The 269470-nt window shown below is 42.9% G+C and overlaps 2 protein-coding genes and 1 pseudogene across 5 annotated transcripts; 2 read left to right on the top strand and 1 right to left on the bottom strand.

Moving 5' to 3' along the window:
* The first annotated feature begins 42543 nt into the window (after positions 1-42543).
* LOC148025914 (UDP-D-xylose:L-fucose alpha-1,3-D-xylosyltransferase MGP4-like) lies at positions 42544-63654 on the top strand. Its single transcript, XM_087693172.1, has 4 exons — positions 42544-43138; positions 43507-43668; positions 62620-62835; positions 62935-63654. The coding sequence occupies exons 1-4, from the start codon at positions 42734-42736 to the stop codon at positions 63166-63168; spliced, it is 1017 nt and encodes a 338-aa protein (XP_087549298.1). The 5' UTR covers positions 42544-42733; the 3' UTR covers positions 63169-63654.
* Positions 63655-119926: 56272 nt separating this feature from the next.
* Positions 119927-255763, bottom strand: ACD5 (Diacylglycerol kinase family protein). 4 transcript variants are annotated; one of them, XR_015693168.1, is made up of 14 exons: positions 255588-255761; positions 214430-214740; positions 202339-202500; positions 202061-202231; positions 201880-201972; positions 201607-201699; positions 176371-176833; positions 176130-176232; positions 173902-174054; positions 173676-173777; positions 173175-173561; positions 171648-171714; positions 120845-121108; positions 119928-120344 (listed from the first exon to the last, which is right to left on the bottom strand). XR_015693168.1 is itself a non-coding variant. In XM_087693171.1 (13 exons), exons 1-13 carry the CDS (start codon positions 255622-255624, stop codon positions 120337-120339), a joined length of 2205 nt encoding a protein of 734 aa, XP_087549297.1. In that variant the 5' UTR covers positions 255625-255763; the 3' UTR covers positions 119927-120336. The 4 variants fall into 4 exon arrangements, 2 of the variants coding, with proteins under 2 accessions (XP_087549297.1, XP_087549295.1); XR_015693167.1 differs by having other exon boundaries at positions 119928-120399; positions 255588-255760; XM_087693171.1 differs by lacking the exon at positions 120845-121108 and having other exon boundaries at positions 119927-120399; positions 255588-255763.
* Positions 183382-183765, top strand: LOC148025913 (small ribosomal subunit protein eS25x pseudogene; annotated as a pseudogene).
* Positions 255764-269470: the final 13707 nt, after the last annotated feature.

Genomic DNA, 269470 nt, shown 5'->3' with positions numbered 1-269470 from the left:
ATGTCCAAGGTCCTATTATGTTTTGCTTGTATACTTCATATTCAAGTCCATATGAGACTAAAAGTAATCATGTTTGCAAGATGAAGGGATTTGCATGCTGTTATATTCCAACCCTTGTGCAACAAAGAAAAATTGTGTTGGATGTGACTTGTGAGAAAATATAGACACGATTGGTAATAATACTCGTTTGGAGGCTTGTGCCAATCAACAATACGCCTCTTAAGGCTTGGATACAACCCCTCTATGCTTAAATTTCACATGAGATAAATGACTTTTTGCTTATAATGTATTCTTGCAAGGACTTGTGGTTTTTTTAGTGCCAAAAGAGAGTAAGCATAAAGGAAGGAAAATAATACATGTCTTTCTATCTTAAAACTATCTTGGCTTATGAAACCCTTTGATGTGGGTTCATTAGCCCAAAAGGGAGGATGATTAGATTAAGAAGCTTTTGAAGGATATAAAAGTGACACTATACGCTATTAATGGAAGGTTGGAGGTGTAGTCATATGCTTGGATAGCTTGATATGGATATTGAGTCACATGGTTGGTGTTATTAAGATAAATGAAAAAATTATTAGGGTAGGTTTTTAAAGTATTTACTAGAGTTTGTCTAAACTAGTGAGTACTTGTGTTCTTGATGTGACATTGAGATTGCTAGGCATTAACCCTTATTATTTCAAGGGCATGGTGCACTAAGTTGTGTGGCTCTCTCTCATCTAGGAAACTTACACACTAAACCTAATAATGAATCATGAACTACCATTGCAAAGCATGGAATTGTTTGATGCTTAGGGTATAGTGGATACCTAGCTTATCTCATTGTAGACCTTGTACCTCAGTAAAATGGTGCTCCAAAATCCATGCATATTGCTTCAAGCTCATGTTCTTGCTTCCATTCTTGCACATGCCATAATGAGTTGTAGACGATGAGAGAGAGAGCTTTTCCTTGCATGCCCCTCACTTCCTTACTCTCAACCTTGCATACTCACACTCAACACAACTCATCATGTAGAGATGGAGAATGTAGGTGAAAGAATTGTGGAAGCTTCACTCCATGTTCCTTGTTCACATACTCTCACTCTTCCTCTCACTCACAAAATGAGACAACAGAAGATAAATAGCTCAATTTTGCATCCATATGAGTATCCTTATGTATTATATTTCATATGTTTTTCTAGGGTTTCTCACTATCATGGATATCCATCTCATTTTCATGAACCTAGATCGGTCATCTCAAATTGTATGTAACATATATAGCCACCTCATTCTTAATGTGTAAATCAACTTCTACATACTCTTACCTTGTGGTACTATCAAAAAGAATTTGTAACTTTGCATAGGAGAGTCTAGCTCTTGATCTTTATGTTTAAATAATTGTGCAACACGTCACGTCACAAAAATAATAATTTAATTTTCTATTATACATTGGCAATAGTGGTTCTTGTGTTACAAAAATTATCCATTGGAAATTACAATGTATTTGTTCCATCTTGCACCTTGTTGCATGTTGTAGTTAACATTGTGCCCTCTCCTAGATGAGTGCTAGCCTTGTGGCACTCAAGTTTATGGTAGTTTATTGTAGCTTGCACCAAAGATGAGGGTAACTAGGACATTTGATGAAGAAGAAATGGGTAGTGTTAAAGAAGGATTGATGTTGAAGATAAGTGGATCATGCTAAGATAACTAGGACATTTGATGGAGAAGAAATGGGTAGTGTTAATGAAGAATTGATGCTAAATATGAGTGGATCATGCTAAGGTTAGAGTAGGCTAGTGTATTGGTAGGGGACAAATGAGAAATTGTAGCTTAATAGTGGAGAGGAGATGGTTGCTTCTAATAATTGGTGGCACCATGGAAAAAGAAGATAGATCACGGAATGACATGATAGGGGGCTCATCAATGATGATGGGGCCTTCAAGGGATCCTTTGCCAAACTTGCAAGCCAACTCATGCTATTCTTAAGAGGTCTAACTCATTTGTGTCATGAGTAGTGCACATGTAAGTGCAAATAGGAGATGGGTTGAATCCTAGGTAAAGTTGAGGATTTAGTTGGTATAAGGTTTACAATGCAGGTCTCAAGGTAATAGGTTGTCCAAGCAAGCCTAGGATGTTGGTATAAGGTTTTATTATACAATGCAGGTCTCAAGGTAACAGGTTTTATTGTACAATGTAGGTCTCAAGGTAATAGGTTGTCCAAGCAAGCCTAGGATGTTGTGCTCTTGATGTGCCTTGAGATTGTGTTGTGGGGGTGAAGGCAGTGTGTTGTGGGGGCGAAGATTAGGAAGTCAAAATTTGCATAAGCCAACTAAGGTGATAAGACACTTCTAACTGGAGAATCCCTAGGTATAGTAAATACATGGTGTGCTTATCTAAGATGAAGTCTATTTTTATTTTCCTTATATTCCCTCATTTTTTTCCATAAATACAAAGAATAAGTGAATAGTAGCTCACTACTCAAGAAGAGGGCGCAATGTTCTCTAGAGACCTCTTTTGTGGAGAAGGTATTATTTAACATAAGTTTGGAGCTACATCAAAGACTTGGAAGAGAATTGTGGGAAAATTTGAAAAATATGCTATCCACTATATCTTCCAACAATTTTAATATAATCATAGGGAATATCAAATCTCAAAGATAAGAGTCACACCATTTGCCACTCGATCAATTCTTGTATTTACATTTAAAAAAAATGGTGGAGCCCATCTTCATAAGGTGTGACTAGTTGTTGTAAGTGCTTGATCAAGAGTCTAAGATAGTTGCAAGTGGTGATAAAAGAAGAATTTGGTTAGTTTGTTACTAAAGTACATACAAAATATAAAGAAGGACACTAGATCTAAGGGATGGAATACATGAGTTTTGTCCATATGAATGGCCCTCACATTTGCAATCTGTGGGAAGTTCTTCCTTTTGTGCTCACTTTCTTTGTTATCACTACTATCCCTTCGTGGGGATAGGTGTAATAGTTGGTTCATCCACTTATCCTAGTGCAAGCAACAACATGCATATTAATGCTTTCTTATCGGACTCAAGAATAGGGTAATGCCACTTTGATTGCCTTGGCCATGCATCCTCAGACTTCTTTTAGAGATAGCCAACTCTTGTTCCTAGGGCGCGGCAAGATCTACAATAGGCCTTGAGATCTTGTTAGTTGAGCTAGTTGTTTGCTATGTTTTCCCTTGTCTTAATGACCAATTGCATTGTGTGTAAGGGAAGTGACCTCCTAAATCTTTGCTCTCCATTTACTTTGAATCCAAACACAACTATGATATCAGTCTTGTGTCTTTCTTTGTACGCTTGCACTACTTCTTTAGGGTTCCTTTCTTGAACATGTGGTAGAAGCTCTAATAGGGATGGGTGGTCTACCACTTTTTGAGATTGTGCCCATAAGGTCTGCACCATTGCCTCATATGTCTCTCTTTGCCCTTGATTTTTTGTCACAACTAATTGTCATGTTTCACTTTCGTCATAATCTAAAGGCTCCATTAGTTCTACTAGGAGTGTCATGACAATGGGTAGCTCTAAAGCTATAAGCGATCCTTGCCTTTGTGTCCCTGGTTGTCATAATGTAACTGCCTTTAGTTCTTGGTAATAATCATAGCCTTTGTTCCATAGGTGGTAAGCTAGATCTTCCTTGGTGTGCTAAACAAACATTAGGTTCATCTCGTGAATTTTTTACATTCTCTCCAAAGTGCGAATGACCAACCCCGATTGTGCCTTTAACTCTTTTAGATCTTCTGTGTACAATGTATAAGCCAATATTGCTACCTCTCTAATAAGTTCTTGTAGCCATTAGATATTTGTAGCTATCAACATGGACTTTGAGTTGAATCTCATCACACAAGTCACACCTAAATCAATGGCTAATTGCATTAGCATTCCTTCATGAAGTCTTTGGGCCTCATTCTCCGCCATGCCAACAGCTCTTGTTAGGCTTGCCGCAATGGTTTCTTTTAAGCTTGCGTATGGAGCCCTCCATTGTCCTTACATCTATTGATCCTTCCACTTCTCTTTCTCAACTCCCATATTGATGGCAATGATCCTGATGAGAGAAATGCCATAGTTGATTATACTTTATCTAGCCTATGTGCAATTGAGCTTCACCCCCCCCAAGAACTTTGAGGAGGATCATATGGACTTTTGCTAAGGACTTGGTGATACATCCCAACCATAGGGTGCTTAGGTCCTTGTTGACTAAGTTCCTTGTTGTGATATCCTCCACTAACCATTTGGACACCCTGTGTGAAATGCTTGCAGCCTTATTATAGGCAAACAAATGATGGAATACCTCTATTGTGACTGTTAATCCTTCTTTCTTTTTTACTTTATTGGAAATCCTTCACTATTTGATCCCATCTTTAATTTAAGGAGGCATTTTTGTGTACACTTTTTTAATCCTACTTTGATCACCAAGGTCTCTTCTATTAATTTTAGGATAAATTCAAGTTTTGTTTCCCTTTCTTCATAGTATTCAACATAGACTCAATTTTTGCTTTCCTTTCTTCATAATGCTAACCAAACCTCAATGTATAGATGAACATCCTAGACCTTATGTTTGGGGATCATAGTTTTTGAGAAGGCCTTTTTATGTCATAAAATAGATTTGAGTTCCAATTTTTCTGAGTTAATTGGCTAGTCTGCACAACTGGCAATTAACTCATTGATGGTCTACTATCTATCAACAAGGTCCTCAAGGGTGGTTAGCCTCTATAATTGGAGAGAATCTATTGTCCACATCTTCACTTCTGTGATGATTTCTTGTATTTACTACGTGGAGAACACGATCTTGTCTTCATTGAGGGGTATTGATAAGCATTAGAAATTGTGTGGGCCTAAGTTGAGGGGTTTATTGAGTTGTTATCTCCATGATAACAAGAAAAGTCTTGACGAGAACTATCTTAACAAGAGAGACTAAATCTAATTTACTCATGTTAGAATATCAAGCTCTTGTTACTCTTCAGTTAGTCTATCTTTATGTGTGTGACCGGCATTAGCTGGATACAGTTGTACACGTGTGACATTCAATAAGTCAGTGTAGTCATTGACTTAACCACATCTAGTCTTGGTTAGTCATACCTATGCATGTAAGTCTCTTTCAGTGTGTATGATGGAAGAATAATGCAAGAAGAACAACAATGAGCTGAGGCTCATCTTCTGCTTCACTCTATCGCTCTCCCTCTCTTCCAACATGGTATCAGATCCTGGATGCCTGAAGCTTGAAGGCTTAGCAGTGGCCATTTGACATCAAGACATCATATCTGAAGAAAACGTCATCAAAGGAGACTATGCATGCATCTCGTTTTTTTACAAAAGTTATATCTTGCTACAGAAATGGTTTTTGGAGAAACGGCCTCTCAATTCTGACCGTTTCAACATGATCTACAACTTTGTAGAATAAACTTTTTTCAAATTCCTCACAAATTTTGAGATATTCAACACAGACCTATGCAGATTGGATATTTAATGCAATAAAAAGCAGGTGATAGCATCATTGCTTGACTGAAAGCTTGACTAAGAGCTCATCTAGGAGCTTGAAGAACTGATTATAGATATGAAATAACAGAGGTCAATTGTATACAAACAACCAACAGCATGTATGCACCTCTAACATGAGCTTGGAACTCTCAAACTTATTCAGGAGTACCAATGAAGCATAGGTATGTGCCGGGAAGTCATATGGACTTGATGTCATGCATTGGAGCTGGGATTTTATACTAAAAAATATTCATATATGGAATTTTTTAATGGCTGGAAAGTGTCACTAAATGTAGGCAACAAGCATTGTCTCTTACTGAAGCATTACATGTCATTTTGCAGCTCTTGTCATTTGTATGACCTAACATATGTATGTTGAATGCTTGAAAGACTAAAGAGAGCATTGGATGCAAACTGAGGATTAAAATTTGGAGATGAAACAAATGCCTTGACATCTACTTGGCTAGTCATTTACAGTAAATGTAGTGTATGACATTGCCTCTCTACACTCCTGAAGAAAATAGCATCATTTATCACTCAGGATCTCAAAGGAGTTGATTTTCTAAATGTCAGAAAGGTGCTTGAATGTTAGGTTGCAGGTTTTAGACTGCATATCCTCTTCACTACAGTAAGAATACATGAGACATAGATGCAGTGCTTGTAGAGTCTATGTATTGACTAAAACACCTATGGGTTATCCCACATGCTTCTGGATGTTTCTGAGGTTGTAAAGGGCTGAAATACCTGTTTCTTTGGTGCATAAAATTATTGTAGGAAATTGTCCTGAACTATAGGAAAATGTCCTGAGTTGTAGGAAACTGTCCTGAATAGTAAGAAACTGATCCTGAACTATAGGAAAATGGGTTAGATACTTACATGTTATATACATCACTAAATACCTAAGCTACAATTATGGCAAATGCTCAAGGCACTGATAATATCACTCAAATTGTGGGAGAAAAGTTGGACAACAAAAATTTTGCTTTATAGAAGTTTCGTATGAAGAATTTTGGTTGACAGAGGTTATTGGAACTTATGTACAAGCGATGAGGTAGAACCTGAAATGCCTGAAAGGAATCCGACAAATGATCACAAAAGGGCCCATGTGGACTGAGAGAGCATGCAAGGTGTTACATTGGTTTTCCTTATGTATATTAGATGCTATGGTTATACAAATTACTGGATGCAGTTCCTACATGGGACATACTCATGAATAATTATGGAAATGTAACACATGCAAGAAAGATTCTACTGAAGCAACAGTTCAATAACATGTCTAGGAATAGCATAAGCATTCAGGCTTACACTAAAGAGATCAAGAACATAGCAGATCAGCTTGCCACCATTGGATCTTCAGTGTTTGAGGATGATATGATTGCAATGACATTAAACAGACTTGGCAAAGAGTATAAAGCATTTGATATGTCTATTTATGTGAGAGTTGAGGATGAGTTGATTGCTTTCCTGCTACATGAGGAAGTTAAGCTTGGGCTGAATACAGGTTCTAGTACATCTCAAAGCAGAGACACTATTCTTTACTCTAGCTAGCATGGTCAACATAGGGCCAACATGGATCTAGCGGTTTTCGAGGCAGGGGGAGATTCCCTAAAGGCAAAGGAGGATCCTGGAAGTCGAATGATCAGCCTAATAGGGACAAGGACTATCTTTATTGTGATAGATATGGACATATAGCCAAAGATTGTCATAAGAAGTAGGCTGACATGAAAGCCAAGGGTAGACAGCATGGAAATTATGCTTCATCTAGCAAAGTTTCTAATGATCAGGGTAACAGGTTGTTTGCCATGCAGCATGTATCTTAGAATGCATCTAGGCAACAGAACAGAGATGAGAGATGGTACATTGATTCAAGGGCTTCAAATCATATGACACCCCATGGAGAATGGTTTGATGAGATGGTTGCAATTTTGCATGGACATGTTTGTATTGGGAATGACACCCAATGTATTATTTAGCATAAAGGAGTTGTACCTTTGTTGATGCCTGATGGCAAGAAAAAGAGCATGCATGATGTACTACATGTACCTACAATAACCAAGAATCTTTTGTCAGTTGGACAGATGGTAGAACAGAATCTGCATGTGAGATTTAATAGAGATGGATGCTTTGTTGAAGAATATGGTAATGGCTGCAAATTGATTGCTAGAGGCCGAAGAGATGGCAAAATGTTTACTCTTGATGCGTCAATTCCAGAATTGAAAGCAGCCATATTTGCACATGATGGTGGTGCTATACCAGATGTTGAGATATGGCATAAGCGGATTGACCATGTGAAAGTACAAAAGCTGAAATATATGCAGCAGAAGGAGATTGTGCTTGGACTGCCTAAGTTCAAGTATCATGACTTTGGACATGTATGTGATGCATGTCAATTTGGAAAGTAAGCATGGTTTCCATTTATCAGACATGTACGGCTCACAACCCTTGCAATTGGTACATTCAGATGTATGGGGTCCGTGTCTCATAATGCTTCGTTTGGTGGTGCTCGTTATTATGTATCCTTCATTGATGATTTCAGCAGAGTACACTTGGCTTTACATACTGAAACATAAGGATGATGTGTTTTATGAATTCAAGGACTTCAAGAAGCATGCTAAAAATGAGTTGAGTTGTAAATTTTCTTGTCTTAGATAAAATGGAGAATATGTCTCTACTTACTTTGACAAGTACCTTGCTAAATATGGGATCAAAAGACAGTTAACTTGCAACTATACACCGCAGCAAAATGGAGTAGCAGAAAGGAAAAATAGGGTACTGATGGAATCCGCAAGAGCTATGCTGAATGAGAAGAGTTTTCCAAATGGTTATTGGATTGAAGTAGTAGTGACTGCTGTCTATGTGCTGAATAGAACCCCTACAACAGGGATTCATGATATAACTCTGTATGAGAGATTGTATGGTCAGAAGCCTGACATTTCACACTTGAAGGTATTTGGCAGCATTGCATATGTGCATGTTCCTGATGAAAAGAGGAAGAAATTTTATCCTAAAGTTGTTGAGAGTGTGTTCCTTAGTTATGCACAAGATCGAAAAGCTTACAAGTGTTATGTACCATCTACACATGAGACATTGGTTAGCAGAGATGATGTTTTTTACAAGCTGGCATCGTGGTATGGTAATCCTGTTGTTGCAGTGGCTACTGATGGATTAGCTAGCACTAGTAATGCTGATAATACACCTACAGTGAGTACATCTATGAGTGGTCCTATAGGTGATGGGTCACCTACAGTAAGTCCTAGGTCAGGACGCTTGCAGAGTTGTACTCCTACGTTCACTGACATGGATATGTCAGTGAGGGGGAGATTGGATAAAGAAAAAGAAAATATGCTTGAGGATGTGACAGGTCCACTTACAGGAGGTTATGAGTACTCTAACACTAACAATTTGGATAGTGAGTTGGGCATTGCGTCTATTATGGCGCCTGGTGCAAGGCAAAGTCATTATGTACCACCTCATGAGAGGCAAGCTCAGAGTGAGCCACAATTATGGAGATTTGAGAGAGTCAGAAAACCAGTTGACAGGTTTACATACACTATTTTTTCAGCCCGCCATTATGCATATATGGCTAGTGTGACAGGTAACAAAGAACCTACAAAGTTAATGATGCAGTTACATATGATAATTGGTGTGCTGCCATAGATGAGGAGTATGCAGCCATGGCTGAAAGTGAGACATGGGAATTGGTTGAGTTGCTTGAAGGCAAGGAAAAGTCCCCATTGGTTGCAAATGGGTGTACAAGGTTAAGTGCAAGTCAGATGGTTCGTTAGAATTCTATAAGGCTAAGCTGGTTGCAAAAGGGTATGTGCAGCAATATGGCCTTCACTATGAGGAGACTTTCAGTCCGGTGGCTAAAATGCCAACAATCAGAACTGTCATTGCTTTGGCAGCATGCAAAGGCTGAAAATTATGGCAAATGGACGTCAAGAATGCTTTCTTGAACGGTGATTTGGTTGAGGAAGTATATATGGAGGAGCTTGAAGGCTATGTTCACCCGAACTTTCCTACACATGTATGTAAGCTGAAAAAGGCTTTATATGGGCTAAAACAGGCACCTAGAGCATGGAATGCTCGAATCAACAGTTATTTATAGCAACATGGGTACTATAGATTGTGGGTTGTTTTATGCATATGGAGAATCCCTTGACTTAACAAGGTTTACTGATGTTGATTGGGCTAGTTGTGCCTATGACAGCAGGAGGTCAACTAGTGGTTATGCATTTGGATTGGGCAGCAATATGATCAATTGGCAAAGTAAGAAACAACCTATTGTTGCATTGTCTAGTACAGAAGCTGAGTATGATCAGTTGATAGGAGCTACCTTAGCGGCTTGCGAAGCAGTTTAGTTGATGCAACTGCTGAAAGACTTGGGAATATAGATGGATAGCAAAGTGAGATTGCATTGTGATAACCTCAACAGTGTTATGTTGGCTAGCAATCCTGCCTACCATGCTAGGTCCAAACATATTGAGGTTCACTACCATTTTATCAGAGAGATGATTCTTACAGGGCAGATTGACTTGATTCATGTGAAGAAGACTGAAGACCAAGTAGCATATATATTTACCAAGTCTCTTGGTAAAGAAAAGTTCATATACTTCAGACAGCTACTTGGAGTTTATCAGATGGTTTGAGCTTGAGGGGGAGTGTTAGAATATCAAGCTCCTGTTACTCTTCAGTTAGTCTCTCTTTATGTGTGTGATCGACATTAGCTGGATATAGATGTACACATGTGTGACATTCAATAAGTTGGTGTAGTTAGTGGCTTAACCATAGTTAGTCTTGGTTAGTCATACATATGTGTGTAAGTCTCTTTCAGTGTGTACGATGGATGAATAATGGAAGAAAAACAACAATGAACTGAGGCTCATCTTGTGCTCCACTCTGTCTCTCTCCCTCTCTTCCAACAACTCACTTACCTCTTTTACCTTATTACCAAAAAATTTGCTTCATGTGGATTGCCAAACACCAAAATTTTGATGTTTGGAGAATGCCCAATACATTTTAGCTTTCTCTCCCTGTTGAAATAAAATTTAAACTTCCTAGCTTGAAGGAGTCAATTAGTTTCTACATGCTTTTTGGGTTTTGGTTTTTATTTAAATAGAAAATGGGTTGTTTCTTTACGTATAATGATTCAAGATGTTTTAAGAAGCCACCAGTCAAAAAGTAACGATTATATTTTATCTTGATGAAAGCATTTAGATCACAAGGTTAAACCATAGGCACACATAGTAAGATATGATATCACTAAGTAGAAAGGGTTTGTTAAAGCAAATAGCAATTGGAAAATCCTCATTGGCCATGACTTTTTCCAATAGTGGTGATGGAGGAACCATTTTGATGAGTCAAGTTTGTACAAGTCATTAATTGACCTAAGAGACATGATCTCACAATATGTGCGATCATATTGTAGCAAGCTAAGAGCACGATGTTGTTTGGCCATGATTATGAGAAGGCTGCTTGTAATGGCGATGCGATACCTCAATGAGTATCATTTCCTTAAGAAGACTAGTATAAGATGTTTTTAGTGGCTATTGAGGTGGTAGGTAAGAATAGTGGTCTACATCTGCTCTATTTTCAAGTCTCTAGAACTAAAAGTTGATATGACTCTTACACAAGTGAACCTCAAGCGAATGTGCTTGCCAATGCAGTTGATGTTATAATTCATGAGATATTTGACAAGTAACCCCAAGAGTATTTTTGTGCCTACCTCTTCCTTATTTCGCAAAATGTAGAAGAGGAGAGGAATGCTTTAAGTTTCCATGATCAATATTAACTTACATTTTCCCAAAAAAGAAGTAGGTCTTACCTCCATATGGATTTACTTTAGCATCTATTGGTTGTAGCTAAGGTTGTTCAAATCAACTCCCTTGTCTATGAGTGCATTGGTAGATTGCCACCATAGTTTTAGCTATGATCAGCTTGATGCAAATGTAAATTGATGGTGTTATGAGATTGTCCTTTGATCCTAAGCTATTGGTCATCAATACTTTGACATTGAAGCTTGTAAGCATATGAGAATTACTCATGTTAAGTTTTTCCATCACTCTAATGTACTTGACTAGAATGTCAAGCTCTTTTGTGGGTGGCCATGTAATAAATAATACCCTAGAGGATAGTATCTTTTCATACAACAACCATTGAAATGGCTGATACTCTTCTCGCCCAAGGTTTCCAACTCTATGTTACCTATCGTGTTGATTACAAGGACACATTAAGGTCCAAGGCCTAGGAGTTTGAGAATCTGTCAATGGCATAGAAGCACGAGGTTACCTTTATCGAAGGATCTCTATTTGACATGCCTATCATCTTGATTACAAGCACACATTAAGGTCCAAGGCCTAGGAGTTGAGAATCTATTTATGGCATAGAAGCACCATATCACCTTTATCAAAGGATCGCTATATTTGACATGCCTATCAAACCAAGCCTTACATCTAGGCTTCTTAGAAAAATAGGGCGTGAGTTGCCAATAGTTAGATTTTTGTTAGATGTTCTAGTTTTGTAAGGTGATTGACCCAAGCCTTAGTTCGTTCCCATCATTATTGCATCATGACATGAAGAATAAGAATTCAGAACTCAACTAGCATGACTGCATTATTTTCATAAGTTAACATGAAGGGGGTTTGCCTTCTAGCTGTTCTTATAAACTAGTTGACAAGTCGACAACACTATGATGAGCTTATGATCTTAGTCTAATCTTGGGGGTGAGATAGTTTAGGTTAACACACAGATGAAAGTAACTTATTAGTCAACTCTGCTTGGTTTTTCTTTAAGGATAGCATGGGTGAGAGTGCAGGACCAAGAACATAGATAATAAATGTTCAATAACTTTGTCTAAGAAATTGGTTTCTTGGTCACTGAATATCTTGATGGGGTAGCCAAATGAGCATCAAACAGTATCTTCAGTCATTATTCTCCCTTAAAGCTGCATCAAACAACCTCTAAGTGGGAGGGTGTTGTTGGGGGAAAGACTAATGGCCAAAGGCTAAGCTAGGTATCATGTTAAGAAAGGATGCTAAACTTGTGTTCAAGTGGGAAGGGCCATTCATGGTCATAAGGAGATATCCAAATGGCAACTATAAGCTAGGTGACATGGGTGGGAGGGTTCACAAGACAAGGGTAAATGGATGGTGACTCAAGCCTTATTTTCAAAGAAATAGGGACACTTTGAAGCAGTCATTCGACGAATAGCCGCAATGAGGGGTTGCAATCCTCCTTACTCTATTGGACAATCATTAGTAAGCCAAAGGCATCAATGCCTCTAGCCTAAGGGTAGGGCTAATGATGCAGGTTTTTTACAAATCGGATTCCTACCACAAAATTTGGCCAAAACCCCGATCAAGAGCCTTACCCATAGCTTAAACCCTACATCTTATCACTTTGGGTTTACTCTTCAAGCACTAGGTATGCTACATTGCTTCTCGGTTATGACAACTCTAGCAAGTGGGAAAACAAATTCTTAGGAGGGATGTTAATGTGAAGGGTAAAAGGGATGGGTTATCTTAGTGAAGGTGGAAATGGATTACACCTAGGGGTTGAGTGAGTACATAGATTTTTTCAAAGGACTAGCCTCCAACTACACATGGGTTCCACCTACATCACCAAGATTTGAGATCTATCACCATCATTAAAGAACACCTCACCCTTATACACAAGTCAATGTCCACATCATGGTGTCATTTGCATCTTACAAAAAAGCTTACAAGCATGGACCCCCTCTGTCACATGCTTATATATATATATATATATATATATAAGAAACTAAAAATACCATATTGGAGAATATGAGAATTTTCCATAAGTTTGGGAGACATCAAATCTTTAGATTTGTCATAACTTGAACACTACAACTCCAAATCGAGTGCTCTATAGCTCAATAGATTCCATTTTTCAAGTGCTTTTCAATGATAGGTCACATCATATGGTTTTGATAAACTTATGAGCATATTATTCGGGTGCCACCTTTTTAGTATTCAAAAAATGGGAATTGGGAGATTTTCAAACTCACTAATATTGTGTTTAAAGTCAAAATAGCTTTTGGAAGCCGTTTTTTATAATTTCAATAAATCCCAAGGAAAATAAAATTTTAAGAAAATTTCCACTTGCCCGATCAGTTTCGACCTGGTCTACAAAATTGCAAAATAAACTTTTTTCAAATCTTTCACAGATTTGAAGTTACGAAAGCGCAGACTACTGGCTGCACGCAATTTTCTTCTCTCTTTTACCCTTATCACATCAACTTTCTAATTTATCATTCTTGTAAATATATTATAATAATGTGCTTTGGGCACCTACCTCTAGTAATCTAGCTCCCTTTCTCTATCTTTTCTACCACCACCCTTGGCTTATTGCATGATGACCAAGGTGGGGACTTGTCCCATCTACTATTCTCCATATTTTCAAAGATGCCATATATCATCTAAGATTATGTCAATCAAGAAGATTAGCTGAATCTAATCCCTTATGGAGGCTATGTAAGGTGTCCATGGAGATGTAAAGGGAAGAATGACAAGCACATGAGAGCACTCTAGAACACCCTCATGCTAGTCCATCTCTTTGAGGTAAGCTATGAGTGAGTCTCTTTTATTATATAGCATTCCATGACTACATAATGGCAAGCTTCCTCTACCTCTTCTCTCTCTCTCTCTCTCTCTCTCTCTCTCTCTCTCTCTCTCTCTCATATTCTAATATGGTGTCTAGATCATATGTACTCTCTTCTAATTCTCCCTCTACATTCATACTTAAACTTATTAAGTAAGACTTACCATATGCTCTATTGGTAGGAAATCCTTATTTTCTCATGTTATATATATGTTTATGGGAGAATTTAGGAGTCATCACCTCTCTTAACCTTCCATCATCTTTGTTTCCATTAAGATGGGCTACAAATTCTCTCTCGTGAAGTTTTGTTTTGGTTCTTTCCATTCTCTTTGAGGAAATGGATGTCCTAGCCCATCCTCCCTTTGGCTAGGTGGTGCCCTTCTTTAGCTCTCTTAGTAAGGATTGGAGGTTGGGTACGTAAGAGGCAACCCATTCATCTTTTCAGCTCTCAATATGGATGGCTCTTTAGTAGAATGTGATGCTTATCTCATTTAGAAGCTTAATGTAAGAGCAAGCTATGTGCCAATAAGTTTGTGATATCCTCATACTATCAATAAATTGATAGTATGTACACTTGGAAAAGCAAGCGAGTAATCTTAAAGAGTATCCTATCTAGAAAATCTAGGTCAAGACCTCCAAACAATGGTGCCTCTTTGCTTGTGACATGACTAAGATTGTCAGTTATATTATTGTGTTTTTCTAGATGTATCCATAACTCAAAATCAAAATCTTGCAAAAGTAGCAACCATCACCAAACATGTCCAAAAAGTTGAGATTTATTAAGTAGATATTTTAAAGCTTGATGATCTGAAATAACAAGAAAGTGGATTCCTAAAAGATAATGGTGAAATTTCATGCAAGTGTAAGTAACAATCAATGCTTCCCCCTCAGTTATGTGGATTAATTGTGTTTGACCTTGTTAAGCAAAACACTGAGTATAGTAGATAGGGAGATCAATGTTGGTCAAGGAATTGGGTTGTGTGAGGGTGGCTCCTATTGCTATAAGGTTGGTTTTCATGTGGACATGAAAGGTCTTAGTCCCATCAGGGTGATTAGTATGGATTCTCGAGTAAGGTGAGTAAGGTGTTATCTAAAATGCTTGAAGGCTTCATTAGCCTTTAAAAGACAGCTCATAGGGATGCTAAGAATGGAGTTGGGGAAGCAATGTGCACATATAGGTTAATGAATCAATGGTGATATCTAGTGTGACTCAAGATTTGAGTGGACTACCTTGATTGAAGTTAAGATAGGCATCTTTAGTATGGTGATTATTTTATCTTGATTAGGGGGGGCAAGGTCATCAACTAAAACATGAAAGGTAAAAAGGATGAGCAAGAATGAGAGCACAAGAAAAAGCAACAAATAAGAGCTATGAAGGTTAGAGTAAGAAGAGAAAGCAAGATTGTATGTAGAAACTCTAACATCATGACAATTTGTGACCTGTCTTCCCTTGTTCTATTGGCATAATAAAGAATAAAGAATAAAATAATGGATAGCTACCATATGCAATGTATAGGTGTGTAAACACTAAGTATAGAGTAAATGTGGGCGGCTAGGCAGAGGCGACCTTTAACCCCAACCACCTCCCAAAATTAAAGGTGAATGTACTTGAGTGGGGGGGAATTTTTTAAAAAAAGTGACAAAGTACAATGTATACATATAACTACACCTAGACATCATCTCACCTTATGCCCATAATCTTTCCAAGGAAGGTGTTATATTCCACTAGGAAACTTTTTGTGAACATATCTATAGGATTCTCATCTATAGAGACCTTGACAATATCTATTTACTTGTCCTCAACCATCTCTCTAATAAAGTGTAATGTATCTCCATATGCTTAGTCTTCACATGAAAAATTAAATTACATACCAAGTCGATGGTAGTCATAGAGTCTAAATGCAATATAGAAGTCATATATGTAATACTAAGATTTGTAACCAAGCGGCCAACCATAGGGCCTCTTTGCAAGCCTTAGTAGCTGCAATGTACTCAACCTTGGTAATAGATAAGGCAGTGTATTTCTGCACCTTAGACATCCAAGAAACATCGCCTCTAACAAAGGTGAAAACATAGTCAAAGGTGGATTTCCTACTATTTCCATGTCTTGCATAATCTAAGTCTATGTAACCCATGACTCCAATGTTATGGCTGCCATTGCAAAGGTACAAGCCTGCATTGCCCTTAAGGTATCTCATGATATCCTTCACAATGTCCCAATTGTTGAAATATTAGAGTGAGACCATGAGAGTGTGCACAAAAGGGGGAGAGAGAGAGAGAGCTCAAGTACAGGAAGAAGATCTTACTTTTTAGTGAGTTGTTCACAAGTACAACTAGTACACTCTCCTCTACATTGAGAGTGACCTTTAGGCTATTTATATAACCTCTAGATGGCTAGGGTTAGGGTTTCACCCTACCCTCCAGTTCATTCACACCCAGCTACCCTTATCCACCCTTGCATACATAAGGTTCACATGCCTATCTCTCAACACCCCCTCAATGCCAGAGTGGCATTGGACTACAAGACATGTTAATGTCCCCTCCCCCCAAACAAAGTGGGATGCCTTTATAAATTAGGCTACAAGAGTGCTAATTGGTAGAGGATTTAAAGATTTAGAAAAGTTAATCATCACGTAGTTTGGAGACAAAGTTGGCCTCCAATTCTTTTGGTACTTCAGGACCGGTAGGACATTTACTAGTGGCCTCCAATTCTTTTGGTACTTCAGGACTAGTAGGACACTTACTAGTAATATGCCCTACCTTCTTACACTTGTTGCACTTCATTTTGTCATGATATTTTTTCTAACAGTTGCTGTGACAAGATGTCCCTTTTTCTTACAAAAGGAGCATTTAGTGGATACAGTATGAACCAAGACTTGGTCACGGGCTATTGAAGTGGATGCCTAACTAGTGCTATCTTCTTTCTAATTTATTTTCTCCTCGTCTAAACAAGATTGGATGGTGCTTTCCAAAGTTGGATTAGAGATATTTGTAAGAGTAGTTATAAGGGTTGGAAATACCTTCTTTATAGCCTTCAAGCATCATGAATTGTGATGAGCTGGATGCTTTGAAGACTCAGATCAAGAAGAGCTTTGATATCAAGGACATAGGACATGCTTCTCACATCCTTGGTATGTGCATTATATGCACTCACTTTAAAGGACTCCTCTAGTTATCACAAAAGAAGTGCATTCACAAAGTACTTGAGCGATTCCATATGCATGGTGATAAGAAATTGGCACCCCTTTACCTTCTCATGTGAAGGTGAATTAGGCAAATTGTCCCCAGTCAAATGATGAGAGGATGAGGATGGCCAATATCTTGTATGCATTCATGATGGACAGCTTGATGTATACTATGATAGCCACTAGACCTAGTATAACATTTGCAATGGGAGTTGTGGCTCATTATATGGTGATACCTGGTAGGTGGCATTGGTGTTTAGATATAGGCATGTGAACCCTATGTATGCAAGGGTGGATAAGGGTAGTTGGGTGTGAATGAACTAGAGGGTAGGGGAAGACCCTAACCTTAGCCATCTAGAGGCTATATAAATAGCCTAAAGGTCACTCTCACTATAGACAAGAGTATACTAGTTGTACTTGTGAACAACTCACTAAGCAATATCTTCTTCTTGTACTTGAGCTCTCTCTCTCCCTCTTGTGTACACTCTCATGCTCTCACTTTGATATTTCAACATGGTATCATAGCCATCTTTGATCCAATGAGCTTCTCTCAACCACATTTTCAACTAAGTGCACATGAGCCTTCATTTTCTTCATCTTATCCCTTGACCTCCATAGCCACAGCTTGACCCCCTGACCTTGGAGGAGCTTGTGTGTGCAAAGGAGCACATATTAGCTCATGATTTATTCTAGAGAATTCATCCGTAGCTCATGATGCTTTAGTATGGTGCATTAAACACTGACATTTGTCAACAAAGAGAGCAACATTGCATGTTTCCCAGAAATGATGCAGATTTCATAGTGACATGTTTAGCCCAATGGTGCAACCAGTAGAAGGCACAATCCCCTAAGCCACTATAGGGCTTTTTTAAACCCCTAAGTGAGCTATGTCCACCTAAGAGGGTTTGGAAAAATTCCATCCTTACAGCTCACACATAGCAAAACCCTAACTGGGTATCGTGTTGGCAGGCCTAGCCAAAGCTTGAATGCTTGATTTTTTGAAAATTTCCACTTTTATTGAAATCATTAATAGTGATTATAATCACTAAATCATACTCTCTCAAGCTTGTTCTAGATCTCTAGGAGTAGCTCCAACACTCAGGGGACATCAATGAGCTTACTGGGAAGCTAACTTTAAATCGGTCTTCACTCAAGCATCTGACTAAGCTTGACATGAGTGTTTCTAAACACTATTGATTAACCTTCTAATTAATTACTTGCTAGATATTTGTTAAATCTAGCATAAACACATTGTCCTCATCCCTCATCTCATCACATTTGAGCTTGCTATGTATTAATTATCTCCTTTTGCTTTCGCACTTATTGGTCACTATGTAAAGGACTAGACACTGCCATTGGCTAGAGCAATCGGTAAGACCTTTCTATCACGGCCATGGCTTATGCCAATGTTAGACCTCAAATATGTAAGTTTGATGGAAAAGACTTTCATCCATGGCAGGTACTAGTGATGTATAAAATGATGGAATGGACTACTGGCCCTTCATCAAAGGGACCAACGTTATTGATCCATCAAACCCACTTGATGTAAAAGATGATGAAAAGCCCCAACCATAGTAATGCTTTATATAGATAAATCACTAACCCATCACATTAACCAACTCTCCACTGCCAAAGAGAAATGGGATGCGCTTGAAAAGCTTTATAGTGCCATAGGAAGGAACTCTAAAATCTTCCTTAAGATCCAATTTTTTAGTGTGGAGTATAAACAAGGAGAAGACTTAGGTCTTTGAGATGTCCTCATCTCGAGACAACTGGTGATTTCATTCTGGAACTTGTGGGGTAAAACCCATCATGCATTCGTTGTGACACTCTGATCACTCATAAGCATGCTGTGTTTTAAGACAAGAACTTATTGTATTTGATATATCTGAGTTTGGGATTATAAGAGAAAAGTTTATTGTAGTTACATCTCATGCATATCTTCTAGGTTTTTTCTAAGTATCTAATAATTTTCTGGTAGGTTCTGGATTACTGAAGCTTGTACTACTTCATTTCTTGTAATTTAAAAGTCCTCTTCGAGTCCTATTGGGACAATTGACATGAATATGCCCAATGTTGTGGCACTAGGAGCATTGTTGTTTAGGGTGCTTTGGACATTCCCTTTTGAAATGACCTAGCTCCTTGCAATAGAAACAGTGCAGAACTTTATCACTTGTGATTCTTGGTTGTCCTTGGCAAGATTTTCTTCTTTAGACCAAACTGCCCTAGGATCCTTTTAACGAACCGAAGTGGTCCTTTATCTTGGAAACTCTGTTTTCAAATTGTCCTCTTTTTAGATCTAGACTGAGATTCATGGACAATCGGCTTTGCTTGTAATACTAAAGGATACTCCCAAGCTTCAGCATTCTGGTAAGACCCTATCTATATTAGTTGAGAAGAAGCAACTTAAGAGAAATTCATTGTAATTTATAATTGTCATTCCTTTGCTAAAGTATCTTTGGTCACTTGTAAGCTCTAACCTCAAAATTGATGCAACTCATATTACTCAGGTTAACTGTAGTTACAAGGGTAAGGTTTAGCCCAATACAAGTTGTACTACATGTTGATGAAATTTCTAGGATTTCTAATCATCCTGAAGAGGTGTAGTAGGTTCTAGATCTTTGTCTTCATCTGATTCTTCTATATATCCAAAGACTGCACTTGTGTAGCTTCGTTTTCTTAGAGGCTCGATATCTTTTGGGCTTAAGTCAGGGTAGTCTACCTGGATGTGCCCTAGCTCATTGCAATGGAAGTACCAATGGTAGGGACATCTCCTACAGATATGCCCTATCTCTCTGCATGTGTGGCATCTCTTGTCCTGATCTTGAGAATCATCTTTGTCACAATTTCCCGATTTAAGTTCTTGGATGATAGGTGTTGCTCGAAGAAATGCATCTTCCAAGTCTATTGGACACTTTGCTTCAAGATGGTGGTTTAGAGAAGTGTTCATTCCATGGCAAAACTCGGATACTTGCTGCACAATGTCCATAGGCGGTGCATATTTTAGTAAGGTTACAAACTTTGAGTAGTAGGCTTCCAAGGTTAATTCCAACTGCTTGAGCTTGAAGAATTCATTCATCCTCAAAGTCTGGCAAGTTGGCGGAAGGTATCGTCCACGTATAGCAGCATCTTTCAATTGAGCCCAAGTGACAATGACTTTGAAAATGCCTTGATCTTTGAACCATCACCATATCCGAGCTTGTCCAACTAACTTAAGTTTGGCTATCATTGCTTGATTGGAAAAAGAGGTTCCTAAAGTAGAGAAATAATCATCCATCGACTCATCCATATCTCCGCCTCTGCTATGACGTCTATTCCTTTTTTACCAAACTCGGGTGACTTAATCTACTTGAGAATGAATTTCTTCTCTTATATGTCAGCATTCGTGGGTGCAGAAGGTGCCTAACAATCAAGCCATACCACTTAGGTTACTTTGTTTAGGATATGTCTATGAACCATATATTAATCAATCATGTAGCATTACGAAGTTTTGTGCTGATACCAACTGTAACATGCCTGCCTATTGGCTGCCCAAGTACGTTTTAGCGGTCCATGGAAAAACGAATCTAAGCATCACCTAGGGTTTCCCGAGTCTGCCTCGCACAGAATGTTTGCGGCCAAACCCACTAGGATCGACTTCAAATCTGGGTTCCTAGTGGCCAAGGTCTCCTGACAGCATTCTAGATTTAGGTTTTGGACATCCTACTTTACGCAGTGATACCCAAGCCAAAGCAGACCCATGCAGCACTTGGTTCAAAGAGAATGGGAAATGAGAGAAATGTGACCCTCAACCTCTCTGCCTGTAGGGTCTAGACCCATTTTGGTCCCCTAAAATGGCATGAATCGAGTTCTAACTTAACAATACCTAAAGGTCCCCTAAAATGGCTCCAACGTATGTGGTGTGCAAAGCTCCACCTGACCCCAAGCGACCTAAGAGTGAAACACAATTTCTATGGTTGGCCTTTTCACCACTCGACCTTCGGCCCGTGAATCGAGCAATGCCCTTCTTGGGTTAATCCACAATGCGATCTTGGAGATGAACCACTCGTGAAAAATATTCTTTCCTTTATTAAATCCTTTAAGAATCAAGCACAAACAAGGTATTCAGTCCTAATATCATTTTCCAAGAAAACATTCATTTATCCCCATGGCAACTTGTCATCACAGACTCTTGGCATGCACTTACCATAAATCACAAGCGCTTAGAATAATCACCCAAATGACAATTAAACAATCATCTTAATGTAAAAGCATGTTTGAACAACCAACAAAACTAATTGTATTTTTCCAAACAATACAAGAATAGATGCGATAACCTTTCCATCGCACATTCGCTCTCCCCCTTGGGATCTAGAAGTGATATAATGCAAAATTTACTTAATACTCCCTTTCCTCGGCTAGGGCATAAGTTAAGGTTTCAAACATTGTACAAGATGTGAGTCCTATATATCACTTACATTGATCAATAGCTCAACCTTCTTCCTAAAAGTAGTGGTCTTTACCTTGTCTTAGGGTTTCCTAATCCCTTGAGCTCTCTACTTGCCTTTGAGGCTTGGAGTTGTTGTTCGTATCTAGCCCAGTCCCTGATTTGGATTAATAAACATAGTGGTTATCTAACAGATCCCAAGGCATCTTGGTCTTTAGTCCTTATGATCATTGTTTGCACTAGCTAAGCACAACATCAAGATTCCCAATTTAGCAAACATGACCTATCAGGTCGTGATATTAGCGAGAGCTTAGGCAAGGGTCTAGAGATTCAAAAAATGATTCTCTTTTAGACTAAGTTGCTTGCCATGCAATCCATCAGGCATGCAAGCTTAAATATCCCTTCAATGTGGCAAAAACATAGATATTAATTCACAAGACAAGGGAATTGACAATACCTTGGAACGTTGTATGTTGTTCTTGCTATGTATGGATTTGTTGCATAGCATCTAGATGCACTTTGCAAACTCCACCTTTCAAATATGTGAGATGAAATTTATCCTTCATATTTCCTCATTTTTCTTTTCTCGATATTCTACCATGTTTGAGGGGGGCCAACAAGAGGGAGATGATAGGAGGAGGCCTAGAGTTAGCTAATGGTTGTGGTTGTTGGATGATTCTTATGGGGAGGTATCATCCAACATTAAATCCTTGTCAAGTATTTGTGTAGACCAAAGAAGCCAGCATCAATACAATCTTCTTTTTTTGACTCTTCTCAACCTTTGAAACTCAAACTCCAACATTCCATAACATCATATACTATGTTAATGCATTTTGTTGCCTCCAAAAGCTTTTGGATTTGCATTTTTTTGTGCTTGAAATTCCTTACAAGGTCCTGAGATCAGTTTCTTCCACAGTTATGCATCAAAATGAAAGCAATCCTCCCACAACAAGAAAAAAATAGAAAACCAAGAAAACAACACACAAAATCTATGTGTATGGCTTTGCCATTGATCTCACAAGTTGAAAGAAACCACAATTCCCTCTCTTAACAAAATGAATAGATTCATCATCTTCATTAAACATATCCATCTCCATTGCACAAAAGGAAAGAAGAAAGAGGAAAGAGGGAAAGAGAACTTTTTGTGTAGAAATAAGAGAGAGAAATTTTGGCATGATACAAGGAAGAGAATGTGTGTGTCTTAGAAGAAAAGGAGAGAAAAGCCACAAAATCAGCCATGCACTCTACCCCACCTTTTCCCCAAAAGGCACCAAAACACCTTCATATTTTTATTATTTCTTTAAAGTTTGATAAATTTTTGTTTTGTAAGGCTTTGGCCCTTATATTTGAGTTCTCTCTAGCTCTTATAAATGCAACCATGTGTGCTTTTATGCATACCACTTAACATCTTAATTGATGAGATGGGTCTAGAAAGCTTACTTTTCTTACCTTTCCATTGTAGTCAAGCTTCAAAGCTTGCCAATAGCTCCACGATCCAAGTTCGGCTCCTTTGAATGTGCCTTCACTCCATAGCCTCCATATCAATATCTGTTAGCTCCATGGATCAAGAAATGCAAAAAAAGAAGCAAATGAATGTAAGAATGGAGAAGTGCTTCTCCTGAGGTCCCTCGCATAGTCTAACTCCCTCCCTCAAACCACCCCTCTCCCCTGGCCCACCACACAAGCAAGATAGCAAGAAGCAAGAAGCAAAGAGTCTCTCTCTCTCTCTCTCTCTCTCTCTCTCTCTCTCTCTCTCTCTCTCTCTCTCTCTCTCTCTCTCTCTCTCTCTCTCTCTCACACAAGCAAGATTCTAAGAAGCAAAGAGGCTCTCTCAAATTTTGCACACACAAGAATGAGCTCTTCCATTCACATTAAGCTTCTATATATGTGGTTTGAGTTTAGGCTTTCGATCCAAAGCTAGGTGCCCTTCCCTCTTTTTTGGCTTTTGGTTGGCTCTTCTTACCCTATGCTTACAATTTAATCTTTACTTGGACCAAAAAGGTTAGTGAATGCATTCTCACCTAGTTTTGTGGTCTTCCTCTCCAACACTAGAAAATATTATAAGTTGCATAGGAATTGAACTTGGCTCTCAAATAATATTACAAATGAATATGTAACCACAAGAATTAATCAAGAACCTTCATAATGTGCAACACATGTGGACATGCATGTATTAAAATAGCTCAAAAGATTTAATCCTTCTAAAATTATTCCTAACACATTATGCCTTTGCTAGATTTGTACTCTTATTCGTCTTTGCAGACATTATACCTTTGCTAGGTTTGTCCCTTTATTTGACTTTTTCCATTTGCAATTAACAATTCTCCATCCCCATGAGGATTTATCTAGCTGATGAGGAACTTGGAGAGTAGTCAAATGTATCCTTATACCTTTTGAGTGGAGAATACATCTCTTCCAATCTGGGTTATTTTCAATCTAGGTTATTTTCAATCTAGGTTATTTTCTTCTTTCTATAAACCCATTCCAAAAGATATTAAGAGCCACAAAAAATTGCATATTCATGCATCCACCAAGAAGGTCTTTTCTTGCAAAGTCTCCAAGGTGTTTTGGTTGATCTTACTTGAAATGAGGGCATTGAGAACAAATACCTATGATTGTTTTTCCATTTTCTAGCAATACAAAGAAAATAGACCTCAAGAGCACTACGATAGTTGTGCCATTTATCTCCTTGTCCTTCCTATGAAGAAAAGTGGTGGCATCAAGGGAGATTGTCAAATATTGTGGGTGGCCTTCACTTCCAACATCTCCAAACACTTGTGTTAAATCAAAAATAGGCTATTAGATTTCGATTATCAAGCTTAAGAAACATATCTATTTCTTCCTTTCTCCTTTTTCTTGCCTTTATTTGTCTTCTTTCTCTTTCTCTAAACTTGGCTAATTTCCAATGGCATCCTCAATTGTTATAGTGCTCTTGTTTGGCTTTTGGCTAGGGAATGTTCAAGATGATGAAAGCCTTCTTTTTAGCATTGTGTTGGCACAAGTGGTTTGTCAAAAATACAACTTGTCCTTATCCATAGGGGGACTATATGCACATGACCATTATATACGTCACTACCTTGCATGAAATTCATATGAAGAATTTAACAAAATCTTGAAGGTAAGCTAGGCCATTGCTTTGCCACATCAAATCAAGCTGGTATCTACTATAAATCTCCTTCAACAAACTCAATATTAACCTGATTCAAAGATTGTCAATAATAGTAATTATTAAAAAGAATAATGAGAGTCCAAAAGTAGGAAAGGTCAATCAATGTGCTAGAAGTAACATTTAGAAAGAATTGTAACTTTTAAGAATTTCAATGTGTTAGTCTAGGCATGCAAGTTCCACAACATGAGTATATAGTTTTTCAATCCATTACTTCAAATATTAGACTTAAAAACAAAGTGATAAGTGAGCTCACTTCTACGCAAGTTGTAATAGCACGTAGCATTAAACTAGAAGATCCAAAATGGACAAGGAGATCATAGGTAACTTTATTTGCTTTTACCTCAAGACTATGGAATGTAAAAGAGAGAAGGACTAATCACAAGCGGAAAAGGGGTAGAGGGTGCCTAACCTAAAGTAGAAGGCCTAACCTTAATATATATAATGCGTCAAGGTGAATGGGGAGCCCATTATCATGTGTGCAACTATTGAGAGCCTTTTCATCTCTACCTTCTTGCTTGCTTCACTATAACTTGAGAATGAGGGACTCAAGAGAGAGAAAATACTCATCATTTTTCCTCTTATTCCTCTTTCCTTCTTATTTTCCTTCCCACCTTGCTATCCAAATGGCAAGAAGGTGAGAGCATGAGAGGAAGGGGTTGAGTGAGGGAGAGAGTGTGAGGTATTGAGAGTGAAGGACTAGTCAAGGGAAGCTCCATTTTCCATCCTCCTCCTCCTCCTCTTGACGTTGGAGTGGTGGTGGTAGACATATTGAAGGAGGGGGCAGTGATGGATCAAGAGAAACCACACAAATCATGGAGCTTATTAGAAATCCATGCAATGTATTGGACTTCATGGAGTGCAAAGGACTATTGTAATGCTCACTACTACATACATTCTTAAATCATTTATCTTCTTTCTTTTCATGGGATTGAGAGGAGAGGACTAGTTGGTTTAGAAAAAAAGTATAAGCCTACTAGGTGAGAGATAGCTTGAACACGAGAGAGAGAGAGAGAGAGAGAGAGAGAGAGAGAGAGAGAGAGAGACAGAGAGAGAGAGAGAGAGAGAGAGAGAGAGAGAGAGAGAGAGAGCACATTAAAGAATGTCTATCCATCCATGTCCTATTGTTGAGATCTCATAGAGAAACCTAATATTTTGGTTTTGTTATTGTTGGGACATAGACAAAATCCACTCTCTTAAGCTTTGCTAATAGATTGTATTAAACTATTATCCTACGTGTATACCATATGTAATATATGGAATAATGAAGTGAGAGAAATAGTATGAAGCTACTTTATGGAAAAAGTCAACTAAATATATCATCCACTCTTGTATCTCATGGTGAATGTATGAGAAGATAAAGAGAGAATGAAGAATGAAGTGGAAGAGGATGATCATTGAGCCCTCCATCTTGCACAACATAACCATCATGTTTCACTTTACATCAAGACTCATATTCACCAAACTTTACATCCTTGCTTATAAAAACTTCCCTTGGCACTAGGCCATAACCTTTATACCACTTCTCATTAGGATATCCAATGAAGATACATTTGACTATCTTATGATTTTAACCTTTAATAAATTTAGCCATTTTCACACTTGATGTTAACCTTTAATAAGATACATTTGACTATCTTATGATTTTAACCTTTAATAAATTTAAGCATTTTCACACTTGATTTTTGGGATTGAACTAGATTAATAGATTATCACTTCTCCTATTAATCTATGCTATTTTGAACTAGATTCCATCATGCTAGTCCTTGTCATTGTCCTTTATTATAGAGAGTTTTTATAAACTTGTTTTGGAATAGCTTTTCAAGTACCTTCCACTTATGAATTGGCATATAAATAGTGGCTTTAATCCTCATATTTGAGACACAATCAAAGTTAGTAGCAAAAAAATGTAGGGTATTTTATTGCATAAAACTTGGGTACATTACAACTATTAGAGCACTTTGGTCTATGTATAGACACTTATTGATGGATGTTTGATGCAACTCATTTGCTTTCGATAGCGTGGCTTTGTCGCGGCTCTTTGTGGGGTCGATGGTCTTGTAGTGATCGGGCATTGAACACTTTCGCACAAAGACCTATATCATCTTGCATCCACTTGTCACTTCATGAGAGTACATGCATGGTATATGCCACAACTATAATAAACTAGTGCAACGCAAGGAGACACCACTTATCTGAATTCAATGGTATTGACTTAGATCCTTATCACTTGCACTTGATTAGCTTTTTCTTTTGCTAAAGATGTGAAAATATATTAAGCGCACATATGAAAAGTTTGTACAATTAGGGAACATGTCAATACTTAACCATTTAAAGACAAAAAGTCATGTCCATGTAGCATTTGATAAGCCTTTTATTCAACATGGGGCTACTCTATTTGTACGAGGCGGGGCGAGTCTGGGTGGTCGGGCAACTGAGGTTGTGCTCGTGAGGGGCTCTTGTGAGGCTGGGAGGGGAAATGTCGACTGGGTACCCGGATGGTGTAATCCTTAGCCGCAACTGTTTCCAGAATGCTTTTAAACAATGCGTCAAATTCTTGCTTGTCTTGAGCTACTCTCTCCTCTTTCGAGCACCTGGTACTCGAGCGTCTGGTAGGAGCCTGCACGGTTGGTGTTGCCACGCCCTGTGTGCTCCCTTGAACTTCTATTCCCCTGGCCTGGGGATCTCTTAGACTACATCCGGGCCGGTGTCGCTTCTTTGCATACCTTTTAAGGGTAGGTACGTAGCGTTCCGGCGGAGGCGCTTTTGCTACATGCTCCCTTCAACGGCGGATAGCATCCTTGCAAGCCAAGTGCACTAGGTGCTCCATGTCGGCTATTGTAGGGGAATCTACAAAATGCAAACCAAGGATTAGGCCACGAGACAGGATAAAACTATTTGCCTGGAAGGGATTATACAGTGGGTTATCAAGCGCATATGATGAGGGGGGGAGAGGTGAGGCATGCAGTGTTTGTTGTAGAGGAATGGCGCCCATGATGATGTTCGTTTTGCCTCTAGCCATTAGCAGATATTGGCTTATGCTAAGTTGTGTGGACTGGTTATCATGGAGTGGGGCAGGGCTCATCCTCAAAAGGATAGACCGGAAAGGGGGAAAGGTGTATAGAAAGGGACGGTACCCCGTCTACACCATCAAAGTTGTTGGTCAAGGCTTCCTATGACAGTAATGAGGGTTGCATGCCCTTCACTTGGAGGTGGGGATGGTCACACGACTTTTAAATGTGTGATGAGAGGAGGACCTGAGGAGCTTAGCCTGTCAAACCCAACTCTTCTCCCTGCGCTTGACTATCATTGCTTGTGTGTGTTAATATTGTCTATACAGGATCACACAAAAATCGTTGTTTATTTATATACATATTTATGAATCCATGTCACTTCACGAGGATAAAAGCCAATTGTAGAACTCCGGATTGTACTAAAGTGTGGCACACGCATCTAGTACTCGTGGCAGCTTACTCAATATCGATAGATATTTTGCAGCATTGAGTAGCATTGAACCTTGTCCGAGTCTATTGGCAACATGTAGCTCCTCCTCAGTGAGAACCTTATCAGCCAAAGAGTTCTCTTGCCTAGTTCTAACTAAGTTCGTACCCCGAATGGCAGCTAGCACTCAAAAGGAAGTTGGAGCCACATAGGTTGGGTCTCTTTGAGACCGCCATTTGGCCAATCGCTCTTCTGAGACTGTCATGATTTGGGCTCCTAGTTCGGCCATTGCAACACGGTTTTCAAACCAACATTTCTCAAATTGACTTTGACCCTTCGATTGTCGCTTTAGTTGATCTATCTCTAAGAGATTTGGTTGGTAGAGCACATCATTGAATGTTATAGTTAAGCGTAGTTCATTGGCTTCCTCGTCAAAGATGAGTCGCATGCGTTCATGCAGGAGCCTATCATAGTGCTAGTTAAGATGTTCTTGCTCTTCCCAGGATAGGGAAAATGGCAAGTATTCTCCAAGCTGCTCCTTAGGGAATGCACCCATGTCCGCAAGGACGTAGACACGTGCGAACACCTTGAGCTTAGCATCCAACTCAGTTAAGCATTCTGCGACACTTCTATGTTCAATGAGTGCTTGCTCGATTGCTATCTCATGTAAGGTTCTAGGAGTTTGCCTAGGCTTTAGCATAGCTGGGGGCTTAGGCCTAGATGAACAAGATTGGTCAACGCTAGGATTGCTTATACTCTCGGGGATTGTGCATTTTTCCTAAGGTTTTGCTGCTATTTTGTCATGGTTCTCCTCGGATGTGGCTGGCACAGATTTGTCACCCTGTTGTGACAACGTTATATCCACTCTTGATTGGTCGATGCGAGTTCTATTGCCAGTGGATTGAGTGTCGAAAGCAACTATTGATGGCAACGACTGCTTTGATTTTTCTGAGGTTTCACTGCTATTAGGAGAGACATCAATGGGTTCATTGGTGGATGGACTTGATGCTTTATTCCCCAACTCTCCAACGCTCTTGGTCTCAATGCTCTTGGGGTCCACAACTACCTGTAAGTTGCTGTTGTTTTCATTGTTTTCTCCTCTTTTTCTTGGTCAGTGAAGGTGCATAACTTAATGACTCAAGACCCTGAACTAGGTCAACCGCCATTGATGTGCTTGGTTGGGCCTCAACTTTCCCTTGCTCTGGTGTGTCCTCATGGGACATAGCCGTGGCTTGCTGAATAGCCTTGCTAGGTTGTGAGGGTACAACTACCTCCCTTTTTGGAGAGTCTAGCTCTTCTCTTCTTTTTAACTCCTCCAATCCAGGCTTTAGGCACTTTGGAAGTGCTGGAGCTGTTAATGAAGTTGGTTGCGACACCTCCTCCATAGGTAAACTACTAAGGACACGTTCCACAAGGGGCATTGTCACGGCCAAGGGCTGTGACTATTGTGATCCCTGATTTGAAGTAGTAGCAGCTAGTTTAGTGGACTTGCTACTGTTGGTGGGTTGTGGTATCAAGTCCTTAGGGCAATTGAAAGTGGTCGTGTCTTTTGTTGCCCTTAGAGCATTCGCTTCCGTAGATCGAGTATCAGTTGAGCTAGCCACGGTGGATTGCACAGGCACATCCTTAGGTTGAGAGCTAAGGGTGGTGTCGTGTCCTGCCTCTTAGACATTTGGAAGCTCTAATGTAGGTAGAGATTGGGATTGAGTAGCCGCACTTGACGAGTATTGTGCTTCCTGTGTCCGTTTAGGGGAAGAGGGTGTAGGAGACTTGGGACTCCTAAGTGGCTTTGACACTGGCTGGGAGATTTGCTCGTGGCTGTTAGATGATTTTGCTATTTGCTTTGTTGAGCATTTAACCTTGCCATGAGCAATGTTGTGCCTATGATGCCTACTATCCTCTTAGGGAATCAAAGGCTCCTTGGGCACTAGTGGCTTTTGCGTGTCCTCAATGATTACATCTGATGTCTGCTTGTCAAGCACGCTAGGCTGAGGATCTACCCTCCAATTGGTCCTGTTGGGTTTCTTGATTTCGACCATGAGGGGCTTGGTCACTCCATTGTTTTTTACTTGAGACTTGGTTTTTCGTTTAGATCTCCTCCTACGCTTCTTTGCTCTTGATATGATCTGGCCTTCAATCGACAAAGGAGGTTTAACAGGGGGTTTTGGTACCCAAATCCATTGGTTACCTGCATAATACCCTTGAGCACCTAGCAACGCTTTGGATATCCATTGCGGCGTTGTATTGACTCTCCATCGATGCCTTCGTCTATAAGGCTTGGGCTTCTTTTGGGGTCTTCTACGATATTTGTAAGTCCAAAGGCCATCCTTGGCATTGTCTCCTGACCTTCTTGTTTCAGGCATGGCCTCACTCACTGGTTCTCATTGTTTGACCTGTGCTTGTATTAACTCTTCCAACAAGTCCTTGCTCTCGTCAACAGGCTTGACTGTTATGTCAGCACCTTGCTTGCATTTCCCTTGAGGTTCGATGAGGTCACCCTTGCTAAAGGTCGTGACTATCGTTACACTCGGTAGTGTCAGGTGTATCCTCTGTGCTACATAGTCGGCCTCACACTTGGTCGCCCTTTTGAAGGGTCTTCCAAGGAGGGTTCCCTTCTCACAATTAGCACTATTTGGAGGAACATGAAATATGATAGGCAAGCTTTCAGTTTCAATTGTCGCAAGGATTTTGCACTTCCCCATGAGTGCTTGTGGGTGTCCCCCATAAGGGCTAAGAGTTGCATTAGTCGGTGTGAGCTATGGTTGGCCTAGTAGGGTCCATGATTCATAGGTCAAGATATTAAAATCTGCTCCTTCATCAATCAGAGCATCGATAGTATGCTCTCTTTTGGCGGTGAGTTTGACCCTAAGATAAGCATGTGGTACTATGTCTTCATCTTCCGCGTCTTGGCTTGTAAATTTAAGCCTTCTGACAAATGCCCTTGAGTCTCCAACTGCACAACCAGATGTGGATTCTCCTCTGGTGCCTTGGATCGTCAATGTAGTGCTATTCAAGGAGCATCTATCGTCAGGACTGTCATATCTAGTCATTCTCGCTATTGTAGCTTGATGTTGTTGCTTTTCGCTTTGACTAGATGCAGTCCGAATGCAACACGTATGTGTTTTTGCAATGTGGCCTTTTTGCCCTTATTGGCTAGATGGGCCCATTGAGGGGCCGAATGCCTGATTCAGCCATCCGAGGGCCGACTAGGAAGGGCCGAATGTAATTGGTCCGAATGTCAAACTCGGCCAGTCCGAGTCTGGTTGTCTGAGGGCCGAGTGGGCGAGGGCCGAGTCGAGTGGGCCGAGGGTCGAGTGGCCGAGCGGGTCAGAGGGCCGAATTACCACGCATCCGAGTCAGGTGGTCTGAGCAGTAGTGGGCCGAGTCAAGTGCGTCGAGGCCGAATTTCAAAGTTGGTTTGAATGCTCAATTCGAACGGGCCGAGCAGTGGGTGTCCGAGTCAAGTGGGCCGAGTTGGCAGGGCCGAGGGCCAAATTTTTGAGTGGTTCGAGGGTCGATTCTGGGACTCGGCCCAGGATCGCCATCACTCGGACATGCCAAGCGTGGCAAGTTTTTTGCTAGCGCAACGATAAATCACCCGAATCACACGATTCAGGTCACAGCCTGTCATACACACCTCCAGATCAAAGCTATGGATGGAGGGGAAGAGTTGTATATACCTGGAATAGCCAATAAACTCCAAAATGAAAATCACCAAATGAATCAAATCCTCATGCCCTATTATGACAGCAAAAACCCTGATGCTTGTTTTTCTTCTTTTTCTTTGTTTCTTTCCTACTCTAATGCACCCAAATCACAAAGCAAATAACTACCCTACTTCAACATGCTTTTCCAAATCCAAAAAACCAAAAACCTACTTGCTAAGGAGATTGAATACCTCTTCAAACTCCCTCACTTCCTACCTATCTATCTCAAGTACCAGTTCGAGGAAAAACCCTTACTTCGATGCTCGATTTGAAGCGCGCAAGCACTTAAGGCTTGAATCTGTTGGTCCCGACAACGGAACCAAAATGTGGGAGCTTTCGCTCAACCGCTAAGACCCACGAACTGCTTATTGTTTCAAGCGTTCCAAGACGAGCACTAATGGCTACCTCTCACATAGCCGACGCGCCATCCATATCTACGGGTGTAGTGAGCTTGCCTCCATACCGATTGAGTTACATTCTCTCCCGCACTCTCCAATAGCTCCACAATCCAAGTGCAAGCTTCAAACAAGCTCCATCCTAAAGCTCCATGCTCCAAGCTCCATCGCCACGAGTAAGACAAGAGAAGAGAAGAGAAGAAGAGAGTAGAAGATGGAGAGCTTCTCCTCCTCGGTCCCTCACCCTCACACACTCACTCCCTCACACTCTCACACTCCCTCTCTCAAGCACAAGCTCAAGCAAGCAAGAACAAGAAGAAGAAGAAGAAGAGGGGAGCCACTTTTGGCCACACACAAGAATGAGCTTCTCATTCACTTTTCAACTTTATATACAAAATCCTAAATCCCTTTTGGGTGGTCATCCCCTTATCCCCTTTTTTACATGGCCGACCGTGGCCTAGGCCCTTTTTCTCATTGCCCTTCTATCTTCCTAGCTTCCTTCCTACCACCCATCTACCTTTACAAATTGCACAAGTGAGAGTCCGTCGCTCTTTAAATTAAACCATGATGCGCTTGCGCTCTTTTACAAAAGTGTTGATTCACACTTTTTCTTGTGTGCCCTTTTCCTTTATTTAGGACTTTTCTGCATTTCTTGTGCTTCCATATTTTTCTTGGCGCGGCTTCATCTTCCGTTTTTGCCTTGGCCTTTGTCTTCTGCTTTAGCTTTTTCAGATTTTTCACCTTGTTCGTCTAACGGTTAACAGTGACTCTCTCTCTCTCCTGCCATAGCTCTCCCGTGCAAGCTTTGATCCTTCTCACCTTTCAATATAATCCAAGGACGTGCCTTCTTCTTATGCCAAAAAGCTACCAAATAAGTATCTTAAACAATCCAATCTTAGCATTATATGGTAACATGGGTGAATTTGGTACTTGAGAACTACAAAAAGAGAAAGAGGCTTTGAAGGCATGTGAAAGGGAGGCTCACTCATGGGCATAAGTGGCAAAGACAACATAGAAGCAGATAGAAGAAGCCAGCCCATGGATTGAGGTAGTAAAAAAGAATAAGGGAACATCAATGAACAAGACTGAAGTAATGAATGCTACCTTGGAAGAAGAGGCTAGGAGACGGGCTAGGGTTTTACATGTACAGGTAGTAGGATGGGAGGAGAAGAGCAGCCCACAAGAAAGATGCTAAGACACTTGTTGACAAAATTGGGGCTTCAGACGTACCTATCATCAGTGCTTGGAGAGTGGGGAAAGAGGACTCTAAGTCCAAGGCTCTAATTCTTCGCTTTGGGGACATAGAGGAAAAAAAGGACTTCCTCTTCAAGAGGAGAGCCCTCAAGGGTGAGAAGATTTATTTGTATGAGGGCTCACCAGCATTGATACCAAACATCCAAAACTTTAAGATATCTAAGAGACCCATTGGCATAACAACAGGTCATGCTATTTTGACATTCATGCTCTCTTGTGTACATATGAAATATGAAACACCATGCCTCCCTAAACATCCCAAATACTACTTTACAGAAGACACCTCACACATCTATAGTGGTTCTTTGCAGACCAATTTACATACATTGGACTTGAGTAGATTGTTGGAAGAATGTACAAGGGATTTAGCAGAGGCCATACATGGATTAGCCATGTATGCATTCCCACACACCTTGCCCCGATGTAGACCCACATGATCTACTACTCCCCAAAATAGCTGCTATGATGATGAGTGTAGAGTCACCCGAGCTTGCTTACAAAGAGAAGTGGAGCTAGGCACTCAGACACATCACCAAGAAAAGGCGTTCTTCAAACACCTTGTGCGGAAGAAGAAACAAGACTACTTAGAGAAAGCAAAAGCAGAGATATATCAGCTATTTTTGGGGTGGGATAGCAAGAGCGCACGGAAGATGTTTCATGAAAGACAGTCCTCCATACAGATTACATCACTAGATTCTTGACTTGACTATGGGAGACAGTTGTATGACCTACTAGGATAGCCATCTATGCAGCCCCCACAAGCTTGTAGGCCAACACAATGGTCTTTCTTCACATGGAAAACGGTTAGGGATGCAATTTCTAGATTACAAAATGGGAGGGCATAGGATGAGGATGGGCTGGTAGTAGAACATTTCTCACATGCTTGTGACATATTAGCACCCATATTAGCACATATGTTCAATAGAGCAGCATGTGAAGGTTTCCCTATGAGTTGGTCAAACAATACTATAATTTCGCTATTTAAAAGTGGTGATCCCCTGATTCCTAGCAACTACAGGACTATCATGATCGGTCATACTTTGGCCAAGATATATGGATCATATTGGAGCATGAACTCAATGAGTGGGCTGAAATGCAAGGCAAGAGAGCACAAGGACAGACGAGGATATACCATGCTGGACCATATTCTCACACTTAGAGCCATTATTGAGGAGGGTCAAGCCGAGACAAGAGGATTTATTGTTGCTTTGTAGACTTTTGCAAAGCTTTTAATACAGTACCTTGTACACGCATCATGTAGAGATTACAAGACATTGGAGTACCAAAGGGTATGGGATGGGGTGTCTATGCATTATATGAGGCTGTGACAGGTCATGTACGAGCACCTGGGGGGCTATTAGAGAGGATTGATAGTACCATAGGAGTGAAACAAGGATGTCCACTTTCACCCACATTGTTTGGTCTATACATAGATGAAGTGTCTGATTACATAGACCGAGGAGGAGGAGCTGGAGCCAGTCTAGCAAGGGTGCTGATACCCATATTACTGTATGCAGATGATATTGTTCTCAATTCAGATTCACCAGAGGGATTCAGGGAATATGTCTATTTGGGAGTCACCTTCTCTGGCCCATGTTTTTCGTTGAGCGGGGCATCAGAGGCACGTATGGCACGTGGATACGCAGCACTAGGGACACTGAGAGTCAATGTGCTCACATACAGTTCCAAAAGCCCCGCACCAAACTCTGGTTGTTTGACACCCTAGTCACACCTACATTACTATATGGAGTAGAGGTATGGGGTTGCAGCTTGTACCACAAGCATCCTAGACCACTCACTGATCAAATTGGAGTAGAGGGGGATTATTATGATGGTTGGGATAGCATGGAAAGGCCATTGATCATGATGATAGCATGCATGACTAGGAGTAAGCTCTCCACCCCACATCCCATTGTCAGAGCAGAGCTAGGGACAACACCTATAGTTATGGAGGCACTCTTCAGGTCAGCAACCTTTTGGCACATACTATGGGAACTTCCATGCCATAGATACTCTAGATTGGCACTAACCTCATCAAGACAACTAGCAGCAAGAGGCAAGAATAACTCTTGGTTTTCACATATGGCTATTTGGATGAGCCTACATGGTTTGGATATTAACCGTCCTCCACCTTTGGATTATAGCCTTGACTGCCCTACACTTTGTCTCAGTCGATGAACCAGGTGATCAGAGCTAATATCTTGAGGATTGAGATAGCAAGGACATGGATCCATCCACCACTCCCTCTAGGATCGAGGATGGAGTTCTACAAGAGTCACTTCTTGTGTCTCTTTGATGATGGTTTCATTATTTGGCCAGCATATATGGACACCCATCTCTCCCATAGCGTACGGGTTACTATCGGACAGATTTGCACCTCCTTACATAGGCTTTAGATGGAGATAGGTAGATGGACAAATACCCTAGCAAAGGATAGGACTTGCTAGCTTTGTGGTCAAGAGCGTGAGACAGAGGAGCACTACATATGCAGATGCACAATATACTATGACATACAAGGATGGTACCACTACCTCTTCCGTGATGGATTGGATTTGGACCCCTTCGTCGCATCATGGAGTACAAGGACCAGAGATGCCTAGGTATTTTCCTCCTGGAGCTCGAGAGGCGCTGAACTGCACTATTGTGAGACGGAGGCCAGCTCAGCTAGAGGGACACACATAGAGAGCAGTGACAGACTTCTTCTACAAAGCCGACCCTACTGACACTACCAGCCTAGCAAAGACAAAGCCACCCCGCTAGACACCTTATAGGCCACACTGTGGAGTCACATTGGATAGATAGATTTCCCTTCATCGAGCATGATGACCTCATCTACCAGGACCACGTTCGAGGAGGCCACATCACAATCGAATTAGAGCCATTATCACGAGACACCGAAGACTCACCACCAGGCATATTAGTGAAGCAACTAGGGACCACATCATAGTTGAGATCATGTGCAGATCTTGAGATCAGCTACATCCCATAGTCTCCACCACACTTTTGTACATGGTTCTATCAAATCTGGTTCTCCTTTCCTTTTCTATCGATGGAACAACACTACACATGGTTCAACCCTAGTATAGTCCCATTGTATAGTTATTTTCAGTATTGTTTCATAGGCCACCCACTTATTTGTAATGTTATCTTTACCTTACTGATGAGCCAACATTAGACATGGATGTACTCTGGATTTTGTCTCATAGGCCACATTGGCCTTATGTAGACGTTAATATATATTTATTTATTTCTTTATTTCTCTCCTTATTTTTCTCTCTTTGTATCTTTCTCTAGGTTTCTCTCTCTCTCTCTCTCTCTCTCTCTCTCTCTCTCTCTCTCTCCTCTTACTTTTCCTTTCCTCTCTCTTTTTCTTTCAAGCTTATTTCTCACTCTCTTTTCTCTCTATATATTATTTATTTTCTCTATTTTTCTATTTCCTCTCTTCCCCTCTCTCCCCCCTATTTTGTCTCTCTTTCAAATTATATAATTCTCCTCTATCTCTCTCTAAGTCAAAAACTATATCAAAATGGTTTAAATTAAAAAAAGCTATTCTCTTTACTCTTTCCCCCCTCTCTCCATCATTTTCTCTTTCTTCTTCTTCTTCTTCTCTCTCTCTCTCTCTCTCTCTCAAAGTGTGTGAAAAACTATGTTTAAAGACTTTAAATTAAAAAGAATTTTTAAATTAAAAAGTTTAATTTGAGAGAGAGAGAGAGAGAGAGAGAGAACCTAGGCCCTACACATGAGAGAAAGGGGGGAGAAATTTAATTAAAAAGTGGAGGGGAAAGAGAAAGGGAGAGATTGTACGTGAGAGAGAGGGGAGGGGGTTTTAACGAGAGAGAGAGAGAGAGAGAGAGAGAGAGAGAGAGAGAGAGAGAGAGAGAGAGAGAGAGAGAGAGAGAGAGAGAGAGAGAGAGAGAGAGAGAGAGAGAGCCTAGGCCCTACAATGAGAGAGAAAGGGGGGGAGGGGCTTTAATTAAAAAGTGGAGGAGGAAGAGAAAAGGAGAGATTACACGTGAGAGAGAGGGGAGGGGAGGGGTTTTTAATTTAAAAAATGAAGGTTTGGAAAAGAGGGTAGGCTTGGAAGCGCTTTGGAGGTTCAAGGCTTCCTGAACCTATAACCAAAATAATATAGTAGTAAGACAATAACTTTCTATTTAAACTATTGGACCTCGATCTACACTTGATCTTCATCACCTTAGCCTTACCTTCGATGACTCAATACAAAAGTGGATGCCCCTCAAAAGCTAAGATCAATAATATCCTGGCCTTAAATTGATCTTAGAAAATATCACTACCCCTTGCAATTGATCCAATAACTCATCAATTTGTGGAATGGGGTAGTTATTCTTGATGGTGACTTGATTTAACTACTCCTTCAATTCAATTGCCTCAAGGATGGACATTTTGTAGGGCCGGTTCACAATAAGAACATATTGTTTCTTCAAGGATAGGCAAGACCAATCCTTGTAACAATATTGATCATTGGATCTTGAATCATTTGTTCATAAACAAATCCATATCACATGGGATATATGAGATATGGAAGAAGGACTTTGATCCTCCATGCTATGATGCCTTGGCCATTAGTTTACAGGATATGTTTAGCATTGTTAGGGGCCCCCAATCGCGTCCTTATCCCTCTTAATAGACTTTAGGATGACCTTAATGAGGCCATGAGTTAGAGGAGTAGAGATTTCTCATGTATCCCTAAACTAGTTCAGTAACCTGGATGGGTCTTTGGCGATGTTAGGCTTGAAGGTTTGATAAAATTCTATTGTTGGTAGACCATTTGGTCCTAGAGATTTATTGCTTTCATTTTGTTCACTATGTCTTCCAACTCATCCTTTGAAACAGGCTCACCAATAGTAGCCTTTCCTCAACTAGAACTTGCATATCAAGCAAGTTGAGTATATGTAGTACAATCTCACAATTGTCCTTCGGCAAAGTGCCAACAATTCCTGAGAAATATCTATCAAAGACATTAGCAATATCTGCATCATCATTGTACACCACGCCTCTTAACACGCACTTAACAAAGCGTATTAATGCTCCTCAACTATTTACTACCTTCCCTTATCATCCAAAGGAGGTTCTATGTCCATCATTCAAACTCATCATGGAAGAATTGACCCATTGATCTTAAGTATCACAACTTCTTTAAATAGTTGGGCCTTCAAGAGGTTCTGATTGCATTTATAAGCTTTAAGAAACATGAGAAGCTTATCCCTCCAAACTATGATATTTGCTTTTAATACCTTCTATGGAACCCATCTCATTTAAGGACTCCATGATGTAAGAGAGGGTGATTATCGTTTGCAAAGAGAAGTGGCCTACACATATGTTCTTACATTTTTTAATGTTAAAGTTATCATGCTCGTGTAGATTTCCATTAAAAAGAGGTATGAGATAGAGTGAGCAGGTAGCATCCATGATTACTACCTCTTATTTGTAAGATGCAACTCATTCTTGCCATCGTGAAAATTAAACTACTTTATCTAAATTATGACACTACAAACACCGATACTAATGCTTATTGAAATATGTTTGCAAAGTAAGATTAATTTTATTTGTATCAACTTCAGCAAATATAGGGTCGCCATTAGTGAAATGAGTCTTTAAGGGCTTGATAAGTACACACAATCTATTTGGGAATTGAGGTGATAGCATGCTTAGTCCCAAAAAATGGAAGACTCCTACCAATCTAGGTCTAAATTTCATCAACCATATAATATAACACAACTCGCCTATGACACCATCATATGCTAGACTACTTACTTCTTCCCAATCAACTTAAATAACATTCCAATTTTGGAGATTATACTTCTAATTGAGAAACCATTGTGCTGAACTAATAACCCTATGAAAAAAGGAAAGAAGTTGTGTGCACTTCCCATCATTAAAGGAAAATTGAAAATTAAATAAAAATGTGCAAAGTGTTGTCTATAAAACATTTAAATCTCATCAAGATCTTCAATCTAGGTACCATTGTTTAGTATGTAGCATATATTCTCTTCGATGCTTACATGTTACACTTTTAAAGATACCAAGAAAGCACATTGCATATTGATTAGACTTCTATAATGTGCAACTATATCAACCTTAGTGTGAAACACTCATCTTTGAAACAAGATGATATGTTAATACATCAAGGAAAGGCCCAATGCAATGCTTGATAACATGTGGGTAGAACTCAAAAGTTGCACAAAAATCCTTATGAGACCTTGGAACATACCCCTTGCAAACATCTTGGATTATGGTAGACATATACATCATAACAAAGTGGTGCTAATAGATGATTGCCCGAAAAGGGCTGTGTGCAATCTTGTCACCTCCCTTGTTTCCACAATACCTCCAAAATGCATAGGTACTCCATAGCCATCTCTACACTAGATGTCAAGGTCCTCTACATTCACTAGCATGTAATAATCTTGACTTATGCTATATGTTTGGGTTTTCCAAGGTCTTGTCAAAATCAACCATGTCAATGACATGTTTTAATACATGCTTAAAGATTGATGGTCTTGAGTTTTTTGCTATGACTCCTAGATCCAAGGTGTACATTTTTGTGACATGCCCCACCAATCCTTTGTGCATGTAATCCTCAAACCATTTTCACAATGCAAGTCAATCCATTCCACCATCATCGATGCTAGTGCGATCATTTTTCATACTTTCCCACCTCTTTCATCAATGTGTCCAATGTGATAACATTTATCCTTAATCAAATAGAAGAATCTATCATCAATCTTGTCATGTGCTATGTTGCATATGGAGTCTCAACTCAAATCCCATGTTGTCCATTGGCACACATGCAAGTTTTTGGTGTTGTCCTCTTAATTAATGTGAGTTCAATAAGCAATTTAAGCCTAATGATCCCATAATAACCTAGTTGAGCAAATATGAATCCCATGCCTCACCTCAAATGACCTTTCTTGAATCTTTTGTGGACACTTGACTAAGTTTAAAGGTCCAAGCTTCATACCATACCTACATAATAGAGTGTGATGTTGCATTAAGCAAGGGAAAGTCACCAACATAAACCAAGAATCATACCTCGTTCTAGGTCCAATAAGAGCATTTTGTTAGCCATGAAGCCATATTAGGGCATAATTTGATATTTCCATGCAAGCTTAAGTAGGTGATGATCCACTAATTGACACGAGAGGAGAAGGTGAAGAAAAAGGTAGTATAGGGGCAAGTACATAGTCACATTTGGTCCATTGAGTTGTTCCTTATCCTTATAATACAATGTCAAGGACCATCAATCCTACATTTGTTAGTTGAAGTTGACTTCTAATCAAGCTTAGCTTGCATATGTACCTGGTGAAAACTATCCTTGAGTTTTTGTGTACAGATAGTGACAAGTCTAGTTTAATTTAGATATTAGGGATCCTTTCTATGTACTTATTGCCACCAAATAGAATGTAGGGTAAACTTCCTACCATTCTCCTAGTAGGGTTCTCACATTTTTGATTATGAGAAACTCTATTATCCCATGTGGTAGCATCGACATTACAAGCTCTTGTAATGCATTCACTCATACTTTATGGAGGTGTTCCCATTATAAAAGCTTGGGTATGGGTAGCCCTTGTGTAGAAGCTCATAAGGTTCCATATTCTCAATTGCAACAATGGGGTAGTTATGTGGTTGCTCCCTTGTGCAAATCTCATGTTATTGGAATGTATAGATTTTTGATGATGTGCGGATCCTTACTCCCCTTTGCAAAAAGCTATATATGGGATAGTGTGATTGTAGAAAGCTTGTGATGCTGTAAGATTCAAACGGGAAAATGACTAAGTAGGCCTTTGCATGTAGAAGGCCAATGATAATTGCACATTCATAGCTTTCTCATTTATATTGACACATAGGTAATTGTGCTTCTAACTTTACCTATTTGGGCAAACTCAAAGATGCAACACCTAGGCACTGTTCTCACATGGGTTTTTTAAGGCTTTTTTGAGAAGTTTTTATAGAAAACTAGAAACCCCTTGAGGCCACATGAGGGGCTTTCGATTTTTGTGAGAAACATGGGGGTTTGTTAGAAACACCCTAAGAATGATGACCCTTGAGAGAACCATTGCTCTTTCCTCTATCAGACCCCACCACTGCAAGCTCTTAATGATTTCTTTTTTTTAAAAAATTGGAGGGAAAGTGACTTACAATTTCTAATTTTAAATTGGAGAGGGTTTTTGAAAACTTACATGTGGCCTAAATATTAATTTGGAAATTGGTTTTGAGCCCAATAACCCTTTTGAAAACAACACCCTCATGAGAACAACTCCTTAGTTTCTAGATTCAAAGCAAACCAGTTAACCGTATCGCAACTCATGGGCAAAGCCCCTCTAAAGATTGTACAGGGAAGTAGTGCAAAGCCTTCTAAAGATTGTAGAGGGCATTTTATTTGATATCCTTATAAGACTCGATACGAGTAGAGCTTGTAATTCACTAGTTTGTCCTTGGGAATTGGGCTTGGCTTCTCAAGTAACACACAAAGATACCTTAGGCCAGTTACACACCGGGCTACGGACGGAAAGGAGGTGCAAGTTGTCCATTACTTTGTTTACACACTAAACCGCACCCAGAAATATCACGAAAAGGAGGTTGGCCCATTGGTAATGAATGAGAGGTGTGAGGGGATTGGTGGGGGTTCAATCTTGCAGGCCACTTTTTGGAGAAAGGTGTTGTTGTCTTGTATATTGGGCAAGCCCAAATTTCGAGGCGGGGAAGATCCCTCGCCCAGAAGTGTCCGCACCTGCAAAAATCGGGCCCAATGGTCTTTTGACACGTAGGGCAGTGGACGCCTCTTTTTCCACCCTGTGTCCGTCCACAGCCCGGTGTGTATCCGGCCTTAGAAGGCTGCTCTAAACGCTAAGGGTTGTGTAGTAAGCAGCGTTCTGGTGCTGCACTCGAAAGGGGAGTGAGCATTGAGCATGGATCACTTTGGATTTTCGATGTATGTATGCATGTACGGCCAACTTTCTTAAGAGGGCAACCTCTCTGCATCTGAAAAATGGGAGGCTAGTTAGTAGGGATCCCCATCATCAGCCAGCTCTGTCGTCACAGGCTCACAATGCTTCGCTCGCTGCACAAGCATCAGCAGCAGAGGCCCGTCTCCCTATTCCAGATCATCGCATCCATCCTTCTCCTGGGCCTCTTGTTCCCTTTCATTGCCCTGCTCCCGAGGTCCTCTCAGCTATCCAGGGTTCATCAGAGGTGGAATTCCTACTCCTTAGAAGAAGCAGTGCAGTCCCTCGCTCGGAACAAGACTGTCATTGTGTGTGCGGTGAGTCAGCCCTACCTGCCTTTCCTCAGCAACTGGCTAATCAGCATAGCTCGGCAAGGCAGGCATGAGGGAGTGCTTGTCATCGCAGAGGATTACGCAACATTGTATGCTGTGAATGAGAAGTGGCCTGGCCATGCTGTGCTCATACCTCCTGTTCCCGCTTCGCAGGAGGCGCATCGATTCGGATCACAGGTGCCTGTGCTCATGTGCTGTAGGTTGATTGCCATGCACATGTATGCACGATAGAGGCATTGCCCTCTTTTGTTTTGCAACCACTAATAAGAGCTGAAACATAATTGTGCACCAAGGCATTTTCATGTTGCGCTCCATTAGGTATTTGTGTGGGTCATGCTTCAGAATAGCAGTTTCTGCATCTATTTGTCACTAAAGCACCTACATTACAGTTACATGAACAAGGGAGAAACGATTCTCTAAGAAAATTAATGCAGATCCGATTAGGATAATCCTGGAATAAGTTCCAGGCCCTACAGGTCTGTGTGGCTTATAAAGGCACACGTTCATATAGACTGATGGTACATATCATGTCGATTTGTATGCAGGGATTTTTCAACTTTACGTCCCGCAGACCAAGGCATTTGCTTCAAATACTCAAGCTTGGGTATTCTGTCCTTTACAATGATGTTGATATGGTTTGGTTGAAGGATCCGTTCCCTTATTTCAAAGGCAATTCTGATATCTACTTCACTGACGACATGACCAAGGTTTGATACAGACGATGCTTTGTTCTTCTCTTGTTTTGGAAAAAGGGTTGAGAGAAAATGTGGATGGCGTCTAATGTGAAAGGGAAAATGAGTAAGTAAGAAGGAAGATAGGCAATGCGATTGTGCATGAAACCCTTGAAGGACAGGAACATCCTAATGTCTGAGTGCCTTTGAGATATTGAAAGACATCTTTTACTGCTTGCCAATGCTTTGCACAAGGTCCACATAGGTACCCGATCAATTTTGACACATTATAGATTTGGCCTTATATGACATAAATATTAAGCAGTGCTGAGCCTACTTGTGAACTCTAATATCATTTATTTCTTTTGCATTGTCAATAGAAAGCTTAAAGCTTATTTCTGTCAGAGTTAGAGTCTGGCTTGCGATTTCCCTCTGGTAATGCTGCAAAAGCTTTCCTATGTACTTGAGCTGTTGCATCATAATGCCCCCAGTTATGCATTTACCTTTTCATAGCAAACAAGTTGCTTGGTTCAAGTTGAATGACAAACATTATGCTCTCCGACTTCAGAACCAGGTGATTGAGGTATATGAACTATGTTATTTTGACAGCCAATTGCGGAGCATAGACTTTCACTGCAAGCATTATTTGTAGCGATTGACATTGTAATCAGCTTCTTTTTGTGTTTTATGAGTCTGTACACCCAGCTCGTACTGATAACACACTTACAAAGAGGCAAGTGAAATAACTTCCATGTGGGATTTTTGAGAACAGCCCCTAAGTGTGATTGCAGAGCTGCAAGCTAATCCATATTGCCAAAAACATCATTCAATATAGTGGCTCTTCTTTAGGAGATGAGAAATTGGTGTTAGAAAAGCAGTGGTTTATAGTAGCTTTGGGCCATTTGAAAATTGGGGCACAGATGTAGTGGGTCCAGCATCTTGGACCATAGTTGGAAAGTATTTCATGCTTGTTACTATATGTTGCATGACTAGGTGGGTGGAAGCTAAAGTGACCATGCACATAACTCTTGAAGGAATAGGATAATTAATCTATGACAACATCTATACTTGGACAAGGGTTCCATGCAGATGTGCTAGCTGCCATTATAAGAAACCTTTTAGTGGGCCATTAGTTTTCTCACCTTACTATCATGGTGACCCTGGAATGTGTTTCAAGCAAAGTATTTCATGCTCTAAATGCTTTAGTCAACCGTGAAATGCCTAAATGTTTCACCTTTAAAGTAACATTTTTTAAAGTGTGAATTTTTTGATTGGATAAGTTGTGGTTGAACTAATCTTTATTGATGCACAATAGAGCACTATCCATGTGGATCCAATCTAAGCAAGTGTTTGGCTTAGCTTGGTTGATAAGTACTTTTGAGATGGATGTTATGACTACTTGGCACAAATTGGATGCTTTGCAGGTTGCAAACTTGAAACAATATAGTAATAAGTTTTGGTATGTGCCTCTTTTGAGCGAATTGAGAAGTATTGTTGTGGTTTGCCGAAAGAAATTCACAATCTTTGCATAAAAATAACAGTGAGCAGCATGTCTTAGTTGATTTGAGACTACATGTACGTCAGATGCTTTGCTACATGGGAAGCCTTTTGGCTTTAAGAATGACAAGGGGGAATTAGAGAAAAGGCCAGCAAAAGATGAGAAGCATGGCGAGGCTTCTTTCGATGCTAAAAGAGGGAATAATGGGTTATTTAAAACTTGGAAAAGTGATGCTAAACGCAATGAACTATTTGCTGCAAATAAAAAAATTATACTGAATAGGAAGGGGATAAGTCGAAGATTGTCTTAATAGGGAGCTATTTGAAAATTTGAAGGGCATGATAGATCCTAAGGGTAAAAGGCCTAGAATTTAATATGGGTTTTTGGGGAAAAAAGGCTAGAGGTAAAGTTTCTAGGTGCATGGACACGGATGAATGGAGGAGAGTGGCATGACAGATCATTCTCAGTGTTGTAACTTTATCTTAAGTATATTTCAGTTGGAGTCGACAATGGATTGAGCTCATTGCAACTCAACACTACAAGAGAGTTCAGAGTATTGCTTGATACTCAAGGAGTGGGGGGTAACTGTCAGCCTACCTATATTAGTTATGTTAGTTGGTCATCTCTTGGTTGTGAGCTCTTGTTAGAGTCTGACGAAAACATAGGAAATCTAGCAGTTTAGGTGCATTTTCTTTATTTGTTGGCTTCTTGTGTGCATTCCTAGGTCAGTTTTTACTTTCCAGAGAAGACGGCCTACGGACATTGTGATTGATATTTGAGATTTTTCTAGGGTCCCCCCTACCCTAGAGGAGTAGGTTGGCTAGTTTTTTGGTGGTTTGACTATTTATAGCTACACCCCCCACTTGGCAAACACATATTCTTTAGTCTTAAGTTTTCAGTCTTCCGTTTGGCAGATGCACACTTTGACACTCCAACTCTCCATGCTTGGTGCTGGCATCGTTGTCAACGTGATCTTGTGCCCTTACTAATGATTTGGGTTATGTACAAGGACTGATCCCCATTGTATCAATAATCTTCTTCAGTCAGTGTAGCATTCTTCCTTTATCTTTTGCTTTCTCTTTCTCTCACTCTCTCTGTGTTTGTGTTTCTCTTCTGTTGTGTACTCTCACATGGTATCATTGCCTAAGTAAGGGCACAATCTAGAGATTTCTTGCAAAAGAGCAGGTTTTCATTGAGGAGGAGCTTCTTTCCACACTCTCTTTTGAATGGAGATGTGATTATCGTGACTTGCACCCTTTTCTCTTCTATTCATCTTTCACAGAAGACTCCACTCGCTTTGGTTGGAGTGATTAAGACTTGGCAGGTGAGGTGATGTAGATTCACGATGGTCCACTTCAGGTTATGTCTTCTCTCTTAGATTGGGAGCTATCTCATGGAGCAGTAAGAAGCAGTCTATTGTGGCCCTTTCTTTGATAGAGGCAAAGTATCATGCATTATGTTCTATTGCTATGGAGGTGGTTTGGCTTGGCTACATGTTGATGGAGATTGGGTTTCCTCAGCATGGACCTATAGAGTTGCGTGTTGACAACCAGAGTACTCTAGCTCTGGCAAAGAACCTCGTGTTTCATCCTTGCACAAAGCACATTGAGGTTCAATATCACTATGTTCGAGAGCGGATCGTGGATTCTAAGTTAGCGACGGTCTATTGTCCCATGGAGGACAACACAATAGGTCTCTTCATGAAGCCTTTGCCCATGGATTCTATGCTTCATCACATGAGGTGGTTGGGTTTTCAAACACTCCCAGGATCTAAGAGTGGGTGTTAGCCTACCTATGCTAGTTATGTCAGTTTGTCATCTGGTGATTGTGAGCTCCTATCAAAGTTTGATGGAAACATAGAAGCTTTGGTAGTTTGGGAGCATTTTCTTTATTTGTTGGTTTCCTGTGTGCACTCCTAGGCCAGTTTTTGCTTTCCATAGTTTGCCTACACCTGTCGAACATTGTCATTGTCATTTGGGATTTTTCCAGGGTCTCCCCTATTTTTTTGGCATTTTTCTTTTCAGTGACCAACATTTATTGTTGATTGGCCAGCATTCATGGCCCCTATAGGAGCAAATCAGCTAGTTTTTTGGTGTTTTGGCTATTTATAGCTACACCCCCACTTGGTAGACACACATACTATTTAGTCTTCAGTCTTTCATTTGTAGGTGCAGTCCGACACTCCGTCTCTCTATGCTTGGTGCTGCCATTGCTATCAGCTTGACATGGTGCCCTCACTAATGCTTTGGGCTATGTGCAGGGACTAATCAGTCCATCTTCATTGTATCAGCATTCTTTTTCAGTCAATGCAATATTTTTCCTTCATCTTTTGCTTTCTCTTTCTCTCACTCTCTCTGCTTCTCTCTGTGTTTGTGTTTCTCTTCTATTGCACACTCTTACAATAACATCTCCACTCCCTTAATTATCGACTAGCTTGGGCATGTAATAATCTTGGATGTACTTTGGGTTCAAACTTCATTCACGGTATTGTGTGTTGATAATATTTGTGTATAGAGGATCACTAATCAATGTACTAGTCATTGTGGTTTAGTATGCAGATGGTTATAGTTTGTACAATGGCTCCAAAACTATACATTTGCATAGAATACATGATGCACAGTTGGATGTGATGTACATCTGTATGGTATGCAATACATTTGCATGGAATGCAAGCGATATAAATATGCATGGGTTACATGCAATGTGCAAATGAGGTATGTTTGCATGGGTAATTCGAGATGTATATAATGACAGGTGATGCATGGATACATCTTGGTTTTAGGCATTTGTTTATGCCCAGTTTTGGCATTACTTTGGCAAGTATGGTTAGAGTGGCATGTTGGTATGCAGCCTTTCGTTCTGATAGTGGTCACGATTTATGTGTGTGGATCACCATTGGTTTAAATGTTGGTATACAACTTTTTGTTTTGATGGTGGTCACGATTTAGATGTGTGGATTGCCATTGGTTAAAATGACCGAAATTTCAACATCCAGTCGGTACGAGCATGGTTTAGTAATAGCCATAGATATTATTTGACTAAGATAGTGCATGTATTTCCAGTGGTAACTAGGCCTTTGTATCACTCCCATGCAATTAGGGTTGATCGTAAGTTTTCAAGGAAGAATTATGTCATGGGTTGTGAATGTTTAACATAATGCTCTTGCAACAATTAAATTGTGCACGTGTGGTGTACATGTGATATTAAGTTGAATGTGGTTACGGTTGTAGCAACAAAGAAACACGTTTCTTTGAGTTTGAAACTTATGAAATGTTTCTTAAAGTAAGAAATGCTTATGAAAGTATAAAACGTGGGTTTTTTTAAAATTTTAAAGGAGGGACCCAAAAACATGGGTTTTCTCATAAACATTGTTGGGCAATGTTAAACATGATCATGATGATGAGTAATGATTCCTGAGGACTCAAGATTTTGGATAGCAAACTTACTTTTAGGGGATTTTGTTTATCAATCTAGTATCTAGATTCGATCCTTGTCTTGAGAGTTGATTATTATACGACTTTAGCCTCATTTACGAGTTATTTATGATATATTATGATTCATTTTGGATTTTGACATTTTGTCAGATTGTTTTGGAATGAGAATCATGATGTTGCAACTTGACTTAGTCCATATTGTACATGAGCTATTTACATCTATTTACATGTTTATTTCAATTTTCTTTGTGTGATATGTATGGATCATAATGCTTGAGGTCTGAACCATACTATAGCTTGCTAACTTTGACATAAGTCAATAATGGATCCTGGATATGTAATGTATTATTCTCAATTGACTCTCATGTATTATTACTCAAGCTTGTTTGGCCTTTCTTTGTTTAAGAGAGAGTTCCTGAGGTTTAAAACCTCTTTCCCTAGTTAGAACTATAAAAAATCCCTATATAAAATAACTTGTGTTTCTCATTTTACCCCCTCTTGAAAGAAACTTATGAAACACGCTTCTAACGTTTCATTTCTAAACGTTTTTGACGTTTCTGGCTGCTATGCTTTCGGTGACAAACAACCTTAGCTTGGACAATGGTGGACATTGACAAAAGTTGTGCAGACAAGTGCCAGTAGAGTTCCTAGGACAGATCTTGGTCAAATACATTAAATAGTTGAGATTAGGAATTTGAAACTGGGGCTAGGTAGTGGCCAAAGTTTGGGTAGGGTGGTCACACAACCATGTAAAGAGCCATGCAAGGCTGCATGAGGCCACTCTAGGCAATTTGGAGGTAGAGAGATCATTGGGTTGATTCTCAAGAGTGGAAGCACTAAAATGGCATAGAAACCTATGTGGTTGCACAACTGGAATAGAAAACAACATGAAAACCCCAAAACATAGTAGGCAATATATTGGGAGTGTCCACAATTGCAGGTGACCTGATTGTGAAGATGTGCTAGGGTTTGCATTGAGAAAACATAGAATGTACGAACATGAATAAAACACAAGAACTTAGACAATAACACAATAAACCCAAAATGCAAAAACACAAATTCAAATAGAAGAAACAAAACTTTGAAGCGAATGAATCAACATTGTGAATGATGGAAAGAGAACAAGATGCTCAAAGGCAAAGCAATGAGAGTAGTTGGAGTGTGATGTCCATCGGAGGTTGATTCCTAGTGCTGTAATTACTAGTCAGAGCTGAAGGAATGCTGAAAATGAAAGGGCAGCAGGCCGGTAACAAAATTACAGAAGTTAGAAGTTGGATTTGGCTGAACGCAGTAGTGGATCACCTGAAAAGTGCTGGAAATTGATAATCTGAGGCTGATAATAGTTAAACGACAGTTGGGAGAAGGTGTGCTGATGCAGGGTGGTCTGCACATGGAGTAAACACACACAGCAGAGGTGCAATGATGACATCAGCAGCTGGCGGACCTGAGGCTGAAAATGCAGCTGTCTAACACCACTCGATAGCAACGTGGCAGCTGGAAATTGGACGCTAGGGGCTGGAGTGAACATGGCTGCAGTCAGTAAGGGTTGGACAGCAAAACAAGGATGGGTTGAATGATGGGCTAGTCTATTTGTTTATAGATGAGTGGATCTTGTCAAATCAGGGTTTGGCTTATGGGACATAGAAACTCTATAAGAACTCCTTTCTTTTTTAATGAACGTTTTAGTAATTATAGATTTGGGGGCTGTTTAAAAGAGATAATCAAATTTTCATGCATTTTTAGCTCAACAACAACCTATGTGGTCCAAAATTGGAACTAGAAAGGGACTGGAAGAAATGCTTATCATTCTTACATTTTTCTAGTTTTAAAAGGAAAAGATTAGGGTAACGTATGATTCAGCTTGGGGGTTTGAATCATACTTGAGCCATACTTGTTGAGAAACCACTTATTCAGTTTCCACTCTTCAGTTAGGGTTTCACACTGATAGCCCCAAAAGGGTTGGTGTCCACATTCTGGTTATTTTGTTAGCGGGTGCCCACTCAACGGTGCATCACCCTAGACAACTTAGGCCTATAAATAGGCGGTCACTTCATTCATTCCACACCTCTTCCATCACTCTTCACTTCACTCTCGTCACTTCGATATTCTTCCCTTCTCTCTCTTGCCTCTCCATTGTCCTCACACCTCTTTAGGTGGACATTGTGGTTCATGGTGGGTATCTATCTCTATCCTCAAGCATAGTGACCATCTCTCTCACCCTGGTGTCATCTTAGGTCAGCTTGTATCTTGTGTTTGGCTGCTTGGAGGATTACACGACGCAACAAACAGAATCTGAGAAAGAGATAGAGAGTACACAACAGTTAAGAGGGGAATAAAAAAATTCTTTAGCTCTAAACAATTGATTCAAAGATGGCTCTGTCCATCCATGCGCTTCCACTATGAAGCTTAGATGGCGATCTAGACAGAAGATAGGTGAAGAGCTTAAGGCTAGATAGAACGACTCTAATTGGGTGAAGGATAGATAATAGATGGCTGTGAAGGGGTTTAGTTTTTATAGCCCGTGAAGGTGGTTAGGTTGGCCTGACCGACCTACCATATGAGCCTTCACTAGTCGGCTAGGGAATATTCTCTTTACTGACAGGCTAGGGGTGCTGGCCTTGGACCCCAGCTAGGGGTTGCTTCCGCGGCCCCCGGACCCCAAAATAGGGGCCCTTGATAACTCCCTTACCCCATAACTTGATGCAATGTGCCTAGAGTTGCTACCGGCTTAACTACTCGGTCTAACCCAAAGATTAGACCCACAATGGTCACCTTTTTGCCATTTGGTCACGTAGACCTCATTTGACATACAAGTCAGGATTAAACCAATATCCAGGCTCACATATGGCTTCTCCTCATAATGGGGGCCTTACAACTTTAAGCGCCATGGATCATTGGTGGCACCTTATGAGGGTGGGGCATTGAGCATATCTAACACCCCCCCTTAATGTCTACCCACAGGTGAACTATCTCCTCGGCTCAATGCCGAGTCTTTGAAGATGAACATGAAGCAGATCCTTCGTAAATGCTTTGGTGAAGATATTCGCTCCATTCTCCTTTGTTGGATAGTAGACCAGTTCCACTATCCCATCCTCGATCAAATCATGCACATGGTGATATTGAATCTCTATATGTTTGGTGCGTGCATGAAACGCTGGATTTTTGGTAATGGCGATGCAACTCTGATTGTCACATCTCAACATAGTTGGTTCTTCATCCGGCACTCCCATATGCCATGGATCCTTCTTAACCATACTGCTTCACATGCAGCAAAACAAGCTGCCTCGTACTCTGCTTGGGTAGAAGACAACGCCACTGTTGGCTGCTTCTTACTAATCCAAGAGAAAATTCTTGAACCCAAAGAGAAAAAATAACTAGAAATTGACTTCCTAGAATCACTATCTCCTGACCAATTTGAGTCACAGTTCCCCACAAGAGAAATTCCCGAACTGTATGTGATACCATAGTCAAAAGTTTCCTTCAAGTATTTGAGCACTCACATCCTAGCTTTTCAATGACTCATGAGGTTTGTTTGAGAACGTGCTTAAAACACCAACAATAAAAATGATATCTGGTCTGGTGCTACACAAGTAGATCAGATTGCCGACCAACCTCTTGTACCTCCCAATGTCTACTAGTGCTGATGTATTCTTAACGGATAACTTTGCATTCATCTCCATAGGTGTGGCTATCTCCTTGCACTCGGTCATGCCAAATGTCTTCAAGATCTTCCATGCATACTTCTTTTGAGAGATGAAGATCTTTCCTGGCTCTTGCCAGACTTCAATCCCCTAAACAATAGTGCAGCATGCCCAAGTCTGTCATTTCAAACTCAGAACTCAAAGCCTTTCGAGTTTGGTTGATCATATCTTCATAGTCACCTGTAATAAGAAGGTCATTCACATATAGGACTATCACTACATACATTTCACCATCCCTGTAAACATACAAGTTAGCATTTGAGGCACATCTTTTGAAGTTTAAACTTAAATAGAACTTATCTATCTACTGGTATGCCTTCTTCAGCTTACACACTTTGTTCTCAGAATAGGGGGCCTCAAACCCTGGTGGCTGAGTCACGTACACCTCCTCCTTCAAGTCACCATTTAAGAACGCTGACTTAACATCCATTTGGTAAACTGGCCACTGCTTATGGGCGGCCACTGCAAGTATTGTGCAAATAGTGGTCATTTTGGTAGTTGGGGCAAATAACTCTTGAAAATCAAACCCTTCAACTTGTGAAAATCCTTGGGCAACCAATTTGGCTTTATACTTTTCTAAGTTACCATCAGCCTTGTACTTTACCTTCTAGATCCACTTGGTGCCAATAACCTTCCGCTTTGCTGGCCGATCTACTAGCTCCCAAGTATCGTTCTTCATTATGCTGTCATACTCGGTTTGAATAGCTACCTTACATGTTGGATCTGCAAGTGTTTCTTCTAAGTCAGTTGGCTCCTTTGCTTCTCTCATAATCTCAGCCATCAAGGCTATATCGACTATGTGAGCCGAAGTCCTTCTTTGAGCCTTTATTCTCGGAGACTCCTTGGTCGTCTGCCTTCTCCTCAATAGATATAGGCATAAGATTATTGTGGTCATAGAGTTGCTTCACCCAATGCGGCAATGGCTTTTCCGGTGGGGTGATGTCAGGTTGGTGAACTTTTTTCTCATTATCTGAAGATGATGCTTCCTCCTCCTTAAGGATAGGAACAACTCTCGAGACATGTTCATAGTGGACTTCTTCTTCGCTTGATGATAAAGTGGAAGAACTTGCCTTCTTCTCCTCCACTGTATGTGGCTGCTCCTTGAACACCACATCATTGCTCGCGATGATCTTCTTTGTCTCTTGGTCATATACTTTGTAAGCCTTCTGCTCATCACTATAACCCAAGAAGATACATTTTCTAATTTTTGGTGTTAACTTGTTTCTGTTCTCATTTGGAACATGTGCATAATATTACATCCAAAAATTTTAAATGTAGATTGCAATATTAACAACCTCAGCCCAAAAATGGTTAGGCAATCCCTTGCCCTTTAGCATGCATATTGCCATCTCCACAATAGTGCGATTCTTGCGTTCCACGACACCGTTCTGTTGAGGTGTGTGAGGCGTCGTCAATTGACGCTTGATCCCTTTGCTATTGCAAAAGTTTTCAAACTCCTTTGAGTTGAACTCACCACCACCATTTGTTCTAAATTTCTTCACACTTTTCCCTGTTTTATTCTCAACAAGTTTTAGCCATTTTTTAAACTTACCAAAAGCTTGAGCCTTATTACGAAGGAAGTACATCCATATTTGCCTACTGTAGTCGTCGTCGACAATCAACATAAAATAAGATCTCCCCAAGGCCTATGTGGACATCTTACCGCACAAGTCAGCATGTACCAACTCTAGAGGAGGTTGTGCTCTATTTTTGCTTTCGTGTGGAAATGCCTTTCTTTGTTGCTTACCCATCATACAAGCTTCACATGGTTCTTTCAATTTAGTCATTGCAGGTAGGTGAGCAACCATACCTTGCTTGTGCATCTCCTTTAACATTGCAAATGTGTCCAAACCTTTCATGCCAAAGCTTACTTGTGCCCACTCTTGTGGTGGCTGTAAGAGCACTTAGCTCATACAGGTTGTTCCTTCTTTCTTCTTTGCCAACAACTTTGCCAGCACTGTTGAGAATTTCTGCACCTATCTTCTTAAACCTCACTTCATGACCAAGATCAGTTATGGCAGCAACTGATAACAAATTTTTTCCAATTTCGGGAATATTCAACACATTTGAAAGCTTTTTGACTTCACCATTTGCAGTAATAAAAAAAATAGTACCTGTGCCTGCAGCAGGGCATTTTGCATCATTTCCAACCGTCACAGTGATGGATTCTTGTAGAGGTTGCATAGAATTGTATAGACCTTTCTTGTTGGTCATGTGACGCGAGGCCTTACTATCCAACACCCATGAGTCAGTGGTAGATTCTTCTTGCGCCGAGGAGCACACTTCCTGAATGGTTGCCATGAATAACTCTAACTCTGCTTCAGCTGTATTGACTGTCTCTTTTTCTTTACTTTTAAGGGTACCATTCTTTTCATTTGCCTTATTGACACGACAATCTGAGAACACTGTCAGAACAGCTTGTAACTAAGGCACACAATGCATTTGCATTACTTTGTTTCCAAGCTCATAGAATATCTACATTCGGAGGAATTATCACACTAGAATTTGATGGGTTGGGGGGGAATAGGTTGTGGTTTTAAGTTAGTCCCCAGCACGGTCTCCAAAAGCTCATAAGAATCAAGGATAGTTGTAATTTTGAACTTCCACAAGGTGTAGCTTGTACCATCTAACTTGCCTTCGCTAAAGGTTGGTAGACGAATCCTCAGTGTTTGAATAGTCGGTATAGTAGCACCACCACTTGCACCGCTTCTTGATGCGCTAGAACCGCTTCCGAAAGACGACATCGTTCCTCTTTGCTATTGAAGCCTTTGCCTCTTGCGCACTCTTCGATCCTAGAGCCCCTTGGGCTTTGATACCATGCAAAAGAGTCCCTTGGGCTTTGATATCATGTAAAAATTACATGGCACAGCGAATAGAATCTGAGAAAGAGATAGAGAGTACACAACAGATAAGAGGAGAATAAAAAAATTCGTTAGCTCCAAACAACTGATACAAAGATGGCTCTGTCTACCTGTGTGTTTCCACTGTGAAGCTTAGATGGCGATCTAGACAGAAGATAGGTGAAGAGCTTAAGGCTAGTTGGAATAACTCTAATTGGGTGAAAGATAGATGATAGATGGCTGTGAAGGGGTTTAGTTTTTATAGCCCGTGAAGACCGTTAGGTCGGCTTGACCGATCTACCATACGAGTCTTCACTAGACGGCTAGGGAATATTCCCTTTATCGTCGGGTTGGGGGTGTTGCCCTCGGACCTCCGCCAGGGGGGCCGTTGGCCCCCTTGGGACCTCCCCAGCCAGGGGCTGCTTCCGCAGCCCCTGGACTCCAAAATAGGGGCCCCTGATAACTCCTTTACCCCACAACTCGATGCAATGTGCCTGGAGTTGCTACCAGCTTAACTACTCCGTCTAACCTAAAGATTAGACCCACAACGGTCACCTTTTTGCCATCCGGTCACGTAGACCTTATCTGGCATACAAGTCAGGACTCAACCAATATCCGGGCTCACATATGGCTTCTTCTCATAATGGGGGCCTTACAACTTTGAGCACCATGGATCATTGGTGGCACCTTATGAGGGTGGGGCATTGAGCATATGTAACACCTCAGACCTTGACGTTAGTCCTCCATAGTTGGCGACCACATCTACCCATTAGTTGTCATCCTTCACATTGTGTTTAGCAGCTTGGTGGAGTTCTTTTGTAGCTAGTGGCTTCCTTGCATTGTGGTGTCAGCAGCATTCTTCGTTAGTCTTCATTGCTAGAGTGAGCTGATGGCTATGTTTTGCACGTCAGCTGTAAAAGAAAAATGACAAAGAGACTAGAGAGACAAGAGGGTTTGCGGGGAGGAACACAATGTGTATGGCAAATACTGAGAGAGAAGAAAAACTCAGAAACACAAGAATACAGTGATGACGCATTGGAGCATACTATGAGAAGAAAGCTGATACAGTGGAGCGGAAACTCGGAAGATAACTACACTTTCTTGTTTGAATACAGGCGGTAGCACCTGTGGGAATTTGCACAGTGAAGGGAGCGAAATGTAGTCCCCTAGGCATTGGGCTATTGAAGTCATCACTAGAAGGTGAAGGAAAGCTATTGAGGGAGCGAATTGCAGTCTTCTGATGTCGTCCAAGGTGAGGATGATGATCACTAGTTGTTGAGGGAGCAAACCACAGTTCTCTAATGCCGAAAAGATGAGCCAAGCTACAAAACACTAGATGAATGATGACGCTTGAGACCTAGGACCACCACGAACCACAATATCCGCTTGAAGGGGTGCAAGGGCAATGGACAAGTGGGAGGGAGAAGGGAAGGGCATCGGAATAACGAAGGAAGAGGGGTGAAGAATGATTGAAGTGGATGGTAGAATGAATGAAGTGATTGCCTATTTATACACATAAGTTGTCTAGGGTGATGCAACATTGTGTGGGCGGCCATTGAAAAAGTGGCCAAAATGTGCACACCAAGCCTTTTTGGGGCTATCAGTGCGAAAGCCTAAACGAAGTGTGTAAATTGAAGAAGTGGTTTCTCAACATTGGCTGCCTTCTTCTCTTGGCAACCACCATCACTCATTTGCATTTTCAACATTTTGGCCTCTGGGATTTGCATTTGATGTCGAGGTCATCTCCCTAGTGTTCGAGGGCTGCACTTTACTCCCTCAATAGCTAGCGATCATCTTCCTCATCTCCAATGGGCGTTAGAGGATTGTGCTTCGCTCCCTTGATAGCTATCCTTCCCCTTCCAGTGATTACTTTGATAGCCCATTGCCGGACTGTGTTTTGCTCTCTTCATTGTGTAGATTCCCCACAAGTATTGCTACCTTAGTCGGATAGGACGGTGTAGTCATCTTTTGGGCTTCGACTTCATTGTATCAACTTTTCTTCTCATAGCATGATTCAATGCATCATCACCATGTTCTTCTTGTGTTTCTGAGTTTCTCTTCTTTTTGAGTATTTGCTGCACACACTCTATGTTTCTCCCTGCAAACCCTACTGTCTCTCTTCATTGTCTCTTGACAATACTTATATACTCGTACATGTATTGAAGTATGAATTTATAAAATGTGTGTTATCAACTATGAACAGCTACCCAGTGGCCTACCAAGACTATAGAGGTGATTGTTATCTTACTAAGAGAGCCCAAAGAGAGGCAAAGGCATCAAATAAAGGGTGTTTGTTGATTGCCTTGTGGCCTACCAGGAGCTACAAAGGTGGATGGAACCCCATTGAAACTTTTTTTTTTTTGGGAGGGTTTTAAATAAAGTTTTTGTCTTATTAAGTAACTATGCCATGTCAGGAGAATGAAAAGGGATAGCTAGACCCACCACATCACAAAATAGACAAGCTATCTCGACCACTTGTGGATGTTGATGACGAGATACAAGGTTGAACAAGTATGTAGGTGTGGTGGTAAGGTGGTAGAAGAACCGTTGGTGGAAATAGCTTAAGATCCACTCACGGGTGCTTTACACAATGAGATACAAAGAGTAACGCTACATGATGAGAATGCACATGTAGCAAGGTGTCACTTGGACAGTGTCCCTCATGGGAAAATTGTTCACTTGCCTAAGCACCCTTTTACAAAGATGATGATGGTCATGCAATGCACATGGTAGGCACAACCAAGGAAGGGAGGCCGATGTTGAAGACAAATGCTAAAACTTGTAGAATATGGATGAAGGGTAGGAATCCTCTCTCAACCATGGATTGTTGATGCCGAAGGAGGAAGAGGAGCTTGATGTTGATCTTCATGTGGTACCGAGAACCATGAGGAAGGATGAAGATGAAGCACCCTAGCTAGAGGAGCTAGGGAGAAGCTATTGCTGTGATATCATCAAGAGATGTCGCAAGATCTACCTCGGGAGGGAAAGTCTCTATACTAGTAGAAGAGCAAGTCTCCAAGGAAAGATGAAACCACAAAGGAACAATGAACTTCCCATGTCTCCAGCTTGTAAGGATTGGTGCAAACTCGCATGTTAAGCCTAGACCAAAATACAAAACCTTTTAAAAGAGATCAGAATTTGCAAAAAATAGGAGCTTCAAAGTGAGATGCTTCAAATAAAAACGAAACAAAAAATAAAGCTAAAATGAAGAAAAAATATGTGTGAATGAGTGAATGCAGTAGGAGTAAAAAGAATGAAAGCTCGAGGACAAAATAACATACGGACTTAACTCATTAGCCTAAGGAACTAAGATTGCTCAATACATGCTAGACCAGCTTGGAGTACCCAAAGGATGCTAGCTTAAGCGTGTGGCCACCATTGTGCATGACCATCAACATGTCTCTATCAATGAAACTCATGTTGAGGCAAGGAAAGGGTCATAGGTGGGGATATGGTCCTAGGTGGGGGTGCAAGAGGAGACCTCAGAATGGATGCAAAGAGTGCAAATAGAGTGGTGCCAATAGATGAGTCTCCCAAAACCTATAAGAGTGTTGTAAGTCGGGGGCATATGAGGCTATCCATGTGCCACGTCTCGTGGCATGTGTGTGAGGAGGAGCAAATGGGGTAGCAACGGGAGGCAGGACTATTTAGGGGGAGTGAAGGTAGTCACGCCCTATTGTGGTTTCTTAGAGGGAACTCTGGGTGCTAGTATGACACTCCTTGTCTACATGGCTTGATCTCTAGGAGTGCAAAACCTCTTCTTTTCAGGGAGTTGTTGCCAGATGCGTTTGGTTTCGTTGGTGTCTTTGGTTTCGTTTGAGAAAGAGGTGTCACCCTTGTTTTGATTTGTCTTCCTAGCTCGAGTGCCCTTGCGACCTCCAATGTTCCTCTTTGTAGAATTGGATACCAAAGTCCCCTCTAAATAGGAAAATGGGGTCTTCTTGTAGACTTGGTCATGTAGCCTCATGTAATGCAAGAACTCACATTTGAACTCATAGAAGATTGGCAATCCAAGCAATGAAATGATGTGCTACATAAAATGGAAGTATTTTGAAGGCAGCTTGTTTAAGAAAAATGTAACCTAATTGTTACTTGACTATGGTGAGCTAGTAGTGGTGAACTTGGCGAGTAACCACTTATATTTGGCCAACTTGACTTTTAGATCATCCCCTTCATTAATAGAAATCTCCCGAGCTCATAATTGAGATTGATGTATTGGGTTCGATCTCTCTCCACATAGCAGTCAAGGAGATGAGTCCAATGATTGGATGACAAGGGAAAGTGTTGTAATTGGTGATGGAACTTAGGAAGTAACCCCTACATTAACTTGGCATTTGTTGTAGCATAGCAAGCTCTCCATTGACAAATGTGGTTAGGGTGGGCAAGTTGAGGGTCCAACATAGGCTCTAAACCATCTACTAGGTCCCAAAGACCTTGAGATTCAAGCACTTGTTGCATTACATTGGACCAAGTGGTAAAATTCGAGCCATTAAAACAAGTTTTATTTGTAAAGGCATTCTTGGCCATAGCAAAAGTAGTAGCAGTGTTGAAAGAGGAATAGAATGGGTAGGATGGCTAGGGTGGGGGAGTGGAGTATACTTTGGAATTAAGCCTAGAGTGCCCACAATGCATTTAGGACATGTGCACAATAGATCCAAAAGTGAGTATGGGTTGGGTGGGCATGGGCATGGTAGCCGCATGTGTAGCCCAAGGAGAAGGGATAGGGACACGGTAGGTAGAGGATGGAAATCCCTATATGGGAGTGACTCATGGAGTGAGTGATGGTGCACCATAGGCAGAGGATGGAAATCCTTGTGTTTGAGAATGAATGGAGTGGTGAGTGTCCAAGGGGGTTGAGGGGGACACCCATCATAGCTATCCTAGGACAGATAGATGTGCTCATTTCCACAAGCGATGTACCAGGGTGCAGAGTGACTTTCACCCATGGATAGCTAATAGGTGGTGTGGAAAAAGAAAAAGTGCCAGGAACTGAAACAGATGACTTGAATCCTAGTGTGACTTTCACCTGTGGATAGCTAACAGCTGGTGCGAAGAAAGAAAAAGTGCTAGGAATTGAAACAGATGATCTGAATCCTAGTGCGATAAATATAGATGTGTAGTGCAAACCTAAATTATTGAAAGTAGAAGGAAAAAAATCTATGTTTTGACTAGAAGATGGAGGGATATGAGGGGTTTGAGAGTAGTGGCCACTACCAACACCATGCTCAAGTAGAAGTGTGAGATCTACTTGTGGAAGTAGGTCTGCTACGAGAACCTCCTTGATTAACATTTACACATTTAAACTTGTCATGATCTGGGTCTTGCATACCAGAAGGAAATACAAGGGAGAGTTTTCATTCGAATAACTCAAAAGGGTTAGATGAACTTGACATTGGGCCTGGCAGTGATGAATAAGATGGATTACCCATTGTCCCAAATGTTGTATGTTCTCCTTGATCGAGGAGTTGGCTAGCCTTATCGACGGATCTTGATGTATTAGGAGCAAGGTTTTTGGGAGTTGGATAGTTATTGTTGTAACCATACCTGATGCCCAAGTATTCTTGGAACTTCTTGCCTGTCATGAAATGTGTATCTGATCAAGAAGAAGAAGACCGTGAAAGTGAAACGTCGTCTTTCTTGTCAAGTCCATAATGCCTCCAATGATGGAGAAGCATGATAAGACATTGCAGAAGGAGAAGAATGTGAAAGTGAAATGCCGTCTTTCTCATGGAGTCCATAAGGCCGCCTCAAAGCCTCCAATGATGGAGAAGCATGATAAGACACTGTAGGATCTTCAGGAGTTTGAGACATTGTGAATTGGTTACATGTTGTTTGTGTATCTCGCACAAAACCAAGCTCTCCATGATAGCCACAGGATACTCTTTACAAGAGCATCAGCTTTGATACCATGTGAAAATATGCTAACATTTGCATTGGGAAAACACAGAATGTATGAACACGATTAGAGCACAGTAACTCAAACAAGAATGCAATAAATGCAAAACACAAAAACACAAACACAAACAGAAGAAAGAGAACTCTGAAGTGAATGAATCAATGCTATAAATGATGGACAGTGTACAAGATGCTCAAAGGCAGAGCAATGATAGTAGTCAGAGTGTGACATCCATTGGCGATGGATCCCGAGTGCTGTAACCACTAGTTGGGGCTGAAGGCAGGCTGAAAATGGATCGCCATTCTGGGTTGGTTGGAGGAGAGACAGTGCAATCTTGCTGGGCTGTTGTTGGGGGTTTGAGACAGCAAAGAAACACCATTTTAAGCCAGCCAAGCTGATCAATAGGTTTCTGAGGCTTCTGGTCATAATCCATGAAGGTGACCTGATTTGGTAGCATCTTGGCAGCAAGCGACAGTAGGCGACCTTATTTTGGCATGCTTTGCCAGAAGACCACTGCTGTTGGAGCACTGTTGGGAACAAATTGAAGATTTCTCTCTTCTGCTGTCCTCCTCTCTCATCTCTTCAAATCTGAAGCAATTCAGCATTGATTTGCTGAAGTCAGACCTAATTACTGCTGTACTTTGGGTTTTTCAACTGCTTTGAGACGCATGCCATTAAATATAAGCTATGCAAGAAGGGGATTTGATACAAATCTGAGAAATTACAGCAGATCTACAAAGAATTGCTCATCTACAGCAAGGGTGGCTTGCATGCAAGAGAAGACCCAATTGGTGCCCCCAAGTGCTTCAAATCAAGGGGCAAATTTGGGGATTTTGCTGCTGGTCACTTTTGACAACTATGTGTTCGAGATTTTCTGGGAGAATTGATTCAATCAATAGAGGAAGTGGAGACTTCAGGGCATATCTTTTGAGTTTGTGCCAAGAGCTTGCATCTTCTTGGGGATTTGAGACAAACCTTGGTTGTACCACAAGATTGTGGAATACAACTTAAATACTGGAAGGAGCACTAGTTTTTGGGCCAATCGGTTGTTGGCTGTCTACTTAAAATGTTAATTTATTGCTGCTTGTAAATTGCTGGATAATTAGGTATTCCACCACCTTCTCCAGTAAAGAGGGTTGGTTTCAATGTGGGCGCAAGGTGCAAACGTGATTGTGTGTGAAAGACATTGAAGTTTGCTTTGTTGGCTTGTGTATGTACCTTGCTTGTAAATTTCATTTTATTATTACCATCTGTGATATGAGTGATCCTGCACATTTTTACAGCCATAACATACCGTGGCATCTGAGACAGTAATGAACTACAATTCCTTTTCACAGGACTTGAGTAAAATCAGCTCTCTTCTTGGGATGAAGAAGCTTTCTTGATTGTGAATGGTCTGTAATTGTTGGTTTCTGACGAAGTAGTAGATATAGACGTCCACAAGCAAGTGTAGGTTTCTTTTGCATATGGATTCAAGAACAGGCGGATGAGAGACACAGAAATTAGCTTAATTTAGATTGCTTAAGTAGTATTCAAAACATTAAGGCATCTGACTCAGTCTCAACAGTTGTCTCGAGTTTTTGCGTAAGTGGCTCAGGTGTCTGCTTATATCTTCTAGGTGAAGCCACATGATCATTCACATGAGCTGCCTCCACCTGGAAAAAAGGGACGAACATACATATGCAGCTGCATGCTTTTTATACGGCCCACACATGGTGGAAAGCTTGTGATGAAAAAGTGGATTGAGGAGCTGGAGGCTCAGCCATGGTCTCCAAAAGCCAAGGCCAATGACCAGCCAGCCTTTAATTGGGCACTCAATAAAACTGCCAGCAAGGTATACCATCTCGACTGCAATGGCAGTAGCTGTAGCAGTGTCGCAAATGTACGACTGTGCCTTTATTAATTTTATGGTTCTTGCACTGTATTTGAGCAGGTCAAGCTTTACCTGCTGCCTCAGGAGGCATTTCCTACTGGTGGACTATATTTCAAAAGTGAAACCTGGAGACAAGAAACGGAGGGGAAGCATGTTATTATTCACAACAACTATATCACCGGATTTGAAAAGAAGATAAGACGATTTCAAGAATTCAATCTCTGGTTTCTGGAGGATACAGATTCTTTGGGAGAGCTACCAAGGTTCTTCCCACATCAAATGCAAGCATCTTGAAGAAGTGATCAATTCTCATATGAAATCTAACAATGGTGTTCAGAATGTTTGGGAGCTTTCTGTCTGCTTATGAACGAGCAGTTTGAGGAGGACGATGTTTGGGTTCTGAAGCCATATATGCTTGTACAGCCCAAAGAACTCAGTGGAAATTTATGGAGCATTGTCAGGTTCAAGTTGCAGTATATGGGTGTTTTGTGTTGCCAAGGTGAAGCTTGTAGCCTTGCAGTGCTCATTAATCTTCTCTTTACTCACTGATTGAGTTGCTAGAAGAGTGCCTCTTTATTAACTCACTGATTGAGTTGCCAGAAGAGTGCCTCTTTAGGCGGATGGATTCAGAATCTGACATTTTTGCTGCTATATTCACAATTTTCTGTAATCTTATCTTGTAAATTGGGATGAAACAAAGTGGCCAGTTTTTTCATGTCATGGTACATAAGACCCTTAAGATATAGTGGGATGGATTTTAGCGTGACTTCCCCTTTCATAGAAGTTTCTCCATTTCTTCCCCGCTCAGACACTGCATGAATACCTCTTCTCTCACCACCACACTTCCCGCCCTCAAGAAGAAGGTTGATCTATAGAATAAATAATTAGATGTACAAGTGGGTCAACCATGTAAGTTGTTTCTGAATCGATGCGAAGATTTGGGGAATATCTCCTGTTTGTTTAGCACGGACACATGAGCTCCCTGCATAGAGCCATGGACTTAATTGCATCCAGTCTATGGACTGCATTGTCACTTTAGGGCTTTCTCGGGCAGAACCATTTCTTTGAAATGAAAGGAATGCCTTGATCAGTGATGTTGGCTCTCCCTAAATCGCCTCGCATGCAAGCGGAGGGCTGAGTTCGATTATATCCAGCAATGACTATGGTCGTACGCATGCGAAGCACCTTCCATTGCATCGGTACTTTGAAGGGCATAACAAAATTTCCAACTGGCATTTTAGGGTTCCACTTGGTACAAATATATTTGAATGCCAGTTTTTTGTTAGCACCCACCTTCTGCTTGAACTCCTCAATTTGTCTATTTATCTTTTCGTTTTCTCTTAGAATCTCAGAATAGCTGAAGTTATATTCTTTCTCTTTTGACGGTGAGAATAGTCGAAGTTATGCATGTGCTCAATTGAGATCTTGAATATTTTTTTGTGCTAATTTTTAGTGTCTTCTAACACCTGGACTCTTTGGTCCCAACCCTAGTTCCCCGTCACCCTATGTAGTAGAATCATATTGGTAGATTACTTGATCCCCTCCTAGAAGCTTCATGGGGACAAAGACGGTCCTCTACTTTCATGGGTGTAAATTACTAGATAATGTATACTTCTTGTTGCCCTTGTTGCTATAGTGACCCATGGTTTGAAATGCCTAGGACTATAGGTTCTTTATAACATATGCCTTCATGGACAATATCTACCACTAGTATTGGTTTAGCATGAATGTGAAGGCCAGCTAGCAAAGGTTGAAATAGTTTTGCACTTACTTGAATTGGCCCTTAGTCTTTGATAGTTTTCCACAACTTTCACAAATGATGTAGCTTATCTTCGACCTCTTGAGGATTCTTGATGTCTTCAAGATATCTTCTCTTGTTATGTTTCCAAAAATGCTCCGAACCTTGTTATTGGAGGTGGTAGACATGGGACTATGTATACCCCAAATGAAGGGGTGCTTGTTGGCCATCAGTTCGTATTCTTCAATTATTATAGGGCTAGTGAGAATCTCTAAAAAGATATGCATCTTTGAAAGTGGACAATGAAGGCCTCTCTATGAACTTGACCCAAGCTTCTCACAACCCCACTTGCAAAGAAATTGCACTTGCCTTTGTTGAGAGAAATTTTCTTATGCTTCTCACATGTCATCTTTTGAAAAGTAGATTGTAATAGCAATAGTAATATACATATTCTATTTGGAATACATTAGATTATCGTTGAGATTTAGAAAGCATCGTATTATAGTCTTGAATCATTAGTTTGTAGGTCATGAAAAATATGATTTGAATAGTTAAAGCCTTTTAGAATATTAAGTAGAGTTCTAGAAGGCTATAATACATACCAAATCTATCTAGGGACATGGGGCATATTGCAATGATCGTAGAAATGTTTGTCGCCTTTCTAACCCTACAAGCATTGGCTGTATCCTAAATAGTATAATACCAAATTGTTTCCCTTTGCCTAGCATAATTTTGGCCTACAAGGACAGTGGCGCACAATATAAACATGTTGCACCAAGATTGTTGAATCCAACCTCAAGCATGTTGGTGTAAGATGCGAAGTGTGTTGCACCAAATTAAAGCATTATCTATTATTTATCCTAGCTTAAAAGCATATTGGTGCAAGATGCAAGCGTGCTGCACCAAAATGTGAGAATTTCTAAATTTTATTGATTTATTGATGTTTTACCTAAAAGCGAGATTTCATGAGCAAGAGCAAGGGAGAGAGAGGATGTCACATAAAACAATAAAAGATCTTTATATTTTATACAACATAAACCTAGGGCTTGGTGTTTTGTTCACAATGGAATCTTTCATACAAAATGATATTTTGTAGGGACTAGAAGTATTGTATGGTTTATACAATTTGCACTCACTAGTACCTTGATCTCCATCATTGTAATTTGGATGCTATGGAAAGAAGCTCTAATAGTCTCCTATTTCAAAATCTAGATTCCATTGCTCCTCTTGATGCAGACTTTGTGAATCCATACACCATGAATATGTGAGCAAGAAAAATAAAAGAAAATGAAAGGATAGAATACTCAAAGAGCAATAGGGGAGAAGCTCTCACACCCTCAAGTTGATGGAAGCTTTCACATAGACACATTTCCTCTCTCACCCAAGTTCAAACTATGGTGGAAGGAGAAGTGAGAAGATAATGAGAAAGAGAGCCATACAATTTTGCATGCAATGTAACTAAGCTTTCATTAGATGCGTTTGAGCTTTACATAAGAGTAGATTGATGTTTCAACCCTTCCATCTACCTTTTTGGCCCATCTTTGAAGCATATAACAATTGGCTTTGACAATATGTTGTAAGTATGATGCTTAAATTTTAAATATACATTCAATGCAACTTATGAGATTTAATAATATTGCAATTTTAGTTAAAATTTACTAAAAATATTAATTCTTCATGCTTCATGGGGTGATGCTTGTACTTCTTGCTTGGCAACATCTTTTTCTTCTTTTGACACCTTTTCTTCATGCAACATCTCTTTGCTTTTGTATTTTTCAACTCGAGTCATAGATTGGTAACAAGACTTCGTTGCTAGAATGTGTCAATCCCTGTACACTTTGAGGTAGGTGAAAAGGGGTGTTTAGGGATGGTTGATGGGTCAGTGACAAAGATGTGGGTGGTGGTTCGTGGGTTTTGCGATTCGGGGGTTGAAGTGCTCTTCCTAGCGGACGTTTCTATCTTATCATGAGTGTTAGTGTGGGTGGTAGTGTAATTGAGGAATGGGTACAACAATAGGCAAGCCAATGCTCCCTGTTGTGATTGAGGAATCGATCTAACACTAGGCAAGTCGAAGCTCCCTAGGTATGTCATACCCTTGAGGATGCAATTGATGATTTGTTAGGATGTGGTACATGGATCAAAAGGGTAAGATATTTTGAGCAAGATCAATGATGTCCTACCCTTGATGTGCCTTGGAGTGACATTGGGGAATGGGCTAGGGGGCTAGTGAAAGAGCTTGCTGATGGAGGCAATTACTCATCACGAACTTGAGGACCTCTAAGTTCAATCATCATGTGTGATGTTAGGGGTGAAGCATTTTATCTCTCCTTTTGTGTTTTTATTATATTTAACAAATAAAAAAGGATCCATTTTATAGAAAAGATGTTGGGAATCATGAAGATGGTGATTGGGGTAGAATGGAGAAGTTTTAGAGGGAGTGATAACTTTGAAGGGGGGGCTTTAAAAGAAATGATGGAGAGAAGGTTTTGAACTGAATCTCATTAATGTCGCCTAGGAGTTTTGATGTAGTAGAGAGGAAGAAGTAATGCTTGAAGATAGAACATCACCATTCTATTCCTATGTTACTATGGGAAAAGAGTAGATGAGGGTGGTCTTCATACAATATGTGAGACATGTTGAGAAGAAGAATGAGAAGATAAAATATAGTTAACAATAGTGATGAATGTGGGACTCAAATAGTTAGTATATTTTGTGTCAAAAGGTTGGAAGGATGAGAGAAGGTTGGTAGGTTGGAAGAGATATGTAGGATTGGGGCTAGAAGCATAAATATTGAGGGGTTTAGAAAAATTGTACATACAATCTAGCTTGAAGTGGAAAGGTTTTTGATATTGGTAAGAGAAGGGTAGCGACAGGGATCTAGATGGTTGTGGGTGACAATACCAAGTTAGTTGAAGGTCATATGCATTCACAGGTTGAGCTTGAGCATTGGTATATTGCTACTTGTGGTTGAATAAAAGCAGATGGTAGATAGGTTGATTGACTTGATTCAAAAATTTGTCTCCTAATTACAAATTGGTTTAGATGAGAAGGGGATCCTACAACATCCACCACTACCCTGATGATGACAACCATAAATAAAGGCTCACCTATAGCTTCAACACCAAGATTTACAAAAGCCTCAAACCATCCCGTGCAACCACTTGCACCAAACATTGAGAAACAACAACACCAACAACTACAATATCCTACATTGACAACCATCCAATAGCAATAGTAGCACCCCTTATAGCTTGCCAAAGAGCTATGCCAAAATTTATCAAACCACCTATATAAAAGATGACCTTGAACCTAGTTGTGAGGACGTATAGATTTTGGCTTATAGTTAGTTGAAAAGGCACATTGTTTGGACACCTTGTGGTATTCACATAGGAGGTTTGGCAATAACCTTACTCACCTAAAATAGGGACCTTTGGGGCTTGAAGCATTTGGGTTATTTTTAAGATGTATTCTCATTTATTTTAGGCCAAAGAATTGTGTCATAGTCAATTGCTACTATGTTCATTTTACCACATGCATCTCATTAGGCTAAGAGTGCTACGTTTTAAGTTATGAGTGTAGGTGCTACTCTAATGGGGTTTGAGTGATGTTTTAAGGTCCTCTAAGTGATTGATTCCATGCTCATCTGATGGCGTGAGTGTGGTGATTGAACTCCAACTAGGTGCCCTTCTTCTCCTTTTCTTTTTATGTCCCTCTTGCATTGCAATGTGTGTTTAATTTTGTTTAAGAGGAGAGGGTAAGAGACATGTAGCATAAAGCCTTGTACATGGGAGTTGAGTGGTTTGGTTCTAGAAAGAGAGGATGGTGTTGTAACTTTGGAGGGATTGAGTGTCTGAGGGTGAGGGTTCAAGGAGGTAAAGCTCTCCACCATCCTCTCTATTCTCTTCTCTTCTCTTGTTTCGCGCATGGCTATGGAGGATGGAACTTGGAGGTGGAGGTTTGAGGATGATTGAGCTTACATTAAGACTCGTGGAGCTATTGGAGTGCGTGAGAGAGGAAGCAACTCAATTGGGCATCAAGGTAAGCTCACTACACTCATAGAGAGGGATAGTGCATTGGCTATGTGAGAGGTAGCCATTAGTGCTTGCTTGAAACACTTGAACAATAATCGGTCCGTGGGTCTTGACGGTAGAGCTTGTGCTTGCCTCAACAAGTGGTAACTTTGGAAACCTCGGGCACTCTTGTATCTCTAGCAATAACCGTTCTTTGATCGGTTGTGGTGGTTCTTGTGGTCTTCGCACCTCATTGCTTTGGAGCTATCATTCGCAAGCGGGTTCTAGAGATAGAGAAGGTGGAATGAATTTGGGATGGGAGAATGTGAGAGAAGATTACCGAGATGAAGACCGAGACAGGGGGAGGTTGAGTGAATTCGTTTCCTCTCTAATCCTCTCTCTAACTCCCTCTCTCACAGCCTCTCATGATCTTCCCTCTTTCTCTCTCTCTCTCTCTCTCTCTCTCTCTCTCTCTCTAACTCTCCCCCTCTCTAGCTCCCTCTCGCAGCCCCTCAAGTGAAAAATATATTTGTGCAGTGGAAATTGAGGATTTTTTAGCACTCGTTCATCCATGACATATGGGTTCAATTTTTTTTTTGATAATTTTGTTGATCGTAATTTCATTTCCTAGATTTCTATCTAATTGTTTTCAAGTGAGTGGAAAGAAGGTTTTGTCACAAGAGAAGCGTAGTATGTATCTCAATTGGCGCAATCCATCCCTGTTTCTTGATCCGCTGTAATAGCGAGAAAAAACTTTCCAAAAATGGACAAACCTTCTTGATATATCACCATCCGTTAAAAGAGTCCAATCCGATCGACTGATGCCTGCCCAGTGCCGAAAGGTTAAGGAAGTCGGTGACCCGATAACGGGAGAGCCGGCAACCGAAGCCCCCACCAAATGTGTGGGTGGATCGACTTATCGGATTCCCATTGAAGTCGTACCTGCAGAAGGAAAAGCTTTGGCTATTAGATGGTTATTGGTTGCGTGTCGAAAATTTTGGCCGAACCACAAGGAGAATGTGTCGATCGATATTTCTGAGATAAGGGGCTTGACGGGAGAGGGGTACGAACCAGCCTTCCATCCACGCAACCAATAACCATCTAATAGCCAAAGCTTTTCCTTCTGCAGGTACGACTTCAACGTAAATTTTTTCCATTCAAACAGATAGATTCGACAATGAATCGAACGAATTCCTGTCTATGTCCTGATTTTCTTCCCCGACCAGTCTTTTTATGCTGTATTTCTCCTATCAAATTCTTCTTGTCAAAACAATTGTGCAGAATCCTTATTTTAACCATAGCATAGTATTGGATCTTCCGGATCTCAAGACTTAGTCTTATAATGTCGGTACTAGTTACTACCGTTGGCACTTCCGTCATGATCTACAGTAGTAGTTACATGTGTCACGACCGTGGATACATAAGATTCTATAGTTACGGCCGCCGTTCACCGGGGCTTCGGTTGCCGGCTCTCTCGTTATCGGGTCACCGACTTCCTTAACCTTCCGGCACTGGGCAGGCGTCAGCCCCCATACATGGTCTTATGACTTTGCGGGGACTACCAAGCCTTTGAAAAAGAGAAGGTTTGGTATTTCACGAAACTGAGACGAAACTGAGTCCTATCGAACAGATAGAAATAATTGTTATTGTATGCCGTGACTCCACGCGATGGGCTCTCGATTCTGAATCCTTCAAAATATTTAGAATACTCTTCTACAATTGTAAGAATTGATCGATCCAGCTTTCGTACTTTCTTCTTTCTTTCGCCCCAACAAGGCTGTCTGGTAAAGATTTGCGTTTGCCAACTAGCAGATTCTGGGACGAAAGGATTCGAATACTAGATATGATTCCTCGAAGGATGAGGATATTGGGTACAACAAATTTATGAGTCAACGTGAAATACTTTCTTCGACTGGATCGATCAATTCCCAACTGTTTATGCGTTGGAGGGATCGTTTCTTGTTCGTAGCAGTCTCCCCCTCTCTAGCTCCCTCTCGCAGCCCCTCAAGGGGGGTATCCTTCTATTTCTCTCTCTCTCTACCTCCCTCTTATAGCCTCTTAGAATGTCCTTGCACCTCCCTCTATGAAATGAGTAGAGGGCATGCCTTTATATAGGCAGAAGGGAGTGCATGCTGCCTATCCCTTTCTCTCTCTTTCTGCCCTCTTTGAGTAAAGACAACTCCTCCACTCAAAGGGGGGAGCTTCTTTTTCTTTTATTTATTTTATTTAATTAAGAGGAAGATAAAGGGGAGAGTCGTGAGGTTGGTCAATGCCTATTTTGGAGGTAAAGGAGATTTTCATGGTAAAGAAGATAACAAAGATGATGATGACGACGAAGATGGTGATGAGACGACCATGAAGATGATGTCGATGATGTGAGGAGGATGATGAGGATAATGATTAGGGGGGGTGGCCTTTACGGTGGCTGTCAGTTCGACGGCCCCCCCGTTATTTCTTTTCTAATCGTTAATTAATTTTTTTAACGTTAGTTTTTTAAATCGTGAGTTAGTTAGTTATTAACATTAATTAGTTTTACTTTAGTTAGTAGTTATATTGTTAGTCTTTAGTTAGTAACCTTACTAACTTACTAACTTAACTAACTTATTATCTAACTAACTTACTTACTAACTCTTAACAAACTTTACTAGCTTACTTTTAATTGCATGGAAATATTACATCCTCCTCCCCTTAGAGAAATCGAGATATCCTCATCTTGAGAGAAACCGTGGGTATTGTTGATAAAAAACATTCTCATCTATCCATGTAGCATCTTTGTTAGGATAATCCCTCCAATGGACAAGGTATTCTCTGGGGATTCTACTCCTCAGATTTCTCTCCCTTATGTCAATTACTCTATCGGGTTGTAGCTCAAGGATTCCTTGGCTAGGTATTACAACTTTTTGATAATCAAGGATATGGTTAGGGCTAGCTATATATGCTTTCAATAAGCTAACATGAAACACATTGTGGATTTTTATATTCTCAGGGAATTGTATCTTGTAATAAGCGCTTGTTGGTCCTAAGCACTTGAGAACCTTGTAGGGTCCACGATATCTTGGACTTAGCTTCTTAAATTCTCCTAAAGAAAAGGAACTCCTCTTTGGATAGACACAAACGAAGACCGTGTCTCCTTCTTTGAAGATTCGTTCTTGCCTTTTTAGATCAACATACGCCTTTTGTCGGTCCTTGGCAGCTTGAATATCTTGTCTGATAATCTTGATTTGATCATCGATTTTTTCTAACATTTTTCTTGAAGCTTCTACCCTTAGAGTAGAATCGAAAAAATTAAGTGGCATACGACAATCTTGACCATATAGTGCTTGAAATGGAGTCATTTGAATACTTCGATGATAGGAGGCATTATAAGCAAATTCCACTAAGGGTAGATATTGAATCCACCTTTTAGGTTCCTTGTTGCAATATGCACGCAGAATATTCTCAATCACATGGTTAACTCGTTGTGTTTGTCCCATTAATTTGTGGATGATAAGCAGTGCTGAAACAAAGTTGGGTTCCAATGGCTTCAAATAAACTCTTCCAGAAATGTGATGTGAAAAGAGAATCACGATCATTGATGATCCTTTTAGGTAACCCATGAGAAGGAGAGAAGAAGAAGAGTCCACTTTGTCACACACCAAAGAATGAGCTCTCACTCCTCTTTTGAACATTATATACAAAGTCCTAAATCCCATTTGGACAGTCATCCCCTTTTTACATGGCCGGCCATAGCCTAGGCCCTTTTTTCCATTGTTCTCCTATTTTCCTAGCTTCCTTCCTACCGCCCATCTATATTTACAATTTGCACAGTGCTCTTAAAATAAATCACGGTGTATCTTGTGCTCTTTTACAATAGTATTGACTTGTGCTTTTTCTTGAGCGCCTCTCCTTGATTTAGGACTTTTTCACACTTCTTGTGTTTCTTGATTTTTCTTGGTGTGCCTTCGTTTTCCATTTCGATTTTTCCTTGGCTCTGTCTTCTACTTTATATTTTCACGATTTTTCACCTTGTTCGTTTGAGGGTTAACATTACCCCCCTCCTAGTTGAGTGCCAGTCCCATGGCACTTGTGGGGGGATAAGTCGGACTTTGTTGTTGGAATAGCCAAGTAGCTCTTTGAGTTTGTGTACGAGTTGAGTTGGAAGGTGTGTTGGAGGGATTCATGGAACTGTGAGGCCCTTGAGTTGGAGATGATCCCAGGGATTTATGGACTTGAAAGGCCCTTGAGTTTGGACTGAGCCCTGGTCGTGAAGAGAGGCTGGTGGAAAAATTTGGCGTTGAAATTAAATATTGTGTTGGACAGATCTATTGCTTGGCCCTCTGCGGTGACCTTCTTATGCATTGTTTGAAATGAGCTTATTCATTCACTTTTTGATAGGGGTTGTGGCGTCCGCCCCTTGGTTTGTTGGGTCGGCATGGTAGGATGTTTCATAAGATGGGGAGCACATTGCATGGATGATGGGGTCATTGAAGCTGGTGGGGGGACCTTTCGGTTGTGCATTATGTGTGGGTGTGTGCCATTTGTCGTGTGGTGCATTATGCGCATGCTAGTGGGATGGAGCTTAGGGTGTGACAGGTCTAACCACGGGTGAGTGTTACCTTCCTGGGTGTATCCTGCCCTTGATGTGCCCTAAGTGTGACACGAGGGATTAAAATGAGGCTAGGGGGTTAGGGATAGAGCCGGCCAATCGAAGCCACCAGATGCACCTAACTTGAGGACCCCTAGGTGTAGTGGCTGTGGTGGATATGCAACTTGCAGTGGCGACGTGTGATATTTTTTTCTTTTTTAAAAAGATATATTTTCTCTCTTTTTTTAAATATATAATAATAATAATAGTAAAGTTACATAGTCGTGATAGAAGTTTAATCTTCCTCATTAGAGTTAGGTGGAGAAGGGGGACTTAATAGATTTACTAAAGGAATCAACAACTTTGGAGATACCCCTTGAGGTTTAGGTGGACTTGAAGGTGGTGGTGGAGAGGAATGGATGATTGCAGCAAATGAAGTGGCTATCATTCATGTCCTCTAGTAGAGTTGAGTAAAATGAAGGCAATAGAGTGGCTCACATCATTAGCTGAGCCAACACGCAACTATCTATAGCATTAGGATCAAAATGGAGCATTGAGAGGCCGCAATCCTGCGGGGTGGGTCTTTCCTAAGAAGTATCCTAAGAAATCTAAGGTAATTATAAGTGGTAATAAAGGCGGGGTCAGGGCATAAAGAGAATTGGTTAGTGAATTGGATTAGCGTATCATACAAGATTTCTGACATGAAGATGATGACATCTTCATACATCGTACAGTGAGGATTATAGATTACAAGGAAGTCATAATGGCTGTGGACACTGGAGTCAAAATCCACTCCCACCCTTCGAGGGTAAGGCATAAAGGTTGGGTCATTCTGCTCGAAGGGTTGAGTGTTGCAAAAGGCCATCCAAGTATCTAGGTTGGTGTCGCAGACCCTTCTTCTCCATGTAGGTTGGCATTGTAGTCGGGTATAGATCGTGGTACTTCAAAAACTTTATTTTGCCAAACTTTGGGGTCTTTTGTGGCCCATAATGTGGGGTTCTGCTCTCTCTCCTCCAACCATTTTTTTTCAAGCCTACTTCTGATGTTAATCACCTCCACCGCCTTGATAGGTAACACTCTATGCAGGGTGGTGGGAAAAATGGAAGTTGAGGTCAAAGGGGCTCCTAGCCATTTCTTGTCGAAATTTCTTCACGAAAAATACCATGGCCAAGCCCTCTCTTTCCATTGTTGAGTAATTCATTTTAGTCTCAATGAGTTGTCTGCTAGCAAAGCTCACCGAATAATCTAGGTTGTGTTCACCTGGTTGGCACAACACAGCTCCTACAACGGCGAATTTCGAAGCATCGATGTGCACATGGAACACGAGTGTCCAATCTGGGGCTCATAGTATCGGAACGGTGGTTGGAGCCTTTTTTAGTTCCTCATATGCACGTTGGCACTCCACAGTCCATTCAAATACAATCAACAGCTTATATAGAGGTTTAGCAATCAATGCGTAGTTTAACACAAACCGTCGATAGTACCCGGTATGTCCTAAGAAGCATTGAACACCCTTGTAATCATCTCGGGGTGGAAGATCGATAATGACCTTGATCTTCGAGAAATCCGTGACAATGCCATTCTTTGACACCACATGTCCTAGGATACATCCATGCTTCACCCAGAACTGGCATTTCAAGGGATTCAATGAGAGGCGGTACAACCGACATCATTCAAAGACCACTCGGAGCCTATCTAAGCGTTCTTGCCAAACTGAGTGAACGCACAAGTTGTCCACGAAGACTTCTAACTCCTTCCTCAGCATGTCTTTGAATATTGTACACATCAATCATTGGAAAGTGGCTGGTGCATTAGTCAATCCAAAAGGCATGACTATGTAGGCAAAGACTCCTGTCGTTAGGATGCACTTGCACTTGATTGTATCCTGAGAAGCCGTCGAGAAAATTGTAGGCCTCTTTTCCAGCCACTCTCTCTAACATGTGCTCGATGTATAGCAGTGGGTAATTATCTCTTTTTGTAGCTAGATTTACCTTCTTGTAATTGACACACACTCAAATCTTTCCATTTTTCTTTAGGATGATGACTATGGGCGAGACCCAGTCTGTGTGTTCAATTTTGTAGATGAATCCTGCTCTCATCAGGTTGCCAATTTCTTCCTTAATAGCGTGAGCATGCTTTGGATTCATGGGATACGGTCATTGTTTGACCAGTGTTGCGTCAGGTGTCATGGGTATGTTGAGCACCTCAAGTGGTACCTTGAGCTCTTGGCGAGGCGAGTGCTTGGCGCGGGGGCATGATTGTAATTCACTGGTGGAGCTGTGTGTGTGTGTGTGTGAGCCAAGTCATCGACTATAAAGACAGGTCGTGGGGTCTTCCCCTCCCTGGCTAAATTGACCTCCTTGACCTTGGCAGGTCCCTCGATGGGTTTGCTTGCTTGCCCTTGCCGTTTGGCTCCCTGCAAGATCACCACCCTATCTCCCTTTTTGAACTTTGTGAACCGTTTCGGTAGGTCTTGCGGTTTTCATTGTTCCTCTGTTCGCATTTCTTTGCTCAGCATTTGTCATTCCTCCCTTAATCATCAACGTTGTAGGTGAACGGATAGGTCTCCCTTAGTGCATCTGGTCTTGGGAGGCCGAGGTATTTCAGGATCACTATCTGAGTTGACTTTCGATTCAGAATCAAACTCTCCATTTTTGCTAGAAGAGGGGCTCTCTCTTGGTGGTCATAGCTCAAAAGGTGAGTCTGTTTGCAACAATGGTCTATCACTTGGTTGGACTAGGCCTGCCCGCTCACCATCGATTGCACCTGTGTGCTCCAACCAAGTTCGTCGATCGCAGCCCTCATGTCTGACTCCATCTCTAAGTGTACTCTGCTTGCATGGTCTGGGGTCTGCTTGTATTTTTTCGATTACATGTCCCCCAATGTTGTACTCTAGGATACTGATTTTCTTTTCGCTCTCACTACTGAAGGAACAACAGTCCTTATACTCCTCATCGGAGCTGTCTTCGTTAGGTTGCTCCAGATTTTCCTGGTTCTGACTACTCCCTTCTTGTTGGTCGAGAAGTAAGGCCCAATTGTAATTCAAGTTCAAATCATGTACCTTGGACCATCACCATTCAGGCTCATCCAAAAGATCTTGGAGTGGCTTAAGGGTTGTTGCTGGATTGCCAGTCAACTTGTTGGTTAAGTATCCTAGGGCCTCCTGGAGCTCGCGTCTATTGCTTGGGACTCGGAATGTAGCATGAGTGGGTCTTCCATGCAAACTCCCAGTCATCATGTAGACTGGTACTAAAGGTGTGTCCATGAACTAATTAGTCACATGACGGTTTGTTCATACTCCTCAGTATCTGAGAACGGTAGGTTGATGGTAGCCAGAATGTGCATTCAGTCTCGTTCGTCCTCAAGTCACGGGATATACTTGGTAAGGGCTCCATAGGATCCCGTAGTCTTTCCATCGCCCTTCAGCATGGTGGAGATGGCGTCTAGGTCGACTGGGGTAGTCTTCCAAGTGTCCATCTCCACTCTCACAGCTTCTGTTCGATTTCCCAAGAAGATAAGAACATTGCGCTAGTCTTTTATGACTCTCTCATTGCGCATTTAGGGTTGGCCTAGCAAGACATCATAGTCCACTCCCTTCATGACAATGAAGTCAACAGAGAACTGGATCCCTGCGATTTTACTGGCTAGTTTTTTAACACTTCGAATGGCTTCACCTTCATTCTATTTGCCAGTGTGACATTGAATCTAGCAGTCTCGACCAGTGGGTTGCCCCAAGTTTGGAGTATCGCATGGATTAGTATACTCACTCCTACCTCTATGTCCACAATCCCCTTTTTAGTGATGTCTCCCAGTGCTAGGACTAGTAGGACTGCATGCATTTCTGTGCCTTCCCAAAAGGCATTGATGTGCATAGACCTAGGTATGGAGTTGGTGCGCAAATCGGTCGCAGAATGCTCATGTAGTGAATCCCGGAAGGTCCCCAAGAACAATGAACTCTACCTTTTTGCACAAAAAACAATGTAAAAGCATGAACGACAAGAGGCAAGAGACCAATTGGGTTCAATCTCCCCCCATGCCTTGTGTGAGCGCTTCACAAAGCATATATTTTATGTATATTTCCATCTTCATGCTCAATAATAGCCCAATTTACAAAAATATGACAAGCTTTTAGCTTTTGAGTTTGCTTTCTACAAAAATAGGAAATAAAGCTAATGGACGGTGCCCATAGAGTTTGGCACGCCCAATCTCAATGTCCAAAATAGAAATAATATATCCGTGCACATAGGCGCATACAAAATAATAATCAATAATCAATGTCTCAATAGACATAACAAAATATAGGCGTGGCGCCTATCAAAATATAATCCAAAGGTCGAATACTCGCTAGACTCCAATGCTTTCCTCCGCCACTGCTGCTATCTCTACACATCAACTGAAGCATTCACAATCGTTAGTAAAATAATACAATTAAACCGACAAAAGTGAATACCTAGCAATCTTCAGCTACATAAATAAATCAACTGGTTAGAAATAAATCCTAACCTTAATTTATTACGAGTGCGCACTCTAAACTCATAAACGTTTATTAATTTAATATGCATTTTGCGGAATCACCCGCTATGGAATCACCCATGTACACACTAAATTAATGAAACGCCCGAAAAGGACAGGCGTCCCCATCAACTTCTCGCACAAAGAATCCACTTTGTGTATGAGCCCTGGTCATCTAAGTTTACGGAATCCACCATAAAACCTCACGGAATCCACCGTGGAATATGTGCCTCCTGGTATCATACCCCCGGGTTTGTCCATTTGTTTCTGGATGAAATGCAGATGAGAAATCAATCTTTGTGCCTAGATTTGCAAACAGTGTAATCCAAAAATTGTTACAAAATCTAGAATCACGATCTGAAATAATCACTTTTGGCAATCCATGGTTAGTAAAAACAGTTTTCAAAAATAACTGTGCTGCTTGTGATGCTGTTAAAGTTTTCTTACATGCAATGAAATATGCTTGCTTACTAAATCTATCTACAATTGTCCAAATCATGTCATGGTTAGATTTAGTATTTGGTAAACCAGTAATGAAATCCATAGAAATATGTTCCCAAGGTTTAGATGGAATAGACAAAGGCATTAGTAATCCATATTGTTTACCATGATGTCTCTTTGTTCTTTGACAAATCAAACATTCAGAAACGAAATTAGATATATCTGCATCCATATGCGGCCAATAAAAATCTTCAGTTAACATGCGTAATGTAGATATGATACCTCTATGACCTTGATATGGGGGACAATGAATTTCATTCAAAACAAAAGATCGGAATGAAATAGTAACACATAGTCTCTTTTCAAAAAACATAAATCCATCATTATATGACAATGAATCAACAAGAATGAAATTATTTTGAACTAATTTTTGCCAATCAGAATGAAAAGTAATATCCTGGTGATATGTATCTTTCATAGCAATCAAAGAATCAAAAGATATGACAGAAATATTATGAATTGCAGGTCTTCTACTCAATGCATCAACAACTACATTTTCTTTTCCAGGTTGGTATTGAATGATAGGATGAAAACTTTGAATGAAGGAAGCCCATTTGATACGACGGTCAGAAATTTGGGGTTGGCTAAGTAGATGTCTAATGCTTTGCTGGTCGGTCTTTATCATGAATTCTGAATCCATTAAGTAGTGTTTCCACTGTTTTAATGCTTGTACAACTGCTAATAGTTCTTTGTCATAAGTGGAATATTTCAGCTCAGAGGGTTTCAGCTTAGAACTAGAATATGCTATTGGATGATTGTCTTACATTAGTACGGCTCCTATTCCTAATCCGCTAGCATCGGTCATAACTAAAAAGAATGGTCTATTAAAGTCAGGCAATTGTAGAACTGGGGCATTGGTTAATGCACGTTTTAGTAAGTCAAAAGATTTCTACTGAGTTTCAGTCCATTGATAAACAATTCCTTTATTAAGAAGTTTGGTTAATGGTAAAGCAAGTAATGAAAAATTGCGTACAAACTTCCTATAAAAACTAGCAAGACCAATGAATGAGCGTAATTCATGTACATTTTTAGGAACATGCCAATGCAATATTGCATCAATTTTCTTAGGATCAATTTTAATTCCTTCTTTTGATACAATATGGCCTAAATACTCAATTTTCGTCTTAAAGAATTCACTCTTTTCAAGATTTGCAAACAATTGATTTTCTTTCAGTAATTGAAAAACTAATGATAAATGCTCATAATGCTCTTTCTCACTTTGACTAAACACCAAAATATCATCAAAGAAAACAATCACACAATACTGATATTTCAGAAAGATACGGTTCATTATTCTATTGAAAGTAGCAGGTGCATTAGTCAATCCGAATGGCATGACTAAGAATTCGTAATGGCCAAATTGTGTCCTGAATGCGGTCTTAAATATGTCAGATTTATCTAGCCTCACCTGATGATATCCAGACTTAAGGTCAATTTTACTAAATATAGAAGATCCTTGCAGTTTGTCCATAAGGTCATCAACTCTAGGTATAGGATACCTATTCTTTATAGTGATCTTATTTAATGCTCGGTAGTCAATACACATACGATAGGTATTATTCTTTTTCTTAACTAAGAGTACAGGTGCACCGAATGGAGAACTGCTAGGTCGAATTAAGCCTCTATTTAGTAATTCTTCAACTTGACTCTGGATTTCTTTTTGCTCTATTTGATTGTGCCTATATGGTGCTTTGCAAGGTGGTTGTGTGCTAGGGATTAAATCAATCTTATGGTCTTCTGGTCGTGAAGGTGGTAAACCTAGTGGTAGGTCTTCTGCAAAACAGTCCTTAAAATATGCTAGAAATTCCTTATGCCTAGGATGCATATGTTTTTCCTTTGCTTGCAATTCATTCATCCAAATGAGATATGATTTAGTACTCTTGCGTAGTGCACGTTTTGCTTGAGTATGCGAAAGCAGTGGAAAGACATTAGATGCATGCATACCATATAATGTAATTGATTTTCCTTAAAAATTAATATTCATTGTGTGTGTGGAATAATCTATATTTGGATTATGCTGGTGTCTCCAAGGCATTCCTAAAATAATGTCGCTTGACTGTAATGGGACAACTAAGAAATTTCTTCTTTCAATGTATGAACCAATTTGAATCTCTAAATCTTGTACTTCTTGTGTGCCATTGTACCTAGTGCCTAAAAATACAGCTTTTATGCGATAATGCGTAGGTACAGTTTGTAATTTCAATTCCTTTACCAATTTTGCTGAAATAAAGTCATGAGTACTACCGTCATCATGCAAGATAGTTCTTTCCTTTCCATGCACCAAACATTTCATAGTCAATAATGAATGTGGAGTAGGCATACCTGGTAAAGTATCGGAAGTAGTAGTAGTATCATCCTCATCTTTAGTGAAATCAGGCATATCCTCATGCTCGTCTTCGTCCATGGCTCCAAGATAGTTGATATGTGCTGGTGGCTTCTTTGAATGACAATTTGCTGCGAGATGCTCTGGCTGGTGACATTTATAGCATACTATTGGCTTGGCTTTGGTTACATTATTTGCAATGGCTGAAAGTCTGGGTACATTTGGATTTGCTTGTGGAATAGACTTAGGATTTGGATTGACATTGGATGGTAATGCAGGTGGTTTAGCCCAATTCTTGCGGAAAGATGGTGATGAGAAATGACCTGGATTAAACCTTCTAAAATTGGAATTGAATTGTTTAGATCCATAATTACCATTGGTTTGGAATTGCTGTGGTCGTCCGTCTCTTCCGCGTAACTTATCTTCAGTGTCGTGAGCTAGGGAGATGGCGTCTTCAAGGGTAGCAGGCTTGAACATGTTCACTTCAGCGTAGTAATGTCCAAGAAGTCTAGACATATACTTCTGCTTATGTGTCGTCTCTGGTACGTCTTCAAGCATACGTAGCTGTAGGAGTGCATTCCAAAAACGCTCTGTATACTGTGGTATAGGCTCACGATCCCGTTGTTGAAGTAAATCCCATTGCTTGATAGCCTTCTCATGAAATTGCTGTGGAAGGAAATTCTGCATGAACTTCTTCTTGAAATCTTCCTAAGTAGCAGGACATTCTATGCTCTTGCGTACTACAGTCCACCAAAGTGATGCTCTGTCTATCAGATGATTAGTAACACACTTGATTTTATCTTTTTCTGGATAAGTTTTCTCATGGAAATAGTCATCAAACTGGCTAATGAATGATAAAACAGTCTTTCCTTCTCGTATACCATTGAAATTGCGAAATTTGAAACTTCGTTTACTTATCTTTGATTCCTTGCGAATGGTTTGTGCTTCAAGAGTGGCGTCGATGGTACGTCGAATCAAATCTTCAGCTTGTGGTTCTTCTTTGTCGGTGGATGCTCTTTGTAATTTTGTCAATTGCGCTTGCAATGCTTGCCTAGCCCTTCGCTCTTCTTCCAATTGCAGCATGATTAGATCCATCTTTTGTTCCATGGTAGGCTCAGGTAAGTCGTCTTTAGTCATAGGATCATCCATATGTGGGGTCGTCATCCTGTAAAACTCAATAAACCTTTCTCACTCAAAATCAGGTTAGCGGGATGAGCGTAGCTCAAATTTGGGGTTACAAGGCTATGTATTTTTGGGTATTTCTTTCTCAATTTTTAGAAAATCTGCAATATTTCCGTCTTCATTTGCTGAAAATACTTCAGCGGACCTGTAGATAGGTAGAACACCTTGCCACGAACAACTTTCCAATTCAGAGTTTTTGCGTAAGAACAAGCCTTCCAGGAGTTTTGAGCACTAGTTAGTTCTGACTCCAGTTGACTAGTCTAACTTGCAGAGTTGCAGACTTAGCAGACTTACAGAGTTGCAGACTTGCAGTACTTAGGCCGACTTGAGGAACTTGCAGGACTTGATTCCACTTGACTTGCAGAACTTGACTTTTGATGCGTAGGACCCGGAGTTTGGTGACTTTGTTGCCCCGTGTGACTTGCAGAAAGCTTAGCTTGACTTAGGTGATTAAGCTTTAAAAGCTTAAGATGGCGGTCGACTGATTTCGTGGGGGGAGGGGGGGGCCGTTTTTCGTGACGGCAGGAAAAACGCGGGCCTCCTCTGATAGCTCGATGTGAATTTGAAGCTTATTAAGCTTCTTAAGCTTCTTCTAAGCTTAATTTAAGCTTAAACTTATGAGAAATAAGAGATGAAATTTTTGTTTTCTCACTGTATAACCACGACTTGATGAAGGAGATGGATACGTGGTCCTCCGCCTGTTGCAGAGCCCGGTCCTTCGCGATCTGACAGTAGAAACAGGGGTTCTTGATCGCCAGAAGTCTGCCTGTATCGATGGTTCGCGACGAGATTGACTGTAGAGCTCGATCGTTCCTGGAGCTCCGCCTTTGCTCGAGATTGGTAGCGATTGGAAGCTCTTGATCTCAGCTCCGCTCTGATACCACTGGTGCGCAAATCGGTCGTAGAATGCTCACGTAGTGAATCCCGGAAGGTCCCCAAGAACAATGAACTCTACCTTTTTGCACAAAAAACAATGTAAAAGCATGAACGACAAGAGGCAAGAGACCAATTGGGTTCAATCTCCCCCCATGCCTTGTGTGAGCGCTTCACAAAGCATGTATTTTATGTATATTTCCATCTTCATACTCAATAATAGCCCAATTTACAAAAATATGACAAGCTTTTAGCTTTTGAGTTTGCTTTCTACAAAAATAGGAAATAAAGCTAATGGACGGTGCCCATAGAGTCTGGCACGCCCAATCTCAATGTCCAAAATAGAAATAATATATCAGTGCACATAGGCGCATACAAAATAATAATCAATAATCAATGTCTCAATAGACATAACAAAATATAGGCGCGGCGCCTATCAAAATATAATCCAAAGGTCGAATACTCGCTAGACTCCAATGCTTTCCTCCGCCACTGCTGCTATCTCTACACATCAACTGAAGCATTCACAATCATTAGTAAAATAATACAATTAAACCGACAAAAGTGAATACCTAGCAGTCTTCAGCTACATAAATAAATCAACTGGTTAGAAATAAATCCTAACCTTAATTTATTACGAGTGCGCACTCTAAACTCATAAACGTTTATTAATTTAATATGCATTTTGTGGAATCACCCGCTATGGAATCACCCATGTACACACTAAATTAATGAAACGCCCGAAAAGGACAGGCATCCCCATCAACTTCTCGCACAAAGAATCCACTTTGTGTATGAGCCCCGGTCATCTAAGTTTACGGAATCCACCATAAAACCTCACGGAATCCACCGTGGAATATGTGCCTCCTGGCATCAGGAGTGCAGAGTCAGGCTTGGTATTTGGGTTTCTACATCATGCTCAGGCAAGCCTATGGCAATTGGCTCATTTGGTTCTTCAACCCACTGCTTAAGCTCCTGCCATAGTGTTGGGTGCTGCCTAAGCAGGTTGCCTAAGCTCAGAGTTACCAGAGTGGTCACCAGTGTATTGAGGAGGTTGCTAGTCATTCGTCTCTCTTCTAGGTCTGTGGTTCTCGGCCAATGGCCTTGATTTTTTCAGCTTGAGGCAGTTAGTAGACTTTGTCCAGGCGGTTCAGCTTGTGGTTCTATTACCTCCCTTGATTTTGGTTGTGGGGAAGATATTGGGGTGCCTATGCTTGAGAGATCGTCGATCTCGTTCTTCAGTATGGACTAAGCATCCTTTAGGTGCTTCTGGGCCTTCCTTACCCATTCTTTCACACCTTCTTGATGGTTTCGATTTGGCACTTTGGGTTGGGGTAATCCCCAACCTTAGCACTCTTCTTTCCAGCCATTTGAGGCACCGACATCTCTTCTACTGTGTTAGTAACTTTCCCTCCAACCGAAAAAGTTGTGGCACTTTCAGTTTTGAGAGTGACCTTAGCGTCTGGTCTCCTCTTCCTTTGTCTCTAGCTCCTCTTTCCAACTGAGGTTGCATCAAGGTTGCTAGGCCTTGGCAATGATGGCCTGCTTCGTTTGCACACGGGTCATGACATGCAACGGGATAGGTGTGGCCTCCCCGTCGAGTGTCTCAACGCCGAACAACCCCAATGGAACCAATGAATTGTTTGCCGAACTAGAAGATGGTCTCTGCCTAGGGCAATTGACAAAGAGATGAGTGATTCCACACTCAACGCATCTTAGGTCAGCCTTATCTCTCTTTGCTTGTTCCCTCTCTCAGAGCAGCGCAAAGAAAAGTGTCCTGGGTGACTGTAACTCCAACATACAATTGGTTCTTGGGTTTTCCCTTCTAGGCCTCTGCCTCTTTCTCTATCCAATGCCATCACCGGTACTAGTCAATAGTCCATGAGGATAGCGTTGTCCTCCTCATCGTATGACACATACAGGTTTACATAAGGCTCATCGTTGCTAGGCTCGCCCACATAGTGGACTGGAGTGTCACTCGGTGGATGGGTCACGTAGGGTGTCCAGGTGGTCTAAGGATACTTGTAGGATTTATTTCCATCCTAGGGATGGTCAATTTAGCTTCATTTGGTGCCAAAAGAGCCAATGGGGCTCCCCTTCCAGGGTTCGATGGCCTATTCATAAGGTGGGGTTGACCATAAAGCTATGGGTATGGGAGCCTCCGAGGTGATCGACAATGCATGGTGTCATAGTCGAACCTACCACAATTAGCACAAGGTCATGAACTAGAGTCCTGACACTCAGTTGGTAAGTGGTTCCCGCCAGAATACACACATTGGACGTGGGCGCATTGGTCGTCTCATCATCTCCTGTAGTTTGGCTATGTCCAATCCTAATCTCTGCTAGCTCTTGTTCCGATTCTCTCACTCAGCGTTGAGGCTCTCTCAGAACTCCTGGCACTGGACTCTTCTTGATTCGAGCCTCTGGAGCCTCTTTCCTTGAGTTGGTCATCCACTCTAATAGCTTCTTCAAAGACCCTTGCCAGTGCATCTCGCTGCAAGCTTGAGTTGCTGGCCAAGGCTTTGTAGAGCTCCTCGCCCCGTATTCCGTTGATGAATACTGTGGATACCACCCTTTCGGTTGGTCTCTCACCTAGGGGAATTCTCTTGAAGAGGCTCCTTACGTGGGTCACATAATCTCGAATGTTCTCTCTCTCTTTCTGCTTGATATCCATAAGTTGCATTAACAGGTTATCAGAGTATCCATGTTTAGAAAATCTCTGAATGAAGACATTTTTCAAGCCATTGAAATCGGCACGCTCCGCAGCATCCAGACTTGTGTACCAGGTCCAACCCTTGTTGCCTAAGCACAGTCCAAAGGCTTGGGAGCATTGAGAAGGATCAGTGAGGCTGTTGGCTTCACAGAGCTACTCAAACTGCTCCATGAAGCTATATGGGTCTTCGGTAGCTTGGTATTTGTCCAGTTGCTTCGCTACCATAGAGATTTTTGATTGACACTTAGAGCCTTGGTTGACAATGCTGCAGTACTTTGTTCTACGGCCGTGTTATCTAGCAGCCGCTTTGTCAAGAGCTCGCTCAGTGTGAGATCTCCTTTCAGTGCTCTCTTGCTCTCTGACCGATTCCTACCAGAGCTAAGGCTAGCACTCTCTGGATCTCTCACATTTCTAAGCTTTGGTGCAAGTTCCTGGTTTGCTGATCCTGGTTGTATGCAGCCAGGCCTTGCAGAGCCTTGCATGCCAGTTTTCTCTCTTCCTCTAGGTCTGCGATGATGTCCTCTATTGGCCTACCGTGTTGTTCTAGCCAGGTTTGAGCATCGTATTGGTTCACTAAATGTTGAAAAACCTCAGGAAAGTCTTCTAGGTTAAGCTCCTCATTGCCTCTACAACCTGAGCTGCCTCCTTCCATGTCTAGGAATTCTTATTTTGCCAAGTTATCGATCAAGTTGATAAGGCCGGGCAGCTCCACTTCTGTGGTATTGTCTGTCCTTGTTGCATTCAAATTTTTGGCCGTGTTCTCTGCTTGGTCCTACCTTTGGGGATTCGATATCCCTTCTGTGTCTTTGAGTCTTCTCATATTGGTGGGTTCCTTCAAGTCCTTAGGTCCAGGTGTGTTCCTTGTTACTTACAATCAATCCTCAACTTACCCTAACTCTATGCGTGGTGCGTGTGTGTGCTCTTTTTCTGTGCACTGTGCGAAATCAGGCTTTTAGCTTTCCTTAATTGAGTTTTGGGTGGTGGAATTCAGAGTGAGTGAAAAAAAACAAAGTGCACATAGCTCCCGTGCTCTTGTCCACAGGTTGTCTTGACAAGGTCGTGTGTTTAGTTTCTGTGCTATCTCGTTCGGCTCGGTCCGGTTCGAGTTGGGGTCTTGCAATTAGCCCACAAAGCCAAACACCCTTTCAGGCCGTTCAACCATAATCTCTAGGTTTGTAACTACATGTGAGGCGTTCAATGGGCTCTTCTAGTGTGGGTCACACTTCTCGTTAGCCGGGTTTTGTCAATTTCCCAGACTCTCTCTCTCAAACTATGTCCGATTTTGAAAATAGGACATTCGATTTACCAATGTCCAATTCTAGGGATCGAACAAGTTTGGGTCCGATTGTCACAATCAAATAGGCGTGTATCCAATTGGACAACTGAAGTTGGTCATGGAATTCGACAAAATGGGTTGGTCCAACTCTGTGGTCCGATCGTCATGATCGGACTGGTTCAAGTCCGAGTGGTCCAATTCTTGTGCGTCCGATTTTCATGCGTCCAATTTCCAATTCTAGAATGGTCCGATTTTGAAAATTGGAGCGGATATGTCCAATCGGACAAGGCTGCTGGTTTGATTTTGTGATCTGAACGTCGTGATTAGATGGGTCGAGTGTCCGATTGGACAGGTTATGTATCCTATTATGGGTTGTTTGAGTGGTCCGAATCTGGGAATCGGACAGGTTGCTTGGTCCGACTCTAGGAATCAGACATTGTGGGGGGGGGGTGTTTGATTCCGCTAGCCAAAACATGCGTTGATCACTTATTTGTCAAAAAATCTAAAGATAGATGTCGCTAGTGGCTACTAGAACTTCTAGGAATCAAGGAGGAGTGTAGGCCAAGGGCCTTCCATACCGGAATGTCACTAAAAGTCCCGATCTGCTCTGACTGATCTGATGCAGACCTGGACCTGCAAGCTCTCTCTCTCTCTCTTGCATACACCAAGCCAGAATTGTAAATGAGGTTTTCCCTGGTCACCCAGGACCTTAAGCCCTCACTGGCTTGCACCTTAGCCTTCCCAATCACTCGACCTTCAACTTCGACATATCTGTGCACTCATTTATTTTCATTTTTCCTTGTTATTGCCCTGTTCAGGACTATTTTACAATAGTGAACTTCAAGCTTCCCTCTCAGATTTCTCCTACCTATCCTACTCTAAATGTGAAAAAAATCAAAAGCAGGGTACTGAATGGATTTCTCCTACTCAATCAATAATCAAAAACTAGAAATACTTACTTGTAGCACGGATTAAGACCCAAAACCTCCTATCTATCTCAATCTCTGGTTTAGGGGTGAAACCCTTACTTTGATGCTCGATTTGAAGCGCACAAGCACTTAAGCTTGAATCTGTTAGTCCTGGCAACGAAACCAAAATGTTGAGGTGAGCGCAAGCTCTATTTCCAAGACCCATGGACCGCTTATTGTTCAAGAGTTTCAAGCGAGCACTAATGGCTATCTCACATAGCCAACGCACTATCCCTCTCTATGAGTGTAGTGAGCTTACCTTGATGCCCGATTGAGTTGCTTCCTCTCTCAAGCACTGTGATACTCCACGATTCTTAATGCAAGCTCAAGCATCCTCAAACCTCCACCTCCAAGCTCCATCCTCCATAGCTATGTGCGAAACAAGAGAAGAGAAGAGAAGAGAAGAGAGAGGATAGTGGAAAGCTTCATCTCCTTGATCTCTCACCCTCACACACTCACTCCCTCACACTCTCACATTCCCTCCCTCAAGCACACACAAGTAAGCGAAGAGAAGAAGAAGAGTCCACTTTGCCACACATCAAAGAATGATCTCTCATTCCTCTTTTGAATATTACATACAAAGCCCTAAATCCCATTTGGGTGGTCATCCCCTTTTTACATGGCCGGCCATAGCCTAGGCCCTTTTATTGTTCTCCTATCTTCCTAGCTTCCTTCCTACCGCCCATATATATTTACAATTTTCATAGGTCAGGAGCCTAGCGCTCTTAAATCACGGTGCGCCTTGCGCTCTTTTACAATAGTATTGACTTGTACTTTTTCTTGAGCACCTCTCCTTGATTTAGGACTTTTTCACACTTCTTGTGTTTCCCGATTTTTCTTGGTGTGTCTTTTTTTTCCATTTCACTTTTGCCTTGGCTCTGTCTTCTACTTTATATTTTCCTAATTTTCCACCTTGTTCGTTTGAGGGTTAACACCACTACCAACAGAACATCGGGTATGGCAAAGGCAAGTGCAAGCAAAGATGAAATTCCAAATGTCATTGTGCCAAACCACGTTATTCACAACTTTTTCTCAGTGTCCTTGAACTAAGTGGGATACGAGTTGAGCAATCTAGCATAAGTAGATGCTCAAAGACGCGACCGCTAGTTAATTTGAATAGGTGACCTTAGTTTACTTGTCTACTTGTCTATTCACTTTTAGGAAACTTGTAACTCTTCTCTATTGATACTCTCAATACACTTTGAGGTGTTGGATAATCATCTACCCACCACCATCTTCACTAACAATCAAAGTGCATTGGCAATTGCACGGAATCTAGTGTTCCATACATGCATATTGAGGTGCACTATCATTATGTCAGGGAGAGACTCTTTGCAAGAGATATCAGCTAGGTGTAACTCCCAAGGGAAATTTGTAACTATATTTTTGCAGTGATGTGTGTGAACATTGTTAGGATCACCATGTTATTTTTCTCCCTCTTTAGGGAGTTTATCTTGCTAGCCTTGCATATGCATCGAGGATGAAGATGAAGAAAAAATAGCGCTAGCCTATTTGCATTTAATGGTAATCACCCAAAAGGCACATACCTTTGATGTATTAATCGACGAGGGAGTTGATAATTATATCATTGCATATGATCATTGGATCCTCATTGGTCAGCTCCAAGTGCAATCAACTAATGCCAAACTCAACCCATTTGGGAGGCAGTCCTATCCACTACCAGGGAAGTGTAAGGTAATGGTCTCTATTGAGACCGAGAGCCTCCCCATCATCTTTTATGTACTACCTAACAAAAAAGGTATTAGTAAGGAATCATTTTTGGATCACACTTTTTCAAAAAACACACACACTGCAATGTTCACTACAACTCTTAGTACATCCACTTTGCCATAGGCAATGTTAGGATAGTCATAGCTTTCAACAAGGGTACAGTGGCTTCGCCAAAGCCCGCAGTGCCACCAATAGTTAAACCCAATGCCAACCCTAAGGAGAGGGTTAGTGAACCCACACCAACATCTTGTGTGAAATACTTGCAACACTTAGAAGTCCCAAACCAAAGTTGCACTCCCAACAACCAAGTGGATTCTCAAACATAACTCGCATCCTACCAAGGTTATATCCACAAAATACCATAGTTCTCATGTCCCATATACCAAACCTAAAAGCAAAAGCTGGCACTAACACAAATAGGCAAAGGACCAAATTGCGATGGGTGCCAAAAGTCCTATTGCACGCCCAAGGCTTCTATGATGGAAACATCCCTATGTGGTTGCCTAAATCCACAAATGGCACACTTACCTATCCACCGCAACCTTCCAACCAACTTACACATGCCCACAATCCAGCAAGAGGTGAAAACTAGAGCAAGCAAAAAGATACTCAATCCTTGAACACTCAATGGGTCTATCACCCAAAAGTCAAGCACCCAATACCAATAGACCTTGCCTTCATACCTCCAATGCACCACCCACTATACAAATAGAGAGCCACACATCCCCTGAGCCATAAGCTCAACTACAAGTGACAAATAACAAACACTTCAATGGCCACCTCATAGCGGAGGCAACTATAGCTAAGCAATCTAGTCGAGTCAAAACCCTAAATACGCATAGGCCTTAAACCATCTTATTAATGTTGATCCATTCTTGAATTGGCATCCAATATGGCCATGAACATGAGAGATGACTTAGTGACGAGTATCAAAAGATTGGACTCAACTTTCACACTGTTTGCTAGAAGCTATGAATGCTTGGACCTAGGCATGCTTGAGGAATAAATAGCAAATGATGTACGCTCTTTACTTTGTTCTTGTTGGGAGGAATTTGAATTCATATTCACAAAAATTTCCACGATTCCAAAATATTTTATTACTATAGAAATCTCCCAAGAAAAGCCTTAAACCAATGGTTAATCACATCCTACCAATCAGCTAGAAAGGGGGTAATGTTAACCCTCGAAATGATACAAAGTGCAAAGAAGGCTTAAGAAGTATAAGAAGATAGCCCGATTGAAAAAGATGACCAAGAAGAGTGGAAAGAATTTTAAAATCAAGAACAAAGCGCATAAGAGATAAAGCACATTTTAGCCCTTTGTAAAAGAGCATCAGGCTCTCTCCTGTGCAAGTGGATAGGAAAGAATAGGAAAAAGGGTGGAAAAGAGGACCACACGGTTGGCCATGCAAATGTGTTGGGTGCCCAAGGGGAGAAGGGCATGTATAAAAGCCCAAAGGTGAATGGATAAGCTCATTCTTTATGTGTTTGTGTGTGTGTGTGTGTGTGTGTGTGTGCAAACTAGTTCTCTTCTTGTTCTTGCTCTTGCTTCCTTCTTGTGCATAAGAGAGGGAGAGAGGGAGTGTGAGGGTGTGAGAGTGAGGGACCTTGGAGAAGCTCCTCTTCTCCTCTCTTCTCCTCCTCCTCCTTTTCTTCTCTTTTCTCATGTGTACAGCTATAGAGGTCAGACCTTGGAGCATGAGATGGAGCTTGCTTGAGCTATTGCCTTGAATTGTGGAGCCATTGAAGGATTCGAGGAAGAGGACTACAACAATCAGATTCAATGATAATCTCACTACATCATTATGCAAGAGCATGCACGGCTATGTGAGAGGTAGCCATTGCCACTTGCTTGAAACGCTTGACTTGATAAGCGATCTGTATGGTCTCGGTAGTTGCTAGTGATAGTGACATCATATGGCCATATAGTTGGTATGAAGGTATAGGTGAGAATTAAGACTTACATTCTTAGGGAGCTAGGGGGAAGAGTTATCCCATCATAGTTTTGAGTAAATCTTAATTATTGAAGCTAATTAGGGAAAGGTATCCTTGGCATTTACAAGTTAGGTATACACCAAATGGTAGGGGAGGATTTATAAAGTGTAATATCATCTATTTAATCATGAAATTGAAACTTGTGAAAGGAGAGCTATATTATCATATGGGCAAAGAGGTACCCCACCATGGTCATCCATGCATAAGAGTGGTTGGGAAAAAAGAACCTTACATTGTAGAGCTATTATATTCTATCAAGCATCAAAATAGATATATTAGATTACCCGAAGACTATGGATAAAGGGGTACTTGATCATTGTCTTTATCCCATAACTTTGGGTATCATATGTTCAAAACCACCTAATGCACAGAATTACAGAAAGATAGGTACTCAAATCTAGTCTTGACAAAAGCCAACTTGGACTAAATGTAGATTTGTGTGTGCGTGTGCATGTGCATGTGCACGTGCGCGTGCATGTGTGCGTGTGCGTGTGCGTGTGTGTGTGTGCATATTTATATGTATTTATGCTCGTATACATCTCAATTTGAGGGACTAAAAGTGATGAGCAATTGGGCACAATAAGAATTGCAAGATCAATGATAAGAGAAATAAGAGCTTTTCCTTTAGGTAATACTCATTTTAGTGCCTAGATTGACACATCCTAGTACCGTATCATGATGATTATTATGTTCCATGTCTAATATATGCCTTGAGTCTAATGCATTACCATCATGTTGTCCTCCCACCTAGCCAATATAGGAGTGCATTTTAGACACTTTCCCTCTATTGCTCCTTCCACCTAACATACAAAGGCACATCACATGGCAACCCATGGTGCATCTATCATGGCACTTGGAATGATGGTGTATCCATTGACCTTGAGGGAAAATTTGAGCAAGCTAATATGACTTCAAATATCTTGATGCATGTTCAAGCATGGGATATGCCTAGCCAACAAAGGACCAACCATTTGCATCAACCCTCACCTCAATCTTTGAATGAAGGAATCTAGGGTGCATAATATCTCACCAATTTTCTCTTTTTGAGTTTCCAAGTCAAGTGTGAGGCCCAACAATGGTAATGCACTTACTATTGTGCCTAAAAATGACTAAACTCAAAGAGATCAAAACCTTCTCACTCCTCATGGACTAGGGAGGCATGCATGACATAGTATTAAATAAGATTAATTTGCCATTTGAAAATGTATATCATGTTCTTGAATAGTTTAAATATTCTTATATTGAATCTAAGCTATCCTACCTTGTTAACTTACGCAGCTTCCAAGGTAAAAATCAAGATTCTAAGGTTCTCAACTTAGTTTTCACAAACTAAAATAAATTTTAACCATACTTTAATATACAAAAGTCTAGAAAAATAGTGAAGACTCGTAATAAGGTCAATTGACAAACCTTCAACAAAGGTTTAGGTTGAGGAAGATTGTGACCAAAGGTTAAAACACATCGAAAAAAATTAATAAAACGAAGGGAAGATCCAATGAAGATGACTAATTGGGATCAAGATTTCAAAGGGACCTAGAAAAATCCAAGAAGGAGATGAGACCAAGTTGGAAAGAATTTCTGCCAAGTTAAAACCTTATACCAATTTCCTTCCTATATTGTATAGAAATATTACTTGAAAAAGAAATGCTTGTGCTTGCAAAAGGTACATACAAGTTTACTTGATGCACTTAGGAAGTTCGAGCGAATTGATCAGGAACTTTGATTGAATTGATCAAAACTCTAATATACCAAATTTACAACATGATAGAAGGAAAGTGTGCTAGATCTTTTCCAAGACTAACATAGATCCTTTCATTTGCCAAGGGGGATTAGTTTTTTTCATCTTGAAGAGTTCAAATCGACCTTGATGGTGAGAGGTCAATTTGTAGGGGATCCTTGGGCAGTAAGAGTTGAGGGTACTAGGGGGGCTCTAGCTAGTAAACTCTTAGGCTCTTTTGGTAAAATAAAGGCTTTTGGGTCCTTCTTTTGTATGAACGGAAAGTGAATATTTGTATAATATTCTCTAATAATTAAATAATTCATTTTTTAAAGGATTGTTTTTAGTGCTTGTGTATTGTGATTAAGTTACGTGAACGAAATCGTAACTAAAGGGATTGATTAAAAAAGCTGATTTCATTTATACAATATAAATGTGTTAGGTAAGTAGACAACTAAAACTATCCAACCAAGGGAAGCAAGAGAGCGAGATTCTTGAGACAAATCCACCATAATAGTCTTGGTAAGTCGAGAGCTTCTTTATAATTCTGTTTGTTATACTATAGTGAATATTAACTACATAGAATCAATTAGTACCTTGACTCCATATCATTTTAGGGGAATGGTGTCAAAGGGATTATAGTAAGAGGGATTATAGTTGAAAGTTTGTATCCACTAGGAATCGGAGAAAGAAGGAAGTAGAGAATATGAGATAGAAGAGAAGAAAAAGAATAGGCAGGAGATTCAAATGAATCCCAAGAACATTGGAAATCAAGTTCTCTTCAAGACATGTCAATACATCATGAATCAATCATAAAACCTTCTATCAAACCTACCAAATCCTTTACATAAGATAAAGATGCTTAATGGTTCAGAATCTGCATGTATTACATATAAGATCTGCTATACATCTAAGACAAAGAGTCCAGATAATCCGAATATCAATAGGTTTAGATGATTTCTTGGTAGAAGAATCCCAAGTACTTCTCTCGAGAGCACTATGTATTAATAGAACTTGAGAACGTATACAAAATTCTTATATGGGACTCCAAATACACTTCATCCCTGTGTATTCCTAGTTATCATAGTAGTCATAAGCTTATAGTTTGATGGCTAAAATCTAAGACAAATGATTCTTGGATTATCTAGACAATGTCTACTTCTACTTGGAAGTAATATCTAAGCATTAGATCTCCTGGAGCACCCTATATACCCAAAAACTCACACCAAACACTAACTTCTACTATACTCCTCAAATGGCAAATCTCATGGTTTTGTTGGCTCTAAAAGGTTAGGATACTTGATCAAAATTCTCGCAGATCACTCCTCCTCTCTTCTCGTTTGGAGTGTTGTTTTTGTTGCTTGAAAATTGTGACCACGTAGTATGACACAAATTCGGAAGCCCTTATTTTTTCATAAGAGTTTCCAAAACTGGTTGAAAAGCAACTTGCTTTCTACATGTCACCCTATTCTTGAAGTTTTCTACACCTTTCAAGGATATTTACAAGAAATAATATTTGAAAGATAAAAAAACACTAAAATGATCTTAAAATCTCATATTTTTGAACCATCCATACTATGGATACTAACACTAATGACTAATCTCTTGATTAATAAGAATGCCAGATGATGATGCACTCCATGGTTTTTTATGCTATGTCCATGTAGCACCACGACAACCACCTTCTCTAAACCTGCACATCCTTCGGTATGTGCCAAAGTCCTAGTTGTCACTAGAATGAGAGTCCTCCTCATTCTTTGCAACCACATCCTTTGCTTTTTGATCTTCCATATCTTCTTGGCTAGCCCTTGTATCATGGCCACTATTTTCATCTAGTTCTAGCAAGTCATAGGTAGTAGATTCTTTTCCTTGCCACCAGAATTATTATGGCTATCCCATCTAGCTCATTTAATACATAAGTAGCATTATCAACAAACACTTGTCTTACCAGATATAGGGTCCAAACTATCATTTGGAGGCTTTACACATGGCACCATGCTAGTTTTTCAAACTGCTGTCATAAACCAATACCCAATCCCCATCTTGTATGGTTCTTGGCCTTAATCTATATCTTTTGTTAAACTATTTCTTATTATGTATCCTTGCTACCCTTAGCTTTGCAACTGTTGTCTCTATGCATTTTGACTTCCTTTCCAACTGTCTAATACATAAGGTCAACAAATCCTCTTGATTCGCTCCTCTTCCCAAGCTAGCGTACTCTATGTGACTATCATCTCCTCTATCGACATGATAGTTTTTTGATAGTATATCAATTCAATAGGCATATATACTATAATAGCACTATGAGTTGCTCTGTTAGCCCACAAAGCATAAGGGAGCAATCGTGCCCACTTTTTAACCTTCTCTCCACATGCTTTTGCCAACACCTTCACAATAGGCAAGTGACCTCTTTCACTTTTGCCATTTCCTTCAGGATTATAAAAGTTGAAGTTAAAGTAAGCTTTATCCCCAACCATGCAAAGAAATCATGGGCTTCATCTGCATCCAATTCATCTCTATCTGTTATAATTTTTTCCACACAGCCATATCGACAAAAGATCTCTTCTAAGGGCAAAGCACACAATGCATTTTTTATCTTGGTACGTAGAGTTCTCCCTTCCAATGGATTAGTCAAGTCTTCACGGGCAAGTATAAGATACCTCATTTGCCAAAGACCTATAGGCATTATGACTCCACCACCCACTTAAAATGAAGAGATAAGGGATATGTGGAATGCAATCCATCTTGATGTCTCATAGATGAATACATTTGACATGTTATACATGTTTCCACAAAGTGAGCAACATCCTTATACATGCCCTACCACCAATATCTTTCTTTGATCTTTGCAAAAGTATCCCAAATGTCTCTATGGCCAGCCCATAAGCTTTCATGAAACTCATGCATAATGTTTACTTGTGAAGCTCTATCACCCAAAACTTGTAATGTCATATTCTATTTCTTCTTAGCATGTTTCCACATGTATCCATCTTTTAAGAAAAACCCATAGGCTTTCCTCTTGATCTTCTTAAACTCCTCATTCAACTACTTTTCTCTCTTTGTTAATGTGTTGAGGTGTTGACCAATTCTCAATCACTCTCCTGCATATTTGTCTTCCAGAAACATTTCTATATAAGGTGCATAGCATCTAAAGTATTTTCTCTTTGCTATCCAAGCTTTTGTTAGTGCTATAGCAACTCCTTACATTACTGAATTCACTATTGCAACACTTGTACTTAACAAATCAATTTCTGTACTTACTATATTTAATATTTTTCTTGCATTAATGAGAGCTGTACCTGTAGTTATAACAACTGACAATTCAATTTTACCAATCAAAATATCATTTTTAGCAACAAGAAAGTCATCTTCTTCCTCCTTATCCATCATCCCATCTTCTTTCTCATAGCGTACCCAAGATAACGTGTCTGCCACATCGGGTTATCTCTTCCTATAATATGTTGAAACTTAGGGTTCAAACATTTGATGTATGCAATCCATCAGAGCATGTCAATGTCTAGAGTATCATAACTAGTAATTATACCCAATATTGGTAAATAATCGGTCTCAATGACTACACGACCACCTGTTAAATACTAATTATCACATTTAAGGGCTATCACAAATTTTCATAAATCTCTTTTGACTTGTGGATACCTTCTCTGCCATTCGATCAATACTTTAGTACCAAAATGAATCGCATATGTTTGCCCTTCCTCATCATCTTTCCCGATTGCCCATCCAATCCTGTTCGAGCTTGTATCAACAATAATAATGATAGGCTTCCCAAGTGAATAATTGACATTTCTCGATGTGGGAGAAGAGTTCAAGATCCACTTCAATTTCTTCATTACTTTCTTATGCTTTCTTTCCCAGTGAAACCTCTAATCTTTCCTCAAGAGTTGGTATAGAGCATCAGCTATATGTGCAAAGTGAGGGATCCATATCAAATAGAATACACATGCATCCAAAAATCTACACACCCCAGATACATTTGTGCATATATCTTGCATTCTATCAATACCATCTATTTTCACTGGTGATGGTCTTCTTCGATAGGGCCTATACACATGCCCAACAATCAAAATCTCTTCAACTCCAAAGACAAACTTTTTTCCACCAGAAAGAGTTGAATGCACCTCTTCTAGACATGTCAAAATTCTTTTACAATCAACAATATGGTTTGCAACAAACTGTCTGCATCCATGAGCATCCATCTCTTCATTCTTTTCATCACTGCACATCCTTTGATTGCCAAAATTCTTTCACAATTAACAATATGTTCTGCAATAAACTGTCTACACCCATGAGCATCCATCTCTTCATTCTTTTCATCCACAGTGCACACCCTTTGATTGAAACATCATCCAAGAAGGGCATTGTCAACTGTGGTATAAAATCCTTGAGTACCCTATTCATAGCATTTGTCATGTGTGCTATTGAGTTCATTGCACCCTATGGGAGAGTATATATCTATACTAACCCCAAGGGAGTCTTCATAGTTGTGATATCCCTGCTCTCAACTACAAGCTGAGACTAATCGTACATCGAGTAAAGATCACCCAAAGAATAGATTGCTCTGCCTACAAAAGACTCTGCAAATTCATCAACCATAGGACTTGCACCCATGTATATTATGGTCACTTTATTGAGTGGCTACATGTCTTGAATGATTGAAGAGGTCTCCAAGATCTTCATGTGTATCTTTTCATTTAGAAAATCCATTAGCTTTGGTAAGTAAGCTTTAGGCACTAGAATAGGCCTCAAGTTCCATGGTACATGTGGCACAATAAATATTACCATAGGAGAGACAACATTCAGATCCACACAGCCTATTTCAGTCGACTGAAATGCAAATGCTTTCCCATGCCTAGCCAGCATCTACATAAAATGGTCTCTTTCAGTAGGCAAAAGAAACCCTTAGAAACCAACTTTAAGTTCCTATAATGTTTCAGCTATAAACTGACGATCTATATCTTTAGGATCCTGTAAACTTGATTATTGTGACACTTTCTCATATAGACCTCACTGTCTAGTGGAAGAGGCAAAGCGACTGGTTTCACATTTTTGTCAATTGTCTTATATTTTGTCTCCATAATTACTTCAGCCCATTGTAATCCTTCCGATTGAGCAAACAATGATATAATATCATACAAGTCCAAATAACATACTAACAACACTCTATTTTCAGCTTCATTTTCTACATGTATGATTGCTAAAATTTCGGCCATAGTGTTAATAGTATTCAGCCCATAAAAGAGGCTTGAAATGCCTTTATTTTCAGCTAACAACCCTATTACTCTCAATTCCTTAGCAGCCCGTTCCATAGATATGTGTTCATCCTTGCACATAGCTTCCATAGGCTTAAATCAACATGAACTATTTATTGCAAATTAAAAATAACTAGTAGTAAATACATGCTTCATTCCATTAGGTGGTAAGTACCTCCTCCTCCGAATAGCACTACTATAGCCTTACATTACAGAAATGCTTAGTGAAAATCCAGTTCTTTGATATTTAGAGGCAAAGGAGACTCTTGAAGCATATCTAAATTCTTAGGATGATTAACACAAGTGATAAGAAATTGGACTGCTTTCCTCCCAAACTTGCTTATAACTCTTGTAAAAGCAGAACCATCATCAAGCACATTTGTTTTGATATTCACTCCTATAATATAAGACTATCCCAAGATCACTACATATGAGGAACTATCTTGCACAAATAAGTGTTTCTTTTCTTGTACATCACCAATCGTCACTTTTACACTAGGACATGTAGTATAGAGATCCCCTAAATAATTATTTGTAGTCCTCATATACCAACCATGATTAGTGTTGTCCACAAGCCATGCTCCATTATAATCCACACTCAATGACATTAATCTTAGATCCGTGCTCAAGCAAAGCAACACAAGGAGCTTCAAGCTCCCTTATTTTCACTACCATTTCAGTGGTAGCCCTTGCCTAGTGATTTCTCATATAATGACTCTGAGGAATAAATCTTGGAGTCTCTTCCCCATATTGTTACATCTACCTTACTCCTCCATGTATATTGCTGCAAGACAATGCATTTTCAACCACATTCTTCTCTTTTTCACATGCTGCCCCTAATGATCAGTAGCATCCTCCATTGATAAATGAACACTTATATCATGCTCATATTCAGCTTAAATGCCCAACAAACTAGTTTTCTCTTCAAATTGTAGCAATGCACCAGTGGTATCTCCAAGAAATTGACGCATTCTCTTAATTATGTCAATGAATTTGTCATGAAATTCTCGCTTAGCAATGCCAAGCACTTCTCCCAAGGTTAATTCCACCCAACTCTTTAAATCTATTCTTTAAGAATCTTCTTAAGATCTATGGTTATCTCAATATTATACTGTAGCTTACATCTTGGTTACTTGCTCTTCTTTTTTTCCTCTTGTTTGCTATCTTATTTTTGCTCTTACCCAACCTCTTTCATAACATGCTTGGGAGGTGACTGATTTGTAGCTTTAGGGTGATCCACACTTCTTCTTGTCACTCTCTTAGATGTCCCTGCATTATCTTTATCTCTGTTCTATTTCTCTTCCACAAGTACATCCATGTTTTGCACTTTTGCTAAATATGCATACACACTAAATATGCATCTATTGGCGATTTCTAGCTAGTCATGTCATGAATGTCTTGCCTTGCATGAGACATTTGACTATTAGTAGCTTTCCTGTTTTCACATGCATGTAAATCATGTTTCCATATTTCAGCCTTCAGACCGGCCAAGGCCCATATATTTTATCTAACTGTGGACCAAAATAAGCATCATGTACAGTCGCATAAGCATTTCGAATAGCCAAGTCTTTCAACAACTTTTGCATACCTCCCTTTCCAAAATTAAAAGCAAGAGGCAATCCCATTTCTTGTGCATGGATCTTGCCATCTTACCAAAAGACGAGTTGTCATGCTAAGGCCTCTTGATAAGTGGCACAATCCTTGCTTTCATGCTACAAACTATCACACCACGTATATCTTTTCATTGGTTTAGGGGTTGCTGCTCATCCCCTTTCCTCTTGTCCTTTCTTATCCAAATTGGTAATCTTCAATTGAAGATCCTGTATGTCTTTAACCAATTCATCTAAGACATCTTCTCTAATAATGGGAATAGGAGGTGTAGCCATAACATTAGTGACAAAAGTAGGTGGCTTATTGGATACATCAACTGTTTTGCCCATAACAATGGGCGAGGAGTACGTACAATCTTTCTCTTTTTCTATGCTTTTTCACCACTGTAGTAACAACATTCTTAATATGCCTCCACTTTCTTTTAATCCCTATCTCTATATTTTGATCCTCTAACAAATCATCAAGCTTATCTTGAAACTCAAGAGCGGCTACTTGTAGAAATATTTCAATTTTCTAACTTGCAAGAGCCTATTGTTCTACAATATCTAACTAGTTAAACCGACTTTCAAATTCTCTTAATAACTTTGTAGCCATAAGACCCTTATTGGGTTTTAGAACCCACTCTTGGAAAGTCATGCAGGTAATCAAACTGGTGTCTTCAATGTAAAATATTTCTCGGAGTGTCTTCTTAAAAGCTACCTAGTCAGCATTCTACATGTACAGTTCAGTAACTCGGGCTTTCAATTCATCTACATTGATCCGTAGAAAACACCAACTCCATACGAGTCAAGCCACCCCCCAAAGAACTCCATCTTTTGAGCATAAGTATGTAAATGTGTAGATACATTCCTGCCATTAAATAACTTCATCTCATGATCTAGTGCATGTAGAGCATTCATTATAATCTGAAGCTTGATCACTTATTATTATTGTTGTATCTGCATAAGCATATTCATATTTTGCACTAAGGAGTCCAAAAAACATCACTAGAAACTATGCTTGAAGGTTCTCCCATCTTGCCTTTCTTTCGATGACCTTTCACGTTGGGTTCATCGATGTTGGAGGGGTTATAATCAAAAGGTTGTATCCATTGGTGATTGGACAGAGAAGAAAGTAGAGAATAGGAGATAGAAGAGAAGAAAAAGAATAGGCAAGATATTCAAATGAATCCCAAGGATGTTGAAATCAAGTTCTCTTCAAGACATGTCCATATATCATGAACCAATCATAAAACTTTCTACAAAGCCTGCCAAAGCCTTTACATAAGATAAAAACAAAGCTTAATAATTCAAACTCTGTATGTATTACATGTAAACTCTACTATATATCCAAGACAAAGAGTCCAAATAATCCAAATGTCAATAGGTTTAGATGATTTCTTGGTAGGAGAAGCCTAAGTACTTCTCCTGAGAAAAGAGCACCATGTATTGATAGAACTTGAGAACGTAAATAAAATCCTTATATGGGGCCTCCAAATACACTTTAGCCTTGTGTATTCATGGTTATTACAACAGTTATAAGTTGATTGTTTGATGGCTAAACTCCAAGACAAATGGTTCTTAGATTATCTAGATAATGTCCACTACTCCTCAGAAACAATAGCCAAGCATTATATCTGTTGGAGTACCCTATTATACCCAAAAACTTGCACCAAATACTAGCTTTTACTCTATTTATCAAACTACAAATCTTATAGTTTTGTTGGCTCCAAAAGGGGAATAAAACTACAGGACACTTGCTCAAAATTCTTCGGGATCGTTCGTTCTCTCCTCTTCCCATTCAGAGTGCTATTTGTTGTTTGAAAATTGCGATCATGTCGGGCACAAATTCAGGAGCCCTTATTTTTTCATGAGAGTTTCCAAAACTAGTGGCTAAAAAGCAACTTACTTTTTGCACGTCACCCTATTCTAGAAGATTTCTAAATCTTTTTAGGATATTTACATGAAATAATATCCAAAGTATTAAGAATAGGCTAAAATTGTCCAAAAATTCTGTACTTTTAAACCATCCATACTATGGAAACTAATGTTAGTGACTAATATGACTTTGACTCTCTTGATTAATAAGAAAGTTGGATGATGATGCACTCCAAGGTTTTGAAAGGTGAGAAGGATCGAAGCTTGCACGCGAGAGCTAAGGTGGGAGAGCAAGAGCAAGAAAGAAAGAGACAAGAAATGGGAACTCCAAAAGTCACAATGTGTGACTGGGCCTTCCTTTATCCAAACTGTCACTAAAAGAATAAAGAATAAAGTGACAGTGACGAGTGCCCGCCACTTGTAGTGTGCAGTGGCGGTGACTGTCAGTGTAGTAATACACGCTCGAGCGGCTAGGCGGAGGCACCTTTACCCCCAACAACCTCCCACTTAAAGGCAAATCTGCCCAAGTGAGGAGTGAAAAGAAAAAAGAAAAAAGACAGTACAACATGTACACATGTACAATAGGATGAGGAAAGGCGTCATTTCATCCCACGCCCATCAACCTCTTGAGGAAGGCAAAGCGCTCTGTAGAGAGGCTTTTCTTGAGCAGATCTACAGGATTCTGGTCAGTCGAGATGTTGACAAGGTCAACAGACTTGTCCTCAATGACCCCATGTATGAAGTGATACCTCACCTCAATGTGTTTCGTCTTCGCATGGAAGACCGGATTCTTAGCTAACTAAATAGCACTCATAGACTCCGAATGCAGTGTAGGGATAGCATCAATACCAAGGTCAGCAACCAAACGACCCAACCAAATGGCCTCCTCGCAAGCCTCAGTACTCGGCCTTTGTAGTAGAAAGGGCCGTGCATTTCTACACCCTGGACATCCAAGAAACAACATCTCTAGCATAGGTGAATACATAGTCGGAAGTGGACTTCCGTGTACCCCATGACTCCTGTATCCTGGCTGCCATAGCATATGCACATATCTGCAGTGCCCTTCAGGTACCTCATGATACCCTTCACGACATCCCAATGCTTCTTGCCAGGTGTAGCCATATAGTGTGCCACAACACCAACTTCAAAGGCAATATCTGGACGAGTGGCTATCATGGCATACATAAGACTGCCCACTACGGATGCATAGGGAAACTTGGCCATCTCGGCCCTCTGCTCATCTGTCTGCGGACAATCAGCCTGCGATACCTTCACATAAGAAGGCAATGGACAGGCAATAGGCTTTACGTCCTGCATGTGGAAGCGCTCAAGGACTTTATGAATGTACTCCCTCTGTGACAAGTAGAGGAGTCCCCGATACCTGTTGCGTCTAATGCACATACCAAGTATGTGAGAGGCCTATCCCAGATCTTTGATCTCAAAGCTCTTCTTGAGCCGAGCCTTAAGAGCATCTAGCTCATCACGAGATTTCCCTGCTATCAGCATATCATCCACATAGAGTACCAAAATCAATAAAGAACCATCACGGGCTTTCTTCATGTAAAGACACGGATTCATAGCACTCCTGTTGTAGCCCTGTGACTACATATAGGTATCAAACTTATGATACCATAAAGACTTTTCTTCAATTTGCACACTAGGTGCTCCTTGCTAGGTTCTGCAAAGCCCTTAGGCTGCTTCATATAAATCTCATCATGCAAGTCTCCATGTAAGAAAGCCTTCTTGACATCCATCTGGTATAAATCCAAGTCAAGTTGAGCAACCAAAGCCAAGACTAAGCGCAGGGTGATAATCTTAACCATAGGAGAAAAGACCTCATCAAAGTCTACACCATGCTCATGCGTAAAACCCTTTGCTACCAATCTAGCCTTGTATGCCGGCTTGGGGTGTACAGGGGTACTTTTCAGCTTGTACACCCACTTGCATGGCAAAGCCTTCTTTCCCTTAGGCAAGGAAACCAAATCCCAAGTCTCATTCTTATGCAAGGAGTCTATCTCAGACTGCATAGCCCTCTCCCAGGAGTGACTGTCACCCCTGCGCATAGCCTCATCATAAGTGAAAGACTATCCTGCATCTATAACCAAGACATAATGCATTGAGGGCTGAAATTTATCAGGTAGATGTGTGTCTCTAGCAGACCGTCTCACGGTAGGCTCTGCTGCGTGCCCAATTGCCCGTCCAACACCCCGACCATGAGCATCTGCTGCAGCTGTAGGCTGTCCAATTGGCTGTGCGGGAGCTCTCGGCTATGACCCTCCGGATCTCAACAACTCTCTCAGGCTACCTATGCATCTTGTCTTCATGGAATACTACATCATGACTGCGGATGACTTTTCGCGCCTGCGGATCCCAGAGACGGTAAACCATCTCGCTTGCATCCCCATAACCAAGGAAAATGCATTTGACACTCTTAGGATCCAACTTACTTCTCTTGTCCCTGGGCACATGGCAAAATGCCTCATATCCAAAGACAAGCAGATGCACATAAGAGAGGTTTTCCAGTCCATACGTTCTTTGCAACCAGGAAATCCAAACCACTAGAAGGTGATTGGTTTATGATATGCAAAGCTATACTAACTGCCTCAGTCCAAAGGCTCTGTGGTAGGCCTGCATGGCTAAGCATACTGCGTATACGCTCCTGGATGGTTCTATTCATTTGCTCAGCCAAACCATTCTGGGGGGGGGGGGTGTAGGGGGCGGTCAACTGACGCTTAATATCCCTCTCATCACATAATTTCTCAAAAGCACATGAGACATACTCACCCCCATTATTTGTCCTTAGGCATTTTAGCCTATACCCAGACTGGTTCTCAACCAATACAAGCCATCTCTGAAACACAGCCAAGACATCGGATTTCAACGTAATGGGATAAGCCCAAAATTTATGTAAAAAATCATCTATGAAAGTAACAAAATACTTTGCACCACCCATAGACTAACAAGGCATGGGTCCACATACATCTGAATGTACCAATGCCAAGGGCTCACTCATGTGTGGCCTACCAGACTTATGCGTAGACCTAGTCTGCCTGCCACAAAGACAATGCTCACTTGAATCAAAACATGCATAATCAAGGGGCAGTAAGTACTGCAAACCAGAAAGCATTTTCATTCCCTTCAAAGACATATGGCCCAAACGAGCATGCCAAAGAGATACATGTGGGATAGAACCCACAGACAAAACATGATCAAGGGAAGAAGCGGATACAATCAAGGGATAGAGGCTGCCATCCTTGGCACCTCTCGCAATCATAAGTCTGCCACGAGTGATCTTCCATGTAGAGTCTCCAAAAGATACATGATAACCTGCGTCATCAAGCTGTCCAGGTGACATGAGACTGCGTGTTAAAGCAGGTACATGACGAACATCCTGCATAACAAAACTGCTGCTAGAAGGAAACTGCAGCCTAATATCACCAACGCTCACAATATCAAGAGAACTGTCATCACCCAAGCGCACAGAACCCGAAACAGTATGGTATGAATGAAACCACTCTTGGCAAGGTGTCACATGAAAGGACGCACCTGAGTCCAAGATCCAACACCGTGCATACATAGAGTGTATCTTTGTCATCTGTGAAGCACTAGAAGAAGCTGCAAGGATATAATAATCATCAACATCGTCAAGCTTCATAACATCGATCTCTTCAATTTTATCACTGGACTTTGCAGGCACTATGCTGTGATCAGAAGACTTATCCTACACTTTTTCTTTTCCCTTATCTTTGCGCCTTTCATTGTGCAGTTCATGGCATTGTGGCCTAATATGGCCCTTTTTCCCACAATGGTGAGAAGTAACATCTGCATTCCTGCCACGGGATTTGCTATGTGACTTCCCACGAGACTTGGACTGAGATTTCTGAGAATCCCGTCCACGGCCACTGCCACTGCCATGCTTTCCATATCCATCATTCCTATCTCTAACTGTTATAGCATGTGATACACGAGAGGCATCCAAATTCTGTAGAAGAGCACTCTCAACATCAGATAATTTCAAGGCAGCAGCAGAAGCACATAATGCAGTGCGGAATACATCCCATGACTCATTAAGAGTACCAAGCAAGAAAAGAGGAGTGACATCCTCTGCAAAAGTGATGTCATGCGAAGTCAAGTTCTTGAGTATAGCATAGAACTAGCTCAAGTAAGCAGGCATAGTCACATTCTTCTTCATGCGCAGATCCATAAGCTGCTTCAGTCAATACATCTGACTTGCTGGACTTTTCTTGTCATAGAGATTCTTGATTTTATCCCGCAAGTGCCATGCACTCAGTTCTTCCTCAAATACATTGTAATTAACCTGTTTTGTGAGAGATAATATAATAGTGGACTTGCATAACTCATCAAGCTCAAGCCATTTCTCATTTGGCATAGTTGCAGGTGGCTGCCCGCTCAACCTCAATGGTTTGATTTGCGATTTCTGTACCAACACCTTGCCAAATCTGGCTCTTCCAATAAGAGTAATTCATACCATCAAGCTTAGTGATGTTGAAAATAGCATGACCAGTGGACGAACTCGCCATAATGCAGTCTGGAAGACTGTAGACAGTTCAAAATTGCTTGCTGTTTACTGTAGAAAATGACAAAAAAATCACAAAAATCGAGAGAAAATGGCAAGAAAAGTGTAACCAAAGCTATTGCCCACCAAGTACTAATGAAAGTACATCATTTCAGAATATTTCAGCATGAAAAATCCATGTCAGTTCGGAGTTATATGCTTGCTGTAATAAATGATAGCAGGGTACTGCGAGAGTCAATTGTTGACCAAATCATTGCACCAAGTCAATAAATGATAGCCAAGACATGACTAGCCATAAACGGGTATAAATCAGCACCAAACAGTCATCAAGACCCTGAGCAAATACCCAAACATGTCACCAAAGCATTCGTCAGTAAGTAGGCATACCCCTTGGATAGTAGGCTCACAAGAGTGCAAAGCCCAAGCTCAGGTCAAAAGCAACTCCAAGATATCAGTGCATGAGCCATGCAACATTTAAGTGTAAGAGATCCCAAAGTCTCAAGTATCTGCAAAATGCTCAAATAGCATAAACCTCCTGCTCAATGTTGGTCAAGTATACACACTGGCACAAAAGGCAGATAAACGAGCTCAACAACTCAATCAAACCAAGTCAAGGTACCAAAGACAGGTAACCAAGACAATGCCTCAATAGCATCCCAAGTCAAAGTACCAAAGACAAGTAACCAAGACAGCTACAAAGCAACTGTAGGTAGCATCCATGAGCAAGACATACATCCCAATAAATATATATGACAACTAGAATGACATCCAATACAAAATTTCAAAATAGCAAATGAGAATCCAAGCCAAGTCTTTAGAGAGCACTAAATCTCAACAAGTACATGGTACACTGTGCCAATACAAATGCATCAAGCCGTAGGCGTCGGGTAAGCATGTACCCAAAGAGCATATAACTGTCAAAGCATTGACCACTGTCAAGCATAGAACGATGTCAATAAGTGTGGGCTGAAATAAGCTCAAGATTCCAAAAGCATCTGGATCCAATGACAAGCTCGAAATCGTCCCTCGATGATCAATACATCATAGCATAACCCAAGACATACACCTGGAACCAATAGGCATATGTTAAAGCATGAAAGATAGCTTCAGCCCAAGAGTATTCAGCATGCATTTACTATTATAAACTGTGTATTTCCAGCCCCACAATCAAGCCAAAATCATAGCATGACATGTAGCTTCAATCCCCCAATCAATCGAGATGCAATAGGCATCAAACCGGTTATGTAGTCATGCCCAAACAAGCATAGGCATAAACTGCGAATGTAGCATTAGCATCAAATGTCTGTAGACTATTTATAACAGTCCTGAAACACTGTTTTCAGCTACCAAACCAATGCCTAATCTCAAAGGATCAATGCCAAGTATCAATACATGTGCAAAAAACCTGAAATGGACCCCAAACAAGTGCTTAATGCCAAGCTTGAATTGGAACTGAAGTAACTAGTGTGTGGCTGAATGAAATCTGTCCAAAATCAGGCGTAGATCAGTGTGATGATGCTGCTACTCCTGCTGGTCCATGTGGCAGGTCTGGAGAGATTGGAGGGCTCAAACATGAGCCAAAGAGGCCTTGGAACAAGCCTCTAGCAGCCCACAACCAGTGGCAAGGAGATATGAAGATTGGAAGCTTCAATGGTGGTTGCCCTGTTTACCTAGACATGTGGACTGAAATAAATCTCTCAAATAATGAAGCAATACCTCAATGTCAATGCCCTGATGGTGCCTCAATAGGCTGGGAAGAAGCTCGGGAAGCCGGGGAGTGATGGGAGCTCAAGAGAATGAGCTATGGCTGTCGGGAAGGAGACCCAATGCGAGTGGGGAGTCGATGGGAAGCTAAGAATGCCATGAGCCAAGCTTAAGAGTCGGGAAGTTGAGCTTTGATACCAGTTGAAAGGTGAGAAGGATCGAAGCTTGCACGTGAGAGCTATGGCGGGAGAACAAGAGCAAGAAATAGAGAGACAAGAAATGGGAACTCCAATAGTCACAATGTGTGACCAGGCCTTCCTTTATTCAAATTGTCACTAAAAGAATAAAGAATAAATTGATGGTGATGGGCGCCCATCACCTGTAGTGTGCAGTGGCGGTGACTGTCAATGTAGTAATACACGAGCGGCTAGGCGGAGGTGCCTTTACCCCCAACAGGTTTTTCACACTATATCCACGTAGCAACACAACAATGGAAATAGACTTTTCCCTATGGGTAGAGGGGTTGACATACTCATAATCCCCCTCATTTCTTAATCTTCTTGAACCAAGTGTGATATGGGTTGGTTTGGGCAGTCTAGCACAAGTAGATGCTTGACAAATACTGACACTAGTTAATATGAATAGGTGACCTTAGTTTACTTAGAACCCAAAATTCATGTCAATTCTTGTGGGAACGGCCAAGACCTTGCGTTGCAAAGTGGACTCGGAGGGTTTAGGAAGAAAATATCATGTTATTTGAAAGAGTATTGAGTAGCATTGCCTAGAAAATAATCTTGATGGACTACTAAATCATGCTGTTGAGGATAACCCAAAGTAGGCATGTTACATGTGGTATCAAAGTGAAAACTTAGCTAATGCATAGAAAGAATTGTTTACAACCTTGTTTAAGAAAAAATTCGATGGAAATATGATTCACCCTCTAACAATCGATGGAATATCCTTTAGAATAATGAACATTTGCAAAAATTCTTAGTGTTTCGAGCAATGCTTACATTTGTGATGTATTTCCTTGATTTTGATTGGCGGGATCGCTTCATGAGAATTTTAAAACATATGTATAATTCTTCGTTGTTGTATCGAAGCTTCAATGGACGCAAAGTAGATTCTATTGCTTCATCAATTCTAGTTGACTTAGCCATGTTTAAAACAAGATCAAAAGAATCAAGTGGATAGAGGACCTTAAGTTGGTCAAGCTATTTATCTTTGAAGAATCATGCCTAAATCCCATCCTCAACATAGGCGAAGAGTGGATTTGCCACAACCTATTATTTTTATGATCAAGTGCTCCACATTCTTCAAGCAGAGTGCATTGTCATTTTAGGGTGCTTGCACCACAATAATTATTGTAAAGATGGTTTCTCAAATCTCCCTTAGAATTACAAAGTCCTAAATATATTTGATGATCTTCCAACCTACAAAATTATGGATGTATTAGAATTTCACAATTAGAATTGTTGTAACCCAAAAATTTTCCTAGCTTGATCTCAATTATCTCTATTTGATATAATAAAGAAATGTGACTAGCACTGTTGTAATTGTGAAAATAAAAGAGTCTTGAATTTTTGCAAGATTGTGTACTTTGTATTAGACTTATATTATAAATTTAGAAATTGCAGATTCATTATTGAAAACCTTAGAGAGAAATGAAAGTTGTAAGCATACAAAACACACATCTAATCTTGCAAATGTTAATAATCCCAAGGTGTTATGCCTCCATGCCTATGCTTATCCCAATTGAAGTGCTGCAAAGGAATAAATTCATTCTCAACAAAAACAAACCACCCGATTTTGATGGCAAAGGAAAGGATGTTGGGTCTAAAGTAGAAATTTGGATTGAATCTATACAGGATTACTTCGTTGCTATATGCACTACTCCTCCTAATTAGGCAATGATAACTAAGCTAAAGTTGATGGGTGAAGATTGACTTTGGTGGAAGCAATGGTGCAAGGACCAAGGGGTTTTGAAAGAAACCATCACTTGGGGAAAGGACCTATGGGTTTTGGAAGCAACCATCACTTACTTGGAAAAAGTTGAAGGAAGTTGTACATGGGTACTAGCAGATGTTGCCATAGACTAAACCCTCCATTGGATACCCATCTTGAAGCAATGTACCCATCCAACTTACAAGATGCATTAATTCGAGCAAGGCCCATTATCTAGGAGCTATAGATAACATCCAAAAGGATAGATTTTGGGAATAGGATTCTCTATAAAAAGGACCACATGGATATATCAAAAGGATCCCAGGACAATACAAGACTTGTCAAAAGAAGAAGGCCAAGACAAGTGCAGTTGGAAACCATGAAAGGAAAAGCTGCTAGAACAACCTTCAAGGGAAGGGATAAAGAAATAGATGAAGGTGAAGATTCCACTTTAGAAGCGAACATAAAAAGAGCAATAGTACATGCTACTCTCAACAAGAAGGGCCCTAATCGCGAGTTCTTAGGGATCTAGACCCATGCAACCTATCAAGGTAAAGCCATTAAGAGTTTGATTGACTGTGGAAGCACCTACTCATTTATCTCACCAAAGTGTGTAAAAAGGCTAGAAATAGACATTGTACCTACAATTAAGTTGTTAGTAGAATTAGCAAGTGGAAAATAGGCAATTTTTGCTCAACAGACTAGAAGAGTGGAATTTAACTTAGGAGGCGATCTTTCCAACATGGGGTTTAGAGTTATGAATCTAGGAGCTTACAAGTGTTTATTAGGGATGGATTGGCTAATCCCCAATGATGCCCATATTCATTGTGGGAAGGGTCAAATCATGTTCTTAGATAACAAAGAAGAGTTAGTAACCACTCAGGGAAGCTGGAAATCCTAGAGTCCAACTAGCAAAAGCTTCTCGAATCGTGAAGGGGCTAAGAAAAGGACTGCCTATCTACCTAATCAAACTTAATAAGATTGAGCAAGGAAAGGAAGCTGAAGAAGAACCATCTGGGTTAAAGGAATATACATATGTGTTTCTAGAAGAGCTAACAAAACTTCTTGCACCAAGAGAAGTTGATCATGAGATTAAGCTAACACTAGGAGCAACTCTAGTGGGGCAAAGTGACCCTATTGTATGTCTATTTCAGAAGGCATTGAGTTGAAAGAATACCTCAAGAAACTCTTGGACCAAGGATATGTTAGGCAAAGTAATTCACCATGCAAAGCCTCGGTGTTATTCTAAAAGAAGAAGGACGAAACCCTCCATCTCTGCATCAACTACTGTGAACTAAACCAAGTGATGATCAAGAACAAGTGTCCATTTCCAAGGATAGAGGAGCTACTTGACTATCTCCAAGGTGTAAAGATATTCTCAAAAATTGATTTAGGATCAGGTTATTACCAAACAATGATCAAAGAAGAAGACATTTCAAAAACTATATTTAACACAAGGTATGGCCATTATGAATTTATCTTGACATTTTTTGCATTAACTAATGCACCTATAACCTTCAACAAGCTAATGCAAGACACTTTCGGCCTTATTTTGACGAATTTGTCCTTGTCTTCTTCAATGACATCCTGACCTACTCAAAGAAGGATGGGGATTATGAGCTCATTATCCTTGAAATAATGAGGACACACAAGCTTTATGCCAAGAAGAAGAAATGTGCTTTCTTCAAGAGGTAGATTGAGTATCTTGGATTTATAGTCTCCAACAAAGAGATTTCGATAGATCCTACTAAGGTTAAAGATGTGAAAGAATGGGCACCCCTAGCAATGGTTAAGGAAGTTCAAAGTTTTTTGGGCCTAATAGGATGGTACATGATTTTTATCAAAGACTATGACTTGATTACTACACCCTTAACTAAATTACTCAAGAAGCAGGTTGTGATTATGTGGACTCCCATTGAACAATCTAGCTTTGAGAAGCTTAAACAAAGCTTAGTCTTAGCTCCTATCTTAAGGCTACCTAACATGAGCCAAAAATTTGAAGTTGTCACTGTTGATGCAAGCACTCTTGCGTTAGGTTGTGTACTCATGAAAGAAGGCCATTCAATAGCATATTCTTCTAGGAAGGTGAAGACTCATGAGAAGAATTATGCTACTCATGATCTGGAACTACTTGTTGTAATTCATGCTCTCAAATTACGGAGACACTATTGGCTTGGCAGCAAGTTCACTTTAGTCATCGACCATAAGAGTCTCAAATGGATCTTCACATACCTAAACATGTGGCAATGACAATGGTTTGAGGTCTTGTAGGAGTATCACTTTGAAATCAAGTACAAATCGGGTAGGGAGAATGCCATTGCGGATACGCTAAGCCAAGCATTTCTCAATGCCCTTATCTTAGAGGAACCCTCTAGCCAATATCTCTAGTGGTAATGGTGTCAATGTCTAGTAACTCGATCACATGAATGGCCAAAGAAGAAGTAGTTAAAGATCCAAGGTATCAACAAATGATAAAAGAGATCCTATCCAAGGAGGAGATAAACCCTGAGCACAAATTCAAGTATCTAAACTTCTCTATAGAGGGAGAACTTGTCTACTTCAAGATAAGACTGTGCATCCTAAGCTCTTAAGATCTCAAGAAGAAGATACTTTGGGAAGCCCATGATTCCCCTTTGTCAGGATATTCGAGCTATACAAAGACTCTCAACGATGTAAGAAGAAGCTTCCATTGGGAAAAGCTCAAAGGAGATGTGCTTAAATACATCATTAAATGCTTGAGTTGCCAATGGGTAAAATCAGATCACGTTAAGATGTTAGGAAAGCTCCAACCACTTGACATCCCACAAATGAAGTGGAAATTTATCAGTATGGATTTTGTAGTTGGATTACTCTATGTACAAGGAGGATACAACTCAATCTTAGTGATTGTGGATATGTTAACTATGGTTGCTCATATTATGCCAGTTAGAACTAACTATAAGGCTTCAGATATTATAAGGATCTTTGTGAAGGAGATCTTTAGGCTGTATGGGTTGCCTAAAAGGATAATTAGCAATCGTGATTCTCTTTTTACTTCTCACATTTGGAGGAGATTATTTGAGGCTATTGATGGGCAAACTAAGCGAGTTAACTAAGTCATCGAATACATACTTAGAGGTTATTGCTGTAGGGAACCTAAGTGGTAGATATAATACTTACCTTTGCTAGGGTTTGCCTATAATCATCCTATCATCAAAGCATCCAGATGAGCCCATTCCAAGCTTTGTATGGACAAGAATGCCTAACCCCATTGAAATTCTTTGATCTTATCCTAAAGGTAGAAACTTTTGAGAAGATGTTGGAAGAAATGGATGAACAAGTTAAGGCTATTAGACAAGATATTCAAGCTGGCAAGGATTTATAGAAAGCATGTGCTGATCTAGGAAGATAAGAATGGATCTTCAAGGAAAGAGACATGGTTTTGGTGTCCTAAAAAGGGTTCTTCATTCTTGGGAAAATTCACGAAACTAAGCCCAAGTTATTGTGGGCCATACAAGTTTTTCAAGTGTCTAGGACTCAATGCTTATAAGTTACAACTTCTTGAACACTTAAAAGTTCACAATGTATTTCATATTAGCTTTCTAAAAGGTTATGTACCCAATCCTAATCATGTTCTTGATTATCAACAAGTTATAATGCTAAGACAAGGAGTCCTTGAGCTTTAACATAACAGAATAATTCATGTAAAAGAACATACCCTCTGAAGTAGAACCATTAGGGAACATCTTATCTAGTGAAAAGAGTATCTTGAAGAGGATGCCATTTGCATGGATGAAGATACTCTACATAAACAACATCCCTAGTTTCTTTCACGATGAAGGACTAGGACCCACTAAATTCTTGAAGATGATTAGAAATCTTAGAAAGATTCTTAGGAGATATAATATGCCCTATAATTGTAATAAGAACTACCTTATAATGACTATTTTACCTTGTCTTTATAATTATTACATTGCTTTGAACTTTTAAAGCTGTATGTAGTCAGAGTAGCGCATTAGAAGCATGACGGGTCCTAACCCACAAGTACTATAATCTAGCATATTCCCTAACTTCCAGATGAGGGTGTCTCAATTCCTCTAAGTGAAAAACAATGTAATGATCTAAGAGCCACACATGAAGGGGGTTTAAAGGGGGGAGGTTAATAAAGATATTAAAAGCCTTAGTTTTTTTAAAAAAAGGAAAAAATGCCGATTGATCACACCACCATAAAATGACCTTGAACTTGTTGGCGCCTTCTCTTGATCATGCTGTCATTATCGTGATCGAACTCTAAGAGATTGTGTGACTTGCATTCGCCTTGTAATCATCACTACATGTGATAAAACACATGCAGCCTTCATTAGTATTGTCGAAATTTGTGTCATCACACAAGTAATACTAATGCTTAGTATTAAGGCTTATAAAGCCTTAGCGAAGGCACTTATATGAAGAGATTTTCTTTTACCTCACCATTTGTTGCTATCGAACACACACACACACACACACACACACACACACACACACACACACACACACACACACACACACACACACACACACACACACACACACACACACACACACACACACACACACACACACACACACACACACACACACACACACACACAGAGTTTCCAATCAAGATCGACAAAGCTTGGAAGGCTAGTATACGAAGACTCTCTATTCGTGATAGCCCCAAAGAGATGATATTTTGGAGTAGGGAGAGTGGGAGTTGCAAATGCAATTACGAATGTGGACAACACACCATTGCATGCAACACAAATCTAGTCCTTTTCGTAGGTTAATATTCCTTTATTACAAGCATTATGAATAAAAATAAAAGGTCTTTCAATGTTCACTGAAAAATCTATAGCTTAACAAATTAAAAAAATGAGAATTCAACAAAAAATGAATGTTAGAATTTAGAGGAACTATTAATTTAGATTTTATTTTTGGAAGGCAGGATAAATTGCACAGCATCACAATGCATTGAATTAAACTCTTCTTTAGCTCCATATAAACAAAGTGTATCAAAAGAAATCAATTTTTAATTTAGAAAGATCCATTAGAAAAATCCACAACAAATTGGGAATCAAGTGATTGAATCAGAGAATATTTTCTTGGATTTTATAAATTTTGTAGACATAGAGAAGTATTTTTAAAGCATTTATGAATCATGTAAAAAATAAAAAAAACTGAATTAAGATAGTTAAAAGTATGTCACAAATTCATTGAACAAAAGTATCCTCTTTAAATGGGAAAATCTCATTGTTAATAGTTAATTTAAAATCATTGAATTACATACGTAGCCCTTTGTAGAAATTATTAAATTACACACGTAGCTATTAGAACAATAGCCTTGCAATCAATGTTGAGTTAGCCACACAAACAACTTGGTGCCCTTCATGACATATTTGACACTAACTACCTTATAATAAATTTTTATGCTTATATATTTCTTATTAAGGTTTTAAACATTAATGCCTAGGCACAAGGGTCCCATTTGCACCAAGAAGCTCTCGAAGCCCTTCTTCACACTAGGTTTCATTACCCTAGTTCATATTCTCTTTACATATATAATCTGAAGGGCATTGGAACTTTGATAATAATTTTTGAAGCTTCTTTTGATATCGAAGAAGAATATTTGTAGCTAATATTAGAGCTCTATATTGAGAGTAACTAGAGTTTTGATCACTTCACTACCTCTTCAATTTCTTCTACTTTGTAACACTAGATTTTGAGTAAAACATCTCACTCTCACTCTCACTCTCACTCTCACACACACACACACACACACACATACACACACTCTCTCTCTGCGTTTTCTCTTTTCTGTTGTTTTTTGAGTATGCTTTGATGCCATTTCTAACTCTTGGTTTTGTCTTCTTATAGAAATCAAACTTTAAGTAGAGTATATGTGAATGTACTGCCAATAAAGGGGTCACCTTCCCTACCATCTTGATTATGTTCAACATGGATTCATCTACTAATTTTTGCTTGTTTTGGGCTGTGACTGTAGCCATTGAGAAGAGCTACAAAGGTGTGAGTACTAGAATCGAAACAGTTACACTGCATGCAGTGATAGAGTTGGAAGGTGTGTTTTGATTCTCCACACTCGAGGTAACCTGAGATAAGATAAGTCCAAGAGCGCTTATGGCAGCTAACTACTCTGTAGAATAAAAGGGTGAAGTTATGTGATAGTCCCAAGTCCTAGTACACTACCTAGACACAAGTGGGGGACTCATAGGTTACTATGCTAGGGCAACCCAAGATCGACCAGGAGAAATGTGGAAGGTTAAGTGGTATAAAATGCCTGAATGTGACCTTATTTGCATTGCAAGAAAGTGAGTTCAAGAAAAATAAAATAGAATGGCAATGCTCTTGTGTGCCAAGTGTGACACAAAATGTTAATGCTCTCTGACCTATAATCCTACCCTCAAAGTATTCCATGTGATGCGTGTTTCTTTCAACTCATAATATTCATTGGCCCATTGTCTTGGGGATCTCCCCCATCCTAGAAGAGACCTATGCTTGACACTAGATGCTCCCTAAAGCCAAGGAGTGCACATCTACAATATCTTTATGTCCTCACTCCATTCCATTGGAAAACCCTCTTAGTTGATAACCCACTATGCATTGTTTAGACCAACACAATCACAAACAACGTAAACTCAAACAACCAACTTACACGCAAGTGTTGCACGTGCATGTTGCACAAATGATCTCCTATGTATGTCACAGAATTGAGAAACATAGGCTAACCACATTAAATCTCCTTTAAGAGAGGTTTGTTTAGACATATTGCAGTGCATCTACTTCAATATCAATATGTGAGCAATCTTTTGAAAGATAACAAGAAGACTAGTCATGTAAGATGTAGCTCTTAAGCATCATCGCGTGTGCGCGCGCGTGTGTGTTTAGTGAGATACTCATTAGTTCACTTTTGCATTTGGATGAGGGGCTTTCAATGAGGTATCATAAAGATCATGTGATGATTTGGATTATGGATAAACTCGTGAAAATATGTAAATAATGGTAAATACACATGATTGATGAGGCAAGGAATCATGCATCCAGATGGATCATTAATCCTTCATGTGAAATGTCATGAAGAGTACTTTGAGGTATGTCAAAGAAGCAAATATTTTGACCCAAGATATACACTATGGGATGGCTAAAGGTAAATGTAATGGCTAGGCCAAACAACATTTTAATAGACTCTTAATGGCCATGGTGTGTAAATAAACTAGTCTTAGTGATGTCTATTTGGAAAATCCCCCATCTTTGATTGCTTCATGAATAGATTATGCCATTTTTAGTTAATTGGAAATAGTTGCTTCAAATGGTACACTTCTGTGTGAAAAGTTTGTAAAATAGGAATTAAAAATCCCTTCTACTAAAGCCATGTGATATACTTACATATCTTTTAGTGATCCCCAAAATATTTGAAACATATATTGTCCTAATCTTAGGTCTAGTTTCGAGAAGATCTTAGCTCCATATCTTTAATCAATTAGCTTAACATAACCAAGAATATGAGTCATTTTTAATGGCAACCCAAATAGCTTATCAAAACCAAAAGTATGAAAGTTATTTTTTATGGGAACTTGATCCTTCCCTCAAATAGTCAATCTAAATGTGGCAAAGTTATACTTCTTATCCAAAAAAGCATCAATGCTTTGCAAAGAGACCAAGTAAGATAGATGAATCCTTGCTTCATACATTGACAAAGCTACTCTTTCAAGTCTATGGCATCTAAAAATAGACTTTTGTAGACTCTCTTAGAAGCTTGTTCAATTTTGCCAACTACCTTAATCAAACCATCCACTTTCCAAGAATATATACTTGTAGCCAATCCTACACATGTAAGATATTACTCATAAATAATTTGATATGATATCGATGATACTCTACATGATTGGGTTACTACTACCATGTACTATAGTGAGGTCACAATTCTCCACTCTTGAATTTTTACTTATTAAAACCTCTTCATCATTGATATGGTAAATCTTCTTTATTTCTCTTGAAAGTCTAAGACATTGATGCTTGTTTGGAGGTTCGAGTTCCTCTACAACATCCTAGGACCTTTTGACCAAGGACATTATAGTTGACATATTTTCATATTTGAGCTTACATCTAATTGATCTTATTATGTGCTTAAAACAATAATCTATAAGAAACTTGGCCTAATATTGATATGATGCATTCTTATTCAATATCACATTAGGCATCCAAAACATTTGGTTCCAATTTGCATTTGTTTTGTGGGTTCCATGGTTTGGTTGTATCTTCTTGATACGAAAATCAACTTGCTCTAAAGTCGTAATGGTATCATGGGGCTGATGTATACTTTTACAAGGATTTTGCTAAAAGCTATTGTGGGGATCCATTAAACAAACCTAAATTGGTCCCTTTACCCTATGCATATTGAAATACAAAATTATGTTTAGTGAGATATTCCTCATTAGTTCACTTTTGCATCATTGTGGATACAAACCAATATGAATAGTGTGAACTACATTTTCTTAATTTTGAACACATCTTTTCACAAGTTTATCCATAATCCAAATCATCATATGATCTTTATGATACCTCATTGAAATCCCCTAGCTGCCATTTCTACTTTGCTTAGTCTCTTATATCTCAATAACACTATATTAGAAAATTTGGGAATCTCCGAAGTCCCACTTTCAAATAAGGGTAAAGATTTGGCCATGTGGCTAAATCTTAATCCATGCTTCAAAGTGAAACTTGGAAAGACAACCTATATAGTATTTAGGGTAGACTCCAATTTCAAGGAAGAGAACAAGATTTGATCATGTGGCCAAATATTAAATATATTGGGAATTCCCAAACTATATAAGAATTCCCAAATTCCCTAATATAGTGTTCAATGTCTATAACATTTGATCTCATGAATCACATGTGCATGTTTGATATGATCCAATCAACCATTGATGTGCATAAAAACAAATTTACTTTTATCTACGTGCATACCTAACACATCAACATCTCCCTTCTTATATGACACCATAAAGTCAAGCTTTTACTAATCCCTTTTCAACTTCTATATTAACTAAATTCTTATGTAGCATCACATATAACATCCAACACACTTCACTTAATTTGCAATTATTTTGCTGACATAATGGTTTGAGCATTTACTTCATGCAAAATCAAACTTCCCTAAAATTCTAATGACAGCATGGGGATAATGCATATTTTTTCACTGAGAGCCTCTAACAATGTACAAGGAACACCCATTAGACAACTATATTAGTCCCTTGTATTCTGGAGTCCGAAAGTAGGCTTAGTAGAATACTCATCATTAGTTCACTTCACTCTTGCATATTGTTGGATGCAAACCAATATGAATAAGCGCAAGTACCTCACTGAAAGTCCCTAGTTGTCATGCAGCTAGCTTATTGTAGTGGGGGGGATAGGCATCCTAAGGATGTGTGTCTAAGCACCATCCATCTTCCTCCCCCATTGTGACAAGCTACTTACGGGGTGACTACCTTGCCTACTTCGTGAAAATAACAGTTCTCCACAATAGCAAAAAGACAAACTTTATTGTTATTGCATGTGAGTGTCCTTGAGGAGGGCAAAGAGCCCCAAGGATGTGCAATGTAGAGGCTCACATATATTGAAATCTCCCTGAAGTACCTTAGAATAGTGCTCTTGAAAAATCCAAGTTTAGCACATTAGAAGGAAAACATTCGAACTCTAATCCAAAGGTTTGAAACCTTCACGTTTTAGGAAAGTCATAAAAATGGGCAATTACTTAAGAGTATGATTTAAAATCCCTCTAAAATAGGTTTTTTTAAATCTGCTACGATTTGGTATAATCAAGTGGCCTTTTCGTTATCAAATCGATATTGAAAACCAGTTACCTTCAGAGATTGAATACTGATGTGAAGCATTCACAATTCTTCCTTAACTTCAAACAATATACTTGAGCATTAAGACACTGCATCAGCTTTTATGATGGCTTTTGACAGCCAATACTCCACATGAACACATAAGTAAAATAGAATTTTCTTGAAACATTACTGGAATAACCTAATAAGACTCATTAGATTGGACAAACTATGGGGGATTTTGAATTGGTCGGTTACATCATATGATACAAAGCAATGAGATTGCTTCCAACTATATAGTCAAGGTTCTATGTAGAATATGCAACATGAATGAACTAAGTAATCAATGCAGCCCAATTGGAATGAAATATGAGCTGCTTATGTACTGTTACACGTTCAAATCGGTAGCTCCTCCTTGGTAATATACTGGAGTCTGTGCTGAGCCATCTATACATACATTAAAGGAAAGGAAAAGGATCAAACATGGATGGCCACTGCTGGTTCCAACAGAAAATCCAGCCAACACAAAGTTGGAGGGTATGGAAAGCAAGCATGCCCAGTTGGGGCATGTAAGCTAACCCAAACATTCAGCATCAATGATCTGGCAAGTAAAGTTGCGCCAGTATTAAAACATTACCGAATGAATGTGCTGTCACCTGTGCAAGACACTCCATGCATCAGCTCCCGCATGAGTACTATTTAAACTCAAAGCTGCGATATATGAAGGCAAGCAATGAAGGTGAATCATCATATAGACAATAAAGAGGATGTAACACTAGGGTTGAAGACTCTATTAAGGTATGCATATGTGATTACAAAAGGGAAAGACATAGATGTCCAGTGCAGCCCTTGCTCCAAGCTGAAAGATGCGTTTGCACATTGGTACATTACAAAGCCTTTAGACATATACTCCCTCAGAACTCTTACAATATTATTGCTAAACTTCCAAAGCTTTATGCACAATAAACACATGGGCTTCACTTCATGGCCCTGTGCATTCATCTATTACGTTTCATGCGTAATCTTTGTCAGAACAACTGTTGTGGAATCTAGAGACTGCTGCACTAATGTGAATGTATCAAGCCAAAGGACTAACGATACCTTGATTTATGATGTGCCTTTCAAATGTCTGGGCCTGAGGCAAATATGTTAATAAGGCCCCTAAAGACTTGTGCTGAATGTATCAAGCCAAAGGACTAACGATACTTTTGATTTATGATGTGCCTTTCAAATGTCTGGGCCTGAGGCAAATATGTTAATAAGACCCCTAAAGACTTGTGCTGAAAGCTGATGAGCAGGAAAAAGTTCTCCATCAACATTCCAGACACTTTCTTCACCATGTGAGATAAAATTAAATCGTGGAGTCTGCAATCAAAATAGAAGCTATTTTAGGCACAAAGATTTGTTCACTGTTACCATGATAGAGAATTCTAATTTAAGGAAACAACAAATGCTGAGATAGTGAAGTGTCTGAAAGTGTACAGCAAGCACAGACAATAAAATTACATTGAAACTTTGGCACCAAGTTATCCCCTACATACAGGTATATTAAAGGGAGAGGTATATATAATCAATGTGGCAGAGTCAGAACCAGTGACCACCTTTAAAGGCGTGCATTCTCAGTATGTTAACCGGTACAGGACGGCCTTCTCTTTCCAAAAAAAATATTCTTCTATTGTTTAAAAAGTCGGAAGGGCTTTGATGAAACCCTTGTTAGGGTGCAATATAGTAAAAGACAACATGGGTCACAGGTCACACCACAGAGAGAGAGAGAGAAGTTGAGAGAGAAGATGGTGACCCATCATGATTGGCCTTCTGCACTGACGTATCGAACCCTGGCCTGTTGACTCTGCGCCCGTCGTTTCGGCGCCTGTTGCACGTCCCTTGGTTGCTCGTCTGGCCCGTTGCCGCAGTCGCCTGACCCGTCCGCGCCCATTCGGACCAGTCCGCCCTGGTTTGCGCTGTTTTTGTCCGCCTTCGTCCGACCCAGTTCGCGCCTGCTCGCGCCTGCTTGCGCCCGTTCACCCACGCTCACCCTGGTTCGCGCCCTGGCTGACCCCTGCCCGACGTCGATCGGCCCGTCTGCGAGACCCCGCGCGCACGACTGTGCCAATTTCCCTGTCCGCCGGTCCCTGCGTGTGCACGACGACCTGCCCCGCGATTCCCTGTGTCGGTGCGCCCGCCTGGCCCCTCGTTTGACCCGCCCTGCTGAACCTGTGAGGTCGGCTAACCTGCCCTGCAGACCCGAGACGTCGGCTGACCTGTGACCTGGCTGACCTGCCCTGCGATGTTGCCCTTGGCTGCACGCCCTGACAGAGAGAGAGGACAGCAGTATGGCTGGCCTGGATATGGATTTTCTAGACCGGACGTTCTGAACTGTCGCCTGCGGGCAAACGCTCCAAGCATACTTCTGACGAGACAATGGGCCCTCAGGAACGTTCCTATGCGCAGGTTGCCTCTGATCCTGTGGATTCGCAAGAGATTGACTGGGAGCATTTGCTGGACTTTGCCAATACTCTGCTTGGCGATTATGTCCAGCATAATCATGAAACTTTTTCTGACTCGGGGACTGATGAAGTGCTGGAAGCCACGGTGGACCCGAAATCAGTCTTGCGGTCTTTTTCGGTGTTTTATGACCGTGCCGTTATACTTTTCTTCACTGGCAGGATCCCAGTGCTTTCCCATATTTGCCAGTGGCTGCACCATTTATTGAAAGGGGAGTGTGTTGAGGAGATCTTCCTTGGACCCCGTGGCTTTTATGAGGTGCTGCTGAAATCAGAGACACATCGGGCTGAGCTCCTGTCCAAGTTGCCATTATTCTTTGATCGCCGCTTGGTCCATGCTATGCCATGGCGCCCTATGGCAGACTTCCAACGCCTGCTTCAACGAGAATGCCCAGTGTGGGTGGAAGTGGAAAATTGTCCGGCGGTCTATTGGCCATTGTTAAAGGACGTGATGGCAGTTGTGGGAACGGTGCTGGTTCCCCCAAGCCTAAGGGCTATGAATCGAAACCGTTTATGCATGTTATGGGACACGGCCAGGAAAATGCCTGCATGGCTTCGCCTCAATTGCTCTGGTATGCATCCTTTGCACTTTTGCTTGAAATGGGGCAACTTTGCAAGACACTGCTTTTCATGTGGTAAATTGGGGCATTTTATGGCCGAATGCCCAAAAAGACAACCGTCTTCCAATGATGCGTATGTTGTGCTGCCTAAGGATGACATGGTGCTTGATGCCCAGGCACAGGAGGTCCCCCCAGCCACCTAATGTTGTGGATAAGGGTAAACAACAGGTCCTGGGTTTGGATTCCCGTAGCACTGATTGGATCAAGGCATGTCCAAAAAAAGGTAAAAAGTTGGATGCAGGCTTGGTGGATTCTGGGCCTAATGCTTCACAGGATTCCGTGCGCACGTATATGCGCAGGAAAGAAATGTTCTCTTCACAGCATACTGCGCGTACTATGGCTCCTTCTGCCCCCCGTAATCAGTCTACAAGGAAAGTCTATACAAACGGTCCTAAGGGCCCACTTGCTAAGCTGGCGTTTGATACTAGAGGTAATGTGATTACACCCTGGGATCCGTGTTATCCCCGCCCCACTCCCAAGGCAGTGGATATTCCATCTATCTCTAAAACGAGCCGCCAGAATTCTTTTGCAGTGTTAGTTGATTTTCTGGATGAGGGTGTCCTAGACGCTCTCGCGGAAAAGGTGAAATCGAGGCAACATGTGCCTTGTTCCTGATTCTTTTTTTTTGAAGATAGCCACATGGAATGTGTGAGGCATTTACTCTCGTCATAAGCAACATGCCATGTGGACTGTCTTGCATGAGAACCAGTGGGATGTCTTGTGTGCGGTTGAGCACAAGAGTCACGGTGAAGCAAGAAAAGTTGTGGATTGTCATGGATTCTGCCTGTTTTATGCAGGGACACATGCTATGTACTATTCGGGCGTGCTTATGATGTCCATGAGAAATACCAGCCTGTTCTTATTAAAAATGATGTACAGGGCCGCTTTCTAGTAATCTAAGTATTATTTGAAGGAGAGATTTTATGGTTGCTGGGCCTCTATGCTCCGAATGATCCCACATCCTGACGGGATCTTTGGTCGACTTTGCAAAGCTCGATGTCACTTGGCCGAAGGGATTTTTTGATGGGAGATTTCAATATGTGTGTTGACTCTTCTCAGTCCACTTCAGGGCATTCGGTAATGGATGCTCCGGAAAGCCGGGTGTGGAATGCCTTTGCTCTTTACGTACTTAAGCAAGATCTTTGGTCTTGGCTCCACCCTTCTTTTTCAGGGTTTACTTTTCATTCCGCACAATATGCAACTACTTGGTCGCGGTTGGACCGAATGTATATCATGCAGGGGGATGATTTTCTTCCCGAGATGCTGTAAATGAAAGTCTTGCAGCAATATGTATTGTCGGACCATTTCCCCCTCCAACTTGAGATGCTTGCACAACCTATTGCACCTTTTATGCAGTTGCTGGATAGACTTCCTTTACGTTTCAACTCATCTTATTTGAAGCATCCAATCTTTCAGGGCTATATGCAGCAATCGATTGAGAGGTTCTTATTGGACTTTGCCTCTAAGGGCTTGGCTTCCTTTGCACGGCTGCTCTCTAATGTGCAGCGGGTTGCTCGGCAGTATGGGATCCATCGTGCCTCTCTTTGTCGGCGACGTTGACATGCAGCAGAGGACTTACTGGCTTTGGTCCGTTCGCTACTGGTGGACACCCCAGATGATGAATTTCTGCTGTCACTGGCGATGCGTTTGGCTCATCTTATTCAAGTATTTCAGTTAAAATCTTATCAGCAGACCAAGCTGTACAACTTGACTGACACATTGCAAGATAGTGCATGTCAGTCTCATAAGTTCTTTCGCGCCTTGCATACTTCTCCTGCTCGAGAAAATATGACTAGACTCCAGGATTCGGAAGGTCGCATGGTCACTGATCCGTAGACCATTGTCAATATTTGCAGAAATTATTTTATGGATCTTCTTGGTTCTTCTCCGTCGCCTTCTAGCCAGGTTACCCATGTACGCTCGGTCTTCTACGATCTGGTCCGCCAGCAGGTTCCACTTCATATGCAAGCTACTTTGAAGGCAGATATTTGCGAGGAGGAGGTTATGGATGTTTTGTTACACCTGCCTAAGGATAAAAGTCCTGGTTGGGATGGTCTCACCGATGAATTCTTTGAGAACTTGGCCACCCAACTAGTGAAGCCATTGGCGGCTATGTTTCAGCAGGTGTGGAAAACAGGGGTCATGCCTTCCTCATGGAAAGAAGGCCTTATTAAACTGCTTCCAAAGGTCCCTTCGCCGTCAATGCTACAACACTGGAGACCAATTTCTTCGATGGGTTTGATGTATAAAATCTTCTCCAAAGTGCTAGCGAAGCGGCTTCACAAGCACCTTCCAGCTATTGTGCATCCTCTCCAATATGGTTTCATTAAGGGCTGCAACATTCTGCATAATATCTTAAATGTGCAAATGGCTATTGACTATGCGAGGCACTCCAGTCAGGAAGTGGTATTGATTCAATTGGATTTGGAAAAGGCTTTTGACTATTTAGACTAGTCTTTCATTGCAGAACTCATGTTTGCTATGGGTTTTGGTACTCGGATGTCCCGATTGATCTACACCATTAGTGCTGCGGCTTCTTCAAGAGTTATGCTCAATGGTGGGGTTACAGAGCCGTTTGTCCTTGCACGCTCGGTCAGACAAGGTTGCCCTTTAAGTCCTCTCTTCTTTGCCCTGGCGACTCACCTGTTCCTTTCAATGTTATCCTCAATGGCGGCTTCTACTCAGCTGGCCGGATTGTCTCTTCCTTTGGGACAGCACTTCATTAGCCAATCTTTGGTTGATGATAGCTTTATGATTTTGCAGGCGGACAGGGACAACATTCGAAAGGCATTAGATGTTTGGACGCTCTTTGGTCATGCTTCTGGTCTTCGCATCAATGCCTTTAAATTAGCCATACTCAGTTGCACGGAGCCTGATTTACAGTCACGAGGCTGGTAGGGCCAGGTTGTTTCCCGTGGCTCCATTGTAAGGCAACTTGGATATCCATTGGGGGTGGATGTTCGGCCAAAGGAACTACTGGAGTGGATTTCACAAAAACTGGCAGCAAAGTTTATGTATTGGAAGTCGCAAGTGTGGCCATTCCATGTCCGCCTCAAAGTGGCTCAGACAATTATGCTGCCAATGCTAACATATTTCTTGCCATTGCTACCGTGGACTCCTACTACTTTAAAGGCTCTCACTCGCCCCATTCGTTTCATGTTATGGAAGAAGGATTCATTGCAAGCAGGTATTTCGTGGATTTCATGGTCACATACATGTATTCCTAAACGCATAGGTGGTGGGGCTATTTTGGATGCTGAAACTTATATGCTGGCTCTTCGTTGGTCTCTTTTTCGCGCCATGTGTGCGGATCATCACCCGTGGACCATTATAGCCCGTTATTTTCTTGAGGACAACAGGCTACGCCATGGTAATACACGACTTCGGGGCTCCAAGTGGCATGTCCTTAATGCAGACTCTCGATTTTCCAGTCCCTCTTCCTCTCTGTTACTACACTTGGTCGGCTCTTGGAAAGTGGTGCTCCAAAAGGCCCGTTGGCATCCAGTGGGGGACCGCTTGCATACTAACTCCTTTCAACTGGAATTGTTGGTAGTCTCAAGATTACTTTCATGGGAAGACAAACATCAGCTCAGACCGAGATTTAACCGCATGGCCCATTTGGGTGTGACTTCGGTTGCGGATGCTACCCTTGCCACTCGCAATGTCCTCGGATCGTTTCGTACTGCTAGGAGACTTTTTAGGATCCCGCGCGGATACCGTGATTTATGGGAACAGCTTTTGTCGGTGCTTTAGGGTAGGCAACCCTTTCTTGCCCTGGCTGTGGATTGTCCTTGGCAGGACTAGGACCTTGCAGGCCGGTTGAGTCTGGAAAAGGCCTCTGCTAATCAGGTGTATTATCTTCTCATTCAAGATTATCAATGGCTGGGTGTGAAAGCTAATATTGTATGGGGATTGCGGAAATCGCAGTCATGGTGGAAGGCAACTGTGATGGAGGGCTGGTTGAATAAGACACCTTTCAAATGCAAGGTCTTTCTTTGGCGGGTAATGATTGGTGGTCTTCCTCTTGCCTCCGCCCTTTCCAAGCGTAGAATCTCAAATGGCAATTGTTTCTTCTATACCACTACTGTGGAATCGGCCCGACATCGATTTCTTTCTTGCCCGCTCGCCAAGAATATCTGGTCACTCTTGTCACAAGTTTGGCGCACAGTGGTGGGGTCCTCACTAACTCCTTTCGATCGGGTTTTTGTGCGCCCAAACTACCCCACACCGCCACAGTTACATATGAAGATCTTATTTCACTTTTTCAGATACTAGGGATGCTAGCACATTTGGACCACGTGGAATGCCTTTCTCTTTGATTCGGCCTCTAATGTACCGAGACACATTGCCCGGCTTAAAGGTCTCTTGCATTGGCAGATAGATCTCATTCGGCACTTGGACTTGCTCCCTCGGGAGGACTTGCTTCCCTGGCATATGGCAATTGCCTCTGGGTCTTTGCCATGATTTGTGTAACCTTTTTCGTGGATTAGTACTGGGATTTTACACATGTTGGCCTAGGGCCCTCGTGTATTTTGTAATTATGTAAACTTGTACCTTTTTTTCGTAATTAATACAATTACCTTTTATGAAAAAAGAGAGAGAGAGAGAGAGAGAGAGAGAGAGAGAGAGAGAGAGAGAGCGATCCTGATTGTGCCCTGCTCCTGCACGCCTGCCCAACTTCGTCGACCTGCTCTGAAGCAGACAATTCTGTGCCACCCTGCTCTGCGTCCAGCTGAAGACCTGCCCTGCGATCAGACTGCCACCTGTTCTGCTCTGCGACTTGATCTTCGTCCTGTGCAGAGATCTTCTGACTGGAACACATTGTAAGGGCTTTGGGGCACAGGTTGCAAAAGTGCAGTCATTCTCAGGCTGACCTCATAACTGGTACAGTGCACACACAGAGCTTGTATACGGAGACTGATCCTGTTCAGATCTGAGACAGTCTATCAGGGTTTGAAAACAGTGATTGTAATAAGCATTAAGCTTGGTGATGGAGAATCTGTAGGAGTCAAATGGTATTGATATGGCCTTTCTTGACCAGCATATAGGGAATGGGGATGATAAAAATTTGGTCAAATTGGATGGTGACTTGTCAGCTGAAGATTCTGGGCAGTTGATGGATGGGGATGGATGAGTAAACGTCGTAAAATGTTGGTTGATGAACCGGTCTTGTGTGCCCAGAATTTGCCTCAGCAAAATGTTCATGCTTCATACTCTCAGCCTGATGGGCCTCTTCAATTTATGCTAGCCACTGCCAATAATCTAATGTCAGATTATGCTCATGCCAATGAGGGTAAAGTGAGTTCTTTACCGGAAGGGGAACATGTGGTTGCCGTTATGGGTACAGATCTGGTTTTACAGCAGATTGCTGCTTTCCATGAGAGGGCAGCCACCTTTAACTTTACGGGAAGGACTCCTTTGATCACTAGAATTCATGCCTGGTTGCAGCCTATTCTTGTCAGTCCTGAGATGGGTCAAGATGATGCTTCAAGACAAGTGCAGGCCCCTCTCATTGAAGAGATTTATGATGGACCGAAGGCGGTTTTTGAAGTCCTTTTTCGTTCCCCGGAAGTGCGTGCTTTGATTATGCAACATATCCCTTTGTTTATGGATGGTCAGTTAGTACATATGGTCCCTTGGAGATCTATGGCGGAATTTCAAGAGTACTTAGGCAGGCATGTCCAATTTGGGTTGAGGTGGTTGATTTTCCTGCACATCCTTGGAGACTTCTTCCTTTGGTATTGAGAACTCTTGGTGAAGTGTTGGTGGAGCCTTAGTTGGCCTTCCACAATAGGAATAGGGTCTGCATGCTTTGGGATACAAGGAAACCTTGCCCGACCCCGGTTTGAGGTTCCGGGATTGCAAACGTTGATTCACGAGCTGAAATGGGGTACATTTGCTGGTCACTGTTTCAGATGTGGCCAATTGGGCCATTTCATTTCTGAATGTGATAGAAGCCCTGACGTTTACAGAGTTCAATGGTTCCTGACATGAATGTGAATAAGCATCATCCCCAGCAAGTGGTTCAGTAGCCACAAGCTGATCCTGTGCCACTTGTCCAACATGGACATGATGATGGAAAGAAGGATGCTTCTCAAACTTATATAGAGAGTGCATCACTTTTGGTTGGTCGGAATTCACATTTGTAGGATAATTCTTGGGTCACTGTGGTGACGCGATGCTAGATAGAAGCCTCGTTTGTCTGTTGCCCACCCACCTCCGTAGCCTATCACTCAAGACTTTTCAATGTAGAGGTAGGGGTTTCTACATGCAACCTCAACCCTCACATTCTCTTGTAGCCGGTGCGGAGGATAAAAGGGCTTCTAATTCTACTTTGCGCTTCGATGCGCGTGGGAGGCTTGTGCCTCCTCCTGATGTTTTCTGTTCTCAACAACAGCAGATTCCTTCCTGTGATTCGATTGCTAGTTTGTAGAGAGAAAATCTTGTAGGTGTGATCCGAAGTGAGATGGAGAGATTTCAGGCAGCTAAAGCTGTTGATATGAAAGGGAAAGGGAAAGGGGTGTTCAATAGTTTTCTTTCTCTGTTTTATCATGAGAATTGCTTTATGGAATGTGAAAGGTGTTTCTTCAAGCAGTAAGCAGTATTAGTTGTGGGAAGTTGTATTAGCTGGAAATTGGGATGTTTTTTGTACTGTGGAGCATAAATAGCATGCTTTGGTAGGATCTTTCTATGTATACAAGGATTATTCACTCTTTTTGAGTGGTTGCGTTCCACATAAATCTAGAGGTTTGTTGGCCGTCAAATCCTCCTTGCAACCATCTCTAGTTTCTCAAGACTATCGTGGTAGATTTATGATTCTGGAAATCCTATATGAGGGAGAGGTTTTGTGGCTAGTGGGGGTGTATGCTCCTTCTACTGCTCGCGAACGTCGTCAACTCTGGGATGATTTGCACTGCCTAGCCATGGCTTGTCAAGGCTTTGCTATGGGTGACTTTAATGCATGTGTATCCATGGATTAGGCGACTTCACACCACTCGGTCATGGATGGTCCTGAGCGACAAGCTTGGGATGCTCTAGCAGATGTATCTTTGAAACAAGACATGTGGTCTTGGATGCACCCTTCTCAAGCCGGATATACTTATCGTTCTCTTCAGCATTCAAATACTTGGGCCAGACTGGATCGGATCTATAGTTGTCAGAGATGGAGTTGAATCACAGACCTGTCCATGCCTTTAAGGCTCTCCTTGCCCGTTTGCCTCTTCATTTCAATCAATCCTTTATGCTGCAAAATCAGTTTTTGGAATGTATTTAGCAACTGATTGCTTCCTTTAGCTCCAGGGTCCTCTTTGAAGGGATGGAGGCATGGGCTGTTTTTAGGGATAATGCCCGATTGTTATCTCGACAGTATGGTATTCAGCATGCTTCCTCTTTACGCATTGAATTGCAGCATGCGCAATCATTGTTGGCCCACTTGTTGACTTGTGTCAGTCAGGGGACTCCACTGATGACTTGCTCACATGCATTGAATGGTTGAAAGGCAGAGTTCAATCTTTATAGGAAGAGGAATATGCTAAATACAAATTGTTGGCCAGAGCGGAAGCTTCACACGATAATAACTATCAATCCCATCAATTTTTTGCTTGATTACACCAGAAATACGCTTGAGAAAATATTGTGTGTTTGATGGATGAGCAAGGTGTTATGGTGACTGAACCTGCTTCCATCATTCAGATGTGTGTCAACTTTTATAAACCATTATTGGGCCCATAGGAGATTCTTTCAGATGCGGTCCACTCTGCTCGTAGATATATATTTGCAATTCGGTTGGTAATCAGGTTAAGCCAGAATGGGTTGAATTGATGGAGGCCGATATTTCGGAGGAGGAAGTGGAAGAGGTGCTGTCTCATTTGCCTTGAAGGAAAAGCCCTGGCTGGGATGGGCTTCCTAATGAGCTGTTTTTGGCCCATGTGGAGCAACTCAAGGACCCATTGATTCGTTTGTATCAACAAGTGTGGAATTTTGGTGAGATGTCTTTAGACTGGAAGATTGTTGTCATTCGGTTATTGCCTAAGGTTCCCTCTCCAACCTCCTTGAAACAATGGAGACCCATTTCTGTTATGGGTTCTTTATATAAAATCTTTTCTAAAATCATTGCTAATGGATTGCAGAAAGTATTTCTGCAGTTGGTTTATCCACGTCAATACTGTTTCATTGAGGGCCGAAATATAATGCACAACATTTTGAATGTTTAACTGGGGATTGACTACGCTAAAGCTTCAGCCCAGTAGGTTGTTATGCTTCAGCTTAATATTGAAAAGGCATTTGATCATATTTGAATGTTTAACTGGGAATTGACTACGCTAAAGCTTCAGCCCAATAGGTTGTTATGCTTCAGCTTGATATTGAAAAGGCATTTGATCATATTAGCTGGTTTTTTTTGCGGCAGTGAATGACCACCATGGGATTTGGGTCTCATATGATTTCTCTTGTGGATACCATTAGTCAGGGTGTTGTGGCCCGCATCGCACTTAATGGAGGAATCACACATGAAATTGCCTTATCCCGGTCGCTTCGGCAAGGCTGCCCTCTCAGCCCTTTGTTGTTTGCTTTAGTCACTCACCCGATGCTTTCATTGTTGGAAAAGTTGGCCGACCAAGGTGAGATTATTGGTCTGACTCTTCCCCAATGGGGCCCAACTTTTGGGTCAATCTTTGGCAGATGATTCCTTTATGTTTCTTAAGGCTGATCGCTCAAATGTCAATCGAGCAATGGTTGCATGGAATATTTTTGATATGGCATCCGGTCTTCATATTAACACTCAGAAATCTACATTGCTTTCTTGCACAGAGAATGATTTGCAGGCCTTGGGCTGGCATGGAATTGTGATTTCTAAGGGAAACATAACCAGACACTTGGGTTACCCTATTGGTGTGGATGTAGCTCCCCGTGCATTGCTGGATTGGATATCATCCCATATTCATGATCGGTTCATGAACTGGAAATCTCAAGGCTTGCCTCTTCATGTGAGACTTAAGGTTGCTCAATGCATCATGATCAGCATGATTTCGTTTTTCCTGCCTCTCCTTCCTTGGACTAAGAAGTCTCTTTTGGAATTGGTTCAAACTATCCAATTCATGCTGTGGAAAAAGAAAGGAAATCGCTTGGGCCAAGTGTGGATTTCATGGCAGCATATTACTACTCCTAAAAGGATGGGGAGAGCAGCTTTTTTGGATGTTAACTTGCATATGGTAGCCTTGAGGCTAGCTCTTTTGCAAACACTATGTACAGAGAGTCATCCCTGGTCAGATATTGCAAAACTTTTTATAGAAAAGATTGAAATCTCTCATGGCAGCATGGTTATTCATGCTTCTTGTGGCATGTGCTTAATTCCACAAGACCTGTAAAGGTCTCCCAGTCTTTTCTCCTTTCTCATTTGATCGCATCTTGGCAGGCGATGTTATGTTTTGTAGTTTGGTGCCCTCTTGATTTTCGTAAGGAGGGCCCGTTTTCGTGGTTAGTGTTATGGAAGATCTCCTCTATGGTGTCAACTTATCTCGTTCTTCCTGACATTACTACTCCCTGGCTGGATATTGTTCGCTCCACACAAGCTGTCCTTTCTGTGTGATATTTCTGTGTTAGAGTCTTGGTAGACTTTCATTTGTGTCTGTTTTTTCTTAGATGACCTGATGTCTGATGTAAATATTGCTACTTAATTCAATTATCTTCATGAAGAGAGAGAGAGAGAGAGAGAGATGGCGGGCCTGCAACCCCCGTGACCTAGCGACTGTCCGTGCCTGTCACTGCCTGTCGTGCTGCGCCCGTCGGGACCTGTCCGTGCTTGCCGTGCCTGCCGCTGCCTGCCGTGCTGCGCCTGTCGATACCTGTCCGTGCCTGCCGCTGCTGCGCCCGTCGGTACCTGCCGCTGCTGCGCCCGCCTGTTCCAGCCGTCGCCACGCCTGTCGCAGGTACGCCCGCCCGTTGGTACCTGCGCCTGTCAGTCTCTGCCCGTCGTCTGGACCTGCGCCCGCCTTCATCCACGTCTCACGATTGCTCGCCGGACGTCGGCTGCGCCTGGGTGTGCCCGCCTTCGTCGACGTCTGACGTCTGCCCTGCTGGTTAAACGCTGCTCGTCGCTTGTACCTGCAGTGCCCTTCAACTCTGCACCATCGACGCCTGCCCTGGGCCTGACCCTGTGGCACCTGCCCCGTCGACGGCTGACCTATGCAGAGTGCGCCGCCTGTGGTTGACCGCTCTGCGTCAGCGTGCAGGGCTGACGCAGCCTCGTTTACGCCTCCTGTGTTTGACCCGTTACACGGCGCCCCGGTTCATCGGCGCGTGTCTGTCCTATTCGTCGTTGCAGTCCTGTTGCTGCAGCCGGGTGGTGCACTGATTTTGCAGGACTGTGGGACCTGCACAAAGCGTGAGAGAGAGAGAGACAACGAGAGGGAGAGAGAGAGAGAGAGAGAGAGTTCGTCCTCTGTGTGAAGACAGCAGTATGGCTGGCCTGGATTTGGATTTTCTTGACCGGACGGTGGCAGCCCTTGGCCCTGATTCCGATGCAGAGGAGCCGGAAGATATGGTGCCATGCACGGAGGAGTTGCCGCCGAGTTCTGAACAGCCGCCTGCCGGCAAACGCTCCAAGCCTACGCCTGATGAGCCAATGAGTCCTCCGGAACGCTCCTATGCGCAAGTGGCCTCTGATCCGGTGGATTCGCAAGAAATCGACTGGGAGCATTTGCTGGACTTCGCCAATACTCTGCTTGGCGATTATGTCCAGCATAATACCGAATCTTTTTCTGTTGCGGGAACGGATGATGTGCTGGAAGCCACGGTGGACCCCAAATCAGTCCTGCGATCTTTCTCGGTGTTCTATGACCGTGGAGTTATTCTTTTCTTCACTGGCAGGATCCCAATGCTTTCGCATATTCGCCAGTGGCTGCACCATCTATTGCAAGGGGAGTCGGTTGAGGAGATTTTCCTTGGACCTCGCGGGTTTTATGAGGTCCTGCTGAAATCGGAAACGCATCGCGCTGAGCTCCTGTCCAAGTTGCCGCTATTCTTTGATCGCCGCCTGGTTCATGTTGTGCCATGGCGCCCCATGGCCGACTTCCAGCGTCTGCTTCAACGCGAATGCCCGGTGTGGGTAGAGGTGGAAAACTGTCCGGCGGTCTATTGGCCTATGTTGAAGGATGCGATGGCAGTTGTGGGAACAGTGCTGGTTCCCCCAAGCCTCAGGGCGATGAACCGCAACCGTTTATGCATGCTATGGGACACGGCCAGGAAAAGGCCCGCGTGGCTTCGCCTCAATTGTTCGGGCATGCATCCTTTGTATTTTCGCTTAAAATGGGGCAACTTTGCGGGCCACTGCTTTTCATGTGGAAAATTGGGGCATTTCATGGCCGAATGCCCTGAAAAGCAATTGTCTTCGGATGATACGCAGGTTGTGCTGCCCAAGGACGACATGGTGCTTGATGCCACGCCCCAGGAAGCCCTTCAGTCTCCTCATGTCATGGACAAAGGCAAACAACAGGTCCGAAGTGTGGATTCCCGTCGTACTGATTGGATTGAGGCACGTCCTCAAAAAGGTAAAAAGTTGGATACAGGCTTGGCGGATCCTGGGCCTCCCGCTTCCCAGGATTCCGTGCGCACGTATACGCACCGGAAAGAAATGGCCACTTCACAGCAGGCTCCGCGTCCTAGGGCCCCGTCGGGCCCCCGCAATCAGTCTCCAAGGAGAGCCTATACCGACGGCCCCAGAGGCCCACCTGCCAAGCTGGCGTTCGATGCCAAAGGAAATGTTATTACACCCTGGGATCGGCGTTATCCCCGCCCCTCTCCCAAGGCAGTGGATTGCCCTTCTACCTCCAACGCAGGTCGCCAGAATTCTTTTGCAGTATTGGCTGATTTTCTGGATGAGGGTGTCCTGGATGCTCTCGCGGAAAAGGTGAAATCGAGGCAGCAGGTGCCTCGTTCCTGACTTCCGTCTTTGAGGATACATGAAGATAGCCACGTGGAATGTGCGAGGCATTTGCTCTCGCCATAAGCAACATGCCATGTGGACCGTCTTGCACGAGAACCAGTGGGATGTATTGTGTGCAGTTGAGCACAAAAGTCACGGTGAAGCAGGAAAAGTGATGGATTGTCATGGATTCCGCCTGTTTTATGCAGGGACCCATGCTACGCACTATTCGGGCGTGCTGATGATTGTCCATGAGAAATATCAGCCTGTCCTTGTTAAAAATGATGTGCAGGGCCGCTTTCTGGTGATCGAAGTCTTATTTGAAGGCGAGATTTTATGGCTGTTGGGCCTCTATGCTCCGAATGATCCTGCATCCCGGCGGGATCTTTGGTCCACTTTGCAGGGCTCCATGTCACTCGGCCGAAGGGGATTCTTGATGGGAGATTTCAATATGTGTGTCGACTCTTCTCAGTCCACTTCAGGGCATTCGGTAATGGATACGCCGGAAAGCCGGGTGTGGAGTTCTTTTGCTTTGCACGTGCTCAAGCAAGATCTTTGGTCGTGGCTTCACCCTTCTTTTTCAGGGTTTACTTTTCATTCCGCACAATATGCAACTACCTGGTCGCGGCTGGACAGAATGTATATCATGCAGGGCGATGACTTTCTTCCCGACATGCTAGAAATGAAGGTCTTGCGGCAATATGCGTTGTCGGGCCATTTCCCCCTCCAGCTTGAGATGCGGGCACACTCTATTGCACCTTTTGTGCAATTCCTGGATAGGCTCCCTTTACGCTTCAACTCCTCTTATCTGAAGCATTCGGTTTTCCAGGGCTATATGCAGCAGTTGATTGAGAGGTTCTTATTGGACTTCACCTCTGAGGGCTGGCCTTCATTTGCAAGGCTGCTCTCTAATGTGCAACGGGTTGCTCGCTAGTATGGGATCCATCATGCCTCGCTTTGCCGCCGGCGTCGACATGCAGCAGAAGACTTACTGGCCTTGGTCCGTTCCTTGCTCCTGGATTCCCCTGATGATGATTTTCTGCTGTCTCTGGAGAGGCGGTTGGCCCATCTTATTCAAGTGTTTCAGTTGAAATCTTATCAACAGGCCAAGCTGCACAACTTGATGGACACAATGGAAGATAGCACCTGCCAGTCTCATAAGTTCTTTCGCCCCTTGCATGCATCTCCGCCCCGCGAAAATATGACCAGACTCCAGGATTCGGAAGGTCGCATGGTCACGGATCCGCAGACCATTGTCACTATGTGCAGAAACTATTTTATGGATCTTCTTGGTTCCTCTTCCTCGCCTTCTAGCCAGGTTACGCATGCCCGTGCGGTCTTCTATCATCTGGTCCGCCAGCAGGTTCCAGTTGATATGCAAGCCGCTTTGGAGACGGATATTTGCGAGGACGAGGTTATGGACGTTTTGTTGCACCTGCCGAATGATAAAAGCCCTGGCTGGGATGGTCTCACTAATGAATTCTTTCAGACCTCGGCCACGCAGTTGGCGAAGCCATTGGTGGCCATGTTTCAGCAGGTGTGGGAAACGGGGGTCATGCCCTCCTCATGGAAAGAAGGCCTTATCAAACTAATTCCAAAGGTCCCGTCGCCGTCAAAGTTGCAACACTGGCGACCAATCTCTTTGATGGGCTCCATGTATAAAATCTACTCCAAAGTGCTGGCGAATCGGCTCCACAAGCACCTTCCAGCTATTGTGCATCCTCTCCAATATGGTTTCATTAAGGGCCGCAACATTCTGCATAATATCTTAAATGTGCAAATGGCCATTGACTATGCGCGGCATTCCGGTCAGGAAGTGGTATTGATCCAATTGGACTTGGAAAAGGCATTTGATTATGTGGACTGGTCTTTCATTGCAGACCTCATGTCGGCCATGGGCTTTGGTACCCGAATGTCCCGATTGATCTACACCATCAGTGCTGAGGCTTCCTCCAGAGTTATGCTTAATGGTGGAGTTACAGAGCCATTTGTCCTTGCACGCTCGGTCCGACAGGGTTGTCCTTTGAGCCCTCTCTTCTTTGCCCTGGCGACTCACCCGGTCCTTTCAATGTTATCCTCCATGGCAGCCTCTGCCCAGCTGGCCGGTCTGTCTCTTCCGTTGGGTCAGCACTTCGTTAGCCAATCCTTGGCGGATGACACCTTTATGATTTTGCAGGCGGACAGGGACAACATTCGAAGGGCATTAGATGTTTGGACACTCTTTGGTCAGGCCTCTGGGCTTCGCATCAATGCCCTTAAGTCAGCCCTTCTCAGTTGTACGAAGCCTGATTTGCAGTCCTTAGGCTGGCAAGGCCAGGTGGTTTCCCGTGGCTCCATTGTCAGGCATCTTGGATACCCATTGGGGGTGGATGTACGGCCAAAAGCCCTGCTGGAGTGGATTTCACAAAAATTGGCAGCAAAGTTTATGTATTGGAAGTCGCAAGCGTGGCCATTCCATGTCCGCCTCAAAGTGGCCCAGACAATCATGCTTCCAATGCTAACGTATTTCCTGCCATTGTTGCCATGGACTCCTACTACTTTGAAGGCCCTCACTCATCCCATCCGTTTCATGCTATGGAAGAAGGACTCACTGCAGGCCGGCATTTCCTGGATTTCTTGGTCACACGCATATACCCCTAAGCGCATGGGTGGCGGAGCGATTTTGGATGCACACACTCATATGTTAGCTCTCCGTGGGTCCCTTTTTCGTGCCATGTGTGTGGATCACCACCCTTGGTCCATCATAGCCCGTTATTTTCTTGAGGACAGCGGGCTCCGCCATGGCAACACACGGCTTCGGGCCTCCTGGTGGCATGTCCTTAATGCTGACTCTCATGTTTCCAGTCCCTCGTCCTCTTTGTTACTGCACTTGGTCGGCTCTTGGAAAGTGGTGCTCCAAAAGGCCCGCTGGCACCCAGTGGGGGACCGCTTGCAGACTAACTCCTTTCAGCTGGAATTGTTGGCGGTATCGAGACTCCTTTCATGGGAAGATAAACATCAACTCAGACCAAGATTTAATCGCATGGCCCGTTTAGGTGTGATGTCGGTTGCGGATGCTACCCTTGCTACTCGCAATGTCCTCGTCTCATTTCGGACTGCTCGGCGACTCTTTAAGATCCCGCGTGGATACCGTGATTTGTGGGAGCAGCTTTCGTCGAAGCTTCAGGGTCGGCAACCCTTTCCTGCCTTGACGGTGGATCGCCCTTGGCAGGACTGGGATCTTGCAGGCCGCCTGAGTCTGGAAAAGGCCTCCACTAATCAAGTGTATCATCTTCTTGTTCAAGATCACCAATGGCTGGGAGAGAAAGCTAACACTGTTTGGGGACTGCGGAAATCGCTGTCATGGTGGCACAAAACGCTGATGGAGGGCTGGCAAAATAAGACACCTTTCAAATGCAAGGTTTTTCTTTGGCGGGTAATGATTGGTGGTCTTCCTCTGGCCTCGGCCCTTGCCAAGCGTCGCATCTCGAATGGCAATTGTTTCTTCTGTACCACACCGGCGGAATCGGCCCGACATCGTTTTCTCTCTTGCCCGCTCGCCAAGAATATCTGGTCACTCTTGTCACTCATTTGGCGCGCGGTGGTGGGATCCTCGCTAACTCCTTTCGATTGGGTTTTTGTGCGCCCCAAGTATTCCGCACCGCCACAGTTGCATGAGAAGATCTTATTTCACTTTTTCAGATATTGGGGATGCTGGCGCATTTGGACCACGCGCAATGCTTTTCTCTTTGATTCGGCCTCTAATGTACCCCGACATATTGCCAGGCTTAAAGGGCTCTTGCATTGGCAGCTGGATATCATCTGACACTCCGACTTGCTCCCTCGAGAGGATTTGCATCCGTGGCACATGGCAATTGCCTCTGGGTTGTTGCCATGATTGGTGTAACTTTTTCAGTGCATTACTACGGGGCTTCCCCACATGTTGGCCTAGGGCCCTCGTGTATCTTGTAATCAGAAAAAAGAGAGAGAGAGAGAAAGAGAAAACCTCTTCACATGATGGCTTTGTGTCATCATGTATCTTGTAATCCAGTAATCGTGTATTTTTTTCGTAATTAATATAATTACCTTTTACGAAAAAAAAGAGAGAGAGAGAGAGAGAGAGAGAGAGAGAGAGAGAGAGAGAGAGAGAACAGGCTTTTTGGTTGAACAAGACACCTTTCAAATATAAGGTCTTTCTTTGGAGGGTAATGATTGGTGGTCTTCCGCTGGCTTCAGCCCTTTCCAAGCATCGCATCTCCAATGGTAATTGTTTCTTTTGCACCACCAGTGTGGAATCGGCTCATCATCGATTTATTTCTTGCCCTCTCGCTAAGAAAATCTGGTCCTTCTTGTCGGCAGTTTGGCACGTGATGGTCGGTTTCTCGCTATGCCCGTTTGATTGGGTTTTTGGGCAGCCCAAATACCCCACACCGACATAGCCACATATGAAGATCTTGTTTCACTTTCTTAGATATTGGGGCTGTTGGCATAACTGGACCATTCAGAATGTTTTTATTTTTGATTCCGCCTCTAATGTTCAGGGGCACATGGCCAAGCTTAAAGGTCTCTTACTCTGGCAGATAGATCTTATTCGGCTCTCTGACTTGCTCTCTCGGGAGGACTTACTTCCCTGGCATATGGCAATTTCCGCTGCGTCTTTGCCGTGACTTTTTGTAACTCTTGAGTTGTTTACTTCTTGTAGTGAGAGAGAGAGTTCTTGCATACGATGGCGTAGAGCCACCGTGTATCTTGTAATCATGTAAACTTGTACTTTTTTTGTAATTAATACAATTACCTTTTACGAAAAAAGAAAGAACGTGCTTCGCCCAATGGCCTACCAAGACTATAGAGGTGATGATTATCTTACCAAGGGAGTTAAGTGGTCATCCTAGAGAGGCTAGGGCATTGGACAAAGGGTGCACGTTAGCTACCCACTAGCCTATCAAGTCCTGCAAAGATGGATGGAACCACAACGGACTTTTTTTTTTTGTTTTTTTTTTTTTCGTTGGTTTGATAATGGTTGTTTCAAAAAGAAAGGTGGCGGTCAATTAAGCAATGGACGAGAGACAAGTAGCAAGTTCCAAAGGCTTTCACAAAACAAATAGGTTATCCATACCACTACTGGATGTTGATTACAAAGGAATAGGCTAGTGAAGTGTGTAGCAATCATATGGTCAATATGTAGAGAGGCAAAAAAAAGTACGGTAAGCTAGAAAGACAAGCAAAGCAAGCAAGAAAGCAAAGGGAACTATCTTTGGATATTGCCATGGGAATACCGCTGAATATGGTGAATCTAGAGTTGACCACTCCAAGGTGACTGAAAAGGGATAAATGCGCACAGATACATGTTTATATGAACAGAATGCCAATGCACTTGAATTATGCAAAGGGAGATGCAAAATGTCATGCTCACACACAACGCGATGCAATGGTGTCAGTTGGGCAATGCCCTTGTAGGGAAATTGTTCACTTACCCAAGCACCCCCTTACAATTAGATCATCCTGACAGTGCAGATGAAGATATAATGTTTAAAAATGTACAATAAATACAATGTCTATAAGAGAAGAAGTTGCCTCCTCTCAAAGTGGAAGGGAAAGCTATAGACCGCCCCCTCTCACCATTGGACAGGGAAGAACAAGTAAGCACCCCCTTTGTCCCCAAGATGTTGATGTTGATGGGGGAAAGGAGTAGCACCCAAAGAAGAAGGGTGAGATACATGTCTAGTTGAAAACTTGTGAAAGGAATAGCCTCCAAGGTGGCCTCCAAAGAAGCAATGACGAATTTGGGGAAAGAAGCATTACCAAAAGATGCAACCATGAGAAGAAGTGCCGAATGATCCAAACCTTTGCTCCAAGTTAGGTGGTAGATCTTATAGAATTAAATGTCGGCCTACAAAAGGAAGCAAAAAACAATGACATAAGATTATAAAACATGCAGACCTCAACTTCAATAGAAAGTGCTATTGGGTGCGATGTGCAAATGTGAAAAGACTCCTACCAAAAGGTAGGTACACTAAGAATGTAAGAAAGCAAAAGGAGAAATGTGCAACAGAAAAGAGAAGACAAACTAGAGAGTGCCCTACAAGGATAAAGTGATTTGTAGGAGAGAAGTGGTAAGGGATCATAGTCAATATCACGAAGATTTGAACTAGAGGAAGGCTCCACAATCTGTTGGACTGAATGGTTTCTAGAGAAAGTAGGCTCAAGTGCTTCTAGTTGTGAACTCGAAGGAGAGGGCAACTCTAAGCAAGAAAGAGACTCATCAAGTCTATCCTCAAGAGAGACAATAGATACCCGAGGATAACTGAAGTCCACAACAGTAGGATGGACAAATATTTTTGACAACTTAGGTGAAGAGGGTGTAGAAGAAGTAGTTGCCATGTGAGAGCAGTGGGCCTACCTTGTTGTCTTGGTCATGTAGAGAGAGACAGAAGTGCCGTCATTGGATGTGCTCGAGACGCAAGTCTTCGGTGAACTGCCCTTAGCCTTTAAATGACACTTATTGTCAAAGTGACTAGTCTTTTGACAATGTTGACAACATTGATTTTCCTTTTGTACATTTTGCAACCCGGGTTTTAGTTTTGACTGAGAACTGCCTTGTTACTCACTAGCTTGGGTTTGATTTCAATTTTGATTGGAAGTTTAAGTTTGCTTGCCCTTTCATTGTTGCCTCTTCTAAGAAGATGCAACAAAGTCCCCCTTTGTGAAGGATGTCCCATGAAAATGATCGAACAACCGAGCATAACGTAGTAGCTAACACTCAAATTCATAGAATATAGGCATTTGAGATTGTAAGATCACCTGTTGCACAAAATGAAAATATTTACTCGGCAACTTATTAAGGAACAATATAGCCTGATCATTAGGGAACTTAGGGGCCCCAGTGGTTGAGAACTCAGTGACGAGATGCCGATACTCAGCCAACTTGACTTTCAACTCATTCTTATCTTGTGAGTGTGAAGTTTTGCAGCTCATGGTCTAAGTTGATGCGATGAGTTTGATTCCGCACCGCATAGCGGTCATTGAGATGGGCCCAATGCTCAGAGGCAAGGTCAACACAGAGGCAAGGTCAAAGTGTTGGAGCTGAGAATGGAATTTAGGAAGGAGACCTTGCATCAACTCGACTATGGCTATGACATTTCGGCTTTTCCAAGAGTGAAAACCTCATATGGAAAGTAATGGGGGCCAAGTTGGGGTTCTTTTCCAAGGCAAGTTCCCACAAACCTTGGGAATCCAAAACATGCCTCATCAAATTGGACCAAGCGGTAAAATTCAACCCCTTAAAACGAGTGTTATCTGAAAATGCATGCTTGGCTGATGATGAGGGATGGGATGTAGGTGGGGATAAGGAGGTGGTGTAGGATATGGTGGATTTGGTAGGGGTAGATAAGAGAATGATGGATTAGGTGGATAGAAGAAAATAGGCTGAGTGTCCGAGGAGTGCCGATTGATGCAGAGGCACTCGAACATGAATGTTTCCATAATGTGTCGATGGTGGAGGTGGAGGCATTGGGACACATTAGCCCTATCCAAATGTCGGCTGGGGAATAGAAAAATGACCAATCAGTCCACTAGGTAATGCCATGGAGGCAAACCGTGGTACCAACTAGGGCACACTTGAGTATGTTTGGGATGCACTCCCATAGACATAGCTTGAACGTGTGTGTGGGGGAGGCCAAGCCTCCATCACAGGTATGCTGCCCAAATAGGTGGAAGGAGGTGTCCTAAAGCCTATGTAAGTATGCGGAACCACCCAAGGTGGTGTGTGGTGGAACATGTGATGCACTTAATGGAGGCTAAAAAGAGGGTGTAGTGGAATATGAGAGTGAGATGGGTGGGAGCCCAAAAGGATTTGTGATTGGTATGGAAATGGAAAATGATGTGGGTTCCTTTTGTAGGAAATTGGAAAGATGATTGTGATGTGGATGTGGATGCACCTACTCCAGTTGACCATGAGAAACAAAATCATTTGAAGAAAAAGGAAGTAGAGGGATACTTACAACTTCTTGCTTCAATCTCTTACCTTCATTTGAGTTTAGAAAGAAAAACATGTCTTTTTCATTGCTCATAAACCAAAAATCATTATACATAATCCCTTCATCAAGAGGATCTCACACTGGAGTAAAGATGAATGATACAAGTGGTGTATAGTCCGTGCCATTTTCCACTTGTGGATGGCCAGTCCGTGGTGGAGATTCCATCTTCCTTGCATGGTCATTAGTTCTATGCATCACATCTAAAGGAGAAAACTCAGTCTTACCTTCAATTTGCTATTGAGCCCTATGCATGAGGATGAGATTGTACTCCACAGCTGAAATCTCGTACGGTTTGTGGACTCCATGATAGTCTACAGTCTCCTCAGCCATACCCAAATCTATCAATGGCAAGCTATGAGGCCAACTCTTGATTGATTTCGGAAAAGTTTGTTTGTGGAGATTGAAGCGGTTAAAAGTGTTCGAAGTAATCTCACCCTTCTATTGTTTCTACTTTTATGGACAAGCTTTCTGATTAAAGTCCTAGGTATCTCAAAGAGAACTTGGCTCTGCTACCATGTGAAAAATGATTTAAACACAACCAATCGTACAACAAAGCACAAAGTGATAGAACACAATTAGGATCAGGATAACTTAGAGACAATGAACACAAAGAATATTGAAGTGAATGTCTATTGAAAATACAATACTCATGCAGCAAACACACTATGCAGTGAATGAATATTGAACTTCGAACTCTTGTGTGTCAAGGACCAAGACAGAGATAATGAGCTAGACAGTGTGTCTACTTTGAACGAATCCCAAAATGCAGCAAGGCAGCCTTTGAGGGTTGAATACCAGTAAGCACAATTGTGGAAGCTGAATCTAATGCAAACGGACAATGAGGAGAGAGAAAGACTAAAAACGTAGGTACCTAAGGAGAGAGAAAAACTGCAACAAGCTGATGATGACGTGGTAGGCTGACGGCAACAAAGACATAGGTATGATGACATGGTAGCTGATGGCAGCATCTTTCTTTATTTGACTTGAAAGGGACTAGCAAAAATGTACGTATGATGATGACATAGCAGTTCGTACACCAGCCATAGATCACATACCCAGCATTTCAATAGTTTGCCAATTGTAGACAATGTGGCTGATTAACAAGTGCAGTAGAAATTGATGTAGACTACATGATGGAGGCTGAAAATAGGTGCCAAACTGATGTAGACAGCAATGGGCAACTTTGGATGAGATCTCCTCCATGAACGGGGGTGTAGGCAGCAAAGCTAGAGGGCTTGAAATCTGCAAAAACGAGACTGGAAGGAATGGAGGGCAGCCTACCTATTTATAGAAAGTTTCGGAACCTCGTACTACATAGTGTTTTAAAACTCTCTCAAACAGCACACCATTTTAGGATTTTCTTTAATTAAGCATTTTTGGGGTTGTTTAAATGGCTAATTCAGCATGTAATGCTTATGTTAGCTCAATGCTTGTGATTGGGTGTTTGGTAAGCTTGCGGTTGCATATGAAGATTATGTTTCATTTCTTGTGCTTTTGGGGTTTTTGGCGTAACTGGACTATCTGAAATGTCTTCATTTATATTCGCGAGTCATATTGCTCATATGAGAGATCTTCATTGGCATCTTGATATTATGTAGTATGTGGGCATTCTCCCAAAGGATGATTTGGTGTCATGGCATATGGTAGTTTCTTTGGTTTCTCTATTATCTATTTAGTCTATTTGTGACTCTTACACTTTTCAAATAATCAATACAATTACCCTTTGCGGAGAGAGAGAGAGAGAGAAAGAGAGTTGGGCTATTGATGCTTCCAAAAGACCGAGTCTTTTGGAAGCATCAATTTCTTACACTTCTCGGCTTGTTATATGGACTATGAGGAATGCATTCATCTTTGATGCTTCATCAAGAGTGTAGCATCATATAATCCACTTGAAAGGACTGTTGACATGATTGAGTTGGTGGATATCCTCCCTAACAGGATTTGCTTTCTTGGCACACTGCAGTTTCTTCAACTCCTCTCTAGCCCATCTAGCTCCTTTGTAGTTTTAATCATGATGTCTCAGAGAGTATCTCTTGAGTCTCTTATATCTCGCTTATGCACAATGGCCTAAAGCCATCTTGTATCTTGTAATCTTGTACTTTTTTCGTAATTAATACAATTAGCTATTACAAGTAGAGAGAGAGAGAGATAACGTTTATTGAGGCCAAGATCATTTATTGAGGTCAATTATCTTCACCAAAAAAATAACGTTTATTGAGGCCAAGATCAGCTCACAAGACATAACCATGTGTAATAATGGTTCTCACTAAATATTAGAGTGTGACATACTAAGATGTCATCTGTGATGGGAAGATGTGATCTGTGATAATGATAACATACAACGCTAATAGAAACTACAAAGGTATACGATATAATGTAATGTGAGTATAGTAGAAAGATAGTAGGGGAATTTATAGATTTGCTAGCCCCATCAATGAGGATAGGGGGATAGAGTATGTCATGTCTCTGAGGAGATGGTGTAAGGGTAGTATCTAGTTTAATCTCCCATCTCCACTAGGTACTAGTTGTGGCATTTGTGGATCTCCCTCATCTCTCTCAAGTGTAGCCTCCATGTCTAGTACCTCAATCTCTGTGGTCAAGGGTGCTGCTCTAATCTCCTCCGCTCTTTGGACTATCACTCCCCTCCATGCCAATATTTTGTGTGTGATTACCATTTGGAAGAAGTCAATAATTTGTGAAAGCCTACCTACCCTATGTGTTGTGCCATCCTATAATAGTGATGTATAGAGTCTCTGGATCTCAATCAGGAATTTGCCTAGTCGGCACTAATTCGGTGACTCCATGATAGATCTGAGACAAAATCCATCCTTGAAAAGTGTCCGGGCCGGTCCGGCATTTGCCATGAACCATATGTAGGCTCTACATCTACACACATAGTGCTCCTTGCTCTCTATCTCCACTTGAGACAGTCTATAGATCCGCTCTACTTGGGGGATATGAGTTGCTCTCCCTATCTCAATCTCAAGTTGATGGGATGAGACCCTGAGCTAGCCAATGGCAACCCACATCTCATGTGGCATGTATATATCCAAATATCCAGCTCTCACAACGAAGCCATATGTTGTCCTCGAAAAATGGTCTTTGTAGTAGGACAGATTCATACAGAAGGGCTATTGTGGTGAGATCTATGTGTGTTGTATTTGTACCTAATAAAGATCTTGTTGCATGACTAGGTTCCTCTCTGAGTGAGGTGTCTAGAGGGGGACTCAAGGTCATACTAGAAGGGGGGTGGAGATGCTTCATGTCAATCCCAAAGCTTATAAGCCACTACTTGACTTATGCATACCATGAGGTCTCACATCCTGTTTGAGCTACCTATCAAGAAGCCTCAAATGCTCTCTCCTAGATAGTCGATCTAGATGCATGGTCCGTACTATGTGGATAAAGATGAAGTTCTAGAAGAGAGCTTCTATCATCATTAGGGATATAGCAAAGTCTGCTCTAATGATCTCGTATGGTATTGATAGCTTCCTAGGAATCATCTAAGAGAGTGATTACATGTGGTCTCTCAATTTGTGAGGGTCCAAACTAGTGCACTGTACGTCATGGATGGTATGACTAGTGTATCAAATAGCCATCTCCATGTCACGTGTGCGAGGCTCTTGGAAATGTGCCTGGTGGCACAGTCACTCCCACCTACCTAAAGCACCATATCATCATGTGAGTCAATCCCTAGCTGCCTACGACATGGTGAGCCCCCCTACTCATGTAGTAAAGGTGACTCCCAAGTAAACATACAAGTCTACCACCTCCACCTATCCCTCTCCTAGGGTGAAGACTGACTTCCTCACAGGAGATGATGTGTGGAAGATTAGACTCTTGGTCTTCCCAAGATTCATTGTTAGTCCATGTTGTGTACAAAAATCCTAAAGGGCGTGTAAGTGTTGTTATAGACCCTCCTATGACTCAAAGACCAAAACAATATCATCAGCATAGAGTAGAATGGAGACTAAAGTGCCGACTATATCCACTCTTTATATGATGTGACTTTTCCCCCCCCTCCCCCCCTCCCCCCCCCCCCCCCCCCTCTCTCTCTCTAACAATATCATCAACATAAAGCAGTATGGAGACTAAAGTACCTACTATATCCACTCTTCCTTGTATGATGTGACTCTCTTTTTTTAGTGAATAAGTGTATATTAATGTATGGAGATATTTACATCAGGCCTTTAAGCGAACCAAACAAAAGGTGACTCTCTCTGTGACTCTCTCTCTCTCTCTCTCTCTCTCTTTGTCGTAAAAGGTAATTGTATTAATTACGAAAAGGTACAAGTTTACATGATTACAAGATACACGATGGCTCTATCCCATCGTGTGTAAAGAACACACTGTCTCTCTACAATAACCAGACGACCTAAGAGTTACAAAGTCATGGCAAAGACGCAGAGGAAATTGCCATATGCCAGGGACGTAAGTCCTCCTGAGAGAGCATGTCAGAGTGCCGGAGAAGATCTATCTGCCAATACAAGAGACCCTTAAGCCTAGTAATATGCTGCTGAACATTATAGGCGGAATAAAAAAGAAAAGGATTCTGAATGGTCCAGTTATGCCAACAGCACCAATAGCGAAGAAAGTGAAACACAATCTTCATATGTGGCTGTGTCGGTGTGGGGTATTTGGGCTGCACAAAAACCCAATCAAACGGGCGTAGCAAGAAACCAACCACCGCTCGCCAAACGGCTGACAAGAATGACCAGATTTTCTTAGCGATGGGGCAAGAAATAAATCGGTGACGGGTGGATTCCACACTGGTGGTGCAAAAGAAACAGTTGCCGTTGGAGATTCGACGCTTGGAAAGAGCTGAAGCAAGCGGAAGACCACCAATCATCACCTTCCAAAGAAAGACCTTATGTTTGAAGGGTGTCTTGTTCAACCAGCCCTCCATCACAGTTGCCCTCCACCATGACCGGGATTTATGCAGTCCCCATAGAGTATTAGCTTTAGTTACCAGCCATTGATGCTCTTTAATCAGAAGATGATACACCCGGTTAGCTGAAGCCTTTTCTAAATGCAGCTTGTCTGCAAAGTCCCAGTCTTGCCAGGGACGATCCGAAGCAAGGGCAGGAAAGGGTTGTCTGCTCTGGAGCACCATCGAAAGCTGTTCCCATAAATGCCTGTAACCACGAGGGACCCTGAAAAGCCTCCTGGCTGTACGAAAGGATATCAACACATTGCGACTGGTAAGGGTGGCATCCACGACTGAAGTTTAGCCCAAACGTGCCATGCGGTGGACCAGTCTCCAGGAACATACCAAGTGGGCGAGCAGAGATGAAGAAGGACTGGAGAACCGAGAATCGGCATTAAGAACATGCCACCAAGAACTCCGGATTTGGGTATTACCATGCAGAAGCCCGTGATCCTCAAGAAAATAACGGGCTATAACGACCCATGGGTGATGATCCGAGCACATGGCGCAGAAAAGAGACCAACGAAGCGCCAGTATATGAGTTTGGGCATCTAAAATAGCCCCTCCACCCATGCGTTTGGGGGTGCACGCATGCAACTAAGAAATCCAGGAAATGCCTGCATGCAAGGAATCCTTCTTCCATAACATGAAACGAATAGACTGAGTAAGAGCATTCAGTGTAGTAGTAGTCTAGGGCAGCAATGGCAAGAAATATGTGAGCATTGGCAACATAATTGTCTGGGCTACTTTGAGGCGAACATGGAAGGGCCAGGCCTGAGACTTCCAATACAGAAACTTAGCCGCTAGCTTCTGTGAAATCCACTGTAGTAGCTGCTTTGGGGAAACATCAACACCCAAAGGGTACCCAAGATGTCTGACAATGGAGCCACGGGGAACAACCATACCCTGCCAGTCCAATGACTGCAAGTCCGACTCCGTGCAGCTGAGAATGGCTGATTTCAAAGTATTGATGCAAAGACCGGAAGCCTGACCAAAGAGAGCCCAAACATCTAGTGCTTTGCGAAGGTTATCCTTGTCCGCACGCAGAATCATAAAGCTATCATCAGCCAAGGATTGACTAATGAAGTGCTATCCAGAAGGAAGTGACAATCCAGCCAACTGAGTAGAAGCTGCCATATGAGATAACATCGAAAGAACTGGATGAGTCGCAAGGGCAAAGAAGAGAGGACTCAAAGGGCACCCCTGTTTGATAGAGCGAGCAAGGACAAATGGCTTGGTAATGCCTCCATTCACCATGACTCGCGAAGACGCCGCAGCACTGATGGTGTAAATCAGACGAGACATCCGAGCACCAAAGCCCATAGCAGACATAAGTTCTGCAATGAAAGACCAGTCCAGATAGTCAAAAGCCTTTTCCAGGCCCAATTGAATCAGTATGACCTCCTGATTAGAATGCCTTGCATAATCAATGGCCAGTTGCGCATTTAATACATTGTGCAAAATGTTTCGGCCCTTAATGAAACCATATTGGAGAGGATGCACAATGGCAGGAAGATGCTTATGGAGCCGATTCGCCATAACTTTGGAAAAGATTTTATACATAGAACCCATCAAAGAGATTGGGCGCCAATGTTTCAACATAGACGGCGAAGGAACTTTTGGAAGCAGTTTAATAAGTCCTTTCCATGAGGAAGGCATAATCCCCGCTTCCCACACCTGCTGAAACAAAGCCGTCAATGGTTTCACCAGTTGGGTAGCAAAAACCTCAAAGAACTCATTGGTGAGACCATCCCAACTAGGAGTTTTATCCTTGGGCAAGTGTAACAAAATATCCATAACCTCCGCCTCACAAATATCTGTCTTCATCGAAGCTTGCATGTCCTCCGGAACCTGATTGCGGACCAAATCATAAAAAACTGAACGGGCATGAGTAATTTGGCCTGAAGGTGGAGAAGTGGAACCAAGAAGGTCAAGGAAATAATTCCTATACATATTCACAATAGTCTGTGGATCATGGACCATTTGACCTTCTGCATCCTGGAGTCTAGTCATATTCTCTGGAGTAGGAGAGGCATGGAGAGCTCGAAAGAACTTATGAGTTTGACAAGCACTATCTTGCAAAGTCTCCGTCAGATGTTGCAATTTGGCCTGCTGATAAGATTTCAACTGAAACTCTTTACTAAGATCAGCTACACACATTGCCAGAGACAGTAGAAATTCATCATCTGGAGTGTCCACCAGCAGAGAATGAACCAAAGCCAGCAGGTCCTCCGCTGCTTGTCGACGCCACCGACAAAGAGAGGCATGATGGATTCCATATTGCCGAGCAACCCGCTGTACATTAGAGAGCAATCGTTCAAACGAAGCAGTGCCCTGAGAGGAGAAGTCCAATAAGAATCTATCAATCAATTGCTGCATATAGCCTTGAGACATTGCATGCTTCAAATAAGACGAGTTGAAACGCAAAGGGAGTCTCTCCAGAAATTGCTTAAAAGGTGCAATGGGTTATGTAAGCAGCTTAAGCTGTAGAGGGAAATGATCCGACAAGGCATATTGCTGCAACACTTTCATTTCAAGCATCTCAGGAAGGAAATCATCATTCTGCATGATGTATATGCGGTCCAACCGCGACCATGTTGTTGCATACTGGGCAGAATGGAAAGTAAACCCTGTAGAAGAAGGGTGTAGCCAAGACCAGAGATCTTGCTTAAGAATGGCAAGAGTCAACTCATGCCACATACGACTTTCCCGTGCGTCCATTACCGAATGCTCCGATGTGGATTGCGAAGAATCGACACACATATTGAAATCTCCCATAAAAAAACCCCGCCTGCCAAGTGACAAGGAAGTCTGCAAAGTATGCCAAAGCTCCCGGCGAGATAAAGGATCATTTGGAGCATAGAGGCCAAGTAACCATAAGATCTCTCCTTCAAATAAAATTTCAATCACCACAAAGCAGCCATGTACATCATTTTTAATAAGAACAAGTTGATATTTTTCATGTACAATCATGAGCACACCAGAATAATGCATGGCATGTGTCCCTATATAGAACAAACGAAAGCCATGGCAATCCATAACTTTTTCTGCTTCACTGTGACTCTTGTGCTCAACAACACACAAGACATCCCACTAATTCTCATGCAATACAGTCCACATGGCATGTTGCTTGTGGCGAGAACAAATTCCTCGCACATTCCACGTGGCTATTTTCATGTGTATTCAAAAGAAAATCAGGTACGAGGCACAACTTGCCTCGATTTGACCTTTTCTGCGAGAATGTCCAGGACTCCCTCATCCAAAAAATCAGCTAACACGGCAAAAGAGTTCTGACGACCGGATTTGGAGGTAGACGGCATATCCGTTGTCTTGGGGATGGAACGGGGATAACGACGATCCCATGGGGTGATGACGTTACCTCTAGTATCAAAAGCCAGCTTAGCAGGTGGACCCTTTGGACCATCCGAATACACTCTCCTAGTGGGTTGTTGACGGGGAGCAGAGGAAACCATAGCAGGAGCAGAGTGCTCTGAAGACAACATTTCTTTCTTGCGCATATAAGTACGCATGGAATCTTGTGAGGCAGTAGGCACAGTATCCACCATGCCAACAAGCCTGTTGCCTTTTTTTGCGCGTACATCGACCCAGTCATTGCACGGGAATCCAAACCCAAAACCTGTTGTTTACCTTTATCCAAACCTTGAGGTGGCTGGGTGGCATCCTGCGACGGAGCATCACACACCATATCTTCCATGGGCAGCGCAATATGCTCAGCTTCTGAAGTGTGGTGCTTCTCTAGGCATTCGGCCATAAAATGCCCCAATTTTCCACAGGAAAAGCAATGTCCTGCAAAGTTGTCCCATTTCAAACGAAAGTGTAAAGGATGCATGCCAGAGCAATTAAGACGTAACCAAGCAGGCCTTTTCCTAGCAGTGTCCCATAACATACACAAACGGTTACAATTCACGGCCCATAGGCTTGGGGGGACCAGAACAGTGCCCATAGTGGCCATGGCGTCCTTTAACAGTGGCCTATATACAGCCAGATAGTTTTCCACTTCAACCCACATAGGGCATTCACGTTGTAGCAGGCGCTGAAAATCTGCCATTGGGCACCATGGCACAATATGGACCAAATGGTGATCAAAGAACAAAGGCAGTTTGGACAGGAGAGCAGCACGGTGTGCCTCAGATTTCAACAGCACCTCAAAAAAGCCTCGGGGCCCAACAAAAACCTCTTCAACACATTCCCCTTGAAGTAGACTGTGCAGCCACTGGTGAATACGGGAAAGTTGTGGGATCCTGCTAGTGAAGAAGAGAATCACAGCGCATTCATAGAACACTGAAAAGGAGTGCAAGACATTTTTTGGGTCCACAGTGGCTTCCAGAATATCTTCAGTTGCAGAGTCAGAAAAGACTTCATGATTATGTTGAACATAATCGCCAAGCAGAGTGTTGGCAAACTCCAGCAAATGCTCCCAGTCAACATCCTGAGAGTCCATAGAATCAGAAGCAACCTGAGCATAGGAACGATCCTGATGATTCATTGTCTCTTCCGAAGTATGCTTGGTGCGTTTGCCCACAGGCTGGAAGTCAGGACCAGGGGGCATCTCTTCTGTGCACGGAACCATATCCTCTGGTTCCTCGGTATCAGAATCCGGACTAAGAGCGGCCACCGTTTGGTCTATAAAAGCCAGATCCAGACCAGCCATATTGTATCACTGCGTATGCCGGTCAGAGACCGAGTGAAGAGATCACGGGAGGCAGAAACGCACAGGCCTCTCTCTCTCTTTCTCAGGCGAAACGGGCCCTGCACTGGACTAGTGGCTTCAGTCATGGCCTTCCCAATAATGCGAGTGGTAGGGCACAACCCTAACAGTGCAGGTGCAGGAAGGCGAACCACAGGGTGGGCAAACGACGGCAGGGCTGGACAGGCGACGGAGCAGGGCAGGGATGAGGGACGTTCGACAGGGCCCAGGACCGACGGGCAGGACTCCAGAGTCGGCGGCGGCGCAGGGCAGGGATCAGGTGTTGGCAGAAACCCTGACGCATAGGGCGGACGGGCGAAAACTAGGCGTAGAGCCCGCAGTTCAAGCGGGCGACAGCAGGGCGAGAGACGCAGCTGATGGGCCGCCAGATGCAGGCGACGGCAAGAAGGCGGCTGCAGGCGACGACGAGCAGGTGATGACGACAATGCAACAAGCGATGGCGACGGGGCGCAGGCGACGCATCTCCTCTCTCTCTCTCTCTCTCTCTCTCTCTCTCTCTCTCTTTTTTTCGTAAAAGGTAATTATATTAATTACGAAAAAAATACAAGATTACTGGATTACAAGATACATGATGACACAAAGCCATCATGTGAAGAGGTTTTCTCTTTCTCTCTCTCTCTGTTCTTCTGATTACAAGATACACGAGGGCCCTAGGCCAACGTGTGGGGAAGCCCCGTAGTAATGTACTGAAAAGGTTACACCAATCATGGCAACGACCCAGAGGCAATTGCCATATGCCACGGATGCAAATCCTCCCGAGGGAGCAAGTCGGAGTGTCGGATGATATCTAACTGCCAATGCAAGAGCCCTTTAAGCCTGGCAATATGTCGGGGTACATTAGAGACCGAATCAAAGAGAAAAGCATTGCGCGTGGTCCAAATGTGCCAGCATCCCCAATATCTGAAAAAGTGAAATAAGATCTTCTCATGCAACTGTGGCGGTGCAGGATACTTCGGGCGCACAAAAACCCAGTCGAAAGGAGATAGCGAGGATCCCACGACCGCGCGCCAAATGTGCGACAAGAGTGACCAGATATTCTTGGCGAGCGGGCAAGAGAGAAAACGATGTCGGGCTGATTCCGCCGGTGTGGTACAGAAGAAACAATTGCCATTCGAGATGCGACGCTTGGCAAGGGCCGAGGCCAGAGGAAGACCACCAATCATCACCCGCCAAAGAAAAACCTTGCATTTGAAAGGTGTCTTATTTAGCCAGCCCTCCATCAGCGTTTTCTGCCACCATGACAGCGATTTCCGCAGGTCCCAAACAGTGTTAGCTTTCTCTCCCAGCCATTGGTGATCTTGAACAAGAAGATGATACACCTGATTAGTAGAGGCCTTTTCCAGACTCAGGCGGCCTGCAAGGTCCCAGTCCTGCCACGGGCGGTCCACAGTCAAGGCAGGAAAGGGTTGCCGACCCTGAAGCTCCGACGAAAGCTGCTCCCATAAATCACGGTATCCACGCGGGATCTTGAAGAGTCGCCGAGCAGTCCGAAAAGATACGAGGACATTGCGAGTGGCAAGGGTAGCATCCGCCACCGACGTCACACCTAAACGGGCCATGCGATTAAATCTTGGTCTGAGTTGATGTTTATCTTCCCATGAAAGGAGTCTCGATACTGCCAACAATTCGAGCTGAAAGGAGTTAGTCTGCAAGCGGTCCCCTGCTGGGTGCCAACGGGCCTTTTGGAGCACCACTTTCCAAGAGCCGACCAAGTGCAGTAACAAAGAGGAAGAGGGACTGGAAACACGAGAGTCCGCATTAAGGACATGCCACCAGGAGGCCCGAAGCCGTGTGTTACCATGGCGGAGCCCGCTGTCCTCAAGAAAATAGCGGGCTATGATGGTCCATGGGTGATGGCCCACACACATGGCACGAAAAAGGGACCAGCAGAGAGCTAACATATGAGTGTGTGCATCCAAAATAGCTCCTCCACCCATGCGCTTAGGGGTACATGTGTGTGACCATGAAATCCAGGAAATGCCGGCCTGCAGTGAATCCTTCTTCCACAACATGAAACGGATGGGATGAGTGAGGGCCTTCAAAGTAGTAGGCGTCCATGGCAACAAAGGCAGGAAATATGTAAGCATCGGAAGCATGATTGTCTGGGCCACTTTGAGGCGGACATGGAATGGCCACGCTTGCGACTTCCAATACATAAACTTCGCCGCCAGTTTTTGTGAAATCCACTCCAGCAGGTCTTTTGGCCGTACATCCACCCCCAATGGATATCCAAGATGCCTGACAATGGAGCCACGGGAAACCACCTGGCCTTGCCAGCCTAAGGACTGCAGATCAGGCTCCGTACAACTGAGAATGGCTGACTTAAGGGCATTGATGCGAAGCCCAGAGGCCTGACCAAAGAGTGTCCAAACATCTAATGCCCTTCGAATGTTGTCCCTGTCCGCCTGCAAGATCATAAAGGTATCGTCAGCCAAAGATTGGCTAACGAAGTGCTGACCCAACGGAAGAGACAGCCCGGCCAGCTGAGCAGATGCTGCCATGGAGGATAACATTGAAAGGACCGGGTGAGTCGCCAGGGCAAAAAAGAGCGGGCTCAAAGGACAACCCTATCTGACCGAGCGCGCAAGGACAAATGGCTCTGTAACTCCACCATTAAGCATAACTCTGGAGGAAGCCTCAGCACTAATGGTGTAGATCAGTCGGGACATGCGGGTACCAAAGCCCATAGCCGACATGAGGTCTGCAATGAACGACCAGTCCACATAATCAAACGCCTTTTCCAAGTCCAATTGGATCAAGACCACTTGCTGACCGGAGTGCCGCGCATAGTCAATCGCCATTTGCACATTTAAGATATTATGCAGAATGTTGCGGCCCTTAATGAAGCCATATTGGAGAGGATGCACAATAGCTGGAAGGTGCTTATGAAGCCGATTCGCCAGCACTTTGGAGTAGATTTTATACATGGAGCCCATCAAAGAGATTGGTCTCCAGTGTTGCAACTTTGATGGCGAAGGGACCTTTGGAATTAGTTTGATAAGGCCTTCTTTCCATGAGGAGGGCATGACCCCCGTTTCCCACACCTGCTGAAACATGGCCACCAATGGCTTCACCAACTACGTGGCCGAGGTCTGAAAGAATTCATTAGTGAGACCATCCCAGCCAGGACTTTTATCATTCGACAAGTGCAACAAAACGTCCATAACCTCTTCCTCGCAAATATTCGTCTCCAAAGCGGCTTGCATATCAAGTGGAACCTGCTGGCGGACCAGTTGATAGAAGACCGAACGGGCATGCGTAACCTGGCTAGAAGGCGAGGAAGAGGAACCAAGGAGTTCCATAAAATAGTTTCTGCACATAGTGACAATGGTCTGCGGATCCGTGACCATGCAACCTTCCGAATCCTGGAGTTTAGTCATATTTTCGCGAGCTGGAGACGCATGCAAGGCGCGAAAGAACTTATGAGACTGGCAGGCGCTGTCTTGCATTGTGTCCGTCAAGTTGTGCAGCTTGGCCTGTTGATAGGATTTCAACTGAAACACTTGAATAAGATGGGCCAACCGCCTCTCCAGAGACAGCAGAAAATCATCATCAGGGGAATCCAGGAGCAAGGAAACGCCAGTAGGTCTTCTGCTGCATGTCGACGCCGGCGACAAAGCGAGGCATGATGGATCCCATACTGGCGAGCAACTCGCTGCACATTGGAGAGCAGTCGTGCAAATGAAGGCAAGCCCTCCGAGGCGAAGTCCAATAAGAACCTCTCAATCAGCTGCTGCATATAGCCCTGGAAAATTGAATGCTTCAAATAAGAGGAGTTGAAACGTAAAGGAAGCCTATCCAGGAATTGCACAAAAGGTGCAATCGAGTGTGCTCGCATCTCAAGCTGGAGGGGGAAATGGTCCGACAACGCATATTGGCGCAAGACCTTCATCTCCAGCATCTCGGGAAGAAAATCATCGCCTTGCATGATATACATTCTGTCCAGTCGCGACCAGGTAGTTGCATATTGTGCGGAATGAAAAGTAAACCCTGAAAAAGAAGGGTGAAGCCACGACCAAAGATCTTGCTTGAGCACGTGCAAAGCAAAGGAATTCCACACCCGGCTTTCCGACGTATCCATTACCGAATGCCCTAAAGTGGACTGTGAAGAGTCAACACACATATTGAAATCGCCCATCAAGAACCCCCTTCGGCCGAGTGACATGGAGCCTTGCAAAGTGGACCAAAGATCGCGTCGGGATGCGGGATCATTCGGAGCATAGAGGCCCAACAGCCATAAAATCTCTCCTTCAAATAAGACTTCGATCACCAGAAACCGGCCCTGCACATCATTTTTAACAAGGACAGGCTGATATTTCTCATGGACAATCATCAGCACGCCCGAATAGTGCGAAGCATGCGTCCCTGCATAAAACAGACGAAATCCATGACAATCCATCACTTTTCCTGCTTCACCGTGACTTTTGTGCTCAACTGCACACAATACATCCCACTGGTTCTCGTGCAAGACGGTCCACATGGCATGTTGCTTATGGCGAGAGCAAATGCCTCGCACATTCCACGTGGCTATCTTCATGTATTCTCAAAGAAGGAAGTCAGGAACGAGGCACCTGCTGCCTCGATTTCACCTTTTCCGCGAGAGCATCCAGGACACCCTCATCCAGAAAATCAGCCAATACTGCGAAAGAATTCTGGCGACCTGCTTTGGAGGTAGAAGGGAAATCCACTACCTTGGGAGAGGGGCGGGGATAACGCCGATCCCAGGGTGTAATAACATTTCCTTTGGCATCGAACGCCAGCTTGGCAGGTGGGCCTCTGGGGCCGTCGGTATAGGCTCTCCTTGGAGACTGATTGCGGGGGCCCGACGGGGCCGTAGGACGTGCAGCCTGCTGTGAAGTGGCCATGTCTTTCCGGCGCGTATACGTGCGCACGGAATCCTGGGAAGCGGGAGGCCCAGGATCCGGCAGGCCTGCATCCAACTTTATACCTTTTTTAGGACGTGCCTCAATCCAGTCAGTGCGACCGGAATCCACACTCAGGACCTGTTGTTTGCCTTTATCCATGACATGAGGAGACTGAAGGGCTTCCTGGGGCATGGCATCAAGCACCATGTCGTCCTTGGGCAGCGCAACCTGCGCATCCTCCGAAGACGTCTGCTTTTCAGGGCATTCGGCCATGAAATGCCCCAGTTTTCCACATGAAAAGCAGTGGCCCGCAAAGTTGCCCCATTTTAAGCGAAAATACAAAGGATGCATGCCCGAACAATTGAGGCGAAGCCACGCGGGCCTTTTCCTGGCCGTGTCCCAGAGCATGCATAAACGGTTGCGGTTCATCGCCCTGAGGCTTGGGGGAACCAGCACTGTTCCCACAACTGCCATCGCATCCTTCAACATGGGCCAATAGACCGCCGGACAGTTTTCCACCTCCACCCACACCGGGCATTCGCGTTGAAGTAGACGTTGGAAGTCGGCCATGGGGCGCCATGGCACAACATGAACCAAGCGGCGGTCAAAGAATAGCGGCAACTTGGACAGGAGCTCAGCGCGATGCGTTTCTGATTTCAGCAGGACCTCATAAAACCCGCGAGGTCCAAGGAAGATCTCCTCAACCGACTCCCCTTGCAACAGATGGTCCAACCACTGGCGAATGTGCGAAAGCACTGGGATCCTGCCAGTGAAGAAAAGTATAACGGCACGGTCATAGAACACCGAGAAGGATCGCAAGACTGATTTGGGGTCGACCGTGGCTTCCAGCACATCATCCGTTCCCGCAACAGAAAAAGATTCGGTATTATGCTGGACATAATCACCAAGCAGGGTATTGGCGAAGTCCAGCAAATGCTCCCAGTCAATTTCCTGCGAATCCACAGGATCAGAGGCCACTTGCGCATAGGAGCGTTCCGGAGGGCTCATTGGCTCATCAGGTGTATGCTTGGAGCGTTTGCCGGCAGGCGGCTGTTCAGAAGTCGGCGGTAACTCCTCCGTGCATGGCACCATATCTTCCGGCTCCTCTGCATCGGAATCAGGGCCAAGGGCTGCCACCGTCCGGTCAAGAAAATCCATATCCAGGCCAGCCATACTGCTGTCTTCACACTCGTCCTGGTAAAGGGCGAGCTAGGTTAGTTGAGGTCGATCCTGTTTCTGCAAACGGAAGGCGTTCAAACTTCGGGCGTCGACGGGGCCACAGGGCGCTACACGCTGACGCAGGGGAAACGATCACCGGCGGCTCCGGCGGGCAGTCATCAGGCGAGCAGGTGCAGGCTGGCACAGGCGAACAGGGGCGGGACAGGCAGGCAAGCCCGAGGCGTCAACGGCACGATCTGTCAGGACGCGCAGGTCCAGGCGATGGCAGGGGCAGGGGTAGGATATCTGGCGACGTGGCGACGGGACAGCCTGGCGCGTGGACGACGGCTCACACAGTCGACAGGCGGCAAGGCAACGGGGCGCGCAGACCTGCAGACGACGTGGCGGCGGGTTGCACAGGCGGCGGGCGACGTGGCGACGAGATGCACAGGCGCCAGGCGATGACGATGTGGGCGACGGGATGCACAGGCGACAGGCGCTGAACGTCCGCCGCGCAGGTCTAGCGAAGAGCTCCGTTCTCTCTCCCCGCCATCTCTTCTCTCTCTCTCTCTCTCTCTCTCTCTCTCTCTCTCTCTCTCTCTCTCTCTCTCTCTCTCTATGCACCTGGTCCCACCGGCCGTGGAGGGAGTGGACGATGGAGGTCTAAAGCTCTGCCAAAGTTGCATATACTAAAAGGCACTCCCCACCAAAAACCACCTGACAGCGTGCCTTCCAAATGTGCCATCCTGTAAGACTACCTATGATCTCCCATACCTCTGAGCGCTCTGTTGTGGGCTCCAATATTTGGCGAATGGGTAAAGCCTCCAAGCCGACCACTGCACAAGACCCAGCCTCGATCCATCGATTGGTTGGGCCAAAGCATTTACTGGCGCCTTCATGGATTGAAACAAATCTGAGACGAAGAGGTGATAGCCTTGGCTAACTGCTTGCTTGCAAAAAGCCCCCCATGAGATACATCCAAGGTTGGGTGACACATGGCAGAGAATACGGTAGGCTCCTCTCCACACGAGGTGTGTCGCCTCGCAAGACCATAGGCAATGCTTTGGAGTTTCCAAATGCTACTGTGGGTAGTGCTTACAACCTCCATCCTGCTGCATATGGGCCAACAAACTCCCAACAGCTAGACCCCATGTGCCAAAAGCTAAAGGAAATACGACACCCTTCTTGGCCTCCAACAGTCCCACAGGTGACGCCAGAACGTTCAACAAAAGGCATCCCTGATGCTATGCTCCACCTAGTATCTATTGCGCAAAGGTGCCCAATCCATGTCTTCCTACATCACTACATGTCTTACCAATCCTAGCTATATACTCCAAGAACCTCAGAGGCTTCTTGGCGACCGTAGTGGCCGGCCATAGCCACTCTCCACGATCCCACTCCAACTCATTAAGTGGCCTGCTCTCCCATATCCAAAGGCGCCACTCCCGAAACTCCTCCCAGGGCACATAAGGGTCTAGTTGCTAGGCCTTCCCCTAGAGTCAACCACATGGATCCTCCTCCAGGAGAGGAGAGCAATCTCCTTATCTTGATGTCCTCTGTCAAGAGCCAGAGGTCCCCCATCCTGCATGGTAAAGAAAGTCCTATAGAAGCACCACCCACTCTACCTGCCACCTGTAAGGGGATACGTGCCAATGAAAATTTGGTAGCCCAGACCTCCCCAAGCTCCACCGGCTCTCGAATTGGGGGATCTAGCCACTCATGACGGATCACTGTGTCAATCTCCCTCCTCCTCAAATCAGCACCTCGCTAACATCTTGATGCCCCCTACAACACCTCCTGATCCGCCATCCTGTACATCTCTCTCGGCGTCCTGATAGTATGAGAATGGCCAGCCTCCCATCCCACCCACTGGATGTGGGATCGCTCACCTATCTGTATCCCATCCTGATCTTTGACGTGGGGGTTCTAGACCACCGGCTGGCGGTCTATCTCCTCCTGGCATCCTTGGGCCCTTTGAACTAGGGCCTTGCGAAGGCCTTGCCACACTCGAAGCAAACTACGAAAGGAAGATCTGGGTGGCGTGATTTGGGTAGTTGTGAAGATCCATCTCAAGGATGGCCTCCAACCTCCGCCAAGCCTTGGTCTACACTCCTGGAGACCCTCCTACAAAAGGACCTTCCAAGTCTGCCCGCCTGGTGTGAGACCACAGACCACTAGCTTGCCCAATAGGGCCAAGCTCTGGAACTCTAGGTCAATGATCCCAAGCCCTCCCTCAAACCGATGCTGGATGATGGTTGCCCATGCCACCTTGGCCCGAGAATCCCTGGAACCATCTGAGCCGGCCTAGAGAAAATTCCGCAGTAGGTGGCGAAGCTGAACCACACAAGACAAGGAGAAGCACCGACACGAGGCAATGTACCAAGCCATCACTAGGAGGACTTGGTTGACCACCAAGGCTCGGCCCGCTAAGGAGAGGTGGATAGTACTCCAGTAGGTCAGCTTCTGCCTAATAGAATCGAGAACTGAAAGAAACTGCTAGGCACGAGTGATGTCGAGTCCTACCTAGAACCCTAGGTATCGGACAATCTGTCCCCTGCACACCCATCTGAACCCCAAGTGGATGCCCCACTCCGTGCTAGAGTTCGGGTCTATAAGGAAACCAACCGACTTTTACCAGTTGATTTTTGCTCCAGCTATAGTGCAGCACACCTCCATAGCTAGTCTCACTCTCTCCAACATCAGCTCATCATCCTCTATATAAAGGGCGGTATCATATCTATACTCTGAATCTAGCAGCTTCGTAAAGTGCAGAAACCCCGTAGATCCATGCCTGGGGGAATCCCAACCTCACCATGGTGCCCTCTAAGAAGTCCCAATCAACCTTGTCATAAGCCTTCTCGAAGTCTAGGAGCAATATAGCCAATCCTTGACCACTGTGTTGGGCCCACTCAGTCACCTCAAAGAAGGCGAAAACATTGTCTAGGATGCTCCTATCTTGGACAAAACCTGTCTGTGTGTCATGAATGATATCTAGAAGCACGGGGAGGAGTCGCCTACCAATCATCTTGGCCAGTGCCTTATAGGCCACTGACAACAAGGTGATTTGTCTCCACTGGGATAGCTCCAACCGATCTCCCCCTTTGGGGAGGAGACTGACAAGACCTGTCGATAGACTCCCTGGCATCCGTCCTGAGCTGAAAATCTCCTGAAAGGCCAGCAGTAGGGGGTCCTTCACCACCTCCCAGTAGGTAGTGAAGGTCTTCGAAAAACCATCCTCTCCTGGGCATTTCTGCCTATCCTGTGCATGGAAGCCTCCGCTAATTCCTTCTTTGTGAAGGGGTCTAGGAAGGAGCATCCCATCTCCTCTGTGATGAGGGACGGAATGCAGCCCCAGACCTGCTGTCTACAACAATGTCCCTTGGCTGAGACTGCCTCCTACTGAAAAAGGTGTCTAGTAGTCAGTGGCAATCTCCATCACCTCCTCTGGGCTAGAGCGAATCCTCCCATACTGATCACGAAGGCTGCGAATCTGATCTCCTGAGGTGCGAGGTTGATGCACTTGAAAAAACTTCCTGCACATTGTGTCCCCCTTTTGCGCCTGAGGTACGGAAGGAAAACTCCGAGCGCCTGTCCTCAAGACCGGCGAGGGCTGCTTGTGTGCGCACTTCCTGCGGGTGGAGAGTGGGATCCCCTGGTGCCTCTTGGAGTAGTCTTTGCATGGTTGCTAGGTCTCGTCAGAGTGCTCTCCTCCTCTTAGCTCTGCTGCCTGGCCTGTAGGGTTGCCTCCTCGCAGATCTTGCTCGACTCGGCAAGGACCTCTACAACCTCCTCCGTGATCCGGTTCCTCCTGTCCCACTCCCTAGTCCAAAGCTACTTAATTTGCCTCCTCACCTCCTCCCTCCTATAGATCAAGTCAAGGATCCGACAGGATCGCATGTCAAGGGCTGAAACTAGAGCATCAAGTGTGAGAAGAACTGGGCAATGATCAGACAAGGTGGTGCCAGCCAACTGCCCTACCTGGCCTCCTCAAGAGCACCCCCACTCTCCCACATAAAACCGGTCCAGCTGTTCCAAGAGAGCTCCGCCCCAGCCGCCTGTATCCCCCAGCAACCTCTTCCTCCTGTGAAAAGCTGGGTCCCGCCAAACATCACATGCTCTTGTGCAAGGAAGAAGACTTCCCATGCCTCCTGCTCCTCCCTTGCCATACCCTTGTAATCTCTGCATCTTCCCTGCTGGTCCTCTAGGGCTTCTAGGTTGTTGAAGTCTCCTCCAATAATCCAAGAGTCCATCTCTGGAAGTCTTGCTGCAATCTCCATCCAGAACCTCTTGCGTGCCCTGACCTCCGTAGGAGCGTAGACATTGAGGACTCCAAGGCATGAGTCCCCCATATCCAATCTGATCCATAGGACCCTCCCTTCCACAATCGTCCCGTGGTCACGCACACAGGTAGTAAGCCTCGAGCCAATAGAGATGCATATGCCTCCACTCCTGCCGTGGGCACCGATGGAGTACTCCTATTAGGGGTGTGAGCTGCCTGGAAGTACCTTCCCTACCCGATGGGCCTGGGCGGGGGTGAGCTTGTGCTCCTGCAGAAGTAAGATGTCGATCCATCTGGCAAGGGCAGGTTGCAACTCTTGCCGAACAATCAACTTCCGGGAACCACGTGTCCCATTGTAGTGGAGGCTATTCACATTCCAAGATGCTAGATGTACACTCATAGGGAAACCTGTGACTGATCGAACAGACATCTATTCGGTGTGGAAGCTGCTGATGAAGAAAAAGAGCTATGGGGCATACAAATGCGGTTTGCCGCACGCCTGGAAGGTGAGCTCCATTCCCTTATGGTGGCTCTCGGGCGAACCATGGAGGTAATAGATGCTCCATGTGGTACCACTAGGGCATCTATCAGCCAGGCTGAGAGGCGTGACTCTGTACACTGGTAGAAGTGGGCAACTTGTGCGAAGGGCCACTCAATCACATGCATCGGTGCTCTCCATTGTGGAGGGGCTCGAAAAATAATGCTCAAATGTGGGACCTCGGCTCCAACCCACCAGTTAATGTCCATTATGCACCCTGGCCACTACTAGAAAAAGAGTGCTAGTTCTCCTCCCATCCACTGGGAAAAGTGGTCTACAACCTGGCCCTTCACCTCCTCCTCTATCTGTGTCATCATCCAGGCTCTTGAATGAGAGGTCTGAAGCAAGAAAGCATAGTTTGGTCCGTTTGGTGGTATTAGTAAATGGACCTTCCCACTCCTAGACTTGCGGACCATGAAGATCCCCACCTCTAGAGGTAGCGGAAACTCTCCACACTCCGCAACTCTCAAGTAGGACCACGAACCATTGCGGAAGAACTCCTATGGTAACAACTGCGCCTGCCTAGGGAAAGTGTGGAGGGCAGCTAGGTCAAATGAGCTAGTGGCTGTGGGGTAGGGGGGGCTAGGTTGCTAGTGAGGAAAAGATATAGGTGTGTGAGGCTTGTCACTCCCTGTGGGAAAAGGGGAGGGGGAAGTCACATGTACTGGGTGAGGATCAAGGGGACTGATCGGCAGGGGGCGAGGGGAGTCACATGTACTAGGTGAGGATCAAGGGGACTGATCGGTAGGGGAGATGGTGGGAAGGCGGTAGATCAAGGGATGGTAGGGTGATTGGAGGTAGGAGGCGGATGTTGGGGGGGGGGGGGGGGGGGGGGGGCGGCGGGTGGCCCTGGAAGGGGGAGGTTGTGGGATAGGGTTAGGGGGGGGATCCATGAGGAGGGGGTGGGTGTGGGGGCTGTGGGATCTTGGGTGTGGTAGCCTGTGACGCCTCTGTGGGTGGTGGAGATGGAGGTCTGTGATCCTACTAGGTGGGACGAACTCGGGGGTGTTGCAAGGTGCTCTATTGGGGGTCCCTCGCTTGCCCTCCTGCTCTCTACTGCCGTGGTTGAGTCTGAGGGGCTGGTTTAGGGCCCCCTCGCCGTCTCCCTCTCTGTCGTCGTTGGACCCGCGTAAAACCGTCAACATCCACCTGCGGGCCTATCGACGAAGCCGCCTTGGCTCTGAAGCGCATGCAATATGCTGCCTGATGCCCAAAGTCATGGCATCACAAGCACTGCCCTCTCTACCCAGTCACAATAACCTGCTACCTGAAGGAGTGTTTGCCTGTCTCAATCTCTAGAAACTTTGGTATGTTTTTTGTATCTTTCACAGCCACCCGTACCTTTGGGACTCCTCCAGCTATCATTGCATTCGTGAAGGAGGCAGGCAGAACTGTGCCGAAGAGCTGTCCAAAGTCCACCACTAACTGACGATACTCTACCACTAGTCCGGGGAATAGTAGGGTGACCTCGTTTCTAAGAAACCTATTGTGGAGTGTGAATTCCTCCACTCTGAAGCCACTATACCAGGGAACTATATAGATGACCCCCTTCGTGGAGACATAAGGTGAGCTATCCAATAGCTCAATGGGCTGCGTTCGCGGGGGTGAGTCGAACCATGAACATCCCTTGACCCATGAGAACTGCCTCCGCAATCTACGTTGTGCCAATGCGTAGCATGTCCTACAACCTGACCAAAGATTGTTGTTTCTTTCAGTTCCAGATCTGTGGTGGCACAGACGGCTAAGAGCTGCTCCTTAGAAAGGATGATGCGCAAGGTGTTTGACTGGGAGGCACTCGCAGAATGCACTGGCGTCTGACCAGAGGTTTCCATTGTGCATCCCTATTGAGGACCTACCGATAACGCTGCTGCGCTACCAGGGGAGGGGGGGGGGGGGGGGAGAGAGAGAGAGAGAGAGAGGAGAGGGGGATCGAGGGGCAGCTTGGAGATGAGGCGAGGTTGTGTGGTAGGTGGAGGGGCGATGGTGAAAGAAGGGGGTGGGGGGTTCGGCAGATGTGCTGATTTTTGGCAGTGGAATGGGGTGCTTCGAACAGGATCAGCACGGGGGGACCTTCAAGACAGGGCCGCAAGGCGAGGGCAGGCGCAAGAAGGGGTCAGCATGGGGAAGGGCCCTTCGAACAAGGCCGCATGGCGAGGGAGGCGAGGCAGCTCGAGGGCCTGACAGCAGTGGGTTGGGGGGGGGGGGGGGGGGGGGGGGGGGGTCGAAGGCGAAGTGCGCCACGGTGGTGACGGGTGGAAGGAGCTGGGGAAAATGGGGGCACGATGGCGGGCTCTCGGCACACATAGAGAGGGGTCACTGACTTTTCCAATACTACACGACCGAGTATGGCACATACCTCTACTACTGTCACACAACCTACAGGAATACATCATCATTGGGCTTGATTTTCTATAGGTGTCCCTTTGGATAGAGCAGTGGCACTCAGCCGTTCTAGGCGCCCATGTCCACTAGAACAAAGGCCTAGACATCCACAACATAGACAAATTAGAGTCATCATTGGGTACCACAAGAGACAGATGCTAAGACGCCTCAGCCATGCAGAGATACATCTCCCTAGAGGATAGACATCTCATTGATGGAAAGCTTCCTTTTTCTACTTTTACTTTCAGATCATTGACATGTTTTCTTTACAAGACACTATTTCACTTTTCAGTCTTATAGGCATGTTTTTCATCTTCTCATTCTAGCCATCATTATAGGCCTTTTAGAGATGTTAATATACTGTCTGTGTGTGTGTGTGTGTGTGTGTTATATCACAAAGCCATGGATATATGGGACTCGTTTGCACTGGCTTCAAGGCTAAATATTAATACAACTAAATCTACTTTCATTTATAGGACGGGACTTGCTAGCTCTTAGTTGGCAAGGGGGGTGGTAACTTAGGGCACAATTACAAGCCACTTCGGCTATCTGTTGGGAATGAATGTTGTCTAAGAAATCACTTCATTGAATATCCACACACATTGTTGACAAATTTAGCTATTGGAAATCACAAGCCTGGCCTTTTATGGCCTTTTAACATATGTCTCAAGGTTGCTCAGACTATCAGTTGCCCATGATTTCATATCACTTGTCATTGCTTCCTTGGTCAAAGACCAGTTTGTGAGATTCATTTCAGGTTTTGGAAGGATCTACACATTCTAACATTTCTTGGATTTCCTAAAATCAAATCTGTACACCTAAAAGAATGGGGGACAGAGTATGGTAACTGTGAAACATGTTTCCTTGAGATATGAAACGCATGTTTCACTAATGAGACATTCAATATGCAACCTTTCACCTGCCCATTTCAGTCTGAATCAAAAAAATAAAAATCATATTAAAATATTGTATAGTATATGCATTTTAAATGTGTTATTTTGCCGTTTCATGCGGCATTTCATTTAGAGCCTACCCAAGGGTGAAAAGATTCGTGCTAAAATGCAAGTTTTGAGGATGAAAACAGTTAGCAAGTTGAAGTGGTTCCACATGGCCATATTGTGTGGCATCTAGGTTATCCTTTGGGCATTGACGTTCTACCTAAACAATTGCTCCAATGAATCCCTTAGAAGCCGGAAGCTAAGTTTCTTTATTGGAAATCTCACACCTGGCCATTTCATGTGCACCTCAAAGTGGCACAAACTATCATGCTGCCCATGCTTACCTATTTTTTGCCTCTTTTGCCTTGGGCCAAGAGTAGTTTGAACTAGCTTGCCAAGCATATCCATTTCATGCTATTGAGAAAAGATTCTATGCATGCTGGTCTCTAAGATTTCTTGGAGCCATGTCTATACTCCCAAAAGCATGGGTGGTAGGGATGTTTTGGATGTTGAGATTCACATGGTTGCTCTCCACTTGTCACTATTTCAAGCCATATGTGATGGTCATCAGCCTTGGGCTTCTATTATCTGCTTTTTTCTTGAAGACCAAGGACTTGTGCATGGCAATGCTAAAATTTTGGGTTCATGGTGGCATATACTCAACACTGACTCCCAACTTTTGATTCTTTTGTCAGTTCTAGTGACCCACTGGCATCCTCAAGGAAGGGTGTCCTTCAAAAGGTGAATTAGCATCCAACTAAGGATCAACTACGGGCTGATTCCTTGCAAATTATTTTTTGGCTATGTTTCTCATGCTCTCTTGGGAAGGGAAACAAAATTATTGGACCAAGTTCAATTAGATGACACGTTTGGGCTTGGTCTCTATTGCAGATGCGATTTTATCAGCTCGCAATGTGCTGATGTCTTTCTGCACAGCCAAATGGTTTTTGCAGATCCCTCCAAGTGGATATTGTGACTTATGAGGAAAGATCCCAATGCAGTTGCAAGACTGGCAGCCCTTCCCAACCCTTGATTCTGAACATCCTTGCCTTGGAATCTTGTGGACCGCTTGAGTCTAGATGGTGTTTCAGTTAACTAGATATATCACCTTTTGATCAGAGATTGGCATCAGCTGGTGACCAAAGCCAATGTTGTTTGGGGTCTGCATAAAAGTAAGGCATGGTGGAAATTGACTATTATGGAAGGGTGGCTTAATAACACTCCATTCAAATGCAAGGTTTTTCTTTGGAGAGTGATGATAGGTGGCCAGCCCCTCACTTCCCTGGTGTTGTATTTCAAATGGCCATTGTTTCTTTTATACCACTATAGGCAGGAAAATGTGGTCCCTTCTATCCGACATTTGGAGAGCTATGGTGCAACCTTTGTTGCGTCCCTCTGATTGGGTCTTTGGTAAGGCAAAATATCCCACTCTTGCACAACCACATATGAAGATTATGTTTCCTTTTCTTAGATTTTGGGGCTGTAGGCACAACTAGGCCACCCAGAATGCCTTTGTCTTTGATTCTACCTCCAGGGTTCAAAGTCATATTGCTAGGCCCAAGGGTCTTCTCCATTGGCAGCTGGATCTTATTCAGCACGATGGTCTTCTTCCTAGGGAGGATTTAGTTTCTTGGCATGCAACAATTTCTTCTACTACTTTGCCATGAATCTTGTAATTCTCTTATGATTAATATAATTACCGCAAGAGAGAGAGAAAGAAAGAAAGAAAGAAAGATATATTAGTGTCTACATAAGGCCAATGTGGCCTATGAGACAAAATCCAGAGTACATCCATGTCTAATGTCATCTCATCAGTAAGGTAAAGATAACATTACAAATAAGTGGGTGGCCTATGAAACAATACTGAAAATATACTAAAAATAACTATACGATGGGACTATACTAGGGTTGAACCATGTGTAGTGTTGTTTCATTGATAGAAAAGGAAAGGAAAGGAAAGGAGAAACAAATCTGACAGAGCCATGTACAAAAGTGTGGTGAAGACTATGGGCTGTAGTTGATATCAAGATCTGCACATGATCTCAGTTATGATGCGGTCCCTAGCTGCTTCATTGATATGCCTGGTTGTGAGTCTTCAGTGTCTCGTGATAATGACTCTAATCTGACTATGGTGTGGCCTCCTCGGACGTGGTCCTGGTAGACGGAGTCGTCGTGCTCGACGAAGGGAAATGTCTCTATCCAATGTGACTCCACGGAGTGGCCTGTAAGGTGTCTGGTAGGGTGGCTCTGTCTCTGCTAGGCTGGTAGTGTCAATAGGGTCGGCTCTGTAGAAAAAGTCTGTCACTGCTCTTTGTGTGTGTCCTTCGAGATGAGCTGGCCTCTTGTCTCGCAGTAGTGCAGTTCGGCGCCTCTCGAGCTCCAGGAGGAAAAGGCCTATTAATGTCTCTAAAAGGCCAGAGTGGCCTACGAGACCATAACCAATACAACTAGTATCATCATCTCTCATAAGATAAGAAGAGATAAAATTTATGTGTAAGTTTACATGGTATATTGGAATGAGAAGTATGGAAACTGAAAAAGTTGGAAAAAACCAAGTTTAAAAAGATCAAGAGTGTAGAGTATCTCCCCCTCAGTCTATGGAATCCACCAAGACTCTGCAAGCTATCTCCGACTGAGTCACCGTGCCAATCTGCTTCTGTAACGAGCAATCGTGATGCGAATGTGGCGCATATGGGCACGCCTATGTTGCCGAGTAGGTACTCTAGGGCGTCGTGCTTTGCGTAGCATTGTAGCTCTGTCAACTGTGATTCCTCCTGATGCTGTCTCTCGGCAACGCCTATCACTAGGAGATGTAGTGTCTGGGGTGGTCGCGGCTGGGGGTTCAGCTACGCTGAAGTAGTCCGTAACTGCTCTCTAGAGGGGTGGATAATGCTGGGGTCGCCTCCTATCCCATAACAATAATGCTTTGCGTTGTTGGAGCTCTAGTAAGAAAAGGCCCAAATATCTTTGGTCCTCATAGTCCATCACCCGTCTTAGTGGTCCAAAGCCCTCCTTAAAGAGGCAATGATAGCAACCACAAATATCATAGTATACAATACATCTACAAATGTGGTGCTCCTCCATCTCTGGCTCCCATCCACAACACTGGCACATCCACTCATTGGCTGCAATATGGCTCCATCAACATGTCTCAATCATCAATTGATGCAATGAGGTGCGGATCTGACTAATAGCAGCTCAGAGTCCGTGGGAAATGTGAGCATCCATGTATCTCGGCGTCTCTATGAAACCGTCCAATCACGATTAGTACGGTCTCATATTTTCTGCCCTTACTTCCTTGGACCAAGAAGTCGCTCTTGGAATTGGTGCAATCCATCCACTTTATGTTGTGCAAAAAGAAAGGGAATCATTTGGGCTAGATATGGATTTCTTAGCAACATGTTACTACTCCAAAACGGTTGGGGGGAGCAACTTTCTTGGATGTCAATCTCCATAAGATAGCTCTAAGAATGGCACTTTTGCAAACCCTATTTGTGCAGAGTCATCCTTGGACTGATATTAGCGAAAAAAAATTTGAGGAGACTAGTATCTCACATGGTCGTACGGTTATCCACGTTTCTTGGTGGCATGGGCTAAATTCCACATGGCCTCTTAAGCTTTCACAATCCTCACTTACTCATTTGATTGGCTCTTGGCAGGAGATTCTCTACTTGACAATTTGGCATCCTCCTCATCTCCAAAAGGAGGCAACTGTGGAAGTCCAATATTCCTTACCAAGAAAAAGTTTTTATATGGAGGCTGCTTATTGGGGTTCTTCCCATTGGGGATGTGCTATGTGCTCGCAAGATCTCATGGGTCAACGTATCTTTTACACTACATGTGATGAGATGCCGATTCATCTATTCATCTCTTGCCCTGTAGGAGACAGATTTGCAGCTTTGCTGCCCATGTGTGGATCTCCATGACTCGCCAGCAAACACCCATCCATTCTTAGGTCTTGGGCAAGATGCCTTTTTAGTCCACTCTCTAGTCAGATCATCCTTGCCTCTTCCATTTTCTCAGATGGACAGCTCTCTAGCACATTCGGTGGACCTGTAATGCCTTCAGTATCCATGGGCATGTAGCCCGTATTTGAGGATTGCTGTTATGGCAGATCTCTCAATAGTTTCAGCAGACCTGGTCATCCCTGATGCAGCTGCTCCTTGGCTGGATATTGTTTGCTCTACTTCTATTGTGCCACCTACATCATATTTGTGTGCTATGTTTTGGTAGCCTTTTAGCTTGTAATTGCTGGTATTTTCATGGGTTTTTATGGCTGGTCAGAAGGCCTGATGTAGATACTTTCATTTAACTTAAGCTTCTTCACGAAAAAAAGAGCCATATCAACATTTGCTAATGACGAAACTGACCCATGAGACTGGAATGATAAGTACAGTGATCCATGGTATGTCTCATCATAGATAAACAAAGCTAATATAAAAATATTGGATGGAACATGGATTGACGACCTTACTTTCATAAATCAGTATGATGATCCCTTCTTAATTTTCTTAGAACTGGATGGCACTGAACTTTTTTCTTTCATAAATTTAAAGATGGTTCATCCTCTTTTTTCCTAAGGAAAGAGAAATCTATCGGAAAGAGCTATCTGTGTAAGCATACAAGATAAAATATGGTCCCTCAAATCCAGGGCTCACAGCATGCATTCACAAGCAATGGGACTTCAATGATAAAAGATGGTCCCTCAAATTGAGGGCTTCTGTCAATCGATAGAACAATGGACTTCATAATCCTAAACTCTGTATAATGTGAAATCTTTGGAACCTACTTTTAAGTCCCCCACTTTTATTGTTCTTAAGCTGCAGTGAAGGGTCCGCTGCCTGACATTTCACAGAGGCATGGAGTACTATACCAGCTATGTGTCTATTGGCCATGATTTTTGTACTAAAACGTTAAAGTATAATCAGATATCCAATAGATTAAGCTTTCAAGTATTTATACCCCCTTACAGGAAAAACTTGCTTGAGAACTGTTTGAAGTGATTGCATATCATCTGTTTAGGAATTACCTTATACACTTCAACAAATGGAAAGTCCAATGGATTACTATCCTCCCTTGTCAACTCAATTAAATGCCTGGATCAAAAATTTAAAACAAGTAATCCATTAAAATTTGTCAAAGTTAAAAACAGGTACCTTAAATTTTCTAGTGCCACTGCAATCTGTAAGTAAAAGATTATCTGAACTTTTAATAAATAAGTAAAAGATACTTTGTGGAAAAGTCACAATCTGGATAATAATCACCATTAAAATCAGGAAGATGTATAACATAGAGCATCATTGCACTGCACCAAAATTCTCAAATTCACCTATCAAGAACTGTCAAAACTGTTTCCACGTAAACATTAAGTACTTCTCCTCTAATTTTGATGCTCCAGCACCTTGACATCAAGAAACTCAAGAAAGATTCATAAGATCAGCTTTCACTGAACACTCTTTCCAATTTTTTCTTACATAGGTCTCTCCTTTACGTGTGTTATGATTATTGTGTTAAAACACCAAAAGAACTTCTGGCTGCCACATAAGCCCAAACTGAATACCAATGGTGAGCCTCAGGTTAAGGTCACCTAATCGTTCTAGTGCCTATTCAGGTCACTAACTTGTCCTTGTCAATCAAACCTGCTGTGCCTAGAGCAGAGACTTGTCAAAGGATTAGTCCATGAATCCTTGCAGTACAAGATCAAATCCCCAATGCAGAATCAAAGACAAAGGCATTGTGTTGGACATGAGGGCCCAAGCAATCATCTCTCATCACAAGAAGATGTTCAAAAGGCGGCTCACTTCAACAGATGGCATTTAAGCCATGATCGGTTCAGGATCCAATCAAAGTCCAATCTTCCAACTTGCGGAATCCTCAAACTGGGGAAGTAATGCCTGATGAATGACAAGGATGCCAGAGGGTGGTGATGGCCCAGATTCTGGTGTAAGGCAATGACAGTGGTGATGTGAGGTGAAGATGGGATCATGAGGGATGCTACATTGGATGTGGCAGGACAGTACAGGATCTTACTTAACAATAGTTAGCATTTGGAATCTGTTTGAAAGAATATGAAGCTGCAGGTTCAAACAGTATTGCTGTATATAAATCCAACAGCCATCTCATGACTGCTAGCAGCTGCAGGTGTGTATGTTCAAAGTGATCAGGTGTTGCAAAGACATGTGAAAGAAAGCAAGAAGTGCACACACTTCCCTTTCTTTCAGATAAAAAAATGAAACAGTTAATAAATCCATCTGGACAAAATAACCCAAGTCAACATACAAAATTAGCCCTGTAAGGGACTCCCAAAAAAGAAAAAAACGATGAAAAGGAAATATATTACAAAGCCCAGCTGAGCAAACTTCTTTAACCAATGGAACAAGAATTTAATTATTTTCCTGTTGTAACATAATAAGCACATCCATTGTGAATGCTGAGCAATCCTTTTCAAGTCGTAGAATTGAACTCAAACACCTAAACTGTTGCAATAAATATCCCTACCAAAACCATTTAGCTGCGACTCAGATGTATGTACAACAAAATTTCTCAGCATATTTACCAGAGGTATGCTAGTCGTGAACATTCTTTGACAAGTATCAAATGCAAAAGGCCATCTGCAAGGTGTGCAGTAGCTGCTACACCATTTGGTGCTTTATCATTTCGACATGAAATGACTGCTGCTCCCACACTGATGAAGGAGCCCTTCAAGTGCTTCCACCTTGGTGCCTTTTGAGGAGGAAGTGATGAATCAGGTGAATTGCCTGCCTCAGAATAGTCATTTCCCTTGGCGCATGTACCACAATTAGCACGGCAAATCATGTTACTCAATCCATCTTTTAACATCTTTCTATTCCACAGAGATCTTTCAAATAAGCATTTGGAAACTGTAGTAGGTTTGTTTGTGCTGTCTGGAATTTCTACATAAGAAACTTCAGCTTCATATAACCTGCCAGTTTCAATCGCTGTTCAGTTACTGAATCACTACAGATGAAGCACTACACCAAGGATTAAGAGCTGGAAGTCAAATGCATTCCTATAAACTAAGAATCTCATGATATACTTGTGCTGCAGAAAAACTTTGGTTCCTGCATAGTCATATCTCAGAGGTCCCATCCAGCGACTTGGTTCGCTCTGCTTTATGACATCACCATAAAAGCCATACCTGCAAAAAGCAAGGAAGATTCATTTGTTCCTTAATACATCAGAAAGAAAGTATAAGTCTTGGACTGGCATCCATTCTTTCTGGAATCATAAAAGTGTCTTCAGAATCAGTTGGCTACACTTACCCAGCAAAAGATGCAGCATAGCGTATACGCGGTCGTTCTGTAACAGTGACAGTTGAGCTTTTCCAGCCAACCAGTCGCACAACATCCAGTGGCATACTTTCCCCAAGAATAATATGAAGAGCAGATGTAGATGCATTTCGGGACCCTGTGGTACTGTTCATGAAATATCCCATAGTATGAGTTATTTGATATGATCCACAAAAATATCATCCACAACAAGTTTGGGCCTCTTAAGAAACTTTGCTTTCTTGCACTCGTTTATCCAGCTGCAAAGGTTCATTTCAATGTACTATTACCCACATCCCATCGGCATACATTTATCCAAAAAATGTAACACATATAAGTCTGGGCTAAGTTGGACCATTCATCATTAATTATGCCACTGAGCTATATTATACTTTTCAAAGTAGTGAACCTTTAGATACTAGAAAAAGACAAAATGGTATAGGATAAGAGATGGATCACAAAGAAAGCTAATAAAGTTTCGTTGATTCATGACAATGCAGCTAAGTGGCGTGATCGCCTACTTCATTTATGGAAGTCAAAGCTTCCCTATCAAGAAAATTTTATTATCTGGAGGCTTCTCATTGGGGTGTGCCCACTTGCAATGTGTTGCGAGCTTGCAAGATATCCCATGGCGAACATATTTTTTGTACTACTTGTGATGAGACACTTGTGCATCTTTTCATTTCTTGCCTGGTTGCCAGATAGGTTTGGGACTTCCATCTCCAAAGTGTGGACCTTGCTAACAGGTCAGAAAATGCCTATCACTTTTTGGGTCTTAGGCAAGTTGCTGTCCATGCCCACGTTGCAGTCTCATCATCCTTGCCTCTTTCAGTTCATGTGATGGACTGGTCTTTGGCACATTTGGTGGACTCACAATGCTTTTATCTTTGATTCAGCCTTGGGTATCCATGGTCTCGTGGGTCATGTGCGAGCCTTGCTTCTATGGCAGATTTTTTCCATGATTTCAGCTGGCGTCATAATTGGAGAAGTGGCTGCTCAATGGAGGAACCATCAACATCTATGATAGTAGAGGCCTACCAAGGAAATTCGACATCTCCTCTAGAAAGCAGTTTGAAGAATGATCTCAAGAAGATGAAGACTATGAAGAAAGTTCTGAAGACGACACAGAAGGAAGATTTAGATAGTGATTCTAATTTTGAGTTATCATCTTTGTCTGTAGAGGCTTTTCAGTTAGGTAAATATGAAAAGTTGCAATTTTCTTATAACATATAATAAGAAAACGTTAAGATTTTTTATTATAAGCAAGAAAATTAAACAAAGTGTGGAAAAGAGAAGAAAGATTCTGATAATAAAAATAACTGCATGGAAATTTTTTTAGAAAGAGGAAAAGACTTGTTCTTTTTGTTAAAAGATGAAGAAACAACAGAAGAGGAAATAATATTTGGAAGAGAGAAGAGTGAGAATTTTTTTGGAGTAAAACACTTATATCACTCAAAATAAGTCCTAGCATATATTTGTATCCACCCAAAAATCTCATTAAGTCATGAAAACTTAATATTGGATACTCGGACTATCTCAAAGACTAGTTCTATGTTCCTAGAAAACCCTATAAAAACTCCCTGCCATGTATCTTTATATAAATGTAAAAAACCCCTAGTGTTTTTCCAGATTTTGGAGACTATTAATTTTTGCCTACTTGGTCTATTGTCTCTCACTTCCTCTAGAATTTGCCTATTTAAGGCAGCCCTGTCCTTAGCACACATACACTGTACAGCTTTTACTACATTTGATCTTAAATTGGTTGGCATTTACTCTTTGTGCTGCCTAGCTATGAGGATATCTTGGTGGCTCACTTCAGTATTCATAGTTTATCAACGAGGAAGCATGGTAATACTTGCTATGATTACAGCTACTATTTCAGCTGTTGAGCTATGAACTTGAAAAACATATTAAATAACTGATATTTTTTGGAATACAAGCCATCAGAAGCTTATGTTGTAAATCTCTTGTTTCAATTAGCTGCAACAGTGAGCTCCATAGAAAGGCATTAGAAAACAGGGTAAAACCTTCATATTGTCACTTTGCAGGAGTTCCTTTCTAGCAGTTTTCAAGAGAATTGAATGGAACTATGAGAAACAGAGAAAACTTAGAAAAACCACAGCTACATATAGTAAGAACATAGACCATTTGACGTTAAATCATCTTGAGTTTCAAAATGAATACTGTGAAACATAAATGACAGGAAAAGCAGAACTGCTCACCTGACAGCTACTGAATCAGTCGATCCTGCAGGAATAATGCCCAGTCTGAACTTGTCATTTGGGAACAAATACTCTTGATTTGAATAACCTTCCTTGTGTCTATCTGCAAAAAAGAAACCGACAAATTAAGATGATCTTTAAGAAATACTGTACCGTGTTGACCCAGTTACAACTATCAAATTAATTATCTGTGAATGCTTGGGTGAATAACATAACAAAAGTGAAGGCTCGGGATCTTTACAGTTATTTTCTCTTCCATTGATGCACTCATCAGCTAAAGATGGAATAACAAATCCCCCATCATTGAACTCAAAAGCTTCAGAATGATCATTACAGTTGGCCAGGGCAGAAGATGAAATTTTACTCATGTTAATAGATCCATCTGCATCATTGTTTGATCTGGACAGAAGTGTATAAACAGTTTTGTCTGACTTTGCCAGACTTCCACACTCAGTTGGAGTCTCCAACAGTGGGCATAAATCTGTTGACACTGATAACGCTGACAGATTTGAGTCCTCAATGTCTTCACCTGTCATCTGTTTGTTCTTCTTGGTGTCAATTTTTGAGGTCAGCTCATGGGGTCCACTACCAAGGTTACTGCCTTCATTTGACTCCACAAAATTTTGCGGTTTTGAAGGGTACTGTGGTCTATGGCGCCGCAACAGAAGGCCATTCAACACCTCATTGAAAATTCCATCACCACCCTAAAAGGAGATCATCTGAGAAATTCAGATAAATAACATGCATTACAAAAAACAACGTTGTTGAATCAAAATCTATCACTGAAATCTTGATTTGAAAATCTCTCCATCTTATTGAAATCTCCCATTCTTGTAATGTCAAACTCACAGACAGAGTTAAAAATGAAGTGGCCATAGTTGTAAAAGATAAGCACGTGACAGTTGAGTGTGCTTAATGACAATAGTAACAGCATTCAACAGAAAAGTGCTTTAGCACAGTACAAGTACTTTTTTTATAACATTTTAGGTGTGTGTGCCTGACCTTCAAAGGACACATATATGGCAATGTCACCATAGTAAATCAAGGATATACCCTGAATTCCTTCATTTATTTGGCATCATTTTACAGAAACCTAGTTAAATTCTGATCCATGAACAGGATCTGCAATATGATATGATACTTCTTGACATTTCTTTTCATAAAAAAAGCATCACACAGAAAATTCACATGTGTCCAGCATACTTTCTTTAGCAAGAGAGCATCAGAGGAGAAGATTCACATGTATCCAGCTTAAATACATTGGTTATAACGTTTCAATGAAGTTACAGAGAGGGATTTGATCTTGTCCCTATCTAAATAAGACTCTTTCTGCCATGCTCTCCCAAGCCTTGGAATCCATCGAGCGTGATGCAGGTCCATAGGGCCTCATACTACAGTGTTAGAAAGATGAGAAGCTTCACATGCAGTTCCATAAAAGCACCAGAATGGAGTGGGTCTCTTGCAAAACCACCAGTTCAACAAGTCACTCCATATTCAAAGCATTCCATAAAAATAAATTGTCATGTTTGCCTATTTTAGGGAGTCCTATCGGCAACCCACAATCACATTGTCGTTTCATTTTCAACCAGCCATCCTTCCTCTATTCACTTCTCAGTGCCCTCACTGCCTGTATTTATCGTACCTTGTGCAGAAGGAGAAAATTCACGTGTATCCAGCATACTTAACAATCTTTAGCAAAAAGGAATCAGAGGAGAAAATTCACATGTATGCAGCTGAAATACATTGGTCACAACCCTTTAGTGAAGTTACAGAGCTGGATTTGATCTTGTCCCTATCTTAATAAGAATCTTTCTCCCATGCTCTCCCAAGCCTTGGAATCTATCCAAGTATTATGCAGGTCCATAGGGCCCCATACTAAAGTGTTAGAAACAGTTGAGAAGCTTTGCACCCAGTTCCATGAAAGCAGTGGAATGGAGCGGGTCACTTGCAGAACCAGCTCAGCAAGTCACTCCATGTTCGAAGCATTCCATAAAAGTAAATTGTCATGTTTGCCTATTTTAGGGAAACTTATCATTATGGCAATCCACAATCACATTGTCATTTCATTTTTAACCAGCCATCCTGCCTGGTTTCACTTCCCAGAGCCCTCACTGCCTGGATGTATCATGCCTTGTGCAGAAGCTAGCCATTGTATTTAGGCATCTTCATCATTTACCCTTAATGGTTCATCGCCTTTAATGCCATCAGTGTTTGCCAGCATTTGCTTGGTTTCATCCTCCTTCTGCATGCATCTAACATGATATAATTACCAGAACTTGCCTTCTGAATGCTGTCATTCCGTAAATTTTACTGTGCCATTGCTGCATTTACATCAACATGGTTGGGTTTTTCATCCCCATAGCTTTGCCTAGCTTCTAGGTGACCAAATTCTGCCTGGAACAAGTGCCGTTCAGCCTTCCTCACAAGAGAAAGACTGCCTTTTGCTGCAGCCATCTGCATTCCAGCTGTAGCTCCTCATCCCTAAACTCAAATTGGCAACAATTTTCAGTCATCCAGGCCTGCAAACATGCACTTCAGTTGTGATTAAGCTGTCCCAATTTGTTATTTTGACTGGCAGAAGGTTCCCATCAACAAGGCAAATGCATTCTGCATTGGATTGCTGCTGGTGACATCAACCTTTCAGCTTCAGAGGAACAGCCTCACTTCTGCCCATTTCCATCTATACAAATAGTTTTCCTCATCTTCCTTTTCAAGCACTGATGATCTATGTTCCTGTTATTCCTAACCTCCCAAGGTCCTAAAAATTGGATGGATACAACTATTGCCACTCAAATGTGAAGACCAAGGTCATCCTCAGGACCTCAACTTGTGTGAGTTGGTCACCAAGCCTACTTGTTGGCCTAAAAATTCAACAATGATGGCAAGTCTCTCAAGAAGGCATCATTTTCGTATTAAATCAATGCTTGAACCATGTCATTTTTTAAGAATTGTATTGATGCTATTTTACAAAGTTCATGTGAGGTAACTTCGCCCAGCCCATGAGATTTGGGATGGAGTTCCCATCTTCCTTCCCCTCAAGAATGTTCTCTATTCTAGTTTGGCCCCTCAGAGTTGCATGACATGTCAGCATGGGAGAAGCTTGGGCCTTATACCATGGTCCTACACCAAGAAGCTTGCCATCATGAGACATCTGGTGGCCATGGTACAATCACCAAAGTCGTTGCTGTTGGTACTACTACCAATGGGAGAGGGAAAAAGAAGGGGGAGAATGGTAAGACAAAAGGCTAAACAGAGACAAATTGGTCTTCCAATAGGAAGTTCCCTTATTGTAGGAGGGGCACTCACAAAGAACCAGCATTGGCAAAGTATCCCCATCTTTTCCCATACATACAAAATCAGTCTTTGTTCATCTTGTGATATGGATTAGACAACTTTATCTCTTTTGAGCTGAATTCGCGTCATGTGGATAGCAAGCTACTCATCACATGACTTACCATAGGGATTAACTAAATGGCTTGCATCATACATTGACCCCATTGGTCATCACTGTGTTAGCAGAAATGTCGATTCATGGTTGAGTTTGTGCATGCTAGTGGGCTAGGGCACCAAGACATTTCCTAGATTATTTAGGCATTGTATTTGGCATTTTTATGACAGATAATTTAGCATTTATTGCTGGCTGACCTGACATCATTTATGGCATTATTTTTGCCTATTTATTAGGTACTCCCCCACAATATATATCATGCATCATCTATCATTCATCATCTAACAGGATTTGGTGGAGGGAGAGGAGCAAGTGCCAGTGCCTTTACACCCGGTGACTCACATTGGTTATATACTATCTCATATCTTGGTATATGGATTACATTTCCCGAGTATCTCTTTGCTTTTGAGTTCTTTGCGCAATGTTCTTTTCTTTTTCTCTTTCCTTTGGCTCTTGTGTTCAATAGTCTATTACAGTAGTTTTCCATGCTTCCATCACTGCATCCACTTCTGACATGGTATCAGATTGCAGGATCATTGTTCCTGCCGCTGTTTTACACTATTTCAGGTCTGAGATTTGACTTTTTGTTTGGTGTTTGGACCTGTTCTTACTGCTGCAACTGGTTTGCAGCCTAAGCGACCATCTTCTGCTAATTTTCTGCCAGTTTTTCTGCTCTTTTCTCAGCGTTCTGCAGTCTACCATCTGCATTTACAGTTTTCTGGGGCTGTTTGCCTGGGGACCTATTATTGACCCTTCCAAATCTGTGTTTTGGGGACAGCAAGCTGAGGCAACCTGTTTCACTGCACGTAAACTGCATTTATTCCAGTTCATGACTGTGTTTTGTCATCAGCATCTACGTTTTGCTTTTTTGCTTTTGTGCAACATTGGCGACACGTTTCAAGCTATTTTCTAGCCGTGTTTGGTCCATCTTTTCATTTTGTGATACACTGCTTAGCTTTAGAGAGGGTTCATGTGCATCCGGTTATTATGTTCTCATCAGTACGCTCTGGTTACTATTGATATTTTCTCTATGTGCTTTCTTTACTGCTTTGAACTTGTGCAATCCTTGTGAGTCTCTATTTTTGGCATACTTTTCTCCCTGAAGATCCCTTGTGTTCCTCTTCTCTATCTCCCTCATCATGGCTCCTCCACAATCTCCTCCTGATGGTTAGCATGCCAACATTATTTACTCATCTACAAGTGTTATGTTGAATACTTCTTGTGTTCAACTTGAGGTCACTGTGAGGATGCTATTGTTGGGTTTGACTCATGCCTACGCACACAAAGGAGTGTCAGTGATCATCAGTAGGACATTGGGGCACTTTTTACTCTCCTTACGAGTGGTTTTATCCCCCAACTTTATTCTCTTTTATTTTATGTGCCTATGTTACACAATTTGGGTACTTATCGTGTTTCACACCTTTCAGATGTGAACACACTAGCAATCCTAAGGTTTAAGGATTGTACTTTGTACTTGCACATTACTCTCTTCAGATTATTACATTGGGAGTCGTGTCCTCACTCTCGTACACTCTTAATTGTCAACTATACTCCCAGCTGAGCTTCGATCTCTATGCATTCTCTCACCTCTCACATTTGGTATCAAAGCAGACCTTCAACTCAGCTGAGCGTGTGACCACCACCAGCTGAGCTCCTCGACTATTGACCACCTGCACTCTCTGACAGCTCATCCTGCACAGCCTACAACTCCTCAACATCACAACCAGTTGTCTTCAATCTGCCACTTGCAACGCCATGTCAGCTGCCAGCTGGCCAGTGTAACCACCACGCAGGCCCATTGCCCATGCCACCAGCGCCAGTCCTATTCACCATCAGCGCCCACCACGGACTCTTGCTTGACCTTGTCTACCCCTAGCGCCTGACTACGCCCGCCATTGCTCCCTGGTCAACTGCCGCCCAGCAATCCCTTCGACCACCTCAACTCCCATGCTCCAAATTGCCTGCGCAGACTAAGCTGCCAGCTCAGCTACATATGCTCTGCTCCTCTCCTACCAAGTCCACCAAGTCTCTACACCACTTAAATCACAAGTAAAAAGAGAAAATTTTCACTTTTCCAATTTCTTAATTGAAATTTGGTCTACTGAAAGGGGCTTGTGCTCGGGCAGCATATCTCTATTTGTGCAAGTGTCAAGGACACATTTATTGCAGAGATTTTGTGAATTTTGGGTCAAACATTTGGGGCCTTTGATGTTAGCTCAGACATTGGCAAATGTACATCAGTGACAATTTGTAATAGGCTGAATTTGTGCATTTTGGGACAAGAAATTTTGGGGCTTTTGCATTTTTTGTGCTGCTGAGAACTATTTGTACCTTGGACAACATGTACATCAGACGATTTTTAACAAAGTGTGATTAGATTTGCTAATTACAATAAGGTATTTGCTGTAATTTCTGAAAATTCTCAGATTTCTAGGTTGGTCGTGCTTGAAGTAATGCTCTTGTGCTCTTTGATCAGTGACATTTACCATGGCCAATCATGGAGGTGATGTATTCACACGTGTCTATGGAGGATAGGTTGGATGGTAACAACTATTCTCTATGATCTTTTATGACGAAAAATGCGATGATTGCAAAGAATCTTTGGGATTATATCAGCGGTGGAGAAGTTTGGCCTGGAGTTGTGGCTCCTGCCACACCCCCTCCAGGAGAACATGGACAAAGAGCCACTTAGCCTGCTCAGCCTGCTTCAACTCAGCCACTTCCTCAGAGATCAGCAACACAAAAGGCTTGGGACACACAGGATGCTTAGGCATTGTTGCTAGTTGCATTAGCAATTCAGCGGTCTATCATCCCCCACATTCGGTTTGCAACTTCTTTACGACAAGCATGGCTGACCCTAGAGCAAATATTTGCTGGTAAAAATGAGACACACATCTCTTTCTTGAAAAAAGAGCTTGAGACTATGAAAGTGGATAAAGGTGATTCTATGTAAATGAGACACACATCTCTTTCTTGAAGAAAGAGGAGACTGTGAAGATGGATGAAAGTGATTCTATGTAGAATCATCTCTTTCTTGAAGAAAGAGCTTGAGACTGTGAAGATGGATGAAGGTGATTCTATATAGGCATCTCAATAAAATTCAGGACTTGCGTGAGCAGCTTATGAATGTAAATGAGTATTACTCAGATACGCAGTTGATCTTTACTACTTTGAATTCATTGCCACCCTTGAATTTGGCCTTTCATACGGCCTTGAATCTCACTATGAGGATTCTCCTATAGCCACTTACTTTCCTTCAAATGGTTAGCTCGTAGAGGAAGAGCAAACAAGAAAGAACAGTGGGGAGGATATTATAGCCTCTAAGCAGGCTTTTATAGCAAGGTAGAAGAGCAAGAGCAGCCAAGCTAAAATGCTCCACAGATCTTTGGGACTTTAGGTACTTCACAGAGCACCAAGAAACAGGAGGGCATGCAAGCCAAGAAGCGCAACTGCCACTATTGTAAGAAGCCAAGTCACTACATCATAGAATGTAGGAAGCACATAGCCAAAGAGAAGAACGAGTCAGGGATGTCTATTTCTCATACACCTTCTACTACTATTGAGTCCGTATCTTTTGTTGCAGACCATGATTATTGTTTCTACACTTACAGTTATGACTCTTCTTGGGTTGATAGAGCATTTAGCTCTACCGAGGATGCAAGCACATGGTTCTTTGGCAGTGGTGCTTCAAGCCATATTACATCTCGTTGTCGAAGGGGTTTTAGTCGAAAGGTCGTATCCACCGAGAATCAGAGAGAGCAAGAAGTAGAGAATAGGAGATAGAAGAGAAGAAAAAACGTAGTGATGGCACCCAAGAAAGACAAAGCTGCGGCAGCGCTGTCCAAGCCTGTGAAAAGTGGAGGAGGTGGCAAGCAGAAGAAGAAGAAATGGATCAAAGGAAAACAGAAGAAGAAGGTGAACAACATGGTCTTATTTGATCAGGCGACATATGACGAGCTTCTGTCGGAGGTACCAAAGTACAAGCTCATCACCCCATCGGTTCTCTTAGATCGATTGCGGATAAATGGATCGCTTGCAAGGAAGGCAATTAAGGAGTTGGTGCAGCGAGGCACAATCAAAGTTATTTCAGCTCATGCCAGCCAACAGATCTACACTCATCTACACTCGAGCAACAAACACTTGAGTCTTTTTAGCCTTTGGAGAAGTATTGCTGTAGTTATGTATTAAAGAAAGTTACTTGGTGTAACCTCAAATGATTTTCTCATGTTATACTACGGTTGCAATGAGAAAAATTTCACGTACTAAAAAAAAAGAAGAGAAGAAAAAAGAATAGATAAAGGTACACAAGATAAAGGCAAAGCTTAATGAATCAAAGTACTATGTGTTCTTAGAACCTGAGAAGATAAACAAAATCCTTGTCTGGGACTACTCGGAAGCAATCTCCAAGCATTAGATCTCTCGGAGCTCCCTCGTAGTCCAAATAACGTGTACCAAACACTAACTTCTTCTCTGCTGCTCAGATCACAAATCTAATGGTTCCATTGGCTCCAAAAGGGGAGCAAAACTTCAAGACACCTATTTAGAATTCTCCCAAATCACTCCTCCTCCTCCTCCCCGTTCAGAGTACTGTTTGCTGCCTGAAAACTACAATCAGACGCCGCGCGAATTCACAAGTCCTTTTTGCATGAGATCTCCCAAAATTGGCTGAAAAGCCACTAGCTTTTTGCATATCACTCTATTCTAGAAGTTTTTTTAATATTTTTAGGATATTTACAAGAAAAAAATATCCAAAATATCAAAAACAGGCTAAACTTGTCTAAAAATCTTATATTTTGAAACTAACCATACTATAGACACTAGCATTAATGACTAAGATAACATTGACTCTCTAGATTCCTAGGAAAATTGGATGATGATACACTCCAGGTTTTTTCACACTATGTCCGTGTATAGCAACACAATATTCACCCCCCTCTAAACCTGCACGTCCTCCGATATGTGCCTCTAATGCACCACCCGAATCAAATACCCATAGCATCAACTTATTTCTCATTATGCACAAAAGAAGGCATCCCCCTGGATCATAGATTAAAATGACTAGCATTGGCACAACTCTTGAGCCACACCCACTACCCCCTCTAAGATCATAAGGCCTTGGGTGCGCATCATACACAAGAGGCTATGAAACCCTCATATATGTGAGATGGAAGGATCGAGGTGCAACTGGGATTCAGTAGACAGTGTGAGAGTGAGAGACAGAGTTGAAACACGACACCCAAGAGAATAGACTGAATGAGTGTAACCAGAAAGTACAAAGTACAACCCTTAAACCTTAGGGTTGTAGGGGGTGTTTACACCCGACACACACTAAGTGCCCAAATGTGTGTAACATAAGCACATAAGTACATACGACAATAAGACCATAAGTCTGGGGGAAAACACCTCTCCTATCGAGAGTAGAAAGTGCCCCAGTGTCCTACTGATCACCGACACTCCCATATGAGCATAGGTGCAAGTGAGGCGTGCGTGAGTCAAATACCCAACAAACCCCCCTAGAGTGAAGAGTGATCAAGAGTACAAGGATCATCCGCCACCAAAGAATATCAAATTTAAAGCATCACGAAATGCTTCAAATTTGTCACGAGGAAGAGCTTTGGTGAAGATGTCTGCCACATTACTAGTGGTAGGACAATAGACAAGGCTGATATCACCTGCATGTAGCCTCTCTCTGACAAAGTGATAATGGATCTCAATGTGTTTCATGCGAGCATGAAACACTGGGTTCCGTGCCACTGCAATGGCACTCTGACTGTCAGTGAACAAAGGAGTAGACTCCGTAACAGATACATCCAAATCAACTAGCAAGCGTCTAAGCCATACGCATTCAACTGTGGTAGTGAAAGCTGCCTTGTATTCAGCTTCACATGACGATATGGCAACAGTGGATTGTTTCTTGCTAAGCCAAGAAATGCAAGAAGAGCCAAGAAAGAAACAATTGCCACTAGTGGAGTAACGTGTATCATAATCACCAGCCCAATTAGAATCACTGTAAGCATGTAACTGCAGTGGTCCCCCCTCGGCATAAAGCAACCCAAGAGAACAAGTACCCTGCAAGTAGCGAAAAACACGCTTGATAGCTTGCCAATGTGACATACGTAGCTGATGCATATACCTACTCAAAGCTGAAACTGCAAACTGTATGTCCAGCCTAGTATTGCAAAGATAGATAAGACATCCAACTGAAGGAGCATATGTATGTATATCAAACAAATCACTGTCATCATGGTCTGCATTGGCCCACAAACATCTGAACGCACCAACTGCAATCTGGTTGTTGCTCTGAAAGCAACATCACGAAGAAATGAGAACCGATGCATTTTCCCCAAAATGCATCCCTCGCATAAGTGCTCAGGAGGTCTCTCCAAGAGAGATAAGCCATCCAGCATCTGAGTACGTTGCAAAAGCATCAAGCTGCCAAAGTTTACATGCCCCAAACGAGCATGCCATAACTCCGCCTGTATCATAGCAAGAGTAAGAGTGGATGTCAAGTATGCCGATTGATCTACTGAAAGAGCATCCAACTCATATAAACCATGACACAAAGATCCTATCAAGACCAAAGTCATGCGTTCTTTATCTCTAACCATGCAACGGTCATCATCAAATGTGACCTGCAAACCACAACGTGCCAAATAAGAAATAAAAAGCAAATTCTTCTTGATTCCAGGCACAAACAAAGCATCTTGCAGGCAGAGAATAGAGCCATCAATGGCTGTGAACTGAATCTCCCCAATACCACGAACAGGGTATGATGCATTATTGGCACACTGTACCGATTTTCCGATGGGAGGTGCACTAACTCAAGTAAACAAATCTCTGCGAGATGTAATATGTCTAGAAGCACCACTGTCAAAGAACCAAGTGTCAGCATCCTCTATAGAGCTAAGTGCTCTATTGGCCCAAGAGATGTCATAACTGCAAGTGTAAAAACAATAGTCCCTGTCCACAACAAAGAACGTGGACTCACTAGCAGTGGAAGTAGTAGTAGAAACAGACATTCCTGACTCTTCCTTCTTCTCTTTGGCAATACGCTTTCTGTACTCAGTGATATAGTGGCCGGGCTTCTTACAATAATGACATTTTCCTTTTTTAGCTTGCGTCCCCCCTTGTGTCTGATTCTACGATGTGCCTGAAGTGCCAGAACTCTGTGGAGCATTTTTCACCTTGTTGTTTTTGCCTTTCTGTCTTGCCACAAAAGCCTGCTCAGAGACTATAGCATCCACACCACTATTTTTCCGTGTTTACTCCTCCTCTAGAAGCAAACTAACCAGCTGAATAAAAGTGAGTGGGTGCTCAGCAATCCTCATGGTGAGGTTCAATGCAGTATGAAAAGACAAGTACGAAGGAGGTAAGGAATTCAAGGTGGTGGATATCAACTGTGCATCCGAAAAATACTCATCTACATTCATGAGCTGCTCTCTCAAGTCCTGAATCTTATTTAAGTGATCCTGCATAGAATCACCCTCATGCATCTTCAAAGTTTCCAACTCTTTCTTCAAGAAAGAGATCCGAGTCTCATTCTTTCTTGCAAACATATGCTCCAAAGTCAACCATGCATCTCGTGAAGAAGATGCCAAACGGATATGAGGTATGATGGACCGCTGAACTGCCAGAGCAATCAGCGACAAGGCCTGTGCATCACGTGTATCCCAAGCTTTTTGAGCTGTAGTTCTTGGAGGAAGTGGTTGAGGTGGAGCAGGCTGAGGTCCCCGTTGTCCACGTGCGCCATGGGAAGGAGGAGTAACGGGAGCTACAACTCCCGGTCGAGTTTCCTCTCCACTGACATAATCCCATAAATTCTTGGCCACTAATACATTCTTCATCATGAATGACCAAAGCGAATAGTTGTTTCCGTCCAATTTGTCTTCCTTGGATACATACGTAAAAACATCACCTCCCTAATTTGCCATGATGACAAATTTCCAAAGACAAAATGAGCAATGTCAAAGCAGTATTGATTGGAAATCTGCAAATTTCCAGAAATTGCAGCAAACACGCTTCTGCAATTAATGTGCAAGGGCGTACTCTGTCAAAAAAACTGTCTTTTAATGCACGCTTCCCAAGGTGCAAACAGTGCACTGCAACACTGTTATATCAAAATCCCCAAAATTTTTGCCAAAATTTCTGTCAAAACAGTCTTTCTGTGACTGTACCAGCAGTTCATATGCAACTGTCCCCAAAATACACAAAAGCCTCAAAATTTCTGATGATCAAGTCCAGAAATTTGCATCAAATTTATCCCACACCTGTGCTGTGCCTGCGGTCCCTGCTGCGTATGAACCTCCTCTGCCAGAAATTGATTCTGGACTAAAATTTAAAAAATATATATATATATTTAAAAACACACCTGACGTGGTCAGGGCGGCGGACGCTGGCCAGACGGGCGGGCGGGCTGGACAGTCGAGCAGAGTGGCAAGTCGCTGGTCGTCGGGCGGGCTGGACAGTCGAGCAGACGTTTACGTTGAGTGACTTGTGCAGCTGGCGGAATCTGACGACATCGTGGCGGAATCTGACGACGATGTGGTGACGGACCGTGCTGGCGATTGACGAGCGACTCAGGCAGCGTCGTGGCTGACGTGGACTGCAGGGCAGACGGGACTGACGAGACTGACGTGGCTGGGCAGACGTTGCGCTGGAGACAGGTTGCTTGCCCCAAGTTAGCTGGAGACGTCTGCTCTGTAAGCTGGAGGCAAGAAGCGACGTCTGACGAACAACACTGGCGTGCTGAAGACTGATGACTTGGAGCAGACGCTGAGTAGAGGTGGCTCAGGTGCGGTCAGGACTGCACGTTGCAGGCAGGAGCTGAGCTCTGATACCAAATGTGAGATGGAAGGATCGAGGTGCAGTTGGGATTCAGTAGACAGTGTGAGAGTAAGAGACAGAGTTGAAGCACGACACCCAAGAGAATAGACTGAATGAGTGTAACCAGAAAGTACAAAGTACAACCCTTAAACCTTAGGGTTGTAGGGGGTGTTCACACCCGACACACACTAAGTGCCCAAATGTGTGTAACATAAGCACATAAGTACATACGACAATAAGACCATAAGTCTGGGGGAAAAAACCTCTCCTACCGAGAGTAAAAAGTGCCCAAGTGTCCTACTGATCACCGACACTCCCACATGAGCGTAGGCGCAAGTGAGGCGTGCGTGAGTCAAATACCCAACAATATACATGCTCAAAATACACCCATCAACAAATACATAGCAACATGCCTGCTCTTTCAAAGTCCAACGCATGGAAATCTGCTTATACTAACAATTATGTACCAAATATAAACTGAGCCTCACTTGCATCCAACATATGTTGACCATTACCAAAAATAGTGTAGTCCATATCTTAAAGTATCTTTGAATTGCCTATCAAGGACTTTGATAAAGCATTTGAAATAATTTCCAACTATGGAGCATTGTATCTAATGTCCTCTAAAGGCATATCCTCGAGCTCATGAACTGTCTCAGAAATAATAATTGTATCTTGCAAATCATGTGCATCCAACACTTCATCAATCTCCCTTTGAGTCCCTGCATCAAGTAAAACATGAGCTTCATAAACCTCTTCAAATGCATTAAGAAAATCTATAGATACAATGGCTGACTCTTCTACTACAGGATCTTCCAAGGCATCCATAGCTATCTCAATATCAGACTACAACTTATATCCCAGTTGTTTGCCCTCTTGCTTGCTATCCTATTTCTGCTCCTACCCAACCTTTTCCATAACATGCTTAGAAGGTGGCTGATTTGTAGCTTTAGGCAGATCCACACTTCTTGTCACTCTCTTAGATCTCCCTACATTATCTTCATCTCTCTTCTATTTCTCTTACACAAGTACATCCGTGTTTTGTCCTTTTGCTAAATATGCATCCACTGAATATACATCTACTAGTGACTCCCACCTAGTTATATCACATACGTTTTTCCTTGCATGAGACATTTTACTATTAGTAGCTTTTCTCTTTTCAATTGCATGCAACACATGTGTCCATATTGCAGCCTTCGGACCAACCATCACTTGGCCATGCATTCTATCCAACTATTGACCAAAAGTAAAAGCATGTATTTACATACCTCCCTTTCCAAAATTCAAAGCAAGAGGCAATCCCGTTTCTTGTACATGGATCTTGCCATCTTTCCAAAAGATGAGCTGTTATACCAAGGCCTCCTAATAAGCAACATAATCCTTCCTTTCATGCTGTAAATTATCACATCACATGTATCTTTTCCCTGGTTTAGGAGCTATTGCCCATTCCCTTTCCTCTTGTCCTTTCTCATCCAATTTTGCGACCTTCAACTGAAGATCCTGCATGCCTTTGACCAATTCATCTAATACATCTTCCCTAACACTGGGAACAATAGATGAAGCCATAGGGTTAGCCACAGAAGTGGGCGGCTTACTGGATACATCAACTGTTTTGCTCGTAACAATGGGCAAGCTAGATAAATGCAATCTTTCTCTTCTTCTACGCTTTTTCACCAGTGCAGTAACATCTTCCTTAACATGCCTCCACTCTGTTTTAAGCCCTGTTTCTATAATTTGATCCTCTAAATAATCATCAAGTTTCTCTTAAAGCTCAGGATCTGCCCCTTGTAGAAACAATTCAATTTTCAGACTTGTAAGAGCTTGCTGTTCTACAAGATCCAACTGCTCAAACTGACTTTCAAATTCTCTTAATAACTCTATAGCAACAAGACCCTTATTAGGTTGTAGAACCCACTCTTGGAAAGTCTTGTGGGTAATCAAACTGGTGTCTTCAATGTAAAATTCTTCCCTGAGTGTCCTCTTGAAAGCTACCCAATCAGTATCTTGCATGTATAATTCAGTAACTCGGCTTTCAATTCATGTACAGTGACCCATACAAAATACAGGCTCCATGCAAGTTGAGTCAACCCAAAGAACTCCATCTTTTGAGCATAGATATGTAAATATACAGATACATTCCAGCCATTAAACAACTTCATCTCATGCTCTACTGCTTGCAAAGCATTCATCACAATAATTTTTGTTTAAGCAGAAGCCTACATCATCTGTTGTTGTTGTTGTACCTATATAAGTATATTTATATTCTACACTAGCTGTTGTAAAACATCACTAAAAATTGTACTTGATGGTTCTCCCATCTTGTCTTTCCTTCTGACAACCTTTCACGATGGATTTACTAATGTCGGAGAGGTTTTAGTCGAAAGGTCGTATCCACCGCGGATTAGAGAGAGAAAGAAGTAGAGAATAGGAGATAGAAGATAAGAACAAAGAACAGACAAAAGATACACAAGATAAAGACAAAGCTTAATAAATCAAAGCACTATGTATTCTTAGAACCTGAGAAGATAAACAAAATCCTTATCTGAGACTACTCGAAAGTAATCTCCAAGCATTAGATCTCCTGAAGCTCCCTAATAGTCCCAATAATGTGCATCACACACTAACTTATTCTCTACTGCTCCGAAAGCAAATTTGACGGTTCCATTGGCTCCAAAAGGGAAGTAAAACCCCAGGATGCCTAATCAAAATTCTCCCGTATCACTCCTCCCCGTTCGGAGTGTTGTTTGCTACTTGAAAATTACGATCACACGCCGCACGAATTCACAAGTTCTTTTTTTTACATGAGATCTCCTAAAATTGACTAAAAAGCCACTTGTTTTTGCATGTCACTCTATTCTAGAAGTTTTTTCCATCTTTTAAGTATATCTACAATAAATAATATCCAAAATATCAAAATAGGCTAAACTTGTCCAAAAATTCCGTATTTTGAAACTAACCATACTATGGGCACTAGTATTAATGACTAAGATGACATTAACTCTCTAGATTCATAAGAAAATTGGATGATGATACACTCCAAGTTTTTTCACACTGTCTACGTAGCAACATGACACTGCGAATTTATTTTCCTCTAGGCAAGTCTGTACAGTGTACCAACAATGTCTCATATCTTGTTAGAGATATTGGGGAGATTGTGTTGATAGCCATTGATGGCTCTATTCTCCGTTTACAGGATGCATTATTTGTGCCAAGCATAAAGAAGAATTTGTTGTCTATTTCTTCTTTAGCAAAGTGTGGTCTGTAAGTCACATTTGAAGATGACAGATGTATGGTCAAAGATAAAGAACACATGACTTTGGTTTTGACTAGCACTTTATGTCAAGGGCTATATAAGTTAGATACTTATTCAGTTGATCAACCAGTCTATCTAGCATCTACTCTCACTCCTGCTATATCACCGGTAGTGTTATGGCATGCTCGTGTGGGGCATGCTAACTGTGGCACCTTGATGCTTATGCAACATCCACAAATGCTTGATGGCTTACCTCTCTTGGAGAGACCTCCAGAGTATATATGTGAGAGATGCATTTTGGGAAAAAATACATCGTTTTTCATTTCCTTGTGATGTTGCTTTTAGAGCAACTGCCAAATTACAGATTGTGCATTCGGATGTATGTGGCTCTATGCAGACAAAGTCATTGGGTAGCTATTCTTATTTTTGTCACTTTCATTGATGATTTTACTTGTTTTCGCTAGGCCTATTCTTTGGTGAAAAAGTCAGAAGTGTATGATGGATTTTGGGCTTTTGTAGCACTTGCTAAAAATCAATCTAGCTACAAGCTTAAGACTCCATTCAGACCGAGGGGAAAAATACATGTCTTCCATGCTGAATAATTTTTTGAAGCAAAAAGACATTGTCCATCAGTACACTACTACTTATAGTCCACAGTAGAATGGGGTTGCAAAGAGGAAGAATCAGTCACTCATGGAGATAGCCAAATGTATGCTGAAAGCAATGAGTTTGCCACATAGTTTTTGGATGAAGCAATTATGTGTGCTTGCCATGTTTTGAACAAGTGCCCTACCAAGGCATTAAAAAATGTCATGCCTTTTGAGGCTTGGAACTGTCAGAAACCATCTGTTGGACATTTTCATACTTTTGGGTGTCTTGTGTATGCTCATATTCCCAAGGTACTAAGAAAGAAATTGGACAACAAGGCTATTAAATGCATTTTTGTGGAGTACAATAGTGGGAGCAAAAGATATAGATTATATAATCCTGTCTCTAAGAAGGTATTTGTCAGTAGGGATGTGGTTTTTGATGAAAAATCAGAATTATCCCTTGCTGGTTTTGATACATATCAGGCTACCAATGATATATTTGAAGGGTTGTTGCCCATTTCTTTTGGTGATACATTTGGAGCTTCAACAAGTGAACATAATGTTCCGCCAACTGCTCCATTGAGTAATGCAGAAAACCAGCCTATGGCTGATCTGAATTCAGCAAGATGCCGAATTTGAGGTTCAACACAAGCTTGTACACAATCAGGAAGATGCTGAATTTGAGGTTCAACATGAGCTCGTACACAATCAGGAAGCTAGGCAGATGCCTAGATGGTACTTGCAAACTATGAAAGATAGTCATTTGGATGCTCCTATTGCTAGTCGTACTAGAAGACAAACTCATCTACATGATGGTGCATACACAATGGAGTTTGTTATGGCAGCACATACATTTGATGATGAGAAGCCTGAATGTTTTGAGGATGCACAACATGTTTTGAAGATGCTGAATTTGAGGTTCAACATGAGCTCGTACACAATCAGGAAGCTAGGCAGATGCCTAGATGGTACTTGCAGACTATGAAAGATAGTCATTTGGATGCTCCTATTGCTGGTCGTACTAGAAGACAAACTCGTCTACATGATGGTGTATACACAATGGAGTTTGTTATGGCAGCACATACATTTGATGATGAGAAGCCTGAATGTTTTGAGGATGCACAACATAGTGTGCATTGGATGGCACCAATGCAAGCTAACTTTGATTCTATCATAAAGAATTAAACATGGGATTTAGTGACCTTGCCTGTTAGGAAGAAAGCCATTGGTACAAAGTGAGTCTATAAGCTGAAAAGAAATGCAAATGGATCCGTTGACAAATGTAAGGCCAAGCTTGTGGCCAAAGGCTATGCACAAAAGAAAGGTATTGACTATGAGGAGACATTTGATCCTGCATCCCACATAACTACCATTCAGTCTATGGTTTCTTTGGCTGCCCATTATGGATGGATTGTGCACCAGCTTGATATAAGATTGCATTTTTACATAGGGAACTTCAAGAAGTAGTGTATACACAGCAACCCATTGGTTTTGCAGTTGAGGGATCTAAACACTTGGTGTGCAAGCTAAAAAAGGATTTGTATGGTTTGAAGCAAGCTCCTCGAGCTTGGTATGCAAAAATTGATGCCTTTTTACTCAGCCAAGGGTTCATTAACGGCTCATCAAAGTCTACACTTTGTGCATGAAAAGATGGGGGATCCTTGCTAGTTATATCTCTTTATGTTGATAATCTTCTACTTACAAGGACACGTGCTAATCAGATTTCAGCATTCAAATAAATTTTGCAGCAAACTTTTGAGATGTCAAACTTAGGGCCTTTGCACTATTATTTGGGCATTCAGTTCATTCATGATGCTAGAGGCATTGGATTGTCACAGTTTAGATACATTGGTAAACTTCTTGAGAGGTTTGGCTTACAAGATTGCAAGCTAGTTTGTACACCAATGGAGACTAGACTCCAGCGACAATGATTTGTTTGATATCCATATGTATGCTCCAGCAATTGGATATCTCATTTACTTATGCAACACAAGGCCGGACATTCAATTTGCAGTTTCAGTCTTGAGTAGATATATGCACCAGCCACACATATCACACTGGCAAGCTGTGAAGGGTGTTTTTCATTACTTGTAAGATACTAGGACTCTTGGATTGCTTTATGCCAAGGGGGGATCACTACAACTACATGCTTACAGTGATTCAGATTGGGTTGCTGATTTTGATTCTAGTCACTCTACGAGTGGTAATTATTTCTTTCTTGGCTCATCTTATATCTCTTGGCTTAGCAAGAACCAATCCATTGTTGCCACATAATCATGTGAAGCTCAATACAAGGCAATTTTCACTACCACAATTGAATGTGTATGGCTTAGACGCTTGTTGGCTGATCTTGATGTATATGTCACAGGCACTACTACTCTGTTTACTAACAGTCAGAGTGCAATTGCAGTGGCATGAAACCTAGTGTTTCATGCACACACGAAACACATAGAGATTCACTATCACTTTGTCAGAGGGAGGCTACATGCAAGAGATATCAACCTTATCTACTGTCCTACCACTAGTAATGTGGTAGACATCTTCACCAAAGCTCTTCCTCGTGACCAATTTAAAGGATTCCACACTGCTTTAAATATGATCTCCTTTGATGGATGATCCTTATATATTGATCACTCTTCACTCCAGGGGGGTTGGTTGGGTTTGACTCATACCTACGCTCACAAGGGAGTGTCGTTGATCCTGAGAAGAACATTGGGGCACTTTTTACTCTCTTTACGAGAGGTTTTTCCCCCCGGCTTTATTCTCTTTTACTTTATGTGCCTATGATGCACAATTTGTGCACTTATCATGTTTTACATCTTTTAGGTGTGAACAAACTTTAGCAATCCTAAGGTTTAAGGGTTGTACTTTGTGCTTGCACGTTACACTCTTCAAATTATTGCATTGAGAGTTGTGTCCTCACTCTCACACACCCTCTTCACTATCAACTATACTCTCAACTGAGCTTCAATCTCTGTGCATTCTCTCACCTCTCACAACTATCCCTTGGTGCTTCAAATGCTCCAATTTCAAAGAGAGGTGCCATATAATAGAAGAAAAAGAAGCCTCAATGTTATTGTGGCAAGAAGGGACACCTCCGAAAGGATTGCAAGACATTAGCAACTTTATGGCAGGAGCAGAAGCGAACAGTAATAAAGGGTGATGACTCTCTCAATGAGTCTTCCTCCTCGCCTGGGTCCAAGCTCCAGCTTTGTGGCCTCGGTGATGGCTACAAGGGCCTCCCTTCTAGGTTGCTAGTATAGATGATGCAGTCATCCCTCACAACTCTCTAGTGCCAGAGAGTGAGTATGAGAGGGTGGTGCGATGGGGTTGGTACACCTCATCTATATAGGTATACAAGTGCACACATTCCTGAGAGGGATTTCCCTGATGCATCGACCGAAGTCTGGCAAGTTCAAATCTTGAAGTTGGAATTGACATCCAGGTTCATGATGAGTTGGTTCTTTGACAGCGAATGGGATTGGCTCCTAGTCTGAGCTCACATGAGGGGACACTTTGGCGGTCTGGCCAAAGGCAAGGAATCCATGGTAATATATGTTCACAGGCGTTTTTGACGAGCTGGTCTTGTATGCTACTGTGAGACATTCTTAACAGATATTGAGAGTTGTTATGACTCTTCTCTGTTTTCAAGAGCTGATTCGATCGGCATTGACATCAGGTTCTCTCCAAGGCAACTTGGTGGTGGTTTACGCACCCACTGCTTGGGTATCCATGGTTTTACTCTAGTGGTTCTTGTTGTATATACTATGATGAGACATTATTATTGTATATTGTATTGTATTAGATCACCCATGATCTGAGAGAAGGTGTTAGCAGCATAGAAACATGAAACGGGGAATGGGAACAAGGAACGGGGACGGGGACGGGGATGCCAAACCTAGGGAACAGGGACATGGACGGGGACGCCAAACCTAGGAAACGGGGACGTGGGAACGGGAACGGCATTTAAAAAATTAAAATTCATGAAAAAAAATTAATATTTCACTCATAATCCATGTGGACTCTGGAGTGTTAAAACTTAAAACCAAGGTATATAATCCACAAGGACAAATCATTTTAAGTTTTAACTTTAAGATATCATGGATCATTCTAAAACTACTTGTTAGAAATTAAATTGCAACTTACAAGGCTCAAGAGGTAAGCTATTCAATTATAAATAATAAAATGCACAATACATGTCATAAATGATAAAACAATGAACAATGAACTAAACTTTAAAGTCTAAGCTAGAAGAATATACCTATGGTCCCATTGCCAAAAAACTTAAAAGATCACAAATATGAAATTGAAGTCTAATCTTTGAAAGAACATGCTCATTGTCCCAAAAAAGACTACAAATATAAAGTCTAATCTCTAGACTGAAGCCAAATGCGGCATCCCAAAATAGCCCAAAGGGCAACTGCAAGACTACAAGACTCAAGTACAAATATATTATCGGCATGGCACAACTGTCAACAGCCCAAGTATCACACTATCATCAATGATCATAATATCATATACAATGTACATGTGTCATGTATCATGAGACTCATGATACGTAAACTAAATCAAAGATCATGATCATGATCTGAGGCTGCTCTAGCTACTCCTGAAGTGCCAACCTCATCATCATGTGTACCATGAATTGCTGCATCTCCCTCAACATCAGCATGTGTCTTCTCTTCTTCCTACATCTCCCACTCTGTGAATGGATCAGGCTTTGTTGTCATACTATTACATAACATCCTCAAATTATCACTAACCAATACTAGATCATTTGCTCTCTCCACACCAAGACGGTTCCTCTTCTTTGAAGCAATGTGAGTGTATGTACTCCACAATTGCTCCAAACAAGAGGAGCTGATTGATTGACTCAAATTACAGATGGCTAGTTGCTGCAACTCAGGACCATCCGAACCATAGTCCTCCCACCACAAAGCTGCCCCAATCTTATAGCGAGAACCCCGAAAGGTCCTATAACATGAAAGTTGATCTCTGATCTTTCGTCTAGTGCCATGATCAGGCACTAGACGAGACAATATAAGTCTCCATGTATCCATAACCCCAGTATCATTCTCTTGACCCTTGCCCTAGAACTCAGGATCCACAACAAATGCAACTGCATACATGGGTGAGCTATAGGAGTTCCACCTCGTCACAACTAAATGGCGTATCTCCTCATACACCTCATCATTTAGTGCCAACTCCTGCAACTTTTCATTCAGCCTATCCATAGCCTCATATACCTTGCCAATGCAAGGTTGCATAGCATCCATAACCCTCAATAAATGTACAATAAGTGATACCATAGCATCTATCCGCTTTACATCATCCCAAAAAGTGGATTTATTTGCTTTCTCCAAGCATAAGATACCTGTAGGAGTATCTGCCAATGTTGATGAGGTAAACTCATCACTAAGAAATAACTACCTCAAGGCACCACTGCATTCTCTTAACTTGCCTAGCATAAAGAAGTTAGAGGTAAATCTGGTATCAGAGTACTTTAAAAGTGTCTTCTTCGACCGCAACGAGAAGTGATGGCGAAAAAAATGGTGATTTAAAACAAAGCTAACCATTTGAGCTCCTTGCTCTATGACAGATGCAATCCATAACAGGTTACCAATATCCTTTAGTAGGTTGTTCAAGCAATGAGCTATACAATATGAAACTGTGATATGCGGATAATATCCCTGGATAATAGCACCCGCTGCCCTATTTGCGGGCTCTCCATCTGCAACAAATCCCACAACATGCTCTGGGCCAATAAGCTCAACACCTGTAACCCACTCTGCTGCAAGTACATCTACTGACTTTCCTGTCCCCGATGCATCATGTAAAGATATGAAATACATTTCCCCACGAGAATAAGCAACCATACCATGAATGGATCGCTTGCGTGTATCACACCAACCATCAGCAATCAAGGAAACTCCATTCTTAGCCCACATGCTCTTTCTAGTCACTGTTGCTTGCTCAACAAGGCGCTTTTCCTTGTCGAGCAAAGTGATGCGTAAGGTCTCTGATGATGGACGTACATACGAAGGGCTATACTCACCAATCTTCTTGCACATCAATTTAAAATACTCTAACCTGGCTGCACGAAATTGAATGTGGTCATGATAAAAAAAGCGTGCCACTGATGTATCCACCTCTTCCCTCTTCTTGGAATCCCAACTAGCATCAAGTGTGCTCTATCTACATGCAACATGTGGCGCTATTGATGCCATGGCCGATGCAATGCCTGTAGTGGGTGAGGAGGTAGCACTTCCTGATACTGACCCTGCTCTAGTTGCATCTAATGGGAATGGTGGCACAAAAGTGGCAGGGTCAACTACAACATGTCATGGTCTAGATGCAAGATAAGCTTGTTGACCTGCTACACGGTCACGAAGCTCCCTTTGCTTCTCCAAGGTCACAATCAGGTAAAACTGTACCTCTGAATTTGGCTCATGTAGGAGATGAGCTCGGACCTAATTATGCATAAATATTAAAATGGAACAAGTGGCAATTGGTATTCCATATTCTAATATTTAAGTAACTTTGAAAAATTAAAATCAATAAAAATTCGAAATACAAATGCTCGGCTCAATGGATTACCTTGTTTGCTCCACTAATTCGCTTGTATGGGATAAGCTTACAAGTCCATGGTCAAGATCCTCCACCACTCAATGGGTGGTCAGCAATTACTTCTTCCCACCATGACCAATCATCGGACCTTCTTCCTCAACCGCCAACCCGATGAGCGGGGCGGAAAGATAAAGCCATTTCAGGCTGAAAATTGAAGGCTCAAGAGTCGAGAGAAGGGAAATTTGAAGGCTGAAAATTGAAGGCTCAAGATGAAGCCATCGAGAGAAGGGAGGAGGCTCAAGAGTCAAGACTCACTCAAGAGTCGAGAGAGAAGGGAAAAGGAGAGAAGAGGAGAACTTGGAACTTGGAGAAGAAGGAAAACTAAAGAGAAGAGGAGAAGAAGGAAGAGAAGGAAGAGGTTGGAGGTGGGAGGAGACGGGGGACGGCCGCTGGCGGCTAGGACTGGCGCAAGCTACAGCGCGGCAGGGAACGGGGGGCGGGGGGGGGGGGGGGGGAGGGAGGCGCAAGCGAGCTCGAGCGGGAGCAGCGGCAGACAATCTCGAGCGGGAGCAGTACGCAATCGCAGATGATCCAGGCGGAATCAATGGGCGACCGGCCGCAGTAAGTGGTGCCACATGGCATTCCCTGTCTCGTTTCAGACAGGGAACGCAGCAAGGAACGTGTTCCCTGCCGCGTTCCCTATCTCGCATTCCTTGCTGCGTTCCCTGTCTGAAACGGGATAGGGAACGTTCCACCAATTCCGAACGTAGTCCACAACGGCTTCGTGCCGGGGACGGCGATTCCACGTGCCAGGGACGGCGATTCCAGGTGCCGAGGGGCCATTCCGGCCATTTCCTGTCACTATGGTTAGCAGATATGTCAGCTCATGGTTGAGTCTATGCATGCCAATGAGCTAGGGCACCAGGACATTTCCTAGATTATTTAGCCATTTTATCTCGCATTTTATGATGCCTATTTTAGTATTTATTGCTGGCCGACCAGCATTAAATGTTGGCTAACCCAACATCATTTATGGCATTATTTTCGCCTATTTATTAGGTACTCCTCCACAGTATGTATCATGCATCATCTATCATTCATCATCTGACATGTTTTGGTGGAGGGAGAGGAGCAGGTGCTAGTGCCTTCACAGACGATGACTCACATTGATTCTATACTGTCTCATATCTTGGTATATGGATTCCATTTCCCAAGTATCTCTTGCTTTTGAGTTCTTTGTGTAGTGTTCTTTTCTTTTGCAATGTTTCTCTTTCTCTTTCCTTTGGCTCTTGTGTTCAGCAGTCTATTACAGCAGTTTTCCACGCTTCCATCACTGGATCCACTCCTGACACATTCGTCACCATTAGAGCATGTTTGTGGTGTAGAAACTATGCCTTTCTACCATATCAACAGGGCCACAAGTCAGTTTCTGAGGTCTTTTATGTTCCGTAATTGGGTTTTAATCTCTCTGCCTATGGCCTTGCTCACCAAGGAAGCAAGCTCATCTTCACTAGCCATGCTATTCCAATTGAAGATGAGACTAAAGGAGGGCCTCTTTGTACAAGTCTACGAGAGGGTGGGCTGTATATGCACACAGCCCTTGCAAGGACATCCTCAGAGATATGCCTTTATAGCATGCCCACTATGGATACTCAGCCTTTCAGATCTTGAGACAGGCCACTTGCACTCATTTGGTTGAGAGATCACCACACCTTGGGGTGCGCCTTCCAAGACTTTGTGTCAATTGAAAACCAAGCAAGCAACACAAAAAGTCTTCCCAGAAAAAAGCTACATGCAGAGCAACCACCTCCCTTGAGCTGGTCTATGCATCTGTGTGGCCCTTGTGCACTCTGTCACTGAGCAAGAATCTTTACCTCATTTTGATTGTTGATGACTTCTCCATACATGTTTGGGCTTTCTTCTTGGAGCTCAGATCAGAGACCTCTCAGAGATTTTGTGAGTGGACTGTGACAGTCTACTCACAGAGTTCAGACAATTAAAATATAACTTGGTGGTGAGTCCACTCTCATGCTCTTTGATTTGTACTATTGCAACAAATGACACTCACATAGAGATCACCAATACTGGCACACAATTTGAGAATGGTGTGCCAGAGAAATAGGAGTCATGATGGAGATGGCCCGCACACTATGATTGAGCGACAGGGACTACCTTATTTTGTTTGGGCTGAGACACTTTCCAGTGTTGTAAGTATCCCCATCCATTCTCTGACCAAGGTCGTTTAGGCACTAAGAGACATGAGCCGCCTGTTATTTCATGTAGTGTGAACTATGCCCTTGTACACAAGGTCACCAAGGATAGACAGCCCACTTCCAATGAGGAGGCTCTGACATGCAGGAGTTGGATTCTCTTGAGTGGAAGGGTGATGGGACCTTGGGCAAGCACAAAGCCAGGCTTGTTGGTCAGGGATTTGCCCATATAACATTAGATTGTCAACATCTACATACTTTTTCCTGTGAGAAAATTTGTTGACTTATTAATCATTGGTTCACTAGATCACTCATAGAGCTGAGGTTGTACCACTTCTGAATAATCTTGCTAAACCGGCAATCAATGTGCTATCTATTTGTAAAACAGATGACTATTCTTTCTTATGTTGGATATTTTGTGAAGTCACCCTAAAACAGAATTGAATCAATCATCTCAATAAGGAGGCACAAAGCATCAAGATGCTAGATAATTTGGAAACTGAAACACAAAACAAATTGTACATCAGATAACCAATCCAGGAACAGAGAGGAAACCACTAAAAGTATTAAAGTCATTATTGCTTACAACAACAACCACCCCATCGAGTCCTTCCAACTCTGTGTCTGTAGCATTGTTCAAGACATCAATTGCGTGTCTGGTTCTCTCAGTTTTCAAAACCTGTCAAAACATTCCGGATGCAAATGTTAAATCAACAATTCAAAATGTCAGAGAAAATAAATTCACCTAACATAAAAAATTGGGTAGAGTGAATACAGTGCTGTGTGTAACAGCATTGAACTCACTGATCAAGCCCAAGTTTTATATGTTTTTTGTGACTTCATAGTTTCACCACTTTACCTTTGTGTTTATTTTCGCACGATTGAAAAGTGGAGCCACCTCTTCCCAAGTCTTCAATGCTTTTTTAATTCCACTGTGTGGATTAATAATCACCTGCCAAAAAACCCGTAGAGATTTTGATGTGTTTTCCATCTTCTTGCAGGTTTTATTAAACTAAAGGACATTTAGCTTGTCACGATACCAGCAAGTTTTTTGGCCGTCTGATATCGCAATCAATTAGTCCTTGAATTTGATGTTCCCATCTCTTACAAATCCCTATGTCTGTATGCCAGAATATGAAGGATTTTGGGACCCAGGTTGCTTTCTGGTTTGGAAATTTCTGATATGAATGCACAATTAGCAAGTGCTGCACCTGAACTTCGAAGCAGAAGGGACACCATTGTGAGATAGATTAAATGTAAAATTAAGCTACATCGCAACTATCTTCCCCAAAATGTGAACCCCTTGTATTGCATTCACCTGATCAGATAACAGATTTGGGCACATCACGAAAGAATGAACTGAATCTGGTTGAATGCTCTGCATCTCACAAGATTCAACAGCATATATATCTGATATTCTCAGTTGATTGGAAATGTAAACGCTCTCTGAGGAACCGCAGCAACACATAAAACCAATGTCCTAGATAAAATTAACAGACAGGCTTCAATGACTTTTTTTGCAAATAAAGTGTGGCTAATTATATTACTTCAGAAAAAAACCTGAATACAAAGAAGTGCTCGTGCTCAATAGACCAAGCTGGAGCTGGTGAAAGTCACAAATACATCATATATACAAGCCTCTCAAGGTGGTCTGGGGGGGATAGGGGCAAGAAGCCATGGAGGGGGGGTGTATCGCCATTTGGGGCTGCCTGCCTGCATCACGAAGAACAGGTCCTGGCCGCCCCAAGTGCGCATGAAATGACCTCGGAGCTCCTGGTTTAAGGTACTAAAGGTACAACCAGAAAATCTTAGATTTCTCAAGCATTAACTATTGTCATTTGAAGAAAATGGGCCATTCCAATAGAAAGCAAAAGGTTCAAGAAGTGTAAAGTACTTATCCTATGAGGCAGCCTTATCTTGCTGAGAGCACAATGTGAAAAAATAAAACAACTAACAAGCACTAAACCTTCAGTGCATGGTTTACTAGGCAGTTCCTCCCAAACAACACCATGGAAAGTAACAAATAAGTTGAGATTTATACATGCTGTGTGCTACAAGATTGAAGCAGCTACAGTCCTTCCCCATCCTCGCCATTTGTTAGGAATAGTTCCAAGACTCACAGGCTGGTTTCTAAGCACAGGAACATTCATCTCAAAAAGGTGTTTGCATGTGAAGGGGATACAATGGCAATGGAGAAGGAGAAGAGAAAGATGCGGGAGAGAAGAGCACACACAATGTAGGTGCTGTCCAACTGAACTGACAGCCTTATTGCACTATCATATTATATATGAATAAAGAATGGGCGGTCACAGTATACACGGGTAGGCCCAGAGGCCTTTTACCCCAACAACCTCCCACTAAAAGGCCAATGTGGCTAGGGAGTGAAAACAAAGAAAAGAAAAAAAAAAGACAAGGTGAGGAATCATAACATCTCACCCAACGCCCAATTGAAAAGCGAGTTGTGCAAGAAGTGTCGGGAATCTCTGTAGAAAAAGAGTCAAGCATCCCCGAGTCCATGACATCCAGGAGATAAGCGATCCCGCAGCTCCATACAATAGAGCAATCCAAGAATGCTTCTCATGAAGCAAGCACAACTCATCAGTGCACGGCTGTAAAGCATCAGAGTCGCCCAGAGCATCAAAATGGCGCATATAAGATAGCGGAGAGCAGTCAAACTCTCCAGAGTCAATCACTGAAAGAGGGCCAACATCCCAGACACTCGTCCAACGGGGTCTCAAGACTACATGTGGCCTCAGCGAAGTGGAAGACTGACATATGGCTGGCTGTCTAGCCTACAAAACTACAAGAAAACGGCTCTCATGAGCCTGCAAGGGGTCTAGCAGCTGACCACCAACATCCTGACCCTGGCTGCTATGCATAGCTTGGGCATCCAAATCCCATAATCTGTAGGCCTTAAAGTCACCATCTCCATAACTAAGGAGGATACATCTACGTGGCATAGGCTCATGTGACATACGTACAGATGCTTGGCAACCAAACATCCTCAAGTAATCATAGGAGGGTTGCATGCCACTCCATGCCTCATGGGGTGTAATACCATCCAAGGTCAAGCACGGCATCCTGTTAACCAAATAGACTGCTGTCATAAGGGCCTCGGCCCAAAAGCAATAAGACAACCCAGCTGTGGTAAGCATAGAAGCAACCTTTGCTTGTAAGGTCAGACACATGCCATGAGCAATTCCATAATACCGTGGGCACAAGAAATCAATGCCCTACTGCTGACAAAAGGTCCGAAAGCTGGGAGAGAGAGCATGACTCTCATAATCCATCTGCAAGCACCTAGGCCTGCTACCAGCAGAATCCATAAACCTGTCAAGCATAACTGGATCATCCTCAATATGCACGAAGGGAAAAGCCCAAACACGATGGGTAGCATGATCAACAAAGGTCACAAAGTACGACGCTCCACCAAGTGACTTAGAAGGCATAGGTCCATATACTGCACAATCAACAAGATCTAGAGGAGCATGCCTCATACGATCGCCATAAGCCAAGGGGGCTCTGCAAGACCCAAGAGTACAACCAGGGCAATCAAGATCTGTAAGTGACATAGGAGGCAGCAATGAATCTGAACAAGACAAGATCTCCATCTCTCTGTGGTGCATATGGCCTAGGCGATAATGCCATAACAATGCATGTGGTATCCGGATAACTGCAGCCATAGAATCTCCCACATGAGAGACATGCACTGGGTAATGAGAACCAACTCCAGAACCTCTGGCCAAAACCAAGCAACCATGACAGATCTTCCATGACCTATCCTGAAGAGAAACAGAGTAACCTACATCATGCAATTGACTGACAGAAATCAAGCTCTTACTGAGCATGGGAACATGTAGAACATCCCTGAGCATAAGAGAAGTCCCATTAGGCAAAGCTAGGTGTATATTCCTTGTACCAACAATAGCATAAGTCTGCTCAAGGCCCATATCAATACATCCATCGACCTCCCTGTAAGAAGAGAACCATGCTCTATGAGGGGTAACATGACAAGATGCCATAGAGTCGAAAAGCCAATCAAAGGCATGGGCCTGATCATTAAGCAAGTAAGTTGTAGGGAAACTAGATGACAAGAGGACATGCTCAACTACATCATCATGGGTAACTGCATGTACCTCACCACTAGAAAGAGTAGTAATACCTGCTGCATCGTTGACTCTCTACTCATGTCGAGTCCGTCTCTGTCTCTACTGCTCTCTAATCTGTCTAAAGCATTTTCTTTGAACATGCCCAAGCTTCCCACAATGAAAGCAAACAACATCTGAAGTAGAACAACCTGTAGAAGATGACAAGGAATCCAAGTCATCATAAACAGGGCTATCCATAGCATCCACAGAGCTCAAATAGTCGAGGGCTGTCCCAACATAGGGAACCTGCTCATAAAGACAATCATCTGCTAGTACATCAGTGGTAGAAGCATGCTGCAAATGCTCATGAAACCTCAATGGATGGGAGGTCATAAAGGCATCAATCAAGGATGCAAAAGCTCCCACATAAAGAAGAGTCATAGCCAATTGCATGACATAACCAACCACATTATAGTAAAGCATAAGACATCTGTCATAAGAGCATATGATATTCAGCCATAAAATCAGCCCATAACCATATGCATACGCATAGCTCTACAGTATATCATGCCACCAAGAAACATCCAAGTCAAGTAAAGACCGACAAGTGGCAAAGCATCCTGCAAGAGTCAAGCTCCACGTGAAACCCAAACATCTATAAAACAACATCCAAATAAGTGGCTCTGTAAGGTATACAACAGTAGACCATGTGCATAGACGGATAAGCATACATAGCATATGCTCTCTAACATGGACCGGCAACAGGAGCCCAACTAGCATAGAAGCTAGACAACAGAGGAGCAAGAAAGCCATAACTATAAATCCCAAGCACTATCCAAGTCCACTGATCAGTAAGTATCCCGCATATCAAATGCAAACGAGCAATCACAGCTCAATAGGCAAGTGCCAAAACAAGGGAGCAGTTCACTGCTCAATACCTGTAAGTGCATCCAAGTAATAGCCAAGATCCATAATCGGAGCATCAAATCCCATATAGCATCCAAGGTCATAACGGAAAAAGCCAAGTCAATGTCCAACTGCTCAAGGGAATACTCAAATGAATGTCGAGACGAGCTCAAACAACTGTCATCCACAGCCAAAGCATAAAGCATTCACCAAGACATCATAACCCGTATTGGGTAGCCTAGACAAAAACCATGTCATAGATGAAATGTCAGCTGCAAAGAAGTGACAATCAAATACAAATCGAGCTTTAATCTCAGCTCAAAAGTATTCCGGAGCATAAATAAGACATGTGGCATAGTCCAAATACATCATGACATCATACCGAGTAGCTGGGAGCACCCCGTGACCAATAGGCATAACCTAATTGTAGCATAAATAGCTTCAACCCTGAAGTTTCCAGCAACATATAACCTCTATAAACTGAGCAAATCAGTGCTCAATCCAAGCTCAAATCCATAGGCAAACCACAGACATACATTCCTGTATGGATAGACACCAACCATGCATAATCAGGCATCAAATGCCAAGACTTGTAAGCATAAAATTGAAGTAATAGGTGGCTCGCCCCATTTTGGACAGATCTGGGATTGTTCAAAACAGTCAATGGCTGAGCTGAATCAGCTCCAAATGCGTCTCACATAAGAGGCATAACATCCACAAGTGATCCGGTATCAATAGACATCAGTAGAAGCATCACATAAACCATAGGCATACAAATACATGCTGTCTCAGACCTGAAATCTGTTGCAGAATATTCTGTCATCAGAATTTGGCAAATCCGACATCACCATCGTGTCCAGAGCGTGCCAAAACCCCAACTCAGACTCTTACCTTGCCTGAATCGGATTCCGAATGCCCGAGATATGATAAAAAGAGTGATTTTTGGGCCGGATTTTGAAACAAGCGCAAAAAAAACATGAGCTGGCTAGGGGGGTCTACTGTCCCACGTGTCAACAATGGGGCCCAAAGGGGGCACAAATGGGGGCCAAAGAAGGCCTACACCAAGCCTCAGCAAGCCTTGATAAGCTGGAAGCAAGATCCAGGTGAAGGAAGCTCCAAGAGGTGTGAGCTATGGCTGCCTACAACCTGTGAAAACCCTGTTGAGCTGAAAACTGAGTGAGAATGAAGATCTCATACCTCGTATGGAAGGCCAGGATGAGCTCTTGAAGACCCGCTCTGATACCAATTGAAGAGGATGCAATGGCAGTGGAGAAGGAGAAGAGGAAGATGCGGGAGAGAAGAGCACACACAATGTAGGTGCTATCCAACTAAACTGACAGCCTTATTGCACTATCATATTATATATGAATAAGAATGGGCGGTCATAATATACATGGGTAGGCCCAGAGGCCTTTTACCCCAACAGCATGTAACTAGTAAAACAACTTATGACGAACCAGTGCAAACTTGTGTTTCCCCGGTTTTCTTGGAGCAAAATGATTAGTACTTTTTGACTATCACAGGTGCCTAAAGGAAGTTAGAGAATAAGACAGATTCATCTTAAGAACAAACATTCTTTCCATACAGAATCACGTTTTGGGTATCAGGTGAGATCAGTATGTCAAATGGGACAGAGCTCACACATTATTAAGCTGCCAGCCTAGGAGCACCTCTTTACCCCATGTTATATGCCTAAATTGTTATGGTTTCCCTCCAAGCCTTTTCTTTTGTAGGAAGACCTATTTAACTAATAGAAAAATCTTTCTCAGAAAGGGAAAACTAATAAGACCAGTATGTGAATGGAAATTTAGTCTTCTTTCTTCTCCTAGTGTCTGTCCTCCATCTAATAATAATGAATGCATCAACATCTTCTACAATCAAGAGTGAATCCTCCCTATCATATTTCCAGCTCAATTTTTCCTTGGGTTTTCACACATAGGAGTGTGGCAGTAGGTACTTGGCTCGTCTTTGGCACATATAATGCAGCATGTGAAAGATGTAGTGAGATTGAGGAGACTCAGGTACACTGCATTGTGGACTGTACCAGAGCACAAAAGGTTTAGAGGAGAGCTCTTAGGCTGGTCTATGGGGGCACTCCATATTTCTTGGTAAATCAAGATAGGTAGATGCAGCAAGGTTATTGACCAGCAGCACGTTTCCCTTTCTGAGGTTCACTTGAATCATGAGAGGGGCCATTTAGGAATAAAATATTTGGGAATAAGGTCTTGTTCATAAGGCCTAAGGGAGTAAGAGGGAGTTTAAGTGCATGCAAGCTACATGGATATGCTCTCTTTGTGAGAAACAATAATTGAATGGTATCGATGCTATATAGCAGGTCATAAGGCAGAGGAAGGGTCAGCCGACAACAATCTAGAGGGCTCTAAATTTCATGTCTTTCATCAATGAGAGCTTTTGCGCGGTAGAAGAGAGCAGCAGGCACAGCAGATACAAATGTTGCGAAAGGGAGAAGAAAAACACTATGGGAAACTCTACACCATCCTTGTATTTTTGTTTGGGAAGTTACCCCAAGCAACGAAGAAAAACAGAGAGTTTGAAGGGCCTGCAAAAGCCATACAATGACAGCAACCAATCTTAAACAACTCAATAGTAAAGGACAGTAATATCTATCAGAAAATTGGGGGTGACTAGCCGTCAGTCCAAGATACATCAAAGTCCAATATATGGCAACTTTCAACAAAATCAATCTATGAAGATTCAAAGCTCTACTGAAACCTGAGTTTTTATGGAGCTCAACTGAAACTATCTGATTTATCCTTAGAAGGCATTCCTATGGTCTTCACGTGGAAAAGTCAGCTGCTATCTCCATAGGGCCACTACATACAGGTTGATGCGTTTTGTTGCATGTGCTATCTTTGTATTTGGAGAGGCTGTAAATGTCGTCATCAGGCTGTGAAGGCTCTAAGTGCTTAGAGAGAGCAGCCATAAAAATTAAAAGGGGTCGTTTGCTGCTGTTATTTTTGGACCATCATATGCAGAGAGGTAAGCTGTGAGACAGAGAAGACTCAGCACCATCTTTAAGGGAAGCTTTGTTGTGTGTGAAGAAACAACAGGAGTTTTTTATAAGAGTTCAGGGGGCTGCTAAAGCTTTGAGGGCCGAGGCAGCCACCAGTCATCAAGTTGAGAGGATATCATGGCATAAAATGAGGACCTCTGCTTGTTGTTGAAGGTCTAAGGACTATGCATCAGGATATGGAGCTACTCAAACGTTCATTTTGGGGCTTACGAAGCCAATGTATCCAAAGAGCTGGCTGTAATAGAAGATTAGGAAGCTGTGAGGCCCGTTGCTATGCATCATCAGGATCATATGATGGGATCTATGAAGGCTGGTTATATCAAGGGATGCTGTAGTAAGCTGTAAGTTGGATCATGAAGCCAGAGGGCAGTTGGACTAAGAAGAGGGCCGCCACAATGCTGGAAGTCAAGGTCCAAACTCTAATATATAGATTGGGGGTACCCTCTATGTACTGAGCACACCAATCACAGAAATTGGATGGCTCATGAGTATGGCTTTGAAGACAGTATGTGCTATAGGCGTGAGTTCTATACTAGAGCTGTTGTATGCGATGTATAAGGCATCATTAACACATGCTGCAAGAATAAGGAGAGAGGAAATTTATCATGATAGATTGAATTAGAATGCTAAAGGTAGCCGTGGTGAAGAAGAAACAAAGAAAGAAAGATATATTTAGTGTCTACTAGGGCCAAAAATGGCCTATTAGACTATTAACAGATTAGTCAGCTCATGAGTGAGTTTGTGCATGTGTGTTTGTGGGCTGGGCACAGAAGCATATTTCATGCATTTTTCTAGTGCTTATTTTTGTGATTTTATTCCATTATTTTATGGCCAGCCAGCATTTATGATTATTTTATTGCTGGTTGACCTGATCCAAATTTAGGCATATTTTTGCCTATTTATTGCTGGCCTCCTCCAAATTCATTCATCGCTTGCAGTCTTCCAAAGCAGGTGGAGCAACCAATGCTTTGAGGGTCTAGACATCTTCGCAGCCAATGAGCTTCACTCATATGTCCTCAATGTGAGCATGAGGCATCATTGAGATTACAGGGGAGGCTCCTTGTCAAAAGATGACGTACCAACGAGACAGTAGGGTTGGCGGGGAGAAACACGGAGTGAACTCGGCAAACATGGAGAAGAGAAGAGAAGAGAGAAGAAACTCTGATGAATGGAATGAATGAAGATCTGAATCATGGAGTGAATGTGATACAAGGAAACAAGGGTGCGGTAGCACAAGGAAGATGATGAAGATAGCCACGAACCACGAACCGCAATGTCCTCCTGAAGGGGTGTGAGGGTAGTGGAGAGGCTGGAGAGAAGAGGTGACGGACTAAATGAATCAGCCGTAAGGAATGAATGAGAGAGTGGCCTATAAATAGGCATAGCCAGTCTAGGATGGTGCCCCTTTTTAGGGCTGCAAACCCTAAACGCAAAACGCAAAAACGCAAAAAACGCAAATTGCGGGTTAAGGATGAAGGGTGAAGGGTTTCTCAACACCCCCTCTCAGGCCCAAAAAGGGAAACAAGAGAAGAGTGAGATGGAGATGCAATGCTACATGCTAAAGAATGCTCATGCAGCAGGTGCCACTTGGAGAGTGTCCCTCGTGGGAAAATTGTTCACTTACCCAAGTGCCCTAGTACAAAGATGATGAAAACATGCAATGCATAGGAGGAATGTCAGACTTTGAGTGGTGCCAAGAACCATAAGGATATGCCCGTACTCGATCTCGGGAGGTGGCTCCATGCTAACCAAGTGACCAAGGCAAGAAGAGAAGAGAAGGAAGAAGATGTAGAGGATCCCTAAGATCCAAGATTTCCACCAGAAAGGGAACCTGCAATAAAGACCAATAGACAAAGTGAACTGGACAACCCGAAACACAACCTCGGGAGAGAAGCCACTAGCTCCGTGCATCCATGTTGGAAGGAATACGAAGTCCTCCACACCAAATCGCGGCTAAACCTCTGAGGTCCCGATCTAGGTGGTACCTAAAGATCCTGGGTATCAGTAGAAGAGATGACTGGTTGAAGATAGCCACCCCAAGAAAGTAGAGAATGGGTGAGGAACGTCATGGGGAGTAGGTGTCCCTTATGAGATGGGAGGTGGAGGGGACCCCCGCTGAAGTTGAAGAAGAGATAGAAGCCCCCTCTGAGGGCAAAGAAATAACATTCCCCTCTAAATCCCCCTCTAAAATAGACAGGGAATCCAAAAACTCATGGATCACGGACTTCGAAATGTCTGATGACAAAGGAAGTGCCACTGGTCGTGCCGAAGAGCTCCTATAGGTAGCCTCTCGAACCTGAGTAGTCGAGGGTAGGGAAGGGTGGGGCTCAGAATGAGCAAGAGGTGGGCAACAGTCGATGTCTCTTAGTGGAGCGGACTCGGTAGCTGAAGAAGAGGAAGGAGTCGAGCAGCCACTGTCTCTCAAAGGAGCAGACTAACGAGGAGACGGTATTAAACAATCACCGTCTCTCGATGGAGCGGACTGCAAATCCGTAGATCGTGGAAGCCACTGTACCTGAAAATAAGTGGGAGAAGACTGCCGCTGGCATTGCAACGATCTCTAGGAGGTCGTTGCGTCAATCGATCCTCCATGTGCTCGAAAGGACTTAGTGCACATCAAATGTGCCTTATTGCCTTGAGTATAGTACTCTGATAGCCGATGCACAACAATCTCTGTGGCCTAGAAAGGAGAGGTGGCACAAGGAGTGCCTGGTGGAAGATGCATATACTCCGAGGGGGTGGGGAGCAAAGGTCGAAGTTGGCAAGCATCGGTGATGTGTCCGGTGATGCCACAGTAGGAGTACCTAGTAGTCTGGTCATCTGTTGGTAAAAAAGCCATGGATACCAGTGTGCCTTGCTAAAGAAGGAAGAGGTCAGCCACCATGAACCATGAACTGCAATGTCCGCCTCAAGGGCTAGGAGGACAGTGGAAGGGTTGGATGTGAGCTGCTAATGGGAGGAGGATGCGACCAGCAGTAAGAGGTTGCAACAGTAGAAAAACGCAAGTGAGGAGAGAGAAAGTCTAAAAACGCGCGCAGCAAGACTGTGATGACGTGCCAGGCTGTACAGCAACAGGTCTACACAAGAACAACAGTCACCTGGCTGGAATCAGCTCCAAACTGCGTGAAGAGGACTGGAAATCAGGCGCCAACTGATGGAGACAGCGATGGCCAGCTTGGACCGCGATGTCCTCCGCGTCCAAGGTGTAGGCAGCAAGCTGAAATACCTGAAATCTGCAAAAACGAGATTTTGATGCAGTGGAAGAAGAGAAGTGGATACTGAACCCGCCACCGGTCTTTGCCTTCACTAGAGTGGAGGATCTTCACTGCTAGGTGAGCAAATCCAACTCTGATACCATATCAAAAGATGACGTACCAACGAGATAGTAGGGTTGGCAGGGAGAAACACAGAGTGAACTTGGCAAACATGGAAAAGAGAAGACAAGAGAGAAGAAACTCTGATGAATGGAATGAATGAAGATCCGAATCATGGAGTGAATGTGATACAAGGGAACAAGGGTGCCGTAGCACAAGGAAGATGATGAAGACAGCCACGAACCACGAACTGCAATGTCCTCCTGAAGGGGTATGAGGGTAGTGGAGAGGATGGAGAGAAGAGGTGACGGACTTAAGGAATCAGCTGTAAGGAATGAATGAGAGAGTGGCCTATAAATAGGCATAGTCAGTCTAGGATGGTGCCCCTTTTTGGGGCTGCATAAACCTAAACGCAAAACGCAAAAACGCAAAAAACGCAAACTGCGGGTGAAGGGTGAAGGGTGAAGGGTGAAGGGTTTCTCAACACTCCCATCTCCTTATGGTGGCCATGATGAAGCATGTATAACTTCGGAGAGGGGTGACAAGAAGAAGAAGACAAAGGCCTAGTGCTAATACTATGGTAAAAAGAGACATTTGCACAGGGATTGTAAAGAGTTACCGACATCCAAGAAGACTGAGAAGAAGCAAAATACGGACTCTTTAGACAAGTCATCTTTGTCCTCCTCTGACTCTGATTCAATTTATGCATTTTTCTAGTACCTATTTTCATGATTTTATGCCATTATTTTATGGATGACCAACATTTATGCTTATTTTATTGCTGACCGACATGATTCAAATTTAGGCATATATTTGCCTATTTATTGCTCCTTCCTCCACATTCATTCATCACTTGCAATCTTCCAGAGCACGTCATGTAGGAGAGAGGGAGTCGGTACGAGTGCCCACACAGCCAATGACTCACTCTTGTATGTGACTATGGCATATGGATTCCATTTCCTAATCACATCTCTAAGTTCTCTCTTTGCAGCATTCCTTTGCTCTTGCGTTTTCTCTCCTCTCGTGTTGTGAAGTCTATTACAGCAAGCTTTTATGCTTCCATCAATGCACCAACTTCTAACAAAGACAGAACCATATACAATGATAATCATCACTAGACATCAAGTGTGGCATGCTAATTGATGATCACAGTGATGTATTGTGCAGAGAAGCTAAAGTGATATACAATACAGTGCCCTTATGGGGATACAAAGAGAAGAGGATGGGGTGGATACATGGAGCAATATAGGGCTAACCAAAGAAGCATGACTGATGCTGGTTGCAATAAATACGCAAGAGCTGAAAAACAGGCCAACTTGCTCCAAATGCTCAAAAACCACCGAGCTGCTCGTAATGTAGCTGCCAATGATAACAAAATGGCCGCCCATGATGTGAATGTTGCTGCCTAGCTTGTGTACACTGTGAACAGGCTGAAAAGAGCACTCAATGACAACTCCTAATGCACACACATGCAATGGTGTGTCAAAGCTCCTCCGTCTCTATCAGACTCTGACAAAACACACAACCAAGAGATGACAACAGAACACAGAGAATGCTCACTCATTTAGTTGCACTATTCTCCATTAAGGGATTCTCCTTCAAGTTACTATATCCTTTAAAGATCAAATGATTTTCTTCTTAACTTAAAGAAATAGATAAGAGGGCTTAGGGAGTTCCTTTCAAGATATGCCTTGAAAGATGTCTTAGGGTTCATGACCTGTGAGGGAAAACTTCTAAAATACTCAGAAAGCAGATGGACCTGATGTCCCCATTCATTTCGAGCACAAAATTTACTCTTCGAAATAGTTAAAGAAACTCATGCTTCAAGAGTAGAACCAAAATCTTGGCCACTGTATGGCCAATCTAGATTATCATAACTGAATTTCTGTTGGAAATGGTTAAAAGAAAACTTGACTCAAAAATTTCTAGCACATAACAAATTTAATCATATGAAGTGCACTTACATGTCATATACTTATTCCGGCATTACAATATGAGATGTCAATTAGTTGTACTACAGTGACCTTCTTGGTTTTAAATTTAGCTTATGAGAAAGAGACAAGATACCAGTTTTTCTTCAGAGCCATTCCAGATCAGAATATCAGATGAAAGAACCAGGGATACTGGACCAAAGTGGTCCAAATAAAAGTCAGACTGTAACAAAGTATCTCCAGCAGTACTGCCAGGATTTCCTGTTCCGACAACATGCCTATTTTTCCCATGTTTTCCTGTGATTTCCACTGGATGCACATCAGATCGGAACCTCTTTTTTCTACTATCCTCAGTAGGTGGTATCACTGGACCCGCTTTTACAGACTTGCCCATTTTAAAGACTGTTTTGCGTAGTATCAATAGAGCTGTGCTTCCATAGAATATTTCTGCAAGAAAATTGAAGCTGAAATCAAAGCTAGACCATATGGATCACAACTCAACTTTCACTTTAAAAACTGGGTTATTAATCTGAAAATACAGCAGCCTATGTCACATAACAGAGCGGCTGCCCCCTCCATCCCCCAAAAGCAAAAAGAATTTGGTTAGTGACCACCTCAGTCACATAAACTGAGGTTAAAAACAATACAAGCCCTGTTAACTCTGGTAAAAACTAAATGCACAAAAGGAGACATCTCCGAGCTATCTGCTCCAAGGAGATTATCTAATACAAGGCCTATGTAACAAACCAATCTAGAGGCCTGCAATGCCACCTCATGTGCGCATCCAAGTGGAAGAAGGTGCCTGAATCCCAAATACAAAAAACACACCTCCTCATACATTAATAAAGTGCGGAACCTACATCTGAGTAGAAAAATCTGCATCTTTGAGGAAACAAAGAGTTTGAAACCAAGATCTAAGTGATCTTCATTTTGAGGGAGACATAGAAACAAAAATTGCAGGAAAATACTGTGAATCAGGGGTGGAAGTACGAAAACTTCATCATTGATCTGAGGACCGATGACTGAAGACTAGCGTTTGAGAAGACGTCACATCACACTATAAGTGCATCCAAAAACACATGGAAAGTCCCTAAGTAGTACAACCATAATGCAGTTGTCCACGTGCTGTCTGGTAAATACTGAGGAGTGGAAGTACAAAAACCTCATCATTGAATTGGACCGATGACTGAGGACTGAAGTTTGAGAAGACCTCAAACTTTAAGTGGGATCCTAAAATACATGGAAAGTCCCCGAGGCTAATTGGAAAGACTCACTATGCAATAGCACCTTTCAACTTTTTCTTTCTTAGTTCTTAAAGTCTCATTTGTGCAATTAGCACATTCTCCCTATAGTTCCATCCATTTCAATATAGGGCTCCTCTCAGTTCCGATTCAAGCCTTATTCATTCAAGGTATAATCTTGCAAAGAATATCTTTTCCAATCACGTCTAAGGTCTTATAATGATCTCTCAAAGTCCCTCATAGAGAGCTAGAGCTTCTTTTTTTTTCTAGAATTTCATTAGAACCAACAAGATGCTGAGCATACCTCACTCTTCTGAATAGTAAAACTATAATCAACCACAAATTAAGTCACTTAAAGATTCCCAACACCGATTAAACCAATCTTAACATCACATTGAGTTTCTCCAAGACTCATTCCAAAACGTTTCATGACACTTGGGATCTCTCTTAGACTCCTCTCATTAGTCAAGCTAGTCTCTTGCAGTTATGTCCTCTCCGAGACTCCCTTCAACACTCATGCTAGTATCTAGCAACTTATCATCAATCAAAGATGACTCATTCTCATGTCCTGCTTCTACATCTAGAAGCTCATCCCATCCACAATCAAAGTTATTTTCTAGTAACACGCCTCCTAGACTCCAAAAGAGGGTGGGGGGAGGGAGGGAAATGCTAGGGACAACATTGTCATAGTGAAAACTAGCTCTAACTGGCTGCCCATGTGGCTGGGGCCACAAATCTGCAGAGGGGCTCTCAACACCAAGGCTCTTAAGAGAGAGTTGACAGAAACAACAAAGAGGGAAGGGTTGACAACTATCGGCTCCACACTAAGAACCTAAACTACGAAAAACTAAAGAGTATGATAACTAATGTGAGGGCCAAAAACTGAGGCAATCCAAAGATAAAATACAATTGAATATATAAAATCTCTCAGAAAGATAGAAGAAATCACATCACAAGTGCATTACAAATTTGGAGTCTGCTGTCAAGGAACTGGTGGTGTAGGATCAAAAGATGCCATCCCTTTTCCTTTTAAAAACTGAACTCGCTGCTGAGTCTGGATAATGCAAATGATGTGGTTATAGGGAAACTAGCGAGACACAAAAACCCCATTCACAGTCTGAGGGCAGGCCTTCTAGTTGACGGACTTCACCTCATGATCCCTCCTCAAAACAACAATATGATGGTCAAAAATGTGTAAGTGCGCAACAGAAGAGGAACACAAACATGGAGAGAAAAGGAGAAGAGAGAAGACAGCAGGAATGAAAGAGAAATCTGCACTAAATCTGGAAAGAATGCTGAATACAATGATGGACTGATCAGTCCCTGCACGCAGCCCCAAAGCATTAGTGGATCAGGCTGGAAAATGATGACAGCACCAGTGACAATGACAATGACAGAGATGGAGTGCGCAGCCAGCAGCCCCTGTGAATGATAAAGAAGAATACTGCAATCTGTGTGAGCACACGCGGAAGACAGAAAGAGATGAACTGCCCAACTGAGAGTGTGGCTATATACAGCCAAAAAACTCAAAATCTGGCCAACCTACAATAATGGCCCAAAAATGTGCAGTTGGCCAGTCAAAATCTGGCCAACCAGCCTGTCTAAAGGTCGAAAATGTTGTCGTCAGCATGATACCAGGCTAGCCTGCTCCAAATGCAGACATATTTACTGCTAGCCATTGCAGAGGCTGAAAACTAGCTGTATGCATAGTGTGAACACACCTAAACCAACCAAAGCTCCAATGTCCCTATCAAACTCTAATAGGACTCACAACCAAGAGATGACTAACTGACAAAATGTGCCAAGCTTACACCCCCTCTTAGATCCTAGGAGAGTCTGAAGACCCCACAACCTCATATGATAAAGCATAGAAGCCTATGAAAGAGGCTTCATGAAGAGATCTACCAAATTGTCTACCGTGGTACAGTAGGCCACCGCCAACTCAAAATCCATGATACCCTGAACAACGTGGAACTAAACCAACTCCCAAGTTTGATTACGCTCGATCACATCAATCTCCTCTTGCATAGCACGGCACCAAATATCCTATGCAAGCCCTCATCAATTGTAGTAGGCTTACGATTCTAAAGAATCCCTGGCATAAGAGCGTAGTTCAAACAAAGTGAACTATCCCACTAGGCTTGTATCCTAGCTGATCTACATGGGCCTGAAAGGGTCACAGGAAAGTGAGTAACACTTGAATCCTTCATGAGCCATCGATACCACCGAGGAATGGTGATACGTGCACACTGCATCCTATTGCAAGGGAGACCAAAAAGCTTCCAATACCTATAATGCACGTCTAGGAACAAGACTTCCCCTCATCAGAAGAAAAGGGCTCCTCATCAAATGGCTCAAGTCCCCCAGAAGACACCTAAGGGGATGGGAAAGGAGTACAAACACTCAAAGGGAATGGAGGGGGAGGAGTCAAAGATGAAGAAGGGCCAAGCCTTCTTGCATGCAAGTGTAGAAGAACCAATTTGGTGCCCGTATGTGCTATAAGTCGAGGGGCAAATTTAGGGATTTTCATGCTGGCTACTGTTTAGGTCTAGAAATACGGTATTTTCTATCTTCATCCATTTCTCCCTTCTAATAAACCCTCAACCATTCCCAACAGATTGAGGGTGGACAGCAATGAGTTTGCTATCAAAACCCTAATTTACCGCAAAAAATTAGGGTTCTCTACCACCTCGAAGTGCATGTCCATTGAACAAAAGCCCAAAGATCCAAGAAGCTGCTAGAAATGAAGTATTTGCAGCAGATCTGGTGAAGATTAGGCATCTACATTGAAATTGATCTGCATGCAAGTGTAGCAGATCCAACTTGCACCCAAATTGTATCAAAATCAAGGGGCAAATTGGATCTTGATGCAGCTGGTCATCAGTGCAAATGTATTTGAATTTGTAGGGAGATCAATCTATATCACACTATATTGCAAATCCAAGTAATACAAGTTAAAGAAATAGCACAATGGGCACCAGTTTTGGGGTTGGCTGTCCAAGATCAATGTGGTAATGTATTTATTTCAGATTAGTGAATTTTATGCTTGCTGTAAATTGTGTCAAATCAGGTCATTTATCACCCTGTCCAAGAAGGCTGGTTTCACTTTCAGCCTACATATTCAGCCTGTTTGCATTTTTCAGCTAGCTTCGACACTCTCAAGGGACAGATCACTTGTGTTGATTGTCGTGCTTTTGTCACCACACACTCTTCACATCTATTCCTCTCTCATCTGAATTGTTCTCTTTCTTCTTGAACTATTGAACTTGTTAACAGCCACGTGTATCATGTTTGGTCATCGCCTGTCTGTGAGCCTCAATTGAGCCAGATGAGGACATTTGGACCTCTGACATTGTGTTTGTCTATCATTTTATCAATCCTAGACACTTTAGGTGGAGGTCATACCAATGCATTTCATTTCTGGCATGGTCGACATTTTAACAGTGGGCAGCTGACTTAGGTGCCCATATTTGGAGCCCAATCCAACTAGTTTGCCGATTGTGGCATCAATTTGGCTATTTATAGCCAGTCCCCCTCACTCCATTCATCATTCATTCAGCCAACCCTCCTCATTCTTCTGTCTCGTCCTCTTGCCTCCATGTGGTCCCCACATTGATGCTTTGAACTGCATGTTGGGGCTGACTATTGCACCCTTGTATCATTCAATCTTTTGTCAGTTTGTTCCTTCATTCTACTATGTTTCTCTCAATCTCCTTCTCTATTCACTCCATGTTCACTTTCCTTTGCACTATACACTCTCGCAAAACTCTTGAAGTTGGGATATTTGTCCTAAGTGCCTATCTCTCTCATTCCCCTTACTTTATCTCCTTTGCATCTCATCTACACTAGCTCCTATGTTGTAGTACTAATGACAAGCTTAGAGGACCTAGCTATCTAACCTAGAGTGTAGTTATGAAAGCTTGGTTTGTGCAAAAGCGACTTTGGTATATTGTTTCAAGATTTTCCTTAGCCCTTATAATAGCCATCTTCTATTCCATCAAATTGGGATGAAAACAACTATGAGGAAGCAATCCTTCATTGGGAAAATGCAAATGCCAAGGCATACTTAGCTTTTCTTTGATCCATCTCTAAGAAAGTCCTATCAACAACCGACACGTATTCTTCTCCAGTGCATGTCTTGGCACAAAGCGAGAAAGCCTTAGTTTCATAGCAATGGAGAGATGCTCCAAACATATCCTTGGGCCAAAGAGAGATGATTGTGATAGGGCAAGGATACCTTCCATAGATGTACATGATGGAGTGGACCCTGAGGGAGGCTCTTGGTCGATTCCCACACGCAGGGACACTTCAGTCAACACTTGGCTAGAGGGGAATCCATGGTTATGATGTGCTCCTGCAAAGTTGTTCATGATAGACATCGAGATCCACCTATTTCAACTCTTTATGATCAAGGTTCAAGTATGTTTGACATCGACATCACTGCTTCTACAATGAATGTCATTATGATATCTACTATGATGGTACAAGTTTCTAGCATATTATTCTTGTGGTATGAGACATGGTAGTGGTCACTAGGGGCTTGTATGTTCCCATCATTGTATATTTTATTGTACTGAGCACCCTTTGAGACTTCAAACACTTTCCAACATTCCGCCTTGATGTGGTGTGTGATACATCTTCAATCTTTCCCTCTAGAAGTGTTACATGGTTGCCAAAGGAGAAGTCTCAAGGCTTTACGAAGTGTCTCTAACCTCTCACTAGGAGGTTTTGTCAAGACATCTACAAAGTTATCCAATGTAGGACAACAAGAAAGCACTATATCATCAATGTGTAAGCTTTCCTATACATAATGTTATTGCACTTCTATATGATTTGTGTATGCTGAAAAACGAGGTTTTTGCCAACAGCTATTGCACCCTAGCTGTCACTCAAGTAGGTGTCGCTGCTGATGTTGGTAGCTGTAAATCTTGCATATAGTGCTTTGGAAAGCTTGCAAACCTAGTGTTCTTTGCTTGGAACTTCGAAACTTGGAGGCTACTTCACATACACTTCTTGCAAATCTCCATTTAGGAATGTTTTAATGTCCAAATGATACAAGACCATCTATGATGTGGTACTCGTGCAATTACGCTTCAAATAGAGGTCATGAATGTGTCAAAAGTGTGGCAAATGCGGAAGCGTATGGACAAGACTATAAGGCAATGAACATGAGAGAAGAGGGAGAGAGAAAAAAGACAATAGAATGCAGAAGTCTGCAGTAAACGAATGCTGAAATGAAGAAGGCAGATATATTATCTCCACAAACCGATCTCTCTCTCCACCTACAAATTGATAAGTGAATTGGGCTGGCTGATAAATAGCAGAAAAATAGGCCAAAAACTGATCAAGTCCGCCAGCTAAATCTGGCTGACCAGCTGCTGAAATAGTCGACTGCACACTCAAAAAATGCAGAAAATCTGTGATATGCCACGTGGCATTGCCACCTGTTCACTAACTTGCCCAGAATAAAGCGCTTGCATCTAGCAACTACTGGAAAATGCCCAAATTTACAAGAAATGTGTAATTGTGCCCTAGCGAACTAACTGTACGATAGAAGCCTGACAAAGCTAGTCCATAGGATGAATAAGTCTTTAACACCCCCTCTCATATCCTAGATGGGGCATAAGGCTAAGAGATCTAAAGTGTTGTCGAAGAACAGCTTGAGGAAGCACCTTCATGATCAAATCTACCAAATTGTCCTTAGTCATGAAGTATACCACGTCAATAGTCTCATCTAAGATCTTCTCCCAAATGAAATGGTATTGTATCTCAATCTGCTTCAACCTAGAATGAAACACAGGGTTTCCATGCCAAAGCAACGCAACTCTCCTTGTCACAATGAAGGGTCGTAGGACCTGTCTGCGGACAGCCAGGCTCTCTTACTAACCTCCAAAGCCACACACTCACATGTGGTAGGAGACACCACTCTATACTCTGCCTCCATAGAAGAAAGGGCAATGGTGGGCTCCTTGCTATATCACGAGATAACACCTACACCAAAAGTTAAGCAATATCCTGTTGTTAACTACCTGTGGTCAACATCTCTGGCCCAATCTGAATCCGTCTAGCCTTTAAGAACCAAAGATAAATCTCCTGTACCTTCGAGATAATGAATACCAAGATCAGGGGTCCCCCTCAGAACCGCCAAATCCTCATAGAAACCTTCCAATGAACTAGCTTGGATCCACTCATGAACCCTGCAAGCAAACCTACAAGAAGACACAAATCAATCCAAGTGTTAAGGAGCCATATCAATGATGTAATGAACTATGTGTAGTGGGTAGCATCCGCTGCTGATGAATCTGCATGAGCCATAGCCTTTCAATTTGGATCCACTACGAGTAGAAATAGCCTTACATCCTCCATCTCAAACGTAGTTAAAAGCTCCTACACGTACAATTGTTAGGAGATAAAAATCCCCCTCAAAGTCTACCAAATCTCATGACCTAGGAAGAAATGGAGAAGGCCCATATTTTCATCTCAAACATCTCATGTAGTGCCTCCTTTGTCTCCTTGACCTTCTCTAGGCATGGTCATCTATCAAGATGGGATCATCCACCTAAAGCATGAACAACGTGTGCCTTCCAGCGGAGATGTGGACATACAACTGGGGATCTGAAGTAGAATGCTGATACCCTAAGTTCCCTTGGAGGAAGCAATCTATCTTTTTGTTTCAAGCACTTAGAGCCTATTTGAGGGCATAAAGGGTCTTTTTGAGCTAAAAATGCATTAGCTTGACTTAAACAACCCCAAAACATGCTTAATTAATGAATAAAACCTCTTATTTTAAAAAGAAATATGATCCTAGAGAATTACTGTGTCCCACATGCAAAATCCTAATTTGGGTGTCCCAAACTTTCTATAAATAAGCATGCAATCCACCACTCTCCTTTAATCTCACTTTTGCAGGTTTCAGGAGCCATATCTCTATTGCCCACACCCCGTTCGCGGAGAACATTGCAATCACAACTTCCTCCAACCATTTGCTACCATCTAACACTTGATTCCAACCTTTACCATGTTGAGCTAAAATATGCATTACTTGCTGATTAACCTCTTAAACAGCCCCAAAACACACTAAAAATGTTCTTTTAGAGTAAAACCCTAAAACGGGGAGCGGTTCGAGAGAGTTCAATGGAAACCCTAAAACGGGGAGTGGTTCGAGAGAGTTTAGTGGAAACCCTAATTTTTGGAGCGCCCTTCCACATCTATAAATAGACAGGCTGCCCCCATTCAGCTATCATCCTTATTTGCAGGTTACACCAACCCACACACCCTCTACTACTGTTGCCGCCCAGTTTCTAGCCTGCAGCCCGCCTCCATCTGCTGTCCAGCCATCATCGACTGCAGCCACATTATATTCAACTTGTCCATTGCCGTAGGCAACAGCTCTCAGCTACTGGCAACTAATCCAGACTGTCCCAGACTGATGTTCAGCCTACTGTCTATCATCTCCAAGGTCAGCCAGTCTGCGGTTTCAGCATTGCAGGCCCTGACACTCTCAAACACTATTTCAGCCTGCTGTTTACAGCAGATTGTGCACAGTTTCCAGCCTCCAATCGGTGGTATACTGTTGCGTTTACCAGTTTCCAGCCTCCAGACTGCTGCGTTTTGGTGACCAACCTGCTGCCATTCACTATTCAGCACTCCTACACTCCGACCGGTGGTCACAGACTTGGGATCCGTCTTCAGTGGACGTCACACTCCGACATTGCTCTGACCTTGAGCACACTGTACACTCTTACATTCATTTACAGCATTCATTCACTTCAGAGTTGTGTTCTCTCTCCCTTCTTTTGTTTGTGTTTGAGTTTTGAGTTTTTTGTTTGGGATTTGAGTTTTGCCCTCTGTGTCTATGTCTGTCTCTTTGTGTTTCTGTCATGGTCGTACACTCTGTGTCCTCAGTGCAAACCCTAGCAGTTTCCTTCACATGGTATTAGAGCCAGTACTCTTGTAAAGAGTATCCTGCGGATATTGTGGAGAGCTAGTCTTTGTGTGAGGCACACAATACGATTCATAACCAAATCACAATGTCCAAGACACCTTCTCCAGTTCCTATGATGTCTTATTAGGATTCTCCATCATTGGAGGCCTTGAGATGGCATTATGGTCTCGGTGAGGAGGACGACAGTCCACCTTCACCAAATTTCACTAACATGACAGAGGAGAACTTTGAGGAGTACTATCGCAACAAGTATGGTGATGTTTACACCCCTCCTACCAGTTTTGCTACCACATCCGGACCGGTTGGTGAGGCTGGCCACTTCTCCGATCATGGAGAACATACGACATTCGAAACGTCTGGCAATCCATCTTCATCATCTCAGCCAGGTCCAATGTCAGGTTTGTACAATTCTTTTGTATTGCATGAATCAAAACCCTCGCCTATTTCTTCTTTTGAGGTACACAATCCGGATGGCTTTGCGTATGTGAACTTCAATAGTTGGGCTCACGAAGCAAACGAAATTCAAGTATATCTACAGCTTCTGTTTCATTTGAGCATGTCACGCACAATTCTCACTTCCCTCCCATCCCACCCTCTTCTATATCACACCTTGATCACCTCTCATCATCTTTCCAAAACCTTGGATTACACTCCACATCTGCATCACACACACTAGGGGTTGGATCTTCCATCTCCACTCCTAGCACCTTTTCCTTCTCCACCCCATTCTCTACCTCTTTGCACCATGGTACTTCATTAGGGGGAATACTACCCTTTAACACAGTGCCTCTCACCTTTCAGCACATGAGTACACCCATAACTCCTGAGACGACTGTGATAGGCATCCCCCTCACTATCCCCAGCTTCACATCTCCCATGACCACTCATACACAAGGGTTTCCATCCTCAACTTATGGTGCGTCTTCACACTCTCCTTGGGTTACACCTACACAGAGATTCCCATCTTCTGCTCACCGTGTTCCCGTTCCACCTCCTTGGGTTCCTCATGTGGCCACCATGCTCATGTCTAGTCAACCCATCCCTACCTATGGATCCACCTTGCACACTACACGCATGCCTAGTGGGCACTCTGGGGCCCATTCCCAAGTGTACTCCACTCCCCCATTCTACCCACACTACACTTTTTCACACTATCCATCTCCGAGCACTACCACTCCTGTTGCAATGGCCAAGACTACCTTCACGGATAAGACACGTTTTAATGGGTCAAATTTCACCACTTGGTCTAATTTCATGCAACAAGTGCTTGAGTCTCAGGGTCTTTGGGACCTCATCATTGGTCTAGAGCCTATGCCGTTGCAAGGATTGCTTCCTGAGTTTCACTCTCATTTGCAGCACTTCCCACTCATATCAAAGCGTTGGAGTCACCTTCTCGACTGCTATGCGGCTCGTATTCGTACTCGACGCATCAATCTCAACTTTGAGCTTCAAGAGTTTTCTATTAAGAAAGGGAATGATCTGAAAGTCAAACTGGCTATATATAGGCGGTTACTTGCCAAGTTCGCCACTACTACCTCTCCAAAGTCAAATGACGATCAGGTTACATTCTTCTTGAATAAGTTACCCGACAAGTACTTCGATTTCATTCAACACATCTCCCAACCTAGATTGCCAACCTTCTACGAGTTTGAGTGCCAATTCTTGCGTTACGCGAGGCTGTATGATCAAGTCCACAAAAAATCCTCATCACAGCCTTATTCAGAGCAGAGGGGGTTGGTTGCCTCTTCTTTGGGAGGGACAACCACTGGTGGCAAGAACTCGCTAGATGCGAAGGCAAGCCAATCAAAGGGTGACTCCTCTTCCTCAGATGGAACCAAAGAATCTAGACCTATCTGGCAACAACTCCCTAAGAAAAACCGGTATTACACACATTGCCAGAGAGTAGGCCATGTAGACAAGGAGTGTTGCTCCAAGGCTCAAGGTCTTCCACCTAAAAAGCCTCAGCAAACCGCTGCAACTGCACAGTCCAATGGGGCTACGCCCTCCGCTCCTGCTTCATCTGCTCCTTCAAACCCGTTGTTATTGGACATGTGGCTCGAGTACAGCCTCAGCGCCCATCTCTTTCACTACCCCTGAGGGATTGGCTGATTGGTCTGCAGATTCCGATCCCGTTGCACTTCATGCATCTATCTCACCTTCCTCCCCACCTCGTTAGGCATTCCCTTGGCAGAGCCCTGCTACTAGCCAAACGCGATGATAGCCACCTTCTTCGACTCGCATGTCTCTAAGTCCTTTCGAATACCCCAAGTCAGTCTAGCATTTATTTTTCGCACTCTTAGAGTCGAGCCCATAGGATTCATTGTCCTTAGTTTTTCCATTTTTTTGTCTTCCACTGCATTTACTCACACACATACACATTCATTGCATTTATTTTGAGTTAGATTTTCTTTATGTTCTGATTTGCTTTGAAGCATCTCACCACTAACCTCTGTGTTTGCAGATTCTCATCTCTTTTGCAGGGTTTTGTCTTTCAGTGTAGGGCTAACTTGCACATTGCTTTGGTCCTACCTGGGCTAGAGACGTGGGGATGCGCACCGTTCCTTTCATGGTTTCATCATCCTAGGAGTGCTTGCTCTTCTTCCAACATGGCGGTTTCCCCTCCCGAGGCAAATCGTGCAGCATCTCTCTCGATACTATCATGGCAGTAACTTCTACCTTGCTCTTCTAGTGGGGTGCTTCATCCACTTCATCTTCTTTCATTCCTTATGGTTCTCGGTACCATATAAAGACCGACATCAAGCTCCTCTTCCTTCTTCGGCATCTCCATCCAAGTTGAGAGGGGATTCCTACCCTTCATGGTATTCTACAAGCTTCAGCACTTTGTCTTCGGCATCGGCTTCTTCCCCCTGTTGTACCTTATCCTTTGCATTGTATGATTACATCATCCTTGTACTAGGACGCTTGGGCAAGTGAACAATTTCCCCACGAGGGACATTGTTCAAGTGGCACCTGCTGTATAAGCATTCTTCAGCATGTAGCATACTTTGTATCTCATTGTGTAGAGCCCCACTTGTGCGGATCCTAAGTTGTTTCCATCGGCGGTTGTTGTTCCCACACCACCATCCTTCTTCATCACATGGATACCTCATCACCTATTTTTCCTCGTCGTTGACATCCTAAGTGGATGGGTTAGCTTGTACTGTTTTGTGATGTGTTGGGTGTACCCTCCCTACTCTCGTCTTCTGGGTCACTTTTACTCAATTGGCCGCATCCCATTACATTTACTTCACTTATTCAAAAAAAAAAAAAATCCATGTAGTTCCATCCGCCTTTGTAGGGCTTGGTAGGCCACTGGGCAACCGACGTGCACCCTTTGTCCAATGCCGTGTCCTCTCTAGGGTGACTACTTGGATTCCCTTGGTAAGATAACCATCGCCTCTGTAGTCTCGGTAGGCCACTGGGCAGCCGACGTGCATCCTTTGTCCGATGCCTTGGCTACTTTGGGTGGAACACCTTGGGGTATATAAACATCACAATGGCTGGCCTAACCTTTCAGCTCAATTTTGGGCCTAAGAGGGGGTGTTGAGCTAAAATATGCATTACTCCTTGATTAGCCTCTTTAACAACCCCAAAACACACTAAAAATGCTCTTTTAGAGTAAAACCCTAAAACGGGGAGCAATTCGAGAGAGTTCAGTGGAAACCCTAAAACGGGGAGCAGTTCGAGAGAGTTTAGTGGAAACTCTAATTTTTGGGGCGCCCTTCCACATCTATAAATAGACAGGCTGCCCCCATTCAGCTATCATCCTTGTTTACAGGTTACACCAGCCCACACACCCTCTACTGTTGTTGCCACCCAGTTTCTAGCCGGCAGCCCGCCTCTATCTGCTGTCCAGCCATCATCGACTGCAGCCACATTATCTTCAGCTTGTCCATTGCTGTAGGCAACAGCTCTCAGCTGCTGGTGACTACTCCAGACTATCCTAGACTGCTGTTCAGCCTGCTGTCCATCATCTCCAGGGTCAGCCAGCCTGCGTTTTCAGCATTGCAGGCCCTGACACTCTCAGACATTGTTTTAACCTGCTGTTTACAACAGACTCTGCACAGTTTCCAGCCACCGATCAGTGGTACACTGCTGCGTTTACCACTTTCCAGCCTCCAGACTACTGCGATTTGGTGACCAACCTACTGCCATTCACTATTCAGCACTCCTACACTCCGACTGGTGGTCACAGACTTGGGATCCGTCTTCAGTGGACGTCACACTCCGACATTGCTATGCCCTGAGCACACTGTACACTCTTCCATTCATTTACAGTATTCATTCACTTCAGAGTTGTGTTCTCTCTCTCCCTTCTTCTGTTTATGTTTGAGTTTTGAGTTTTGCGTTTAGGGTTTGAGGTTTGCCCTCTATGTCTGTGTCTGTCTCTTTGTGTTTCTGTCGTGGTCGTACACTCTGTGTGTCCTCAGTGCAAACCCTAGCAGTTTCCTTCACATACCACCTATCTATAGTTTTCATCAAGTTCCCGAGAGTTGTCGCCTACAATTTAATGCTGCGTCAACATCTAGTGCTGTCGCCATCAGCCTAGAACTATCACCTTGATCTTCTCTCTCCTCTAAATGCTACATTTTCAATTTTTTACTACCTCCTTGACATTCTCTCACCTCTACTACTGCGTTTGCACCTAGCAGCTATCGAGAGATTTTCTCTTCTTAGGTATCTATGTTTTTAGTCTTTCTCTCTCCTACATTGTCCTCTGCATCAGATCTAGCCTTCCTGGCTATATTTGTTGGTGTTCGACACTCGAAAGCTACCTTTGCTACAATTTGGGATCCGTTCGGAGTACGACGCACTCTGCAACTCACAACCTTTGCCTTGATCCCTATATGAGAGTTCAAGGTTCGGTATTCACTACATAGTGTGTTTGCTACATGAGCACTGTATATTCATTATTCATTCACTTTATTATTCATTGTGTTCACTATCTCTAAGTTACTCTAACCCTAACGTGTTTGTTGCATGAGCACTGTATATTCATTATTCATTCAATTTATTATTCATTGTATTCACTGTCTCTGAGTTACCCTAACCCTAACCCTAATTGTGTTCGGAGTTTATCAATTTGTGCTTTGTCGTACGATTGGTTTTGTACTTTTTGCATTTAGAGTATTTCTTCACATCGTATCAAAGCTAGGTACTCTCTGAGAAACATTGGCCTTTGATTGGAACGCTCATTCGTGAAAGTGGAAACAACAAAAGGGTCAAATGACTTCGAACACATTCATAACACCGCTCTAGTCTCCACAGCCAAACATGGACAGAAACAATCAAGAGTGAGCCTCCTAGCTTGCTACTGTCCAATCTAACATGAAGCGGAGAACCATCAAACTACCATGGAGTCCACAGACCATATCAAATCTCTACCATTGAGTATTATCTCATCCTTATGCATAGGGCTCAGAAGGAAGTTGAATATCGAAGGAAAGAGAGTGCAATGGGAGTGCAAGTCAGAAGTCGAGAACAACAATGTTGAGAGTGAGAGAGAGTGAATGCCAAGATGAGTGTAGCAGATTGTGTCGGTACACAAAGGATAAAGAATGGATTTATATGTTAGGGTACAAATCAAGGTGTGTTCACACCCATATAACTTTACACAGAGACAGTAACTTTACACCTAACAACCTCCCACTTAAAGGTCCGAAGTAGTACCTTTGAGCTAACCAACTCCCACTAATTGGATGCAATGCCCATATTGAGCCTTTGCAAGACTCTTAATAAGAACATATGCAAGGTTATGTTGGGTTTTAATCTTAGTTAGTATTACAAGACCATCATCCAAGACCTATCGAATAAAGTGGTACCAAACATCTATGTGTTTGGTACGTGCATGGAACATGGCATTCTTAGCCAAACATACTGCACTCTAGCTATCACAACCAAGCACTGGAGTACGTGAAAAATGACCAAAATCCTTGACCAAACAGCCAAGTCAAATAGCTTCCTTAGATGCTTCTGCGGCTGAAATATATTCAACCTCTGTAGTACTCAGTGTCACAATTTTCCGCAACCTTAAACACCAAGAGATATCCCCACCAATCAAAGTAAAGATATACTCACTGATAGATTTCCTAGTATCAAGATCTCTTGCCATGTCCGAATCACAAAATCCCTGCAACTCTAGTGTACTCATTTCATAGCATATACACTTCTCTCGTGTACCTTTTAAAGTATCTAAAGATACATTTCACTGCTTCCCAATGTGGCTTCCCCGGGTTAGACGTGAATCTACTAACAACTCCCACTACATAAGCAATGTTAGGGCGGGTTGCAACCATAGCATACATCAAAGATCCACAAGTTGATGCATAAGGTATGCCCTTCATAGCACTAGCAGCTAAAGCAAATAATATAAAGTCTCCTTTTTGCTGCCTTTAACAATCAGCATAGAGCCCTTGTGGACCTTTCAAGATCCACCACCAAAGGTAGCAAAATACCCTCTTGCATCAAGCTGCCCAACTGACAGTAGACTTCCAGGTACATATCTGGCATCCTGTAAAATCAACTCTTGGCTGTTTTCAAGAACCAAATAAATGGTACCTACACCCTCTATCTCACATGCATAGTTGTTGCCCAAGTAAACCTTTCCTGGGCAACCTGCAATGTATTCAAAAAATGACTCCAAGGAGGGAGTAACATGAAAAAAGGCACCACTATCCACTATCCATGATTAGGACAGCCCATCATGAGCTGAAAGCAAGGCATCAATCCCTTCCTTTCTGGTGATGTGCATATCACCTATTGCTACCATAATGTCTACATTGTACAAGGTTGTAACAAGTATCTCTCCAGTGTCAAAGAGCTCTTCAATCACCACACTAGATGCAACATTTGCCTTTGCAACTTTTCTTGAGGGAGAGTTGCCATCCTTCTTTTTCTTTCCCTATTGTTTCTTTCTTTCTTGCTCTTTCTTGTTTTTTTTTTTTCCAGTAGAATGTGGCTAATTATATTACTCAAAAAAAAAAACTGATTACAACGGAGTGCTCATGCTCAACAGAGTAAACTGGAGCTGATGCAAAGTCACCACTACATCATGTATACAAGCCTCTCAAGGCGGTCTAGGGGGAATGGGGGCAAGAAGCCATGGGGGAGGGGTATATCGCCAAACAGGACTGCCTGCCTGCAACATGAAAAATAGGCCCTGGTCGCCCCAGGTACACATGAAGTGACCACGGAGCTCCTAACGAGCCCTGAACTCGCCCTGCACCTGATCCCATCGGCCGCGGAGGGAGTGAATGATGGAGGTCCATAGCTCTGCTAAGGTCGTAGATGCTGCGAGTCTCTCACCGCCGAAGGCCACCTGGCATCGCGCCTTCCAGATGTGCCATCCAGTAAGACTCCCTATGATCTCCCATATCTCTGAGCCGTCTGCTATGGGCTCCAGTACCTGTCGGATAGATAGAGCTTCCAAACCAACCACTACGCATGACCCTGCCTCGATCATGAAAATCGTGTCCTGCATCCCAGCCTCAAATAGAAGGTGACGGCCCTAACTAACTGCCTGCCAACAGAAAGCTCCCCATGAAATATACCCGAGGCTGGGGGCTATACGTCGAAGGATACGGCATGCTCCTCTCCACACAAGCTGCGCCTCCTCACAAGACCAAAGGCAGTGCTTTGGGGTTTCTAGAAACTGCTGTGTGCAGCGCTTACAACCTCCCTCCTTCTGCATCTAGGCAAGCCAGCTTCCCACTGCCAATCCTCCATGTGCCACCAACCATTAAAAAAATGACACCCACCTCGGCCTCCAGCTATGCCATAGGCAGCGCCAAAGGTTCCGTCAAAAGGGCTCCGTGATGTTGTGCTCCGCCCAATACCTGCTGCGTGACAGCGCCCAGTCCATATCCTCCTGCATCAGTACATGTCTGCCAATCCTGGTAGTGTATTCTAGGAGCCTAGGTGGCTTTTTTGCAACCGCAGAGGCCGGCCATAGCCACTCTCTTGGGTCCCACTCCAGCTTATCAAGTGGTCTACCCTACCAATCCAAAGGCGCCACTCCTTGAGCTCCATCCAGAAAACATAGGGGTCCAATCGCCAAGTCTTCCCCTGAAGACCCACCACCCGAATCCTCCTCCATGAAAGGGTGGCAATCCCCTCATCCTATTGCCCTCTGTCGCCAAACGTCCCCCCTCCTGAACGGTAAAGAAAGTCCCCTGGGGGGCGCCACCAACTCTACCTGCCACCTGAAGAGGGATGCCTATTGAAGAGAACCTGGCTGCCCATACTTCCACGGCCTCTATTGGTTCTCGTATCGGGGGGGGGACAAGCAACTCCGGAGGTATTGCCGCGTCTATCTCTCTTCTCCTCAACTCCACTCCTCTCGTGCATCCTGATACTTGCTATAGCACCTCCTTGTCTGCCATCCTGTACACCTCCCGCCATGTCCTGATGGAACGAGCCGGGCCGGCCTCCCACCCAGCCCACTGGATGCAGAGGCGCTCACCAATCTGTGCCCCTTCCCTATCCTTGACCTAGAGGTTCCAGATCACCGGCTGATGGTCTATTTCCTCCTAGCAGCCCGGGGGGTACTGGATTAGGGCCTTACGAAGGCCCTGCCACACGCGGAGTAGGCTCCGCAGGAAAGGTGATCTGGTAGGGGTAATCTGGGCTGAAGTGAAGATCCATCTCAGGGACGGCCTCCACTCCCCGCCAAGCCTCGGTTTACAGTCCTGAAGACCCTCCTGCAGTAAGACCTTCCAGGTCTGCCCACCTGGTGTGAGACCGCGGACAACTAACTTGCCCAAGAGGGCCCTACTCTGATATTCTGGGTCTATGATCCCAAGCCCTCCCTCTGATGATGTCGTATGATGGTCGCCCACACCACCTTGGCCTTGGAGTCTCTGGAGCCATTAGACCCCGACCAAAGGAAATTCCACACCAGGCGGTGAAGCTGCCCTACGCATGATGAGGAGAAACACCAACACGAGGCGATGTACCAAGCCGTTGCTAGAAGGACTTGGTTAACCACCAGTGCTCGACCGGCTAGTGAGAGGCAGCCGTGCTCCAATTGGTCAGTTTCCTCCTAATAGACTTTAGAACAGGAAGAAACTGCTGGGCAGGAGTGATATCAAGTCCCACCTAGAACCCTAGATATCGGACGGTCTGCCCTCTGCTCACCCATCTAAATCCCAAGTGGACTACCCACTCTGTGCTGGAGTCCGGGTCTGTGAGGAAACCAACTGACTTTCGCCAGTTGATTTTCGCACCCGCTGCAACACAGAACACCTCAAGAGCCAGCCTCATTCTTTCCAGCATCACCTCATCGTCTTCTATGTAGAGTCCCATGTCATCTGCGTACTCTGAGTCTAACAACTCAGTCTCCTCTCTCACTAGAAGTCAGAGGCCGCGTAGTCCACTCACACGTGACCTGAGGAAGTGGGACATCGCCTCTGCGAAGAGTAGGAATAGGTATGGGGCCAGGGGGCAGCCCTGTCGGACCGATCTCTCCAGCCGGACCTTCTCCCCTCGCCTTCCGCCTATGAGAACCCTATTGGTGGCTGATCTATATACCCCGAAGACCCCACGAATCCAAGCGTGGAGAAATCCTAACTTCACCATGGTATCCTCTAGGAAATCCCACTCCACCCTGTCGTAGGCTTTCTCGAAGTCCAATAGTAGTACTGCCAATCTTTGCCCACTGTGCTGGGCCCACTCTGTCGCCTCAAAGAATGTAAATACATTGTCTCGGATGCTCCTATCCTGGACAAAGCCTGTTTGTGTGTCATGAATGATGTCTGGAAGCACATGGCGTAATCGTCTACCAATCATCTTTGCCAGAGCCTTATAGGCCACTAACAATAAGGTGATCGGTCTCCAATGGGATAGCTCCAACCGGTCTCCCCCTTTGGGGAGGAGGCTAACAAGGCTTGCCAAGAGCCTCCCTGGCATCTGTCCTGAGGTGAATATCTCCTAGAAAGCCCTCAGTAGGGGATCCTTCACCACCTCCCAGTAGGTCGTGAAGAAGGCCTTAGAGAGGCCATCCTCCCCCGGGTATTTTTGCCCATCCTGTGTATGGAAAGCCTCCTCTAGTTCCTTCTCTGTGAAGGGGACTAGGAGGGCGTGTCCCGTCTCCTCTGTGACGAGGGACGGGATGTGATCCCATACCTGTTGTCTCCATCTCTATCCTCTAATTGAAGCTCTCTCCTACTGGAAGAGGCGTGTGTAATAGTCGGTGGCAATCTCCATCACCTCATCAGGGCTAGAACGGGTCCTCCCATGCTGGTCCCTAAGGCTACGTATCTGCTCTCCCGCGATGCGGGGCTGGTGCACCTGGAAGAACTCCTTGCACATAGTGTCTCCCTTCCGCACCCAGAAGACTGCTGAATTGCGGAAATAGAACTCCGAGCGCCTATCCTCTAGGCCAGTAATGGCTGCATGCGCACGTACCTCCTATGCGTGGAGGATGGGGTCCCCTGGTGCCTCCTGCAACAATCTCTGCATAGCTGCTAGGTCCCGCCGGAGTGCTCTCTCCTCCTCCTAGCACTGTCACCTGGCCTGTAGGGCTGCCTCTTGGCAAATTCTGCTTGACTCGGCTAGGACCTCTGCAACCTCCTCTGCTATCCTGTCCCTCCTCACCCACTCTCTGGTCCAGATCTGCTCTATCTGTCTCAACACCTCCTCCCTCCTATAGATTGAATCAGGATCGTGTATCTAGGGCAGATGCTGGGGGATCAAGTGCCAGGAGAACCGAGCAGTGATCGGATAGTGTGGTGCTTGCCAACTGCTCAATCTGGCCGCCGCGAGAACCTCCCCACTCTCCCACATAAAACCTGTCCAACCGCTCCAGCAAGGCTCCGCCTAGCCGCCTGTAACCCCAAGAAAAGTCCAACGACCTCTCCCTCCTGTGGAAAGCAAGGTCTTTCCAGGCATCCCGTGCTCCGACTGCAAGCACAAAGACCTCCCATGCCTCCTGCTCCTCCCCAGCCATGCCCTGGTAGTTTCTTCCCCTGCCCTGTTGGTCCTCCAAAGCCTCAAGATTGTTGAAGTCTCCTCCAACAATCCAAGAGTCCACCTCTGGGAGTCCATCTACAATTTCCACCCAGAATCTGCTACGTGCCCTAACCTCCGTAGGGGCATAGACATTGAGGACTCCAATACACGAGTCCCCAATATCCAATCTGATCCATAGAGCCCTTCCTGTCACTATCGTCCCGTGGTCTCGTACACAGGTGGTGAGACTTGGACCAATAGATGTGCATACGCCTCCACTCCTGCCGTGGGCACCTATGGCTTGCTCCCAATAAGTATACGAGCTGCCCGGCAATACCTTCCCAACCCGTTGAGCCTGGGCGAGGGTGAGCTTATACTCATGCAGTAGCAAGATGTCTATCCGTCCGGTGAGGGCAGGCTGCAGCTCCTGCCAGACAATCAACTTCCTCGAGCCATGCGCCCCACTGTAGTGGAGATTGTTCACATTCCAGGATGCAAGGTGTTGGCTCATGGGGAAACCTGTGACTGACCGAACAGGCATCTATTCGGCATGGAAGCTACAGATGAGGAAGAGAGACTACGAAGCATGCAGGTACGTTTTGCCACCGGTCTAGATGGTGAGCTCAAGTCCCCCATGGTGGCCCTCGGCCGGACCATAGGGGTAATAGATGCTCCAAGTGGTACTATCAATGCATCTATTAGACATGCTGAAAACCGCGACTCTGTACACTGGTAGAAACGGGCCGCCTGTGCCAGGGGCCACTCAATCACATCCCTTGGCGCTCCCCACTGTGGGGGGGCTCGAAAGATAATGCTCAAATACGGAACGTCGGCGCCAATCTACCAGTTAATGTCCATCATGCAACCTGGCCACTGTTGTACGAACAGTGCTAGTCCTTCATTTCCCATCCATTGGGAGATGTGATCTGCCACCTAACTCTTCAATTCCTCCTCAATCTGTGTAGTCGTCCACTCCTCTGAGAAGGATGACTGAAAAAAGAAAGCATAGTTTGGTCCATCCGGTGGTGCTAGTAGGTGAACCTTGCCCCTCCTTGACTTACGAACCACAAATATCCCCACCTCTAGAGGTAATGGAAACTCTCTGCACTCCACAACTCGCAGGTAAGACCACGGGCCACTGCGAAAAAACTCGTGGCAGCAACTGTGCCTGTCTCGGGAAAGTATAGCGTGTGGCAAGGGCAGATGAGCTGGTAGCTGTGTGGACGGGGGGGACTGCTGGTGTGTAGAGGAGGTAGGTGTGTGTGGCTCATCACCTCCTATGGGAGAAGGGGGAGTGGGTCTGGGGGGGCTCACCTGACCTGGGTGTGGGTCAGGGGGAGTGCTCGGTAGGAGGGGTGATGGGGGTGGAGTGGATCGCGCTACGGTGGGATGGCTAGAGATGCATGGTGGGTGTGGGGAGGGGGTGGTAGCCCTGACAAGGGGGGGCTGTGGGCCGTGGTCAGTGGAGGGGGGGGGATGGGGATGTGGGTGAGGGTGAGGGGCCTGTGGGGGCTCCGGCGAGGCAGTCTGTGGCTCATGTGGAGAAAATGGGAGAGATTGGTCCTGCCGGGTGGGGCGTGCAGGGGGGGGCTGTGGGGTGCTCTGCCAAAAGGGGGGGGGGGGCCCCATCCGCCATCACCCTGCTGACGAGGCTGGGCCTGAGGGGCTGGCAGCGCCCCCCCTTGCCGTCTCCCTCTCTGTCGCCTCTAGACCCTTGTGAAACCGTCAGCGTCCACCTGCGGACCTGTGGGCGGAGCCGCCTTGGCTCCAAACCATGTACAAACTGCTGCCTGATGCCCAAAGTCGTGGTAGCGCAAGCATTGCCCTGGTTGCCCAGTCACAATGACCTGCTGCCTAAAGGAATGCCCGCCTGCCTCAATCTCTAGGAACTGTGGGATATCCTTGACCTCCTTCACTGCCACCCGTACCTTTGGAACCCCTGCCGCTGTCACTGCATCCGTGAAGGACGCGGGAAGGACAGTGCCAAAGAGCCTCCCGAAGTCTTCCACTAACTGACGGTACCCAATCGCCAAGCCAGGCAAGAGGAGGGTGACCGGGTGCTGAAGAAACCTGTTGTGGAGTGCAAACGCTTCCACTGTGAAGCCACTGTACCAAGGAACCATACATATGACCCCCTTCGTGCATGCATAAGGTGAGCTGGCCAGTAGCTTGCGAGCTGCTTCTGCCGAACTGAGGCGGACCATGAAGATTCCTTGGCCCAACAGGACCGCCTCCATGATCTGCGCCGAGCCAATGCGAGCCGATGCTCAGCGTGGAGTGGAGCCAGTCCCGAAGCTGGACCCTAGCTGGGAAATGTCCTACTACCTGACCATAGATTGTTGTTTCCATTAACTCCAGCTCCTTAGCTCGGACGGCTAAGAGCTGCTCCTTAGAGAGGACTACACGCAAGGTGTTCGACTAGGGGGCACTCGATGAGTACACCGGCGTCTGACCAAAGGTTTCCATTGCCCATCCCTTCTGGGAGAACCTACCTATCGCGCTGCTATGCTGCTGAATGGGGAGTTGCTACAGGGGGAGGGAGAAACTACCTATCGCGCTGCTATGCTGCTGAATGGGGAGTTGCTACAAGGGGGGGGGGGGGGGGGGGATTTAGGGTGGATGCAAGCAGTGCGTACAAGTAACCGTCGATAGGCCCTGGCGGGGGAAAAACAGCCGACAAGCGGCCGTTGCACAACTTGGCGAGGGCGCGCGAACAGAACAGGGAGGCGCGAGCAGTGTTGGGACGGCCCCGATCAGTCGGACAACGTGCAAGACAGTTGAACAGCGGCCGCGACCAGTCGGATGGCGCGACCGTCAGACAACGGGCAAGACAAACGGCTGGCACGACTGTCGGACAGCGGGAGAAACAAATGGACGGATGGCGCGATCAGACGAGCGACCAATCGGATGGCGCATAGTTGGGGCGGGGGGCAAGTAGTGCGACATGCCGGTTGAGTTTTTTTTGTATGTTGCTCTTTCTTGTAATACTAGCACTCGGGCTTTTTATGCCCTTTACATCCACACTGATAGCAAGTAACATCCTACCATTTGCCCTTGCTTGTACTTCTACTTTTGCCTTTATTTCTTGCATTATCCACCTTCTCTCACCTACCTCTAAGATGACAGGCAGAACCCCCCCCCCCCACACCCCCCGCCAGCGATAGCCACCTACAGCTTTTCCTCCCCCCCCGCTAGGGCCCGTCGACAGTTACTTGTGCGCGCCGTTTGCATCCGCCCTAACCCCCACCCACCCCGAGTGCTACCTTGACGGGAGGCCTGGCCCGCGATCAGTGTGCAACACCACCACCATTGAAAACAGAAACCCCCCCCTTCCCCTCCAGTTGCTACAAGGAGAGGGAGCAACTAGAAGGAAGGGGGGGGAGAAAAGGCCGCAGGTGGCTGTCTCGCTAGCAGGGGGTTGGGAGGGGGGGGGGGGGGGGGGGGGGGGGGGGGGGGGGGGGGGAAGAAAACGGCCGACAGGCGGCCGTTGCACAACTTGGCGAGGGCGCGCGAACAGAACAGGGAGGCGCGAGCAGTGCTGGGACGGCCTTGATCAGTCGGACAGTATGCAAGACAGTTGGACAGCGGCCGCGACCAGTCAGATGGCACAACCGTCGAACAGCGGGCGAGACAAACGGCTGGCGCGACCGTCGGACAGTGGGCGAAACAAACGGACAGATGGCGCGATCGGACGGGCAACCAATCAGATGGCGCATAGTTGGGGCGGGGGATAAGTAGCGCGACGTGCCGGTTGAGTTTTTTTCGTATGTTCCTCTTTCTTGTAATACTAGCACTCGGACTTTCTATGCCCTTTACATCCACACTGATAGCAAGTAACATCCTACCATTTGCCCTTGCTTGTACTTCTACTTTTGCCTTTATTTCCTGCATTATCCACCTTCTCTCACCTACCTCTAAGATGACAGGCTGAACCACTCCTTTCTCCACTGGACTTTCTTCTGGTCTCCTCATTGAGGATAGGGACCCTAACACCATCAAGGGTTAAAGCATTGTTGCTAAGTGAAACAATCAAAGCCTCCCAGCTAACTATCAGGTAAAGTCATCAGCAAGAAAATAGCTTTCAGTTTATCATTGAAGGGCTGCAAACTGGAGTCCTACAAGCTGACTCAAAATCTCTATGAAAGCACTCAAATGCTCAGATGCTGGATTAGACTCATCCCACTCCATCTTCACAAGCTTGTACATGAGATGCACTTGATTTACTAGAGTTGTATTTTCATAAGTATCCATTAACTTTTTCCATACAGCATAAGCTATATCAAGACACTTAAATGTCTGTAAGTACATCATCAAATACAGTCGTTTTAATGTATGCAATGGCCTTCTTGTTAAGTCTAATCCAATCCTCATTTGCCATAGTTGCCAGCTTAGTTTCCAAGAGAGCATCATCACAATCTTTGAGAAACAAAATGCCTTGTATCCTACCCCTCCATAGATCAAAGCCAATGCCATCAAACCTCTTGATTTCAAGGAGGGATTTAGTGGCACTGCTGTTAGAAGCATTAATGGCCATTTGTCAGCAAAGTACCAAGTACTGATGCTATAATTTATGACAACAAACAACAGGCTGAATATTCAGCTAATTTCATCCCAAAATTTCAAGAAATAAGAGCAAAATTTAGTGTCACTGTTTTATAGAAAGAGCCCAAATACAAGTACAGCAGTAGAAGGAATGACTAGAAGCAATATAACAGAAATTTCAGCATACATTAGATGCATACATCACTGCCACGTGACTCCCACTTCAGCAATGTCACCAAGAATTACATGTGCAACAATCCCACATCTGCAAATGATCTCTAAGACTGCTAGGTCATGAATATTCAGCAATACATCAACTCAATAGGGGTCGTCTGCCATGTAAACTACATACATATGTGTCCAAATCAACTTCTGGTACACAAAAATACCCAAAAATTCTCTGCAACTTCTCCAAAATCTCACAAGTGGGAGATAAAAGACTCAAATTACACTACTTACATCACCAAGATTGCTTCAGCAATGTCCTCAAAATGCATTTCACACATCAATTTTTTCAAAATCCACAAATTTCAGCAAAAGCCCCAAAATTTCACTGACCAATCTGCCTCAATTGTATTAATACATGTTCTTGAGAGCAAATTTAGTAAAATTTCACACAATTTTGCAAAAGCCCCAATTTCTCACATCCAAATGTGCATCAATGTCAATAAATTCAGCTCAGCTGAACAAATTTTCACTAATACATGAAAAGCCCTAAATTTTCCACAGCCAATGTGCACTATGTTTGAAATTTCCGGGTCAAATGTCACTATTATTCATGAATTGCATCAAATCCAGGTCAAATGTCACTATGTTTGCAATTTCAAGGTTAAATGTCACTGTTATACATGAACTGCATCAAATCTAGGAAAATCCCCAAATTTCGGGCACCGGGCACAAATCTACACAAGTCTCTATCTGTGCTTATACGCGTGAACCCCCATTAGTGCGCAGGGGGCCTGCTTGCTAAAATATTTTTAAAAATGATGAATCTGCCCTGAAAAATGTGGCATGAGCAGCAGTTGACTTATTGCATGATTTGCCTACGCCGATTCTAACTCCATGTGACCTATATTGCCTATGACTCACCGACATAACCTGCACTGACCCGCATGACCTGTCACTCCCCTTGGAAATAGTCGCCTAACCCATCGCTGCTTGCCCCTTGTCTTGTCAACTACCTAGAAGTCGTCGTCCATACTCAACCTGTCTTGAACTGACACTTCTTCGCACGGACAAGTTGAAGTTGACACGCACAGACTTCGGGAAGCGGACACACCATAGCCGCAACTCTAATACCAGTTGAAAGGGAAAAGCGTGCAATGGGAATGCGAGTCAAAAGTGGAACAGTAATGTTGAGAGTGAGAGAGAGTGAATGCCAAGATGAGTGTACCAGATTGTGTCGATACACAAAGGATAAAGAATGTATTTATTTGTTAAAGTAGAAATAAGAGTGTGTTCACACCCATATAACTTTACACAGAGACAAAGGGACTTTACACCCAACAAAGGTAAGCTTGAGTTTTCTCCTTCAGATTCAGTGCACATGACTAATGATCTTGCAGGACCTTCGAAATCTCCACTACAAACCGGCCATCTTCAAGTGGAACCTTGCTTGAATTACATATCACTTCCACAATACTTCTTTTTTCCGAACCCTATTATTTCAGATTCTACGCCAACGGATTCTGTATTTTCTATTGGATCGGGAGATGCTCATCAAGAAGGGACTCTTCAAAACAAGCTTTGGTTTGCGAGTAATGAGGAAGACATGTATTTCTTTATGAACTCAAAACTAGGTAAGAAGCTAAAAGAAGAACTTGTAAGTATTCCTTCCCTTTCTTTCCTTCAAATGATTTTATTTCTCATCGCCAATATGGAGTAGGTGCATCTTCATCTAGACAAAAGGAACCAATCATGTTTCCCATAACAACATCCATCACAAATCCATTTAGGCTCACACCCATCCCTCCCTCATCTTCTGCTGCACCTTCCTTTCCACTTCCATTAAGTGCACCACATTACACACCACACCAAGGGGTTCTACACATTTAGGCACAGCCTTTAGGACCTCTACATTGTTGCAATATAGGCATGGGAATTCACCCTAAGCAAGGGTCTATGAGGATAGATGGATGTGAATGGCCTTAAGGGGCACGGGAAACCCTAACCCTAGCTTGGCTGAGGCTATATAAACAACCTATGGGTCACTATCAAGTGTGAGATAGAGTGTACCCAAGTTGTACTTTGAGCAACTTAGTAAGCAAGATTTTGTTCTTGTACTTTGAGCTCTCATCTCCCTCTTGTGCACATTCTTCTTGCTGCAAACTCTGATTTTCCATATGGTATTAGAGCCTCCTCTGATCCTTTCAGCTTCCTCTAACCTTAGCTTCACTAAGTGCACAAAAAAAGCTTCATTCTCTCATCTTGGACCTTCAACCTCCATAGCCAGCTTGACCCCCTGACCTTGGAGGACCTAGGAAAGCCAAAGGAGAGCATTCCAATTCCTGACTTCAACTGAGGACTTTTTCCCCAACACAAGGCGCTTCATCATGGCACGTTAAACGCAGGGATTAGTCGACGTGGAGGGCAGCATTGCTCAGTTCCAGAAAACGGCACAGTTTTGGGCAGTGTGAAGTTCCAAGGCATGGCGTGATCTACAAGCAGCGCAATCTTCCTGGCCACCATAGGGCTTTCAAAGCCCCCCTAGTAGGCTATCTCCCTCTAAGAGGGTTTGGTGAAATTCCTCCTGTGGTGGTTGCAATCAGTCAAACCCTAATTGCCTGTTTCCTGGCAGCCATAGCCAGGAAGCTTCATGCTTTTCCATTCTTCAAATTTTTCAATTTCTGAGCACTAACAGTGATTCTAATCATTGATTGATCTTCTCCAAAGTTAGTTGAAGGTTTGAAAGCTCTATTTTGAAGTTCTTACCCTCTATGGATCTCTTTAGTTCATCAAACAATCCACATCTTACATCTCAAGTGGCATAAACTTTGAGATGAGTGCTTGTAAGCACTAATGTTGGATTTTACAATCATGTTGCTAGCTAGATATTGACTCAATCTGGTTTTTTATCAGAAAATTAAATCCACCAAGTGCTTTATAACATTTATCTCTTCTTGCTTGGTTGTAAGGCTATGTGTACAACTATACACACATAGACCATATCCCAATATTAGTATGCTAGTACATCAGAGATATGAGTGTTATTGTACTCTTTTCTGATTCATCCAAAAGCAGAGAGTTGATTGATAAGCCGTGCTCCACCAAGAACTCCTCTAATAGGCCACATTATTGGGGAGAGCCTGAAGTCCAGTCAAAGCTCACCTCGTTGAAACCTAGAAAAACAGTAAAGCCTAAATCAAGGGTTGTTTGAAGAACAAGACCTCCTAAATCCTATCTTGAGATATTGCATATGTATGATTTCCAACCGTTTTCAACTCTACAACTTTAAAACTTGGCTATCAATTCAACTATTCGGTTGTACTTGGCCACCTGTAAAGGACTAGACACTGCCATTGCTTAAGGCAATTGGTAAGACCTTCCTATAATGGCCATGGCCTATGCAGATGTAAGGCCTCAAATTCGCAAGTTCAATGGAAAAGATTCCATCCTTGGCAAGTCTTGGTAAAATACAAAATGATGAAAAGAGGCTATTGGCCCTTCATAAAAGGGACCAAAATAATTGACCATCCGATCCTCTTGATATAGAAGATGATGAACGGGCTCAGGCCATCATCATGCTTCATTTAGATGAATCTTTAATTCATCATATTGACCAACTCTCCACTGCCACGGAAAAGTGGAATGAGCTTGAAAGGCTCTACAATGCTACAGGGAAGAACTCCAAGATATCATTACACATAGCTATCTTCGAAGGCGCTACCTTTTTTATGCTTGTCCAAGATATCATTACACATGGCTATCTTCGAAGGCGCTACCTTTTTTATGCTTGTTTGTTGCCTTTGCTTGTCTTGCTTGCTTACCTTTCTTGCCTTTCTCCCTACATATTCTCCATAAGATTAGTGCACACATACACACACACTTAGGAATCCCTAATCACTTATCCTAGTAGTGTGTGGGATTGTTTTGCTTGTTTTATGACCATATTGGGGCTATCCATTCTTATTTTCCCATACTTCAAGGCGCAGTGATTCAATGGGACAAAAACAAATTTCAAACCATCACTTCATGCTAAATCTTTTGAATAAATCACACCAAAAGCCCTCCAAAAAATAAAAAAATTCCATTGCTAATTCCATCCACATTTGCAAGACTTGGTACGCCCCTGGGCAGCCGACAAGTACCCTTGGTCCAATGCCCTGACTCTTTGGGGTGATCACTTGGGCTCCCTTGGTGAGATAACCATCACCTTTGTAGTCTTGGTAGGTCACTGGACAGTCAACGTGCATCCGTTGCCTGATACCCTAGATGCTTTGGGGTGGGACACCTTGGGATAAAAGAAAATATATGTTAAGAGCTTACTTCTCATGGCTAGGTTTCAAACTTGGGAGGGGGTGTTAAGCTAAAAATGCATTAGCCTGACTTAAACAGCCCCAAACCATGCTTAATTAATAAAGAAAACCTCTTATTTTTAAAAAAAACACGATCCTAGACAGTTACTGTGTTCCACATGCAATATCCTGATTTGGGTCCCCCAAACGTTCTATAAATAGACATATTGTCCACTCCTTTAATCTCGTTTTTACACATTTCAAGAGCCGTATCTCTACTGCCCACACCCGTGGTAGAGGATATCATGGTTAGAGCTTCCCCAACCATCATCTACTACCGTTTGGTGACTAATTCCAACCTTTATCGCTTGTCTGCAATCTTCACCATGTTCTCGGAAGCTCTCACCTACAGTTTGTTGCTGCATTTGATGCTGACATCAACATCAACATCTGGTGCCATCACCATTAGCTTGGAACTCTCGCCTTGATCTTCTCTCCTCTAATTGTTGTGTTTTCAGTTTCTAGTTGCCACCCTGACATTCTTTCACCTCTATCTATTGCATTTGCACCTGACAACTGTCATTCAAATTTTCTCTCTCCTCAGGTACCTGCGTTTTTAGTCTTTCTCTCTCCTACACTAGCATCAAATCCAGTTTTCCTTGGCTGCATTTGCTAGTGTTCAACACTCAGAGACTATCTTTGTTGTGATTCAGGATCCGTTCAAAGTACGACGCACTCTATAGCTAATAACCTCTACCTTGATCCCAAAGATACAAGAGTTTGAGGTTTGATATTCACTGCATACTGTGTTCGCTTCATGAGCACTGTATATTCATTATTCATTCGCTTTATTATTCATTGTATTCACTGTCTCTGAGTTACCCTAACCCTAACCCTAATTGTATTTTGAGTATATCAATCTATGCTTTGTCGTACGATTGATTTTGTGCTTTTTGCATTTTGAGTATTTCTTCAGGAGAAACAGCAAAGAGGCTACTCAATATAGATCTCCTCCTTCAAATCTCCATTAAGGAAAGCAAACTTCACAAAGCTAATAAACTGGCCACCTCCTATGATTGTCTGGCTAAGGCAAGAACCCCTAATGGTAGCCATTCAAGATGTAGAGGCAAAGGTGTCATGGAAATCCACCCTTCGCCCCTATGCAAAGCCCTTTGCAACGAGCCGCACCCTGTGCTTATCCAAAGTACCATCACTATGGTACTCTGTCTCAAAGACCCATTTGACGTCAGTCACCTTCTTATGAGCATGGTAAGGCACAAGATCTCGAGTCCCATTCCACTCAAATGCATCCAACTCCTACTCCATAGGATTCTTCCAATGTTGTGACTGCAAACCCCCCTTCACAAAGGTGGGCTCTCTATCTCGAATGGCACGAGACATCAAAAAATAGTTAGTACGAATAAGCTTAGTGGAGTGCATTTGGTTCCTCTGATATGGCCATGGGCCATCTTGCGGCTACCACTCCTCAAGGACTCCCTCAATCCCTGCACCACGAAGTGTATCATGGGTCCAACGAGGAGGAGTTTGATACTCCCCTTGCTGCTCTACCTCTGTCAAAGTCTCTGGAATATCCACTAATGCTAGTGAAACCGGTGAATTCGGTGGTGAAGCAATATCCTCCTCCACTGACGATAGGGCCTCAATAGACAAAGGCTCCAAAGGTACTGGAACAAGTGCTCAATTGTCACTGGATCTCCAAGGATGGGATGCTCAACACTCCCCTCTACACTTGAAAACTCCATGAACCAAACATCTCGACTCATGTATACCTCCTGTGAAATAGGATCATAAAGCATGTATCCTTGGGATTGCGAGTTATAAACCACAAACACATGGCTCAAACTTATCGCTCTTTTTCTTTGGAATGTGAACATAAGCATCACACCCCAACAACCTGAAATAAGAGACATCTAGCTTTCAACCAAAGTAAGCCTTAATAGGTGTGATATCAACCACAGCAATCAATTAAGGATATGGACAGCGGGGGCCACTGCTTCGGTCCATAGACGTTGATGTGCCCACTCATGCTCCATCATAGTCTGCATCATCAATCACACTGTGATTCTTTTGCTCCAATATGCCATTCTCCTAAGGTGTATTCATGTTGGCAAACTCGTGGTGTATACCAAGATCTGTATAAAACCGAGCGAACTCGTGAAAGCCAAACTCCCATACCTTGTCAAAATACAAGGACTTGAGTTTCCTACTAGACTTGTTCTCCTCGAAGATCAACCAATCCTTGTGTAAGAATGCTTATAGCTTTAGCTTCAAGATATACGCCTTAGCCACCTTGCTAAAATCATCAACAATTGGCAAAAAGTTAAAACATCCTTTAAAGGACTCTAATCTCATTAGTCCATATAAATCCATCGAAACATGCTTCAAGGGCTCCATAGCTTTACGCTATCGAGGGGGTTATGTGTTAAGCCACAAACCAAAGGAGTTCAAGAAAAGAATCAAGACTGACAAAAGACAGATAGATTTCAACAGACGCTTTGTATTACTCTTGAATGAATCTATACAACTGAAGCTAGACCCTCAGGTTACAAACATTGCGTCTAAGTCAATTACTCACACTAAACTCTTTCTAGATGATAGCTTGGACACTCTATGCAACCCAAAAGAATTCTACTATAGCAATACGATAAGAAACAATATCCCTTTGATAGCCCAAAGCATCCACCAAGAGTAGACAAGTAGATACCTTAAGTAAAAAACCTTGTAAGCAATGGAATATGAATAAAACCCTGAGAACAATAGTCTTGTCTTGAGCTTGACTACAACTTGTTCTCTCTCTAACTTCCACATCTGAACTCAGACTATCATCATCCAGGTACTCAAATCAAATGGCGGAACAAACCTAGTCTACGAGCCAATGTGGGCCCCCGGTAAAATGCATCACTTTAAATATTTTTGGGCTTGGACAACTTATACCATTTAAGATAAGTCCTTCAAAATATCTAGATCCACCCAAACTTCTCGTTAAGTTATTAAAACTTGACAATGGATATTCATACTATTTTAAAGTCCGGTTCTAAACCTAGAAAAACATGTTTGCATCCTACTTAAATCTTCCATAAGCATATGTCTAAAATGCTTGTATAGATGTCTTTGCCTTGATTTTTCTTCATTGAGCATGTAGCCACACAACATCCACCCCCTCCAAACTGCACATCCCCTAGCATGCATCTTCGCTACTCATCATCATCTCCAAGATCAATTGCCAACTCAAAAGTTTTTCTTCTCCTATGTCAAATAGCTACTTGATAATCACCCAATAAATCATGCATACAACCCAAACACTCCTTCCTAGTCCAAATAGTCTGCATATCATGCTTGGCAACACACAAAGTACGCCAAGATCAAAGGTCCGCTTTATTATCTTGTATAAGTCATCCTCTTGAAAGCAATCACCTAGACCATAAACCTAAATAGATCTCACATGGTTTGCATCCGACATGGATTGCATCCTCCATTATAATCTCTTGAGAACTTTTTGACATCTTACCATCAGTAACCAATTCATCATCATCATCAATCAAAGCATTCATTCCCTTTGCATCTCGAGTCATTATTTCCCGCTACATCCAATGCATATACTATCGAAGCATAGGTAGAGAGCATATCTACGCCATTTGACAAAGCATGTATATTATCCTCAAGCAATACATCCTCTGTATCTGTAACATCTTTAGGTAAAGCTGCATCTTCAGGCAAAGTATCATCCATAATCATGGCCACTGTATCCTTTGCATTCACTATCCAAGCATAATCATCAGACAAAGCACATGTATCCTATGCACTCGTACACAATACCATATTTGCATACACAATCAAGTTTGGCTGGTGGTAGCAATTATTGGAGTGGGCAGCATTTCAAGCAACCGAGACGAAGTGACGGCATATGCAGTCCGTATAGACATCTTCTAAAATCTTCTTCATTCCATCCTTTCCAAAGTTCGTGGCGATAGACAAACCTATCGCACTAGCACAAATCTTTCCATCCTTCCAAAAAATCAGATTTTGCCTCATAGAATCTCTATAGGCTTCAAAGTCCCTATGTTCATACTCGGTGTTGTCACACTACATATATCTGCAAAAAAATTACTTCTAGGCAGAGTCTACAAAGGAGCTACCCTCCCAGGATCTTCTAAAGTTGCAAATTCATATTTTAGAGCTCTTTTGAAAGCAGCCCATGTGGTCCCATGCTTTGTATAAATTACAATTACTCTAGTCCGTAGCTCATAAGCCACAAGTCTATCAAAATACCTTGGCAACTCTTCGATTGGTACCCTAGCCATCTCAAGCTGTCTACATAAACATGGAGAAATCTGGTAATATTTTGTCCATCGAATTTCTTGACTTCTGCTACGACCTTCTTCTAAGCATTAGTCACAGCTTTTTCTATTTGAACATTTCATAGATCCTTATGAAGTTCATGAAGTCTCATACATACTGTTTTCCATCTTATCAAGTTCGGACGTGGCTTCTGACATCGGGATCACCAAATGTTGAGGGGTGGCATGTATCAAGCCACAAACCATAGGGGTTCAAGAAAAGAATCAAGACAAATGGAAGACAGAAAGATTCCAACAAACTATGTATTTTACTCTCGAATGAATCTGTACAATTATAGCTACACCCTCACGTTACCAACACTGCGTCTAAGTCAATTACTCAAACTGCACTCTTCCAAGATGATAGCTTAGACACTCTATGCAACCCAAAAGAATTCTACTAGTGTCGTATGATAAGAAACAATGTCCCTTTGATAGCCCAAAGCAACCACCAATAGTAGGCAAGTAGATGCCTTGAGTAAGAAACTCTGTAAGAAATTGAATATTTTTGGCAACAAGAGGCACTTGGATTAACATAGGAGATCAGAGCATCTTAGTTGTTCTCCTTCCATTTGCAATATAAGATAAAGAAATACCACAAGAGGCGCTAGCTTTGGGGGCAATAGGGTGTCCAATGTCCAAGATTAAAGTGGTAAAATGTGCATTTTCAATTTGCATGAATTTTATGCTTGATGTGATTATTGCTTAATCAAATTATTTACCACACCATCCGAGGAGGAAGACTAGTCTCAATTTTTGTGTTCTCCTATCTCTTTTCTCTCTTCCTCTTCTCTCTGTTCATTGTCTTTGAGTCTTGTCCATACACTTCCATATTCGCTGCACTCTCACATGGTATCAGAGCAACATAGAAAGGGCTGATTGATCATGGAAAGACCTGAACGAGAGATTTCTTCGTGACAAAAGTTTGTGTTTTAAGCATTCGAAGGCTGAGGCAAACAAGTGAAGTGTGGGAAAGGAGTAAAGTTGCTGTTTTAAGCATTCAAAGGCTGAGGCAAACAAGTGAAGCATGGAAAAGGAATAAAGTTGCTGTTTTTTTGTAGATTTTTGCTATTCGTGAAGGAGAAAAGGTTGTGTTTTCAGCTTATTGGAGCAGATTTTGAGTTTCCATCGCCTCCAACAGTTGAAACACATTTGGGACCAGCAAAGGAAGCCCAACAGGCAATTTTTGTGGAGTCAAAGGGAGCTGCCCTTGTTTTTGTGCAAGTTATTTATGTGACAATGTCTTCTGATATCAATGCAAAGTTTGAGGCTATTATGGACCGTAAAGTCCTTGTGTTACCAGCTCTTCCTTCATATCATAAGCTCGATGGGGAAGAAATACCGCATCTAGCGGGTATTAATGCCTGCCATCCTAGCATCCTATGATTTAGTGGAGCTTGTGACCAAGGCTATAGACCATCCTACAGGCCGCAATGCCTTTAAGCTTCCTATAGATAATAAAGTTGAGTTGCTCAAGGTACATGCACATTGGGATAAACTGAATGCCCACATCTGCTCTTTTCTTTTCCTCTCGTGCACTCCAGGTATTATTGCTCACATTGAGCACTTGATTGTGGCTCGAGAGATATGGCTGGTACAGATGACAGCTATGAAGCAGGTGTCCTTGGAGGTTCAAATGCAGACTTTTGAGTCCCAACAAGTCTTCTTCTATACGAGAGCATGTCAATAAGCTTCGACAATTGCAACCGCAAGTTCAAAACACAAGGAAGGTGATTACCTCGAAGGACATTGTGATAAAAAAAATTTCATAGTTACCACCCCAATTCAGTGCATTCTACTTTTTTGTCTAAAATCCTTATTGGCCAAGCAAATCGGATTGTTTTGCTAACTAAAACCAATATATGAGTGTTAGCCTAAGCTGCATTATTACTGCCTTGATTGCTTTAGGGTGGATAGATACCCTTAAGTGGGAAGAGTTGGTTCCGATGGTCTTTGACCAAGAGAAGCATCTCAAAGGTCAAAATGCTCCAAAGTCACAGACGTTGACAAGTCAATCTTCCCAACAGAAGGGGAAGAACAAGAAGAAGAAGAAGAAGAAGAAGAAAGACAAGAAGACCAAGCAAGATAAAGCCAAGGAGTCTACCTGTCACATCTATGGCAAGACAGGTCATTGAAAGAAGGATTGCCTCGACAAGGGCAAGGACACCAAGAAAAAAAAGATTGCATGGGACTCGGGAGCAGTGGTGGCTGCTCCTTCTTCAGCCGCCTTTCTCCATTTGGTGGTGATTGAGGATGCTCCTTCAACGCCCATTGATGTAGTGATGTTGGCCCCCCAATCTCATGAGCAAATTGTGGATAGTGGCGCTTCCCGCCACAACTCCTTCAAATAGTATTACCCATATTCGTTCAATGCATGGGAAAATTCTCAAAGATGGCAATTCTTCGGTCCTAATCTAAGGCAAAGGTGATATGTAGTTGATTCCAAATGGGCAAGGTGGTGCCCAAACATTAGAGTTTCTCTATGTGCCGACCGCAAGATGGCCGGCGGCAATTTTGAAGGAACCACACATACTCCACCGAGGTTGTTTGTACTAACTATTGTTTGACATCTCGTGCCATGTACGATAGAGAACCCACCTCTATGAAGGAGGCTTTACAATCACAGCATTGGAAGAAGGCTATGGAGCAAGAATTGGATGCGATTGAGCGGAATGGCAATTGAAATCTTGTGCCTCAGCTCACTCATAAGAAGGTGATTACAGTCAAATGGGTCTTTAAGACCAAGTACCATAGTGATGGCACTCTAGATAAGCACAAAAGGCACAGCTTGCTGCAAATGGCTTTGCAGAGTAGCCAAGGGTGGATTTCCATGACACTTTTGCACCTATAGCAGCTCGAATGGCTACCATTAGGGCCATTCTTGCCTTAGCGAGCCATAGAAGACAATCGATTTAGTAGCTTGATGTGAAGTCTACTTTCCTTAATGGAGATTTAAAGGAGGAGATCTGTGTTGAGCAACCTCCCAAATTTTCCTCATCCAATGGCAAGGTATACAGGTTGAAGAAGGCCCTTTACAGCCTCAAATAGGCTCCATATACTTGGAACAAGAAGATAGACTCATTTCTCCAAGGAAAGTTAGGGTATCGGGGTTCCTCTTCCAATCTGATATTGTATGTCCACACCTCAGCTGGAGAGCACACATTGTTCGTGCTTTATATGGATGATCTCATCTTGGCAGATAACCATGCCTAGAAGGTCAAGCAAATAAAGAAGACACTACCTAAGATGTTTGAGATGATGGATATGGGCCTTCTCCACTTCTTTCTAGATCATAAGATTTGGTAGACTCCAAGGGAAATTTTCATCTCCCAACATGCAAATTCATGAGCGGCAAACAGTACTTGCTACTACAAGCAATTGATTGGATCCGCCTCCTCCTCCTCCTATCAGAAAGACTGACATGTCAACGCCTCTTGACTTGGGAGCGTTCTGACCTATGAGTTGTCCCTCTTGGTCCGAGACCATCCTAACCAGCTCCTCCTACTTAAGGGTATCTATCCACCCTGAAGTAATCAAGGCGAAATAAAATACACTAAATCAGGGCAGTAACTGTGAAAGAAGAATCATCGCCATGTCCCCCAAGGAAATCACCTTCCCTACATTCTAGACTTGCATCTGCAATTGCCAAAGCTTATTAGCATGCTCCCACATAGAATAAGACTTGTTGGGACTCAAAGTTCACATTTGAATCTCCAGAGACATCCGCTTCATAACAATTATCTAATTGTACATTTGATCCAACTCCATCCATATCTCTCAAGCCACGAACCAAGTGCTTGATGTGAGCAACTCAGCTTTATCACCTGTAAAAAGCTTGGAGGCATCACAGGCTGTAGGACAATCTATAGACTTGGTCATAAGCTCCACCAAATCATACAACTGGAGGATGGCAAGCATCATTACCCACCAAATGCAATAATTCTCCCCATCGAGCTTTTGATCTAAAGAAAGAGTCTCTAACACGGGGACCTTCCATAATAGCTTGAAACTCCGTGTCAATCTCGGAAGACATTGTCACCTTAATAACCTACGCAAAAACAAGGGCAGCCCCCTCCCAACTCCAAAAATAGTGCATGTTGGGGCTTCCTCCCCTCATCACAAATGTGTTTCAACCACCAGAGGTGCAGAAACTCAAAATCTGCTCCAAAAAGGCCGAAATTGCAGCCTTTTCTCCTTCACAAACAGCAAACACCTGCAAAAACAGCAATTTCACTCCTTTCCCACACTTCACCTATTCGCCTCAACCTCCAAACGCTGAAAACGCAAACTTTTGTCATGCAAAATCTCCCGTTCAAGTCTGCCCACAATCAATAGCCCTTCAACACTACTCAGATACCATGTCAGAGTGCAACGAATGCAGAAGCATATGGACAAGAAGTTGACAAGACTAAAAGACAATGAACACAAGAGAGGAGGGAGAGAGAATGCAGAAATCCGCAGTAAGCAAATGCTGAAATGAAGAAGGCAAACATACAAAAGGGTTGTCGAAGTATCTCCGCAAGCCGATCTCTCTCTCCACCTGCAAACTGACAAGTGAAGTGGGCTGGCTGCCTATAAATAGCAGAAAAATAGGCCAAACAATGATCAGATCTGGACAACCAGCTGCTGCTGAAATAGCACACTAAAAATGCAGAAAATCTGCAATCTGCCACATGGCACTGCTGCCTGCCCACTGAATGTCCGCCCAACCTGCCTGAAGTAAAGTGTTTGCACTTGGCAACCTAGAAAATGCCCAAACCAACAGGAAATGCTTAATTGTGCTTGAGAGAACTAACTATAAAACAATAGCCTAACAATACTAGTCCACATGATGAATAAATCTCTAACAAAATGATATGGGAGCGAATGTCTCCTCATAATCTACTTCATGTAGCAATGAATAGTTCCATCAAAATTCTTCCTAATTTTGAAGACCCATGTGGTCCCATGGCCCTTTTATGAGGAGGCAAATGTACTAGCTCCCAAATATTGTTCTTGATTATTTAATCATATACTTCTTGCATAGTTGTTCCCCATTTTTCCTCTTTGATGCCCTCCTTGTAGTTAGAAGGTCCTCCTCTAGTAAATGTTGTTGCTATCAAAGCAAAAATAGCTTCCACATTAGAAGTGGATTACCTGGCCTTGTTTAAGAAAGTAGTGGTTGATTCATCTTGATGTCCTTTAGAGTGTTGAGAAGCCAACTAGCAAACGCCCATTCCTGTTGAATTTATTGTTGCTCGTGTTGAACATCTTCTTCGACCATTGGTTCTACCGGTGCTTCTTCTCTTATTTCTTCCAAATGTTTGGCATCAAAAATAGAAGAGTCAAAAGATTCTCCATCCACAACCTTGTCTGAAAAAATGTTTTTGCAAAAACCATGTCACAACTTTCAATGAGTGATAGGAACATATAGCTTGCGACCTTTCAAAATAGGATTGTAGCCAACAAAGATGCCCTTGATTGCTTTATCATCTAGCTTGGTCCTTTCTTCTTTTGAATGATGTGCATATGCAAAGCAACTGAAGATCCTCATATGCTTTGATTGAGTCTTTATATTGTGTCAAGCCTCATAAGGTATGATGGTGTCAAGAGCTTTGGTGGACACCTCTTAAGGATGCAATCCGTGCCAATGACGGTTTCAAACAAGCCCTTGTGGGACATGCCCTTGACGCAATGAAGACCATCATGGCCCTCGAATCATCCTTCTAACCCTAGTGGTGCCCTCATTCCACATGACTCTCCAATGCTAGAGAGGCCGTGTAAGCGGATGGTGGTGGTGGGGCATGTGAGCTCGATCCATACACAAGTGTGGTGAATCCTAAATATGGCTTTCGATGTAAATAGGAAAGGAATAGGAAAAGAGGATCTAGGCTAAAATGGCCGATCATGTAAAAAAGGGGATGGGTGTCCCAAGGGGATTAGGGCTTGTATAAAAGGAAAAAAGTGAATGAAGAAGCTCATTCTTGTATGTGGCCAAAACTAGCTCTCTTTTGCAAAAGAGAAAATGCGCATTTTAAATGCAAAGGCACACCCTAAATTTTTGTAAGAGAGCACCAAGGCTCCTGTGCAATTTGTAAATGTAGATAGGCATGGGTAAAGGCACAAGTTTGCCTTTCAGGTTGATGATGGAAGGTGAAGCAGGGCAATCTTTGCTACTGATCTATTCCCACATGAGGGGACACTAGCAGGGAACCCATGGTCAAAACGTGCACTTTGCGAAGCTGGTTCTTGGCAACCATCAAGATTTAGTATTTTTACTCTTTGTGATTAGCGACCGATACAATCAACATCAGGATTAGTGTCTTTCCAAGGCACCTAAGTGGTGGCTTGATCACCACCTATCTACTTGTCATTGTTGTATATACTATGGTGCATCTTTGATTGTTGTATATTTTATTGTACTTATCACCCATGATCTGAGGGTGTTAGTGTTGTACATATCATGGCTGTACAAGCACTGTATTTCAGTGCATTGTGTTTTGTGAAATCAGAATATTTCAGCCTTGCCAACCTGTATTTTTTTGTTATCCTTTATGGCTAACCGACCTCATCGTTATTTTGCTCCATTTTTGCCTATTTATAGGCCACCCCTCCTCCATCTCATTATCGTCTCATACGTGCACAGTGCATCCTGCTGAATAGAGGAGATTGTGAGCACTGTGCTGATTGCCAACAGCCAGTACCTTTGTACACACTCTTTTGCTTTAGTATATGGATTCCATTTCCCGAGTTCATTATTTCTGAGTTCACGTGTTCTTATTCTTTTTTTCGGACAAAGTGCATTTGCAAGTGACTTCTGTAGGGTACCAACTTTGCCTGTGTTTTCGAGGCACAAAGTGAGTAAGTTGCTTGGGATAAATAGGGTGCACAATACAGCTGGCAAGATTATCCATACGAGAGATCTGTAATGAGGTCAATCTGTTCAAAGACTTCTCTTACTAGTTCTACGCATTTCCATGAGGGAATAGTAAGTGCAGGGTCGCACTCTTATTATTCCTTCTTCAAAAACAGCAGTGAATAAGCTACTTATTGTCAGAACACGTTCAGTTAAATCATCAGGCAAAGAGACCAACAAACTCAAGATGGATATTCTTGACACGTAAGACTCCACGTGACGATCTAATTGTGAGAAGGTACCAGCTGGTGTACAACCCAAAAACTACAGAAAGGCATGTGGATGTGTTGGAATATAACAGGGACATTGGAACATTGCAACTGCTTCTTTAGAAAAGTTGCCTGACGATTGGAAATCTATTTTGGGAAACAAGATTCACCTTGTTTTTCACATTAATCGTTTAAAATACGAGATCAAAAAGGTGATGAGATCGCCACAGTGGAAGAAATTCCAAACTCTCACAGAGGGGATCATACAGGAAGCTGAGATTAGATGAAATCTGATCATAAATTCAGGGCTGGGTATAGTCATATGGTTGAACTAGTCAAGGAACAATCTTACTGGCAGGGGAATTGTAAATGAGGAAAGTAAATGGATTTTACATATACTAATGACATAATTCAGTATGATAGTTAGGAAGGGAATCCCTCCCTATGTAGGGTCATCATGTGAGGGTGTGGATGGCACAGTTTCTCCTAAGCTATGATCACTGTCAGACAGCTTAGGTTAGCTTGTTTTTCTATTTCTCCCGTCTCGGTGAAGAGTGATGACATGTTACACAGTTCCGCTCCTAGAACATCGTCGCATTCCTTGCCAATGCAGGAACAAACAGAATTGTAGGCCGAGAGAGAGAGACAGACAGACAGACAGACAGAGAGAGACAGAGAGAGAGAGAGTGTGCAGGGATCGAACCTGGGTGTGCAGAAGATTGGCGAGAGCATAAGAGCATGAGTCGATCATATGGTTTGCAATGCTCTCATAAAGTTTCGGTGCAGCACCCAAGTTACATAACCGAGTAATAACCAAGACTAATACGACTCCACACAATAATAGCCCATATAATATGCAGACTATGGAGTGCTCTCCATTGCTTATTCAACCTAACAATAAGGAAGACTAGTCCGACCCTATATAATAGTCCATACATTATGTAGACCACATATAGAGTGCTACGAGATGCAAGACACAATGCACTTCACTTTACATAGGGTTAGGGGGCCAATAAAAAGAGGCAGTCCCCCCCCCCCCCCCCAAAGTGTGCAATATCTGTGTTCAAAAAGAGATATGTGAAGTGTGGGTTTATTGTGTATACTAGATTGTTGCAATCTCTAGTTATAAGTGTGCAATCAAGGCAAAAATTATTTTCTACCTTTAAGGTATAGCATGTATTGAGCACATGCTTGTGTACATGATGAAATCGAGGGGGTCTCTTTTAGCCACCACAACTCTGGTTCCCTTACCCTATGTAGACTCAAACATACATGTGCAAGTGCACAAGCAATCATATGCTCTCTCTTACACTCTTATATTTTGTCAATAATGCATAGTTTGTAGTAAATGTGTACATCATCCAAAAGGAAAATGTCCTACCAACTGTTGTTGCTAAAGTATTAGCAAAATCTTTGTAAACTTGAGCATATTTATTGACCCCTTTGACATAGAATTGCAATTTTGCACTTCTCAAAAGACTTAGTAAGGACTTTATAGGCAAGCGTTCTCCTAAGGACTCTATAGACAAGCATTCTCCTAAACGTATTTGCATTTCTAAAGGTTCAAACGTGTCATATTACTAAAAGGTAAATCAGGTTCCATGCCTTAAGGGTCTCTTCATCTAGTCGACTTTCTTCCCCAAACAAGATCCATCTGCTTTGCATGTCACTTCGTAAACCCATTTACAGTCAATGGGTGTTTTACCTTTAGGCAACTTGACCAAATCCCATGGGTTGTTTTCAGCCCACCAATGTTGTGTAGTCCTCATCCATGGCAACACACCAATTTTCATCTCCAACTACCTCACCAAACTTTGTATGGTCTATATGACTCATCACTTCAGTCATGTAAGAAAAATGTCTGGCTGAGTACCCACTATAAGTCAGCCTATCAAAAGGCTTTCTAGTTGTCTCTAACCTTCTTAACTATAGTTCACTATGCGATTGCCTCTCATGAGGAGGTACATACCTCTCTCGAGGTGTCATAATAGACGGTATACCCAATTCACTGTCCAACCCCGATCATGTCACTGAAGCTTGTTACCTTTACCCACCTTCTAACTTTGATCCATAGTTGCTTTGTTTCTACACAATTCCAAAAGAGATGTTCTACAGTCCCATTGGCTCTCTAACATAGAGTGCATATAGTGGGGTCTTTAGCCCTTTTAGCCAACTAGTCCCGTCCCCACAAAGTTTAGCCCACATGTTAGAGAGCCTTTCCACATAGCATTCAAACTTCCCTCCCATGAGGACGTTCCAAGTAAAGGCCACCCATGTTTCAACTTCTTCGTGACTATTAGGACAAGCTTCCCATCCTATCACATCAATTCCTATCACTACAACACCATAGCCTTCTCCCTAACTCGCTTTCCGAGAACTTGGTCACACGGTCTTCATTCACCACAAGCGATGTTTGCCACTCCAAGTTCTTCTTAGAGAGTGAGACATAAAGCCATTCAACTTCTTAGTCAATAAGCCATTTCTCTCTTTTGATCTTTGGGATGTTAGCTACACCCACATGTAGGTCCAAAACATCCTTCTGCTATCCTTCTTTTGTTTAAGGCCTTTGTTAGCTAGTGCCATGCACGACTTAGGTTGCCATAGGGCTAGCATGTAGGACTAACCCAAACACCATAACTTCTTACCATTGGCATACCCCCCTTTGTTGTAGAGGACCCTCCCACTTTGCCTCTCCAATGGCCACCTTCCATCCTTGCCATATGTGATTGATCAATCGTCTAGTATTAGCTTCCACAAAGCAACCAACAACCTTGTCAAGCCCTTGTCATAGGTGATTGATTAATCTTAACCCTATCTCCACCTATATGGGTCCAATGCCCTCTCAAATAAGCATAAGGAAGATATCTAGTAATCAAGAATCTAGGTCCAAGGTTGCCCACACCCCATCCTCTTCACTTGCAAGAAGGCTATATGGCTTCCCTTACTTTGTAAACTTTCTAGCTCTAGCCCACTTGTGTGCTTCTCCTTTATAATCACATTCTAAGGTATTGATTGAAATGTTTACTTATTTCCAATGTCCCAAATAAAGCTCCAAATTTGTTTCTCCAATTTCTACTAGAGGGAGTTGTTGAAGACAAAAGGCGATGCAACCATAATAATGGTTGGCGTGATGATGGCCCTTAATGTAGGGGACCTACCCATGAAAGAGGAAGTCTTGAAAGTGCTAGAAGAAATTTGCCTATCAATCTTCTCTCTCAACCACTTGAACCTTTATTCTTGTGTTACAACTATCCCTAAAGGATGGCCCAAGTACCTAACGACAACTCACCTTGAACCCACAAAGCTTCTTAAGTTGAAAGCATCTAAGCACACACCATTAATGTATATTATGCACTTACCATGCAAACAAAGTTGGCTTCAAACCCTAACCTCTCCAAAACAACCATCAAAAATTTCTAACTAATGTGATCATAAGCTTTGTCGAAATCCATATTATCAATGGCATAGCCAAAATCCATGGAGAATGCCAATTTTGAGTATGGCATCATGGATTCTTCTTTGAACAAAACTTCATCCAATTATACTTTTAGTTGTAGAGCAAGAGTTATCACAATCACCTTATATGCAAAATCGAGCTCACAAACCTTCAAACTCACCCATGTGCTCAAACCACTTGAACCACACCCCCATTCACATCTAATGTGGGATTTGCAAAGCTACATTTTAAAGGCGTTGGGCCAACTTGCTTAACAGGAAACCTAATTCCAATTGTGAGTGCTCTCAATATGCCTTTCTAAGTCATCAATGCATCTCTCCATTAAATCATATTGACTAGCTAGGCTTCAAATTTTGACCAACCAAAAGGTACTAATAACATAAATTTGTTATTTTTATTTTAAATCTATATCTATATTCAAAATACAGGTTACCTCTCAAGTTGAGGGCTTTGTACACAAAAGGGCAAGATGGGCTACTATAATACCTTGCAAATCATCCCCAAAACCATTGCTAAATCAAGCAGGAGACAAGAGATACTGCCAAAGTAATGAGCTATCCACAATTGTAAGCAAAACTGTCAAGTCCAAGTGACCGGCCTCAAACAAAATGCAATAGAATTGAAATGACAAGTTACTATAATAAATTGCAACAATATCCAACAACCGATTGTGAGCAACCAAGAAGGAAGAAGCCACGAACAACTAACACTAAAGATTGTCACAACAATAGTGTGTTAAAAACTATATATGCAATAGGCATAGACATCATGCATAGGGTAGGTCTCAAAGGTAAATGAAGAGAAATGCCAAATGCATAACCCACCGAGCAAAGCTCAATGCATAACCCAGAAGCACATAAATACCACTAACAATACCCTGACAAGACATAAGTACGAGGTCCAAGCCAAGAGATCAAATTAGCCCACAATAGGGTAACTGATCCAATAAATATCAAGAGAGCATGTATATATCACAATGAGTCCCACTATCTCACTATAATAATCTCAAGCTCAATTGCATAAAGCAAATGCTATGTAGTACATCCAAGTGCCAATGTGGCTCAGTACACATAAAGTCGAATAGCTCCCACTAAAGCAAAATTCAAATGCCAAATGAGCAAGCAAAGCTCAAAACATCATGTGAATGACATCCAGACATCTAATATCCATACAGTATACATTCAGAAGTATAAACCCAATATATTCTTTCAAGCCCGAAACTGCATAAGCCACTGAAGTAATAAGGCAATGTAATGGAGCTCAAATCTCAACTCAAAAGCATGCCATAGCATATCAAAAAGTATACATAACAATAGAAGTAGTGGTACATCCATTGAGTATCCCTAAAGCATTAATAAGCATTAGGCATAAGCTTGTCACTAATAAATGCTTATTGCATTGTTATTATAGCACTTAAATGATAGTGAAATATGAGCTATTTTAAGCTCAAATCAGTCCTAAAAGCATAACCACACCATTCGAACACCAAAATAGCATCCCCAAAGTATGAAACATACATTATGGAATTTATTGTTTGTTATCCAAACCAAAACAATTTTGTTCTATGGAAACAAAGAATAGAAAACTACATAAAACCAACTCTATGAGTACCCATATTTTTACCTCTCATTGCACTCTTCATTTCTAGCTATAGAACACCTAATCCAATACCATACGCAAAGGTTATGGCCAAATTATGATAGTGCTATCAAACTGGCATAGTTGTCCACAACTTCTACAACATGCTCTATCTTTACTCAAAAATGGATAAAATGGCTACTCCTCATCTCAATGAGCACTTAACAAGGCTTAGCTAAGCCTTAAGAAGCTTCTCAACAAGCGCAAAGCAAGTTAGAATAAGCCAAAAGAAGAAAAGACTCAATGCATACCTCGAGAGAAAGAAACAATGGCTGCCATGAAACCTCAAGTTGAAGCTTTGAATCTGGGCTAAAGCAAAGGATGAAGAAGCTCCTCAAATGGTTGGCTTTGATACCACTTGAAGCAAGTGAGCTTGGAGTGAAAGCAAGAGCTATGGTGAAAGAAGCAAGAGCAAGAGAGAGAGACATACACAAGATGTGGAAACTCCAATTGTCACAATGTGTACTCAACCTTCCCTTTATTCAAATGCCGTTGAAAAAATAAAGAATGAAGTGACAGTGATGGGTGCCCACTACTTGTAGTATACACGTGTGTTGGTACTATCAATATAGCAATACATGGGTGGCTAAGCACATGCATCTTTACCCCCAACAACATTGAGTAGTGTGCACAACCAATTGGTAGGCAAGAGTAGCTAGTGGTGTGGAAAATTGGCAATAGCTTGTGACAAGTCGAATTGCAAGTGATTTAAGCTTAAGAACTTTGCGGGCTTCCATAGAGAGAGAGAGAGAGATTTGTACAAAAAATTGAGGAAGGAGAGAGAGAGAGAGAGAGAGATTTGTACAAAAAATCGAGGAAGGAGAGAGAGAGAGAGAGAGAGAGAGAGAGAGAGAGAGAGAGAGCACATGCATGAGCAAAATGAAAGAAATGGAGGGGGAGAGAGAGATGAGTGAGTTAATGGGGGGATATACACATAGATCTCTATGTGTGTATGTGTGGATCTTTACCAAAAAGAGGAAAAAAGGGAGAGAGAGAGAGAGAGAGAGAGAGAGAGAGAGAGAGAGAGAGAGAGAGAGAGAGAGAGAGAGAGAGAGAGAGATGGTAAGAGATATATACAACAATTGGGAGAGACAAAGAGGGAGCATAGAAATTGGGGAGAGAGAGAGAGAGAGAGAGAGAGAGAGAGAGAGAGAGATGGTAAGAGATATATATAGCAATTGGGAGAGACAAAGAGGGAGTAGAGAAATTGGAGAGAGAGAGAGAGAGAGAGTGCAGACAAGCAAAATGAAAGAGAGAGAGAAAAATAGACAGACAGAGACAGAGACAAAGATTGGGGGAGAGAAATTTGGGGTGAGATAAGAGAAATTAGGGGTGATGGAGATAGATGGGGATGATAGTAAGAGAGAGAGACAGGATGGGTAGAATGATAATAATAGATATAGAGAGAAAGGAATGACAATAACAAAGAGAGGGTGGGTAGAACAAAAAGAATAGTGAGAGAGCGAGAGTAAAACATTGTAGGGATCTATATTATTATTTTAATTCTAGGCCCAAGTGGCCCCAAACCCATAGATGATCTCTTGAACCTAGAACCTCATCTAAACCTAACTTTTATTTGATTTGAATTAAAATTAAAAAAAGACATTTTGGCCTCTCTCTAACTCTAACAAGGTTTAGCTGAGTATACATAGTCTCTTTCTTTGTGATGTGTGTGTGTGTGTGTGTGGATAGTCCAGTCGAATCTCCAGTAGTGGGCACCTTTACACTTTGTCTTGGCCCACTTCCTATCATAGAGCTCTCTCACACACACACACACACACACACAGGAGGGGAGCTACGAAGCTCTACCCCGAGACCTACGGACCACTTATTGATCAAGCATTTCAAGCCGAGCGGCCATGGCTACCTCTCACATAACCGACGTGCAATGCCTACCTTACGGGTGTAATGAGATTACCTTGATGCTTGATCGAGTTCCCTCCTCTGTGTTGCACTCTAGTAGTTCCACGATCCTTGTGGCAAGCTCAAGCAAGCTCAAGCCCCCTCCGTCAAGCTCCATCCTCCATAGCCGCGCAAGAGAAGAGAAGAGAAGATAAGAAGAGAAGATGGGGAGCTTCTTCTCCACAATCTCTCACTCTCACACACTCACTCCCTCACACTCCCTTAATCCCTCACTCAAGCACAAGCAAGAAGGCAAGAAACAAGAGAAGAAGAAGAAGAAGAAGAAGAAGCTTTGGCCACACACAAGAATGAGCTTCTCATTTACTTTTGAACTTTATATACATGCCCTACTTTTTGGGTGGTCATCCACACTTTTTACATGGCCGGCCATTAGCCTACTAGGCCCTCTTTTCCTAGTTCCCACCGTTCTAACTTATCCCATTCCCAACTAATGCATACAATTTGCACAGGAGTGAGCATGGCACTCTTTTACAAGGATTCGGGAGTGCTTTCACAATTAATGGTGCGCTTTTACTCTTTCCTTTTCTCAAGGCAACATTGAGGCCTTCTGGAGAGGTCGTCATTCAAAATTTTCAGGGTCTGACGTCCATCTGGGGCGCCTTTTCCTTCCTTTGTCTTGTGCCCTTTCGGTTATCTCCTTCTTCAATTTTCCCACTCCTCTGCTCCATTTTTTGATCCTCTGTGCTGCGGTAAACATTACCCCTCTCCTAGCCGAGTGCCAGTCCCATGGCACTGTGGTGGGGAGTAGTGGGGTAGTTGGGGTTGTTGCTAAGTGGAGCTGGTGGGTAGATGACCACAATCAAAAGGTGCTGTTGTGAATGAGATGTGATGAAGTTTGATTAACGATGACTGGGAGAGATTCCGGCATGCTTTAGACTTCATGAAGATGCTCGGCATTTGTCACATAGTTGTAGCTCCCATTCTGCGATGGCTGTTAAACGTGGGGATCTCTAATCATTTGGAGAAGATGAGGTTCCAATATCTATGCCAATGGTGGGTCCATCATTGAGTTTTCCTTCTGCTTGATTTGGTTCAGTCATGTTCGGCTACATCAATCATGTTGGTCCATCCAACCATCGGAATATGCAGAAGTTTTTCCTGAAGCTATTGTAGTGATGTGTTGTCCGACTCAGAGAAAAAATTCTTGGATATTAGTGGACGTCGTGGATGATCTTTTTTAGCTGGGTAGCCATTCACTGAGTCACGATCATAGCCTGTAAGAAAAAGTTGTGCACTCCCTAAGGGGTGTGTCTATCTCATGGTGTGGTGTAAGTGCATGTGTAGTGGAACTGGGAGATGGGTCTAACCTTGGGTAAGCCCTTGGTAGTGTCCCACACTTGAGGACCCAGTTCATATGTCGTTGAAGGTGCAGTGCAAAACTTAGGGTGACAGGTCTGGAAGTCCTACCCTTGATGTGCCCTAAGCGTGAAGTGGGGGAGGGGCTAGGTGTGAACCCTAGGTGTAATGAGTGAAGTGAGCCCTCTTTCTCTTTTCTCTCTCTCTTTTTTTTTTTTTTGGGAGAATTGCATACATGGAAGATATCCTGGCTAATGCCTATCACCTTTAGCCTGATTATGAGGTGGTCGCAAGCATTGGGATAGGAATGCACGACTTTGTAGATATTCTTTAATAGCGGCCCGGTCTTTCAGAGGTGTGGATGACAAGAAAAGATGATTGCACCTCGTGAAGCAAGTATCATGAATCTTCTAAGATTTCTAGGCAAAAGGAAGGAAGTAGGGTTGCCCTCATCATTAATCTAGTCATGGCTCTACTATCTATCCCTAGGTTGATGTTAAAAAAGAGTGGAGGGAGGTGGGCTTCCTCAGTTATGGGTCTTTGCATTAGTAGAAACTTGATAAGCCTAAGATAATTACAGGTGGTTAAGAAGGCTGGATCCGGGCAAGAAGAGAAATCCGCGAGGAAGCGGTTGATAGATGGGAGGAGATCCTCTAACCTAAAGACTAGGCATTCCTCGGGGCTCTAGGCATAAATGTTATATATCCTAGGAAAGTCAAAATCCCCATGAATATTTCGATCATAGTCAACTCCATGCCTATGGGGATAGGGCATGTAGATGGGGTCGTTGCGTTCTTCAGGGAGCGAACTGCAGAAGGCGGTCCAGGCGTCAAAATTGGTATCCCAAATCCTCCTCCGCCAATTCGGCTGTGCCTCGTAGCCTTGGAACCCTATTTACCTTGTCTTGCCAGTAGTCTGCAGGTTCTTGCCTCCATCTGGTTATTATGAGGCTTCTTTCCTCCATCCACCTATTTGCAAGATCATTAGCCAGATCCTTGATCTTGGTTAGAATGCCTAGAGATAACGCACGGTCCAGAGAGCGTGGATAAGCAAATGAAAGCTCAAATGGACTCGTCTGGAACTCCCGTTCATGCCATATGACCAATTCTTGAGGCCAATCGATAGGATTGGGATCCCCTCGTAGTGGCACCGGCTCCTCATGGAATTGTCTTGGCAGTGACTGTGCTATGTGTTGGGCTTCCTTTGCCAGTTTTTGTCTTCTTCTTTTGGCTACCACAATGCACTCGGGCATGTGGGCATCTTCGGGCCCTTCAGGCGGGAGGTCTAGTAGAGGAGGACTGGGCATTCTTTGTTGCTCTTTTTCAGCATCTTGCTCAAAGTCCGGACCCTCTTCGACATTCTACTCGGCAACTGCTGGGGCCGCTTGTGGTGGTGGTGGTGGCTGCTCATGGTCTTTGAACCCAAATTCCTTAAGCTCAACAATGGAGAGGCCGGCACGACGCATGTAGTGAAATTGCTGCTCTTTTGTGATTCATGTGCCTGTTGGAAGCTCCCATTCTTGAAGGCCATACCTTAGTGCTCAGGTAGTCAGTTCTAGCTTCCTGCTTACCTTCTCCACTGAATCATTGCCCTCCGCTTGGGCGACATGTAGTACTGTGCTGAGGAAGGCTTGCCTTTGTGCGTTGGCGCATACATCGGCAGCTTCTGCCCTAGACTCGGAAAGCACTCTCTCGCACAAACACCGCCAAGTGTTCTGTTAATTGCCTAACTCTTTCAAAATTATTCTTTTCCCACTCGCTGACTCTCTTGTCCATCTTCTTTCTTCCCTCCTCCAGCTCACTTGCCAAGGTGGTCACCACCCTTGCTGCTCATTTGTTAAGAACCAAAGTTGGTTCCTCTCAGATTTCCAAGCCAGCTGTTCTTCAGCAATTTCTTTTGCTTGATTTGCAATGATGAATATATGTTCTGCCTCAGCAATTAGTTCTGACTTTTCTTGCACAAGCTTCTCGTGGCTTTGGATCTCTGCAATGTGCAATCTTCTTTGTGTGAAGGCCATGGCCATGAGGGCCTCTGTGTCTCCCTTAGCAATCTCCAATGCACCTTGCAGTTGTTATGCCTCATGTTGCAGCCTTTGTGTTTTTGTTGCGGGGATTGCCGGCCTTTCCTGCGCTAGGAACTCTATCTCTCTCTCCAGCCTATCTTGTTCCTCAAGTCCATACCATAGCTGAAAAGCTATGGTATTCTCTTGTCGCTCACTTGGCTTGCCTTCTTGAGCTGCTATCTGTTCGTACCTTTCTAGTTTGGCAGTTCTCTGCTCTAGGTCAGCATACTGCTGCACTAGTAACTTTAAGCTCCGCTTCTCTGCTACCAGGTTTTGCTCTTCATCTTCCAGCCTTTGTCTTAGGTGGCTCTCATTGTCCTGGGCTTCCTTCGTTTTTGCTTCCAGATGATCTTGTAGCGCTTTCACCTCCCTTTTTCGATTGGCTCCTTGCTTTGAAACTTCTAGCCTTAAGGCTGCCGAAGTTTCCTTTTCTTTCTCTAGCTCCACCAGGACCACCTTCTTTTCTTCTTTTGCCTTGTGCAAATGTGCTAGAAGCTCAGCCACATTAGTGTCGTAGTCTGCACCAGGTGGCATGGGAACAGGGGCTGTAGTGGTTAGCGCCTCTAGCTTTTGTCGTTTTGGATCTTTCCTAGACTCAGCATCTGCGGCAGCGGGCCATTTTGCTCCGGCTTTCGGTACAATCTCAGCCACTTTACTGATAAGCATCTGCATCATGCTCATCAGTTGGGCCGTGTCTAGAGAGGGCGTGGGTTGCGGGGCGGTTGTGGTTTTGGTTGGCACTGGCACAAAGGAGGAAGGCAGGGGGTGTAGCAGGGACTTGCCCTTGCCTACAACCACTGGGGCCGCTTCCACACTACCACTTGCTTTAGTCTCATGGCGGGGACTCAAAGGATTGATCTCTCCTCCCCCATGGGTTTCTTCAACAGATCTGCGAGTGGCCTCTGCCAACTCAGCCAGTTCTTTCATCCTTAGCTCGTCGGCTTCCTCCTCGGCCCTTCTTTGCCTCTCTTCTTCTACCCTCTTTAATTCTTCTCTAATTCTTTTGAGTTCTTCCTCTTCCTTTTTCCTTCGTTCTTCCTCCACCCTCCTTGACTCTCCTTGAGCCCTCTTCATCTGGGCTCTCTCTTGTTTGCTTAGTCTTTCTTCCTTCTTCTTCTGGCTCTTGTCAGTCTTCTTTTGCTTCCGTGGTTTAGCTGCTTGAGTGGGTGGTATTTCCGGCTCTCCTTTGTCACTTACTGTCTTTTCACTAGAGCCTTCTTCCTTGTGGTGAGGTGAGCTTTGGTGAATAGCTTACTTTTCATCTACGCTGGCATCCTTGATAGCCTCGTCGATGATTGCTGTTAGGACACCTCCATATCTGATTGTAGAGGCTTTTGTGTTGGTAGGCTTTTTTCTTGCGGATCATGCAGTAGAGGCCGAAGATTCCCCACCAACTGGTGCTGCAGCTGGAGCCAAGAGCGCGGCTGAACTCTTGATAGTTTTTTGGACAAAGCCGTTCCAATCCACCTCCTCTGGGACTCTTGCAGTGATGCTTTCCAGCAATGGCACCCCGATTCTGTTCATTAGCGCATTGTATCTATGTCCTGAGAAAAGGGCGTGGACCATTTTAGCTTGCATCCTTGTTTCGGGGTCTAGAACATCACCCAAACTGATTCCATTCACCGTGTGCACGTCCTCTTTTTTGACTCCCATCATGGCATACACATCTCTTTTTGGGCGCCTCTCCTTCTTGGACACAAGCCCCAGGGCTTTCTTGACAATAGTTGCATTAAGGGGCACTTGCACCCTTCTTTCCTCGTCACCAGTCCTTATTGTGACCATGCCACAGCTCCTACCTTCATTAAAGCTCCTTAAGAAGTCAGTGCACATGCTGTAGTCTACAGCCTGTCCGAACTTTTCCACGTACTTTCGGAGGTTGCATTTGTCCACCAACTCCTTCACTGCCGGCTCTTCCAGGATGGCTTCATCTAAATTCATGGTATGCTTGAACGTGATCTAACTAAGTCCACATGTCTCAACACTGATTCCATACTTTGTTAGCTCCTCTTCAGTGAATGGGAGTTTACTCTGTCCTGCCGTGGTAGGTGCCTGTCATTACACCATGCCAACATTAGCATTATGAATTGACTCATCACTAACAAAAACCCAAGAAAGAATGCGTGTAACAATTTACCGTGCTGATTCAGAGGCATCAAACTTGGAAATAATTCAAAAGCAACATCTATTTCCTCCTTGCATTCTTTCCTATTTGAATTCAGTTGATCATTTTCATCCATTATACATCTTGCTACATCACTTGGCACTCACTTTGCTCCCCCCCCCCCCCCCCCCCTTTCCTTAAGTTTTAAGGGAATCCTTCCTAGAATTAGCAAGGGGAGAAGGAGGGCTCGCATGGACTTTGTGGGGCGAGTTACTTGGCCAACAGCCAAGTATAGAGGTTAGGGTTATATTTGAGTTGGGCATGACGATCAAGTTCACATGGTCTTATGGAATCTTGGGTGATATAGGTCAAGACATCATGAAAGATGCCCCTAGAGTTGAGGCGACTAGCAACATGCAACTCCTCTTTCGTAAGGAATTGGTCAATGTAAGGGTGAGCCAACACATGGTCATCTAAGTGTATGTTGCGTGTAATGGCCAAAACCCTAAACAAAAGAGGTGCCACATAAGTAGGGTCGTGTTCAATTGTTTTAATTGCCCTTCTTTGCTCGGCATTGGTCATGATACGACAGCCTTTTTTCTTCCATTGGAGTCGCAAGGCATACCACAGTTGTAAGAACGAAGAAGCAGAGCTGGCAAGCTGCGTGAGCTCCTCCAGTTCTTGTTTAGCTGTAGAGTGAGCATGCTTGCGGTACGAGGTAATTAGTCTTCTGAGAACGGCTTGCTTCTTTGAGATTTCTCCATTAGCGATTAATTTGATGGCAATTTTGGGGAGTTTGATGGTCATAAACTCGTAGTCTTCCCAAGTGCATGGCAATGCACAAACATCAGAAGCAAGGGGTTCATCAAGAAGTCCTAAGTCAAGCCTCTCATAGCTCCTAGCGAATGTGGTGAAGGTGTTATCTAACTCCTTGATGCATGTCACTACGTCATCTCCCGAGGTCTCAGCAAGATCCTTGGCCACTGAAAGGAAAGATCGTCTTTCATACGAAGGCCTAAGACCTGCTGGTGGTGATGGTGCAATTGGATTGGACAATGGTGACTCCATTGATAGCGTCACAGATGTGACTTTGCACTCAAGAGCACTTTGAGATGCTGCAGGGGGCTCCAGTGGCATAGGAGGTGTGCTGCATTCTATCTTAACCGGCATGGGGGTGCTCAATTCCTTTGACTTGGATAATGCAGGGGCATCTAGTTTAGGATGATAAATGTGTTGGGATTCATTAATCACAACTGGTACTGGTCCAACTTGCTTTGCAGCTTGGGCTCTGTATGTGCAGGCCTCTCTAGCTGGAGTGAGGTTGCTTAGAGTTGAGCCTCTTGAATGTCCACTTTTAGGCACCCATATCTAGGGGTTGCCCTCATAGTATCCTTGTGCTCGCAAGAGATCTTTGGGGATCCAGTGTGGCGTGGTAGTGTGCCTATGTCGATAGTGTCTGAACTGCCTCTTAGGCTGTGACTGATAGTTTTTGCATTTAGAAGCACGTTTCTACGGTTTACAAGGAGGTGGCCCTTGTCGTTTGGGCACCCATATGAGCGTGGACTCTTTGGCCTTGTGAATGGCCTTGGTGGGCTTGGTTCTAGCAGTTTGAGAGTGGGGTGAGATATCACAGCCCTTCTCCCTAGGCTTGGTCATAGGCGTGGTCGTAGGTGTCTCCATCGGTGGCTCCACAATTGTAGAAGGCTCAAGATAACCCTTGCTGAAAGTAGTCACTATGCGCACATTGCCTATAGCAAGATGGATGCGATCTAGGTTATAGTCCACATTTCAGTTTGTTTGCTTTTTAAAAGTGCGACCTAGTAGTGACTTATTACCGGCCCCTTTAGTGTTTGGCAATACATAAAAGAAGGCTGGTACACTTTTAGACTCGATAGAGATAGCCACTTTGCATTTTCCTAAGAGTGAGCAAGTGTTGCCCCTGAATGGGCTGAGTTTAGTGTTTGTAGGCTATAATTTAGGCTGACCAATGCGTGTCCAATGGTCATGTGTCAAGATATTATAGTTGGCACCTTCGTCAACCAAGGCATCAAAAGAATACGTCTGTTCTGCGGTGACCGTGATGCGTAGCTAGGCGGGTGCCACTGCTTC

This window comes from Lygodium microphyllum, chromosome 14 (genome assembly GCF_053477565.2).
Source record: "Lygodium microphyllum isolate KBCC chromosome 14, Lygodium_microphyllum_v1.1.10, whole genome shotgun sequence".
Classification (NCBI taxonomy): Eukaryota; Viridiplantae; Streptophyta; class Polypodiopsida; order Schizaeales; family Lygodiaceae; genus Lygodium; species Lygodium microphyllum.
The sequence above is the reverse complement of the archived record's forward strand: the minus strand, read 5'-3'. Positions and strand labels throughout refer to the sequence as shown.

Excerpts from the sequence above, each read along its gene's own strand:
- LOC148025914 (XM_087693172.1), top strand. The coding sequence starts at position 42,734 with ATGCTTCGCTCGCTGCACAAGCATCAGCAGCAGAGGCCCGTCTCCCTA. Across the intron at positions 43,139-43,506 it reads CGCATCGATTCGGATCACAG|GGATTTTTCAACTTTACGTC; the intron begins GTGCCTGTGCTC and ends ATTTGTATGCAG. Across the intron at positions 43,669-62,619 it reads TCACTGACGACATGACCAAG|GTGAAGCCACATGATCATTC; the intron begins GTTTGATACAGA and ends TATATCTTCTAG.
- ACD5 (XM_087693169.1), bottom strand. The coding sequence starts at position 255,624 with ATGCTCTTATGCTCTCGCCAATCTTCTGCACACCCAG. Across the intron at positions 202,232-202,338 it reads CAAATCTGTTATCTGATCAG|GTGCAGCACTTGCTAATTGT; the intron begins GTGAATGCAATA and ends TTCGAAGTTCAG. Across the intron at positions 174,055-176,129 it reads ACTGATTCAGTAGCTGTCAG|TACCACAGGGTCCCGAAATG; the intron begins GTGAGCAGTTCT and ends TTTCATGAACAG.